The sequence below is a fragment of the Nilaparvata lugens genome, chromosome 12 (genome assembly GCF_014356525.2).
Source record: "Nilaparvata lugens isolate BPH chromosome 12, ASM1435652v1, whole genome shotgun sequence".
NCBI classification, from domain to species: Eukaryota; Metazoa; Arthropoda; class Insecta; order Hemiptera; family Delphacidae; genus Nilaparvata; species Nilaparvata lugens.
This window is the reverse complement of record NC_052515.1, coordinates 15,951,189-16,239,546: the sequence shown is the minus strand read 5'-3', so window position 1 is coordinate 16,239,546 and position 288,358 is coordinate 15,951,189. Positions and strand designations below refer to the sequence as shown.

Sequence of the window (288,358 nt, the reverse complement as noted above, 5' to 3'; positions counted from 1 at the left end):
TTATATTGTGAAGAAATCAGTGACAACTGACCTGGCACTGACACATCAGGAGTCAACATCAGTTGACAATTCAAATATGACAAATCATTGGTATGGTTATGTATATAATGTTGGAAGCGGAGGTTCCAATAGATGGAAGATTGGAGTGGCAGAAGAAGTGAAGAAAAAAAGAGGATATTGCATCCAAGGTGATATTGGATATGAGTGCTGAATATGGGTCACATCTCCAGCACATTTCATAACCAGAGGGCAGTTTTGAATTTCAAATTATTGCCACTCTGCTTAGAGCTAGGTTACATAACCAAGGCATACAGTTCTCATTGGCTGTCGATCCATCAACCTTGAAATGTTCAGTTCTGAGCAATGCCAAGTTAGATTTCAGTCCAGCCAATTCAATAGGACATTTGTTGGGATTTAGTGATAAACGAGTTTTAGAAGCCAACAAGGAGGCTTAAAAACGATTTTACAGTACAAATCAATAGACCTAATGTACTGTGTATGAAATGTAACATTGTGGGTGGATCCTATTCAAATGGGGTCAAGGATCATGTGATCTATGAGTTTTACCCAGATGTTGATCCAGGGTATAAAATGATTGTAGCTGTGCAGAATGTAATCTATTTACCTGTGGACATCAAGCAGATTGGAGGTTGTTGATGAGAACGGACGTCTGATAAATAATAGAGGTGAGGAGATTAATTTTACTCTGCATTTGAGACAGTGTAAGTGAGATGGTGCTATTATTCTCAAAGTGGAATCAGGAATTGGATGTGGAGGCGGCAATGTCTCCCATGGAGGGCGGTCCAGAACCTAGAGAAATAAATAAAAGGAGTGCAAATGCAAAACGTGTCATTCAAAATTCAATCTCTTTGAGGTTAACATCGAGGAGCATTAACTATCTAAAGGAAAGAGACTGTCAAGTTAGACAACATTAACAATGGGAATTTTGGATGTGACAAGGAATGGACCTTCATTGGACACCAGTATCATTGGCTATGAGTACCACTCTCATGCCCCCTATACCACAAGCTTCAATGCCAACGATGGATTGAGGATACCATTCCAGGAACAGGACATTTACACACTGCAATCTGAGAGCTATCTACATCTGGAGTAGCCTATACAGTGCTTGGAGCTGCCAACGCTGCTGTGGCTGGAACACTGTGTGTGTCTGGATTTTTTGCCAATCTGTTTCCAGAGATACATTATGGAATCAATGGTGTAGAGGTGGACAGCATATGTTATCTGGGTATCACCAGTCTGATGAAGAATGCTATGACATTCGAACGAGATGAACGCAGCAAGATGGAAGTGGCCAGCTACAAGTTTAGTTCAACCATTGGTTTTGCCAATTTCGCTGCAGTTGGTACAAAAGTGGATGTACCTCTACGATACTTGCTGGGCTTTGCCAAAGACTATAGACAGATTCTGTTGAATGTGAAACAAGAGCTGGTGTTGAGATGTAGCCCTAATTTCAATGACTGTGTGAGTGTTGCTGGTGCTAATGTTACAATAACAAAGCTTTCGTGGAGAATGCATATTTAGAAGTGGCTGATGATGTAAGAATGTGTCTGCTACAGATTGTGCAGAATGACACTTCAATCAGTATACCATTTCGACATTTGGAATTGTACGAGTACCCAACCTTGCCGCAAACTACAAAACATACATGGACTGTCAAGAAAACAACTCAGCATGAGAAGCCATGCTATATTGTAGTTGGCCTGCAGACTGCAAGACGAGTTGTAGCAGCAGCTAACAGTTAAAAATTTGACAAGTGTAGTATGAAGGATATTCGAGTGTTTTTAAACAACAAATACTACCTGTATGAGAGCATTGATGGCGATGATAATCGTGTATAAAACATGTATGCAGCTTTCAATGGTGTCTACAATCATGTTAATGCTCGCTCAAGTGAACCTCTGCTTGAGACAGGAGCTATAAGCACTGATAATATAATGCTGTTTGCTTTCGATTGCTCCTGCCAAAATGAATCATCACTCAAAACTGGAAGTGTCAATGTGAGGATTGAGTTTGAAGCTACAAACAACATACCCATCAATACACAAGCCTACTGCCTAATGATTCATGAAATGATTAAAGATTACCGACCATTGACTGGTCTAGTTCAGTCAGCATAGAGAGAATATAAATTACTTATGATCTGGATTGTGCAGCTCATTCTCATGAGGAGCATTGAGTGATACAGTCATGTTCAAGTCAGTTACTGTTACCTTCCCTACTAAGGAAGATGAAGTAATAAGTGAAGGAGAGGATGTGGTAGACAAACCATCGATGAAGGATGCTTCTACAAGTACTACTGACCTACATACTGCTTCTGATGATGATGATGGCACAGTATTTGAAGACTGTAGTGGAGACGACAACTGTAGCAATGGTGACAACTTTGCAACATTCACACCGAGAAGAGCTAGCAACATTTTTGGTCCACTACCACTCTACCTGATAAACTTCCAAGGATTTGAAGGACTGGGCCATGATTTCCTTGTGAAGGAGATGGCAGTACTGGACCGTGATGAAAATCATCATGTAACAACTCATCACTACTTTCTTAAGCCACCTTACCCAGATATGCTGTTGAAAGCTAGTGACAACAATTGTCTACATCAAGCTAAACATGGACTAAGATGGTCGGTTGAATGAGCCGGTCAACAACATCTTCCCTACAAAGCTCTGAAACCATTTGTTTGCGATATGATTGGATGATGGCTGGCTGACAGCAACTTACTACAGTCAATCAAGATCTTTGTCTATGGATATGACACAATCGCTCTATTGGACAAGCTGCTGCAGCTGGATGATAAGGAGAATATAGAGTATGTCGACTTGACATCACCCTATCTTTACCACAAGAACCTGGAGGAACTGCTGAGGACTAGCGCTGGACATGGAAGCTACTGTCTGGAGCATTAACTACTCAACTATGTGGAGTCTGTGCGGAAGAAGCTGACTGGATCAAGGAAGGAGCCTATAGATGCACCACTACTCTGCGCACTCAATATTGTGAACTCAACCCATGATTGAATTATGAAGATAATGCTCGAGGATCAATAGCCTTTTCATGTCAATAAATAAACATTTGATTCAATTCACTGTTTTATCATTCACTTTTTCCCCCACCACCATCATTATAGGCTATATATAAGTGAAGACGTTTGTCTCTTGAACATCAGTCAATCGCTAACTGTTGACAATGTCATACTTTAAAGGTTATGTTCTGTTTGGTGATAGCCAACGAGTACCTTTGGATACTATCTACAGTCTCAAGTACAGTGAAGTAGCTGTTGTAAATTTGGATAAAGTCTATAATTGGCAAAATGAGGATGTCAAGATTGAATTGTTCTTTGATGATCGTTCATCCCGAAAGTATTGGTGTGAATTTGAATGTGGTGACAAGAGTCTAACTCTTATCAGCAACAACAGGAAGCTAACCTTTGCAGGATTCTCATACTGTGAAGATGATGGACATGTGAAGAGATTTAGAGTTACTGAGTGCTGTTCAGGAGACCATGCTCTACTAATATCTATCTACAGTGCTGCTATTCGGGATACTGTACAAACTGATGGAGTATGCAGCATTTCAGAATGAAAGGAAAGGTTGGCAGAGGTCTATCAGGAAACCACAAAATATAGAAGAGGATTTTCAATGACTAATATATATATATTCTGTTTTTAATGGAAAATAAATGCATTTGGGAAGAATAAAAATATTGTTTTCTCTTCTCTACCCACTAGTGAAGTGTTCAGACTTCTACATACAAAAAATATATCCTCTGGTTCTGTTGATACTGACCTTTAATACTTACCTTTAATGCTTTGGATTCGAACCTGGAACTTCTGACTTGGAAAGCTGAAATGCTAACCACTACACCATAGAGGATTTATGTTTGAAGACTCAAATTATATAGAATAAGATACTTCTTCCTACATTACTAATGATAGAGAGGAATTGAGAAGTGAGTCATGATGGGGTGACATCATCATAGACCTGTTGAAACAGGAAAAGTTATCCCCACCACCACCACTTCACTCTGTTTGGTATAAGAAGGTTTGTCAGCACTGAGAGGTATTCAGTCTACTGCAACATGTTGTCAAACAGTGAGCTACATCTGCGGGATGCAGTGATTGAGCTTGAGGAGGAACTACATAATCATGGTATTATCTCGTTGACAGACTTTTTCAATTATGTAGGACATTTGGAATCATGTCCAGATCATGAGTCTTACATTTGTGCTTGCTCCAGACTTTGGGATGAATGACAGGCAGTTGTCAATGCAGTAAGCTTGGACAGTGTTCTCTATAGAAGAGGAAATATTCACAATTCATTGGAAAATACAGCTGTCAGCAATGGATGTGTGCATCAGTCCCTGACCGATGTCTTCACCCAGACTATGAAAAATATCAAGGATGGAATCAACAAATTTGTAATGCAGCATTGCCTGCCTGAACGTCAGATCAAGTTTAGTGTGCTGTTTGATGACACACAAGTGTTGTTGAAGACATTCTTCAAGCTGGGACACAGCATGGTCACCGTTGTGGATCTCCAACAGATGCCTGACTGGAAGAGCAAGGATGTGAAAATTGTACTGAACTTTCTTGATACACAAGAACGCTATTGGTGTGAATTCAAATGCGGACTCCAAGAACTGTCTCTGCTAGGATTGGGCAAGGAGAAGATTATATTTGCAGGCTTTTCACTGGTTGAGGGCACTGATCGGGTCAAGAGATTCAGGATTGAGGATGGAGAGTCGGGTGATCCAGCTTTTGAAATAATCATTTACAAGGCAGTCGCTCCCAGAATTATATGCACACCTTACAAATTCTATGATGAAGATGATGATGATCTTTCTTGTGATGTACCTGATGGACCGTGCAAGGTTTGAGAGCATGAGGAGCCGTCAGCTGAGAGGTATCATAGGACCTATGATCATACAAGAGGAGAGAAGCTGTTTCATTTGTATATTCTTTTCAATAATTGAGATTTGTTAATAAATACTATATACTTGCACATTTTCGTTATTATTCAACAAATTCCTTATCATTTGGCTATAAGTACATTATGATATCATACAGACCAGTTGAAACATGAAAACTTTCCTGTTGAGTCACAGTTGAAAAAAGTTATTTCAACAAAAGATATCCACCGTGGTATAATGATTTACAAACAATTATACCTACACTCCACCTACCTACATTCCTTAACCAAACATCCTACATCCCTATATAAACAATGAAGATTCGAACCTGGGTCTTTATGAATAATTCAAACCCGAGTCCTCTAGAATGGAAAGCAGAAGTGCTAACCACTACACCACGGTGGATATCTTTTTACTTGTTGTTTATTATGTATACTTTAACAACTATATCCAAGCTCATTGCAGCTTCTAGTGAGCTGTAAGTGAACACTGACTGAACAGTGACTGAGCACTGACTGAACAGTGGCTGAACAGTGACTGAAAACTGACTGAACACTGACTGAACACTGACTGAACACTGAGCAGTGACTGAACAGTGACTGAACACTGACTGATCAGTGACTGAACACTGACTGAATACTATTGGATGCTGTTCTGTGAAATATAAATGGGAAAATATATCCCTTGTAACATAATGATTTGATCACACTCTAGAATTCATATCTGAGACTCTTGACAGCATACAAGCTACCCATTACACTGCAGAGGATATCTCATTACTGTTTGGATATTCAAGCACCTTGAATATTCTATAGAATGATCACTTCTAATTACATTACTAAATGTGGGTAAAGAGGATTTGAGGAATGGAAATTAGTAATTCATTGCTACTTTCATTGAACATCTGCTATTTTATTGAGGCTCAAAACGGTGGCAGTGTGTCCTAGGATACTCTTTCACAAAGAGAAGTGTGTGGCTGTGCTGCAATGTGCTGAAACGCTGGGTCCTGGAACTGAATGTGGGAGATGTGTCCTGTATGGCTCTTGACTGGACACTGATGGTCCTCCCACTGTTGTGCACACTATATACACACTCCAGAGTGAGTGTGAGGCCTTCTGATTTATTTTTATTTATTTTTGATTTTCCATTATTAATTTTTTTTAATTTTATTATTAAATTTTATTGATTTTTTTTTATTTTTTATTCATTTATTTTTTTTTATTATTTTTTTTTATTTATTCATCTTTCAATTTTTTCAAAGTTTTTGATGTTTTGACCTTGACCTTGACCTTTGATCTTTCTTAGGTAAGGTTAGGTTAGGTGGGGAAGTCTGGCGCATGGTGTGCCAGGACCAGCAATTTATATCTACTCCTATGACTTGATTCTCCAATTACTGGAAAATCTCCAATTACTGGAAATGGAACCGTGGTTTCTGGGGCACTCTGTAAAAAGCTTCAGGGCTAGAAGGTCAACCTTTTGTATTTAGAATGACCAATAAACTCCAGAATCATTGCACAGAAGAATTAGTGTTTGGTGTTTTTTCCCAGAAAAAAGTACCTGGTGACTGGACTAACGTTCTTATTCCATAATATATTATAATTGACCATACATTGGCAACATTATTGCTAAATTTATTACAATAACTTCTCGTTCAATCTTTCTTCAAGTGAGGGTCATTAACATAAGACTCAAACTTTTCAAAAATCATAATCCAGCCCTGAAATCAGCAGCAATTCATTATTTAATACTTATTGTTTCAGGGAGTGCTGTTAGAGCTTTAAAGCAAGCTATCAGTAGATATGAGGATGGACGTGTTTGCAAATCACAATTTAACGTAATTGTACAAGGGATCTCTGGAATGTAAGTGTGATAGTCATGATATGAAATTCCATAGATGATTCTTTCATCTGTATCATGGGCAGTGAATTAAAAATGTTGTTGTAGTAGCTGACGCGGTGCGGTAGTATGTGTCCCTACACGTTTGAAAGCATTATTTGTTTTCTCACTCTTTTATTTTTATTTTATTCAATCAACAATACAATATCATGATGAATTTATCCTCAAAATTTCATGAATTTATCTCCAACCAAATTTAAAAAAAAATGTCTAAAAAATTTAAACTACAGGTGATTGAATTGAAAATGTCTTTATTTAATTAATAAAACAATAAAATCATACACCACCAGGGGTGCCCACAGCATGTTTTGATGTTGCAAGTTTAGACATGAGGCTGAATTTTGGGGAGGGGGGGATTTTTGGAAAAAAACTAGGGGGATTTTTCAATATACAGTTTTTAAGTACCTAAATATGGATACCAAATTTTAAGAATTTTGGGTGGGAATTTCGCGACATGGACCATTGGGGGGATGGGCACCCCTGTACACCACAGCCATGTCTTGAAACTCAGCAAATTATACATGTAAGCAAAATAAAATGATTGCTATAAATTATGAGAAATGTAACACAAGACAAAAGTTGTGACATAACCCGAGAGGTTGTCTTCCAGGAATCGGTATCATAATGTGATAATATTATTATCATTTCATGATTATATACTGTCACGTTCTGCTCCATGGAGGGGCATGAACATGCACTAAATAAATATAAATTTTGAACAATTAAACTAAAAACCGGAATTATAATCATAAACCCTGAGTGATGTTTCTCAATGTTTAATGGCGTACATTGTGTCGGCATGTGTAACCTTCTACTCCTTGGAGGGGCATGAACATGCACGGAAATGAATATTTATGAACTTGGGGTTATTGAACCAAAAACCAAATAAACAGTCAGAAAGTTTGAGGTTAGGAAACTGTACCTCGTAATTTATAGGTTATGTTGATCTTTGCCCGACTTGCAAAGGCATAGAAGGCAACGAATTTTCATGATATAGGCAGAATGAACGATGTATAGAAGAGAATGATCTGATAGAGTAGTTTGTTGAATTGATAGGTTGTCGGTCTACAAAGGTACGGTAGCCAAAGTAGGAAATGTAAACTTCCGAATTAATGCTGTAGTTGGAAATGTGGTAAATTAAAATTAAATCTAATCTATAGTTATATAATTCTTATCTCACTGACTCACTGAACACGATTTCTGGAAAACTACTGGATGGATTGCAACAAAACTTAAAATGTAGCTTCCTTAAACGTCCTAGGTGCTCACTAAGAAATCTTTTGGCGATATTTCAACTCTGAGGGTGGTTTTTAAGGGTTTAAAGTTCGTCTTTTAGCATGTATATTCTTCTTCTCCCAATCTCCTAATTATAATCAAAATGTCCATATCATATGTTACTATAGAACAATAATCTAGAGAGAATATCTATTTAAAACAGTTGATAACTGGCAACCAATTGATAATTTGGTCAGGTTGGCATTTTATTAGGTTGGTACCCAGTTGAATAATTAATTAGAATGCATTTATCGAGAAAAAATTGATTGGGCACTGCTGCTTCAATCAGAGCTATTCCTGGGAGTATAGATAATTTTTATTTTTCATAAAACAAACTCTTATGACGGAGTTGCTTTTATCAATTGATCCTATTCTATCAAGACTAATTTTGTTTGTATATCCGACAGATCGCGAAAACCGCTTAAAGGGTATTTAAAAACTTAGAAGTGTCTGTTGTGGAATCTGTTTGTAAGAATGAGGAAATTCGGCCAAAATTTACTTGGGCGGAAGAAAGGGTTATTTATTAAAATGGCCAATAGCTGTTGCTGCTTTCCTAATGTGAAAATATCTTGCATAGAAGTAAAGCGCTTTTCCCATGAATCAATTATTCCCAAACATTGATTGTTTTACCAAAGAAAATATAAGGTAGCTTTCAATAAAAATATTGGAGAATATGTATAAGTTAACAGTTCGTTGACTGTCAGTATTCTGCATTAATAGCATCAATGCTCCCCATTCAAACAACGCTGACACATTGATGTGAATCTTACTATAATCTGGTTACTTTAGATCAAATGAAGAAAATAATGTCGATGATCGCTACTGTTTCAATTTCAATCATGTTTGACGTTTCTTCTTTTGATGCCAATATTATTGAAATAGAACTATAACTATAACATGATGCACATGATGCCAGCTGTTATTATTATGTGAAATAAGCTCTCATTGAATAAAATCATAACCATTGAAGTCAATAATTTATCATACTAAGAAAGCAATTTGTTTGAATATATGTGTGTTTGTGAATATAGTATCTATGTAAGATGGATCTCTAAAACGGCTCTAACGATTTTGATTGATCGGAATATTGTGCTTGCAACAAAAACATTATTTTGGAACAGGTCTCAACTCTGGGAAAATTCGTTGAACTACCAAGAGAAAGTATTATTGGTCCCTCAAGTAGCAGCTGATCAGAGAAAAGTTCCTATAGTCTGTTGAAAACATAAGAAAGTGTGAGCAAATAAAATCATTATAATAGCTTTAGTTGAGTTACCAATTTGGCGACCTTATTTTAAAACATTGCAGTATTCATGGGCATCTGGAAAAATAGGTTCAGAAAGTGATCGGATGATAGCAAAATAAATTTAAAATCGATCTCTCCAAACAAACATATAGTAGTTGAATGTAATGTTCATTGTGAGGTGATAGAAATGTGACTAATTTCTTCAGCTTCTGTTGTATTGGTTCCTCTGCTGCTCTATGTTTGTAGGCAGCCATGACCTTGAGAGAGACAATTGTACTGTCTGTTAATTCATTATCTGGACTAAATACCACGAGAACCAATCAGAGAAGCCTTCTATTTAAAAAAACCCTGCTCTGATTAATTCTCATGAAATTTAATCCTGATTGCAATTGAACATGCTTTTGTGCTACTGGGCCTGATATTTTCATGTTTCAAAATCAGCTAAAAACTAAATAAAAAAAAACATAATATTCCATCAGCTGCTCCTATTTCCTTTCATGATGTTATTACGACACAAGACAAACCTATTGATATTGACAGATCACATGTAAATTCTAAAGTTGTCAATTTATATAGAAATTAAATTGAGTTAAATGTTAGTTTACATCCAAATCTTCATCCCTAAGCTTTTGGTTTCAAGCTAAGATCGAAGAAAGAAATCATATAATGGTAGTCAATAATCAAAGCGATTAAATAAACTCTATTAAGATTTATGCAAATTCACATTAAAATGATACCACTTCAATATTTATGATTGTAGAGTTTAGGTCATGTGAAATCAGCCACAATAAATGTTATACTATTATGAAATGACCCTTATGTATGAATGGACCTCCATGGAAGAAAGAATCAGTGGATTGGATGCTTTTACATTTTTGGATAAGTGAAACGAAAAGTAAGTGACAGGTTATGCCAAAAATTCCAGAATGAGCAAGAAATCCATAGATACCAGAGTCATCAAATTCCAAATCAACCTAATTTGGAATTAAATCTTCAATTGCCAAAGCAAAAATAACATGATCACTGCTAATTTGATAACTGTCAACGGGAAATATAAATTGCCAATGAATAAAGTCGAGGGCAACTCTTAAGCCCCGCCCCATATCCTACAAAATTTGCTGCAATTAGACTACTCTTCTACAGAGCACTTCCAACACATCAATTGATTATTTGAATGATTTGACTTAATAATTTACATGCCAAGTTGTGGCCTAATCTCAAAAACGATTATAACAATTTTGGTAGGATTTAGATTGTAAATGTTCTACAAAAATAATTTTATCTTTTAATTCCCATAGCGAAGCACGGGTGCCCTGCTAGTTCAATAATAAAATGCAGTTCAGTTTGAACCTGCCTATTATAATCAATGCTATCGCTAGGACCAAGCAGAGATTTAAGCTTCTGAGTGAATTCACTCTCCAAATAATGACCAGAATACTTAGAATCTAATACCTGTTTTACAGTTGGGAGAGATATTAGACTGCGCAAGACAACAAACAAAATGGCAAATCCATGTGAACCGGGTCTCTGACAAGTACTATGGGTTGTAAGATTGCAAAGTGCCAAACCAAGATAGTAGATGCTTCAAGTACCGAGTTTAATTTTGATGCTGTCTATGCAATCAATTACCTCCCCTTGTGGAATTAACTGGTTGTTAATGCTGGATCCAGTACACCTCGATGTGGTAGGTTGACAGCAGTCGATCTTACTTGATTCGGAGGATATATCCAATAAGTGTTTTTATTACTTGATATGAATATCGACTACCATCTACCACCAGAAGACATAATGTTCTAATAATATTTATAATACTCAACAATATCTACTACTGAAGTAGGTGATAGCCCTTGGAAAGTGGTCATAAGACATACAAAACTAAATAGGCCAAGTAGGCTAATACAAAATTACAATTTGAAAATTCAATAAAATTACTAATAAAATAATTCAGGTTGAGGGTTCGCCTAAGGAAATAGACCATTCGGCTAAGTACAGCGTGAATATTAAATTTTACTTATTGAAATAAGAATCATGTATACTAATTTGGTACCCTTAAATCTATAGTCATGACTTTTTTCCCAAATTGACGAATTTATGCACTGTCTAATTTTCATAGAATAGCGGGGATCCCCTTTTATATGTTTGAAAAACTTACGTAGACTTTTGTTCCCGTTTTGGTATTAAAAATATATTTGGCGGTAGAATATTTTGTGCCAGCTGGATCCTTCACGCCTGGCGAAATTGTCGATCAGACCTCACTATTTGAATTTTAGGGACTCTTTAAATGACTTCGTAAAAATCAATATCACAGATTATTATAGGAACTTTAGAACAGCTTTTTAAAAAAAACAGAAAGAACAAAGATAACATTACATTAAAACAGGAATTAAAGCTTTTTAAAAATCAAGTATGTGAACCAGGTCTGTATCCCACTGGTGATTTGTTGAAAATGGCCTCGGGTCCTCTTCTTCTAATTTCCACCTGAGTTTCTTCTCAGAAAATAATACTCTCCAAATTTGCATACTAATTCGGGATTGGTCAGATCCCGTGGCGTAACAAATGCACCAATAATTGAGTTAAAGCTTTCAAACAAGAAAAATTCCATATTATAAGTTGTTCTAAATTATAATAAGGTTCCTTTGAACATAAAATGAACAATATAATCACATCTTCTACAATATACATTTGTTAAATAAAGAGATAGGCTTAATAATTCAAAAGAACTTGTGCTGGCACTAATTTTGGAGAACTTCCAAAATAGCCAATAATTTGTGGAACATAGACATAATTTTATAAATAAAGTAGAAGTATAAATACATAATATAATAACACACATGCTTGTAATAATAGTAATAATAAATATGTTTTTTTGTGTCACCTACAAATTTGGAAGAAAAATAGCACAAGGAGTACCTACCTTATTATTTTATCTTTCAATGTTATTACATTAGTGTTATTTGCATTGTAAATAAATAAATAAATATATTGTTTTGCGGTTATTGAATGTCAATCCCAAATCGCTACACATAATCGCACTATATTAAAACTCTAAAATAAATATATAGCTTTATGACAGCTCATGAATAAATATTCGGACCCATTTGGCATACAAATTGCAATATGAAAAGGTGAAAATAATATCATATAGCTGTTGCAACTAATTATTAAGCAAGCTGCCTTCTCAATGGCTAGTTGTAAGCTTACAAGTAAGCTTTGGTTTATTTAGGGTTATGTATCGGTTCAATTCTAACCTCCAAATATTTGAACTACCATTTAAAATAGTAGCATTATGAATACATGTGGATTTTTTGTTAATAGATTTCTGAAAAATATAATATAACTGATTTACTAGTTGCAGCCTTTATAGGTCAGATAACTGCCATTTATCTGCCTTAGATAAGATTGTGATTCTTACACAGTAATGAATTTGTTTTGTTCGCTTAATGGTCTATGAAAATTCTTAATTAATAATTCAGGGGCTGTACAATCATTGGGTAACATCACAATACATTTCATTTTAGTTAATTTCATGAAAACTATTGCCGCGTTTCGCTTTAAATGCGGAACATAAATATTAACATATAACATGAAGAGAAATGCAAAAACCGTGACTTGAATCTTTAGAACTCACTTCGCCCAGATCATGCCTTTCGCATAGCTCTAAAACTGTTCCACCACTTATATGGACTACTATAACTTCCTTCGATTCCCTGCTGTTAAATCTCACTCCATGTTCTATTGATTCATCAGGATTTATTTGACAATTTCCTACCCTACAGTTAAAATTGCCTAGTAGAATGAAATTCTTATCTAGCCCACATTCCTCCAGCAAATCCCAAAATTTCAACAAGTCCTCATCCCATCTATCCTGTGAACTATTCAAATATACAGCAACTACATATGCTTAATTATACCCCATCAAAGCTGACTGATAGTACGTTTGTATCGCCCACAACCTCAAACCTCGCCTTTCTCTGTAATTTTTTCTTATACTGTACCGCAGCCACGTTCCCCCACTAGCTCTACCTCTAAAGCCGCGTCCACACTATGTCGATCGACACCGATCGACAAAGTCGATCGACAATGTCTTTGATCCGGACCGACCTGGTTCGGGTTGCGTTCGACTCGACTCGACAGCGCTCAACAATGTCTAGCGACACGTCCAGACTTGTTCGACATTGTCGATCGACTTTGTCGATCGGTGTCGATCGACATAGTGTGGACACGGCTTAATACTCGCTCTCAAGGCCGGCGTAAAACGCATATCATATTCGGAGAGTACATTCGCAATCAATTCACTATCCGATTCTTCTAAAAAAGTTTCACACAACAAAAAATATCATAGCTTTTGAAAAATGTTATAAAATCACCTTACCTTCGAAACCTGCTACATTATAGCCTAACAACTTACAATTAGAATATTCATTATAATTATGACTTCCGTTGGAAAAACTGTTCTCAAAACCGTGGCAGACAACACTTTCCTAGTTATTAGATACAATGTCCGTGACAGTTCGGTCACGATGCACTCCTGACGCTCTCCCTTCATCCACAATTTTTTTGAAACACTTTTCAAAGTCCAAAAGGAACATCTCTTTTATTTTAGTTAGTTCATCTTGTTTTCCTGCCTTCAATCCGTCCTCGTCCGAATAAGTGAACACTTGTCCGTCTATGAAAAGTCTATCCACGTTGACATTCACCTTTATTCCTTCTACTGATCGGGACAGTTCTTTTTTGCATTCGAAGAGTATTGCACGTGTACGGCGAGTTTCGATACTATAGTCCCTGTGAACGACAAATCCTGAACCTTTCAGCCTATATGTCTCTTTTAAAATGCAGTCCAAGTCCCTATCTACCGGTATGTTTGCTATTAGTAGCACCATCCTTCTTAGCACCTAGGATGTATGCTCGATTCACACCTTTATTCAAAACCTTTGTACAAAAATCCTTAATCACAGCATCGATACGTGCATCATTTTTGCTGTACTTGAGTCCCTTGAAAATCATGTTATCTCGTCTAGACCGATCCTCTAAATTATTTACTCTTTTTATCAGTTTATAATCAACTTCCATTAGCGATCACAGTTCATCTTTGATCTTTTTGTTTTCTGAGTTGAGCTCCTCGAAGCTCAGTATTACGCCTATTAAGTTCGATTTTGTAGCCAACGAACTCAGTTTTTCATCAAGCAGCTTTCTGAGTACAGATTCCATATTTTCTAATTGTATTTAAAATATTTCTAGTTGAAGCTGAAAATTAGGTGTTTTTTTTCACAATACAATGAGCATTGTAGTCAGGTGTACCTGGAAATCTATATGAGATGGAGCGCTCTACCTGATCTCAGATTGTAGAGCACAAAAATACGCCCAGAGGGATTTTGAGTTATACATCTAAGGCCCCCCATCCACTTACAGTTCGAACTGCAGTTCTTGACTGCAGTCAGAACTGTGAACGGTGGACTGTGGACTGTTGAAAAATGTTCACGTGTCAGTCCGGGACTGCAGTTAGAACTGTAAGTGGATGGGGGGCCTAAATGGTAACAAACGAAAGATATGGTTGATCAAAGACTAAAATTCTTCAAAATTGATTTTTTCTTCACATTTTACTCATTTTTGAAAAATCATAACTCAGTACTCATTGGAGATAAATAGTTCCGAATGATCTCATTTTATTCAGAATGTTATAATCTAAAAAAGGCAGGAGCAGATTTTTCTGTCCGATTACGATATTTGGCAGAAATAGTTGAAAACTGGAAAATGAGCCGAAAATACGAGGTTTTTGGGCCACTCTGTATCTAGCACAAGGAATTTTGCATGATGAAATTAGTTCTGGACTTCTCTTATGTACCCAAATAATATGTTGCAAAATCAGAAATATAATATAAATTGCATGCACCAATGTATATAGTGACTGGACTAGTGATCTTGTCTCAAAAAGCAATAATCGAAAAAAGCTATTTATGTATTAAGAGCGTAATGCGCGACTTTATCGCTTGCGCAAAACAGTTATCACGTGACGCAAAGCGGAGCGTGATAATTTAGCAAGAGCGATAAAGAAGCATTACGCGCAAGTTACATACAACATTTTTTCCACAACTGCCCAAACCTGATAAATTACTAGAGTTACAATTATAGAGGCGGAGTTACAATTACCGACTTTTTAGGTTAAGATCTGACCTGTCGAGCTGCTTACCATCAGCTGATCAGCGAGCGTAAAGAAACTCTTCTGCGCATGCGCGAATGATTACCGAGCGTAAAGAAAATCTACTGCACATGCGCGGATGGTTAGCGAGCGAAAAAGTAGATTCTCCTCAGAAATAAGCTGTTTACGAGGAGAATTGTGTATGTAAATTCTTTTTTTACGCGCAGTTGTAGAAACATAATATTTGTTATAACATGTCTGTGATAACATTTTTATCTTGATAGCTTGATAGTATACACATCGAAAAAGTTAGAAAAATATCACCATTAAGTTTTTTCTAGCCTGTTGCACAGCCTTAAATGTGCTGACCGATTCGATACTCATTCGGCTGCTCCATAAAATCGACATTGCTGACCTCTTTCTATAGACTTTGTTGAGGATAGAGGTGACAATTCTACATAAATTCATTTCTTCAAAAGCTGATTAATCTCGCTCAGAGCTCATAAATTTTTTTTCGAGACTGCTAAATAAAATATAGAATGGCAATGACAATATTATGTTTGTTCTTGTTTCTTGAAAATTGGACAAAGCCGGACAAGTTACCTGATGAGTAAAGCCGGGGCCACACCTGTCATGGAGTGTTCTGATCCCACTCCGATCATACAGGCTGACGACTGTATGACAGTGAGACATATAACGGACATGAATGTGGAAGCCCTCACCTGTTCCACCACCACCTCTCCACCCCACACAAAATCGGACTTGATCGGATCGGAACGCTGCAAGACAATAAATTGTGTTCTCGGCTTTATATCACGTATAATAATCCTCAATGAAATACTGCCTTACTTATGAGTAATTGTAAGAATCACACCAAATTATTTAATTTTCAGAAAAGCAACAGTAGATCTCAAAAGGTATTTGGGTAAAAACAAAACTTTACTGGATTACCATCAAGTGAAAGAACTAACAGGAATAACAAATGATGCATTGGATGCGAGAATATTCCATGGCGACAACATGACTGGTAATGGACCTTTTGTAGAGCCCAAAGGTGAGTTCAGTTGGAAATTGGTTCTGTAACCAATCAAAACTACAGTAACTATATAACCAGTGTAGTTACTGTAGTGCAGCCTAATCAAAACCAAACCCAATTTGAAAAATCTGGTGTGGCGCACTCACACAACTTTCCTTGCCGTTATGTGTGTCTCCAGCGTAAGAGTCAAGTTTTCGGAAATATAATTGACCGAGCGAAGTGAGGTCTAAGATTCAAGTCGACGGTTTTGCATTTCTCTTTATGTTTATATTCATGTTCCGCATTTACGGCGAAACGCAGCAATAGATTTTCATGAAATTTGACATAATTAATGTTCCTTTTTGTATTTCGCGTCGACGTATATCTTATATAGGGTTTTTTTTTAATTTAAGGATCATGCGAAAGGAAAATGAGTCTTTTTCTAACGCCAATATTACCATAAAAATCAGACTATAGCAGCTATGCTGCTATCATCAAAAGCTTACCGAGTTGAAAGCAGAGAAAAGTCGATAGAAATACCATGCTACTTCAAGTTATCAATTGCATGCGTCATTGCATGCGATTCATAATCCACTCGACAGCTAAGGCTACTCTGTAGCTCTTGGTGCAACATGGAATTCCTGCAAAGTTTATTAGTCCAGTCACTATATACATTGGTGCATGCAATTTATATTGTAGTTCTGATTTTTAGATATATTATTTGGGTACATAAGAGAAGTCCAGAACCAATTTCTTGCAAAATTTCCTTACAGAGTGGCCCAAAAAGTTTCGGCTCATTTTCCAGTTTTCAGCTCTTTCTGCCAAATCTCGAAATCGGACAGAAAACTTTGCTCTCGCCTTTTTTTGGATTATAAAATTCTGAATAAAATGAGATCATTTGGAATCCTTCATCTCCAATGAGTACTGAGTTATGATTTTCCAAAAATGTTTGAAATTTGATTCATATAGATTTCCAGGTACACCAGACAACAATGCTCCTTGTATTGTGAAAAACACCTAACTTTCAGCTTCAACCATCATCACCAACTACATTGTCCTCACATTGATATTTAGCACAATGACATAAGTTCATGAGATTATGTTTTATGACAATAACCCGTTAGATGCACTTCATTTCAGTATTTCCTAGTGGAGAGTCGCGCTTAAGGCTGTGCAAAGGCTAAAAATGAACTTTCTACTCGTGATATTTTTCAAAGTTTTTCTATTTGTATATCATATCAAGCTATCAAAATGAAACAGTTTTCTCAGGGAAAATTTTCTTTCTGATCATTACTTTTTCGAATATGAGCGCCTAAAGATTAAATTTCCGGGACAGAACATTTCAAATTCGGTAAGAGATAAATCCATGAGAATTAGAGGATAGATTCTTCGTGGTATTGTTGATCTAGTAAAACAAAAATTTTCTGAAAATATCAATTTCTAAGATAGTTATTCAATTTGCTAAAAAATAACCAAAAATAACTACTAGTTCAGTCATTTTTCGTAAATTGAATAACTTTTTTAAAAATTGATATTTACAGAAAATTTTTGTTTTACTAGATCAACAATACCATGAAGAATCTATCCTCTAATTCTCATGGATTTATCTCTTACCGAATTTGAAATGTTCTGTCCCGGAAATTTAATCTTAGGCGCTCATATTTAAAAAAGTAATGATCAGAAAGAAAATTTTCCCTGAGAAAACTGTTTCATTTTGATAGCTTGATTGATATACAAATAGAAAAACTTTGAAAAATATCACGAGTAGAAAGTTCATTTTCAGCCTTTGTACAGCCTTAAGCGCGACTCTCCACTAGGAAATACTGAAATGAAGTGCATCTAACGGGTTATTGTCATAGAACATAATCTCATGAACTTATGTCATTGTGCTAAATATCAATGTGAGGACAATGTAGTTGGTGATGATGGTTGAAGCTGAAAGTTAGGTGTTTTTCACAATACAAGGAGCATTGTTGTCAGGTGTACCTGGAAATCTATATGAGATAGAGCGCTCTACCTGATCTCAGATCAACAATACAATGAAGAATCCATCCTCTAAATCTCAAGGATTTATATTTTATCGAATTTGAAATGTTCTGTCCCAAAAATTCTAACTTCAGGCGCTCATATCTCGAAAAGTAATGATCGAAAAAAGATGTTTTCCTGAAAAAAACTTTTTCATTTTGATAGCTTGATGATATACAAATCGAAAACTTTGGAAAATATCACCAGTGGAAAGTTTATTTTTAGCCTTTGCACAGCCTTAAGGACACCTCAAGGATCAAAATTTCAAACACTTGAAATTTTTGACACAATGCTCAGATTTCATCGTACTACACTTCATTTTTCTCGGCTCGTCACAAATCGCGGTCCAAAATCATGCGTCATAAGTCAAATTCGGTCGAAAAGTGTGAAATTTATTGCTGAATGTACTTGAGCCCATATTCCAATATACAGAAAATGAGCCGAAAATACGAGGTTTTTGGGCCATCCTGTATCTAGCACAAGGAAATTTTGGACTTCTCTTACGTACCCAAATAAATAATACTAAAAAATCAGAGCTACAATATCAATTGCAAGCACACCCCCTCTTATATGTCTATATTGACTGGACTATAAAGATAATGCAAAACCGTCGACTTGAATCTTAGACCTCACTTCACTCGGTCAATTATTAATTGCAATATCTCAAAGTAAGTTGGTAAAAAACAGCTGCTGTGTGGACTATTAATTGCATGCCTCATTAAATGCAATTTTTATGCACTACTAGCTTACCCGGCAAACTTCGTACCGCCAAAAAGTCAATGTATCTCATGTCACACTTGTCTTTATTTGATGAATCATGAAATTTATCTGACAATCAATTTTTTCATTTACATCTCAATACTGACTTCCTATGTGCTTAGTCAAGCAGCATTTATTATTCCGAAAGCATATTCTTCTCAATCAATTGGTACGGTAGTAATATCTATCAGTAAAGTGTTCAGTTAAACAAAAAATAGATAGGTTAAATCAGTGTTTCAAATATGAATTTAATGTTTTCATAGTTATTGATTGTCAATAGATAGACAAACTACCGTTTTAATACCAGTGCACAATTTATCTGTTAATTACAGCTTGTAACTTTAGAAGCTAAATCATATAATCACAATATGATCTTGAATCAAAATCATTTTATCAGAATATGATCTTGAATCATGATCATCTTTCCGTTCTTCGGTAGCCGCTTGACCGAAAATTTCGAAAACATGGGTCTGTAAAATGGATTACTAATTATTGGCCCCCCTATTAAAATTTCTGGTCAGAAACCATCCGCAATATTCACACAACATATCTCCAAAGTTTCATGCCGTTCTGTCAAGTAGTTTTTACGTCTATAGCGAACAAACAAACAAACACACAAATAGACAATACATTCATTTTCATATATATATAGATTGAATGAACTATTGATTGCATGCAATTGATAACTAAAAAAATCTGGTGTGGCGCTCTCAACAACTTTCCTTGCCATTATGGAAATTGATCACCAGTTGCCTCTCTCATTAAGTTTGCATTTGAATAATCACATTTTTTCAAATTTCAATTTTATTTCCAATTTTAGGTGAAAATGTTACTGAACATTAATTGTAGATATTTTCATGCTCATGCAATCTTTTCCACTTGAATTTTTTCGTTAATCTGAAGCCTGATAATTTGAAATCTAAAATCAAACTTCGCATTGATGAGGTGGAGAGCTCCTGAAATTTTCACTGATATGGAACTTATGGCAGTTTATAGAGCTTATCAATGACTATTTTAGGTATTAATTTGATCGAAATCGTTGCAAGCCGTTTTTGAAAAAGTCGCGAAAAACCCTGTTTTTGACATCATTTTCGCCATTTTAGCCGACATCTTGAATTGCATTTGATCGAAACTGTTCGTGTTGGATCCTTATAGTGTAAGGACCTTAAGTTCCAAATTTCAAGTCATTCCGTTACATGGGAGATGAAATATGGTGTACACAGACATACACACACACACACACACACACACACACACACCAATAGATATTAAGAAATTGGGGTACCTTAATTTTTTTGGAAAGCAATACTTTCCTTACTTATGATAACTTAATAGGGCAAGGAAAGTAAAGAAAGGATGAAGAAGTGATTCACACAGTATGTCGTATGGAATTGAGGTAGGCTACTAAAACTTGGCTTGTATTCATCAGTACAATGAGTAAGCTCCCAGACGTAAGTCTAGCTCTAGTAATGCTCGCCTCAGTTGTGCTTGTGATATTTTAATGTATTAATATCTCAATTGTGATGAGATAATCCCACTTATCCTACAAATGGGCAATATCAATTAGCTAACATTTCAATACGGTACTGCAATTGGCATAATTTTTCTATCGAAAATAACTGTCGATGGGCAAAAAATTAGCATAGTTTAAAATTGAGAAGGCTATTTTGTTTCGTGCAAGATAGGCAACAGTGCATCAGTCTAATTTTGGTCTACGAGGAGGAAAACAAAAAACAGATCCATGTAGGAATTAGGAAAGTAAAGTTACGAATTTTCATGTTCCAAAACATAAGAGTACAGAACACAAGCTTTTTGATTTCATCATAGGAATAAAGAAAATACCTTTTCCTACAGTTACGTTGAAAAGTGGCCATTGCTGCACTGATTACAGAACGCAAAGAATCACTTTTCCGCTCTAGTGCGGGAAAAATTTTCTGCACTCCAGATTTGCAACATGGCAACGCAAAATACTTAGTAGGTTATATGGAGCAACAGTGTAGCAAAATCAAAATGAAGTTGGTAACAGTGACTGGGCTGCTATAGTGAGCAGAGGTGCAACGAAGCACAACGAGCAAATTATTAATTATATATTATAACCAAGGACAACGAGGACTTTAGGATTTTAGGATTAAGGTTTTTATCAATAATAAAATTACACAGAAAAACATTTGATGGATTTCAGGCAATTTTACCCATAATTACCCTCTTTTCATATTCAATGGTAACTGTAGGAAAGACTTAATGTGAAATACGTGCGCAAAGTTCCTCTGCTGCACTCAAGAAACCATTCCGTAAACGTTTCTTTCGGTGCAGCAAACTATCACTTTGCGCACTAGTTGCACAAATACCTTTCCTCTAGGGGTTTATGTAGGTACCAAGATACAACTCAATGTACCTAGATTAATATTAAAACACAATACACTCTTATTTCACGTGTTTCAACTTCAGTAGCCCTAATGAGAAAAGTGAGTCCGGTACCTAGAATACTAAAGGTGGGTATCATAAGGTATTCCAGGTATCTGATGAATGCATTCTCAAATAAATTTTTGTTTAGGAACCAAAACAAGTTATTTATTACCTGCATCAAATTATTTTCGAACTTGTGAAAATTAAATAATGATAAAATTTTATTTTAATGAATGCTGCTTTTATTTCTAATTTTCAGTTCTTGCCAGAATTCTAAACGCATAAGTATTTCCGAATATAATGCTTTGTGATGTCAGAAAAATATATAAAAAGTTTTCGGAAATTTGTCCATTTCCTTTTTTTCCTGAATATGTTTACTCTATATTGCTAAAATGAGAATCAAGCAATGAAATAAAAATAAAATACAGTTTGATATGAGTGAATCTGATTTTTATTATACCTATTGATACAACTCATGCTGATAAAAAAATTAAATAATCTACTGTTGGAGAAAAAAATCAAATTTGGCAGGCTTATTCAGAATTTTCTTACAATCACTTCTAAAACAAAACTGAGAACACTCAGATAATTTGCGTACCATAACTACTTTTGAAGTGATATCAAGTCATGTTATATTATGTGCATTTATAGTAGGGATGGGTATCGATACATCGATGTTTAAAAACATCGATGTTTCAACATCAAACATCGATGTTTTTAACATCGATGTTTACTGTTCGTTGTTTTTCACTTATCGATGGTTTTACCTAGACATCGGTCATCCGATGTTTTTCCCAACTAAAAAGTAAAAACAATTCTAATTTTTTAATTTGATACAAGTTTTTTTTATTTTTTTGTTTGAAGAGGATTATCTTGAGAGCAATAAGCAATAGTAACCGAATTACAATCATTATCTCTATCATATTTCGTGTAGTATATTCTGTTTAGTGTTTTTTGTGAATATAGATCACTCTTGTGAAAGATCTCGCATAAGTTTTGATTTCCTGCAGATTGCTATTTTTATTTTTCAATCAGGCTCTCTGTATTTTTATGTGAGACTGTTGGATACTCTTGAAGATTTACATAACTTCTGTGGCCCGTGTCAAGGTTAGATAATTAGTTATTTAGAATTGAATAAGAGGTCGGATTCTTCGTTTCTTAGGAAGAAAGAGTTTTTTCTTACTACAATTATTTCCTCAACATGTGTTTAAAACTTATTAATCTAGCTCTGGAAAAGAGGTCCTCGTATTGTAAGGAGTGCAGAGATCCATATAAAAAAACTTAATCCATTTTCATTTCCTAAAAAATGTATCAGGTATTGAATGAATACGATATGAGTATCAATGATTGCTAAAATTAGCTTTCAAGACCGAATCCTCAAGGATATCCCGAGAGGTTTCAGACTAAACCATGAAGATGACAAATCTTGTGAACTAGAGTTGATGTATCTTTCTAGTCACAACCTGACTTCAATTATTGGAAAGACTGTTACTTGAATACCAGAAGTCCAAAATTGCTGTTAGTAACTGTTGAAATATTGGAACAATAGCTCCAGATAAAATTGTAGTCACTTTAGAAGCTCTTTTTGTGCTCTACAATCTGAGATCAGGTATAGCGATCTATCTCATATTCCAGGTACACCTGACAACAATGCTCCTTGTATTGTGAAAAACACCTAATTTTCAGATTCAAGCATCATCACCAACTACATTGTCCTCACATTGATATTTCGCACAACAACATAAGTTCTTGAGATTATGTTCTATGAGAATCACCCGTAAGATACACTTCATTTCAGTATTTCCTAGTGGAGAGGCGCGCTTAAGGACACCTCAAGGATCAAAATTTCAAACAGATAACTTTTGACACAATGCTCAGATTTCATCGTACTACACTTCATCCTTCTCGGTTCGTCACGGCGGTTCAAAATCATGCATAATAAGTCAAATTCGGTCGAAAAATGGAAAATTTATTGTTGAGTGTACTTAAGCCCATATTCCAATACACAGAAAATGACCAATTTCTATATTCAAAGTTGCATGTCTTGTGAAATACTTTTGATAAAATTTCCAAATCTAGTGAGAATGTGAAAATTGTCCCCCTCTACCCACTCCAATAAATAATACTTTCGATTCCAAAACAATTTGGAAGTTAAGATTTTAGAAAATGGCGATTTCAGTTTTTACATTTTTTTCGTAATTTTACTGTTGATCAAGAGTTTCTAAAACGAGTCTGATACATCATAGAAACTTACAATTGATTACAAATTGTAGATAAATTCATCCTCTACGAGCTCAGTTGCCTGAAATCCATCTTGAATCACTTTTCGCTATCATAGAACTGCCAAAACCGTTAATATGAGAAAAATATCTACAATTTCCGGATATTTTCAACAATCAAATCTCACTTTACGAACATATTTTTTCATGAATTGTTTACAGCAGATGTAATAGAAAATTCTATTGTACATTTCAAGATCATGTGATAATTTTTATAATAAGGGGTTACCGAGATACATAGCTTTGAATATAGAAATTGGCCATTTCTTATGTATTGAATATGAATAAGTACCTACACTCAACAATAAATTTTCTATTTTTTGACCGAATTTGACTGTTGTAGTACGATGAAATCTGAGCATTGTGTCAAAAGTAAATTATAAGTGTTTGAAATTTTGATCCTTGAGGTGTCCTTAAGCGTGCCTCTACTAGGAAATACTGAAATTAAGTGCAACTAACGGGTGATTCTTACCCATGAACTTATGTCATTGTGCGAAATATCAATGTGAGGACAAAGTAGATGGTGATGATGGTTGAAGCTGAAAATTAGGTGTTTTCCACAATACAAGGAGCATTGTTGTCAGGTGTACCTGGAAATCTATATGACATAGAGCGCTCTACCTGATCTCAGATTGTATGGCACAAAAATACGCCTAGAGGGATTTTGAAATATACATCTAAATTGTAACAATCGGAAGATATTGTTGATTAAAAACTAAAATTCATCAAAATTGATTTTTTCTTCAAATTTTACTCATTTTTGAAAAATTATAACAAGGTACTCATTGGAGATAGAGAGTTCCGAGTGATCTCATTTTTTTTCAGAACTATATAATCTGGGAGAGATTTGGCAGAAATAGCTGAAAACTGGAAAATGAGCAGAAAATACGAGGTTTTTGGGCTATCTTGTATCTAGCACAAGGAAATCTTGCATGAAGAAATTGGTTCTGGACTTCTCTTATGTACCCAAATAATATATTAAAAAATCAGAACTACAATATAAATTGCAAGCACACCCCCTTTTTTATGTCTATATTGACTGGACTAATAGTATCATCCATAAAAACGTAGGGCGATAAACGATGTTTAAAAACATCGATGTTTACTGTTCGATGTTTTTCACTTATCGATGTTAGGATGAAAAAAACATCGATGTTCAAAACATCGATGTTTTGTCTTTCGATACCCATCCCTAATTTATAGAGGAAAATTTTCCAAGTATTTTTTAGAAGTAATATTGCAGGAGATCTCTCATATTTGGTAAACAGTGTTAGCTGAGTTTTAGAAATTATGTGATAAGCTCATTATTATGAGAACACTCAGATAATTTGCGTACCATAACTACTTTTGAAGTGATCTCAAGTCATGTTATATTATGTGCATTTATAGAGGAAAATTTTCCAAGTATTTTATAGAAGTAATATTGCAGGAGATCGCTCATATTTGGTAAACAGTGTTAGCTGAATTTTAGAAAGTATGTGATAAGCTGGTTTCAAAATGACGTACCTCATCCTCATTCCTGTTTTGCTTTGCATTTTGGAAACGTTTCCAAGAATGACTGGGGATACAACGGCCGCAATGTTGCTGTGCCGCGCTAGAGCGACAGCGTTCTGTAGTCGTCAATACCTCATGATATGCATAGGTACCCATATACTCCGTACAAAATTACTATTGACTTGGAGGGACAGGCGCAGCAGAGAAAGGTAGGGATACAGCGGCTCGACGTTGCCGTTCTGAACTGGCCAGCGTTCTATAATTTCCAATGAGTGTTCAGCTGCTCATGATACGCCTACGGATGTTTCCTCTCTGGAAACGCTCAGTCGACTGAGTTTAATGGACAAATTGGCAACTGCGCTTCTTCCTACGACTCTATTCATCACTGTAATTGACTGATCTCCCTTCATCTCTTTGCACCGCATATTCTTCAAAGTCAAAAGTAATTTTGTACAGAGAATAGTTTCCTCTCTGAAAGCAATGCATTGACTGAGCCTGTTTTGTCAACTTGACAACCGCGCTTGTTTCTATGACTCTATTCATCACTCTAGGGGCCGTTTGCACAGTGAAAGCTTAAACTGGATTCAATCAGCTGTTGGCTTAAACTCAAAATGAATCACATTATAATAAATGAAACTTAATATAGATTTAATCCATTTTAAGATGAAATTTAGTTTAAACTGGCACTGTGCAAACGGTACTAATTCACTGATATTGTCATACATGACATCGATCGATGTAATGGATGGCATGACAGGCCAAATGTTCGTACGACTATTTTTGACAATTAGAGAATAATATTTATTATTTCTGATATACTTTCTCGCTTTCACCACCCACTTATCTTTTGAAACAAAATGTTACTAGCATTTCAGAAATTGAACGTTTTCTCCATGAAATGTCTTGACATTGACGAACATAATTATTTATTAAAAATTAAATTTAGGTCGATAAAAATTATATGGACAACATTAGAAAGGAGACATTCTCCCTGTTATTTTGATGAAACAATCTTACTTATTACGACATCCAAGAGAAGTGATATTCAAAATAAAAACATATTTTCACAATGTCTTCCAATTCATAAAAAAATCCCATTCAACCCTGAAACATTTATAGCAATACTGGAATATTGGGGATGATATTCGACATACAATTCTGTGGTTGAATTGGAAATTTGAGAAATTTTACACAATTTGGCAACGCTGTTATTTCTTCGGATGGATGGCCAGGTCTTAACTCATTTTAAACAGACTAAAATAAAGAATTCAAAAATATTCTATTATGGTCCTAGCAAGCACCAAGCCGGAAGGGAGTGTCTCGCATCTGCAATATTCAAAATTGTATAGTGTATGAACATAACCTGAAAGGTTCTGTTTAATTTGGTTTTAAAGGTAAAATGAAAGATTAGGAATATAATAATTTGGCTTTGAAATGGAAATATGCAAATATTATTTGAAATGTTCTGATAATTTTCGATAATAAACACAAATATCAAAAAAATGAAATACTCGTATTCTGAGATATCGCACATGATATGAATTATTATTATGATAGCCGGAAGACCCGCTCTGTTTTCTTATCCATTTAGCCAGGGTGATCCGCCCCAATAAAAATTGTTATAGAGTTATAGAAACCCACATGGAATTTAATAGAGCATCAACTTTGAAGGCCCATTAGCTAATAAATGATTGAAAGAAATAGCGTCCTAGAACTTGAGCATTAGTGTCCTTTAATGTATAATATAGTGTAATACTGTAGTGTACTATATAGCGTAATTTAGTATTATTCGTGTTTAATTTGAAATAGTGAAAAAAGAATAAATTTGAGTAGGGTTGAATAATCGACAGTCTATAAGTTTAGTAAAATTTATTTTCTTCACGAACATACATACTTTCATTCGGTTAAGTAGATTCGTTTGAATAGTAGCGAATAAAAAATAATGTTAACTAAGCGTGTGGATGTGTGTTAAACAAAACAAGTAGAAAATTGAATGATAATAGAAATCAATGATAGTATTCATCTGACAATTGAGGCACTTATTAGTTTGGATTGAGTAAAAAATAGAAAATACTGGAATTGATTATAGAAAATATTGATAACTGAGGTTTCTGTGTTGTCAGAAAAGAGTGCTCTAGTACGTTACGGCAACATATCATTTGAAAAATATTTCAAACTAAATGAAAATTTAAAAAAATGTCTGACAAGTGATGCAAATGAACTGTGTTCACTCTTTCATTGATTCTTCAGTGGCCCTGGCTGCCGGTCTATCCGAGTCCCTATCCTTCTTCTTGGATCCGGAAACAATGTCATCAATCCTCAGCAGGAGAATAGCGGTCTGCAAATTAAAAAAAATAATTCTTCAAAGTTGTTTTCCATCACGAACTGCTTATTATTGAATCAATTTTTTGCTATTAAAAAGAATGACTAGCAGTCAGATTTTTTCAATAAAAGAATTAATTCACTAACTGTGACAAATGAATTGATACAATTGTTACACAATCATTTTGCCATCAACCAGGAAGAAGGCAGACCTGCCGAATGATCTCGTTGTCACAGTAAGTGAATAAATTCATTTATTGAAAAAATCTGACTGCTAGTCGTTCTTTTTAATAGCAAAAACGTGATTTAAAAAAAGATCCATGTAAACGAGAATCTTACTTATAAACTGATTTGTACTTTGGATAAACACATGGTAAAAAGTGTTGTACGTTTTATGCCCGGTTTCTCAGTCATTCCATGAAATGTTTATTCATTCAATAGCTTTATTGAATCGATAATCATGAGAAATGCGCTTCTAGAACGTTCCAAAAACTTATTGAATCCATAAATCTCTCGATAATGCCAAAATCCAGCCTATAAATATGGAATGGATGGATAAATGTGTCAAATTTTCGGTTGCGATTGAAAAATTAAGTTACGGAGACATGAGCCAAAAGATGTCAGTACCGTAGGAAATAGCCTTCAATTTAACCTCACAACAATTAGCATGGAATAAACAACCCAGATTTGGTTGGTTACCATAGCATCAAGTTTGTTTACGAAAGTGACCGGTTTGGGATCATGCCATGTTGCCAGATTCATTGAACAGATAAATCGTTCCATAGCTATGCATTCTATAAATATGTTCAAGAAGCCAATAGAAAATTTATTGAATTCATAAAGTTATTGAATGAATAGCTATAGCGCTGTTTATTGAACGACTGAGAAACCGGAAATTAGTGAGATACACTTGAATTTCAATTTCCAATTTCAAGTTCTCATTGACCGAGCGAAGTGAGGTCAACGATTCAAGTCGACGGTTTGGCATTTCTAAATGTTTAAATGTTTTTATGTTGCGCATTTACGGCGAAACACGGTAATAGATTTTCATGAAATTTGACAGGTATGTTCCTTTTTTAATTGCGCGTCGACGTATATACAAGGTTTTTGGAAATTTTGCATTTCAAGGATAATATAAAAGGAAAAAGGAGCCTCCTTCATACGCCAATATTAGAGTAAAAATCAGACTATAGAATTATTCATCATAAATCAGCTGACAAGTGATTACACAGATGTGTGGAGAAGCCAGTCTATTGTTGTATTTCCATAAGGTCTATAGTTCCAATCAGGTACTTGTGGATGAGAATACTGCGTGAGGTTTACTGTTCACAGAACTACTAGTATTATCATCATCATACTACCTTAGAGTATGTGAACTGTAATGCCGCATCCACATGTTGGTCCAATGAAGGCCAATGACGACAAGCACTAGTGTTTGGATGGCTGGTTTGCCAGCGCTGGCCTAGATGAGGACTAGGCATTACCAGGCTGGGCCAGCGACTGGGCAACATGCGGACTAGGCATAAGGCTGGCCGGCCACTAACCATACAACATGCATGATAATAATGATCGTGCAATGTACATGCATGATGAGGCATAAATGTGTACACACATGTCGTCATACATTGTTGTGTCATCACAGCGAAGGGTGTATTTCGATTAGCCCAGGTGTTCGATTATCCCAGGTGCTCGATTAAAGTTATAAAATTTCAAAAAAAAATGCGAAAATAATTAATTAAAGGCCCAAATTTTTTTGAAATATTAAAAATTAGTTAAATACCAATGTGAGATACAAAATGAGCCCAACGTAAGGGTTAAAAAGGGCACATTTATGGGCAACATTTGGTAACTTTCGTTATATTTCAATAAAATTTTTACTGCGTGTGTTTAAAAGGGCAGTGATTTAAAAAATGAATTGAAATGTTTGAAACTTATATATTCCATCATCCAAAACCCAAAGGGCAGCCCTTAAGGGCAAAATGTGTATGTAGCGTTAAATTATCATAAAAATTTATTTGAATGTTGTTTTGATGGGAAGCAACTTAAAGAATTAGAACAAAAATTTTATAAATTTAATTTTCCCTGCAATTTTATGGGTCAAAGGGCAACCCTTAAGGGCAAAAGTGCTAAATTGCATTCGATTTTCATGATTTTTTTTTTTTTATTTTAAAGGGTACCGATATAAAAAATAATTTGAAACAATAATTAATGAAACCAAAGTACACTTTATTAATAAATAAAATATTTTTACAATTTTTTAAATTGTTTAAAAAGTTACATTATTTAAAATATTCAAACAGTATTATCGTCTCCCATAGTAGTTGCTAATTGTTGTTCTAGAATGGCAGCGTTGTTGTTGAGGATTGGTTGTGGATTGTTTGTACAACCAAATTCTCTGCTTTTAAGCAAGCTGGTGAACAGTGTACACCTCCCTTTCTACACCCGCATCTGGATCCACATCCTGTCTCACAATTGCAAAATAAAGTTCTCAGTAGTTCATCAGGAGCTGCAGCTTTTTCCATTGGAATTGGAAGCAGTAAAGAGTTTTTCATTTCCCAACCCATTGGGTAGGGTCTAGATTCTGTCCTAACCACGTTTGAACCTGTAAATATGTTCGCTTAAAATTTTGTAAGCAAGCATCTTCAGTTGGTATTAAAGATTCTAGTTTCAAGCTTCCTCTGATAGTATTTCTTATAACACCAGTTATATAAGAATGGCACCTGAAATCATTGATGGACTGAAACTGTGTACCATAGTAGGCTAAAACCATATATCTTCCTGCCTCAAAAATTTGTTCTTCAGTTCGATTTGGCAGTAAGAAAGTATTAGCATGATCAAACAGATATTCCGATGTTTCAAAAGTTTTAATAAAATTTCTTTTTTGACGATTAAAATAGCTGCAAGTAGTGTCACACCCAGTAAAGGAATGTAACACTAACAGATATTTTGTAGCATTTGGATATTTTTGTACAAAACTTTTACTGCTATAAACTTTCGAGTCCACGGATCCTTGCGATGGTTTGTAGTAATAAATTTCCTTATCTTCTGCATGCAAACAATTTAATAAAATTAAAACATCAATGTCAGAGCATATTATTACAACTTTTCTATCAATTTTGTACTAGTGAAAATTGCTGTTTTAACAATAAGCAAATCAGCATCAGATACTGCTTGCTCAACGTGTATATTTTTTTCGATCAGTTTCTCTTTGAGCATTTCAATGAACTGTTGTTTATTTTTGCTGTTTAATAAGAAAAGGTCCCAACCTACCTCTAACTCTTTTTCTGGACTAATTTTATAAGCGTAAGCTTGTTTTTTTTTTTTGCTTCTCCTTGCTCTTTCTGCAGATTTTGTACCATCCTCACTATAGCCATCAAATACAACAGCCACATGCTCTTTGTAATTGCGGCGTTTATACCAGTAAAAATTATCACATATGTCAGCAAATTTTTCTTTTTTATTCACTTTCATTCGATGTAGCAGTAAACCACCATCTATTACATACGTGAAATCGTCTGGGTGTCCAAAGCTATCAAAGTCTAAGGGCTCCTCAAGATCATATAATTTAGATTTTTCACTTTTTCGCATACCATCTTTATCGAAAAGTGCGACTGGATATGGAGCAAGTTCATACTGGAAATACTTAGCGAGATCTTCTGGAGAATCTTTTAATACCGATATACGCTGATACATTGCATGGGAATGGATAGCTACCTCTGTACCAGAAATTTTTATTTTGCTGTCCATCATTAAAATGGATCTTACGTTATTTTTTCGGGACAAGGATAATTCCAAAAAGTTTTCTCCATCATACTGGACCATAGTTTCAACTCCAACTTCAAATGCTCTGTGAACGTTAATCGTTTCATCTGCAACCACGCCACTGGACAAAGAAATCAACTCTTTATCAAATGGAAATGGATTATTTCCAGTGAAAAATTGTATTATCAATTTTACGTCAGCAGCATCTCTTTTTATACGAGAATCTGTTGAATCTGCGTGCTGATGTGAAGAGTCAAAACAAGTTCCAGTAAATTTTGCGAGTGAAGCAACCGTTAGAGCAGTATTGCATTTTCCTTCAATATGTTTGGCAACATTACTTTGTTCACAAGATGTTTTGAAAATGCCACCACCAACATGAATATCTCGCATTAAAGTCTGCTCGATCGTCTGGTCAGTAGGTAGCCTATACCGGAAACAAATTTCTTTGTACATCTGCAGGTCCAGTACCCGTAAGCAATAAATTTATTATACTCACGTGGATTCATATTGTTTGGAAGTTCAGTCATATCTTGAAGATATAATTGTGCAGATTTTGCATAAGGGAAATGTCCAGCGGGATGGAAAAATGGAATCATGAGTTCCAATGTCTTCAAATGAAGATTCCAATTTCCTTGTTTCTCAGCGCTAATAAAATCGAATAAAATATTTACCATGTGATAATACGTTATCCATAGTTTTGCTGTTTTCCGCGACTTTCGAGCTGAGTGAATTTCTCTTTCATAATTTTTGTAAATTTTTTAAAAATCTCGTGATTTGTAATGAAGTCAATATCCAATCTTGTTTCGTTATTTTCTCCACATTCGTGTAGCAATTGGTTTTCTTCAGTGTCAAAATCGGTCATTCTATAATCGTCGTTAAGATCTGCAAAGTCAGTATTCTCCCGCTCGATTTCATGGAAAATAATGTCTGCAAGAGCCAACTGTATTAAATAGTGTGCACGTACTGCTCTAGCGTAAACTTTGCCTTTCAACATAAGCTCAACTGAATTCTCTGCGTAACATGTTATCATTGCTTCTTTTAACCCGCTACCAGCCATATTGTGATCGAAGACACCCAAAAAAGATAAAATTGTGTGAAAGCCACCCAATCTTATTATAACTTTTACGCCTTGGAACTCAAGTGGCAAAGCTTCTAAAATGGCCCTAGCTTTGTAGTACAGAGGCTGGTCAAAAGTGATAACGCAGGTTTGCATACCGTTAGCTTTTGCTATTTCATAAGATTTACGCATACTTGTAAAAAGTGTATGAGCATCGGATGGAGGTGAGTAAATAAATGGCAAATAATCGACAAGTGAAATTTCATATTCGTACTCACTTGTTAGATTTTCCATAAAACCATTCCAACATTCAAAATTCATATTGTTGTTATACTTTAGAAACATCCAAAAATTTCTAATGTTGGTATTTTCAGAAAATTTCAATGTCAATTCTTTATTAAGAATTTTAAATTTTAAATGTTTGTAACCGTCCTTAATATTAACAGATCTAGTTTCTAAGGGAATTTCAACTTTTTTAGCAACTTCTTCGGCCGTTGGTATTTTCCGCAAGTGTTCGATGGCTTCTCGAGGACGAACTTTTGATTTGGGTGTTATAATTAAAATACCTCCTGGGTTATGGAAAGTAGACTTTCCATCTAAAGTGTCGACATTAAAGTCCGAGTTGTCATATACGAACTGTAAAAAAGCACCATCATCAATATTAAGTTGTGCTTGCATACTTACAGAAGTTTCGTAGTGCCTAACTTCGTTGTAAGAGCAAGAATGGAATAAGTTAATCATTTTCTTGGAACCTATTGTTCGATGCAGAGTAATTCCTACAGCCAAGTGTAAGGGAGAATAAAATGATCTAGGTCGACAAGCAGCTACAATTGAATGAGCTATAGCAGTTACTTTTGTAAAATATTGGTCTTTAATGCTCTTCTTAGGCTTTTTACTGTCATAAATAATATCTTCCAGGAAATTAATTAATTCAATGGGAATATCTTCATTTATATTGGCAAAAGCTGATTCTACTGGTTGATAATGTGTAGGGCCATTTTTATATACTCTATTTTTATCGTCTATAAGGTCTCTAAGTATGTTTTCTGCAGCTTTTAGTATTTCCTCATTTTTTTCTTTTTTAGTTTTTTTTTGTTCTTCATACCAGTGATTGTTCAAAATTTGATCTCATCAACTGAGCTTCGGTCATGAACATCTTTTTTTTTACGTGAACATTGAGATGACAGATTTGACAAGCAGTCTCTATGATATTTTCCATTTAGTACAGTTACTTTTTCAACTTTACTTAATCTTTCGTAAATGTCAGAAAAATATTGACTACCAACTTTTTCAATTTTGTCAAGTATTCTGTTTACAATTTCATCATCTTGAACAATACAAAATGGCTTGAGATGCTTAGTGGCAATTTTCCTCTTTGTTGTTATTGACTCGCCACAAATGAAACACGCATTTTCCCAATCAAATATTAATTTTAGCCTCACTCAGAGAAGTCCTGGTTTTCTTCTTAGCGGGAGGAGGATTAGGACTGCATTCATTTTTTTGTTTTATGTAGGAATTTGTATTTTTGTTTTTCAATACAAGACTTCTCAGCTTAAAATTTATGGACAAAATTGGAGCAATTAAAAATTAATTTAGGGCTAAAAATGGCCATGTTATAAGATACGCGGGTCCTACACGGGGAAAAAAAGTTCCGGAAAACTCGTGGAAATGGCGGCAAACATATGTATGATTTTATTGTATACTGAATACATTTCCCACTCTTATTTTCTCTGGAAAACTGTAACATTCGTTGAAAAAATGCACGTTTCGAATTACATAAAATTGTCTGGATCAAAAAGTGTACTTAGCAAGTACATCAAAATTTGTGTGAGCATGTGAAATTATATGTTTAAGCACCTGCTATTTGGATTTTCAGTTCGGAAATTTCCCTCACTTTCCACAGGCCATTTTCTTCCGGCCAAAAAAAAAATTTTTTTTTTTGGTCATAACTTTCCTTTGAAGAATGTTAGAGACCTCTCACTGGTCTCAAATTGAAGCAAATTTAAATATTTAAAAAAAAGGTCCTTACAATTTTCTGTGTACAAATTGCCATTTCTGAGAAAATTGGGGGTAAAGAGTGAAAAATGAGAGTTGTCAGTGACAGCGCCATCTTTGATGAACTGTAACTATTTTCCCAATAGCTGCAAAAAAAAGCTGATTTTCTTCCAGTTTCAATTAGCTTTCTTTAAAGCCATTAAACTTCATTTTCTGACGTGTACTTTTCGATTTATTAAGGGAAAACCATGGATTTGAGGGGTGAAAATTCAAATTTTCAAACCGCTGTAACTCCAAGGGAAAGCATTTTCAGGGAAAGTCGTAAGGAAGTTTTTTTCTTCAAATAATATGTAAAATACGATTCCATTATTTCCTTTTATTTTCCGGTTATGGCTTACGGGGGGGGTTACCGCCCCACCGGGGGGAGAGTCCCCACCCTTAAAATATATAGCGAATACTTAAAACATACTAACAAAACATTTTAACTACAAAAAGTTTTAAATAAACCTGAGAAAATTTTATGCAAGGTCTAAAGCTTCAGGTGCTATACTATCTATAAATATGTTCAAGAAGCCAATAGAAAATTTATTGAATTCATAAAGTTATTGAATGAATAGCTATAGCGCTAAATCTATAATAGATTTTCATGAAATTTGACAGGTATGTTCCTTTTTTAATTGCGCGTCGACGTATATACAAGGTTTTTGGAAATTTTGCATTTCAAGGATAATATAAAAGGAAAATGAGCCTCCTTCATACGCCAATATTAGAGTAAAAATCAGACTATAGAATTATTCATCATAAATCAGCTGACAAGTGATTACACAGATGTGTGGAGAAGCCAGTCTATTGTTGTATTTCCATAAGGTCTATAGTTCCAATCAGGTACTTGTGGATGAGAATACTGCGTGAGGTTTACTGTTCACAGAACTACTAGTATTATCATCATCATACTACCTTAGAGTATGTGAACTGTAATGCCGCATCCACATGTTGGTCCAATGAAGGCCAATGACGACAAGCACTAGTGTTTGGATGGCTGGTTTGCCAGCGCTGGCCTAGATGAGGACTAGGCATTACCAGGCTGGGCCAGCGACTGGGCAACATGCGGACTAGGCATAAGACTGGCCACTAACGATAGAATATGCATGATAATAATGATCGTGCAATGTACATGCATGATGAGGCATAAATGTGTACACACATGTCGTCATACATTGTTGTGTCATCACAGCGAAGGGTGTATTTCGATTAGCCCAGGTGTTCGATTATCCCAGGTGCTCGATTAGCCCAGGTGCTCGATTAGCCCAGGTGTTCGATTACCCCAGGTCGGGCTTTCCCGATTAGACCAGTACCTGGTATAATCGAACTACTGGGTTAATCGAAGCATTCCGTCTCGATTAATCCAGTAGTTCGATTATACCAGGTTTTCTAAGCGATACCTGGTCTAATCGAGACGTGGGCTGAATTTATGTTGAGAGCCCATGTCTCGATTAGACCAGGTATCGTTTAGACGACCTGGTATAATCGAACTACTGGGTTAATCGAGACGGAATGCTTCGATTAGCCCAGTAGTTCGATTGTACCAGGTTTTGGAGCTTCATTGTAGAATAGGACCTGGTATAATCGAAACCTGGTCTAAACGAGACACTCCCACAGCGAAGGCTTTGAACAAAATGTTTTGAGGTTAGGTTTTTGTATCTTTGATTTTTTATTGGTTATTTTTTCTTTACAACTCTGAAGTTGAATTATTTATAGGTCTAACATTATTTGCCGGTTGCACAAAAGCCGGTTAGTTTTTAATCGTGACTAATTCCAGGAGAACCAATCAGAGGAGCCGTCTTTTAAAAAAACTCAGATTGGTTCTTGTGAAATTAATCACGGTTAAAATTTAACCTCAAAAACTAACGATTTAAATTTTACTGACCCTATAATTTGTAATTATCCAGTGATTTATTTAGCCTATTGTTATTGATTGTTAATTTTATGTTAGAAGCATCTCGATAATGACAAAACATGCATGTACAAACATGTTTATCATCCTACCGTTAGTGGCCAGCCTGATATTATAGATGCTGATAGTCATGAAAAAATAAAACTGAAACTCATGAAGACGCTGCAATTTAATTTTTTTCTCTGTAACTGAACCATCTACAAAATTAATAATTATTGAGTGACACAATAAATTCTTAGGCTCATATTCACCATCTACGTTTAACACTAATAAACGATTACATAAAAGTATGGTTGCACTTCTTCTAATATGTATTAATTTGGGTTTAAACCAACAGCTGATCTATCTCCGTTTAAACCGAGATGGTGTATACAGGCCTTAGTGAATTGAACAGTATTGAAAATCCTCAATTTTTTATGAAAAATCAATCAGAGAAAGGAAGGAGACATGAAATGGAAAGCTTTCAATTATTAGTCCCTGCACTTACCTCGATTGCTGTCTTATAAACTTGAAGTTTAACAGAGAGCGGCTCCCAGATTCCAAGCTCTTTCATATCAGCTAATTGACCGGTAACTCCATTGATGCCCCAGGTTGATGTGCCTGAAAAAACGAAGTTTAAAAATGTCAAGAGTCAAGTTTTAATTCATGACAATCCTTTACAATGATGCATGAAAAGGTCATCAGGAATAGCCATAGTCAAAATTCTTTAATATTTGAAATTTGATTAATATACAGTAGATCTACGGTTAAACGAAATCGGGTTAACTGGAACGGTTTCATAAGTCCACTGATTCCAAGAACTCACTGATTTCTGTAATAGGTAATGTATACAATTCTTTAGTAACTTCAGTTGATCAATTATACCATTTTCTAATCCATTATAAAAATTTTCCATTATAACGTTTTTTTAGCTAAAAAAACTTTCGTATAGAATTTTTGAATAAATTTCTCACCCACACACACAATATTAATAGGCTATGAAGGTTTAACCGGAAACTTGGTTATCCGAAATGGCTTCCTCCATTATTTCAGGGTTAGAACGTTTTATTTATGATGTGGTAAGAAAATAATAGAACACTTAATTTCGGGTTGAACACAAGTTCATTGATTGTATCAAAACAATTCACATTATTACTGTACTTTGTACAGTTAGCATTTATTGAAGAAAAACTTTATAAATCATACTTATGAAAACTCTTTCCGTCAAATCCCCAACACTTGAGGTTTCAAAATGTCAATTCATCCACACCAATGTTGATGGTTTCCCTTTTTTAGAGAGAATATGAAAATAATGTAGATTTTGGAGAAAATTTATCAATAATATAGATATGAATGAATGGTGGCACACTTGTAAATGGATTAATTATTGCTGCATCATGAAAAACAGAAATGGAAATTTCAGATTAAACGTGTCTTGAAAAAACAATAAATCTTACAATAGTTCTAACTGTCAGCATTCCTTATAAATAGCAACAATGCTTCCCATTCATCCATTGCTGACAGTTTAAGATGAATTTTACTATAGTCTATCAAATTGAGATAAAATTGTACTAAAAAAGAACAATTTTATATTGTAATATTGAATATTATATGGTAGTATTAAATATTTCAATGACAGTTTGAAATGAACTTAGCTATAGTTTATCAAATTGAAATGAAATTGCATTAAAAATCTCATTTCGTAACAGAAAATCTCTCTCAAATAGTCTGCAAAGCTCAAACAGAGAACTGGAAAGTATTTGAGAGAGAAGATTAATAATAGAATATATTTTTCAAACAGAAAAGCTTGGAAGCTTAGAGAATGTATAAGTTTGATATAGAACTAAACTAGCAAGTATTTGAGAGAGAATATTGATAAATGGAATATATTTTCTGAACCGAACAACTTGGGAATATATAAAATGTGTAAGTTTGATAGAGAACTGAATAGTATAAGACAGAGAAGATTGACTATACTAACCAGTGGCATGCTTAGCGCGTAAAGCTGTCAGGGTTCTGATGATGTTGGCTCCACAGTTCTGGGCAAGGGTTCTGGGTATCACCTCCAGAGCCTGAGCCACAGCTCTGTACGGCCACTGGCCGACTCCTTGCAGGCTCTTCCCCTTTTCTGTCAACATCTGCAAAACAAAAAAAAAAAAAAAAACAAATACACTTACTGGCAAGACCGCAATGATCCATCCATACAACAAACGAGAACCATATTGTATTTTGTTTTATTACGGGGAATGAAAAGGGCTATGTTCCTTTCCTTTCCTCAACACCTGCAAAATACAATATTAGCTAGAACACAATGAAATAGACATTCAACAACAACCAAGTTCCTATTTGTTTAATTGCGGGGAATGGAATACTTTACTTCTTCATCATATGGAACTGCATCAAGTCAGCAACTCGCCCGCAGTATATGACACGTCAAAGTGCAATCTAATATATTACTAATATCCTTCGTCTATCAACAGTCAAGAGAACACAACAGATTTCACATAATAACATACATAAGCAAAGATTGACCAACAAAGAAGTCTGCTAATCTGAAAGGACACAATACAATATGGAATAGGAATTCCTTGAGTGTTTTTTGAACTACTTCAAGCCCTCAATTTCTCTTATGTGAGATGGAATTGAATTGAATATTTTCATTTCCATATAAAACGGGCCACTCTCCAGCAGTCTAAGTTTATGAGGTTGATGAACAAAACCTCTAAATCTTGTATTTGAATAGGTGGGGACGTCCTCGTCTACCGGCGGGATTCAAACCCACGACCAGACTAAGGGTGCAACGCTAGCCTGGACGGTATTGAACCTATTGAAACGGATTAGAATAAACTATAGTCTAATAATTATTAAATGAAAATACAAATCTATCATTATAGCTAGCAATAAATCAACGCGACGAGAAAATTACGTTGAAGGCTACAATCATAATTATTGGCGAGGGTCATTTTTTCAACCTTTGATTGGTCTTTAATAAAGGCCGAATGTATATAACAGAATGATTCATTCACTAAAAGTAACTCATACTTATGATTATTTTTAAACATAATTGCAGTGAAAAGCATTTTTCATGCCAGTGAACCATCCTATAGTCCAGCCAATGAATGCTAGAAAAAGAGTACAGAGGGAAATGTTTGGAAGACAATTTTTGACCCCGCAGTTCTGTTCAAGGTAGTAAGGAGGTAAACATATCAAAAGTCCCCACCTCTACCCCCTGTGCTAAGGGAGTGGGGGTGATTTAAAGGTACCATTTTTTGGTTTCTCGCATAAAACTCAAAAATTATGTATCCTAAGGACTTGACTGTCATATAACAAATTAAAGCTTACATAATTTCCTACAATATTCATTTCACAACTTTTTCTATATCTCCTCTAGTTTCCGAGATATCCGCTCTTGAATGTGTGGAAGTTTCCTTTCCATAACAATGTAAGGAAAACTTTCATGGAGAGTTATAAGCCCTGAAAGAGCAAATATTGGATAAAAACCTGTTATTTCAAGAATTAAACACCTTCAAGAGCGAATATCTCGTGAATTGTTGGGAATATCACAAAATTTCACTGAACAAAAAGTGTAGAGAATTTATCAAGTTTCATTTTTGAAAGTTAGTCGGTTAAATACATTGTTCTCAAGATGTGAGCGTGGAAGCAAAACGGTGAAAAATGCAACTTTCAAACCACCCTCATCCCCTTAGCACATGAGTTGGGAATGGGGACTTATGATATGTTTTCCACCAATTTAGTCTCAACAAAGCTGCAAAGTCACAAATTTTGTTTGAAACATTCCCTCCAAATTCCTTAGTCAATTGTTGTATTGTTGCAAAAATGGAAATTTCACACTCAACACGAAAGCTGTTGCAAAAGGCGTAGGGAAATTCGTAAAAGCATGAAATTATACATCTAATTAAAGAGAATTTAATGCTCTATAAGCTCATAATCAGCATGGTAGGAGTGAGGACTTTTGATATGTTTACCTCCTTACTACCCTAAACAGAACTGCGGTGTCAAAGTCTTCCCAACTTTTCCCTCTATAACCTTCCCTTGACTGGACTATTACCATAACCATCTTCATAAAATGCTGCCACCAAATGAGTTTAAGTGGGCTATGGCGTTGAAGCTCCTCCTTTGTATGGAACTCAAATAGATTAGTGAGTAAAAATAAACAACAAAAAATCGAAGATACACAAACCTAACCTCAAAAAATATTGATGGCAACATGTATGACGACATGTGTATCACGCATGTTCTATCGTCATGATGACCAACATATTATGTGTACACGCATGTTGCTCTGACGTTAGTGCCACCCTAAGGCTGGTCATTAACGGTAGAACATGGATGATACACATGTCGTCATACTTTGTTGTGTCATCATAGCAAGCAAAACATTTTTCAAGTTTGGTTTTCGTATTTTAAATTTTTGTTGTTTATTTTTTCTTTGCTGCTAGTTTTGAATTTACATTAGTATTCTATCATTATAATTTGTGATTTTTCAGTGGTTAGTTTATTGACATTCAATCAATAATCCTTCATTGTCATCAAACACCAATGTTGTAACAAACATTAAAGATACAAATAAAATAAATACAGTCAGAGGAATTAGTACAACAGAATTGGGAAATAGTAATAAATAGTAATTACAGGGTCCACTTAATAAATATAACAAAGGACTATAGGTAGGCTATATCAGTAATTCTAATGCATCAGTCCTATAGGTAGATAAATCAGTATTTCTAATGCATAAGTCACAATAAAGCTCTTAAAAATAAGAAGACTAGAGCTATTCAAAAAAGTATATGACAGAATAAAGGCATTTTTCGATGAGTTAGGGCCGGTTTCCGAGCTCGGGATTTAGCTAAGTTCTAGACTTTAAACAGCTGGAGTCAGAAAGCTGGCTTTCCAAAACAGTGCGTAGTCGCAGTTTTTATCACAGTATTCACAGTTTTTATTTTCTCATTTCTAAAATTGGAAACGTTTTTCATTCACGATATTAAACATTGCTAAATAATTCAAAATAGCTGAAACTATTTACTCTATATTTCATTTTGTGTTCAATTTTCTATTTTTTCGAAATTTAATTCACACGTGACTAAGACAATGACTACGACTACGCCCCGTTTCGGAAAGCCAATTTTCTGACTCCAGCTGTTCAAAGTCTAGAACTTGGCCAAATCCTGAGCTCGGAAACCGGCCCTAAGTCTTTTATGTGTATTTTGAATAGAGATATACTCAACAGTCTTAGGTACTTCAGGGGCAAGCTCATTGAATAACTCAATAAGCCTATAATTATAACATTGTTTTGTTTATTCTATGTTAGAAGCCTCTCGCTGATGATGAACATGTGTATGTGCATGATAAACAAGCATGACATGCATTCTCTACCGTAAGTGGTAGTTTGTCAAGCAAGTTAGCAAGACTGACCATTGAGACGGCCATCTCGACGGCGCCACCGCCGGGCACCAGTTTCGGCTCGAGCAGGATGTTGCGCGCTGCATGCAGAGCGTCCTGCAGGTTGCGTTCGGCCTCGTTCAGGATGTCCTTGCTGGCGCCGCGCAGGATGATCGTGCACGCCTTCGGGTCGGTGCACTCTGTGATGTACGTAAAGTACTCGTCGCCAATCTACAAATTACACAACACAAATTAACAATATAAAGGAGCCACAGCCTAATAATTGTAAGATATAGAGCACAATTTGATATTACGGATTTTTATAATAAAAGTGGTTGACAATTATTTCAGTTTGTGTTTTTTCATTTATTAATCCCATTTCCACAATAATTGAGATTGAATATTCTGGTAGCTCATTATATTTCTTCTTGACCAACTAACGATTTGGTAACGGTGCGGAAGTGAGAAGTAAAGAGCGATCTGCTTTGTCTAATAATAGACAAGGATGGCATACCAATGTTGATCAGGGCTGACTTTGTAACGTGAACCTCACTTTATGTCTGTCACATAAATTTGTTGGTCATAGTATCATAGTGTAGCCCCCTTTGGGTTGGGGGAGCCTTGAGGCAAACATCGTACTCAAGAATGTGTTGAAAACCAGAATTCACCCACAGTATCCCTGCTTGTCGTAGGAGGCGACTAAAAGGAACCCCAAGACAACTCCAGAAGTTGCCTTGCCTTCAAACCCACGGGATCTGCCCCATCAGGGCAGTTTCGGAGGGTCAAAAAGAAAAACCCAAGAGACCAGAGATGGGTGAAACTCCAGGCACAAATGTAGGTCAAGAGGCTGAGTCGAGGGTGACCAGGTGCCCTAGAGGCAATTTTGCAACCCCTGCTTCAGCGGAAGGACCTACAAAATGCCAAAAGTGGAACTCACGTAGGTCACGAGGTTTTGGGTGGAGAGGCCAAAACTCACCACTGCTCAAAGAAGGGCGGCTATTCAGGCAAAAATTCTTGGGAAAAGTGAGGCTTTTGACCCTGCGAAGTTTCGGAGGGGCAAACAGAAAAAAAACCACGAGACCAGATATGGGTGAAACTCCAGGTACAAATGTAGGTCAAGAGGCTGATTCAAGGGTGGCCAGGCGCCCTAGAGGCAATTTGGCCGCCCCTTCCTCAGCGGAAGGACCTTCAATGAATGCCAGGAGTGAAACTCACGTAGGTCACGAGGAATAATCAGTCTGAAGAGACTGCCAAGCATATTACACTGGATTGCGACAAGCAACCAAGTGATGAATGGGATGTTAGCATAGGGAAAAACTCCTGGTTCTTGTAAAGGACACAGGTATTGGTTTGCCTAACTAACATACCACTTGGAAACACAATAAGCTTCGGCTGTCGTGTGGGGTTCTTTGAACCTTTGGATCCTTGAATCCGTCCCTTCAAGAATAATAATCAGTGTATAGATTATCTATAAAACCATAGTGCAGTTGTCTAGTCTTATTGTTGAATTTATATACTAATATTACCTACTTAATTGTGTAGTATACTTGATTGTATGTAAGTTGTATTTCAATTGTATTTTATGAATTGTCAATTTGAAATCATTTACTAATCATGACAGGTGAAATTCACGTTCTCAAGTCAGATTTGATTATTGATTAGCATTGGTCTGCTATCCTTCCATGTCATTGAAACGAAGCAGGTAGCTTTATCCTTTCCAACTTGGCAGCTCCGCACCGTTGCCAAATTGTTTGTAGACTGTGTAGGAATATAAAGAACTACAAGAATATTCAATCTGAATCATGGAAATTTATTATTAGATCATGAAAAGATATATTTTCTACTTGAATATAATTCATATTGGATACAATTGATAATTATTGACAGAAATCAAGAGTTTATACTATGTTAGATACACCGGGATGACTTGAATTAAAGCTATGAAATGAAAATATTCTTCATAAGACGGAGTTAGGACTTCTAAGTGCTCTCCACCACTCAACCTAGAGCTATTGTAATATGGGGAATATTGAGAGGTTTGAATTGTAGTGTTTTTTGTGCCTTTCTTTCAGGTTGTTGAACTGATCAAAATTTAACTAAATTTTTCCAATATGAACTCTAGTGAACCTTGTTTTCAAGTAAGCGCCTGAATTTGCCGTCGCCATGAAAGTTTTGCTAACTTGCTTCTTATTCATCCAAATTATTGCAGTCTTCTAGCATTTCCATAGTACTGGCTTGGATTTCGTAATGAAATTAATGCAAACGTATTTAGAAATGTTTTTGAACCGTGTGACTCCACGACGTTTCAACTTGAAATTAGGCCGGGCGCTCCACGTGTTTTTTTATTTATTTATTCCAAGAAAACATAGAAAGGCTCACAGACGAACTCCAGTACGAGCCTTAATGACATATATTATGATAGTATGACATTACAATAAACATACACAAAAGAAAATAATATCGCACTTCATAAAATATTCACGATTCAGTATAACTAATAAGATTAGAAGAGAACGATATTTGGGTTAGATTGCGGAAAGTTAGTAAAGGGGTTCTTCTTCTAGATTTTCTTGCCAATCGGAAAATTCGAGTGGAAGAGCAGCAGTTCTAATCGAGTCGTCACCGCGAGAAGATGTAGTCACAGAACAAGTCTCGGCCTCTAAATTAGGCTTCGGCCTATTTAGATGGAAAATAGCCTTATTATTATTATTTTGTATAATTTAAAAGCATGTAATCTGGAAAATATTAGTTGAAATGTAAACGTGAGTGATTGTGAGTGCAGATTTATCTGTTAAATATACAATTCCGTGGTGAGTGCCAAAATAATTTTATTAAGCTCGAATAGATTGACCAGATAAATTGACCTAAATTTATTGTAGAGCGAGTTAGCAAATTCTTGTCTAAATATAAATAATCATTGCGATAAAGTCTTGATTTGATAAATGTTATTTGGAATTATTTTTTAATGTTGTCATTTTGAAACAAGTAATTGAATAAATAACCGGATTGTTTACAGTGAAGATGATGTAACAGAGTTTCAAAGATGACCGATAATTTTATGTTTGAATACAACTAATAAATTAATGTCAGTAGCATTCCTACAAAATCTTTAATTTTACTGACGTTCCTGGCTCGTGATAAGTTATTTAGTTGCTAAAACAGGTGTTGTTAAACAATAGTGGAGATCTTGGCATATCCATGATGAACGAATCCATCCAAAGCTCCCAACCGTGGATTCAAATAGTTTAAACAGGTTAATAGTTGAGTTGAGATTTAAAAAGCAATTATCATTTTATTTTTTCCTTGTTACAAAATGGGATGCTAAAAAAGTCCCCCTGGCCTCTCGCCGTTACAAATGATGTGAGATGTGGGGTAGTGTTATAAATACCTCCACCAGTTACACTATCAATATTCCAAAGTAGAATTGAGTGGAAGAAAACATTAAAAAATCCTATAACTAGAGTAAAGAATAATTATTGAATATTGTAGTATCATTGTGGTTTACCTTTTTGATTTCGAACAATCCAGCTTTAGTTCCAACATCCTCTTCTTTCAGTTCCTCTGTGCGGTTGACAATGGTGGCTCCACAGGCCCTGGCAATACGGTTGTTGTCAGACTTCCTCACACGACGAATTGCCGTAATTCCAGCCTACAATCATTTTCAACATCGATTAAATTCAATATCAACTTCAACAACATAAAAATATTAATTTTGATAGAGGTAGTCCAGTGGAAAGAATGAGGTTCAAATTACAGAGAAGTAAGGGCCACATAGGTGCGTGTGGTCTGACTTTTCTTGCAAACTCTTTCCCCAAACACAGACTTGTCTATGTGGGGAAAATTCACAAGTGTTGTATATTCTTTTTTTTTTATTCATGTAACTTACTGCATGCCTAATTTGTGAATAAAATTTCATTTGATTTGAACTGTTTTGCACAAATCGACAGGATAGTCAATCACACGTCCTTCTCACTATCCAAATCCGATATATCCAAACCAATCCAAATGAAACCCTATCCTCGTGACTGCACCAGATGCAGCCGATATTGAATTTAAAGTTTAAAAAGTATCAAGTGGAGAGACACATTTCAACAAGACATATTTACAAAAATGTGTGAATATATTCAATAATTCAATATTGTCAGGATGGCAGCCTGCAATCTTGGTTGCCGGTCTGACATGAAGGATTCTATGACAGTCGTTACAGTATTAATCATTACTATTTGTAACCTACAAGAATAAAGTATTGTAGCAGTTATACATGTGATTGGATTAATGAAACGTATTGCAAGTGTGATAATTATGCCTAGGCCACACTCGTCAGCCGCAAGCATGCAATGGTTGACGAGAGTGTGGATGAGATATATTTGCGGATGCTCGACTCCACACTTGTCATGACAGAGATCGGAGCAAAGGCAAGCCGAACCGAGTGAAGGCGAGCGGTGGCATAGTAGTCATCCAAAATCTCACGCTCGTCGTCATTTGCACACACTCGGCAAGAATGTGGCGTCGGCATTACAGTATTATGAAAACCAAGCAATTAATAATGATAATTTCTCTAGTCGAGGTTACAACACGACCAGAGGAGTTTATTCAAAATATAGACATGATTACAAAAAGCATATAAGCTACAATTATTTACAAAGTATTAATACAATTGGTTGATAATTTGCTGATCTTAGAAAATGTGGTCCCCACTATATATGAATATGTGTCGGGATGCCACTAATTTTGCTATTCTTCGAGATTTTATGCCAAAAGTAGAAAATTCTAATAAAGATAGATCTTGCGAGTCATTAGACGTTCATTAAAACCACATTTATATACACAAATTTAAAAAAGAAAAAAAATGAATTGAAGAAATTGAAAAAGGAAATTTAAATTGGCATATCAATGAGTTTCTTAAGTGCCGAAAATTTGTTAGGACCTTTCATGTACCAAGGTCAAGGACCCTTCATAACTTCTGCTCTCCACTTAAGAGTTCTGAGGCTATTCAATAGTGTTTGTGAAGGTGTTGATGTGCATGGCCCTGTTAGTGAGGTTAGAAGGCGCATTATTGAGGCTATTCCTCATTGAATTTGAATTCAGTTTCAGAATTGATTCAATTAATATGATGTCCGTGATTCTTATTAGTTTTATGGAGTTGATCAAACCTACAGTTTAAATCTCTTAACTTTTATACTAGAATATTAATTTGTTGTTGTTAACACTTTTCTTTTTCTTCTCTGCTCTCATAAATTTTCTTTCCACAGTGGCACATGTTTCCCCTTAACCAGTTTCTATGCTATATTGTATTCTTATTATAACTTAATATTTTCATTCTGTATTTATTACTTATACTTAGATTACTTACAATTACTTATGCTTTCCTCATACTTATCAACTTTCTTATGTATTTATGAATTGCATGTACTGTATCTCTTATTTTTATTTATTCTAGTAACCTGCTTTATTCGATTGTAAATGGTAGTGAAGACTGTTTTGGGCTTAATGCCTGTAGTCTTCTTTGTTTCTGTAATATATAAATAAATAAATACGATACACGATAGGCCTAATGTGAACAACATGAGCGTACAATAATGTACAACAATTGGATGAAATGAACTTAGCAATTTTCAACATGATTTTATCTAGTACAAAAAATTGTTTATTCATAGAACATTTTTCTAGGTAACTTTCGGTAGAATATTGTAGAGAAACTGGATGAAGACCAGTAGCTGGTAGGTATTAATACGTTTGAAACATACATTATTCTTGAATATTGCTAACCTTGACGAAATAGTGCTGTGCAAGATCTGATATTCCCTTTTCGGTGAATATCAAGTCAGGCTTGACGGAAATGATATCCGAACAGATCTTCTGGATGTATTCCTCTTCAAGTTCCAAAATCCTTGTGAAGTCCCCTTCGTTCATTATTTCAACATTTGTCTAAAACAAAACAAAAAAAAAACAACACAAAACTGTTATAACTAGCGATAGAATAAAATATTAAATAAATTGATATACTGAGAAATAATAACCATATACTATCGACAATATTGTGGTTCATCAAACTTAGTGAAACAGTTTACACATTATTACAAACAAATGAATTAACTGAAGTGGAATATTATTTCAATTGTGCTAACAGTAAAAGTTCATCTTCTACTTAGTAGAATCAATGTTAGTATTGCGGAATTAACGAGTGAAAATAGTGTTGCATATTGTAAATTTCACTTTTTATTCAAGCACTGTACTGTAGTTAAAATAAAAAGATGAATTAAAATTATTCAATTCATTACTAACTTCACAATATTAATATTGTTTCATCCACGAATGAAGGATCACTAATCTTTTTCTTCTTTTTTGTCATGATAATCTCTATAGTCCGAAAGCTATTACTTTTAAAACAGCTCTCACTCGAAGACAAGAGGCCCGATGCTCTTTCCTTCACTAATCACCCCCATTACCTGAAAGCGTTGTCCCTGATTTTGTGTCAGTGTCCATATTGTGCGAAGCAAGCTTACTCCTCTCCACTACTCTGCCCATGCTACAAACTGTGGAAGGAGAAACTGGTTTCCCCTCTTCATGTTAAAAGTAATATCTCTCGGTCATCATAATACAGTATAAGCTTTGAGGTTATCGGTGAGCAATCTAAATTATGATAATGAGAGAAGAATGGACGTGCATTTTTAGGTGGGTTTCTAGCCAACGGAAAGTGGATTTGAAGCTTATAATATTGATTTCAACCATTGCTTCAAGTTAGCGAAGTTAAACTAGAGTAGCCACCCTTCAAACGGTAGAGCACGTAGCTCATCTAATTCTCATTAGAAACAATATTCTGCAAGGCAAAAATATTCTTCGATTCATCAAGGCTAGAAGGATAAGCTGGCTGGGACACATGGAAAGAATGACTAAGAACAGAATGCAAATAGTTATATTGAATGAAAAATTAAATGCAGCCAGAAGAGAGGGAGACCAAGAGTACGATAGAATCAGGGTATGGAGAAGGACCAGAGAGCGATAGGAGTAGGAAGTGGGAAGGCGGAGGACAGAGTTAGTTTGAGGATGATTGTGGAGAAGGCCAAAGCCCACATCGGGCTGTAGCGCCAGTGTAAGTGAAGATACTACAGGTAAAAATTAAGGTAATAATTCGAATGAGGTAATATTTGAATAAATTATAGAATTTCAAGAAGGTGGAATAATATGTTTCTTGAGAAGACAATAGATTTACTGATGAATTCAGAATAAAGTGACAACGTTACCTGACTCTCGCCCTTTTTGTATTCGAGGTTACAGTCAAGCAGAACTATTCTTGGATTTTTGATCATACGACGCATTTTCGGATGGGTGACGTCCTTGTTGATCATGACTCCCTTGAGAACTTCTGAGTCTTCAATTGTGCCGCCTGGGATCTATGAACACAAGTACATCACACGTTTATTGTTAACAGACAAAACATTTTAAATGGCCGTAACATTCACCTGATTAATGAAAAACTTGACCTAATTATTGAAAATATTTCTATCAAAACCTAGGAAAGGAAAGGTTTTGGGATGAGTCTGTTTTTCAAATTTTAATTATTTGTTTACCATTGAATGAATGTATCAATTAATTTTAAACATAACATTTTTTCATACATGTGATTTTCAAGACCAAATGTATGTTTGTAGAATCTGGAAGTTTACAGCTATTCCATTCAATTCCGGAGAAATTTTCAAGTTTTAGGACCAGTTCTAAGACACTTATTGAATTTAATGGACCATTAAGTCTATAGGTTTAATGGTCCATTGGATTTGATAAGTGACTTAGAAACCAGGCCCAAGGGATCCAATGAGCAAACAACTAAATGAATGTACAATTTTGAGAATGATAAGAATTGATTAGTATTCGGATATGGTTCTTCTTGTTCATTTTACTCAATAAATCAAACGATTTATGTCATTCACAAAAATAGTGTATACTAACACGAGAAATTATTAGTATACTAATTGATACCGTAATAAGAATTACACGTTATGCTTCATAAAACTTATACGCTGATGCATTCAATTAAGTTGGTAAACTGTAGTTTAGTGAGTGGTATTTCTTGTTATTAATGACAATGAGTACTTATTATACTTCTTGAGATCATGTCATATTTCTGAGATTATTGTCAGATTATTTCATCATATAAACTGCTAATAATATCGTTCATTTTGTGCATTAATTTTTCTTATAATGGCACTATGACTTATTTCCAAGTAAACCAGTTTACATTTCAAGTTGATTTGATATTCTTGTAAGACATGACACTAATATTGTTACTATTATCATATCCAAAAAAACGGGGCACCGAGCTTCGGTCTTTATTTATTTATTGACTTTTGATAAACCGAACACAATTTTTTAAAATGATTGGAGAAGTACTAAAGCTGCGTTTACACCGGAGTTAATAACACGAGTTATTAACAAAAAGTTATTAACTTGAGTGAATCGTCAAAAATTTTTCTTGACAAAAGTTAATAACTCATGTTTCTAACAGAAAATTCCTTGTTATTAGCAAAATCTTGTTATCAATATAATTGACTTCCATATGATTTCATTTAAAGAGTATTCATATGATATAACAACCAAAATAAAAAGCAAAAAATTGTCTTCAAAATACTTTAAATTGAAACATGTGTGTGATCATTAACATAATGCGTTTACACAAGTTTAAAACAAAAGTTTTCAAGATAAGTTAATAACATTTTCTTTTGGATGCTAGTTTTGTTATCAACAAAAGTTAATAACTTTGTCACGTGTTTTGTCTGCAGCTGTAGTTATTAGGGAACAGTTGTAGTTGTAGGGTAGGGATGCTGGGCGAGGGGGTAGCGGGGAAGATAGTAACCTGCTATTAACAAAATTTAATGCGATAAAAGAGGCTTTTGTTATTAACATAACACATTTCCTTTGATCTTTACCAACTCTCGATGGATAACATAAATCTTGTTAATAACAAGGAATTTTCTGTTAAAAACTTTTCCAAGAGAATTTTCTGTCGATTCAGTCAAGTTGACAACTTTTTATTAATAACCTTTTTATTGGGGAGTCCGATCTCACTAGGCGTCAAATCTGCAAAACCGTAGAAACCAATCCGAAACTCATGTTATCAACTCCGGTGTAAACGCAACTTAACATGATGTTATTGACTTTTGTAATAAACATCAGTTGCTAACAAAAATGTTAAAAACTTGTGTTGTTAACTCCGGTGTAAACGCAGCTTAACAGGCAAAGCCCAAAACTGTTTTTCCCGAATTTTGATTAATACACTATAAATAGTCCAGAAAGTAGGTTATGTTCCATACACTTGAATTCAGGTTCAATTTTCTGTTCAAACATTTGAAAACAAAAAATTTATAATTTAGATTCTATACAAACCAAATTGAATAACAAAATAGCACTCACTAATCACTTGAAGTTGTCAAATAATGATCAACTTTGAGAATTATGATATACTCTAGCTTAGGAGGATTATCATGTCATGTCAACAAATCAGATTATGATGATGATCAAATCGATTAAAAATTGTCTAGCTAGATAAAATTTCTCGCTGATTGATTATGATTACACAGCAGGAAATAGTTCTGTCTCTCTCTCCCACACAGGCACACACATCTTCTGTTATCGAGAGACGACGAAATTATAATCTGTTTTCCAAGGATGAATAACCCTTTTAATGTCGTTCAGCAAGTTTTCTAAAGAATGAGACCTAGTGCAATCGAATATTTTTATCATAAACCTACTATGTTCCAAATTTCGTGAAAATCATTAGAGCAGTTTTCGAAATCCGTAAAACATAAATAACCAGATATAAAAATAGCCAGACATACGATAGCACGTATACAGAGATTGCTCGCTTAATATAATAGGATATTGTAGAGTATTGCATATGTAATGCTTTCAATGACTTGAAAAGCTGTTCGAATGTAATTTATTCCTTTCAAATACATAAGAAAGCGTTTTATTAATTATTTTATTTGGCGAATAGCATTTTTGTCAAATTTTGAAAATTTCACACTGTTGTGCACGTCAAGTGTTGAAATGTACGGTATTTTGCCTAGGGACTGGCTACAGTAAAGTCGCTAGCCTCACCCAGGTGGGCACGTCTCTCATATTCAAATATGATGTGGTGCACTGTCAGCTCCATCGCCCCACAGTCACATAGTGGGGAGTCTGTCAGTCCCCATTTAAAAAATTATGCATTGCATCTCCCAAGTTGGGTTCGAATTCTGTTAAGCTAATTGATTTTTGATAATGTTTTATTGATCATTTGAATGGATGGCAATTATTTTAAAATGAAAGTTGATAATTGGACTTTGATAGCTTTGGTACCTTTTCAACTCTGGCATAGCGCTTTATGTCAATCTCCTTGCGTCCGTTCTCCTCCAAGGTCACAGTTTTGACGGCATCAATGGCGATCTCACAGGCTTTCTGCGACCACTTTCCGATGAACTTTGTCCCGACACACGCCTGCACCACCTCAATCAGTTGCTTGTTGTCATTCAGATCCAGAGGAAAACTACAAATCACATCACATTGATTTTAACTCTATATTATCATTCAATCATTTGTGAATGCACGAATTAAATCATTTTTATTGATGAAATTTTGGGAAAGAACGAGTAAACCATAACCAAACCTTTCATGGATTTAAATAAATTATATCCATAAATCAGATTGGGTCTTCACTTTGCACGATTAAATACATCAAGTTGATTTTCACCCCAAACATGTCAATTCTGGGCATTCATAAAGTGAATAGATTAAACGAGAAAAAAATGGATTCCATTAATTTATAAAAGGGTGGCGTCCATAAAATTAGACCAATGTTCTTTGCCAACATTGTTAATTGGGCCATTTCTATGTGTGCCACTCTGTAATATTGATAGCATGGGCCAAATGCCCAACATAAAGTGACTTGTTGACCTGCCTAAAACAATGTAGAATAGATTACAAATTTATTAATCATTCAATATTTTAAAAAATACATAGAATTCGTCAAATTACATTTAAGGCTATTTTCTAATGTCTTGTTGTTAATAGGCCTATCATATTATTCAACTTTACAGTTTCGAATCAGCATCAAGCTGGATTTCAACATATCAATCAGAGTCCGGTTCAGTTTTACGGATGCAGGTATATAATAGAGCCTAAGTGAAGGTGAGATATTGAAAATATTAGAAAAAAATCAATACTTATCATTTACCAAAACATATAAGATTTATCACAGTACATAATAAAATTTTAGGTTATTATTACCATTGTATTTGTCTCTGATCATAGATATCAACTGATATAATCCTACTTTTTAATTTGTATTTAATTTTTGAAAAATAGCAACAATGATTCTATAGATATAGTAGTTGAATGAATGAGTTAATCGGTATCAATGAAAGTTGCCTTTAGGGGTTCCCACTAGTCAGGACAAGTGTGTTGAACATGTGAGTACGTACACAATCTACACATGCTCGTCATGCATGTTTTACATGCGAGAGGCTTCGAACAAAAAGCAGCCGTTTGACAGCAGCTTCTAACCAATAACAATAAATAAACTACTGAAGAATTACAAATTATAATGGTACAAAAATGCAAAGATAAGAGCAACAAGGAAAAATTAAACAAAAAAATATACAAAACGTAACCTCAAAAACTTTGTTCAAAGCCTTACGCATGCCTGATGATACAACAAAGTATGGCGACATGTGCGACACACATGTTCAACAAACTTGTCTACCGTTAGTGGCCAGCTTTACAGAAATGAACGTTAAAAACTGACCTGATTTTGTCCTGCAGTACAGTGACGGCATCTTCGAGCGCTTGCCTGTAGGCGCGGATGATAACAGTTGGATGCATCTGTTGGCTGAGGAACTGTTCGGCCACTCCCAGCATTTCACCAGCCAGCACTATCACTGAAGTCGTACCGTCGCCAACCTAACATTAACACAAATTCAGTTTGATTGTTAATGTCTTAACAATAGTCCAAGAATCAAGTACCTCTTGAGAAGTTCAGTATAACGTTAATACTGTGAAGATAAGTTTTAGATTGAGCAGTCGTGATCATACTGGAAAGGTTAGGTTTCAGATTGAGCAGCTGATCCATGAACCCTACTAAACCAGGACAGAGTTTTTTGGGGAACATACCTACAGTCACTTGACGGGATGAATTACGGACCACGAGTACTGATGTAAAACCCACCTAAGGAAGACATTTTGACGATTGCAAAGATGAGACAAGTAACAAGTAAGGCTAGTTACACACGCACCGATTTTAGACGACAGATTTTTTATCGGTAATAGGTGCTTGGGTTTTTCCGGTCAAACAATCAGTTTTTTCTTGTGACACGAGGTTATTGAATAATAATGAATCCTAAAAGAGTTGTGTGGAGAAGCCAGTCTATTGCTTTATTTCCATAATGTCTATAGTTTCAATCAGGTACTTGTGGATGAGAATACTGCGTGAGGTCTACTGTTCACAGAACTACTAGTATTATACAATGATATTTATATGATCGGGAGAAAACAGCAGGCTGAACCCAAAGCTGTTATAATTAATAATTACTAGTAGTTCTGTGAACAGTAGACTTCGCGCTCAGTGAGTTACATTGACCTGTTCTGTTTTCTCAAAAATTAATAGATAATTCATCAATTTAAAATGTCTAGAAAAAATCCTAAATAAACATAGAGCTTTATGTCCTATCGTAACGTGACGTGTCGTCCCGGAATGTGAGTGTGTGCGCTGTTATCAGGTCTGGGCGTCTGGCTGCAACTGTCTACAACGTTGATTGAAATATACATTTTCAAGATGTTTGATGTTTTTGAACAGGTAGTATTATAGTCCACTGGACAGCTGATTTATGATGAATAATTCTATAGTCTGATTTTTACTCTAATATTGGCGTATGAAGGAGGCTACTTTTTCCTTTTATACTATTAGTTCTGTGAACAGTAGACCTCACGCAGTATTCTCATCCACAAGTACCTGATTGAAACTATAGATCTTATGGAAATACAGCAATAGACTGGCTTCTCCACATATCTGTGTAATCACTTGTCAGCTGATTTATGATGAATACATCTATAGTCTGATTTTTACTCTAAAGTTGGCGTATGAAGAAGGCTCCTTTTTCCTTTTATATCATCCTTGGAATGCAAAATTTCCAAAAACCTTGTATATACGTTGACGCGCAATTTAAAAAGGAACATACCTGTCAAATTTCATGAAAATCTATTACCGCGTTTCGCCGTAAATTCGCAACATATAAACATTTAAACATTAAGAGAAATGCCAAACCGTCGACTTGAATCTAAGACCTCACTTCGCTCGGTCAATGATTAATAATTATGTTTATTTTTCTAAAATTTATCCATTCTCTCCGATCATACCGGAACGGTTGGGTTCAAAAATAATAGGGTTTTAGGTTGTTTCTTCTCTCTATTAGTTTCTAATAGCAACAATTCAAGTTGAAATTACTTGATTTATAGGAGTAGAAATGAGTACTCCCCCCAATAATGTATAGCCTCGCTGGTTACTGTACTTTTCAATGCGGAATTAACTTGTCCAGAAATTGATACCACAGTGCAATGGACAGATCAAATAGCATAATTGTAGGCAAATATGAAAACATAATGAAACAAAATAGAAATGATTCAAAACTACCTTATCTAGAAGTTAATTCAAGTTATAAATCAAGTTGTAGGCCTAACCATTTATAAGAATATCATAATAAATTGAAAATTGAAAGTTCATGAAATTGATGTCTGGTGATGGGGATGATGAAGTAACTTACCTCCTCATCCTGTGTCCTGGCGATCTCGATCATAGATTTGCCAGCAGGATGTTGTACTGTAATTTCTCTGAGAATGGCGTTCCCATCGTTGGTCATCACAATACCTCCCATTGGGTCCATCAGCATTTTCAGCATGGCTTGTGGTCCCAGGCATGTGCGGATCACATCGGCGATTGCCTTCAGTCAAACAGAATCCCGTTAATTTACCTCAGCTTTAAGCTGAGCTTTAATTTACAATCCTCACATTTGAAAGACTTTTGTACTAGCTTACGTAGTTACAGCCATTTAAAACGTGAAAATTATTCAATTTGATTTACTGGGATGTACCGTATCAAGGATTATTATGCTTGTACAACCATGACCATTCTAGTTGATAATATCAATTGGTAAATATGGAATAGAGTGAGAGAGATCAATTATTATTATTGTTTTAATATAATAAATTCAAATAAAAATGTATTTACAGCATTGTATAAGTATTATGATAATCAAGTGTAATATTAACGTTTCACGAAGATTGAGTGCAATAAATACTTATATACTTACTTGATACTTGAATTCTTCGTCCTTGACCGGGAGTACCGGATAGACTGTGTCAGGGAGTTCAGGGGGTCACCCCTCAAACTCTGGGATAGCGGCTGTTCGTGTTTGAGTATAGGGGCTCATCCACTAGTTCTGCCAATGAGTATAATGGCCGTTGTATTAGGCGTTCTTTCAATATTTGCTTAAACTTTCTGGCTTCGCAATTTTTTATATATTCAGGGAGCTAGTTATATAGTCGCAGTGCTGATATTTCAAAACTTTTTTGAGTCGCTGCAAGTCTGCTTCGAGGTACATCCAGGTCTGCCACATGTCGAGTGTTGTAGGTATGTATGTTGCTTCTCTTTGTCATGTTGTTTGCTTTGTTCTTTATGAATAGGAGTGAGCAGAGTACATAGTGGCTAAATATTGTAAGTACTCTCAGCTTTTTAAATAGTGGCCTGCAGTGTGCCAGATGGTCAGAGAATGTTATTATTCTAATGGCCTTTTTTGTAGCAATAGTATATCTGAGCTGGCTGAAGCATGTCCCCAGAGAAGGATTCCGTATGTTATGTGACTGTGAAATAACGAATAGTAAGCTGTCATCAAGTATTCTAGAGTGACAACATACCTTAGTTTTTTTAGGAGATGTAGGACTCTTGCTAGTTTTAGGCATGTCTTTGAAATGTGAGTGTCCCATTTTAATTTTCTGTCAAGCCAAAAATCCAATAATTTTACTGGTTCGGTAGGGCTTTCAGGTATTTCGTTTTTCAGAGAGCAAATTGATATTTGGGATTTGTCCTCATTGAGTTTAAGCTTGTTTATTTGGAACCATCTCTTTGCCTCCTGTGTGTGAGTGTCATTCATTGCCAATGCTTGTTCACTTGACATTCCTCTAGACAACACCGTCGTATCATCTGCAAACAGTATGGAGTCCTTGCTGGGAACAAAGTCATTTGACAAAAGGATGAATAGAAGGGGGCCTAAGACAGATCCCTGGAGCACTCCGTGTTTGATATCTCTAATCCTTGACAAAGCTCCTTTTATTGAGACTACTTGGCTTCTGTCTTCAAGATAACTTTTGATGGTAGGAGGAGATGTTTCATACCCGGACAATTATTGATCTTGAAGCCACCGTAATTATTATTGATTCGACTAGAATAACCTTTTCACAGGGACAATATTGACATCTACTTGACTTGAACATTTAGTAGCCTGAAGCTATTAAATTCAGTCTACTGAGCACGTAAGAAGATTGAACGTTCATACGCTACGAATGAATCCTTGTGATAGCGTTAGCCACTAATAAGTAATAGCAGCTATTAGTGGACGCAACTTTTATTCGTATACAAGAAGGTTAACCTCTTAACCTTCTATATTTATAGAATTTGATTTAATTTTTTTATCAATAAAGCAGAGACACGAAAAAACAGTAGCCTACTAAATAGAGTAGTGGGGCAACTAAAGAAATTTGTGAGGTAGGACTTAGAGAGGACAATTTTAAAAATAAAATATTCTGCAAAGCTGGTTTAGTAGAATTTACAAATTATATTAATAATTTGTAATACATTGTATGACAACAGCCCTATCCAAACAAACATTTACAAATTATTATAGGAGTCAGCTACTTGTAACCAAACAAAGAGTGATTCATCAAGAAGTTAGGTTATGCATGCTTACAACAAAAAAGCTTTCTGATCTGGTAAGTATTTCCTTGTATTGATAAATTATATTTTGCTATTGATATCAAATTGACAATATAGTTTGCAATATTGTTAATAAAGCTTTATTGACTTACTTTGCCAGCACCGATGTTCTCCAACTGAACTTTCTTTCCCGCATCTCTCTTTGTGTTTTGACCTAAAAGTAGAAGTAAATGGATTAAATTAATCACTAATATGTAAATTTTGAGTTTAAATTTGATTTCAAGAGAAAAATTACTTACTTAGGACTAAAATAGGGCCGGCACTTGAACCAAACATGTTTTTACGATGAGAAGCACGAGATCAGGAACAAGTGAAGAAGAGACAATAAAGCAATGGAGGTCTACCTAACCTATTCAAGTGCTCACGAGCTCATAAACGCCCACATTTCTACAATAAAAAAATATATTTCAAGAACTATTCCTAATAGAATAATTATTTAAAATTATCAATAAAACAAACTAAATTACATAATAATCAATTAGTGAATTCAAAATTCTTCAAAGTCTTCATGAACGATGATATTTATATGCCATATGTTCAAGAGCGGCAGATTTGAAATTAAAGGTTGAATATAAAATATTTTTTTATTTTCAAACCTTATCAGATTTGATAAGCTTGATCAAACAAGTTTGGGTATTGCATGACAATAGAAAATTTGATCAATCCAGGCTCGATTATATTTTGATAGTCTCGAATAATAATATTGAAAATTGAGTTTTTCTGGTGAGTTTTGAGAGGTCAATGCAAAGTTGATGTTTCTGTAAAGTGCTGCAGCTTAGCGTTTAATTTTATAACTAACAGGAAAGGATTCAACTTCATGCCGCTAGGTAGTGCAAGCTTTAGGATCTGGAAAGTTCTATGACAGAACGTTCTGTCAAATAGTCCAGTCACCAGGTACCTACTTTTTGCTGGAAAAAACTCCGAACACGTTAATTTTTTTCTGTGCAATGATTCTGGATATTGGGAATCCTGAATACAAAAAGTTGACCTTCTATAGTGAGGTCCACTTTATAATGGCAGTGGATAAAGATAGAAGAATAGCGATGCCGATTCACTGCATTAATCTTTCTTTCTTCTTCTTCTCTTCTTCTCTATATCTATAAAAGGCTAAGCCCCGACAGACTGAAATCACACAACATCGCAAACTACTAAGCCTAAAAACTTGAAATTCTGCACAATTGTTTATGGTAGCCTCAAAACATCCTCTAAGAAAGGATTTTCAGAAATTTGCCCCCCTGAAGGAGCTGCCCCCCCCCCCGCCAAATGTTGTACTTTTTAACCGCTCATTTCACAGCAAAGTCATAAGGAACTTTTTGTTCAGCTATGAAAAAAACTTAGAGCTATGCAGAAAAATTCCGACCAGGAGCACATAGGGGTCCAGGAAAGGGTATTTTTCGAAAATTTTCATGGAAAATCACACTCCAGCCCAAACTACTTAGCCTACAGACTTAAAATTTCGCAAAAATATTCTTCAAACACGCTAGATGCGCACTAAGAACGGATTTTGAGATATTTTGCCTCTAAGGGTTTCAAAGGATGGAAAAGGATCCAACTAAGTAAGCTTATGAACATGGTATGGTGAACGCCATATGGAAATGAGATAATTTATTCATTGACATGTGATATTCTTACATAATTATGTTGTAATCATTGAAAATAACGAAATAATATGATAGAAATTCGAAAAAGAACATCTGTTCTATTAATGCTTTCTACCTGATTCCACTTAACCTCAATAATATTGTTCTGATAATTGATAAATTTGTTTAATAATATTATTATCATTATTATTAATATAATGAAAGTATTGTTTCGATAATTAATTATTATGATGAATATATGTGGAACAGCTGTATCAAAGAAATTATCTCAAAAACATATGTTTAGGAAAACCATAGTTTTGAACTTCGTTTTCCTGATGCAATTTATAGGCCTACACGTGGCATGGATTATTAATTTTTCAACTAGAACAGTTTTTTGAGACTGCTAAATAATCAATCTGCAATTTTATCGATGCTGTATCGGCAATATAAAAACGCATGCAGTTAATATGTCTTTGAATAAAGGTGTTGATATTATTACATGATAATTTTTCTCTACCATTTTTATTCAATTACAATTTCAAAATTATTCAAGCCTTGATAGAATGATTGACTCACTGTACAGTCAGTCAAAAATTTGAATATTGAAATGAGGGGTATTATGGCAAGCTGAACAAAAAAAAATATGGTCCTATGCTCTTTTTCGATATTTCTTCAAATGAAAAATGAGTTTTGTGGGTTGTCAAACTCCCCCTGAAAGGGAAACTATTCATTTAATCCTATCTCTTAGTAAAATAACAATGATTTCTGCGTTGATTTACATCTTTCTTGCCAACAAGAATCGAACTCTTTGTGAATTTAGATATGACCTACACTTTAGATTTATATAATTCTATTAATTGAATTAATGGTAATTGAAGTACTTTTTTCAGTCAGTTTATGTCAGTCAGTTGATGAAATTGATTATCAATAAAAAAATCTGGTGTGGTGCACTCACACAACTTTCCTTGCCGTTATGAAAATTGATCACCTGATGCTAGTGTACTCGCGCATCACAAGTCTACTACTCAAAGATATTAGACAGCTGGTGATAGGTCAATAACGTTGGAAACACACGAGGTCTGCTATCTCTTCGTAGTGAATGATTTAATAGAACCAACAGTTGCCAACAGTTTGCAATTTAATAATCACATTTTCTCGGATTTCAAGCTTATTTTCAACTAGCCGTCAGGCTCGCTTCGCTCGCCATATCCGTCTAGCCAGCCCTAGTGGAAGTGATCAATAGAGATCAATAAGAAAAATGTATTGATATCAATAGGTATTTGGGCCAATACACATCAATAGGTATCCATGGATATGGATATTGATATCAATAGGTATTTGGGCCAATACACATCAATACATAACCAGCTGCATTGATATCAATACACATCAATACATTTCCATGGAATGTATTGGCCCAAATACCTATTGATATCAATACAAATCAATACATATCCATGGATATCAATACATAACCAGCTGTATTGATATCAATACAGATCAATAGCCATCTATAAGCAGCCTGTCTCCTTTATAGAAAAAATCCTCTTTTAAATCTAGGAGAGCAGATTAGGATGAAGATAACATTTGCAAGGATTATATATTTTAACCCAGCTGCAACTGGCATCAGACAAGAGAGTATACCTGTTTAATTATCTATAATAATTATAAGTGAATTGGATTCAGTGGATAGATGTCTATTGATATATTCATGAAAAATTAAGGGATGTAAATAGTTAAGACATAAATAATGTGAGAAGTTTGTTTATTAAAATAACTCATATGCATGTCATTTATCTACTAAGAAAGGTCCTTATTGTGGTGCTGCAAAATACTTTATTCTCTTCCTGTTTGAAGTAGCAATTTTTGAGCTACATACTGGTTTATGTTACTGCACCTCAATTCAATCTCAATTTTTGTAGCTTTCAGATTCTCCTCCAGGATCCGGTGTTTGAACATTTCTAGAACAAATAACAGTTCTAAGTATACCTTCTTTACAAATTAGAAAATAAGGATTTTATTTCCTGAATTAATCTGCTAGCAAATTTATTTAATAAACTAAAAATGTATTTAAATATGCATGACTCTCCCTCTCCTGAAAGGAAAGTCCAAGATAACACAAGAGCGTTTTTTTCACGTGAAAATTATGTCCTCACAGTTTTACATTATAACGTCATATTCTGGTGGAAAAGTCGAAAAAATCACATTTTTTCACGTGAAAAAAAGTGTAAATGTTCCAACTTTTCACGTGAAAAGTACGTGAAACTGAAACTTGAAAATAACGTTTTTTTGTTTCTACATTTTCACGTTATACTGAACTCTCAGAAAAGAGCATGAATAAAACGGTTTTTTCTACATTTCTTGTCCCACATTTGGTCATTTCTTTCGCATGAAAATTTCCAAAAATTCACATGAAAATAACGTTTTTAAAATACATTTTTACAATATTTTATTGTGAAAAGATGGAGAAGGATTACCTTAATTATTCTGAATAAATAACCTTTTCAATTCTTTATTTTTACATTAAAAAACTATAAATCTTATAAAACTTTTGAATAACCACAATATAATGTGAAGTAAATTCTCTACCCTAACTTTACAATAATTTTACACAAAACTGAATAAAAATTAAATTCAACTATAAAGTCCTATTCAGACAAATGGATTTCTCCTAGTAAGTAGTCAACGTTAGTATACAGACTAACTCTGTCTACTAACTTTGGTAAGTAGTGATATATGCAATCTAACAGCTGGACACTATAATTTCAAAAAGAAAGCTCATTTTCATTTGTAATCATTCAACAGCTGACAAATTTCAAAAATGTTTCATGTAAGCTTTTTTTTTCAGCTGTTGGACTTTGTATCAGCCATTTTCTTGTATTAGCTTTGCATCACAAATGGGAAAAAACCATAAATGTCTGGATGGCCAATAGGGAGATTTTTGCTTTGATAAAATGGTGAAACAACAATAATTTATATTAAAATTGAATTTATTTTCAAAACATCACAGTCTTCAACCCTTAAATAAGTTGGAGACTGTTGTAGATATAATACTGTAACTTTCAGGATAAGTTATTGGTCGAATACTCCACCTTTTGACATACAACTGAATTTCAACTCCTCATAAGGGGGTGACTTGGGGGTTGTAAATCAAAGATTTTGAATGTAAATACCCATTGTGTATTATCTTAAAAGCCTTCTCAAAACGAGAAAGATGAAATCAATAAAAATCTTCTATGATACTTTTATCCAAAATGGCGGTTGATTGAAGTTTTAGTTTTTAAAGGAATAATTGATAAAATTCAATCAGCCACCATTTTGGAAAAAGTATCATAGATTTTTATTGATGTCATCTTTCTAGTTTTAAAAAGGCCTTTATAATGATGTATCACACAATGGGTGTTTACATTAAAAATATTTGAGTTATAACCCCCTTTTCTTTACAAACTGTAACTTCAATCAGCCACCGTTTTGGATTCAAGTTTCATAGTACATTTTAATTGATGTTATGTTTCTTGTTTTGAAAAGCCCTTTAAAATAATGTACCACACAATAGGCGTTTACATTAAAATTTTCCAGTTAAAACTATTGAGTCACCATATTATACATTCTGAACCTAGTCAACCCCTTATGAAGGGGTTGAAATTCAGTTGTACCGTACGTCAAGAGTTAGAGTATTTGACCAGTACATATCCTGAAAGCTACAGTATTATATCAACAACAGTCTCTAATTTATTGAAAGGTTCCCTTACATATGACTCACCCGGTATGATTACTAACTTATAATGATTAGCACAAGCCTAGAGCTCATGTGGACATCACCCATAGAAAAAAATTGTTTGACTTTATATTCTGTTTTAAATTAATCAAAATTGAGACTTACTTAGATTTCTCTTTGCTGGTAAACCGAGTTTTTGGAGACTTCAGCCAGTATTTGATTACCGTACTGCTTCTATGTATTTTTCTTTTGTGTTGGAAAATTTCATCACCACAGCTCCTATCAGAGATGAAACAAAAGTTTACTTATAATTAAACATATTTCAAATAATATTTTTTTGACTAGAAAATTGTAAAAACACACATGTTGCAAACACACAGTCTCACTCTTTCTTATTATATAAAATATATATTGCTAAAATGAGAGGACTACACCGATAGTTTTTCTAAATTGGAATAAGATATAAAGCTGTTAATATAAATAAATGAATCAATTGCTTGCTGGAAAAAGTTTAAATAAAGCCTGATGCCGGTCCAGAAAACAACTGAATAAATTTTAATCTATTAATTCACAGTCATATATTATTGATAGGTATTAAGTTCATTATAATAACATGAGTGTAGATTAGTTTGTGGTAACTTCAATTACTCAGGCTAGGCTAAATAAAAAGTTTTGTTACACATTTAAATTTATATGTACCAGCATATAACCTGGAATGTGTCTGCCTAGAATAATAATCATCTTATTTCAAGCAATGATAAATTCAAGAGGCTTTTCTCTTATTATTATCAAGTTATGCCTTAAATAATATGGTATCCAGTGTTGTGTTATAAGGTTATGTTATGCGTGGCCTATAATAGTCTTTCGAAAAGATTATCATTTAATATATAAGTATTTAGACCTATAATAAATTTATTCTTTCATTTTACAGTACATCAATAAAAACAGAATCACTCGACTTACCTATTATTTCCTGGATAAAATCACAGACTACGACACAGAATAGATACAGAATGGAAACTTGTAATCAAACGCCTATCTAACCAATGCTTTTTACCTGACCCCAATACTAACACGTCACGTGACCTTGGGAAGTTCCAATCCTGGTCTTCGATTGGCTCGTGGCAGTGAACGGATCAATTGATCCGGATCATTAAAGTGATCCGAACCTACCATCAATACTATTACAATGCGGCGCTTCCTAACAAGATGGCGGATTTTGGCGTCAGGTTTAGCCAAGTTTCCGTACTGTATGTATACTGTGACTACGAAACTCATTGGAAAACCCGTTGGTCCTTTTCAAAATTTATTGTGCTTGTGCATGTGCTTGTGCACAAGATCATTCTATCGATAGACCCAAAATGTTGATATAATATTATCAATACATCGATAAATAATAATTATCGACTATTAATAATTACATATTCTCAAATGTCATCTACATCTTTGTTTGGAAATGCGTTATTCAAATTACATAGTTTAAATAAGTAAAAGTAGAATACAATCCTGATTTCTACATTTTTGAATGCAATAAAATCAGTTTTCCCCGGGAAAAAAGTTAGAATTAGTTTGATTTATCGATTGTTAAGACTTTGGTATTTCCATTTCACAGTATCAATATTATTGATAATATATCAATATTTTCATTCAATACCATAGTAATGGTGGCAATTTCAAAATTATTGACAATGTTACTGTTATTAAAATATTTGATATTAATTTCAGGTGGAGATTATTGATTTTTTATGGGGGGACATTTGTGCTTGACACTGAAATAATGTTGGAAACGATAAAATATTAGGTTGTTATTATTTGAATTGAAACCCCAAAAATCATTTCAAAGTCTGTGTGAGTAATTCCGGATACTGCATGATTTTCCTCATAAACTGTGATCTAATTTGAAAAAGTGTTATAACTTTTCAAATTTTGAATGGAATCATTTTAAATTCTAGGACAAGGTTGATAATATGAACAGAAACGTCCATGAATTTTTTCAGAATTTTGCATGATCAACCAAAATTTTTTTAAATTTTAAACGTCAGTAGCACGTTAACGGCACGTCTGACAGGATTTTCACATAGGACAAAAAGTGCTGGAAATCAACTTCTACACCCGAATCAGTCATCAAAAATACATTGTTTCGGGAAAATTGAAAATCTGCCAAAATTATTCAGTTTTAAACTGCATTTAAAATTACCGCAATCCATGGACTCCTATTGATATCACTAAACTTGTAGTGATATCAATATAAGTTCGTTGACTGTATTTACCGTGATTTCTATTGGTATCCATGGATTTCTATTGATATCCATGAGCTTCTATTGATATCACTAAACTTGCAGTGATATCAATATAAGTTCATTGACTGTATTTACCGTGATTTCTATTGGTATCCATGAACTTCTATTGATATCACTAAACTTGTAGTGATATCAATAGAAGTTCATTGACTGTATTTACCGTGATTTCTATTGGTATCCATGGATTTCTATTGATATCCATGAGCACGTATTGATATCCAAGAGCATATATATTGATATCAATAGAGTTTTTCTATCGATTTCTATGGATCTCTTCCACTAGGAGGGGCTCAGGACTCTGGACCCCCGACTGGATCGCCCAAGAGTGAGATCAGCAGGCTCGCTTCGCTCGCCTGCATTTTTCATTTGGGCATTTTTATCATATGTTCGGACGAACCAGTCGGGGGTCCAGACTAAACGTCTGGCTAAACGGATATGGCAAGCGAAGCGAGCCTGACGGCTAGTAATATAATATTCCCAGGAATAGCTCTGATTGAAGTAGCAGTGCCCAATCAATTTTTCCGCGATAAATGCATTTCAATCTTCAACTTGGTGCAACCTAACAAAGTCAACTCAACATAATGTCAACCTGACAAAATTATTAATTTAGTTACCAGTTAACAACTGTTTCGAAGAGGTACTCTCTCTAGATCATAGTTCTATATTAACATATGATATGGCCTTTTTTTAATTATAATTAAGAGAATAAGAAGAATATACATGCTAAAACATAAAACACGAACTTTAAACCCTTAAAAACCACCCTTAGAGTTAAAATATTGCCAAAAAATTTCTTAGTGCGCCTCTAAAGGGCCAACTGAACATACCTTCCAAATTTGAACGTTTTCGGTCCGGTAGATTTTTAGTTCTGCGAGTGAGTGAGTGAGTCAGTCAGTCAGTCAGTCAGTCAGTGAGTGAGTGCCATTTCGCTTTTATATATAGATTTTAGGTGGAAATGTTACTGGACATTAATTGCAGAGATTTTCATGCTCAATCTTTTCCACTTGAAATTTTTCGTTTTTTGGACTCTTTAAGGTAATAAAAAAATATGCGTTTTAGAGGAAAATTTTATAAAACAGAAATTGTAGAGGAAGATTTTTGAAATATTTTTGTCTAAAAAACGGTTAAATATCTAGATCTTGGGCGTTTTATATATTCGCCGTTTTTTTATTTATTGTTTATTTATGTTTTTCTTTGTTTCATTTGGAGCCCGGGTTTAAGACTGAGGGTCCAGTCTGCCGGTGATATGTCATACATGACATCAAAACCTATTCAATTTTTGAAATATTATTTTGTGAATTGGAAATCTGGTCCCGGATTTAATCATTAAATATAATCGATAAAGCGAGAAGATCTCCAATGTACAAAGATGAAACGTGTGTCTTATCACGTTTCGTGAAGGCAATATTATGGGTTTTAGCTCCATGCTATACAAACAAGAGTGAGATGACTTTTGGTCTGTGAATCAAGGCTGCATGTGTTTTCCACATAAATAGATTTTGAATTTTTCTTCCGTGGCCCGTATACTTGAACCGTTTGTGAAGTGAGTTGTTGAGTTAAGGCATTGGTTACCTGAAGGATTCTGTGTTGAGAATTCAATTATAGGCTGTCGCAGTCCGGGCAGTTTAAACCTACATAATTGTATTTTCAGGATTTGAATCTTGTAGGGAAAGCTGGTGTTTTGATTCAATCAACTGGCAGAGTTTTTTTTATATATATTTTTTTATTTAAATTCGGGAGTGTTTTAACTGGACCTTGAAGAGCAGGCCAAGGGATTCTTGTTAAGGTAAAGTAAGATAATAGTTAATTGTACATTTTTTTAATTTTTCAGATCTATAATTCTAAATAGTAATCTTTGTTTATTTTTATTTATTATTATCATAAACTGAGCGACCACAGATCAGCAAAGCGAGTAGCCCCTGGAATATTCATCTGATTATTATTTCGTAATAAATTCTAATACTAATTCTAATTTCGTAATAAAATAATTTATTGATTTGTTTTTAATATGAAAAACCTGTACGAACTTTACTTGTTTTTCATTTTCCCACCCTTACATATTTGGTGAAGGCACATTTTGCTTACAATATTGAATCTAAAAGTAATCTCAGATATACGATAATGTCAGATATTGAGCACAATTGCTTTCCAGTACTAAAGAAATAGTTTAGTTTTGTTTTCATTCTTTTTTTACCTCTGTTCAACCAAATTCTCTTCTTTTCAGCTAGTCGCAGTTAAAATGTTGTGTCAACTAATAAATGTTTCAATTAAAAAATGTTTACACCGGTTAGTTTAATATTGACGTTATCGCTTGAAATTTCTGTTTTGTGCAACCAAAGCCCATCGGTTAGCGCTAATCACGATTAGAATATAGCATTTAATCGTGATTAAAATTCAACCGTCTGTTGTGCAACTGGGGGAATGAAATTGTCAAAAACCATAGATATTATTAAAATTGGAAAGACCGGTTTCTTAATCTTCATCTTTTTTATTTAGCATACAATATTGTTTGAATGCATAACATTGAAAATAAATAGATGCCCCATAATCTCCTAAATAGAATTATTCATTTAATGATACCTAATGGGAATGGGTACAGCACCCTTGGAAATACTTTTGATCATTCTAAGGGGGGTAACTCCCCCAAATGACCCCTTGCGGACGTCCTTGATCACAGATGAACGAAGATGTCAACAGTCAAAGCCTGTTGATTGTCTCTACCACCTGTTGCTAATCAAAAAATGAGACTCATGTCAGTTGATAGGGCTTATGAATAGCTATCTATGGTATAAATTCGAAGAAAATCGTTGAAGCCGGTTTAGAGAAAACCGTGAAAAACATGGTTTTTTAGTCATTATCCACAATTTTTTCACAAGAATATTATGGAGCTCCTGGAATTTTCCCAAAAATTAGACTCATGTCAGTTGATAGGGCTTATGAATAGCCCCATGGTATGAATTTGAAGAAAATCGTTGAAGCCGTTTTCGAGAAAACCGTGAAAAACATGGTTTCTTAGTCATCATCCGCCATTTTTCTCAAGAATATTACGGAGCTCCTGGAATTTCCACAGAAATGAGACTCATGTCAGTTGATAGGACTTATAGATAGCTAGATAGATAGGCTTATGAATAGCCCCATGGTATGAATTTGAAGAAAATCGTTGAAGCCGTTTTCGAGAAAACCGTGAAAAACATGGTTTTTTAGTCATCATCCGCCATTTTTCTCAAGAATATTACGGAGCTCCTGGAATTTCCCCAGAAATGAGACTCATGTCAGTTGATAGGACTTATAGATAGCTAGATAGATAGGCTTATGAATAGCCCCATGGTATGAATCCATGGTATGAATTTGAAGAAAATCGTTGAAGCCGTTTTCGAGAAAACCGTGAAAAACATGGTTTTATAGTCATTATCCGCCATTTTCCTCAAGAATATTACGGAGCTCCTGGAATTTTCCCAGAAATTTTTTTTTTGTTATTTCTTTTAAAACTAGTCACTAGGACTAACCATTAATTCTGTTCTGTTATTTCTTATCCTAAATTAATTTTTATTGCTAAAATCTTCCAGTGAAGCCTACAGTTCCAATCTAAAATTTCACTACTTTAAATTATTTCACTACACTTTTATTCAATATACTTTAATCACTTTACTAGCACTACACCAACTCGAAGGGCTTTGTTCTCTTCAACCTCCTAGTGAGTTCAGTGTTGTCTAGTAGTTGGATGACTTCGGTGTTGTCGTGTTGATGAAGACGTGACTCATGATGGGCTGCCAATCGTCTTATCTCACAGGTCACATAGGGGATGTGCAGATCTCGGTGCAAATCGCTGTTCCTTATGTACCAGGGCGCATTCACCATGTTCCGCAGTACTTTGTTTTGGAATGTTTGAATCTGACTGATGTTAGATGTTCTAGAGCAGCCCCAAAGCTGAATTCCATACGTCCAGACAGGTTTTATAATTTGTTTGTGAATCAATAACTTGTTGTCCAATGAGAGTTGTGATTGACGGCCCAACAGCCAATAGATTTTACTGTATTTGAGTCCTAGCTCGCTCCTTTTCATCTTGATATGCTCTTCCCATTTCAACTTGGCGTCAAGAGTCATTCCAAGGTATTTTGCTGTGTTGCTGTGTGGTGCTACATTCCCATTCAGATTTATTCGAATAGGGTCATTGATAATTTTGTTTGTGAAGTTGATATGAATAGACTTCATCTCATTTAATCGAATTCTCAATTTTTTGGTCCAGTCACTGAATCTGTTGCTAGCATTCTGTAGTTTTGTGGCTGCTTCTTGTACTGTTTCCCCTTCTGCCAGTATTGCAGTATCATCAGCAAAAGTAGCTATTGTCACTGCATCCAATTCAGGAAGATCGCTTGTGTACAGCACATAAAGAACTGGTCCAAGAGCACTACCCTGTGGAACTCCAGCCCTTATTTCCTTCAATTCGGAGACGTCGTCACCTTGTTTTACTCTGAATAATCTGTTGTTGATGTATGATTTTAAAAGTTTTACAAGTTGAGTGGGGAGAATTTTATGAAGTTTAATGATCAGTCCTTCATGCCACACTTTGTCAAATGCCTGTGCCACATCAAAGAAGATTGCTGAACATATCGATTTTTTCTCTAATGACTTCTCTATTACATTGGTGATTTTATGTACTTGGTCCAGGGTTGAGTGCTTCTGCCTGAAACCAAATTGATAGGCTGGTATCAGATTCCTGCTACTTATGATGGGAGTCAATCTCTTCATTAGCAATTTCTCAAAAAGCTTTGAAATTACAGGTAGAAGAGATATTGGGCGGTATGATTTTGCTTCCTGAGGACATTTCCCAGGCTTTTGCAACATAACAACTTCTGCCACCTTCCAAATTGTAGGAAATGCTGTAATCGGAGTGATGCATTGAATAAGTATGTTAGCAGGACAATACCTTTCATTGGAAGTTTCTTCAAGATTTCACCTGTAATCAGATCGAACCCAGGTGCTTTTTTGGTATTCAGATTATATTTTATTTCTTCTTAAACCTCATTTATAGAAACTGGATCAATCTCTGTATCTAAATCATCTATTATATCTTCATCAGGATCAATTTCAGATTGAATGTTGTTTGGCTGGAAGATTTCTTCTAGATGATTAGCAAATAAATCTGCCTTTTTTCTGTTATTTCTTGCCCAAGTACCATCTGGTTTTCTAATTGGAGGGGATTGTAATATTGGCCGCTTAATTCTTTTTGTTGCTTTCCATAATGAATAATCTGTACTGGCATCAGCTGTCAAATTTTGAAGGTAGTTATTAATGGATTCCTCAGTTAGTTTCCCTATCTCTCTTCTCAATTGTTGTGTTTTGTTATTCAAGATATTTTTGTCAGCAGGATCACGAGACTGTTGTCATCTTCTTCTTGCCCTTCGTTTTTCTAAAACAAGTTGTCGAATCTCCAGAGGGTAATTGCATCCTTTTGTTTTCCTGGTGTATTGTCTGGTGTTTTTCCAGGCTGATTTCTGGATTTGCCACATGAAATTCTCTGCGGCTTCATCTAGCTGCTTAGTTGTTCTAAGTGGAATATTCAAGTTGATTTCATTCTCCAAATCCACTTTTAAAGCTTCTTAGTCTGTTGTTCTATTGACTAACATTGGTCTGTCTTCTTTCTTTATTATTCGTTCACTAAGTGTGAGAATTACAGCTGAATGATCAGAATCCAGGTTAAAGCTCTCTTCAATGTTGATAGAATTACTGGATATTCTCTTTGTTATAAAGAAATCTAGAAGATCTGGAGTTTTATTCAAATCTGTTGGCCAATACGTAGGTGCCCCTGTTGAATGGAATTCGCAGCCCAGCTCCTGGATAGCCTCTCTGAGTTCTTTTCCTTTGGTAGTCGTGAGTCTTGAACCCCAATCCTTATGCTTGGCATTAAAATCTCCACTCACTATGAATCTATCTCCAAGCTGATGAAGAATATTTGTATAATCATTTTTCTTTAAATTGTAACGTGGTGGAAAATATGCAGCTCCAACAAGTATTTTCTGGTTGATGGACTCTATTCCAACTACAGTTAGCTGTAGCATTACTTTGAATACTGAAGTCTTCATAGTGTTTAATACTCTCCTTCACTATTACAGCACTTCCACCTCTTGCTTGATTTTGAGGATGAATAGTTTCGTAAACATTATATCCATTGATTTTGAAGTGAGTCTGCTCAGTTGAATGGGTTTCAGAGATGAGGCAAACATCTATATTTCGTGTCTTCAGAAATATTTCTATTTCTGGTTTTCTATTATTATTGATATTATTTATCCCATTGGCATTCCAGGTAGCAATCCTTATATCTTGTTGGCTCGCAATAATCATTTTCTAGTTTTCTTCTCGATACTCTTACTCTTCCCTTCCAAGCTGTCAAGTCATCCAGAAGGATATTTAAACTGTTCAAAATTTCCTGCAAAACCTTATTGACTTCAACTGGTTGTTGTTGTTGTTGCTTTGGTTGGCTCTCCTGTTGTAGGCTTGGAGTGGATTCGTTACTTGGGAATAGGATATTTCTCCAGTGTATTTTTTTGAAGTGAAGTTTCTCTGTTTAGTTGTATGTGGTACTTCGCTACTTCTTTTAAGTAGGTTTTCTTTTTCAGTTCTTCTCTGAAGTTTTTTAGCGATGAGACAGCCTCTGTAGTTAGCTGGGTGAGCCTCAGCACAATTGAAACATTTGGCTGGGGTTTCTTCAGCCTTAGTACACGAAATAGTCCAGTGTTTTTCAGCACACTTCACACACACAGGTTCATGTTGACAGTATGTCTGTGTATGACCAAACCGCTGACAACGTTTACACTGTGGAATCATTTTATTACTTCTAATTGATTCAATTTTCACTTTCATGTAGCAAATATGTTCAATTTCAAATATTCTTTTTGTATCTTCTGTATTCTTGAATGTTAATATGAACATTGGAAGTCTGATAATGTGTTCTTTTCCATCTTTCTTCACTTTTTTTCATTTTGTTGACAGCACTGATTATTTGAAAGCCTCTGCTTAGAAGATCGTTCTTTATATCATCTGGATCGCATGATGGATGAATCTCTTCAGCCATGACACGAATTGGACGAGTTTGTTTATTTTCGTACGTGTGCCATTCATATTTAGCTTCATTCAACATCTTAGTTAAATCTCTGTATTCTTGTTCAGTTCCAACATTCAATTTTAGCTGGTTGTTGTTCATCATATTGGCACTGAAATTGAGATTTTTCGATTTCAATGGCTCTTCAATTTTCGTCCTCTGTTTCCTCCTCCTCTTTGAACTCTGGCACGAGGAAGGTTGGCAATCTTTTGGGAGTCGACATTCCTCACATTCTTTACATTCCTTAGCCGGACTAGATGATAATTCAGCACTGAACTGATTTTTTGGCGCAGGGCACTGAACTCGCGCACAACAATCAAAACACTGAACTCAGCACTTTAACTATTGCATACACTATTTCAACTACTCTCACTAAAAAAACTACGTCTGCTCGCTACGACTGCTCGATCGATACAGTTGATAGGGCTTACAGATAGCTATCTATGGTATAAATTTGAAGAGAATCGTTGAAGCCGTTTTCGAGAAAACCGTGAAAAACATGGTTTTTTACTTTAGTCATTATCCGCCATTTTTCTCAAGAATATTATGGAGATCCTGCAATTTTCCCAGAAATGAGACTCATGTCAGTTGATAGGGCTTATAAATTAATAGCTATCCATGGTATAAATTTGAAGAAAATCGTTCGAGCTGTTTTCGAGAAAAACGTGAAAAACATGGTTTTTTAGTAATTATCTGCCATTTTTTCCGCCATCTTGAATTGAATTTTATTGAATTTCTTATTGTCGGATCCTTATGGTATAAGGACCTTGAGTTTAAAATTTAAAGGCAATCGGTTAATTAGGAATGGAGTTATCGTGTTCACAGACATACACACACACACACACACACACACACACACACACACACACACACACACACACACACACACACACACACACACACACACAACACACACACACACACACATACACTCACACAGATCATCACCCAAAAATCATGTTATAGGACTCAGGGGACCTTGAAACGTATAGAAAACTTGAAATTAGGGTACCTTGATTTTTTTGGAAAGCAATACTTTCCTTACCTATGGTAATAGGGCAAGGAAGTAAAAATTATTATAATTTTATCAGTAAAGAATTAGTTGAATGAATTGTCGATGTACTGAGTTTTTGGTCAACAATAATTTGATATTGGTATTTATCCAATCATTCTTTTTTCAGAAGTTATTTCATTTGAATTAGGAAATATCTATAAGCTCCTATCAATTTATCATTCGTAACCATGAATTGTTCAAAACATGAATTTAATCAAATAGAAAATGGCTCATACTTCTGTATTCATATTCGCATGTTTTCCACTTGTGATGGATAGCCAAAATATTGTATGGCGAGCTGCACGGTGAATTGTAATGGAGGACTCTGATTGGCTGAAAAGTTCAGTGTTCGGAGTGCGGTGAGGCGAACAGTTAGAACAGAGCCAAGCGGCACGGCGAACGGTTGGGAGTACGGTACGGCGAATGATTAACAGCTGATTTTTAACATTATGGAACATATGCTCATGTTCACTGAAAGGTAAGATGTTCGGAGGAATGCACGGTTTGCTGCGCGGTTCGAAGTTCGGCTCGGCATGTTTGGACGCACCTTTAGTTGTTACAGGACATTTATACAGATCGCAGGCCGAAGCAACATAATAATCTATCATCTTATTCTTTTTTTCTTCTTCTTCCTCTTCTTCTTCTTTTATCTATATCTATAAAAGGCTAAGCCTGGACGAACTGAAATCAAACTACTGAGCCTAAAAACTTGGAATTTCGTACAATTGTTTATGGTAGCCTCAAAACATCCACTACGAAAGGATTTTCATAAATTTACCCCCCTGAGGGAGCTGGGCCCCCCAAAAATTTTACTTTTTAACCGCTCATTGCACAGCAAAGTCATGAGGAACTTTTTTGTTCAGCTATGGAAAAAAATTAGATCTATGCAGAAAAAAATTCCAATCAGGAGCACAGGGGGGTTCAGGAGAGGGCACTTTTCGAAAATGTTGATGTGAAATCACACTACAGCTCAAACTAATCAGCCTACAGATATAATAATTTGCACAAATATTCTTAAAACATGCTAGATGCGCACTAAGAACGGATTTTGAGATATTTTGCCTCTACGGATTTCAAAGGATGAAAAAGGATCCTATTAAGTAATCTTATGAACAAGGTAAGGTGAACTCCATATGGAACTGAGATAATTGTCACATGATATTCTAACATATGTTGTAATCATTGGAAAGCTTACAACAATTTCATCAATCGGCTGATCAAATTGATTCTGCGTTGATTGAGAGCGCCAGCTTGCCACGTGTTTGTTCCATTGTTGTATGCTTGGCAAGTTCGGTTCGCGCCTTCTATCAGCTGTATATGGAGTCTCATACATTCCGATTAGTACAGAGCACAAAGATTTTCTCTGGTTAGGAGTTTGTTGATAATTCTTTTTTCAAATTCAAATTTTATTGCCATCACATTGAAAACTTTCTTAATAGACAACAAGATTACAGAAACAAAATGTCAAACTTATACATACATTTCTTTGTAGCACGGCCAGAAAAAAGACAAACTTGAGTACTAGCCGTGAGTTTATTGAATATAACTTAATTTTTTTTTGTTAATATTTTGTGAATAAAAATTGCGGGTTCATGAGAGATGCGAGTGATTCCTTATATTTTATCCAAATGGTTATTCATAATATAGTAGTCGGGGTCATTGCAATCAAAAGTTTTTTATTCTGTACGGTAGCTAATAAATTTCATACGTATTGATTGTCCATAATGGAAGTAATTGAACTACTCAAAATTAATGGCTCACTGCTCCCTCATAGAATTTATAGTATTTCTGGTGATTGAGTCTGTCTTTTTCAGCGTTGACTATTGATAATAAAGCTTAATTTACAACTAGCTTACCCGATAAACTTCGAACCGCCAATGTATCTCATGTCACACTTGACTTCATTTGGTGAATCATGAAATTTATCTGACAATCAATATTTTCATTTACGTCTCAATACGGACTTCCTATATGCTTTGTCATGCAGCATTCATTATTCCGAAAACATATTATTCTTCTCAATCAATTGGTAGTAATATCTATCAGTAAAGTTTTGAATTAAAAAAAAGAAAGGTTAAATCAGTGTTTCAAAGATGGATTCAATGTTTTCATAGCTGTAGATTGTCGATATATGGTCCAGGGAATAAGTTATGCGATGTACGATGAATCACACAGAGTTCCATATTCTTTCCATTTTAGGATGAATATAAGCTAAGCTAAATCAAAAAAAAAATTATTCTTTCATTCTTCAGTATCAATGAATGAAATATCAACAACTCTCTTTCATTGGGTGAATAATTTTTTTTCGACATTTTCCAGTTTCTCAATGATAGGGGAATGATAATTATTTGTATAGGTCTTCTAATGAATCAACAGCTGGTACCAATCAACTACACTTCAACTCCAAACTACCGTTTTAATACCAGTACACAATTTATCATAGGGTGACGTGTTTATTACAGCTGGTAACTTTAGATGCTGAATCATATTATCACAATAATATGATCTTGAATCATGATCATCTTTCCGCTCTTCGGTAGCCGCTCGGCCGAAAATTTCGAAAACATAGGTCTGTAAAATGGATTAATAAATAATTATTATCAGCCCCCCAATTAAAATTTTTGTTCAGAAACCATCTCCAATATTCACACAACATATTCATAAAGTTTCATGCCATTATGTCAAGTAGTTTTCAAGTCTACAGGGAAAAAACAAACACACAGACATTCATTTTTTTATAAATACATTTTCATTCGGCTCAAACAAAAGCCTCGTCTCTAAATGAAGGTAGAATGATAAGGATTCAATTCTGTTGCTTTAACATTTTTTCAAATCACTTTCAAAAAGTTCATGTAGTACCTACTAATGTGTTTCAGACACTTCTGGCGCTATCATAGTTTCACCACTATTCTGTTCCACAGTCCTATCTCTTGCAGTCGTTAACTATATCTATAAGTTAATAATTATATAAAATGAAGAGCTGGCTTATGCACGTACGGGATAGGAAAATTATGTTTGACGCATCATCACGTCTGAACTACTGGACTAATTAACTTGAAATTTTGCATATAGATTCTTTATTAACCAAGGATGGTTATAGGCCTATTTTCAATTCTTCAAAATTTATTACATCAAGTTTTACAACAGATCCTTGCGAAGCACGGGTTCCTGCTAGTTAAATATATTTCCACTCTATGAAAAACATAATTGTCATCGTTGTGGACCCAGGAAAGGATAGTACCACCGGCTTTGTCGAATGATAGACAAGGATAGCAAAACCAAAGTTGATCAAATACTGTCATTATAACGTGGACCTCACTATAGCCCTGGAGCTTTTTACAGGGTGCCCAAAAACCACGGATTTTCATCTCCTTTTCCAGTTCTTTAATATTTTCGCGGAATCGAGCCATCGGACAGCAACAATCAATCTCGCCTTTTTCTTAGAAAATAAAATTTCAAATAAAATGAAATTATTCAGAGTTCTCTATTTCCATTGAGTGCTGAGATAGACATAAAATTTTTCAAAAATGAGTAAGTTTTTGGAAAAACAGAAATTTGGAGGAAATTCCGTTTTAACTACTGTATATCTTCAGATTTCAACGATTAAAATTCAAGATTAAAAATCCCTCTTGGCGTAATTTTGAGCTCTACAACCTGAGACTAGGTGAATAGTTATTTCAATGTACACCTGATAACAATGTTCCTTGTATTTCAAAAAATACCAGATTTTAAGCTTCAACCCCCATCATTATCCTCTCATCGAGAATTCGCACAATAATAATAAAGGTCTATGAGATCACGTTCTATATCATACTCACCCGTTAGATTAATAACTTTTTTCAGTATTTTCTAGTGGAGGGCACGCATAAGGAAACCTCAAGGATGAACATTTTAAACACTGATAACTTTTGACTCAATAATGGGATCTCTCCATAGTACAGCTCATTCTTCTTGGCTTCTCCAGACGGTTCAAAATCACGTATTATAAGTCACATTCGGCCAGAAGAAGGGGAATTTATCCTCGACTGTACTTAAACCTATATTTTCATTCACAAAATAAAATGGCTGATTTCTATATTCAAAGCTGCTTTATTTCAGAAACACATTAGGCCTATAATAAACAATTTTCAATTCAATTGATATTTCAAACAATATTGTAGAACACAATCTTCTCTTTCATTTTTGACGAGAATAATTGATGAAAAAATATATTTTAAAATTTCTATTCGCTCGCTTGAAAAAAAAACATGTAAATTGGAGATATTTTTCTCATTTACACGTTCTTCATAGTTTTTCTATGGAGGAAAATGGTTGAAAATTGATATAAGGCAACTGAGCATTTAGAGCCTGGAATTCTCTACAACAAGAGACTAATCGCAAGTTCTTATCATGTATCAGTCTCAATTCAGAGGCTGTTGATAATTTATTAGTAGAATCGTGAAAAACGAGAAAAATATATAAAACTCGCCACTTTTTTACTCATCTGTAACTTTTTAGAATCATTATCATTTTTATTCATTTACAGTGCGAATGACACTTATGTAATAAAATTGGAAGATAAAATGATAAGGTAGTCCTTGTGCTATTTTTGTTCCAATTTATAGGTGACAAAGTCCAAGATAAGGTTAGAATTTCACGTGTACAATTTTTATAAAATCTTAGTCCAAAATAAACATGAAAACTAATTTTGAATTTAGATGGCTTGAATTTGCGAGATGGATTTCCAAAATATTTATCAAAAACGTCAGGAAAAAATCATGATAGTTTCTCATGAATAGAAACTTGTTCTCAAGAAATATTGATTTTCCACCTAGCAACTAAACGGAGGATGAACCGACATTGGAAACTGGAAATTTTGGATAAAAATCAGCAGAGTTTTATGGAATCCCAATTTTCATCACGCTTTTGGAGATAGAAATTCGACATGGTCGCCCTACTGCCAAGCCGAGCTGTCCAATACTCAAGAATCATTTCGTGAAAAATTCAGTGTGTTCGTAATTAATTCCCCAATCGGTCATTTTTCACTAACTTGTGACTGTACTAACTGTAGACGTTGCTGCTGGAGAGTGATAACTGGGAAGAGAGACCCCTGTCATTGAAAAATAAAAACTAATAAATGCTGGATGGTGCGCACAGGTGGAGGGGCTGGATGCTATTTGCGTCATTGAAATATTCTGTGGGGGGAGATGGGCTCGAAATCATATCTTGTGGTAGTTCCAAAAAAGATGAGATCTACTGTACTGATAATTTTTTTTGTACAATTTTCCTAAATTTACAGGAGGGGCGTCTACGGGCTTGGCTTGGGAGGTGTCAGAGTTACAAAAACAAAACATAATTAGGCCAATTTTCTCTTATCACCGGGTAACTATTTGTAATATATAGACAAGAATCTTCTATCAAACGTCCTCACTCCTCACTCCTCACTCCTCACTCCTCACTCCTCACTCCACACTCCTCACTCCTCACTCCTCACACCTCACTCCTCCTACCACTCTAGCTTCTTCAATAATAACTTTTCAAATTACAATCAGCAAGGATTTTGTAGATCGTTGGTATTGTTCTCAGTTCTCAGCTTCCGATCAGGTCATCAACGTTTATTTGATTCCATAAAACTCAAAGTATCATTTCCTACATTTGCTGCTGTTCCATTCATTTTTGAGCTGAATACCCCACGACACGAGCGCTCAGAAGTCATTGTGGGGGATGAAATGAGAAAATTTTTAAATTCATTTTTGTACAATTCTCAGAAACGTTTTCTCTTACAGGGTACTGTTTTACAAAAAAAAAACAGACAAACATTGTAGCTAGCTGACTGAAAAGCTTCAAAATTATGTAAACGTATTCTTTTTAAATTAATAGTACCCCCCAAGCCCAAATTAAGAAAAAATCATCCTGTCCACCAAAAAAAATTAATGGCATTTGTTTTTGCACAGCCCCCCCCCTATAGAACTTCTAGTATGCAGTCTGCGTCCCCGAACTCTCTCCCCTGTGAGCAGCCCTGATTTTATAATTTAAAAATGTTAACAGATCTGTTCACGTGCACTACTATTTGCAAACTCATTACGTTTCGGGTAATTGAAACTTATATAGTTCAAGCCTACCTATTAAAATACTGGTACAAGTAAAATTCTATAATCAGTGAACTCAAATATGAAGCATTCCTATTCACCTAAATTATAGTATTTGCAATACCTCGAGAATCTTTCAAAAACTTACATTTATCAATCATCTATGATTGTATTATTGATATGTCAATCATGACCATAACAAATTTACGAACATTATTATAAAGTAGTAGATTAGTGTATTCAGCGAGTGAAGTTGAAACGCACGGGACATGTGAATGTGAGGTTATGGGTTCGAATCCAGTCAGAGTCATTTTTCTCAGAGTATACTTTGAACTCCAATGTAGATCTTCCACGTAGTTTTGACAATATAAGGAATAAATATCACATATCTCAAATTATTGTAAATTTTAAAGAATAATACTCGCTATAAATTTGGAGCGTAGAACTTGTAAACTATAATAGACAATCTATATTTTTTGCTTTCCAGTTTCCACAGACACTTGCGAAGCGCTGGTTACATTTATATTTACGTCTAGGATTCTTGTATATAGGGACTCACCTCACATTTTAAGAACTGAGAGACAATTTAAATCGATTTTTTCACAATTTTGCCAAATATTTCGATAAGATAACAATCTGTATCTAAAATGTTTAACAGATAACCTATGTTTACAGGAAGTATTGTTCAGCTAAAGCCTTGTGCTCAACGTAGCCTAACTGCATCAAAATTATATATTTCATTGTTCACTGTTATGAAAAGTGATTTTCGAACACTCATTTTCTGTTATTGAAATAGGCCTTTCAATAATCAGGAAATATCCTAATTCTCTAACAATATCTATAATCTTGTGCAAGATATTTATCTCGGGCTACTCCCGTGTTTCGGATGGACACGTTAAGCCGTCGGTCCCGGCTGCCTAAAAAGCAGTCGTTAGGTCATGTCAGAGGCCCTGAAATTGATCAGTTGCGCCCTGAAAACTCTGACACCAGACCTGAGCCAGCCAGGTCACTCGATATTATTATTATTATTATTTTATCTTGTGCTGATAATTTTAGTGTTTTGTCCAGTAATGTTATGTTAATAATCACTGTGAAATTTGAAATTAAATTAAATTCCATATCAATTTGTTCACTTTCGATTTCAGTCCTTTGGATTGTTTCATCCACACGACATATTGGCAATACTTGGTGAGCGCTTGTTACTGACTCATTAACAATCTTTTACGCAAATTCCAACCAATAAAAACACCATTGAAAACATAGCGCAGTAGAGATTCACTGAAAAATGTCAATATCAGTTAAATAGAAAGTACTATGCTATTTCATATGGAATGCTGACAGTTAAAGTGGATTTTACTACAATAGTAAAGTAGTAACGATTTTTCAAGAACTTCTATTCACCACGATCCATCCAGTAAGCTAAAACAGTAAAATCTTAATTTTCTCCAGTATTCGCGTAAAGCCACAGATTTGGTCATGCATTTATGAAAGAAAAGGAAAAAATTGCTTCGACCTTTGCCTGGTGAGAGCGTAGCTAAACAGAGTGTTTTGCAAAGTGAACAAATACGCCGTACCGTATTGATTTAATTCACTGCTTATAGGACTCCAGTCACCATTGACTGAAGTCACGCTGAATTTACTGTCAGAAAGACTTTCGTTTACACAATCGTCGTAGTTGCTTGTGCATTAATTAAGATAGTTCATCGTCCTGTCATAGAGTTCTCCGATGCTCAAATTGGTAATTTTTCACTTGCATAATATTTGTGCAATATTTTTGACTAAAGATCAGTTGAGTAGCTGAAAGTATAGACGAAATAAACCCTTTGCTTACATCGTTTTATTCAAATTAATTCTCTGAAATATATGTAATTCATCTTTGCAAATATAAAATAGTTGGTAAAATTGATATTAACACAATCATCAATATCATTCACGAAGAAAAATTTCCCAATAATGAGTTTTTCTTTGAAGAAACTGATAATTCATATTACCTATAGTTTCCTATACTATACCCTCACAATACGACGTTGATGATGATGTATAGAAGAAAATGTGGTCTATTGTGTTCAGTTGGAATGATCTACGGAACCCTGAACGATTTTTAGGAGAATTATTTTTCAGTTGGAGTTAAGAATTGCTCTTCTATTGATTTCATATGAACATTTTAGTTGGACTACCGTCCACCTATCTACTGTATGGGATATTTTTGGAAGTTCTTCTCCTTCCTCCTTTCGCGGGCTAGGCGATTCCAATTTAGTGGAATATAAATTTGACAATGAGAGTACCACTCATTTCAGCTTTTGAAATAACTGAATTTTTTTGTCTTGATTTGAAGCAGGAGTGGAAGTAGAATAAAGTCTCTTGGATAAATTGAATTGCTAAGTCTGATTAGGCTAATTCTTATACTTATTCAAAAAATGTCCTGTTGACTTTCAAGTCAGATTATTTTTTACATCCTTCACAATCTAGTTCAAGGAATTTTCAATACAATATAATAATCTCTCACCTCAAAGTAACTACTCCATTCCGAAAAATTATAATTTATCATTCTTTAACAATTCCTCAACGATCTCAGGTGTTTATAGGCACTTATCACATATACGCACTTCATAACACTTGAATATGCCATCGCATATACACACTCTTAATAACACATACATTCAGTATAATATATGCCTTCATATTACGAGCAAGGAGGTTTTAAAACACAGGTTCCCATACATTCCTATTCATGCTATCGGCTTCATCAATCACTGTTGCATAAATGTCTTTGTTTGGACCCTTCAAAGCTTCTCATCTTATCTTTTCGAGTTGGAGAATTGCTCCCATCACTTGTATGCTATCAATCACCATTACCTTGCATAATTATATGTATATGACAACATTGTATATGTATATATATTATAGACTTGTTTAGAGCCTAAACCATGATTGAAGTATGACGGGTCAACGTCATTGTATAACTAATATATGTCACACCGGTGATTTCTCTCTGTCATATTATTAGGTTACACAAATGCAGTTTGCCCGTATTGGTTCGTATGAGGTTTTGTAATAGTCGAAAATAATGTCCTCAACTTTTAACGTTGTTGGAACAAGGTGCAAAACTTTCAGATTCACCATCATGAAATAGAACTTTCTACTGAATTATTGTTGTTTATACTTTGAATTTGAAGTGCATATTGATTAGAATTCTGTCAACTTCCATTTTTTCTCATTCAACTAGGAATGAAAATGGAAAACTCTTCAGTAGGCGCAGTTGGGACTTATAAGTTATCTGTTTCACTCAACCTTGTACGAGTATAATATTATCCATATTGTTCAGTACTTATGTTACTCAGGTACTACTACCAGATACCGAAAGATTTCAGAAATAGATTTCTGAACAATCACGATCGAGTGGGTAAAGTTTTAAAGTATGACGGGTCAACGTCATTGTATAACTAATATTTATGTCACACCGGTGATATCTCTCTGTCATATTATTAGGTTACACAAATGCAGTTTGCCTACATCTAGCCCTCCTCATGTAAAACAGGGCTACTTCATTATGGTAGTTTAAAAATAATACCATAGTACCCTTTTGAAGACTTTCAAATATAAAATAACAAAATGAAAACAACATGTCTTGGAAGCTTTCTCCATTTTCATTAAAATTAATTAGGAGCTTCCGAAAAAACATATTACTGTCACCTACCGGCAGAATATACGAGTACAGTTGTCTACCAATCACAAGAGAGTAGGAGGAGCTTTCAGGTGTGTGTACGGGCGATATGAAGACTGCTTGCACGATGGAGTCAATCATATTTATTTATTTATTTATTTATTCATACATTGATAGATACAATATCATTCTTAACTATGAATGATTGGGAAAGGAACAACAGGCTTAAAGCCCAAAACTGTTCCTTTCCCAAATTTGGGTAGAAATTGTCCAAAAATAGGTTATGTTTATCACTTCATAAGTTTTGTCCAATTTTCAGTAAATCATAAAGGTGAATACAATCATATTCCAGGTAACGACAAAGCACTTATTAGGCTACTACCGTCAAGTTTAAAAGAAAAATATTACTTTTTGTCACCAGACACAAAGGAAGGTGGAAAAGAAAACTAGTTTCAATTGAATAAAATAAGCACAACTTTTGTGCTGCTTATGATAGCACATCTTTCTCATGAACTTTTTTTCTGGAAATTGAAGAACGTATTTTAAAACTTGTTGACTAATTTCTTGCAGCAACATATCATTAAGAATCAGAGATTCAAGATTTTTCAGTAAACTTCAGTTTTGTTGATAGTCCAGTAATAGAGGATAGCTCTGTTACTAATATGCGGTCTTAGCCTTTGAATATTTTCCATAACCTTACTCTCCTGTACTTGCAAACCTAAAAACTACACATCGTTATCCTTGATTAATTTTATTGGCCTTTTTCTTTTGTACTCTGGGAACTATAGGACCACAGTTTGTTTGACTCAAAGTTTTTTGAGTACAATGCATCGTTTGAAAAACTTGAAAAATCGAGTAAGAGTGAATTTTTTGCCCCTAAAAACTTTTCCACCTTGGGAAAGGGTACTGAACTTCCATGCCCACCTCAGATCGAAGCCTGGTTGTACTCGTAGTATAAGAATACTCGTATTATAGAATAGGCATTTAATCCCTGCACACGGGCAAATTATCCACCCTGGAAGTATAATAATAATAATTACACTATATTCTCTATCATGAGTCATTATAAACAATTCATTTCAATTCAAGCCAACTCCACAGTACAGCTAAACATGTTTTAGAAGATAAGAAGGTATCCTGCATATTTCACCAATGACACAGACAATGATATATATTGCTATCCTAATTCACGAGTGCTATGAAATACATCGATATCAACACAATAAAGGTTGGTCAACATTTATTATTCTGAACTCAAGTGTGAAACGCATTATTGTCGCGAATAGTTACACAACAGCTGGGTGCACCAACATAGTGACGAAAATATTTCGTGGTCCTACTAACGTGACACAGAAACATTGCAGGGGTAATATGTAACGTAACGACTGTTAACGTTGACAAATTGACGTTGAGTGTTCATGACGTTTAAACTGTTTTATGTTTCCGGTTGCATATATATTTTTTATAAGCCGACTTAAAAATGTACCTGAAGGTTATCAGCTGTTTAAGTTACAATTTATTGACATTTAAACAAATATTTGACAAATATAAATATTGGGGAACAGTAACACAAAAATCTGGTGTGGCGCACTCACACAATAATTTTCCTTGCCGTTATGAAAATTGATCACCTGACGCTAGTGTTCACGCGCATCTCAAGTCTACTATTCAAAGATCTGAGCCAGCTGGTGACAGGACAATGACGCTGGAGACACACGAGGTCTGCTATCTCTTGATAGAATCAACAGTTGCCAACAGAATGCAATTGAATAATCAATTTTTTGAAGAAAATAAGAAAATTTAGAAAATATAAATTTTTGAGAAAGTTATTCAATTTACCAAAAATAGCTCAACTAAACGTTATTTTTGATCATTTTTAGTAAATTGAATAACTTTTTCAAAAATTTTTATTTTCAGAGAATGTTTGTTTTCTTCAATCAACAATACCATGAAGAGTTTATCCTTTGAATTTCATGGATTTATCTCGTACCAAATTTGAAATGTTCTGTTCCAAAAATTTAAACTTTAGGCGCTCATATCTCAAAAAGTAACAATTGGAAAAAAATGTTTTCCTACAGTTACCTTGAAAAGTTATCATTCCTGCACTCATTACAGAATGCAAAGAATCACTTTTCCGCTCTAGTGCGCAAAGTATTACTTTGCATACTCCAGATTTGCAACATGGCAACACAACATAGTTGGTGGGTTATATGGAGGATTAGTGCACGAAAACAAAAATTAAGTTGGTAACAATGACTGTGGTTAGATTAAGATAAGAATCATTTCAATGGCTACCCTACATTTATGATAAAATCCCAATCTAGAAATCCAAGCAATGAGAAAAGTAGCAAATATACATTATAAAATTCGAATTTTGAGGTTAAATGATTACCGTTCGATATCCATATAATATAAATATTGGGGAACAGTAACACAAAAATCTGGTGTGGCGCACTCACACAATAATTTTCCTTGCCGTTATGAAAATTGATCACCTGACGCTAGTGTTCACGCGCATCTCAAGTCTACTATTCAAAGATCTGAGCCAGCTGGTGACAGGACAATGACGCTGGAGACACACGAGGTCTGCTATCTCTTGATAGAATCAACAGTTGCCAACAGAATGCAATTGAATAATCAATTTTTTGAAGAAAATAAGAAAATTTAGAAAATATAAATTTTTGAGAAAGTTATTCAATTTACCAAAAATAGCTCAACTAAACGTCATTTTTGGTCATTTTTAGTAAATTGAATAACTTTCTCAAAAATTTTTATTTTCAGAGAATGTTTGTTTTCTTCAATCAACAATACCATGAAGAGTTTATCCTTTGAATTTCATGGATTTATCTCGTACCAAATTTGAAATGTTCTGTTCCAAAAATTTAAACTTTAGGCGCTCATATCTCAAAAGATAACAATTGGAGAAAAATGTTTTCCTATAGTTACCTTGAAAAGTTATCATTCCTGCACTCATTACAGAATGCAAAGAATCACTTTTCCGCTCTAGTGCGCAAAGTATTACTTTGCATACTCCAGATTTGCAACATGGCAACACAACATAGTTGGTGGGTTATATGGAGGATTAGTGCACGAAAACAAAAATTAACTTAAGTTGGTAACAATGACTGTGGTTAGATTAAGATAAGAATCATTTCAATGGCTACCCTACATTTATGATAAAATCCCAATCTAGAAATCTAAGCAATGAGAAAAGTAGCAAATATACATTATAAAATTCGAATTTTGAGGTTAAATGATTACCGTTTGATATCCATATAAATAAAAATAATAAAAAACATAAGAATACTACAATAAATATTCTCTGTTGTCTATGTTATTTTATAAATATTTTTCAGTTTACTTTGAGCATTTTTCTCGGTAATTTGAGCAAAAGTCTAAATTTCTGAATCCTGTTTCAGTACTTTTCAGCTGGATGAAACAAACTTAGGTACGATTCTTCCCGCTAGGTCATGCGCTTGTTGGTTCAGCCATCTTGCAGCCATCCCAATCAGCTGTTGGCGTGTATTTTGAATGCAAATTTTTTGTTCTATCTGTATTTTTTCTGATTCTTGAATGAATAAAAATGAGAACTTTGGCTGAGAATTTTCAACTTCAATCAGATTATTAATTTTTTAATGAATTACGGTTGTTATTAATAACAGCATCACACACACAAACATTTGATGGATTTCAGCCATCATTTTACTGGTAATTACCCACTTTTCATATTCAATGGTAACTGTAGGAAAAATTTAATGTGAAATATGTGTGCAAAGTTCCTCTGCTGCACTCAAGAAACCATCCGGCACTCGCCTATGGCTCGTGCGTAAACCTTTCTTTTGGTGCAGCAAACTGTCACTTTGCGCACTAGTTGCACAAATAACTATTCCCTGAGAAAACTTTTTCATCTTGATAGCTTGATAATATACAAATCGAAAAACTTTGAAAAATATCACCAGTAGAAAGTTTATTTTTAGCCTTTGCACAGCCTTTATTTTCATTTAGTTTATTTATAGCCAAGACGTAGACTGCAAGAGAGTATTAGGCCTTCTTAACTTACTAAGCAATTAAAACTACAGTTACTACAACATAAGTTTGTTCAACACACCTGTTTAATTAAGTAGAACTCGTCTGACCTTTGCATAGGAAAATTCCTTCACCAATATTCTTCAAGATCTAGGGACTGACCTATTTTGTGTTCGCTAGACCACTCAGATGTTCCTGGGACAGTGTTGATCTTAGAAAAGTCTTCATTAGCTCGAGTTTGAGAAAGCTTCTTATATAATTTTACTATTCACATTTAATATTATGAATTTATCATTTATTTGCATTTTAAAATTTTCCGTTCCTTAAAATTTGCCGCCCCTAAAATCTGCCGCCCTGGGCGGCCGCCTGGTCCGCCCACCCCTGGGGCCAGGCCTGGATGTCACAATTTCCAACACCAGCAACATTCGAAAGAAAACAATCGAGAAAATAGCAAAATATCAACTTCTGTGTGACGAAATAAAGCAGATGTGGCATCAGGAGCGAGTCTACATAGTTCCCATTGTAATATCATCAACAGCCGTAATTCCAAAATCACTTCACAAATCCATAGAGCAACTGAATCTTTCACCCGACCTGTACACTCAACTACAGAAATCAGTCGTTTTGGACACCTGTTCAATAACAAGAAGGGTCCTGAACATCACGGAAAACAAAAGTGAGGGAAACTAGTGACTATTACACAACACCATCATACCAACAAAGTGATAAATAGTGGGACAAAATACTGCGACTAATACTTGTATAATATGAACTTTCTTCTTCTTTTGGTTCCTTCTCCTATCGGAGGTTGGAAATCATCACTGCAATTTTCACTTTATTGATTACAGCCTTGAATAGTTCCCTTGAGTTGCAGCCATACCATTCTCTTAAATTACGCAGCCAGGATATCCTTCTTCTTCCCACACTCCTCTTTCCCACGATCCTTCCTTGCAATATAAGTCTCAACAGCTCATACTTTTCTTTTCACCCCTCATTACATGACCCAAATATTGCAATTTTCTTCTCTTTATAGTCGCAACAACTTCACATTCCTTTGCCATCATTAACATTACATCCCTATTTGTCACTTTTCTTGTCTATGGTATTCTCCACATACTTCTATAGCACCACATTTCAAATGCCTCGATGTTTTTGAGGTTTGACTTTTTTAAAGTCCATGCTTCCATGCCGTACAGCAATGTAGAAAACACAATACATAACAACGCAGCATGCTTAATCTAAGTTCTAGTTTAATATCTCGGCTACACAGAAATCTTTTCATTTTTATGAAACCTGTCGTGCTATTTCCACTCGTCCTTTGATCTCCCTGGTCTGATCGTTCACTTCAGTAATCCATGCTCCAAGATACTTATATGCTGTGACTCTCTCAATAGGTGTATTGTCCACTACAATATTAACTGGCACTCTCTGCTTTTTCGAGACGATCATGCACTTGGTTTTCTTAAGATTCAGCTTCAACCCATAGTTATTGCTGTAGTTATTCACATTTTCCAGTAATTGCTGCAACTCATTCTCACTTCCCGCTATCAGAAGTGTGTCATCTGCATAGCGTAAATTATTAATAGTTACTCCATTTATGGAGAGACCAACATTTTGCTCCATTAAAGCTTCTTGACAAATGGCTTCACTGTAAACATTAAACAAGAGTGGTGAAAGGACACATCCCTGACGAACACCACGACAAATCTTCATCTCCCCAGTCATCTCATTCTCAACTCTGATCTTTGCTGTTTGATTCCAGTATAAATATGAACTTTAATAATACATTAATATTGTCAATAGTCAACAAATTACAACTGTATGTTATTATTACATGTATAATACGAACTATATTCTCAGTCAACAAACTCAATTGTAAAATGCGCTTACTTGACTTGGGTCCGTAAGCACTCTGAAGACCAACCATCTGGTTGTGAAGAAGCATACCAGCAGAATAATAATAATAATAATAATAATAATAATAATAATAAATCAGTGTGACTATTCAGTATAAAACAATGATTGTTTTATAATGGAATTGGAAGTAATATAGGCTAAATTAACGAAATTTATATTCCAGTCATTGGGAGTATCTCTCATTCTATGAGATTTATTTATTGTATACTATAAATACCACATTGAATAATATAACAATCTTATGAATGATTGGTGAATATTTTTATGGAATCGAAATAATATTATATTCTCCAGCATAGGTCATGCAATTCATTTCAATTCAAACCCAACTCCACTTCTTGAGAATACCGTGCTCCGCCAGGGTCCAATTGAAAGCTTGACAAACTGAAAAAATTACCTACTAAAATCTTGAAGAATTAAAAATAGGCCCATATCCATCCTCGATAAATTGTAAACTATTATGCAAAATTATTACAAGTTAATCAGCCCAGTATTTCAGACGTGATGATGCATCATTCGTGAATTTCCTATCCCGTACTTGTATAAGCCAATAATTCTTTTCTATATAATATTACAGAAGATATATTTTGAAAATATACTGGTTTTTATATGATAAAGTTCCTAATCGATATGTGAGAAGATTTTTGGTGGGTCACAGAGTCACAGAGTGCTCTTCTTGAGAATAAATTGCACTTAACCACCAAGATATTGAGATTTATCAATATGATTGTTTTGATTCTCAAATTTGTTCATCTCTTTATTCCAAGCCTCAACATGACAATATATTTTTGTGGTTCGAAGAGTAGAATGAGGTCAAGAGAGAATCAGAACTATACAAGTACAAATACTGTTGGTATTTTATCAATTGGCTAAATTATCATTTGTATAGATGTATTCTCAGATGAATTCCATACGTATCTATCTATCATACAAAGAAATAGAAGTGACAAGGATCCATTCATCGTTAGATCTAAAAATTCATCAGAGCAGTGAAGACTGAGCTACAAAATAAGGACCTATCAGAAGAGTGTAGTGTGAGCTTGGAGTTGTGACTCCAAGCTGAATCTCTTCTGTAATAATTATTTTGTTGTTCTTTGTTTCAGTTCCGTTCTGTAATCGTGGACTGAATTTTTTATCAATGTATGCTATATTATAATATAGCATACATTATTATTATTATTATTATTATATTTTATAATGTATGCTCTTGTCTTCAAGTCGAGCTCTTATAACAAAATCCATATTTTGATAATAAATACACATGCGACCAGAACAAGTCTTCTGACTAGAATAATGAATAATTTGGTATTCGTTATAGTGGTTGAAAATGGTGACTGGAGAGGGATTGATACACCTTAGAAATGGATTCATATCGAAATCCAATGATGAGTTCCTATATTATAAATTATAAAATAGATTATAAACATAAAAGGTTGGGAACCACTGCACTAGACTTCTAATTTCTAGTCATTCTAGAGTGAGGAGAAATGGAGATGAACTTATTGTTTGAAGAAGAAGAAGAAGAAGAAGGAGAAGAAGAAAAAAAAGAAGAAAAAGAAACAAAAAGAGAAAACAACAAAATCAAGAAGAAGAAATAGAAAGAAATATAATTACAAATGATAACCTGCTTCCGAAGTGCAAGGAATGTGATGTTCAAAAGCTGGAGCCGATTACTCCCTTCCCATCATCAAACACAAATAGACTCTCTCTCTCTTTTCTCTCTCTCCCACTCTCTCTATCACACACACACAGTGCTCAGTTTTTAGTTTCTGGTTTGATAAGTGCTATGGTGAGATTTACTCCTAACCGTCAGCATTGTTTGAATGCAAGGCTTTAATGTAATCTATAATGAATTGTGACAGTTTAAAGTGGATCTCACTATAGCAGCTTAGGCTGGTCGGTCACGCCCTCTGGGGGTCACCAAATAGCCACTCCTCGAGTGTGATCCATTTTCAATTGTCAGCATTATTTGCAACAAACACCATTACTCTTCCATTCAACCAATGCTGCCACTATGATGTAAATCTCACAATGAGACTATATTCAGATTCACTTCTAACATTTGTCAGCATTGTTTGAATGCGGAGCATTGACTTTGTTCATAAGGAGTGCTGACAGGATAAAGTGAATATCACAATAACACTAGCAACAATCAACTCAATCCCGACTCTTTTCAGAACATATAATATCTTTTTTGATCATTAAGTCTGGAAGGAATTCATCACTGTGGTTAGGTCTGTTTCTGAGTGCTGCTGAGTTCATGATGATCTTGGATGGAATGTTAATGTTGAGGTAAGCAAAAAGTTCAAGGTAGCTCGTCCAGGTAGAGAGGGTGTTTTGGAAGATTTAACGAGAAAAATCCTAAAAAGCTCAGGTTTTCATTTTTCAATGAACTTCTGTTCTATTAAGCACGTGAGCAGAAACAGAAGCAGTCAGAAACAATTGGTTCTTATTGGTACTCATTCAAGTGCTCACACATCAGCAGTTTTGTACTGGCACTATAAACCGTAATAGTTATTTGTCCAACTAGTGCGCAAAGTGACAGTTTGCTGCACCAAAAGAAACGTTGTCACGTTATTTTTTTATAATTAAATAACGATTAGCCTCCTGCTTGGCATCAATCGGTAGAGCATGAGAATTATTTCAATAATTATAAGATTTGATCGTGGGTTTACTAGGATACAATCTCATAAAAATCTTCATAGGCCCAGATATGAGCTTTCACAATAATACTGATAATTTATAAAAAAAAAAAAATATTAAATTCTATGGTTTCCAATAGATTTCTTTATAATAAATATTTTTTATCACAGGGTGCGGGATTCGGCACCTGACGGAATAGATAGATCAATTCATCTAGTGAATCAGAGCTACATTATATTATCACAAATTATATTGCAGAAATTAATGATCATATGAAGATTGTATTAACAGCCTAGAACTTAGTATTCTTTTGATTGATGGATCTTTTGATATATGGATTGATTCGTTACTATCTAATAAAATACCTTTTATACTATCTTTAAACTTGCGCAAGTATTTTACCAAATCTTAATTTATAAAAAAAAAACCCTTACGACGAGCTAGCTTTGATTCTTATTTCATTTCGAGCACTGAGGGCGCCCTATCACTATTTCGAATATTTTTCACTCACGTGCTGGAATTTCTATGAGCTGCTGATGTCAATCCAAACTCCTAGTGGTCCTGGATTATTGTAGCCGGAGTCGTCTCTTCCAAGGGGTTAAAAAATTATTTAAAAATGACTTCTGCTTTACATTAGCATCACAAAGTCTTATGAAAAAATTTAGAAATTCGATTTAACTTTAAGCTATCAAAGGTATAGTAAGATATTACGCTCTATAATTTTTTGTGACATCTCATGGTGGTCGTTGGCAGGCAAAGTTCTCTTCTCTAATTCACTATTTTCATTTCCGATTTCCAAATTTACATAAAATTTAAATAATCTTTTCTCTGCCATTCATGGCTAAATAGACGTACCAAACTATTAAATTATTACTTAGGTACATCTTTAATAATTTATTTGCCTGCGGGCCGTATCCAAAACATAAATGCACAATAATAATTCATAAATTCTTATCATTTGTAGAAATATATACAAATATATTTGAATCGGCTCACTATTGCCGCCTATCAATGCCACCATTTGATTGGTGCACGCAAATTATTATAGTATTCATGCGCTCAGTAGCCTCCTACTTCCTTAATACATTTAATTATTTTTGTCTGGGTTTTTTAATATGTATCTTACATGCAAAGTGATTTTTAAAGGTTATAGATTGATTCTTATATTACAATAATTAGCCACATGGAACATTTAGTTCCTCAAGTTGCATACTGTTTTGTTACAATAAGTTTCTGCCAAGGGGTTTGGTCAGATTCTACGTTTTGTGACTCGGTCGATCATTGGGTCGCCGATCAATAGATGTTTTACGCCTAACCTCAAATTTCAATATTTTATATAATATTATGTAGGTAGCAAAAATTATTTTCATTTCTATTCAGCTGTTGTAAAATTTAGCCATGATGCCTGATATTATCTAATCTTCAACATTATCATCTTTGGCGATATTAGCCTATTATTTCACTTAGACCTATAAATTTCTTCAAATAGGAATTTTTATTTATCCATTCGGATTTAGAACGTTACAACGTTTACGCCCGAGCCGTAGGCGAGGGCGAATGGTTTCTTGAGTGCAGCAGAGGAACTTTGCGCACATATTTCACATTACATTTTTCCTACAGTTACCATTGAATATGAAAAGTGGGTAATTATGAGTAAAATGATGGCTGAAATCCATCAAATGTTTGTGTGTGTGATGCTGATATTGATAACAACCTTAATTCATTTAAAAAGTGATAATCCAATTGTAGTTGAAAATTCTCAGCCAAAGTTCTCATTTTTATTCATTCAAGAATCAGAAAAAAAAACAAATAGAACAAAAAATTCGCATTCAAAATACACGCCAACAGCTCATTGGGATGGCTGAACCGACAAGCGCGCGACCTAGCGGGAAACTTCGTTTCATTCAGCTAAAAACAGTATTCAGATATTTAGACTTATGGTTGACTAAAATCACCGAAGTAAACTAAAAAATATTTATAAAACAATATGGAAAACAGAAAAAAAATTATTGTAGTATATTCGAATTTGATTCGATGTAGTCTAGTAGATTGTTCTAGAAACATAGTCAGAAAAGACTACAGATTTTGAGTTGACAAGGTACCTCTCCATTTCTCATCTCATGGAACGCATAAAACCTCCACTAAGTTAATTGTAGTCATTGCAACTTAATTGTAAGTTCAGTAGAAAAAAATTAAAAAGAGCCACTTCTATTCATACAGTACAATCCAATCAGGTAAAATCAATCAATCAATCACATCACATTCCCAATGGATGTAAACTTAGAAGATCCTAAGGGAAAAATGTATAAATGTTTTCATTATTGTAATCATAGGACAAATCTTTGCTCTTGAGAAGAGATGTTATGATGCTTGAAACTCACCTAATTGGAAAGTAACAATGATTAATAATAATAATATTCGTATGGCTCATATTGGTGGGGAGTCCCTGACAGAAGTTCCACCTCGCCTGAATATATTATTATTAAGCCGTCAATTAACCTTACGACTGTCATACTTCAGCCGGGACCGACACTATAACGTGCCCATCCGATAACACGGGAGTTACCTGATCAAAAACTTTTGGCTATGAGCGGGTTTAAACGAAGATCTCTAGGTTGATACGCAAGCACTCTATAAACAATGATTGATAACCTATTACTTTTTTGAATAGCCTTAAGGATGCTAACGAAATCTATGGAGTTATGGAGTTGGTGACATTATCAGGTTTGGCAATAAACGTTAAATTGTTTCAAATAGGATTAATCTTATTCCACTCAAAATAGATAACTAAAATAGGTTGAATTTAATAACCAAGTTCCTGTGAAATAGCAGCCGTATTAGCAGGTTGTCGAAGCTCTTTCTATGGGTGAAATCGGAAACTTTTTTATTGTTTTCTACTGGTTAGTAGATATATTATAAAATTATATGTAGCAGATCCAACTGAAAGCGAACGATAAATATAATTTATGAGTTTCAAAACGCTTCACGGTGGTTGGGAGCCCACTCAAAGCTCCCTCTATGCTCCAAGCTCCCACTCAATGTGCACTCTATTATTATCCTTTCCATGGCGTGAAGCACAAACCTGAATTTTATGTAGGCATCACTCTCAGCAAGAAAAAAGTAGAAAGCTTCGAATAAAGTATCAACTGCAATCTTAACTATTCTTGAAATTAACAAATTCCATTTAATTGCATTGCAAAGATATGAATTCTTGAATTCCATAATACAAGTCCCTCTAGTTACTATAGAGTGACTCAAAATTACAATCCTAACTATTCATCAAATGAACAGATTTTATTGCACTGCTCATGTGAATCCTTGAATTCCATAGTACAAGTCCCTCTAGTTATTAGAGTGACTCAAAATTACAATCCGAGCTATCTTCAAATGGATAAATGTTATCGCACTGCTCATATGAATCCTTGAATTCCACAGTACAAGTTTCTCCAGTTACTGAAGTTATTTCCCAGCATTCAACAATATCTACTGCTAATAATCTCAGCTGAAGGCAAACATTGTTTGATCCAGTTTCACGAATTAAATAATCAATCTCAGTCACCTCCAATTCGTACTCGTGCATTATCTCTAGACTCGTGACCGTCGTCTTAAAACAATAATTCCAGGTTCGCGACCTTCAAATATGACCTTGATCGTGACTTAATCGACCTTGAAACTTTCAGCTTAAATAGCATACAGAACAGCTGAGTGTCAGAACTAGTTTAAATGAGAAGCATGTTATATTGATTCAGGGGAATACTGAAAGTTTTAAGTGATTCTCACACTAGAAAATCACCGACTGCTTTAAACAAGAGCAGAGAAAGGAACTTGGGTGATATATTATTATTGCTATATTGTTTGGAGCCGGTAGTTGGTAAGAATCACTTTAGACTGTCAGTATCGGTCGAATGGCAGTCAGTTGTTGATATCATTCATAAGGAATGCTGACAGATCAAAGTGAATCTCACAAGAGAAATAAATGAAAAACTACAGTTGGTTACAGATTCTCAAATAAAGCCTTCGCAAAAGTATTCAGTGCCACTCCCCAGCTATTTGTCATAACAGTATGGTGGTTTGGATACCAAGCTTACAGTCCTGTAGATAATTCTACAGCTGTTAAGTTTTTGTCGTTGATTACAAGTGAAACCTGTTTTGATCAAGGATTAGAATTACCAAGAGTAGTAACGTCTGCCACGTGTTTAAAATCATGTAATAAATATAAAATAACGGTTTCGACAAGTGGTAATAATATCAGTGTTCACGTGTTCAAAAGCCATGAATATTCAGTTGGTTAGATAATCAACAATAAAATTGATGGTAATCATAACTGAGTAGTTGCTTTTTTCTGTAACAAGAATGTCAAGAATGCTTGGAATTGTTCAATGCTTGTTTCAAATCAATTTGCAACAAATAAATTATTTTTTCTTCTGTTTATTGCATCAACCCCAGTTCTATTTGATTATATCAACCATGGATTCTCAGGTCGATCAGGTCTTATAATAATTTTCTGTTTACTCTATTACTGCAACTGCGATATTTGAAATGAAGAGTGAACAGGGTGTTCTGAAAAAAGGTGCCCATAAAATATAATCATTGAAAAAGTAATCCTTAATTAAATACAAAACGTATGAAAAATAGACAAAATCTGTTGAGCTCTCTATTTTTCATGCGTTTTGTATGTAATTAAGGATTATTTTTTCAAGGTTGCGTTTGTCTATTATAGACTTATTCTACATCTTTCTATTCGAAATTAAATTTTATACAAGTTCTGTAAGAGAATATTTTGTGTTTATTGTACATTTAACATAGTAAATCTTCTTCAAACCTTAAAGGAACTTGTTTTTCGCGACCAAGTTTCGCGTATTTCGTCACATATCTTAAAAAATACTGTAGCTAACGGTCTGGAAACGGTGTTATTCAATTTCTCTGTTCATTTTACATAAAGTACACTGAATTTAACTTCTTAATTAACAGCCAACAAATACCCCTAGGGGAGGGGAACTGAAATTCAGACGAAATCTTTCACTCTTTATAACATGGTTAACTAAGCATTTTCGGACCTTTGTTATCTTGAACTTTTTTCTTCTTTTGATGTGAGGAATCGCCCACTGGCTTATGGGCACCTTTTTTCAGAACAACCTGTATAACTGAGTGCTTTTGCAGTAAAGTGAAAGTAAATTCGTATGGCTTTTGTTGGTGAGGAGTCCCTTGCAGGAAGGTCCCACCGCCTGAATATATAATTTAAGCCGTCAATGGGCCTTACGACTGTCATACTCCAGTCGGGACCGACAGTTTAACGTACCCATCCGATGACACGGGAGTGATTGGGTTAAAAAACTTTTGGTATTGAGATGGAGTGCTTATCTCTCCAGTGAATAATGCAGATTACAAATACAATAAATCTATATAATGTACTGATTCCATTGCTACTTTCCATCAATTTTAAAAAACGTTTATGATGGTTCAGTCTTAAAAACAATTATTTTAGCTGAGGGTGAAAAAATATAGTAGTAAATTGAACTAGTAACTCTAATCTTTGAGATATAACTCATTTTGATGGATTGCTCAATATAAATATTTCAGAGTTTTGGTTTCAATGACATAGCGTACGTAACTGAATTGAAACTACAGTGCAACTATTCCATCTACTGTAAACAATAATAATATCGTTCACAACAAAACTGATAATAATACTACACAGTAGAGATGCTGTGGAACGTTAGTGAAAGACATTATAATACAAAGGAATATGTAACAGAAAATTTAGCTTACCACTACCAACCAATCAAATAGCAGCGATTTCTTTGTCATGACAATTACAGCCAATAAAAGTTGAGTAACTGATAATTCAGTCTATTACGAGTTAAAAATTGAAAAAGTAGAGATTTCTTTGTCATGACAACAGCTAATACATAACAATAGGACAAACCTCGATGCATCTTACCTCAAAATAAACAATCAAGTATAGAAGTTTATTTTCTATTATCGAAGACTAGAAGACTAGCCTGCAGACTAGTGACAGTACAATAATAACATAATTCAACAGATTGAACACAACTAATTTGAAATATTCTCTGGGATTGAGGCTATTATGGAATTGGAACCATTCTATGCTTATTAAATAGCTTATAATTTGTATTACTCTGCTTACTTTAGCTAACCTCACTCTTACTCAACATGATTTAGTAGATTGTATTACTAACAACTACTTGAGAATATTTGTAATAGCAGCTATAATAGAATTGGAACCATTCTATGCATAATAAATAGCTTACTTTACATCATGACATGCCCTGATGAATCTTTGATGAATTTAGATAGATTTTATAATACATTATCATTTGTCCATAATGAAATTCATATCTGGATTAACATTAAAACTACATTACTGTCTTCTGCTTCAAGCAATTGGCTTCTTTAGCCATAGAAGATCTTGCATCCTAATATAAATCATATTCACATTTAATTATCTTCTTACTTCTTGCTTTGAATAGTATTATAACAGAAATGTTTTGTATTATAACAAATTATCACAAGTGACAGTAGCGGTGGCTGTTGCAGGCATAGCTGAGTCAGTGGAGTGCTACTTATCAATTATTATAATAGCTCATGACCACCGTTGCAAGGCAAGTGGAGAGACCACCATTGGTATGCACAACTCAGAACAGAACCACTCGAGGTCGGCCAGGAATGCCTAATGACCGGCCAGAGAGAGAGAGCGAGAGGAGAGAGAGAGAGAGAGTGAGAGAGTGAGAGAGTGAGAGAGTGAGAGAGTGATAGAAAGAGAGTGTGGAGGAAAAATTGCCAGAGAAAGAGAGATTGTGAGTGAGAGGATATGAGCGGATTGAAGAGAGCAAGAGCATTGTCGAAGAGGAGGAGAGATGTAAGAAGTAAGTGAGGGAAGAACAGAGGAGTTATGATAGATAACAGAAGTTAGAAGAGGCATTGAATTATGTTGTATGAAGAAGAACAACGATGTGGGAGAGAGGAGAGATCGGGAAGAGAAACTGAGAACCAGAGAAATATGACGAATATGGAAGGAAGAGGAAATCAGAAACAGAGAAGGTGGAGCTGACGGAGATTTAAGGAGAAATAACGAGAAGATGGAATCGATAAAGAAGAGTGTGTTTGGAAGAGGGAAAAATATGGATAGGAAACACTGTCTAAGCACATTATAAAGGAAATTTGGAAGAAAAATTAATAACACTCAAACTCGAAAAGATAAGAGACAGAGTGTTAGTGGAGAAGTGATGCTAAGATATGCAAAAAAAGAGAATTGAGATGCTAAGAAAACCCTGAGATAAAACTGATAAAGAAGAGTATTGAAGTGCATAAGAAGTAAGATTTGGTAGAGAGAAAAACTGGAGATCGCTTTTTAACCTACAAAAAAGGTTGAACGTTTAACAAATCGACTGATGACCTTTTTCTTCCTTTTGTGAGAATCCCAATTTATGTGTGGCTGGTAGTGATATAAGAGATATTTCGTGGGTGCGTCATTGGGGTACCCCTGTGTAACGGCGATGGAAAATTATGCGTCTTCTTCGAAAAGGAAATAATGTTGAGATTGAAAGAAAACTGGATTAGAGAAAACATAATATTGGCTTGTGTTTAGGTCTCAAATAAGAAAGATGAATTGAATGGGATCTGAATGGTTTCTTGCTGACGATTGGTTTAAGAAAGATCAGCAAGACTGAAATGATAAAAATAATTGAACAATTTTACTTTAAAAAGTAGTTATCAATTAGGACTATTCAGAGTGTACTTTTGATTACACTGTAATTGAAGGGGAGTTTCAAGAAAGTGATAATCAATGCAAAAAACCAATAAGAATTGGATAAGTATGAGAACGAGAAGATTACTTCTAATTGAGTGGAATATTTCTAATTAGTTTATCAATTCAAACCATCTTAATTCAAAATTTATAGTTTCCATGTTTATTTTGGACTAAAATTTTATAAAAATTTTACACGTGAAATTCTAACCTTATCTTGGACTTTCTCACCTATGAATTTGAAAGAAAGATAGCACAAGGAGTACCTTATTATTTATCTACCAATGCTACTACATTAGTCAAATATGCATTGTAAATAAAATAAAAATAAATTTATTGTAGTACTGGATAAAGGATACAAAATTTTGTTGAAGATTCTACCAACTTGTACTACCATTGAAAAATGGGTGAAGAGATGCAAAGAAGATGAAGAGAGAGAGAGAGAGTGAGAGAGAGAAAAGAGTGGGATGAATAGTTTTAGATAGAATACCTGTGACGGAGAGAGAAAGAGACAGGTGGGAAAGAATGCCAATGAACGAAAGATAAAGAGAGACTGAGAAAGAAAGAGAAGAATGTGAGAGTATGACAGAGTGTGGGTGAGTGAGAGGGGAGAAAATGAGTGAGTAGGTAACACAACAATCCTCGAGTACATGTGGAGGGGAAAGAAGCCAGATTGTGGACAGGGAACCTGTTGAACCAGCCAGGCCCAGGCCCAGGAGATCTCAGTCTTTACCAAGTACCGCCATCTAATAGACAAAACTATCCGCGCAATACTTTCTAAAGAATCCGCGATCCTGTTTGTTTTCTCGTCTGCGTTGCCATGACAACAGAACAGACACGCCGTTCAACTTTACTCCAAAATCACCTGTCCTGTTTCCTTTGAATAATTCCAACAACGCCGTTCAACTCTACTCCAAAATCACCTGTCCTGTTTCCTTTGAATAACTCCAACAACATTTTCAAGATCAACCGATTTTCTTATCGTGAACAAACGCTACTTGTGACTAATTTGGTGACAAACTACTGATAACAATTTGTGTGACTTTTTGAGATTCATTGAATTGAAAGTGTTGATTGAATTGTTTTTTGTGTTTATCGTGTACTTTAAGTGGATTGTAAGTTTGAGTCATATGCAACAGGTGTCATATAGTTGTACAGGTGGAGAGGTGGTTGTCAGTTGAAGTTTTTTGAAGTTATCAGTTAATTGATTAGTTGAACAGTGTTTGAAGTGTGTGTGTTTCAAATTATTGGATAACGTCTCATTTTTTGAGGTGAGTTGCATCAGTATTATTATTGTTCCGTTTGTAATTGACGTTCTGATTACTTCTATAATCGATAGTTTTAAGATCAGAGATGAGAATTTGAAGTTACATTAACAGGTAATCAATTTTTCTCATAAGTGCCAGAAGACTTCATTTCCAATTTGTTCTGTCTCTTTGAGAGGTTGTATACTACTCTGCTCTCCTTATCAATTCAAAACTCCTGTGCTATTGTTATGGACGTTGTTAGAAAAGGATATGATTCAATTTTTCGAGTCGTGTAAGATTTATTGAGATTTGAATTTATGTTGAATTGAGATTTTCAAAATCATTTACCATCATCTAGGCTTCTATTGGCTCAAGTTGTGAAGACAAAATCTTCACAGCCATCTCCGAAATCCTATACTATTAAACGAGCAACTTCTGTTTATATGTTTACATGTTTAGATGTTTGGATGTTCAGATGTTAAGATGTTTATAATATGTTTGTATTCACCGGATCTCGAAAACGGCTCAAACGATTCTCACGAAATTCAGAACATAGTAGATTATAATATAAAGATTCGATTGCACTAGGTCTCATCCCTGGGAAAACTCGCTGAAGGACATTAAAAGGATAATTATTATCCATCCTTGGAAAAACAGCTGATAATAATTATTTCGTCGTCTGTTGGTGATTGAAGTGAGTGAGCGAGTTCATGTGTGGTGGACTGTGTCGAAATTATGACTCAGCTGTTGAACTTTTGTAATTATTCAATCAGGTACTTAGTGCCGGTTGCAAAAAAGCCGGGTTATTTTCAATCCTGATTAATTCCAGTAGATCCATCTTTTTGAAATGGTCTTCTCTGATTTGGTTCACGTGGAATTAATCAGAATTAAAATTTAACTGGCTTTTGTGCAACCGGGCCTTTGTGAGGGAAATTTTTGCATTCCTCTGGGAATTAATCTCAATTTACTGTGATTAGATAGAACATTTCTGTATGAACTATAAATGTTATTATAATTCCTTCTTTCGTGATAATCTTTTATGCTTTTGTACTCCAGAGCGAAGCTCGGTCCCCGATATTGATATATTATCTGAAAAAGGGACCATAGAGATTACTTTTGTTCATGATGCTTTTGTGGTAGAAAGCATTTAATTTATATTTTCTTTGGTAATTCGAAATCTACTATTATTACTATCCTGAATCAGCAAATTAAGACTGGCTTCAGTGCGATTGGGATCTAGGGACAGGGAAATTAGAAAAAAAGAACAAGAATGGAAACATGATATTTATTCATTTAGAATAATTCATTATGAGAGTCTGGTAGAAACTTGATCCTGGTATCATTGATTAATGAAGAAATCATCATTTAAATATTATAAGCTATTTTTCTCTTTACTCTGAAAATATTTTGCTTCAAGTCTATAATGAAAGATGAGACCTCTTAACTTCAAATAATTCTTTCTCTTTGACTGAATCTTGCGTCACTAAAAACTTTCCGCCCTATGCTGTCATCTATTCAGCTCAATGCTCCTCTAAGATGTTATCTTCATGCTGTTGAGTGGTCTTGTTAGACGCTTCCATTTGAACTAATATCCTAATAATTGTTCTTGACCGCTGAAATTTCTTGATAGATAAGTTTCAGATATCAGTATCCTATCAATATTATTCATTACCATGATATAAGCTCCTGATAATAATCTCATTATTGCGTTCTAGGCACATCCTATAGAAAATGGGAAAATAGTCAAACAAATTTGTTCAATAAATTTCTTGTTCAGGTCTAATATATAGATCATATTTCATAGTAGGCCTACTTGTTCCACTGGTATGTTCTACTTGAAGTTTAAGGTATAATACGGTTTCTAAAAAAAAACATGAAATATATCTGCTGTGGACTTGATTTTGCACTTTTAGAAACTTTCCGCCCTAGGCGTTACCCACTCAGCCACTAATAATAGTTATAGTCCAGAATCCGACTTACCTTATCAGTCCTCAAAGAATACGTATATAGTAATATCCTATAATGTAACATTCTATACTCTCTGCCAGTACCTCTTGGTGACTTGGTCTATTTGTGAAACTACCGTACATGCATACTCAACAATGAGACATAACGGATATGAGCTTTCACATTCATCAAAATCGTGTCATATCATAGCATAAACGGATGTGTAGCATTTTGAAAAAGAAAAGTGCAAATACTGTATGTTGCAATGTGAAAAGTTTTCTTGAACAGTTAGTTACTTCTTGGTGTCCTGTTTTTATAGTTCTTATTTATAGTTCGTAGGTTTCAGAGAGTCAAGGCGAATAGTTTATCCTCATTCTAAATATTTCAACATAGTATTGGAAAACTATATATCGTTATGTAGTTCTATAATATCTAGAAACTATATAATCACCATGTCGATTAAGCGCTTTATATTTAATTATTAAGTTCTTATTTTTTGGAGGATCATTGTGATTTAGAGTAACTCTTTAATAACTGAAGTGCTTTTACAATGCAAGGCCTGTGAGAATAATCAGTACCGTAGGTAATATTGGTTGTGAATATCGAATTGCAATAATAGTAGACTAAAATACCAATGAAGCCTATTTAAAAATAGTCCATTACTCTCTTATATTGTAGCTCAATTTCTCATATTTCTCAATCATTTCAGAGTTATCATGCTTCGAATAAGAAAATGTGTAATATTCATTCGTTATAATATATACCAACTTTTCCAAGAAGTTATTTAAATCACATTCCCATAAATAACCTATCCAATAATACAATCACCTGAAACTTGGAAAACGTAATTCAATTGGATTTTGAATTATCATTGATCGAAAATTATTATTTATCCTGGGAACTAATCTCAAATCGAGTCTCAAGTGAATTCTGTATTGAATTATTTTGTCTCCTCCACTTGAAATAAGCCAGTATTACACCTTAATAATTGCAATGCAGTATCATTCATCTCGTACGATAATTCCACCTGTTGAAAGTTAGAAATCATAGCTTTTCGATCGCTATATGAAAAATGTTTTTTTTATAGCTGTTGTCTTGGTGAACGTGATATTTTCGAGCTAAAAATTATGTGTTTTAATAGAATTGTTTTGTGAATTTGAAGTTTGTTTTATGTTTTTACGGAAACTTATTATTAATCTTATCTTTCTAAATTCAAAATTGTTTGTTTTATTCTGATTTGTATATTCAGATTGGTGATTAGTGTATAAATTTAAATGGACATAACCTACATAATATTTGGACAATTTAAGACAAAATTATGAAACTGAAGAAGTTTTGGGCAATTGCCTGTTTTTCTTTTCCGACTACTGTATTGTTTAATCTATCCAATAAATAAATAAATATATGTTTCTCCCAGATGGATGACGATCATTCTCAGTTCTTTGCTTGATAGTGATCTTTTCATTGTAATAGTCTACTGTCAAAATGTTTGAATAATTCATGTTGGGTCACACCAAACCATATCAATTTTTGTTTCAACATTTTGATAAGTATGTATTGAAATTGGAAAACAATAGCCTTTAGTACATATTTTTTTTCGTAAAACTCCTTTGAAACGAAATTTTCCCAGTATAATTCGGAGATAATAATATAATGAAATAGTTCCCGAATTTTATACTGTCTTATTGTCACTGAATGGATGAATGAATGAATGAATGCATGGATGAATCATTTTTCCATTGGATTCTTCATTGAAAGAATATAATATTTAAAGAGCAGAGAAGACCACATTATTAGCCTCATTATACGAAATTATCAGCTTTTCAACTGAGAATGGCACGTGGAAGAACAAGAATACAGTAAATGAATCATACATTCATTTACCTTTACTTCACTTGAGGACTGAAAATTTAGTGAATTGAAGAAGTACAATCTATTCCGGACTATGTGTTATCTAAAATTGGGAGAGTAATAGCAAAAGGTTACGTTATTTTTCCTCTCCATATCATTCTGATAATGTACTTATTGTATAAATGGATAAATGAATGAATGAATAACATGATTTTGAAAACATATTTATACCAAATAAATAAGTATGAATTGAAAATTTAAACAATATTCTTCCTTCAAGAGCGACGATGCAATTGAAAATATCATTAAAGGCTCTTAACATTAGCACATTCCTGTGTGGATAATGGATGATTCGAAATTACCTTCGATTCGAAATATGGGTTTCTAGATTACTCAGCAAATAATTATTCATATCTTGAATTAACAGCATACCTACTGCATTTTTCAATGCTTATTAAATTACATATGCCATAACTATCGTGGAAATATTCCAATATAGTTTTCATATATTCTGCTATCATTCTTCTGTGGAATTAATTAGCGATGACTAATCGTTCTTGTAAAATATTTATAACCAAGTTTTCATCACTTACTATTTATGATGCCTATTTATGGTGCATTATTAGACAAAGTAATATTCTGGAATGTTGTATTGCTTGAACTGAGAATGAATGAAACAATGTCGGAATAGATGTAATCAAAGGAACGAATGGATAGAGAGAGCAAAAGAATAAGAAGAGGAAGAAGATGAAGAAGAAAAAAAAAGAAGAAGAAGAAGAAAAAGAAGTTGAAGAAGTGTGCGGAAGGAGTGGAGGAAGAGAAAAAGAAGTTGAGTCAAAGAATAAGCAGGATAAAGAATGCCGCAAGCTGTGACGCATTGTGAAAGCGAGAATGCTTCCTTCAGGAATCCATTCGAATATTATTCATTGAAATAGAGATCATTCGCCGGAACCGTACAAATCCTTTGATGAATATTTGTTTATTAATCAGGCACACTTCTTCCAGACGCGGAAAATCGGTCAGAAGAAAATTAAGATAATGTGACTCAGTACCGTATTTCTTTACTTTTCAGGTGTGATTAGTATTTTCATCCATTCTATTACTCCGTTATTGAATTTCTGAATTTGATGAACATTATTTTTACTAGTGGCATATTTTTGAGCACACATAACTTTATCTAAGAGGAAATAATTTATTCAGCTTCGAGGGATAATCTGATAAGAGAGTGGGCATTGGGAAAACTCTCCGATGTAATTTATCAAATCAAAATGCAACATTTAATGCGCTTTCGCTCAAAATATTTATATTATATTGAATATTTCTCGAATTGAATTCGGAATAATATTATAAAAAAATCTTTCGAATAGCTGTCATAAGTTTCGTATATAAAGGATATGGTAAACAACTAAACACTCAATCATTCAATAATGTCTCTAATGTCCCTTGATAAATATCTTTCAATAGAATAACTAGCTTCATGAGTATTTTCAGAGAGTAATAATACCATTACTATTGTTCTCGTGCTGCTCACAAAATGACAAATTGACTGGGACAATTTAACGACAGAATAATCGACACTATAAGTTTTGTCAGGATTGCATACTTTCACGAACAGGTCCACGAATTCAGGTCCTGGAAAAGGATTCAGGTTATAAATTCAGTATCTGATTTGGTTTGCTGTCATTGTCTGTCATCAAACAATGAACATATCTATCCATCCTCTTACAACGCCGAACTATAAATTGCCAAATTGTTTGAAGCCCACGTATAAATTTGATTCATTGATTAGCTGCCTTTATTTAAAACCTAGGAGGGCGAAGTTAGGGCGCAGCCGGCCCTCTCTTACATTTAACCCATTTAATCACAAAAAATGATGAATTACAAAATTTTTCATCATAATTATGATCATGTAGATTTAATCTTTTTATTGACTTATCATGAGATAATATGTTTTCTTGACGAATAAAATATATTTTGGATAGAAGTGATTATTAAGCGCAAAAGATTGATATCAGATCAGATTTATCAGGTAGCTTAGACCACAGAATCTAATACATAATTCACTACAGAAGGCGGTTCAGAAGGAAAATTGGCAACATTGCCCTATTATTTCCACTGACTCTATAAAGTGAATATCACTATAATAGCTACTCGTGATTTTAACTTACATGCTGAACAGTGAACTTGACCTTTCACCTCACTAGTAGATTGCAAGAGCTTTGCAATATTCTACTATGATTTCAGTTCAATTGTAGTCGATAAAGACTACATAATCCAATCTCTATAAAATAGATTGGTTCTCTGGTTCAAAGCTGATAATCCACAGCATCTTGGAAATGAATCTGCTTCCAGATACTTCACCATTACATAACACAGAGAAACATTCTATTACAGATCTGATACAACTATAACAATGTAGTTCTCGATTTTCAATAAACTACCATGTTGATAACATCAACAATCAATTGACTTTCAAATTTTCTCTTTTACAGGTATCCTGGAACAGCCCAACATTTTAGAACCTGGACACACCTGTAAGTGAAATGACACTACAACCACACTCATTCAGAACAGGCGGATAAAGTGAAATGATTAGAAAGTTTTGGGAAGGTGAATAATAGTGTGATACCATTCGAAATAGAGAGACTGTACAATTATTTAATGACTGAGAACTGTCGTGGAGCAGCAATAACGGTTTAAGTCGTGAAATGATTTTGATTTGTCACGTTTAAGGAAAATATTAGGTAGTGTTACTGTTGTGTTATTACCGGTAAGAGATTAGTGGAGGTGACAACTGTTCAACAGTTGAACAATAATTATTTTATGAATGGATTCACTCCAATTATCCAGTTTTCAATTGTAGTACACAATTTCTCAATTTCTCTTATTGTAGAATTTCCTGCTATGAATGGATTATCCTCAACTATTCAGTTTTCAAAAGTGTTAGATTCTCTTTTTGTGAGACTTCCTGTAGAATATTCTGTTAGCATCGTTATAACGTAATACTTTATATACATCAAAGCATCTTAACTTCATTGAAACGCATTCGTAACCCACAAATGGTGAGTGACTAGAGAAGCTGTGATTGAAGTAGTGTTATTTGTGAGTTTTTTTTAGAATAACACTATATTCATCTAGGAGAATCGAATAACTGGGTAGGACATAGAACTTAAGTGTTTGATTGAAATTGCTGGAGATAATTATACTGCACAACTTATGAAGTATTAGAATATTATACTATCTCATACTTTGATTCTAACACAAGGTGAAATATTAGAGAGGAATCATACATTCATTTGTGAAGAGAAGGTGATTGAATATCAAGAGGTGTGATTGTACATTCTTAGGTGGCATTATCCCATCTATGTAGGTCGTCAACTTATGGAAAGCTCAATGATGCCCAGTCTTGGTAATTGAAAAGCTACGTGACAAACGTAACATGCTGGAAATGATGAATGGATCGCAGGAGTTCATTGATAAAATGGAAGCGGAAACTAGAAAAGGGCCGGTTGTAGTGAGTACTCATAGTAGGCAGCAGGAGCGCCAACCTGACGGATCTAAAGATGACCGGAAGCTGCAGGGACGTCACGTGGTCAAGATTCGTGTCAACGCTGAGAACGTTGGCAGCCCTGAGGGAGCGGTCGCTGAAGATGGACTTCAATTGTCTGGACGGGTCACACCTTCGAACCAAGTTGAGGTGTTGTCAGATGGACGAGTGAGGATCAAAAGTAATGATAACGATGTGGAAGCAATCTTGAAGCAGCCGGTTGTTGTTGGAAGAACGTTGAAAGATGAAGAAAAGAGAGGGAGGGGAGTTGAGGAGGAAGTGGTGATGAAGATGGATGAAGAGGAAGAAGAAAGCAGGAGAAGAATTAAAGCCAGAGAAGAAACGACAACTTCTGTCTCAGCAGGTCAACATCAAGTGAAGCAGGTAAAAGGGGCGGGGACCGTCAGGTCATTCCTTATCTCGGATACCACTTCTTCTCAGATTAAAAACAAGTCTGGTCTTCTTCCAGAGAAGCGATCTTCATCAAATCAGTCCACTTCTAACTCTGTGCGTATAAACGTGTTGTCGTCATCAGCTACAGCTGCAGGGGAGTCAATGATGTACTCGAGGAACGAGGAAGACTCGTCATACTATTCCTACAACCAGCTCGCCTATTTGTATTCACATAGCGGTCAATCATCTCCAGCTAGTGACAGTGGCACCTGTAGTGATTTTGACGCTAACACACCACCACCCCTACCCAAGAAGAAGTCCGCGCTAAGTAAGAAGATATCCACAATTCACCTCAACCTGGGCAATGATGATGTATCCAAGCATCACCATATTGTCAAAGCAACCAGCCTGACATCATCAGGTGAACCTGAAAGTGATGATGACATCAGTTGTGACTCCCTCAATAGCAGTGAGTTGGAGCATCAGGTGGTGTCGTCATCATCATCAACATCATCAGACCCAAGTCACCATCTGCACATCACTGATCATCTTGATGACTTGGAGGATGTTGATGATGGTGTACATGATGTCCTGTCAAGACGAAGAATGGTCCAACAGTTTGGGAAGCAGAAAAGTGAGCCACCCCCTTTGCCACCAAAGAAAGGTCACCAAAAAAAGATTCTGGAGACTACTGCATCGGTTGATACTTCCCTGACATCGGTAGAAACGAGCTTCACGCCAACAAAGGCAAAACCTTTCAAACAGATAGTGAACCACCCCCAAGTCTCCCGACAAGTCTCAGTTGAAGAGCGCACCTACAACGAACGTAACTCTTCCAAAAACTGTGTCACCTCCCCTAATTCCACATTAGAACGTAGTGTTTCCTCCCCTTCTTCTTCGATCTATGACAGTTTTTACAAGTTCCATCTGAACGAAAACAGTGACGTGAATTCAACCGACGATTGTAACAGTTTATCTTCGACAGCTACCATGAGGTCTAGTGTAACAGTGGATGGGTTAGACTCGTTCGCGGGTCGCAAAGGATATGTTCAAGATGGTGACGTTGAGAATGCTACGATCAGGAGTTCCAAGGGCACAATACGAGGCGTCAAGAATCGAGTGAGGGCTGGTATTGCCACGTTCCTGCAGATGCACACCAATAAGGTAGGAACAATTTCGATAATTCCTGTTTCTCATTCATTATCAGATGAATACTTACCAATTTTTTATAAATTGATGTCAGCATGTTTTTCGTTATCAAATCAATTCAGAGTACTGCATTTGTAATCTCTAGACGGCATGCAAAACGTTAATCTATTATTAGATTGTAGAAAATATTGATATTATTCTATAACCACCAATTGTATCGTTAATATACACTAATCATCTTTAAATACCCACGGTAGTAATCTACTCATAATGAAGTGAATATACAGTGATTCATCCATAATTCATCAATTTATTGATCCAATTATACGATAATAGTCAATTCATTGAGATGATTATCTACATTATTGATAAAACGGCAGAATTAATTATAACAGTCCCAAACCTAATAAAAATTGTATAAGAAATATTAATTTATTAATGATTAATTCAGCTGAACCACATGGTAATTAAATCTCTCTGGCAAGCCTAAGCCAATCATAGCGCATAGAAATAGCACCAAAAAGGTGATCGTTTGAAAGCAAACATGTTAATCTACTATCAGACAACAACCCTACCTTATCACATACGCTAGCACATGTACATTGTATGAGAGGAACTATGTCTAGAAGATTAAGCAGTTTTAAGAATTACATAAATTGAATCATTATTGTAATTAAAGGAATTGTATTCTACTGCTTGCCACTGACGTCATGTCTACGTCACAAGCGTTCTACCAATGGCAAATTTTTATGCAAATTATTACATCGAGATTCTGAGAAGCAAGGTCTAGCCAAGAAGCTTAGAGAAAGGACAGCACTTCCCTTTTGAAATCCTCACCGTGCAGATCTCTTTTTATAGTTACCAAGACCTATTTGTGAAAATTTCTTGTTCGATTTAAATGTTCTATTTGTGAGCCGATATTTTAGGCCAATTTATTTGTTATTTGTAAATTTCTGTTTTCATCAATCGATAAATTAGAAGTTTAAAGTAAATTATCCCATATTAATTGGTGAAGGAAATATTAAATTAAAATTCCCCACGTGCTGAAACCGAAGCTGGATTGCCGCCGATCAAACGATTTTGATCTAAAGAAGAAAACCACGACCGCCAAGGAAATTCACGTGAGTTATAAGTTTTAAAAGGGGCCCCAATCTACGCTTCGAAAATATTTCAGTGCAGAAACATAATTTTTTCTTCGTTAAACTATTGGCCACGCCGACAAGCGCTTTTAGTTATTAAGAGCCTAAAATTTATCAATATTTAATTCATACGAACTTGTAGTTGATTAGCTATCCTCCGCTGCCTGAACCACGACCCCGAACATTTTTAAAAATATTTTTAATTCATTTTTTCACTATTTTTTCAAAATTGTTCTTTATCAATCGTAAAATTCTGTTGAATCACGCATGGTATCATGCAAGCACAGAAAATTTTTAACTATTCTGTTAATGCTAAATATTATCAACTGTAAATCAAATTCTGAACCTGCACTGTATGATTGCATATTTTATTGTAATATATTTCAGTTTTGTTAATTCGCTTTCTGAGTTCGATTATTTCTTAAGCCTGAAAAGTAATGTATAGTAATCAGTAGTAAGTATTAGCTAGTAATTATCTGAATATCAAGGAGAAAATCTACAAATCAGGTGGATAAGGAGAATGAACTCCACATCTTCATGTCAATTAATGAATCAAACAATTTATTCTTCGATTGAGAATAAAATAGTAAGAAAATTACTTAAATACTCGGATTTGATAATTTCATAAATTTCATTTGAGATTATTGTGAACAGATAGTTTTATACGATAGTTTTATAATATACTGTTATGATAATAACAGGATAAAAATCCAGCCGTCCCAATGTGATCGTACAAGTGTATGATAATTGACGATCATATTGTTATGATTGAACTCACACAAAGTTTATGAGTTGAGAATCAACACAGTAAATAACCGATTTGAAAATCACCTCGTTGCACGATAATTTTCCGATAGTGAATCAAAATGTTTATGGACGTTCATACAACTCCATTGATAATTAAATAAATTTCTATTGCTTGACTAATCAACACATGTTGGGGAGTCCGATCTCACTAGGCATCAAACCTGCAATCTATGTAGAAATCAATCTGAATTCAAACATCAATATTGTATTTACAGATTGGGTTTCAATGGATTTATCTCAAATGGTTGAAACCATCAAGAAATATAATAGGCTTCATTAGATAAGTATTGACTTCGAACAATTCAAATTTTACTGGTATATCAATACTACGATAACGATATAACATTACTGCCACCTACCACCTAGCAGTAGAAATATAATGGAGAAGAACCGTTAGAGAAGCAAACAACAACATTCAAAGAAACAAACGGTAGGTAACATCTTAAAACAGGTCTCGAATGATGAAAATTAATTCAGATCAACATTCTCAAATTTGCATAACCTGAACAACAAATCGCAACCAATTCAAGTATTATCATGTCTTCATGTCATATTATCATATTATAGATTTGGAGCTAAAGTTCAACAAGTATTCTTTCGTGTTATCCTTATTCCAGATGTATTATACAATTTTCTCACGTGTTCTCATGAGCCTACCGACTATCATAACCTATATGTGCATGACCATAGAAGTACAACGGATGGATTTCAATAGTTATGTATCATTTCCGGTGTATCGTGATACAAAAAAAACTTGAAACTAGGGAAAAAAGTTTTGATTGTAGAACTTGCCATTCTCACCGATATCAATGATCGAGAGCTGTTTCTCTCTCTTCTCTCTGACACCACCACACACTCTTATTTTCTTTCTCTCTCTTTTGTATCTATCTATCTCTCTCAGACTGTATCGATGTATCTCACTCTTTTTCTCTGTTGAGCTCAATGAGGGCGAGTTGGCCCTAGGTTTCGCGTTACATGATGTGATCATTGAGAAATTGTATCGCTATAGCCAAGTGTCAATCTAGGAGACCTAGAAGGCTGACAACCCTAATTGACCTACTTGTTGGTATCCGTCTGTCAATGGTCAGATTCGATAAGGTTTCAAGATCTGGATGGTTGGTTGATATCGTATCAAGATGTTCTTCAAGGATTTTCTTCACTGAATGCCTATAATTATCAATAAATACCATATAAATACGAATCCTTTGAACATTATTATTATAGGGGATACAAATTTAAGATCAGAAGAAGAGTAAACTTCAATAGGTAACGCAGGTCCATTATTGAATGAGGTTATTATTGTAGAAGGAAAATGGTTGTATTATGAAAATGGTAAGGGCATTATGTATGAAAAATGTATGACTATCAAGAAACGTGAAGTATCTATGACCATAGAGAAACAATAGCGTAAGTAGATATCCCATGGTATAGGGCGTTTATGTCGCAACTTTTACTGTTATCTCAAGCCGATTACTGTTGATTATTGTCGATTGTATTTTTTACTGTTTTGTTGGGTTGAGAGTGTATGAACGGAACAATTTGAGAGACTTCCAGTGTCACACAGCTTCACGGGAAAGAATTACATGGACTATCGGCTTGAGATAACAGTAAAAGTTGCGACATAAACGGCTTTTATCATGGGATATCTACTTACGCTATTGTTTCTCTATGCTATGACCCAACACTCTCAAGAAAGCAAACCACAAATTTACTGTGAAGGTTAATAAAATACGATTTTTCATACTTGTAGAAATAGATACGTTATGATTATATATCACGGCTCAAAATAAAATTGAGAGGAGCTTATACTTACTGTCCATGATAATTATAACTATTATAAAATGACTATTAACTATTATACTATGTATAAAATATGAAGCTGACTGAACGACATTAAGTCTGAATCCATATAGTTTCAATTTAGTATTAAATTGAACTAACAGTGGCTTAGTCCTGATTTTCTGAAGATACACGAATTTGATATTATTTAACGAGAGAAGTGAACACTCACCACACATCTTATACTGTATCACTGAGGAAAATATTGGTATAAACTGCGTACCAGTTATTCCCTAATTTACATAGGAGAAAACTTGATAATTCACTCACTGTTAATAATTAGAAAAAACGTATGATCCAGTAAACAGAAATATATAATTCATTTCTAGTAAGATTGATGAGAATGTTAGTTTTATTGAGGAAACAGCAGTGGCTTGGATCCATGATAAATTGAAATTGTATTGAGGAAAGGAAAGAAGTGGGTTGCATGGCTGGTGCAAATTCTTCAATTCTCGAAATAGGGACATTGTAGGCGGAGATTTAGTCCTAATAATGTAGATCTTTGGTGAAATTAGGGTTAAGAAGAACGTTTGGTGCTAAATTTGTAGAGACTGGAGACATCAAACGTCATGAGAAACAACTCAACTCTGTCCTGAATTAACACGTTTAGAAATCGCGCTACGTTCAGTACATGTACTAAATAGTGAGAACTGTTAGAATTGGTGAAATAGTAAGCATAGATGTTTTTTGAGATGAAGGCTGAGTGACACTGGCAAGCCTTTATTTGCTCCTATAAACACCGTTTCTGTCAAGAAGTCGTCAACATTACATTGCGACTATATAGTGCGATTCACTCCAAACTGTCAGCATCGGTTGAATAAGTAGCATAGATGCTGTTTATAGGAGTGCTGTCAGTTTGTGGTTGATTTCACTAAGAACACATAAACTAGTGAGTAAGAGTTGATTTGCTTTTTTAAGATTTGTGGCTTTGAAATGAGAAGTAAGAAGATCTGCTGTCTTATTTCATGCGTCAAGGAAATGGTATGGTGGAGGGGAGAAGAAAAGAGATTATAGAAGAGACTGAAAAAAGCGATCATAGAATTGATTGATTGAGTACTTTATTAATGTAGATTACAATATATACTGGCTTAAACACTTATATACAATAGCTTACAATACAGCAGAGTTTTAGATGAATTTACATAATATAAACTAAGGAAATAATATTGAACTGTATTTGTTATGAAGAAATGAGAAGCAATTTGAAATAACTACACAAAATAATATTGTGATGCATCTACATGAATTGGCGGAGCTTTGAACAAAATCACAATGTCCATTCTTCGGCAAAATATACTTCCCAGTAAATCTCTACCAAAAACGTTTATTTTATTGATACAACCAAGGTACCTACAATACATGTATGCTAGGTACATTGAATACAACAAAAGATTCGTTCACAAATAATAAAAATGTTGTAGAAATTTCGATACTTATGAAAATTTAAAAACAAATCATTTGATTAATTAAGTGATGTAATTATGTAATAGAATAAAATAAAATCATTAATTATTGAAAAGAGAGAGAACAGAGAATATGAAGAGGATATGGAAGAGAATTATTGATAGAGTTCATAGTGGAATCAGAAGAAAGAGATGAGTAATCGAAATCTTGTAAGAATTAGCTGAAAATTAGGAAGAAAAATAGAAACAAGATGAGAAGGTGAAGAGAATGTGGAATAAATGGTGGAAAAATACGATGGAAAGATGAAGAAGGGAGACAAGAAGAAGAAAGAGAAGAAGAAGAAGAAGAAGAAGAAGAAGAAGAAGAAGAAGAAGAAAAAGAATACTTTCACGACCCGCAAGTAAGAGAGAAATTGTAAATTGTAAATTGATGTGACATACATTGCTGGCAGAAAACGGATTTCAAAAGAAGTCTCGTTGATCATGGAACAAATAATAAATTAAAAGGAAGAATACCAAGGAAATGAAGAGTGATGTAAAGAAAGAGAGAGAGAGTGTGTGAGGAAGGAGGCGAAAGAAAAGTAAGTGAATACAGCAAGGATTTATTCAAGGTGAAAGGTCAAGTTAGCCGCGAAAACGTTTAGAGGTTTGGTTAATACTTCTTTTTTCAGCATTCAATCTTCGAAGTGGAGAGAGTTGCTAAGATGCTAACACGTCTTGAGTTGGTCTGCCATTCTATGTCAACTGGAGTGACCTGTTTCCAATTCAAGTTGTGAATTATCAAGTGGCTCTGAATAAAGTGCTTGATGAAATGATAGAAGCAGAGAAATTGGAGACATTATAAATATAGAAGATACTAAAATGAAAGAATAAGATTTTTCTAGATCACGTTGTCAAATTGTAAAATTTTCATGCTCAAAGTTAATTCAGCCTCGAATTATTATCAATTCAGTTATGAACATTGTATGATCATTTTACCCCAAATAAATTTTCCAGTGATTTTTTTCAAAATAGTGTTTTTTTTTTAGTAGTGTTGGGATGTGTATAGACCATTTTAAGTCTTTTCAACAGTCTCCACCTTGTGTGTTCGCCAAAATTGGCTGTTACCATATGGTAACGCTAGGAAAATACACTAGCATAGATGAGTACATACAGTGAAATCATGCAGGATTTGAAAGCAATATAGTCGAAGTATTATTACCAGATCTTTTATTATTCCATAGCTTATTACTTCCAGAAAATAATAGTGATAAAAATAAAAATATTAATTATCAGTTCAAATAAAAGTTTTTGTATGAAACATGTCAAAACATTCTATGCAAAGTCCAAGATTACATTTTTTGTACATAGTACAGATGCTGGAATCACATCCTTCTCCAGCACATCTCCTTCTTTTTTTGTCGGGTACACTCACTACATGGTGATTTACTCCATCAAATCTTATGTCATCAGAGATTCGGTTGCATGACAATGATTGTCTCGACGTCATTGGCCTACCAGGACCCTTTGACACTTCACCATATATCTTGTGATATATGATTGAACAATTTCCCTCCTGAAGTCAAGTTGAGGCTGCTTCACTCCACTGCTTCTCCTGAGTTGCCACGCATTTTGGATGGCAACATCAATGAGCCACGTGAATATTGGCCAGTACCATTTTTTCCCACGAACACTTATTCTATAATTTGCCACATTTTCATCTAATCGCTCAGTGCCACCCATATTCTCATTATAAATTTTCACAAGATTGGGCCTATCAACAAGAATAGTTTTCTTCTCGGCTTGTGAATACCTTTTCACTTTTCCTATTGGTTGTACTCCATGGGTGTTGGATGCAAGACTCACAACCCCATTGTCATGCCACTTGCAAACTAGGATTCCATCATCCATATTCAGTGCAGATACACAATGGCCTCTTCTAAATTTATTTTGAATATTTTTCTTTGGAAGTAATGGACAGCATGGGGGTAGTCGATCTTCTCTTATGGTACCGATGCCACCATATCCTATTTCACGAAGAAATTTCAAAAGAGGGAAATTTGAGAATAAATTATCAAAAACACAGATGTAAGGGAGATCTTTTTTATCTCCAGGCAATTTCTCAAGCATTTTACAAGTAGAGCAGAGGATTTTCCAAAGAGCTCTTCATACTCAGAGGGCATGTTCAGTGATTTTCCTTGATATATTTCGAAATTCATCAAATAGCCCAATGACGCATTCACACACAAAACTTTGTATCCGAAACAGATAGGCTTCGCCCTGATGAATTGTTTGCATCCATGACGTCCATAGTATTCAATCATACTTTCATCATACGACAAATATTGAACTGGAATGAAATGCTCTTGAAATCTACTTTGCAGCATAGAGATAAGTGGTCTAAGCTTGTACAGTTTGTCTCCAGTATCAATATTATTATTATCTGCACAATGAATTAGGCTCATAATTTGATCAATTTATTACGCCTCATACTATTGACTATAAATGGTTGATTCATATCTGTCTGGGAATCCCAATAGTATCTCTTACCAGGGAGTGTATGATAACCACTAAAAATTAAAATTCCAATGAAACATTAATATTTTCTTTGTAATGTTTGGATTTTGTTGATTTTTGAATATGGCATATCTTGCTGTCTCCCTCACTAGCATATCATATACATCATCATCAAAGAATAATTCAAATAGTTCACAAGCTGAAAAGTCTCTATATCTAGAAAAGTCTGCCTTGGGAAATGGCAGGTTTGTTGCCTCAAAGTCTGCCTCTGTATTCCATTTTTTTGTGATAGGTTTCTTTTTCTTCTTTGCTTGTCTTTCTGTACGTATATCAGATAATAACTCTCCTATTACACCATCAAAATTACGTTGTCTTTTATCAGTCTGCATTTGTTCTAATGCTTCTGAGCTTTCCTTTTGTACAGCTGTAGTCTTTTTGAGTTTCTTTCTTGGCCTATCATCATAAGTTTGTGGAAGATTGGTCCGGATGTTATCATTGTGACTAGTCTGTGACAATATTTTTCAATTCTCTCCTGTTTTGGTTGCCTGCTCCGATCCAGAAGTGTGATCTAGACGATTAATATTTTCTTCAGTTGATGCGTTTTGAAGATAATTATTACCAGTTATTCTGAGTTCTGCATCAGCTAAAAGTTGTCTGCCTGAAAGATTGTCGACTAATCCACTCTCATCTTCACCTGCTGAGTCTTCATCAGTGAGGACGTTTGAATCAGGAGGGGCAATGTATAAAGCTTCAACATTGCCAAGTTCATCATCATCATAAGTTCCAGTAAGAATGTCTATTGCAGCTTCAACAGTAAGGCCTTGCCTGGAAAGGAACGGAAAATTCAATCTACAACCCTGTTTCAGATTGTGCTAATGTATTGTCCTAGCGTTACCATATGGTAACAGTGAAAAATGAACGTAGCCCCTGACATTCTACTACAAATTAATCGAAGTTTTCATATCAATACATTATTATACATTCATCTAGTATACATTCATAATGATTTTACAATGAATTGTGATGAATTGTGGTTTTATAATACTTACTCAAACTGGCAAGTCATGACGTTTGCGTTACTCAGAGCCTGTGTGAATTTCAAAAGCACTTACTGGACAAACAACACAATTGGGATGCAAGATATGCTGTCTACTTGATGAGAATATATGTCTAGACGCCTGCCATCAGGTTTGCCAACATGGATTAAACATAATTGAAATCTCCCACTCACTTTTAGCATGGTGTGTATGTCGTTACTATACGGTAATGCTAGGATAATATGGATTTAATCTATGGATTTTCGTTTAATAATATTATCAATATCATTCATAATATTGATTATATTGATTAATTAATATAATGTTCAAAAATGATTTTATTATTTCAAGTTTAAAAACCTGAGGAGAAAAACATTGTAATAATTTTTTATTCAAAAAGTCATTCAAGCTTAATTGAGAATCCAGGAGAAGCTTGGAATAATCTTAGTATTTGGTTATGAATTATGAACATTTGTAACGTTTCAGGAGAGAAATTAAAATATCTAGCAATACTTTTCTTCAGAATCAAAGGTATTGACTCCTCATAGTTAGCTTTACCCTTTCACTTTGTGATAAGTTGACACACAACTTAAAAATTCACACGTTTTTTAAAATAAGATGCTGAATAAGGAAACTTTGATTTGAAATTCTGTTGTTCTACCTTCTACGATATATAGTACATCAAACTTCTAAAATTCGTGCTACTTCCATTATTACAGATAATGACTTAACTGCGTTAACATCAGTTTCAGATGAAATATTTGAGAAGAAGAAGAAGAAGAAGAAGAAGAAGAAGAAGAAGAAGAAGAAGAAGAAGAAGAAGAAGAAGAAGAAGAAGAAGAAGAAGAAGAAGAAGAAGAAGAAGAAGAAGAAGAAGAAGAAGAAGAAGAAGAAGAAGAAGAAGAAGAAGAAGAAGAAGAAGAAGAAGAAGAAGAAGAAGAAGAAGAAGAAGAAGAAGAAGAAGAAGAAGAAGAAGAAGAAGAAGAAGAAGAAGAAGAAGAAGAAGAAGAAGAAGAAGAAGAAAAAGAATACTTTCACGACCCGCAAGTAAGAGAGAAATTGATGTGACATACATTGCTGGCAGAAAACGGATTTCAAAAGAAGTCTCGTTGATCATGGAACAAATAATAAATTAAAAGGAAGAATACCAAGGAAATGAAGAGTGATGTAAAGAAAGAGAGAGAGAGTGTGAGGAAGGAGGCGAAAGAAAAGTAAGTGAATACAGCAAGGATTTATTCAAGGTGAAAGGTCAAGTTAGCCGCGAAAACGTTTAGAGGTTTGGTTAATACTTCTTTTTCAGCATTCAATCTTCGAAGTGGAGAGAGTTGCTAAGATGCTAACACGTCTTGAGTTGGTCTGCCATTCTATGTCAACTGGAGTGACCTGTTTCCAATTCAAGTTGTGAATTATCAAATGGCTCTGAATAAAGTGCTTGATGAAATTATAGAAGCAGAGAAATTGGAGACATTATAAATATAGAAGATACTAAAATGAAAGAATAAGATTTTTCTTGATCACGTTGTCAAATTGTAGAATTTTCATGCTCAAAGTTAATTCAGCCTCGAATTATTTTCAATTCAGTTATGAACATTGTATGATTTTAATCTATGGATTTATTTGGATTTTCGTTTAATAATGATCAATATCATTCATAATATTGATTAATTGATATAATGTTCAATAATGATTTTATTATTTCAAGTTTAAAAACCTGAGGAGAAAAACATTGTCAGGATTTTTTATTCAAAAAGTCATTTAAGCTTAATTGAGAATCCAGGAGAAGCTTGGAATAATCTTAGTATTTGGTTATGAATTATGAACATTTGTAACGTTTCAGGAAAAAAATTAAAATATCTAGCAATACTTTTCTTCAGAATCAAAGGTATTGACTCCTTTACCCTTTCACTTTGTGATAAGTTAACACACAACTTGAAAATTCACACTTAAAATTCACATTTTAAAATGAGAAGCTGAATAAGGAAACTTTGATTTGAAATTCTGTTGTTCTACCTTCTACAATATAAAGTATGTCAAACTTCTAAAATTCGTGCTACTTCCATTATTACAGATAATGACTTAACTGCGTTAACATCAGTTTCAGATGAAAAATTTTCCATATTCCTCTAAAGAACGATCAAATAGATAGAGTATAAATCCATATTTTGATTTTGACGCGACAACGTCTTATAAATTGGTTTGCCGGGAGACACTTCAAGAAACTGCATTACGTTCCCACGTTATGCGCTCACAATGAGAGCGAGTGAGAGCGTTCGTTTCGGTTCACGGTTGTCTGGAAAGAGCACGAATAGGAGCAGTGGCGAGCAACGCAGCAACAAGCCCAGCAACCCGAAGGCATTCACCTGGAGAGAGAGAGAGAGAGAGTGAAACGGAGCAGTCAACCTGCGCAGGCGCCGCAAGCAATCTCCTGCGACTGCGCCACTACTTCAAATGTCAAGTCGATGGTTGTCTCTCTCGCTCTTAGGTGGGCGCGGGCTAACCATGCCCGAGTGGAAGGGACGCGTGCCTCTCACTCACTCTCATTGTGAGTTATTATTTATCCTTCTTCCTACTATACGAATGAATATTCACATTAAAATTATTTTACCACTCAAAGTCGTTGTCACGTAAAACTTTCGCCCGTATACCGACTTTACAGGCAACCATGCAATTTTTTTTGATCGATAAATAATTATGAAATAAGTTATTTTCGGAAAAATTTCAACGTAGCTACAAGCTTTAAAGTTGATTATATTGTTTTCTCTATTTAAGAGTTTATCAAAAATTGATTCAATAAAAGTAATTTAATAATAATTATGTATTCATAATGACACAAAACGGGTTAAAAAGGGATTACAATGGAACAGTTGCAATAAGATAACTAAGTAACACAATTTGCTGAATGATGTGCTGTGCTAGAAAGAATGAAGGAAGCAAACATACCTTGAATTGAGAAAAAGTAAGTTATCAAGCAGTGTTAACTCCGACTTGACAAATATATTGATTATACTTGATATTTCAAGTTTCATGATGCACATCCTGTTTTTCCCCGGGAGTAGTTTGACTTTATTGATAAAGCGTGATCAAAAATCAACATAATTCATTTCACATTCCCAAACATCCAGGATAACAGTGGAGAGAAGGACTCAGGAAACTTTGCACGGCAAGGATATAGTCGCTCAGCGGCTTGTTTAAACATCCGGACATCGAACTAAGTAAACGTTGCTAAGTCGGAAGCTTTTAATTTGATGGAGTAAATAGAAGGTTCTATAAAATCCTAGTTGCCTCAAGGATTAGTTTTAGTGCATCAAGCCGATAGCAACGTTTTAAGGTTGTTACATGGCTATATTTGTAATAATTACTGACACAGTTCAAGACCAGTATATATTTTTTAAATTGGCTTTTTATCTGGCGAGGGTGAAGCTCATATGAGGAAAATCAATTATTGTGACAAAATATTGTTTTAGAAATCAATCTAGACTATTGCTTGACGAGTCAAGTCAAATTCTGAGTGACCCAAAGTACTTCAAAATGCAGATTTGTGAATACCATTTAATAGTGGTATGATTCAAATATTAAGATTGAGTCTTAATTGATTCATTTCAGGGATAAGATACTTTAGTGGACATTGATCATAGAGTTCTCCGTTGCACTATAACCACAATGCTTCCAAAGATAATAAATAATATTGGATCTGTAGTTCTCAACGAACGTCTGATCTACGCTTGGCTTTCTAGGATCATTTCATCCCTCATTATCTCACAAAACTGTCACATTGTACTGTTAAAAACGACAGATCTTAACAAGCGGCGCAAGCTGTGTCTTTCCAATTTTTTCAGCCACTCATTGTTATTCTAGTATGATGGTTATCATTCTTTAAAACTTTGTAGCATTCCCAACAAGAGTATATTGACTTGTAGTTTTCTTACAGTATCTAAAACTAGAATTCGCTATTATCGTTATAATAATCCGGTTCATCTACTTCAAAATTACTACAGTGTTTCCAGACTCAAGAAATCAAGTTTTCCCAGAGAAATTTTCATATTTTCCCACCCTAAAAACCACTGCACTGTTTCTAACTACCCATTGTACCTTGCAGAAATATTAATTGAAGAAGTTCCTCTAGACCTCTTCTTGATAAAAAGTATTGTAGTAGGCTACAACGGTCACGGTTGACGAAAGCACGTACCAACCCAGACAGACGTTTAACTGTTTTTTCTCTCTTTGTCTTCCCCGCTTCCTTAGTCATTCATTGTTTCTCTGTCGCTCTCCACTTTCCATCTGTCTGCAAGTGCCAAGACTTCGAGTGACGTCACAACGGCAATGAACCTTCGACACTGACCAATCCACACTCTTGTTCACAACCAACTTTGACATTGGCCGTTTTCACATTCACCAATTTCTGGCCGACACGACAGGAATCTCTCCAATTGGCTGATTGTCGATACGGCAACTCATCCACTCAATCAGATAACATTCTGTCCTGTCGTGTCGCGTTGTCAAGAAATCGGCGAGTCTGAAAACGGGTGGGTCGTGAACCACCTGATAGGAACCACTGTTCCAGTCTAGTCATTCGAGATTTGGAAATTAATATGTCTCAATTTTCAATTGGATACTCTATGGAAGAGTATCACCAGCTAGTATTATATAAAGTTAGAAAAAAAACAAAAACATTTTTATTAAAGCATTTTTTGCACTCCATAGCATTATAACTTCATTTTCTGCATCCCATTTACACAAGCACAATATCAAACCTATGATTGGGAGAGAAACATCAGAATTGAATGTGAATTATTATGTGTTATTCTAGAGTCATGATAATTATATTTCTAGATCTAGATCTAGTGCTATTCAATGATACCAAAGAGGATAATAATTGAATCTTCTCATTCTGTTTCATGAAACGTAGATTTTTCTGATGTTATTGGAAAAGTCTCATTCTTCCCCGTGCTAAATGTTGGTAAAATTTTCTTCATTTAACGTGATAACAAGTAATACTTTAACATCCTTATTAACCGCTAAGTATCTCAAGTAGCTCTTGTATCCCTGATCTCTCGATAGCAGATTTTACATTCAACTCTCAGCAATGGTAAATTGAGAAGCATTTACGTTATTTGAGAGCAATACTGACATTTAGAAGTAATACTGGCGTCTATTCGACAAAATAGACCCAGTCAACAATCGACTCCATTCTGCACAGTTATCTATGAATCGTGTAGGCATTCAGTCGGTGAATGAAAGCAATTGGAAAGTGCATATCTACATTACCATAGAACCGATCCTGAATATTGATTGATTTTCCAACAATTCCAATCAGCGGATGCGATTTCATCGTCTAACGAAGTTTCTCTTTGTCGATTTCACGTTCCAATTACAATTTATCGATAGTGAGAGAGTAGGAGAATAGCGATCAGGGTGGCGAGAGAGAGAGAGAGAGATGAGATGCATCAAGAAAGTGAGAGGTGAACAATTGGTCATGGTAATCGAAGTAATTCGTTCATTGATTGTGGACTGCAGCGGAAAAGTGCATTTTACGGTGACTTGGTAAATGCATACAGAAGTTGAAGTGAAAATCACTTCTTGACTGTCAGCATTTCTTGTGAATAACTGCACCTCTGCTCCTTATTCGACCAGTGCTGCAAATTTGAAGTGAATCTCACTATAGTGAGCAATTGGTTGTGTAGTTTTGTTCATTACAGTGCAATTATTATGATGTGATATTGATCGTAATGGATTCATGTAGTAATAGTGCGTTAATAATGATACGAGTACTGTATATGACTTGTTTTAATGTTACAGTGTATTATGTAATGAGAGCAACAAGTAAAGCCTGCACACACACATCGGTTTTCGTTCGTACGATATTCTGCCGTACTCATGAATTCTATCAGATTAAAGGATTAAACGGAACTTGAAAAACATCATCTGTTAGGAATCATCTGTTCCATCCAATAGAATTTATAAGGACGGCAATATATCATACGAACAAAAATCGATGTGTGTGTAGCTAGCCTGACGGAATATAGGACTTGCTTGTGGATTTTTTAAATTTTAATATATTATTCATGTTTAGTCTTTTTCTCGATTTGCTAAATTTTTATTTCATATGATAATGTGTTAATGATTCATGACCTGACTTAAAAGTCTGCCAAATCCTATTCTCGCGAAATTCACGATTCTCATAGTTTTTCTAATCCTTATGAGGAAGATCAGGAAGGAAAATTTCAAATTTCACTCACACATTCAGCTAAAACTAGTTGAGATTATCCCAAAATCATCCCCAAAATTGATCATTTTCACTGAAGTTTAGAATGCTGTTTCAAGAGTTATACATCACCCAGTCACTACTGCGATCTAGTGGCAGAATTAGGAACTGAGTTCTGATTACAAGTTGAACAATCAGGAAAAAACATTCTAATTTGTGCAATTTGAAATCCTGTTCATCATTCAGACTTCAGAGGTCTCAAATGATGTTTGACCAATGAGGAGAAATTAGGTGGTGCTTCTTGTCTTGCGGTTTTGAGCAGTTGTACATCTACCCTGTTGCTATCTTGGGACAGAACTTGAAACTATGCATTATATTGATTACCATTAGTAGCTAAGGATAGGTAAAGCAAATCAGTCGTGAAGAAGAATGAAAATCTAAAGGTGGGTTGCCAAAGAAGCCAAATATAAAAGGTTGTGGACAAACCATTTTTGAACTGTAATAAAATTTGAAGATTTTTTAGTAATTAACGGAAATTAAAAAAATCTGGTGTGGTACACTCACACAACTTTCCTTGCTTATAGAAATTTAACAAAATTCATTCTTCTCAGGAATATTACGGAGCTCCTGCAATTTTCCCATAAATGAGACTCATGTCAGTTGATAGGGCTTATGAATAGCTATCTAGGGTATAAATTCGAAGAAATTCGTTAGAGCCGTTTCCGAGGAAACCGTGAAAACATGGTTTTTTAGCCATTATCCGCCATTTTTAATTGAATTCCTTATTGTTGGATCCTCATGGTATAAGGACCTTAAGTTTAAAATTTCAAGTCAATCGGTTAATTAGGAATGGAGTTATCGTGTCCACAGACACACACACACACACACACACACACACACACACACACACACACACACACCCAAAAATAATGTTTTTGGATTAAGGGGACCTAGAAACGTATAGAAAACATGAAATTAGGGTACATTAAATTTTTTTTGGAAAGCAATACTTTCCTTACCTATGGTAATAGGGCAATGAAAGTAAAAATACTCATTCTTCTACCATTACAGAAGCTCTTATTCTTAAACATCACGGTTTCAATTGAAATTTCTTGTTATGTAAACGGAAGAATATAGGCTACAGGTTTTTTTGTACAACTCAACTTGAGATGACCAGCTTCCATGCTTTGCTGAAAGTACAAACTAGTTGGTCGCTATTTTAGCTTTCGGTATTGGTAGATGCCGCTAATCAGTTGGCAACTATAGAAACTTTATAATCGAGACTTGACCATTCAGTTCACTCCCATGCTTTAGAATGTGTTTTTGTTACATGATGTCGATCGCGAGTGCGACCTGAACTGAAAGCTAAACATCGACTTGATCGTTTGTTCGTACCATGAAGCCATTTACACACACATCGATCTTGAGCGTACGATTTTTTGCCATCCTTATAAAAATCTATCAGATTGAACGGAAATTGGCAAACATGAACACATCACCTGTTTGCCAAGTGATGTTTAATCTACTAGAATTTAATTATAAGGACGGAAAAAAATCCATGTTAATTATAAATAGACTGTGTATAGAACGATGTTCAAAAATTCCATCAACACAATTTGAATCATTTTTAAAAGCTTCAAAACTGTTTCGGAGAAAGTACACCTTTTAAGAGTCTTTAACTTGAAAACCTCCCCATTATTCCAATTACGACCACTTGTCTATTCATTATAAAACAAATAAGGAAGTACTTTAATCAAATAATGGTGTCTTTTAAGGAGAAACAATAAAAAGAAATAATAAAAACTTAGCTCTGAGCGTGCAGTATCTGAAATAGTGTGTTGTAAGGAGACTTGTAATTGACTGATAGGAACTACAATGAGCACAGTGTTTACTATGTGGAAAGTTTACTTTTATTGCTAGTAACAGTTTTAGCTCTGACTAGTAATTTGTACGCCTTTTTCCGTCTCCCAAAGAAATAACAATGTTACATAATGTACTTAAGTAATTTCTCCAGTCACTTAATAAACCCATTAAGGCAAAAGGAAATAATTGTGTACTTACTTTCCAAGCTGCACTCTCATCTTCGGATGATTGTTCATTGCAATAAATTGTTACAACCTGCAGTTCTGGGTTTGCCAAAACCACAACCTTGCCAAATTTTATGTTTCTCTACTAACTTTCATTCGAAGATAACACAAATTCCGGAATATGTATTGACTTTGCTTTCATAGAAATTATCAAGTTTTGAGCTTGAATATATTTACGAAATTATTTTTTAAACAGAAAATGCGAAACTAGCTTTCTTGCGAGCGACAAAATTAGGACAAGTAACAATAAGTTACAAAAATGAGTAATGATTAAGAATGAGGAAAATATTTCTTGTCCATACATGATAGGAATTTCTCCTCCAGAAAGGTTCTTGAAAGTTTCCAATACAACTTGAGTGATTCTGTTATAGTATTTTAAATAATACTTTTTTAATTTCTCAGGTGCCTCCACAATATTGTCTTCAAGTCTTCAAACTTGAAGAGATGGATGGGAAAATATTGTTTCAAGAACGAACTATTTTCCTAGGATATAAGAAGGAGAATTCAAATATCAAACGGGGAGTGGAATAACTCAATAACGAATCGAATTGTGATATTTAAACTCTATTTAATGGACTGAACAGAAGAGAGGAGATTGATCACCTATCAATAATCACATCAATACGAATTTGAATTACAAATGATACCAAAAAATTCAGTCATTAAATTGAACAACAGAACAGGACAAACACAGAACCAATAACAAGTAGAACCAGTGAGCTCACAATCTTTCAGTCTTACAATAAATATTGTGTATCTGTAATACATACAAAAATATAATATCACTAATAATTGTTCAAGCTCCTATTGAAAATACTTTTCTATACTCAAACGCAATATCAAGTATACTTAGTGGTTGATGAGTCAAATTCCCTTTAAAAATAGAAAAAAAAAATAAAAATACACGATAGAGCTTCCCTAGGGTATACTCTCAGCATTCAATTAATTAGTAGAGAAAATCAATTGCAGGAATGTGATGAGCGAATACCGTTCTCTCACAGTCAAATGTACCAAACTATGACGTCTTATTGGTTTAATAACATGTATACAGAGCATAGCAGCTAAAAGCATAGACGTGTACATTTATGATTATAGACTAGTAATAGAGTTGGTACTGATATAATTATTATTGCATTCCTGACTTGTGCGTGTCCAGTAATCAATGTAGCTACCAAGTATATGTTCATTATATCTATAGGATCTACAAGAAGAATGTATTAATAAGAGGCGGCATAGCAAATAATGATGAAATGAAAGAGAAAATTGGATTATAATTGGACAGGAATTACGAAATTCTCATAGCGGTTGTTTACCTTCCCTATGATAGATGTTGGATTCACTTTTAACTAACACCATTTCCTCTCATTGATACCATCGCTTCTCATTCGACCATTGCTGACAGATTGATGTAAATCTCTTTATAATAGCATTGTTTAAATGTTAACACGCAATTGCATGCGAATGTGAGCATTCTTGTTTGGTGCATGTGTTACAAATGAAATTATTGAATTATTGAAGAAATGTCAATGAAATCCTATTGGAACAGTTCAGAAATGTGGAACCTCAAGTCTAAAGACTTTGTACTACCGTGCGTCTTGACGGTTCTTGATAAAGATGACAGATTCAGATGGGATTCACAATACTGTACTTCCTATCATATAAATCCTATTATATTAAGCGAGCAATTTCTGTATATCTGTTTATATTTTTATATCTTGTTATCTAGTTATTCATGTTCAACGGATCTCGAAAACGGCTCTAACGATTTTCACGAGATTTGGAACATAGTAGGTTTATGATATAAAAATTCGACTGCACTAGGTCTCATCCTTGGGAAAACTCGCTGAACGATATTAAAAGCTAAAAGGATAATTCATCCTTGGCTGAAACAGCTGAGACTTTCGTCATCTGTGGATAGTAAAAAGTGAGCGAGTGATTCTGTGGAAAATCAAAATATTACATCCCCAAAATTCATAAGCTGACGTATAGCCAGCTGTAAAATATAAACACGATCATTTTAGAGAATTGTGTTCTGTCATAGCCTACTATATCTAAAGTAAGCCATGGTTCTGTTTATCAATAAATAGAAATAACGAGCGAAGCTCGATGCCCCGATATTGTGCTGTTTTGTGAGGAACAGCATACTTTAAAAGAAACTTATCGCTCATGACTTAGTACATCATCCGTAGCACACTTCTTGGTAACTGGTACTCATTCCCCACTTGAGTGACAATACCGTTAGTCCTCTACTCCATTGTTCAGACATAACTCATAAACATCTCTGATGATATGATAAATTGTCCTAGAATGTTGTGTCCATATGACTTAGTTCCCACCCTGACAAATATCCAATTAATATTCTAACAGAGATTTTATCACAAGTTTGACAGGCCAATCCCTCTTTTACAGCACAAATAATCTAGTGTGATCCCATTGTTCAAGTGAACTGTACCCCTATGGAAATAGGATAAGGTGTGACATAGTAATCATGGGAGTTTTCTGGGCTCTCCGACCGTTTCAGTTTGACATCATAATGTAATAGTCCACTATAATTCTATAATGAACAGTAGTTTACTATAATGATTCAGATCATAATCATGCAGTATTGTATGTGTATCCATTGTTAGAGAGTGTTGAGTTATTCATAATGGAAATTGGAGTAATAAGATGCTGTCAATGCCATTTAGAAAGAGAGAAAATAAATTTATGATACGGTACTCTACAATTTTGAGTTTAGAGCCAGTTTAAGCGGTTATGCAGGTCATTTTAAGATATATTTTTCATTCACCATAGATGATAAGATATTTTTTTCCATCAACAAGTAAATTTCAACAAGCAATGACCAGAACTTCCGTCCAATTGTTATATTTTGTTGTTCCAACTCGAGTTCCTATTCCAGTTTCTCTTTTTGAAATAATTGAATTAGTCTTCATCATAGTATATCTGGTGAATTCTTCAAACTACCCTCCACAAATCAATCCTAGAAACAATACTTGTAATTTGAGAGAGTTTTGATCCTGATTGTCTTCCAATAACAAGACATTTAGCAAGAGATTTGAAAAAAAAATTATCACACATTATCGGTATCATTCTTTGCAAATAAATCCTCTTCAAAAACTTTAGATCATCTTTAGCTACCACAGCCTCCTTTTTCCACCACCTTTGACTTGGTGAACTTGTGGTAAATTCCTAATAGTATTGTTATCTTGTACAATTATCGATTTCTCTTTCAGACACGTTTTCTTCTCTACCTCAATAGTTTCAATGCGTATTTATTATTTTCTTGTTTTCAATGCGTTTCTGATACATAAAAGAATGAATATATTTTTACTTGTTATTGAAACGTCTCAAATCTTTTTCTAAGCATTTATACAGTATAAGAAACTTTTCACCACCCACCAATACCTTACCTATATCTACTATATAGGTATACCTATACCTATATCTAACTATGCCTCGACTTTGACAACATTCCTAGACTATTCTTTGACTAGCATCTAAGCCTACTTGTCGCATACCAGTGTAGCACACCTTTCTCTCCTATTTCCAATTCCTATACTTATTCCCGTACCCGTCTCCCTGCTAGTCAATACACGGCAGCAGATCGTTTTCCCTTATCAGCTTCAAAAGAGCAAGTTTCTAAATGATACTCCCCACTTAAATCTGTCTGCATTGCTTGAACAGGAAGCATTGACGATAGTCATGGAAAATGCTGACATAATGAAGTGAATCCCACTGTGAAGGCGTTTCGGTCTCTGGAATCATTAACTGGACTTTATCTGGCGTACGTGACTTATCCCCAACTACGGAAGCTAAGCTGCTTGACCGCTAACTATCTGCAGTATGAGAAAGTCAACTTTTAGTACGAGAAATCACTACTACTTGATCTTTTAGTGCTAACCAGTTGTAACTGTTGTACAGGGATTGGTGGATTTTATGAAGGGTTCTGGATAGGCGAAAGCACGGTACAAATTCAAGCTCCATTAGAGTTAGCAATTCCAATAGCGTTGATGTTTGGAGTCGACAGTTTATACTTTGAAATTCTGTTTGCTTTGATTTTCAGCTCCCATCTCCTGACTCTATCTTCTATATGAAAGTGCATCTCAATATAGAAAATGTTAATTTTTTTCGATTAGGAAGATCTGATGGTGGATGCTGGACGTTGATGTTTGGAGGTCATTTATAGCTTTGATTCTCGTTTTCCAGGTATCTTCGCTTTGATTTTCAGCTTCCTATCTCCTGACTTATTCTTTATCTTCTATGGAAGTGCATATTCTGGATATAGGAAATATTGGATTTTTTATTAAGAAAATCTGATGAAATTCTTCTTTCCATACGTTTAAGGCTGTGCAAAGGCTAAAAATAAACTTTTTACTCGTGATATTTTTCAAAGTTTTTTGATTTGTAAATCATCAAGCTATCAAAATGAAAAAGTTTTCTCAGGAAAACATTTTTTTTCTGATCATTACTTTTTGAGATAAGAGCGCCTAAGATTTAATTTTTTTGGACAGAACATTTCAAATTCGGTAAGAGAAAAATCAAAAGATTTGGAGGATAGATTCTTCATGGTATTGTTGATCTAGTAAAACAAAAATTTTCTGAAAATATTGGTTTTTGGAAAAGTTATTCAATTTATCAAAAATAACTCAACTAAAAGTTATTTTTGGTAAATTGTATAACTTTTCCAAAAATTGATATTTTCAAAAAATTTTGGTTTTACTAGATCAACAATACCATGAAGAATTCATCCTTTAAATCTCATGGATTTATATCGTACCGATTTTGAAATGTTCTTTCCCAAAAATTCAAACTGCAGTCGCTCATATCTCAAAAAGTAATGATCGAAAAAAATGTATTCCTGTGAAAACCTTTTCATTTTGATAGCTTGATGATATACAAATCGAAAAACTTAGAAAAATATCACGAGTGGAAAGTTTATTTTTAGCCTTTGTACAGCCTTAAAATGAAACACACACACACACACACACACACAAGCGCGCGAGGATGAGGATAACAATTCACATATTATTTATGTTCTTTATTCAATTTTTTTTCAATGGACTCACACAAATATAATGTATTTTATATCATGATAATAGTATATAATAATCGAAAACAACAATCCTGAAACCAACTAATGATAACAATATTGAATGCCTTGACAAATATTGAATGGATACGATAATACAAAAAATATGAATCTGAGTTTGATAATTATCATGATAAATTAATATGGACTTATACTTTATAGGCACACAGAGAATCGATGTGCTCATAAGTCTTTGGTTCCAATGTATGGCTCACCCTTTTGATCTGCAATCAAGATTCATTCATTAATACATTAATCATTCAATATTATTCATTCTCAACTATGACAGATTTATGATTTTTATACAATCAGTGATGTCAATCCTCATCTTCAATCCTGGGATTTCGGGATTGTCGAATTCAAACCCGGGATCTAAGAAAGAATATATTTTCGATGGACGAAATATTGTTTTGTACGGAATAGTTTAATCATAAAAATCTTGTAAGTCCATTCTTGTAGGATATTTTATCATTGACCGAAAAAATTGAGGTCTAAGATTCAGGAAGACAGTTTTACATTTCTCTTTATTAATGTTTATGTTCCGCATTTACGGCGAAACGCAGCAATAGATTTTCATGAAATTTGACAGGTATGTTCCTTTTTGAATTTCGCGTCGACGTATACATAAGGTTTTTTAAAATTTTGCATTTTAAGGATAATACAAAAGGAAAAGGAGTCTCCTTCGAACGCCAATATTACCGTAAAAATCATACTATGGAATTATTCATCATAAATCAGCTGTCGAGTGGATTATTAATTGCATGCCTCATTGAATGAAATGACGCATGCAATTAATATCTCAATATAACTTGGTAAAAAATCAGCTGTCGAGTGGAATATTAATTGCATGCCTCATTGAATGCAATTTTTATGTACTATTAAATCCTAATATCGGGGGACCAAGCTTTGCTTTGGAGTGTAAAAGCATAGAAAATTTGTAACGAAAGATTGAATCTATAGTTTATATTTATTCATTCATTTTCTCAGTCGTACAATTATTTTTTCGCCCCACTTCGATGTAATGAGCTGGTTTTCGTGTGTCATATGGAGGCCGAAAATGATTGTTTTCTGACCAGGCCGGTGAAAGTTTTACGGCCCTAGGGCTGTAAAATAACCTTGAAGTCAGCTGATTCTGATTTGATGTGAACTTGTTTACAAAATGGTTTATGAAACGGAATCAGTTTATGCTTCTAGAATTGAATAAGTATTCTGCAATAAGATACTATCTATTTATTTGGATGAATAAAATACAGATAAGATAATATATATTATGAACTATTCAAACTCGATTTTCAGAGTAGGATAGAACTTCTAACCTAACACACACACACACACACACACACACACACACACACACACACACACACACACACACACACACACACACACACACACACACACACACACACACACACACACACACACACACACACACACACACACACACACACACACACACACACACACACACACACACACACACACACACACACACACACACACACACACACACACACACACACACACACACACACACACACACACACACACACACACACACACACACACACACACACACACACACACACACACACACACACACACACACACACACACACACACACACACACACACACACACACACACACACACACACACACACACACACACACACACACACACACACACACACACACACACACACACACACACACACACACACACACACACACACACACACACACACACACACACACACACACACACACACACACACACACACACACACACACACACACACACACACACACACACACACACACACACACACACACACACACACACACACACACACACACACACACACACACACACACACACACACACACACACACACACACACACACACACACACACACACACACACACACACACACACACACACACACACACACACACACACACACACACACACACACACACACACACACACACACACACACACACACACACACACACACACACACACACACACACACACACACACACACACACACACACACACACACACACACACACACACACACACACACACACACACACACACACACACACACACACACACACACACACACACACACACACACACACACACACACACACACACACACACACACACACACACACACACACACACACACACACACACACACACACACACACACACACACACACACACACACACACACACACACACACACACACACACAAACAAGCGCGCGAGGATGAGGATAACAATTCACATATTATTTATGATCTTTATTCAATTTTTTTTCAATGGACTCACACAAATATAATGTATTTTATATCATGATAATAGTATATAATAATCGAAAACAACAATCCTGAAACCAACTAATGATAACAATATTGAATGCCTTGACAAATATTGAATGTATACGATAATACAAAAAATATGAATCTGAGTTTGATAATTATCATGATAAATTAATATGGACTTATACTTTATAGGCACACAGAGAATCGATGTGCTCATAAGTCTTTGGTTCCAATGTATGGCTCACCCTTTTGATCTGCAATCAAGATTCATTCATTAATACATTAATCATTCAATATTATTCATTTTCAACTATGACAGATTTATGATTTTTATGCAATCAGTGATGTCAATCCTGGGATTTCGGGATTGTCGAATTCAAACCCGGGATCTAAGAAAGAATATATTTTCGATGGACGAAATATTGTTTTGTACGGAATAGTTTAATCATAAAAATCTTGTAAGTCCATTCTTGTAGGATATTTTATCATTGACCGAAAAAAGTGAGGTCTAAGATTCAGGAAGACAGTTTTACATTTCCCTTTATTAATGTTTATGTTCCGCATTTACGGCGAAACGCAGCAATAGATTTTCATGAAATTTGACAGGTATGTTCCTTTTTGAATTTCGCGTCGACGTATACAGAAGGTTTTTTGAAATTTTGCATTTTAAGGATAATACAAAAGGAAAAGGAGTCTCCTTCGAACGCCAATATTACCGTAAAAATCATACTATGGAATTATTCATCATAAATCAGCTGTCGAGTGGAATATTAATTGCATGCCTCATTGAATGAAATGACGCATGCAATTAATATCTCAATATAACTTGGTAAAAAATCAGCTGTCGAGTGGATTATTAATTGCATGCCTCATTGAATGAAATGACGCATGCAATTAATATCTCAATATAACTTGGTAAAAAATCAGCTGTCGAGTGGAATATTAATTGCATGCCTCATTGAATGAAATGACGCATGCAATTAATAATCAGTTTATGCTTCTAGAATTGAATAAGTATTCTGCAATAAGATACTATCTATTTATTTGGATGAATAAAATACAGATAAGATAATATATATTATGAACTATTCAAACTCGATTTTCAGAGTAGGATAGAACTTCTAACCTAAACTTCCAAAGTCAACGACAACAAGCATTGTTGACGTTGATATTCAGATTGGCCAAATTTCAAGTGTGCCAAAACAGCTAATCAAAAAACTTTTCATTATTTTTGTTTATTATTCAAGAATCAAAACATTTATAATAATATCATCTTATTGTCATTTGGAAGAATAAAAAGTATAAACTCAACCTCTTACATAATTGAACACAATCTTTTAGGTTATTTAGACAAATCAGAATAAAACATAAAAATACTTGGACAATTTCCTGATATTCAGATTACCTCAGATTTGCTAGAGCTATGACCTCCCTGTTTTGCTTTCGGAAGTTTCTAATAAACAATTATTCTCATATTTATATTGTTTATTTTTCTGTGTGGCGAAAAATAACGTTCTCACCATGGACAAAAATGTTTTTCCGGCTCTCAATCTTTTCCAGTCATCGGCCTACGGCCTCGTACTTGAAAACCGATTTCGAGCCAGAAAAGTATCATTTTCGGCCCTGGGTGTGAAATATACTATTACAGTTATATGAGGTTGAGGAGGCACAACAGGCTTATGCTCAAAACTGTCCCTTGGGCTGATTGGATTGGCGTATCGACAGCCAGACCTGATAACTGTGCTCACACTTGCCGATTCCGGGACGACACGTCACAGTATGACAGGACAGAAAGCTTTCTGAAAAGCCAATTGAGTTGACGAATCGGGAATCAACCAATCGGAGAGCTTCTTGTTCTTTTATGCCGTGCCGTGTCTCAAAAGTCTCATTTTTGGCCCTAGGTGCGAAGTATACTATTTCGCCCCACTTGGATTTAATGAGCTGGTTTTTGTGCGTCATATGGAGGCCGAAAGTGATTGTATTCTGACCAGGCCAGTAAAATTTTTACCGCCCTAGGGTTGTAATAGTATATTTCGCACCTAGGGTCGAAAATGTATGTTTTCCGGCTCGAGATCGCGGTTTTCAAGTTCGAGACGAAGTCGAGAACTTGAAGCGTTCGAGAGCCGGAAAAACATTTTTGCCCGTGTTGCAAACGCTATTTTTCGCCACCCTAAAAAAAAACTTCACAATATATAAGAAATTGGAAAATAAATAAAATTCAAACAGCGTATTTTGATAGTTTGAATCTTGGTTATGACAACTTTCACTGTCAATTAATTTCAATATTACTAATTAATTATTTACAATAGTGACAATATTTTTATACTATTAATATTTTGAATAATTGTTTGAATTTTTATAGCTCGCGCTTTGCGCCTGGTGCAATATCTCATGGATAGATGGATGAATAGAATTTCCATTACTATTTTGAAATAATGTGATTAAAAAATTAATATAATTGCATATTTCACAGTTTTGTCTCAAAATATATCTAAAAAATTGATTGAAATTCAAATTACGGTAACTAATATAAAAAATAGCTAATAAAAGACGAAATTCATCGACAAAAAAAATGTCATTGACCAATATCTCATGGATAGATGGATGAATAGAATTTTCATTACTATTTTGAAATAATGTGATCAAAAAATTAATATAATTGCATATTTCACAGTTTTGTCTCAAAATATATCTAAGAAATTGATTGAAATTCAAATTATGGTAACTAATATAAAAAATAGCTATTAAAAGTCGAAATTCATTGACAAAAAAAATGTCATTGACCGAGGTTCAAACCTAGATCATGTTTTTAATTCACTGAGCTTTGAGTTCTGATGTATTACGCCTTTACACTCTCGGCCATTGCGTATTGTTTATCGTAGAGGCCTGTAAGTCAAACTTGAAGCCGGTTTGCCGGCATTTTCACAACAAAATATTGCTCTGAAAATAGTTAAATCAGAGAGAAAACATTCGAAGATTCAATCTTGTGTGGGCCTAATGTTTTCTCTATATGGTTTGATATTGAAGAAAAATTATCTTAAAGTTTTAATAATGAATTACGGAAAAATTACTAGGAATTTTTCAGTCAAGGCTGAGTTTCACCAGTAGGCTTACCTTAAACTTTAGATCTCTGCTGTATTTTCCTATTATTATTGGTGATTGTCATTGTATTGCATTAAGAAGTGGAATTCGATAATAAAAAAGAAACAATTATTACTCTACCTCACTTTTTAATATTGATACAGTTATTGTACTTCGATTTCAAATTCGATTCTTCACTTTTAAATACTTGCGATATGTACCTTTCTGACAATGAAAAATGCAGCCAACATTATATTGTTGAGGCTATGGAGATATCATCGTATTCTATTGTTTGATATCAAAAAACAATAATAAATATTAAATTATGAAACAGTAATTTAGAAAATATCCACGATACATAATTATATAGATTATTACAGTCGTTATGAGATTATCTCTATGATTTTTGTGAGATCGGACACGATCAGCTGTTATTCAAGGTCATTTTACAGCCCTAGGGCCGTGAAGTTTTACCGGCCTGGTCGGAAAACAATCACTTTCGGCCTCCATATGACGCACATAAACCAGCACATTACATCCAAGTGTGGCGGAAAATAGCTTTGAAGTCAGCTGATTCTGATTGATGATTTTACAAAATAGTTGATGAAACGGAATCAGTTTATGCTTCTAGAATTGAATAAAGTATTCTGAAATAATATACTATCATTTTATTTGGATGAATGAAATACAGATAAGATATATATTATAACTATTCAAATTCGATTTTCAGAGTAGGATAGAACTTCTAACCTAAACTTCCAAACTCGACAACAAGCATTGTTGACGTTGACATTCAGATTGGCCAAATTTCAAGTGTGCTAAAACAGCTGATCAAAAAACTTTTCATTATTCGTGTTTATTATTGAATAATAATTAAAACATTTATAATAATATCATCTCATTGTCATGTAAAAGAATAAAAAAGTATAAACTCAACCTCTTACATAATTGAACATAATCTTTTAGGTTATTCAGACAAATCAGAATAAAAAATAAAAATAGTTGGACAATTTCCTGATATTCAGATTAACTCAGATTTGCTTGAGCTATGACGTTCCACTTTTGCTTTTGGAAGTGCTTAATAAACAATATTATTCTCATATATATATATATAGTTTATTTTTCTGTGTGGTGAAAAATAGCGTTTGCACCATTGGCAAAAATATTTTTCCGGCTCTCAATCTCTTCTAGTCCTTGGCCTACGGCCTCGGACTTGAAGAACGATTTCGAGCCGGAAAAGTATCTTTTTCGGCCCTAGGTGCGAAATATACTCTTCTTCTTCTTCCTTGCCCTCTTCCCATTATTTGGGGTCGGCTCTACTAACATGCAGTCGCAGGTGCGAAATATACTATTACTCCAAATCATATAGAATATATCAACTCTTCTATAGTGATTCCTATAGTTGGAAAACGTTTCCAATTATAGAAATGAGAGAATGAAGATGATCATAATAGTTGTGACTACTAGTATTTCTGTGAACAGTAGACCCCGCGCAGTTATAACGACGTCCCAAATCATAATCACATCCACACTGATACACTAACTATTTATTTGATCAGGTCATGCTTACACAAGATTTAATAATGCTTTCCGGAATTTAGCGCGAGAAAACCAGAAGACATCTAGGCGCCCAGACGAGCTGTTAAGGTGCGTACAGATATACGCGCCTTGAACATGAGCAATTCACTTTCAATCAGCTGAAGCCAAGCTTTTTATATCTATATCTTATACCGTCTCTGTAAAAATACAGATATAGTCAGCTGATTAGAAGTCAATCGCTCATGTTCGCGGTGCATATATCTGTACGCACCTTTATAAGTTCTTTGCATCCTATTAATAGTGCATGAAAGTTGCATTCAATGAGGCATACAGTGAGGCATGCAATTTATAGTCTACACAGCTGTTAATTTCTTACCAAGTTACATGCGTCATGGCATGCAATTAGTCTGATTTTTAATCTAATATTGACATATGAAGGAGGCTCCTTTGTCATTGTATTGCATTAAGAAGTGGAATTCGATAATAAAAAGAAACAATTATTACTCTACCTCACTTTTTAATATTGATACAGTTATTGTACTTCGATTTCAAATTCGATTCTTCACTTTTAAATACTTGCGATATGTACCTTTCTGACAATGAAAAATGCAGCCAACATTATATTGTTGAGGCTATGGAGATATCATCGTATTCTATTGTTTGATATCAAAAAACAATAATAAATATTAAATTATGAAACAGTAATTTAGAAAATATCCACGATACATAATTATATAGATTATTACAGTCGTTATGAGATTATCTCTATGATTTTTGTGAGATCGGACATGATCAGCTGTTATTCAAGGTCATTTTACAGCCCTAGGGCCGTGAAGTTTTACCGGCCTGGTCGGAAAACAATCACTTTCGGCCTCCATATGACGCACATAAACCAGCACATTACATCCAAGTGTGGCGGAAAATAGCTTTGAAGTCAGCTGATTCTGATTTGATGATTTTACAAAATAGTTGATGAAACGGAATCAGTTTATGCTTCTAGAATTGAATAAAGTATTCTGAAATAATATACTATCATTTTATTTGGATGAATGAAATACAGATAAGATATATATTATAAACTATTCAAATTCGATTTTCAGAGTAGGATAGAACTTCTAACCTAAACTTCCGAACTCGACAACAAGCATTGTTGACGTTGACATTCAGATTGGCCAAATTTCAAGTGTGCTAAAACAGCTGATCAAAAAACTTTTCATTATTCGTGTTTATTATTCAATAATAATTAAAACATTTATAATAATATCATCTCATTGTCATGTAAAAGAATAAAAAAGTATAAACTCAACCTCTTACATAATTGAACATAATCTTTTAGGTTATTCAGACAAATCAGAATAAAAAATAAAAATAGTTGGACAATTTCCTGATATTCAGATTAACTCAGATTTGCTTGAGCTATGACGTTCCACTTTTGCTTTTGGAAGTGCTTAATAAACAATATTATTCTCATATATATATATATAGTTTATTTTTCTGTGTGGTGAAAAATAGCGTTTGCACCATTGGCAAAATATTTTTCCGGCTCTCAATCTCTTCTAGTCCTTGGCCTACGGCCTCGGACTTGAAGAACGATTTCGAGCCGGAAAAGTATCTTTTTCGGCCCTAGGTGCGAAATATACTCTTCTTCTTCTTCCTTGCCCTCTTCCCATTATTTGGGGTCGGCTCTACTAACATGCAGTCGCAGGTGCGAAATATACTATTACTCCAAATCATATAGAATATATCAACTCTTCTATAGTGATTCCTATAGTTGGAAAACGTTTCCAATTATAGAAATGAGAGAATGAAGATGATCATAATAGTTGTGACTACTAGTATTTCTGTGAACAGTAGACCCCGCGCAGTAATAACGACGTCCCAAATCATAATCACATCCACACTGATACACTAACTATTTATTTGATCAGGTCATGCTTACACAAGATTTAATAATGCTTTCCGGAATTTAGCGCGAGAAAACCAGAAGACATCTAGGCGCCCAGACGAGCTGTTAAGGTGCGTACAGATATACGCGCCTTGAACATGAGCAATTCACTTTCAATCAGCTGAAGCCAAGCTTTTTATATCTATATCTTATACCGTCTCTGTAAAAATACAGATATAGTCAGCTGATTAGAAGTCAATCGCTCATGTTCGCGGTGCATATATCTGTACGCACCTTTATAAGTTCTTTGCATCCTATTTAATAGTGCATGAAAGTTGCATTCAATGAGGCATACAGTGAGACATGCAATTTATAGTCTACACAGCTGTTAATTTCTTACCAAGTTACATGCGTCATGGCATGCAATTAGTCTGATTTTTAATCTAATATTGACATATGAAGGAGGCTCCTTTTTCCTTTTATATTATCCCTGAAATGCAAAATTTCAAAAAACCTTGTATATAGGTCGACGCGCAATTTAAAAAGGAACATACGGTACCTGTCAAATTTCATGAAAATATATTACCGCGTTTCGCCGTAAATGCGCAACATTTAAACATTTAAACATTTAAACATTTAAACATTAAACATTTAAACATTTAAACATTTAAACATTTAAACATTTAAACATTAAACATTTAAACATTTAAACATTTAAACATTTAAACATTTAACATTTAAACATTTAAACATTTAAACATTTAAACATTTAAACATTCAAACATTTAAACATTTAAACATTTAAACATTTAAACATTTAAACATTTAAACATTTAAACATTTAAACATTTAACATTTAAACATTTAAACATTTGAACATTTAAACATTTGAACATTTAAACATTTAAACATTTAAACATTTAAACATTTAAACATTTAAACATTTAAACATTTAAACATTTAAACATTTAAACATTTAAACATTAAGAGAAATACCAAACCATCGACTTTAATCTTAGACCCCACTTCGCTCGGTCAACAAACCGTTCGGAAAGCCAATTTGCTGACTCCAGCTGTTTAAAGTCTAGAACGTAGCTAGATCCCGAGCTCGGAAACCGGCCCTAGGCGGTTTTGACAGTTGTGTTTTGACAGAGAATGTAGAGCTGGCACCTTACATGTGGCACATAAGTACATACTGAGATCAATAAAACTAACAGTGGAAAAAACTGAAGAGGTAACAGTGATTGAGGCAGCAATCTTTTGTCTAGTTTTACTTGATGGAAGAGTGGAAACATTTTTTTTGCTGCTTCGTCAATTCATATTTATCAGTAGTTGAAAAAATTGAAAATATCATTCAGTAGATTATAAATTTTTTCGGTGCATAACATGTTTCTACCCATGAGAGCCACTTTTGGATAGATTGACTTAAAGCTGGACTTCTCATATACCGGACCTGCGCCACCAAAAAGGCCTCCAAAACCGCCATAGGTGGTGGCCGGCATTGATATTTTAAACGGGAACTAGACGCACTGAGATTTCGAATAACTGAGACGCTCTCTAACAGCTGATTAGTGATTTTTTCACAGAAGGAATTTCTATGACCACCACATATGGTGGTGGTATATAGGAGGTCCTACTTATAGGAATGGGATGCTAAGAATTTATACAGCTATATTTGAAAATAGTAACATAGTACTCATTGAAGATAAGGAGTTTTGAATGATTTCATTTTATAAACAATTTCATAATCTAATGAAATTCAGCGTGCTACAACAAAAAATGTCTCTAATAGTGTTCATAAACATAGACGACCATTTTTTACCATTTCTATTTTGAGCCTTGTTAGTATAGAAATTAGCAATCCGGCGATCGCTAGGTATCAGCCAGTATTAGGCCGGAAACCCTCGAATGCTTCGAGTTGACAGTATAACAGTTTCAAATTGAAAATGAAACATAGCTACTTATTTTTTTACAAAAGCTTACTATTATTATTATATAAATAGCATAAATTGAGCATATGGTTGAAAATAATTTTTAATCATATTGAAACAATACTAGAGACGTTATTTATTTATTATAGTTACCTCTTTGCCATCTTTGAAAAGAAAAAAAGAAGGGCAAACATCAAACTTTAAACATTTAAACATTAAACATTTAAACATTTAACATTTAAACATTTAAACATTTAAACATTAACATTTAAACATTTAACATTTAAACATTTAAACATTTAAACATTTAAACATTTAACATTTAAACATTTAAACATTAAACATTTAACATTTAAACATTTAAACATTTGAACATTTAAACATTTAAACATTAAACATTAAACATTTAAACATTTAAACGTTTAAACATTTAAACATTTAAACATTTAAACATTTAACATTTAAACATTAAACATTTAAACATTTAACATTTAAACATTTAAACATTTAAAATTTAAACATTTAACTTTAAACATTTAAACATTTAAACATTTAAACATTTAAAATTTAAACATTTAAACATTTAAACATTTAAACATTTAAACATTTAAACATTTAACATTTAAACATTTAAACATTTAAACATTTAAACATTTAAAATTTAAACATTTAAACATTTAAACATTTAAACATTTAAACATTTAACATTTAAACATTAAACATTTAAACATTTAAACATTTAACATTTAACATTTAACATTTAAACTTTAAACATTTAAACATTTAAACATTTAAACATTTAAACATTTAAACATTTAAACATTTAAACATTTAAACATTTGAACATTAAGAGTAATACCAAACCATCGACTTTAATCTTAGACCTCACTTCGCTCGGTCAACAAACCGGTTGGAAAGCCAATTTGCTGACTCCAGCTGTTTAAAGTCTAGAACGTAGCTAGATCCCGAGCTCGGAAACCGGCCCTAGGCGGTTTGGACAGGTGTGTTTTGACAGAGAATGTAGAGCTGGCACCTTACATGTGGCACATAAGTACATACTGAGATCAATAAAACTAACAGTGGAAAAAACTGAAGAGGTAACAGTGGTTGAGGCAGCAATCTTTTGTCTAGTTTTACTTGATGGAAGAGTGGAAACACTATTTTTTGCTGCTTCGTCAATTCAAAATTATCAGTAGTTGAAAAAATTGAAAATATTATTCAGTAGAGTACTTTTATAAATTTTTTTGGTGCTTAACATATTTCAACTCATGAGAGCCACTTTTGAATAGATTGACTTAAAACTGGACTTCCCATATACCAGACCTGCGCCACCAAAAAGACCTCCAAAACCGCCATAGGTGGTGGCCGGCATTGATATTTTAAACGGGAACTAGACGCACTGAGATTTCGACAAACTGAGACGCTCTCTAACAGCTGATTAGTGATTTTTTCACAGTAGGAATTTCTATGACCACCACATATGGAGGTGGTATATAGGAGGTCCTACTTATAGGAATGGGATGCTAAGAATTTTACAGCTGTATAGAATGCACTATCACAATATACAGCTATATTTGAAAATAGTAACACTGTACTCATTGAAGATAAGGAGTTTTGAATGATTTCATTTTATAAACAATTTCATAATCTAATAAAATTCAGCGTGCTACAACAAAAAATGTCTCCAATAGTGTTCATAAACATAGACGACCATTATTCACCATTTCTATTTTGAGCCTTGTTAGTATAGAAATTAGCAATCCGGCGATCGCTAGGTATCAGTTAGTATTAGGCCGGAAACCCTCGAATGCTTCGAGTTGACAGTATAACAGTTTCAAATTGAAAATGAAACATAGCTACTTATTTTTTTACAAAAGCTTACTATTATTATTATATAAATAGCATAAATTGAGCATATGGTTGAAAATAATTTTTAATCATATTGAAACAATACTAGAGACGTTATTTATTTATTATAGTTACCTCTTTGCCATCTTTGAAAAGAAAAAAAGAAGGGCAAACATCAAAGTTCAAAGGTTTGAATGTTTCTGGTATAGGTGCATTTCCAAAGTCATTCTGATAACAAGGTTTGTTATGCTTACCACATTGCTCCTGTGAACAGTAACATTTCTAAATATAGAACAGCCAAATTGAGAAAACGAATAATAATACATAATTGAACCATGTTGGCGAAAAAGTTTCACTTATGCCAATAGTGCCACATATATTACATATATTTATGTATGTATAGTTGAGTATATTTTAATATTTATAGCATAAGTATTCATGCCCGATTTCAGATCAATACAACATTTCGTTGTTTGAGAGAGAAATTCCTAAGTGAAAAAACAAAATGGCAGCTATAAGGATAACCGCTGAGTTTTTGACATTCCAAATACGACATTTCTAGTCTCCAATCATCCAGGAACAATACCCTAAAAAGTTCGGCACTACTTCTGAAACAACTCTGTATATTATATATTTTATTTATTTATTTATTTATTTAAATGAATAAATGATAAAGAATAAATGAATAAATGAATAAATGAATAAATGAATAAATGAATAAATGAAAAATGAATAAATGAATAAATGAATAAATGAATAAATGAATAAATGAATAAAGAATAAATGAATAAATGAATAAATGAATAAATGAATAAATGAATAAAGAATAAATGAATAAATGAATAAATGAATAAATGAATAAATGAATAAATGATAAATGAATAAATGAATAAATGAATAATAAATGAATAATGAATAAATGAATAAATGATAAATGATAAATGAATAAATGAATAAATGAATAAATGAATAAATGAATAAATGAATAAATGAATAAATGAATAAATGAATAAATGAATAAATGAATAAATGAATAAATGAATAAATGAATAAATGAATAAATGAATAAATGAATAAATAAATGAATAAATGAATAAATGAATAATGAATAAATGAATAAATGAATAAATGAATAAATGAATAAATGAATAAATGAATAAGAATAAATGAATAAATGAATAAATGAATAAATGAATAAATGAATAAATGAATAAATGAATAAATGAATAAATGAATAAATGAAAAATGAATAAATGAAAAATGAATAAATGAATAAATGAATAAATGAATAAATGAATAATGAATAATGATAAATGAATAAATGAATAAATGAATAAATGAATAAAGAATAAATGAATAAATGAATAAATGAATAAATGAATAAATGAATAAATGAATAAATGAATAAATGAAAAATGAATAAATGAATAAATGAATAAATGAATAAATGAATAAATGAATAAATGATAAATGAATAAATGAATAAATGAATAAAGAATAAATGAATAAATGAATAAATGAATAAATGAATAAATGAATAAATGAATAAATGAATAAATGAATAAATGAATAATGAATAAATGAATAAATGAATAAATGAATAAATGAATAATGAATAAATGAATAAATGAATAAATGAATAAATGAATAAATGAATAAATGAATAAATGAATAAATGAATAAATGAATAAATGAATAAATGAATAAATGAATAAATGAATAAATGAATAAATGAATAAATGAATAAATGAATAAATGAATAAATGAATAAATGAATAATGAATAAATGAATAATGAATAAATGATAAATGAATAAATGAATAAATGAATAAATGAATAAATGAATAGATGAATAGATGAATAGATGAATAAATGAATAAATAAATGAAGAGATGAATAGATGAATAGATGAATAAATGAATAAATGAATAAATGGATAGATGAATAGATGAATGAATGAATAGATGAATAGATGAATAAATGAATAAATGAATAAATGAATAGATGAATAGATGAATAGATGAATAAATGAATTGTAATGACCTCCATCTCCTTTGTATTATCTCTCTGCATCTCATCATTTTGTTCAGCAACACACTTGATCACCAAAACTGCCGCTTTGCCTCCTTGAGTCTTCGCTTTGAATGCTTCCTAGCAAATGAATTAGTTCTGAAAACATATTCTTCTCAATCAATTGGTAGTAATAGAGCTATCAGTAGAGTGTTGAATTGAAAAAAATAGATACCGGTATGTTAAATCAGTGTTTCAAAGATGAATTTAATGTTTTCATGATCGTTGATTGTCAATAGATGGTCCTGGAAATGTGCGATGTACGATGAATCACTCAGAATTCCATATTCGTTCCATCTTCCATTATTTTAGGATGAATATAAGCTATTCTATATTCAAAAAAAATTAATTAAGTCTGTCATTTTCAGTAATATCAATGAATGCAATATGAACAACTCTCTTTCATGAGATGAATAATTTTTTCCATCATTTTCGAGTTTCTCAATCATAGGGGAGTGATAATAATTATCAGTGGAGTGTTATAATTATTATTCGTATTGAATGAAAAAGACTAAGAAATTGTCAAAAAACCACTGATTTATTGATAATTAGAAAGACCGGTTTCGGTTATTACACCATAGTCAATCTGATTGTCCATTGTCAATCTCTTTGACAATGGACAATCATTGTCAAAGAGATTGACAATGGTGTAATAACCGAAACCGGTCTTTCTAATTATCAATAAATCAGTGGTTTTTTGACAATTTCTTAGTCTTTTTCATTCAATATGAATAATTACCACAATATCAACTTCTCAACTACACAAAAAAAAAAAATATTATTTGTATAGGTCTTTCAAGGAACGATTATCTACAGCTGGTACCAATCAACTACACTAAACTTCAACTCCAAACTACCGTTCTAATACCAGTACACAATTTATCACAGGGTGACGTGTATATTATACAGCTGGTAACTTTAGATGCTAAATCATAGGTAGCCGCTTGGCCGAACATTTCGAGAACATAGGTCTGTAAAATGGATTATTAAATAATATTATTATTAGCCCCCCCTATTGAAATTTCTGGTCAGAAACCATCCCCAATATTCACACAACATATTCCCAAAGTTTCATGCCGTTCTGTCAAGTAGTTTTCGAGTCTATAGGGAACAAATAAAACGAACAAACTTACAAACAAAATAACACACACATTCATTTTTATATTTATAGATACTACTGTCTCACTTCATCTTCATTGTAATCGTTGAGTGAATTAATTGAATGTGAATGTGACCTGAGAGAAATAATTGGTTTGATTGGATTGAAAAATGTTACTGAGAAAATCGAAATGATTGAATTGATATTATCGAAATAATTGTGAACAATAAGCTGACAAGGTTACACTTACAAGGCTATCGATGTTCTCACAGCCACAATTCACTCCCAACCACTCATATTGCATAACCTGGAAAAAATTGATTACATTCAAAAATGTGTTCAAAACATATAGATAATAAATAGAATAGATAATTATCAAAATAGATAATAAATCAAATTGATAATCAGATGGACATCCAAACAGCTCTCTCATTTTATTGAATTCTTTTATTCTCTACAAATTTCATCCCATCAGAGAAAAAAGTACAAAGCATGAGGAGTAAGTTTTCAGAAGCAAATGAACTTGAAACTGTGAACACGAAGGGCCGGCTTCCGAGCTCGGGATTTAGACTTTGATCCGCTCGAGTCAGAAAATTGGCTTTCTGAAACGGGGCGTAGTCACAGTCCACGTTCAAATTAGATTTTAAAAAACTAGAGAATTGAACACAAAATAGAATAAAGAGAAGATAGTGTTAAGTTACAGCTATTTTATATTATTTAGGAATGTTTCATTTCGTCAAGGAAAAACGTTTCCAATTATAGAAATGAGAAAATGAAGATTGTTATAAAAACTGCGACTAAGTCCCGTTTCGGGAAGACAATTTTCTGAATACAACTGTTTGAAGTCTAGAATTTATTATTAGCTGAATGCCGAGCTTGGAAACCGGCCCTTAGCATCCACTTGATTGTGCTTAAAAAGTTCAGAAGTTTCGACCTGTCAGGAATAAGTTCCGTACATTTCAAAAATATTTTAAATTCCAAATTATCTGTGAAATATTCCAAGATTCAAATTATTTTTAAGCAACATTTATTATATTATTGGAATAAAAAATAAATCAATATATACCAAGACCACCGAAAGAAAGATCAGGTTGAGTTTCATTGCAGCTTCTACAAAACTGTTTTTCAAAAAATTAAAATGGGAAAATAAAATAAATTTGAATTGAATTGAAACTTGAATAAACTATGGGAAATCCAACTGAATTTTCGTATATGAGAGCTCAATTCGGTACTTGGAAAATTTATTTAGCAAGAAACTAACACACGGGTTGATTATGCAGCTCAAATCTCTGAATCTATAGAGGAAAATCGCTTAGAGTTACCCTGATTCTTATATGATTTTCCAACTATCGTATAATAGACTTTTGATTAATAAAATCGAGAAAATCAATAGCTACATCGTTAAACTCGATTCAACAATTATTTTGATTTGGGGCTTCAGCTGTTCAAATACCAAAGTTAATTGAAACGTTTCTAGTTGTGAGATACGTGTAGTGTAGGTACGTGACTATGGCTGAGGGGGTAGCTCCCTGAAAAAGGTGGAATAGTTTTCTTCATATCCATTTGTAGAATTCATTTAACAAAAAAAAATTATCATATTTACGATACAATTGACACTGATGTAATAACATTGGTAGATAAAATAATAAGGCAATCATTGTGCTGAAACATTAGGTGATGAAACACTCCAAAATAAGGATTAGTTTTGAACTTTTAATAATGGGGGACGGTCTATTCAATAGTGAGGTCCACGTTATAATGGCAGTGTTTGATTAGCAATGGTATTGCTATCCTTGTTTATCTTTCATCAAAGCGGAAAGCGCGCTCTCTCTCTCTAGCTTGCTCTGTTGCCAGACCGGCTTTCAAAAATGTAGAATTAATAATTAATTAACAAAATATTTCATCTTAATTATGGAAATTCATTATTAAATTTTTTGAAAAGTATAATTTCTTGCTTAGTAAAATATAATTGACTATTTTAAAGGAGAATTAACAGTTAATCTGTCATCATCAATAAACCTGTATCAGCTTCCCTCCATAAAAAGAGTTAACAATACAGAGGATCGGCAACGTTGTTCTCTTATCTCTCTTCACTGCGATTTTAACGTGGACATCACTATAGTAAAGGAATACATAAGCTGATCCAAATTTTCAACATTATTATACACTAGCCGTCAGGATCGCTTCACTCGCCATATCCGTCTAGTCACCTATCCTTCACCCCCGACTGGATCATCCAAAAATGAGATCAGCGGGCTCGCTTCGCTTGCCTGCATGTAGCCCTCAGCGGAACCTCTATACCGAATTCTGGATCCCCGACTGGATTGTCCAAAAATGAGATCAGCGGGCTCGCTTCGCTCGCCTGCATGTAGACCTCAGCTGAACCTCTGTATCGAATTTGAACGTATTATGTCAATTTGATATCGAAAAACACCTGTTACTATATCGGCGTATCTTTGGCGAACAAAACTCTTCCACCTCAGCTAAACCTGTGTACTGAATTTTTTAAAATATATTTTCATCAAATATTGAAAAAGGTGAGGAAACGCAGAAAAGCTGAGAAAACGCTAATTTTGGGCGTATCTTTGGCGTTATTTCAAATTCCTTCTAACACAACATTATTGTACCCCAGCTGAGCTTCTGTAGTAAATTTGAACATTTTCTGTTCATTTGTTCTCAATAAAGCTGAGAAAACGCTGGAGAAAGGCAGATTTTGGGCGTATCATTGGAAATTTTTCCAAATCCGTTCTTATTGCGTCTCTAAAGGGTCAACTGAACCACACCTACCAAATTTGAAATGCTATGTCATATTTTTATCATATGTTGACTAAACGTCTGGCTGAACGTATATGGCGAGCGAAGCGAGCCTGACGGCAAGTAATATAATATTCCCAGGAATAGCTCTGATTGAATTAGCAGTAACCAATCAATTTTCCGCGATAAATCAGGACCTCCTAAATAGGTATTTAGGAGGTACTGGATAAATTGGTATTTAGGAGGTCCTGGATAATTGCATTTCAATCTTCAACTTGGTGCCAACCTAACAAAGTCAACTCAACTTAATGCCAACCTGACAAAATTTTTAATTTAGTCACCAGAACAACTGTTTCGAAGAGGTACTCTCTCTCTAGATTATAATTCTATATTAACATATGGTATGGACATTTCAATTTATAATTTTAAGATATTGGAATAAGAAGAATATACATGCTAAAAGACGAACATTGAACCCTTAAAAACCACCCTTAGAGTTAAAATATCGCCAAGAGATTTCTTAGTGCGCCTCTAAAGGGCCAACTGGACATACCTACCAAATTATAACGTTTTTGGTCTGGTAGATTTTTAGTTCTTAGAGTGAGTGAGTGAGTGAGTCAGTCAGTCAGTCAGTCAGTGAGTGCCATTTCGCTTTTATATTTATATAGACAATAAAACACACTGACAACAATCAGCTCAGTTGTGTTAGTATGAATAGCCACATTAGAGCTCATGCGAAGAATATTTCCACAGAACGGACACGTACTCTGATACTGATGATCTAGCTATTCTACGTTTAAATGCTAAACAAATGAATTTCAACCTTTTTCCTGCTCAATTTCCATAGCTGTGCATTTGTACTCCTGATCGGTCCCTCTGATATTGATAATACAGAAATTGTATTTGCTTGCTTGCCCATCATGTGGATTTGCACACAACATTGAATAATTGAATTGAATTGAAAGGGCGGAGTTAGGACTCTAGGCTCTCTCTGCCACCCGACCCTAAACATCTTATAACAGTTACAGTGTACGGTGGAAATACAATTTTCACGAGTTCTAGTTCGACTATTCCTACTTGACCCGACCGAGTGAGTATGAATTATACCATTAGAACTTATGTGATTTATATTTCCACTGTCAATATTTAGTGTTAATGCATCTTGAAGCTTTGCGATGAAGAAATTCTTCTTGAGTATGATGGCTGATTGTGATGTAGTTTTACAGGCTAATGTTTTAGATAATTGTAACTAATTCGTACGTCATTTTATTACACAAAGTGACTGTGAAGATTACTGACTTCTTGATTGCCAGTCTCAATTTGAAAATTAACTAGTGTCCCCCTGGGTTGGAGAACTCGCTCTGTCAAGAACTGTTGTATTGCAATCTCTCAAATCCACAACTTTTAATTATACAGAGTTGGTGGAAATTATGGAAACAGCTAAACATTTATTTCACAAGAATAATTTGACAGTAGCCTTCATTAGGAATCCTATTTGAAATGAAAAATTACTCTTTAAAAACTACTCTGGCCCTTCATAATGAATTCAAATCTAGTGGAACGGTCGTTCCACCACCCGTCCCCCACCTGATTATCTAAGCAAATCAGAAAATTGAGAAGACAAATGCCGCCACTATAATATTCTGTAACCAACTTCCCATCGATTTTCTCATGCTGCCATCTCAATTTACGCGGAAGGTAGTGGAAATTTTAAAATGATGGGGTAAAACCAATCTCAATGGGGGCATGGGACGGTCAAGCTAGAACAATACAACTGCGAGACCCTTTGGCAGGTAGATTTAGCACATTTTCGAGCCTTGTGCAATGAAGCATATGCCCCCATCCTGTTAAGTTTAGTGACGTTATTCCACACTTAGACTTTTACTGCGGGATTCCCATTTCCGTGTTCTATAAAGGTTCATCAATGTTATAATTTCCAACTATTAGACAGTCTATACTCTGTAGCTCTTGGTGTAACATGGAGTTTTTGCAGAGCTTATCAAGATGCGACAAAGATCTAAACCGAGAAGGCATAAACCAGTTTTTATTGATGTACAATCGAATTGCTAATCAAAGGATATTATGTTTGTCGTGTGGTAAAAACCAAACCCTGCAATTAAATGGTGTGTTTCACACAACAAATAATTTTAGTATAATATAACGATTTTGTAACTCATATCAGGTTGTAATTAAAAATTACACATTCATTTTTGTAACTCATATCATATGTACATATTGTTTCAAAACAGAATTTTCAAGTCATTCTTATTGAATTTAGAAAAATAGTTGAATTCCATCATTATACATCACAATTTTCAGCCTATTCTAATATTATCAAAGAACTAATTTCCTTGAGCTAATTGATATTTTTTAAACGATACATATTATGTCGAGTTGTAAGTTGCAGACCAGAGTAGTGGATTTTGGAGTAGGTTTTGAAAAAATATTTTATGCTGCTAAACCTATTTGGATGGGGGCATTTGTTTGATATTGGTTGAGCATTGACATGGGTTGACAGTTATTGTTTCACATTCAACCAGCGTTGAAGGAGGGGTATTGTTCTCTCTTGACCGTTCCATGCCCCCATCCAGATAGGTTTTACCCAAATGATGTAATGACATTATGTTTTTAAAGATTTTTGAGCGCTTTTATTTGAGACCAGAACGAAGTTTCTACGATATAAATTTGCGAAGATACCGTATTTTGTCATTTTACTAAATTTGGCACTTTTTTATTTCAAACGGGCTAATGGCAGAACTATCCAACAAATTTCGATGAAACTTGATATATAGATTCTTTTCATCGAGTAGGTGCTCCCAATTGAATAAAATTTGAAAATTGTCCTTTCACCACTCCCCGTTTGGGGCCCGAAAATTTTGAAATTTTTTTTTTCCAGAAATGAAATCGCTGGACTTGATAGTATAGGTATACAAAATTAGGAAAATATCGGTTAATTAGGGGAGACTGAGGAAATTTTCAAATTATCGTGAGTTTTCAAATGTTGATCAACTTTGAGCACTTGATGTGAGAAATATGTGATTAGTTGAGATTTAGGACTACCAAAAGGGCTTGGAGACATGTTTCAACTATTCATATTTGAAATTTCAAATCATCTTATGTCCGATTAATCTCTTTAGTTCTGTCTAAATAACAGAAAGATGAAAGTTGTCATTTTTTGAATCCAACGTTTTATCGAATGTGAATGTCCCAATTTAGCGGTTAAAAATTGAAAGTGATTCACAACGTTATGTACTTCTACAACTTTATATATTTAAATATCATGTACTCTTATATACTTCAGAAATAGGTTTGACCAGGGTGAATTCCACTTTACATATATTCATATCTAGCGCGATCATAATAAAAATCCAGTCAACTATGTTGTGTTACATTGACTAAGACGCAGTCTGGATACTGCAAGACACTTCTATCCCGAAATAATATGCGTTGTATTTTTTTAACAGGAATAATGCAAATTCTATCAAATGAATCGTTTATTTGTGACATTTTCCTTCTCTAAGGTAAAAATATGGTTTTGATAATGCCAAAAACTAAGAAACACAGTTTGATAATGATGTAGAATCATTGGAAACATTTTTTCAAGTGTTTGTCAATCATCTGTCGTGGTTAACGGAAAAGTCTTACCACTACAAACAACATCTGATAAAATCATATTGAATTTTCTAATAATACAAACGTTTGTTTGGTGATTTGATGTATTTGTGAATAATTTGTTATAATGTGAGAATAATTTCTCTTCTCAATCTCAATCTATAATTCTATAAATCGGAATTTCCGAATAATTTTTGAAGCCTAGTATTTCATCAAATTTTGTTGCATTGCCTGGATATAATCTTTTCCGGAATGATAGATTAAATAAAGCTTGTGGGGGTGTAGCAATTTATGTGAAAGATGGTATCAAAACAAAAGTTTTAATCACATCTAAACAAGAGTATTTTTCCAGACCAGAGTTTATGCTACTTGAATTATCCTTATCTAGTACTGATGAATTACTCGTTGGTATCTGTTATCGCCCACCAAAAATAGGTCATTTCACAGATTTCGAAAATGCATTGCTTTCTCTTATGCCTTGTTATAACCGTATACTAGTTATGGGGGATATGAACACCGACTTGAACAAGACAAATCGTAACTTTGACTACTTTCAACTGACTACAATTTTCCAATGCCTGAGCATGACTATTTTACCTCACGATCCAACTCATCATACTAATGAATCAGACACACTCATTGACCTTCTCATTGTTGGTGATCCCAATGAGGTTGTTCAAGCAGGCCAAATCTCAGTCCCAGCTATTTCTAGACATGATTTGATCTACTGTGTACTTTTCCATAAGATACCCAAGCCAGAACAGAAAATTATCACTTATAGAGACTTCAAAAACTTTGATGAAGCCGCCTTCCTGACTGATGTGGCTCAGACTCCATGGCATCAAATTGAAGCATTACCCTCAGTTGATGACATGGTCAAGACTTTCTAGAATTGGACTTTGACTTTGTATGACAAACATGCACCTTATGTGACAAGGAGGATTAATAGAAAACGACGAGTACCGTGGATGACTAAAGACATACTTAAGATGATGGGACATAGAGACAAAGCACATAGAAAATTTAAAAAGACATTTGACTTGGACAGTTTGATAGAGTATAGGAGCCTTAGAAATAGGGTTAAACAGGAATTACGGAACTCAAAGATTAGGTACTTGAATTCGTTTATGACAAACAATAGACAATACTCTAAATCACTTTGGCAGGGAATAAAAGAATTCGGGCTTGGCAAACAGAAATCGAATCCACAAATTGACTTACCATTGAATAATCTAAATGACCATTTCGTTTCACACTCTAACCAACGCGACGAAGTTGTCATTGCTAATCATATCGATGATCTTGAAGAGCAGGTTACAAACTTAGATTTACCAATCACTGATCAATTTCATTTCCATCCAATCTCAGAAGAAGACACTTTCAGAGCAATTCAAAGTATTCATAGTAATGCTACGGGTGTAGACAAAATTCCTATTAAATTTATCAAGAAGATGTTATTTGCTGTTTTACCAACCATTACATACATTTTCAACAAGTCACTTGAAGAAGGCATTTTCCCTGAAAACTGGAAGCTTGCTCTGGTTCGCCCTCTAAATAAAGTTCCATCACCCAATAAAGTTGAGGATTTTAGACCAATCAGTATTTTACCTGCATTGTCCAAAGTGCTAGAAAGACTCATTCATGCTCAAGTTGTAAAATTTCTAGACAACAATAGTAAGCTTCATAACTTTCAATCAGGCTTTAGAAAATTCCATTCAACTGAGACAGCTCTGCTTCGTGTCACTGATGATATAAGGTTAGCTATGGACCAAAGAAAATGCACCATCCTCACCCTATTTGATTTTTCTAAAGCATTCGATACCGTTGATCATACAGTCCTTCTGAATAAGTTGGCTATTCTTGGTTTCAGTCACAACTCGTTAGTTTGGTTTAAATCCTATCTATTAGGTAGGAAACAATGTGTATCTGTCGGTGACAAAAAGTCAACTTGGAAAAACGTTATGCATGGAGTACCACAAGGTTCAATTTTAGGCCCTCTCCTCTTCACTTTGTATGCTAATGACCTTTCTTCCATTATCAAATTCTCCAGTTTCCATACTTATGCAGACGACCTTCAAATCTATTTAAGCTGTCCCATAACAAAAATTAATGAAACAGTTGGAATAATGAATCAGGATATCAATTCGATAGTGGAATGGACAAAGAAAAATGGCCTTAAGCTTAATCCCATCAAAACACAACCCATTATAATTGGATATTCTTGTCTTATAAACAATATTGATCTTGAATCGATTCACAAAATTAGTGTAGACGGTAATGACATTCCTTACTGTAGCTCAGTTAAAAATTTAGGCATTATTATGAATAACACTCTTGACTGGTCAGAACAAGTGAACAAAACTTGTAAAAAGGTATTCTCAGCCATGCATGCATTGAAGAAAATGCACGATATCCTCCCTAGAAACATTAAATTATTATTGGTTCAATCTCTCATCTTCCCACATTTAATGTATTGTAATTCTGTTCTTAACGATATGCAAGTCACTCTGAATGATAAACTACAGCGTTGCCAAAATTATTGTCTACGTTTCGTCTACTCTCTCCAACGCCATGATCATATCACCCCAGCCCACATTGCTGGTTCAACATTAAAGCTTCCCGATCAGAGGCTTTTTCGAATAGTCAAGCTTGTTAGAGATATCTTGAAATACGGTAATCCGATCTATTTTAAAGATGATTTCAAATTTGTCTCTGAAGGTAGGAGGATAGATGCTTCACATACTAGAACCGGAGAAAGTACTTTAAGGATACCCAATCATCGAACTACTATTTTCACAAAATCCTTCTTAGTCAGTGCCTGTCGTGCATGGAATACACTTCCTGTTTCTATCAGGTCTATCGAGAGCCGAGCGAGCTTCATACTGACTTTAAAAAAACATATTTTGGAACAAATGACTGAAACTGTCCGGCCCTAGAACGATCACATGACAACCATCCCTCACCCATTCCACCAATATAAACCTTTAAACCATGTTATAGAACGAATTGTATATATATATATATATATATATATATATATATATATATATATATATATATATATATATATATATATATATATATATATATATATATATATATATATATATATATATATATATATATATATATATATATATATATATATATATATATATATATATATATATATATATATATATATTATAAATTCATGTTATTTCAATTATCCACTGCATACTGCTGTATATTACTGAAAGTTGATAACCCTGATCTACTTTCAGCCTACTTCATCTTATTAATCAATTATTTGATCTTATCCACCTATATAATTATTTTACTTTATCAATTTTCTTTTTTTCCCTTTAATATTCATATTGATTAAAACTTTTACAATATTTCCATTGATAAATAAATCCTTAGTTTGAATAACGAAATTAACGTTTTGGTAGAGAGTTAGTGGGGAGGATATTTTTAATATTCTTTCCGAAGAATGGACATTGATATGTCCAAAGCTCCGCCAATTTATGTAGATGCATAACAATATGATTATTATCTATAGTTATTATATTACAAATTGCTTTTTCATATCATATACAGTTCAATAATTATTTTCTTAGTCTATATTATGTAAATTCATCTATAATTTTGCTGTATTGTAAGCTATTGTATATAAGTGTATAAGCCAGTATATATTGTACATAAATAAAGTACTCAATCAATCAATCAATCAATCAATCAATCTATTTCAACAAATTCTTATTCAGTTTATCAGAGATTGACAATGGTGTAATAACCGAAACCCGGTCTTTCTAAGTATCAATAAATCTGTCGTTTTTGACAATTTCTTAGTCTTTTTCATTCAATAATTCAACAAACTTTGTTTTTAATTGCTTATACATAAATTAATGTTGCTACAATGATATGACGTGGAAGTCTGGATAGCAAATGTCAAGGTGTGGTGCAACAGACACAGTCGCTCAATCTCAACCACTTAAAAACCACGAATGGGGGGGGGGAAGATGGTAATAAAACTTTCAGTGTTTGAGCTAACAAGCGCGCCCTCGCCCTCCCCCCAAATATCTTCCAAATCATATTTCGATGTTGATTTCCAACGTCTAAAAATCAGTCAATTTTATGGAAGTATAAATTACAACAATTCCATCTCACTTCTCATACTTTCAATTTTTTGGCATGGCGCCCTTTTCAGAGAATCTCTGTCCATGTTTTCAGTATTTCTTCGCATTCTTGTATGAGTAAAGGAACTAATGGAACAATTTTTGAGAATGCTACTATGATCTAGAAAGTAAAAGTAAACAAACACCTTTGAACCTATGATGCGCATTTTCAAAGTCTCATGGAGAATGTAAACTCATAATGGAGGGATAAGGGAGGCGGGTTTTTCATTTATGTATATCATTGCTTTTTCAACCAAACTGTTTGAATACTTAATCTCATTATGTATTGCAATAGTAGGCGGGTTTCTTATTTATATCAGAACATTTTGTTACTGAAAGCTTAAATAATAAATTTTGTTGGACTTTTCTTGGTACACAAGTTTTAGTTTCCACACCTGTTTTCAATAGGGTTGGGGTAACGAATTAGGACGGGTGACGAATTCTTATTTGGAGAATTCTTTGGAGAGGATTGTGATATTCCTAGCTCTTTACACAATATATATCATGATGTACTGTACGGTATGTATAATATACCTTGTCGAAGAATAAAGATTATTTATCCTTATAGCATGTTTTATGCTAGATTATGATTAGGTAGACACACCTATCATAGAAAGAACATCCGCAACTGTCTGCTCACTTACTATTCACAATTTGTCCGACCTGCTTTCTCTCAGCTGAGTTGGAGACAAGAATGAAACCGAGAGAAGAAGAGAAGATCGGGAGAGAGAGTGAGTGAGAAAGACTTGCTGCACCTGATACGTTGACCTGAATTCCATCACAGCGAGCCCTGAGGGCCTTCTTAGTAAGCATTGGCCCAAGGTCCTTAACGTTGATGTTTTTGTTATTAATCAGGGCTTGATCACGTGTTGTTGTTACTAAGCTACGAGTCTGAGGTAGGGTACCTACGTTCTCGTATATGACGCTAAATAGCGTATTACCTCAGGCTTCAATAATATCGTGTACATTTTTGTCAGAGGGATTGTTTTGGAGGGAACTGCTCTTATCACTAAGATGATTTAATTTGACATAATAATGATATCAGAGAAAAATGAAATGCATTGTACTGCTGAGACAAAAAATAATTGTTCTATTAGATGAATATCACTTATAGTGAATATTACATAATTCCTTAAAAAGATGTATTAAAATGATTCCTTAAAATGAATAAAATGATAAAAAGATTACATAATTCCTGCTATAAAATGATGTGGAGGTTCAATGGGGAAATAAATTCTTCAATAGCATCAATTAGGAGTATCGTTCTATAAACTATTATGGTTTCATAGCAAGTGAATAATAATTGCAATATCCTACTAACTTCTGTCAAATAATCTTATTGGTATAAGATCAATGATAGAAACATTCCATACCGCACTTCAATACAGTTCATGCAATCAATCATTTGAAAAATATTATGCATTCTATCAGAAACAATTCGAATCATCATAGCAAGGGTTGAACATCATATAATATGGATTGAGAAAAAAAGATGAAGAGTTTGATGTAACATGAGAATATTATTAAGATAAATATGAGTATATTGCTTAAATATTTGATCAAAACAAGATGAACATGGGAGGTCACCAATCTGGTTCTGGTATGACATAATGATAGATTGTGTTATCGTACCAGAATCGGCTGTCTTAAAATTTAATAATCCTCCTCTCCAATAGACTGTTGCGAAATTCAGTTTTGAACACGTTTTTTCTTAATATGGCAGCCGTAAAATACCAGTTTGTGATCCAGTTGCTCTGATCTATACAAGATAACAATCGTAAATATTTGCATAATAATTTAGGAATTGGGTCCAGATTTGGTTTAAATCTTCCTAACTCGTCGTTGGATTCATAGGGTTGTTCAACACTAGGATTCAACTTAAAGTTTGATATGTTATTATTTGATTCATAGCTTGCAAAACCACTTGAATGAAGTTGACTGGGATGCAAAACAACCGTCCTTATTTCGAAGGTTGAAGGAAGGTTGGATGGTTTGATCCATCAGATTGCAGACTATTTGATTATTATTTACACTTTAAATTTTGCATTTACAGATTTGCCAGAAGCCGAAGAATTGCTTGTGGACTTGAAACTTCCACGTTTACTATCAAGCTAATCGAAAAACTGGTATACTTTCCATGGAAATGTGAATTTGGGATGAATGGATAATTAATATAATCAGTCAATTTTGTATGGTTTGTTGCTGAATTGAAATTAAAAATGAATAATCAGGAACCCTCATGGATCTGTTTCTGTGACTGTTACTGAATTTCTATCACTACAACAAACTTCCCTACTACACAAATGCCCTTCTATCATTCTCCCTTCAAATGACATCATCCTCGGTAAAATAAAATTATGTTTGGGAATAATGTAAACTATTAAACTATAACAATTAGCATTCATTGAATGATATTTTATTTTGATACAAAATTATGAGCAGTGAGTTCTTTTTCGAATCTATCTATCAACTAGTTTAGAGGAAGTGATCAATATAGTGCTAAAAATGCCTTTAGATCTTGTCACCAATAATAAATTAGACTTCAATTGAAATGCCTTTTTCCAAAAGTATGTGAAACTTGTACATATAGGAATCTATAATAAAATTATATTTTTTAAAAACAAAAACATATAGGAAGGGTTACGTTGTGTTCTAGCAGAATTGATTAAGAGTGCTTACCACATCCTTACACAGAGCAACACAATGACAGTTCTGACTCAATTGATTTGCAAAAATCCTTTAGTTTTTGTAGAACTGAAGATTAGTTTTCAATTGAAAATCCACATTTTACATGAAACCCAGGACTAGGAATTAATAGGATCCAATGCTAACTTGGTCAACTCTTGCTGCACTAGCTCCTTGAAATTGTGTCAAGAATGTGTGTGATGCCTGATGCCTGTCGAATATGATCACTACCGTGTATTACGTGTTCATGATATTATAGACTCACGCTTATTCTATAGGCTGCACGAGACCTGTTTTTCCTCTCACTTCAAAATGCCTCTGTTTTTGTTACATGAATTCGGACAGTGTGTGTGTCATAGTCACGTGATAGTGGGATTCATTTTTAGCTGTCAGTGATGTATGGATAAGAGCATTGGTATTATCAATGATGAATGCTGACAATATTGTAAGTGATTCACAGTATGACGTATCTCAATCGTTACGCTATTATAACGGTCAGTGGAAAACACACACACACACACACACACACACACACACACACACACACACACACACACACACACACATCGATTCAAGCCTAGTTTTACTCATATGTGATCCATTTTGAAAAAAAATTTGCTCATTTTTCCTACATTTAAAGAGTAAATTTTTCATTTATTCATTTTTCGGACGTTTCGGATTGTAGATTTTTCATTTGTTTATTTTTCCTACGTGTTGGATTGTTGTTTTTTCATTTTAAAAAGTGACACATAGAATCACTCACATTTGGACTAGAGTATTGATTGGAAGAGGGATACGGTAGGTTAAGGCATAAGCCTGTTATAATAAAAAACATATCACACAGAAACGTGATGAAGAATAATTGAGTGAAGAGTAAAACGGATGAATAAATATGAAGAGTAGAGATTGATAAAGATGAGAATATGATGAGAGATATGCGTAACAGATAAGAACGGATTCTAAAAGAAAAATGAAAAGATAGTTGGAAAGCTTGATGAGGGAAATATCGAGAGAAAAAGTGAAAAAACTCAATATGGCCTTCAATGGGTTAATCAGAGTAATCATTTACCCACTTTTCCACAGATAAACAAGAAATTGATTCAATTGATTGGAGGAAAATTTGCAACAAAAACCCAGAATTACTAATCGATTTTTAATTCCGTTTTATAATTTATTATTTCGGCCCAAAACTGTTTCTCTCTTGAATTTCCTAAAATTCAATTTGATGCTTTTTTAAATAATGGAATTTTGACAAATAAGTAACACTTGCACTTTCTTCCTTCACTTATTCATCAGAGATACTCAATTTGAGATAATGCAATGAGGTATTATTGCTTTGTTAGAATTTTTACCAAACAACATTGTAGAACTACTTATCAAGAGACAAACAATCTATTCCAACTTTGTTATTATTTCATGAAATACCGCCACAGATTTGATCTAGGCTAATGTCTCATTGTTCGAAAAGTAAATTTCCCACGGAAATGCATTTGGAGTGATTATACTGAAATTGGATTGATTTCTCAAGTAGATCAGTCGCTATTTGTTTCAAGTGATTGGCGATTTCATCATATCTCTCTTTACAACCAATTTCTAGTATCAATTCAGTTCATATTTCTTCAATTTCGTATCTACAATGCGAGCAAATTGTTGTTCAATTCATTCATCTATAAATTTTGATTGTAAGAAGTATTGATCGTAGGCCTACTTACCCTTCTACAACAAAACTGATAAAGAGATTTTGATTTTTATTAATTAGTTGAGATCTTTAACTTCTTAGCATTGAAAAAATAAATATTCAGCTAGCTCCCTTCCACTCAGATAAGATTTATTCAACCTGTTCTCTTCCTCGATCCCTAATTTCTATTCCTCTCATCCTCATCAGCCAAAATCATTCCAAGATTTTAAAACACTTTTTTCAAAATATTACTCTTTCACTTCATTACACGTTTCACTTGTTGGCTTGTTTTCTCGTTTGTATTCTTTAAATCTCATACTACGTTCTCTCATAAATCTCATTCTGTCATTCTTTTCACGCATTTCCTTATATAATCTTACAATCAGTTTACTAAAAATTGATAATGGTGTTGAGTGAAACAATAGAGACAAGTATCTCAATTACCCTCATAGCAACACGGGAAATCACATATTTTTATCTACCAATTCCTCCCCAATTTCGTCAGTTTTCTCTCAATCCACTTAAAAATTCTTCTGCACATTCAGTTAGTCTTCAATTACATTATTTTATTCATTCATTCTGATGAATTCTATTGGCAGAAAGATCCTTTTAGATGTTCTGTCACCCCTTAATACTCAATGTTCAAATTCAAATTAATTTTTTTCCTCTTCAATGATTCAAACATGTTTGAATAATAGTAACAATGTCACTTCTCAAATACTCTTATTTTGCATATTCATCTTTATTTTTCTCATTTTCATCTTCATCTTCTCTTCCCTTCTTCCTCTCACACACCCTTTTATCCTTCTCTGTTTCTCTCTTCATCCTTTCTGTCCTAGTCGTCCTTCTCACCATGTTTCCCATCGAAACCAGTCAAGTAAGCGTAATAAAATAGAGGTCCCTTACACATGCAGATCGCTTCTCCCAATAAGGAAGGTTGGTTTGTTTATTGCTCTTACCGGACGGAATACCATTCAGGTCGTTCGTTCTCTTTGATTTTCGAGTCAGCGCGATAACACCCTATTCCAATGCAAACCGGACTTGCAGCTCCAATATTAACGATCATGATTAACTGTGACCCGAAGTCCGATTGAAGGTTTGACCAGCTCAAACCTCTCAATTTTAAACAGGTCGGTCCCTCTACTAGGAAATCGGTGCAATAATCATCAAAATGAAGACCTGGAATCCATAATTTATCCATGATGGGATGTCACTGAAATACCATAATCAATCACTGTGGAATAGTATTGAATCTATTCCTGTCGATTTATTCTCATTTTATACAGATTGATTGAAACTGTCCAATTCTATGGATCAAGGAAACTAGAGACAAGTCATGATCATATCTACTACAATTCAAAATAAATGAGATTTTATATAATTGGAAATATCAATTTCCATCAGCAAATTCCATTTCGATCAAAATAAGTTTGCTGAACAGAGTGGCAGAATCTATCAAGAATCTGATATCTGTCAATAATTTGAATGAGTATTCAGATCTTCCATTGGTATTAACGGCAATCATTATCAAGTTTCTTCCATATTAATGGAATAAATAAACTATCTCCATTGATAGAAACTTGGGATTAGATAGTCGAAAGTATCAAATTATTATTGCTTTATTCAAATTCTTCCTGTCCTAGAGTTGGAATGATAAACTCACACAAATACTCACCATTATAAATAATTATGAAAATTATGAATAATCTTTTTTAATATCATGATCAATATTCCCAGATTATCAGATTCATCAGAAGATTCATTTTTAGTTAATATCCATGTTGTAAAGATAACATATTTATTCTGTTGATAGTTTTTTCATGTTCACAATGACAACCTGTTTATGAAGACCTGGAGAAAAAGTGAATGGAAACTACAATGAGTTTGATAACTCCACAATGTAGTATTTCATTGCAAGCGAATATATGCACATGAATTGAAATGGAATATTTGAATATGTGGTTGAAGTTTGGGCACACGAATCGGAAAAATCCATGAAATAAAAATATGGTTGAAGTGGAAAGTGAACAACCTCGAAGTCCCTCGATACCTCTTCGTCTCTCCCCTCGAAACCCACAAAATATCGAACAAATAATCAGCTTTCAGAAGGCTTTCAACGAAATCCAACAGCGAGTTCCCAAGGGCGTGTGTCTAAAAGTTTTCCAAAGCTTACGAAGCGCAGGACTTCATTTATCCCATCAGCAGACGCTACCTGCTTCTGATGCATGCTAATTAAGTCCGCCAAGTCGATTAAGTCCCTTCAAAGCACATCAAGTCTCTCTTTGCCAACACTCAAGTGTAGGCGGCCAATAAACTAAGCCAAGCTCTTTCTATTGCTTGATAGTCTGCTGTAATAAGTTACCGAAATAGCCTACTTATTAGAAATTGCAATTTCAGTCTGAAATCAAGTTCTCAAGTAATTATGCATCGTTGTTGGTGGTGGCTATGGAGAATATTAAACCTAATAATCTGTCTTTGACAGGATTTGTCTCAGTTGAGATTGTAGACGGGTAGTGAAGAGGGATTGTCTGTATTTCTCTCGTTATCAAGGTCTTTACTAGGCTTTTGAAGTTTTCAACACATTACAAGTTATGTTGAACGGTTACAATCTTTAGACATAACAATAGTGGGAGATTTTTCTCAATATTCAACAACACTGATAAGTCGTGAAATTGGAATGAATAGTTAAGTTGAATAATGGGAATAAACTGTACTGAGTATTAGCACTGACAATCAGGTTTGTATATATGTGATATTATTAGAAGATATTGACTTTTTTATAAGCTTTTCCACACAAATATCACTTTGCCAACATGGCCCTCAATCAGTTTGCAAACTATCATTATCAATATTATTTCAAAGTATATTCTTCTCAATAATTCTACATTTCTCTATTTTCTATTTATTCCAAATACTGTAGAGGAGAGAGAGGATAGATGAATAAAACAGAATGGAGAAGAGTAAATTATCGAATAGGTTATGAATAATGATGTTAGTTATTTGCGTATTCAATTCTCAGTTCCAAATAGAGGTGAGAGAAGGGACAGGTAAATAAAACACAATAGAGGAGAGTAGAATGATATCGAATAGGAATAATGCATAATTTTGTTTGCTTATTCAATTATCAGTTCCAATAAAGGCATGGATATTACCCATCAGTGACTTGAACGTTGCATTTAGTAACGGTATTACACTATCAAATTGATATGGGAAAAATAATTTCTTGTCTTTTCTTTGAAAAAAGCGTTTTCAAATTGTCAGGAGAAAAGATGATTTGACAGAACAAGCTGATATTTGTTATACATTTCTCTATCCTTGTTTCATAAGGAGAAATGTTTTATTTTGGGGAACATCTCTATCCTTGTTTTGTATAGAGACAATTGAAAATATAGAGTCTCAATTCATAACTCTCTGTTATTGAAATTGAATCTGTCGATTGAAATAAATTCTGTGTTATTGAAATTGACTATGAATAATATTATAACTTAGAATCCAATTAATTAATCAACGATAATATAGAATATCCACATCATTGTCAAGGATGATATTTGGAACACGGAATAGAATGTTTCTCCTGTCTCGATATCAGAAAAATATTATTCAATAACCAGCTTACTTGCAGATTCAAGTAAACAAAAAGTATAAAATATAAATTAATGGGATTGACAGATTTCATGGTAATATCAGTTTAATAACCATTTCCTGTCATTCATGTATTATTTCAGTAATTATTCAACATAATCTTTACTTCCATCTAGTATTTTTGTCCGCAAGCTTTCCTAGATATAGCAGAGAAAAATGTTTGATGTAATAGATTGCATTGAGCGCTTGAAGCGTGCTGAAAAAACCTGTCAATATTTGTCAGACGTTTGTAAACGGTAACTGTCAGTGATTGGATTAGCAGTGACAGGATACTGAGTCGTATCAGAAACACAAACAATTTTTATTGGAGAATGAACGGGGGAAATGATAGCAGAGCATTTTTCAATTTTACGAGACTCGCATGACTAAATTTATTTCGCGGATTTCTCAATAGAAGTGAATGATTTTCAAAACGCATACATATGTAGGAAGTACTTGAATATTTTATAGCATTATTATACAATAAATAAATTAGTGAGACTTGTTCATTGTTAATTTCTATTATAATTCTTGGAGTGGTTTAGACGCTGGCTTTGTAAAAAAGCTTGGCTTGAAATGAAAAAACTTACTGTTTCAATTAAAAAAATTGAGAAACTAGTTCCGGTTCATACGAAAACTCGAGCATGGAGCAACACGATATAGTATGGATGAAGCCTAGAAGCCGTAATATTATTGATTAGTGTAGTTTTGAACCAATGAAGGTTTTGTTTTGTGCGTGACAAGGCACGCCCACAACTACAGTGTCCCAAATATGACAAAGAGAACCATTGAACAATAATGAAGGGACAACACAAGTACTGAAAGTTATTCAATAAGTGGTAATCAGACAAATCAGTATTCCTGAAATATGGCATAACTAAAACTTCAAAACGGCTAAATTGAAACCACATGAAACTTTCAGAACATTATAGTTGACAAACTCATGAGGGCGTCTGAGATTTGACATCATATGAGGTCCAACCATAAGTGTATACGAATGTTATCTATACAATAGATTAAAATCTATTCAAAGTTATGAAATAAGCTGAACAGTGTGATGACTTGAGAGCAAAATTGTTTAATATACTGTATCTATCCATTAAAATCGCGTATTACAGAAGAATTTAGGATCAACTGAATATTTTCCCGGGAGACATATTTTCTCAACTCTCAAACTACCACTGTGGTATCTATTGTAGGCACTCACGAACAAATACCAGTCTAATCAATGTAACATTCGAGTGCCGTATTCATTGTTCCTGTATTATGTGTATTATCCAATTATTTTGAAAATTTCACTCATCAATATTCCATTCATCCAACTGTGAACGTTCACACGGTGTTTTATAAGTAATGTACGAAAAGTATCAAATATAAGTATAGTAGTAAGGTGAAGAACATATTAAGCCCTATTTTTTTTTTGTAAACAACAGATTATGTGTAATGAGTACTGTATACGGTATACAAATATCGTAAATATCGTGTTAAGCCCTTTATAAAGGCCTATCTGTGAACAGCTTGGTTTATAGATGGGATCGGTGCACTGATCAGAATGAATGTAACTGGAAATACGTAATTGAATCAGCTCATCAATATGAAATGATGGAGAAGGGTTACCAATGTGCTATTCTACTATAGTGAGATTCACTCTAAACTGTCATCATCATTCCTTATCAATGCTACCCATTTGGCCAATGCTGACGGTTTACCTCAGGGTTTTTGCTGTGGAGATCTGCTATATAGTGTAATTCACTTCTAACTGTCAGCGTTACCTATGTATAACATTGATGCTCCCCATTCAAACGATACCAACAGTTGGCAATCATCGTCAGTACTGTATTTTGATGTTGGGCATTGTTGATCAATCAATGCATTCGACAGTCGGACATTCAACGAAGGGGTGAGAGAGAGAGTGATATATATATATATATATATATATATATATATATATATATATATATATATATATATATATATATTATATATATATATATTATATATATATATATACAGGGTGATTCACGAGGATATGCGGTAACTTTGAGAGCTCATTCTATATGTAAAAATAATGAAAAAAACTTATATAAACATAGGTCCGGAGATGTTTCGTTAGCGAGTTATACAGGGTTAAAGATTTCGCCTGGATTTCAGTTCCGCTGAGTAAATGAAGACTCTCTGAAATTCTGGGAAGTTAAATTTAGGGGCAAATGCCATTGTTTCTTATGGTTTTTTACCTGAAAAATTGATTAGAACAGGTCCCAGAACTGTAAGATGAGTAGTTTTTGAGTAATCCAGTGTAAAATGCAAAAACATTGAGTAAAAAACACAATTTTTACATTTGGCCAGCAATCGCTTTGTTATTTTACCAATAAACTGATCAAATTTCAGAACAAAACTTGTAGAAAATTTAATTCTTAACAAAACGGTATGATTAAAGTATACAGAAAGTGAACAGATAATCGATTAAAGGAAGTTTTATTGAAAACAGAACAACACACGTTTTTCATTTGGCCGACAATAACTCTGTTGATTTCTTATTAAAGATCTGTAAAAAGTTAATGATTTTTACTTAAATTTAACACCTTAATTTTTTTACTAAAATTTCAAAATAAAATAATATTAAAACACAGTTTTAAAATAAAGAAATAAACATAAACAACAAACATAAATAATAAAAAATACACATGTTGAGCGGATAATTTGTTTTTCATAAGTTGGCACTACAATAACAGCTGATCAACAATGATGTGATTTGAAATGTAGAATTTTAATTCCTTGAGAGGTAACAACTGAGTTTTAGTCCACGTGTGTATTGTTCTGTTCGTCGTATTGAATTTTAGTCCGTGTTAGCATTGTTTTGTCCATAGTAATTATTAAATTGTTGGAGTAGTAATGCCATACTTATTTTCAACTAAAGAATACGCCGATATGGTGTTTATTTGCGGTGTATGTGAAGGCAATGCTACAATCGCTGTGGAAGAATACAGACAACGTTACCCTTATCGTAGAATTCCAAATGCTAGAACTATTATTTCTACATTTCGTACGTTACGGGAAACAGGATCACTTCCAAGCGTAAAGATCCAGTCTGACCGCCCTCGCCAACATGATGTTAATGTAGAAGAAAACATTATTGCTGCTGTTGAACGTAGTCCAGGTATTAGTAGAAGACGTATTTCAAAGCGGTTTAGGGTTTCGCAAAGTAAAGTTTGGAGAACACTTAATATGAACAACCTTTATCCCTACCATAAACAAAAAGTACAGCATTTACAACCAGGAGACAATGAACATCGCTTGGAGTACTGCAATTGGTTAGTCAATCATCGTCAACTCTTCAAGTACATTTTATTTACCGATGAGTCACAGTTCACTCGTGATGGTATCAACAATTTACGAAACCAACATTCATGGGCAGAAGAGAACCCTCATGCAACAATTGAACGTAACTTTCAATACCGTTTTAACATTAATGTATGGTGTGGTGTTATTGATGATAAGCTAATTGGACCGTTTATTTTTCTAGAGCGCTTAACAGGTCAGGCGTACTTACAGTTTCTTCAAGAAGAATTACCGACATTGCTGGAAGATGTTCCTCTTGCAACGCGACGCAAGATGTACTTCCAGCATGATGGCGCACAGCCACATTTTTCAAATGATGTTTCCACCTATCTAAATCATCAGTTCCCAAATAAATGGATCGGCCGTGGTGGTCCTATACACTGGCCACCAAGGTCACCAGATCATACGCCATTGGACTTCTGCATATGGGGATGGATGAAAGATCATGTTTACGAGGTCAAAGTAAATTCCCGTGAGGCGTTACTTGATCGAATTAATGAAGCCTTTGTGCAGTTAAAGGAGAGCCCCGTAGAACTACGAAAAGCAACAAGAGCAATTCTTAAACGAGCAGAAAGATGCATTGAAGTTAATGGCAACATTTTTGAGCATTTACTGTAATTTTATTGCATAACTTTACATTACAGTTTTCAATAAAACTTCCTTTAATCGATTATCTGTTCACTTTCTGTATACTTTAATCATACCGTTTTGTTTAGAATTAAATTTTCTACAAGTTTTGTTCTGAAATTTGATCAGTTTATTGGTAAAATAACAAAGCGATTGCTGGCCAAATGTAAAAATTGTGTTTTTCTACTCAATGTTTTTGCATTTTACACTGGATTACTCAAAAACTACTCATCTTACAGGTCTGGGACCTGTTCTAATCAATTTTTCAGGTAAAAAACCATAAGAAACAATGGCATTTGCCCCTAAATTTAACTTCCCAGAATTTCAGAGAGTCTTCATTTACTCAGCGGAACTGAAATCCAGGCGAAATCTTTAACCCTGTATAACTCGCTAACGAAACATTTCCGGACCTATGTTTATATAAGTTTTTTTCATTATTTTTACATATTGAATGAGCTCTCAAAGTTACCGCATATCCTCGTGAATCACCCTGTTTATATATATATATTGTCAGGATACAAAGCCTATGCCAGCATATTTTCTAAAATTAATGTATAATTGAGGCATAAATCAAATGTACTCACGTCAAATTATGTAAAACTCATTTAATTATAGTTTTATTAAATTCTTACAGCATTATTTCATATAATTTACCAATTTATTGTCAGAGTCATTCGTCAACTGCCTACCAATGTTTACTACCCTATTTTCAATAATTAGGTTAGAGTGAATTGCGCCAAAATTGATGACAAGCCTTATCTGTCAGCTGTTGATACTGCCGGCTACTGTGCTACTGTGATATCTCTATATTGTCTGTTTTCATTTTAAAACTAACTCAAGCTTGTTCATTTCTGCAACCCCTGTTTATTTTCTGTTTATCTGCTTTAATTTTATAGTCTTCCTGTTTAACATAATTTTTTGTCATTTTCTGTGTTTTTCGAACCTCTGTGTCTAATTTAAATATTAAAACCGCGTGGAAAAATTCCCATTGGTGGACTTTTCCTTATTAGGCACAGGATTGGTTCTTGCCCAAATCACGTGGTTCTTCTTCTCAGAAGAAGACCAGGTGATTTCCTCTTTTTGGGAAAAAGAGACACTTGCCTTCTGAGAATCGAATTATCAGGACCCGTTTAATTTGTCCTATTAAAATTAATGTTTAAATGGTTCTCTTCTTGTTAAATGTGATATATCCAGTGTGTTAAATGTGTAGCTCCTCTGTAGTCTTGTGCTCTTAAATTAAATTGGAAGGCAAGTTCAATTTGTATAAGCTTATTCCTGAGGAAGAATTGTGAAACTAAATCCTGGGTGACGCCATTCCACGCCAGATCTTCAAGTGAAATAAAATTATTAAGTGAATTGGGGCCCCACGATCGAGTTGGTGAGCGAAAAATACTTATTCTATCCAATCAGTGAATTGAGAAAGCTACAATTTTCTATCAATTAATTATTGTGAAAGAGTGCAGGACTATATCCTCCTATAATACCGTGTAACCCCTATTAAAATCCTAATTGCACTATATTACCAAGAACATTCATTTTATTATCTCATATCAAGAACATTTATTACCAAATTTTGAAAACTCTATTATTCCAATTTGTCAATTATTTAATTAATTATTATTATTGATTCTTAACGATTATAATTCATCAATAAATTTGCATAATTGTTAACCAGTTTCAGTAATTTCTCTAATTAGATCCTGCTCAGTTCGGTCTATAATTACCATATTGGTTTTTCTCTGTAGGAATTATTTCAGGTATTGGAATATCAATATTGAATTTACTTGTTATTCATAAGAAATAATTTACATTCGCTGTGCTCGGGTTTGAATTGCCTGGAGATATTGGTAGGCTATCACGCCTGATTCTCAGGCGGTTATATCAGAGTACGGCGGAAATATTATTTCTTGTGGAATTGTAGGATATTCTGGACGGGTGTAGGCAGCTCTGCCGGCTGATTTTTTATCCGAATTACAGGTGTTAAGCGTCCAGAGGCTCTTGCGAATCCACAATATATATATATATATATATATATATATATATAATATATATATATATATATATATATATATATATATATATATATATATATATAATGAGAGAGATATTATTTATTTTTATTTGATATTTTATTTTACATCTTACGTTGCCAGGTCTGGTAAGACCTATGGCAAACACTAGTTGATAAGAAACAAACAAAAGAATATTGCTTATTACATTGAAACTCAACAAATTACAAGAAAAATTAAGTATAGATTTAAGCTACAAATAATTTAATTATAATTAACAGAGGAAGGAACTGATATGCAAAACTTGATACATATTACATGGACAATTGAGAATAAATTATGCATAACGAAGAGAACAGATGAGTATAGAGAAGTGAAGAAGAAAGGAAAAAAAGAAAAAAGACAGGAGGAAGAAGAATAGAATATTCATCAATAGAAAGATGATGAAGATTTGAATGAAAAGAGAATATGAAGACAATCAATCTGTCAAAAGGAATAAGTGACAGCAAGTGAAGTTGAGAAGACTAGTGCTGGAAATTGTTATCATTATCATGGATGAACAAATAATTATGAACTGAACGCAATTATGAGTGAACACAAGGGGATGGAATAAAAAAGAAAGTAACAAACAGGATAATAATTCAGACCCTACCCTCGAGTAGATACATGAACAAATTTCTCTTGAAGCTTTCCAATGAATTGGTTTGTAACAAATTATATGGTAAGGAATTCCAAGCACGACAGGCCGACACAAGAAAAGATGAATTGAAGATAGCCGTTCGATGGAGAGGTATTTGGAGGGTGAGCTCATGAGACCTAGTACCTCGATTAGGCTGGATGTCAGTAAGGAGCGTGAAGGAGTCCCGAAGATAGTCCGGTCCATCGCTTCTCACTATGAGCCTGTAGGTTAGAACGAGAAGAAAATACTTTCGCCGCTCCACCAACTTGAGCCACCTTAGCTCCTCGAAGAAAGGAGTGATGTGGTCATCACGCCTCACGTCAAAGATGAACCGGACGGCATAATTTAGTGACCTCTGCAACCTAGTATTCTGTTCCGCTGTGATATCGATGTAAGCCAAACAGCAATAATCCAGCAAGGGCTGGATCAATGACCTCACCAATAGAATTCTGATGCTCCTGGGCAGGAAGTTTTTGAGCCTTTTAAACTGATGCATTCCAGCGAATACACGGTTGCACAAATGAGTAGTCTGATCTCTCCAACTAAGAGTTTCATCAAGATAGATACCCAGGATTTTTAAGCACTTAGAGTAAGCCACCTGCACATCACCAACCACAATTGCAGGAATCCTATCCAACTCGATCCTGTTGAGAAGTCTGGAGAAGCCAAAAATCGAAGTCTTGGTTTTCACGGGATTAATGACAAGCTCATGAGCTGTAGCCCATTGAAGGAGGGAAGACACATTCTGATTCATATGCTCTATGCAGTTGGCAATGTTCTCTACTGATGTATGGGAATAGATGATTAGGTCATCTGCAAAGAGGTGGAAAGAACAATCCTGAAAGACCAAAGGTGCATTATTTATGAATATTGAGAAAAGTAATGGGCCAAGCACGGATCCCTGCGGTACACCCCGCGAAACCGGAGACCAAGCTGACATATTGCCCGAGCCATCACTAACAGCCTGAAAGCGACCTGAAAGGTATGATGAGAACCAGGCAACTACTGACGCAGACAAGTGGCATTGATGCTTCAACTTCCGAAGAAGTAAGAGATGTGACACATTATCAAATGCTTTTCGAAAATCGAACTGCACAAGGACTGTTACCTGTCGCTTGTCCATAGCTAACCGCAAGTCATCAGTGATGCGCACAAGAGCAGTGCTAGTACTGAAGTTGGGGCGAAAACCAGATTGGTACTTCGAAAAGAAACCCAATTCATTCAAGTGAGAATTCACCTGCATGTGCACAATTCTCTCCAGAGCCTTTGAAATCGAACACAAAATATGAATTGCTCTCCAGTCCCCAGGTTCAGTAGGGTTGCGGATTTTAGGGATAGGTCGAACAATAGAGTACTTCCATAAACAAGGGAAAACTCCGTTCTGTAGAGAAAAATTGAAAATATGAGTCAACGAGGGAAGAATAATGGGAAGAAGTTTCTTATAAAACAATATGGGAATGCCATCAATGCCTTTCGAATTTTTGCAGCTTGATAGTATTATGTGAGAAATAGTCAAAGGGATAACATAGGAGAAGTAGAACTGATTTTCTGGTGGGTCATGATTGAATTGAAGGACAGTCTGACTGACAGGATCATCGAACTCGTTAGATGTAGATTGAGAAGATTGTGCAGTAAAAAAATTGTTAAGATCATTGAGAGGAACATTTATATTTGCCTTAGACTTACTGGGATGAGCGCCCAGCCTTCGCACATTTTCCCACAAAGTGGAAGCAGAGTTGCTCTGATTGAATTGCCGATGATAGAATCCAAGCTTTGCATTTCGACAGAGTGACTTGACTCGATTACGCAAAGTCTTGAATGCATTGTAGTCGGAATTGCAGCTTGTCCTGCTAAAAGTTCTGCGAGCCCTATCACGCTCTCGTCTTGCATTCAATATTTCCGCATCAATCCACGGCTCAGGCTTATGCTTGAACTGAGAAGTCCGCAGAGGAGCATGTCTATCGAAAATCTCATGAATCATACTGTTGAATGTGATGATTTTATCGTCAATATTATCAACTTGAACAATAGAGTGCCATGGCATATTATAAGCATCAAACAAAAATCTCTCCGAATCAAAATGCTTGAAGCTTCTGTAAGAGAAGGTATAGGGTGCCTGCTGGTTATGGATCAGATTGTAAACAACAAATATCATGTCATGCATAGAAAAGCAAGGCGCCGGTTCCTGGCCATAGATGGATACATAATCAAGATCACTTACAATAGCCAAATCAAGCAACGAGAGAGAGAGAGCATGAGAGAGTGTGAGAGCGTGATGGAATATAGAGAGAGGGGAAAATGGAAGAAGTGGGGAACTGGAAACTGGAAGAGTATGAAGAGAGGGAATGAGAGTCAGAAACAGGAAATGATGAAAAAAGAGGGAGGTAGTGTGTGTGTGTGTGTGTGTGTGTGAGAGAGAGAGAGAGAGAGTGTGCGTGAGAATGGGACATGAGAGAATGAGAGACAGGGAAAGAGAGAGAGAGAGAGAGACAGAGTTAGTGAGGGAGAGTCAGTGATGAAGAGGTTAGAAGTTCAATCACCATCAAAACGGGACACGTTAAGTCGTTGGTCCCGGCTGCCTAAAAAGCAGTCGTTAGGTCATGTCAGAGGCCCTGAAATTGATCAGTTGCGACCTGAAAACTCTGACACCAGACCTGAGCCAGCCAGGTGACCTCGACATTATTATTATTTTACCATCAAAATAGAGAGATCGGATAATTCAGAGAGAAAGATTAAAAAAAAGAAGAATAGAAGGGTAGAAAGACGAGAAAGAAGAGTACAGTAGAATTTAGAATACAGTAAAGTAGGAATGAAAGAACTGTTGGAGAGAAATTGTGATTAACGCGAGAAATAGTAATAGATCAATATATCAGATTCATAAAGAAACAATACTGGGCAATAGAAATAGAGGGAGAATTGTGGATCTGAAAGGGAATGTAGAGTAGCTTTATAAAGAAGGAATATTTTTGGAGAAAGGCAGAGAAAAATAAGAACAGGTATAGTGAGGTCCACGTTATAATGACAGTATTTGATCAACTTTGGTTTTGCTATCCTTGTCTATCTTTCGACAAAGCCGGTGGTACTATCCTTTTCTAGGTCCACAACGGTGCCAATTATGTTTTTGACAGTGTAGAAATATGATTAATTAATGCAGAGAATCGGCATCGCTACTGTTCTATCTTTATCCACTGACATTATAACGTGGACCTCACTATAGAACTGTTGAATATAATATTATATTGAACAAGACGGGGAGAATATAATGAGGTTACTAGGAAGGAATAAAACGAACCTAAGAGAATTTAACTAGAACTAGAGGAAAGAAAATTTTAGTGACCAGGGTAGCTGAGAGGATTAATAAAGAGAAATGAACATAGACCAAAGACATGTAGAAGATGAGTGATAAAAGTTTGTAAGAGAAATAGAATCGGTTTTAAATGGAGGAAGTGAAAAATATTAAGTGAGAGAAAAGGGAGGGTAACAGAATGAGTGGTTGAAAGGTAATGAATGAGAGACAGTGGGGTTAAATTAATACAAAGGATAGCTGTGAGAGGGAGAGACGTTGAATGGAGAGAAAGGGAGTTCAAATTGATGCAGCATTGACATTAAAGGGCTGATATTTGCCTACTGGTTGTGTAATGCTGTAACACTGCTGATAACATGATTCAAATGCAAACAAACGCAGCCAAAGCATTTGGAGTTGAGCCGGCCTGACAGCACCATTATGTTGTCCAACGTACAGCATGCTTGTCCTCTTATACAGCTCTATAATGAGCTTTGGTTCGATTCATGTCACGTATTTATCGATTCTGTACGAGATTCGTGAATTTTCTGTACATGAAAATGCTGTATGAATCGTATTGAACTGTCGCTGAACTCTCAGCAAATTCTATTAAAACCTTCAGGGTTTATTGAGCTTGATAGCATCAAGAATATGGGGATGGGGCAAGATAAAAATGATATCGGAAATGGAAATTATATGAATGAATGAAAACTATTGTTGATTATTGTTTATAACCAAGACCAATTATGCATAAGTTCTATTTAGAAAGGAATGAACATTTCGTCTGTTCATACGATCGTTATAATCGTAATGTCAGTGGTATTTTTCACGTAATGTTATATGTTGCTGGTAATTAATTGATAACTGGACAAGAATTACTCATTCCCAAGATTATAACTGTTTGATGCATGGGTTCACTCCCATTTGCAGATCAAGTTCGAAACTTATTAAATTACTTTTCATAATAGTTAAAAAAACAGAATAAATTGTAAATTTTCCGTCTGATTTTGCATGGATAATTTTGAAAACAGGAGAAGTTTCTTCTCTCAAAACTCTTCATTTTTGAGATCACTCTCTTCTTCTAGTAAATTTGGCTAAACCCTGTCATTCTTTTCAACTCACTAGTAAAATCTCCATCAACCCTTCTTCTTTTCTGAAACCTATCTTTATCAATTTTCTTCCTCCTTGTTCTTGAGTTGTGCTCAGCGAAGCTGATATTCTACAAGGAGCTCGATGAAACAATCAATTTCTCACATCTAATAGCACATTTCACTTTCAAAATCAAGCCGTGAAAGGTTATTAATTCATTTCCAGCTACGGAAGTCAACTCATCTATCCAGCTCTTTGTTTTCAAAATCGCTGCAACGGTTCTTTGAGGAACAGTTAATTTATTCCACGGCATAATATTCGAGTAGTCAAGTTGTAGCTGGATAATAATTAGTGCATGGACTTTGAAATACGGGAATTATCCATTCAAAAGGAGAGGATTCTCTTCATACGAGTACTCTTGAAATAATTATTCAATATTATTGGATGCAATAATAACAAATCAATTTTTGCCTTCCAAGAGTATTGTCATAACATTGTCTATTTTCAGTTCTAATGAGTTCCTTGTATTCAAATTCATTCATTTGCCATAAAATAATATAGATTGATAAAATTAATGTTCTAACTTACAAAATGGCACTACCGGCAAAGAAAAACTTGTGCGCCGGCAGTGAGTTCGAACAACTAGGTACAGCAAACATTTCAATAGGAAGGACATAGAGCTAATTCAAACCACTAGAATAGATAAAATTACGGAAACCAGGTCACATCTCAATCCTTACAAATTATAAGACAAAGTAACAAAATTACAAGCAAATGACGAACTCAAAAAGACCAATACAAGAAAACCATGAAAAATTTTTTTTCCATTTTTAAATTCATTCATAATCACGCATTGTAGGTACTATAATTCCATAATTCTATCTCTGGTATAGAGAGAGAAACTATAGGAACAAAGAGCTCTATGGTTGGAATAGAGAGAAATTCTTAACTCAAGTAAGAATAGTAGCTTGATTTCCGTGTTGTAAGAGCATTCAATCGCCAGTGTTATAAAGAATTATTCAACTGACTGTTCGAGTTTTATGACTTTTCATACGAAATCATAAAAATTATTCTCATTAACCTCCATGTCGAGCTGTATCCCCACTTTACAATCGCATTCTTTGTTTCATAAAACTGTACGAACTTTATTGCATCGAACATTTGTTTCACCATCGTTGGAATAAGTTATTAACTCAGTGCTATGTGTGTGGTCTTGTAGTGTAGTTATACGAGTTTAGTGCGTATTATGATATAGTAATACATAATATAGTAATGTACTCCTATAATACAAAGATCTAATGTAATGATGTGAACCTGACGACATTGAATCATCAATGACGGTAGAATATTTTTTAATGGTGTCTACTGCTTTATATTCACCTTCCAACGATCGCTATTCGTTTATTATGCAGTAAATCAACCGTAAAAAGTTTAATACGATGAATATCAAATGTGTATTGTTGAAAATTTTAATGAATATTGTGATGTATATACGATATGTATGCAATATTACCATAATTTCCCAAGAAGTTGAGGTGAATTGCATTTTTTTCGGTTAAGTTCATTGTTTTGGGATAGTCCAATGATGCTTATTCTGGCATTACGATTAGTTATGCATGGGGATATTCCATAATCGTTGATAATAGCTGTAACCCTCCAAATAAGTTCAATAATGTAGTTCTGTAGAAGTGAATTTCAATTGATAAAATAGAAATTTGAATAAAAAATTTAAACAAAAATGCATCTCACATTTCCTCGAAGTATGGAATTATTAGATTCAGAATCAATCAATTCATTAATAATTTTCTTTCTTCTACAGGTACGTTGATTGCAGAAGTAATATTATCTAGAATAGTCTCTATGGATTAGGTAAGTGTTTAAAACATATTTCTCAATTTTCCACAATCTCATGAGGCGTAGTGGATGTGGTTTACGGTATTATTCACTAGGAAAATAATTGTTAGTATGTTGTCAATTGAATAGATAACAATTTGATTCGGTGGAGATGTACCTAGTTTTGACAGTTGCTGATATACATGAAGAGTTACATGATATACTGTAAGTAGGTAGCCAGTTTCATTGATAGGCTTCTCATCAGTGGAGAGTAGTTCTGATAGTGACTGATTAAACTCCCCATGATATGGTGGGTGAACTTTCCTGAGAAGAATGTCTCTACAACCAAAAAAACTTCTCCAAATTTCTTGATCCACCGTACAGTTTTCTGTGACAATAAAATCACTTCCGTGATCAATGCAGCACTGTCCTCAATCTCATTGCATGATGTGAGTGAGCTTCTCTGTGTCGCTCTCTTCAAGCTGTCAGCATAGGTTGAATGGAAAGCAGTAGTTTTATTCACAAGGGACGCAGTCAGTCATGTGTCTCACTCAACATGTTTATGTTGCGCTCTGCATGTCAGGATGTATTATTTGACATACCTATATTGAGATAGAGATCCACTTCAAACTGTAAGTATTCAGTATAAGCAACACCAGTGCTCAACATCCACCCACAGCTGACAGCTTGAAGTGAGTTTCATTTTAATAGTGACATAGTTCTAGCACGCCAACCACCATTTCAAGGTCAAAATTGGCCGTTTCAAGGTCACTGTTACTGGGTCACCACTGGATGTGATCAGCTGATTGATTCGCCAAACTACCCCTGCCCAATAAATTTGTTTGCTCAGACAACACCTTGCAATTCATTGTTGGACAACATGGTCACTCGTTGGGATTAGTAGTAGCTCTTTTTTTTGGAGGATCGATTGATTCTGATTCAAGGATAGTGTTCTTTGTACTCTTTACTAAACATTAACTAAATGGAAAAGATTGAAAATTTGTAAGTCACCAACTTAGAAAATGAAAAGCCTTGAAAAGTTTTAGGAACTTGCACACATCAAAAGTGACTGAGGATCCTTTCTCAAAATTGATAAGATATTTTCATTGATATTGTGGATATAATCGAGTATTTCTTGAATTCAGATTGGGGATGAATCGCTTGTTCAATCTAGTTTCCAATAGGTTTTCCTGCATTGTCAATAAATATCATGAGCTCACTGTGAAATGCTTTGAATTCATATTCTCCAACATACAAAAATCAGTAAACAGTTTATTAATAAATTACAAGAATTTAAGAATCTAAAATCCTCTTGTTTGTCTCGAATCGGATTTTTCGTACAGATTTGAAATTCAAAAGACATTATAGGTTAGTTCAGAATATCATTGATAAATTGATCATGACATTCGATTCCATGCTTCTGCTCTTTGGAAAATCATAGTAGGCCTACTTTTCAATTTTCAAGATTCATTATTTATTGAGTAGGCCTATCGTGTTCCAACTCATGTTAATCTAAGAATTTGGTATTGCAATACAGATTTTCAATCTCGAATCAAAACATAATTTTAAACTTCGAATTTTAAAAGAAAGAAGATTTCATCTGCAATTGCAGTTATCCAACTGCTGGAATTATTATTATTATTTGTAATGTATAATAATTCGGTCTGAGCGCAATTTTTGGACAATTTTCTTCTGCTATTCAGTTCTTTGGTCAATATTTGCCGTAACGTAATTTCAATTTGACAATTTTCAAATTTTCTTCTGCTATTTAGTTCTTCGGTCAATATTTGCAGTAACGGAAGTCCTTAGTTCTATTTATATAGCTTATTGGAATAATTATTTTGCAATAATGCTAAAATCTTAGTGTGGTATTCTCATATAAATCAAAGGGATTCAGCTACACCATGATTTTACCACAGAGTTGAAATAGTGCGAATGTTGAAAGTCACAGTATTTCACTGAGCTTCCCTGTCAGCATTGATGCAATAAGAAGCATTGGTGTTATCCACAAGGGATGATGATATTTTGAAGTGGATGAATATTTCTCTCACTGGAGCGGATGAATACAAACCTCACATCGCCACAGTCGAATCATCAGCACTCCTCACACATCACAAATTTCGTCGAATCATCACTTTCGGTCGCAAAAAATACGAAAAAATTCCACATGAATACATCTGTAGGACATCAGTGAGTGGTCACCGCCTGTATTCAGGCGTTGAATGCTGTTGAATGCGTTACAAAACAGGCCGACGCGGGTTCAGGTGCGGACGAATCTGTGACAGGATGCATTCGTATCTCCTGCCAAACTTCAATTTCCTCCCAGTAATAGCGTGAAGCGTTCAAGTCGAACCCTTGTCTATATATCTAGTCAGGTTCACTTTAAAATGACAGCATTTGATGTGGATAACACCAATGTTCCACTTTAAACTAATGCTGACATTTGAAAGTCTAGTTCGATATCATGTCTATAGATAGATCGACTTTTTAGACTGTCAGAATTTCTCCATGAATAAAACCAATGCTTAACGTTCAACCAATGCTGAAGGTTAAAGTGGAATCTATATCATATTTTTATAATAGTAGGTGCACTTTAAACCGTCAACATTATTTTTGACATCAATACCTCCAATTCAACTAATACTGACTGTTGGAAGTAATAATTTCAATAACTTAATTTTCATTCATCATCCCACTGAGCAAATCTTCAAGTAATTTTTGCATTTCATAATGCAAAAAAGGGTCCTTCACCAGAATAAGGATATACTTAAAACAACTCCTACCTCTATGAATAATAATAATTCTATATCATGTCTGTACAGTGAGGTTCACTTTAAACTTTCAGGATTCCCTATGTGCACGATGCTTCTCATTCGAGTGATGAGACTGACAGTCTAAAGTTAATTGTATATGAAGCTTCTATAATAAGGTTCACTTTTAACTGTTAGCATTTTTTATGAATATATATCAATGCCTATTTAGCAAATGCTCTCGGTTCGAATATAGTAAATACCTCTGTTCATATTCAGGGCCTACACATCTCTCTGCATGCATTTTTATAACCTTCATTCACTTTAATTTCTTCATTTCTCTTTCTTACCAGTCGTTTCTCTAGTCATTTTTTACCTGGATGTTTGCTACAACTATAAAGACTGAGTAGTAATCAAAGGATAGATTCACTGCAGTGCAGTTTTATTAGTTTAAGGAACATTAGAAATGAAGCACTCAATATTACTAAGCACTAGCTCAGAGAGAAGATACCGTTGATTCTTGCATTATTAAATCTGTGGCACTAGGTTGAGCCTGTTGTTACTGATTGAGCACTGTGTCAGAGTGAGTCTGTTCTAATTTAAACTAGAAACAGGAGAACTGTATGTTGTTGGATTCCTCCATATCAAGGTGGAATGAAAAATACGTCAGTTCCACATGTACTGAATTCATTTTTACTGAAAGTTCAGTGATTCTGTGAATTTCAGTTTATTTATGTACAACTGACATATTTTCATTTCACTTCAAGAGTAAGTTGATTAAACAACCTATGATGTTTCTCATCGACTAGCTTCTTGGTAAGGCAATATTTCTATTGTATAAAAGTATAAATTAATGACCAAAATCATGATGTTCTACGTATTAGGATTGCACTGAAAAGCAAGTGTCACTTGGCGCTCCTCAAGGTACGAAACGAAAGAGTTTTTCGCGGTGAAGATTTATGCCGCTAAATACCTGTGCAATGATGAAAACATTATTTGGAGTTTCTGATATAGATACAGAAGGGCGATAGCCAGCTAAAATTTACATATCGAACTGAACTAAGGGTTCTATTCTAGAGTGTATGCATGTGTGTTTGAGTGTGTGCTTGATCTAATTTCTGAATTCCTGAGCTATATCAAGAGCTACGTAACTCTCCAAGCGAATCAGTACGAGGAAATCAATGAATATAATAACCAATACCTATATGCATTTCAACGAGTTAAAATAGTACATTCAGAGATTCATGAAAGTATCGATGTATGATGGCAAATTCCTGGAAAAATGTAATGCAATGTCAAAAATGGTTGTTCCACGAAATCAATGGCATACATTAACCTCCAAATGATACTAGGCAACTGTGTGAATAACAGCAAATTTTCATTTTCAAAACATTCTAATCTCCTCTCTTGCGTAATTATCAGCTCTCATTTTCCAAAGGATATTGACAACACTCTTAAACAGACTTTTCCACGAACTCTGCAATGTTTTTGTGAGTTTCCCACGAAAATGCAAGGCAAATAGCGAAATGTTTCTGAATTTTCAGTTTTCCGATCTGATTACAAAAGCCAGCTTAACATCGACGAATTTTTCACGCACGTGTGAATCGGATTATCCATGTACATTTTGCTACAAAATTCGTCCGACACAAAGACCAATGACAACAGTATATAGTACGTTACTAGGAAGCTTGTGTTTTGTTTATACAGTACGAGTATGGAATACTGTTCGCACGGATCTACTTCGAATCTGAAGTTATCATAAGAGTACTACATCAGTGGAAATCCGTGTGCATAATTATTCCATACGTTGTTTTCCGTCTTACTAGTCGGATATAATAAAAAAATTGATAACATAAGCTTAATGATCACTAATTCATTGCACTGATGCATTTTATTTTAAGAAACTCTGAAAGAGTTGAAAGTATAGAAACTCTGATTACTGGACCAATAATTACAGTTTTTCAACTCTAAATTAGAGTTTTGGGATGGGATGTTGATATATCATGATATCTCTCAGGCTTGTTTAGAGCCAAATTTCAATATTCCTGATTTACTTTTCTTAGAGTAAAGTGATTTTTTAAATTTTCAATGATTTAGTTAGGCACTCTTATAAGATCAACTACAGCCTATTAGTGCAATTCAGATAATTAGTTTCGTTCTTATTATTTGATGACCAGTGAGACAATAGAGGATGATAAGTAAATATGCAACGCAGCACCTGAATAACCTTTTTGCAATTTCAATTAATTTTGATAGCTTATGATTGTTAGAATATACGTTTTGATAACATTGATTCACACATTTTTCAATTCTCTAATGTTACTTACTCATTACAGTATGAACTGATTACAATTTACAACATAAACAAATTACTATAAACTTATCACAAATTAAACGTATTAAAATTATACGTTTTAATAATATTGATTCACATATTCTTCAATTCTACAATGTTACTGGCTTCTAATTCACGGGGAGGAGATGGACAGGATTTTGTGGAGGTGACGGCTGAAGAAGGGAAATGCCGACCCTATATGATTGGGATAAGGAGTAGCCAAAGTAGAAGAACTAGCTTTTAATTTACATTGCCATTTTGTCACACCACCTTACGTTCCAAAACCGGGGTTATACTAGGCTATTTATTTGCAGTATGAATCCTCATTCAATCTCACCGACCTACAAAGATCGTAATGATTGATGACATTTCTGTTGCCAAATGACATTTTTGCGGTCTGTTAAGCTGACATAATTGATAACGTGTCAACAGCGATGACGATCAGGATAATTGAGAAATTAAAGAGGAGGCTTAGCGCGGCGAATTGTAGGTCATCACTTCGTGCTCTAAATCTGTGACATAATGCGGTTGCTTCTCATCTCATTGTAGAAAGGTAAATCCCCACTCCTTCCTCTCATTTCTTGCTCATATTCCTGTTTATGTTCTTCTTGTTCTTTTCTCTGTTGTTGTTGTTGATCTCCTTCTCCATCTATAAAAAAAGAGACATCGGATTAAAAATAAATAAATTTTCACAAAAATGAATTTTGAATAGAGATTCAAAACTATGGCTATGAAGATGTTGATGATAACAAATCAATTCAGTGCTCAAATTCAAACCAATATGTATAACAAAATTACAAAATAAAATGTGAAATAGATTAATATTCAAGACTAAAAATAAAAAAAAAAGATAGAAATCAAATTACAATTTCTAACTCAATTATCATTCACCCACACATTTCCATTAACTTCACATGGAATGAAATCAAGTCACTGATCTTTTTTAAAGAGTTTATACCTGCAAATACCTTCCTGCAGGTGAGAGAGAGTGTGTGTAAGAGTGGGAGAGAAAAATAATTGAATTAATTGCCTTATTAAGGGCGGAGTTAGGACTCTAGCTCCTCTCTGGCACTCAACCCACAAGGGAGAGTGAGAGAGAATAAGAGTTCAAGAGAGATAGAGTAACGATGATGAGGATAGTAAATAAGAGTACAGTATCAGAGGACCGAGATTTGTAGACAAATGCCGTCCGAGAAAAGCCATTTTCCCCCGAGACTACATAGATTTTCGGAGCCGAAGTTTGCAAGGCTTATTTGGTGGTGGCAAGGCTATTCAGTTGGGACAGGGACAGTGTGGTAAGCCGAAGATCAGTGCAGGCCGGCCGGTGAGGCGAGCGAGCATTCGATATCGCTCAGGCAGTGTGCCGCCCGCCGTTTGTGTCATTATTGTCGCTTCAAATTTGAGACAAAGTTCAGATGAAGAAGAAGAGGAAGAAGAAGAAGAAGAAAACTCGGTAAGTCCAGTCTGCAGGCAACGATAACGATTGTGGAAACTGTTGGTGATTAGGACAACGAAATTATTGATGGGTGAGTAATTGAGGAGATTGCGAATGGAGTGATTTGTTGGAATTAAGTGATCAAGAAACAGTGATATTATGCTAATATAAATATTTGGAACAGACAGTGCACCACATCATATTTGAATGTGAAAGACGTGCCTAGCTGGGTGAGGCTAACGACTTTTCTGTAGCCAGTCCCCAGGCAATACAGTACATTCCAACCCTTGACAAGTGCACTTATAGTGTGACATTTTCTTAATCTTGACAAAAATGCTATACGCTAAATAAATAAAATAATATAAATATTGATGTATAATCTTCACTTCTTAAATTTGAAAAACGTTCGATTTCTTAACTCAATCATCCGAGGGAACTTGCAATTTAATCCCCTCATAAACAAGCACTGGCTCATTGCTTTTACCAGTGGTAGTGGACGTCGCTATCCAGATTTATATGTAAAATTTATATTTTCATTTTATGATCCAGGTTTTTTCTAGAAATTTCTTTCTTTTTGGAAAAATAATATATCTGGCTAAGAAATCCTCTATTATTATAACAGTCCATGCCAATAAGTACCAAAGACAATAAGACCATTTCATTTTCTTCTTATCATTTAATTTTATTCTTGTGATGTAGTGTGAACCGTACTATTTCTCACGTGAACTTCTACGTCTGTAAAACACACAAAACGATGTTACAGACTTCAATAAGCTCGTAATAACAAAGAAGTCAACAGCAGAGCGTTTCAGCATTTTGTGTGGATAACAGTAATTTCCATGAACGCACACCGCAGAAGTCCGCTGATAAGCCGCTCTTTACAACCGTGTTTTACAACCTTTTTTGAGCGGAAAAGGGCTGCCTGATAAAGTATCTTCAGTCTACCAACACGGAGAATAGAACACAAAAGATGAGAGACAAAATAATAGCGGGAATCGTGTTGTTTGTGCGGATTATATGAATGACGGCGATACGTTTCGTAACTAAATTACGTTTATAGAACGAGATAATTTGATTTTAGCGGCGGTTCGTTTCTGGTCTGCATGAGACAGACACTACTATTTCTCCACTTCTTTATTTCTCTCTTATTCTTCTTTTCTCTCTCATCCTTCTCCACGAATTATCAATTTTGCGGTATAGTGAGTTCCAGTCTACACTTCCATCATTCCCCATACAAAAAAGACCAATGCTTCCCATTCAATCCATGCTGACAGTTTAAAGTGAATCGCAAAGCGTCTGCCGCAGACATCTGTTATCGCATACCTACGCTTTTCATCTGTAATAAAATTTGACGTCATTTTTTCCCAATGCTGGAAAATTTAAAATCGTCATAGCTTGTTTATTCATTGGTGTGGAAAATTCCTACGTATTGCACCACGAAACCATTTCTTATTTATTCAAGCTGAACTCATTTGTAGATTTGTTTGTATGGATGATTAAATATCATTTGATTGTTGATATAAGATTTAAATAGTGGTTTAGGGGAATGGAGGTTAAAAAAACTAATGAACCCATTACCAAGATGAATAAATATAGAATTCAAAGGAAACCTGAGGGAATAAATAGAATTATAATTTGTTTTTGGTGGTATTCATCCTATATTATTGGGTAAGAACGTTTCGAATATTGTGAAGAATGAGAATACATTATTTGAATCAATTTGTGAAAATGAGAATTTATATGAAAGCTAGGAAACTTTGAACATAGATTTTGTCTAGTGACAAGTTACTTCAGGCCTTGAGAAGTAATGAGAAAAATGTAATAATGAGTGAGGATCTAATACCGCTAATACCATTCTATCAATTCAAAAAATATATTTGTTTAATGATATTTTTCAAATTCATTTGATTGTAATGAGGAATGATGACTCAACTTCATATACTATCAAATTAGAAATATTTTTCATGTTTTCTTTTTCCTCTTTGTCCGTCTTTATCATCATCTTCATCTTTATACTATCATTTCTTCCTTTGTCTGTCTGTACATAATTTCCCTTTTCCACTGTAATAGCAATCACTTTCATAATCCTCTTTTGAAGCAAACATGAGTAATAGGATTTTTCCAATTTCCTCCACAGACTTTTCCTCTCAAGTGCCCATTTCCTGTGCGCGTCTATCGGTTTCCAGGTTAAATGATTAGTTTTCCGGAGACACTCGTGTCTCTTTTCATTTTTCATCTTCTTGTAGCATCATAGCATTCATACTGTTATCACTAATTTGACGGCATAATGATAAATAAAATGACTCGTGACAACACAAGACAACAATAATTATTTATTGGGAGAGGACGAGTGATTTCCATACACTGAGATTCACTCAGAACTGATAAATTCTTCTCCATTCCAATCAACATTTCTACTACTTTCCCAATAACGGTTACGTTTCATAATTGATCGTTTGAAAAATTTCTAGGTTGTAAAAATTCAAGGCTACCCACATTTTATCGATAGTTCAGCATAATGGAACAGGTATATTCTCATAAAGATACAGGTTGGGTGATTACATTTTTTCATGAGAGTGTTAGGCGGAATTTTAATGGAGCTATTGCTTCAAAAATTTATTGCATCAGATTCAGCCCCGAGCTATCACGTAACGATTTAGAACTTGATACAAGTACGTAAGCTACTGAAACTTGATTCACTGGTTCATCAAGTGATATTGCTTGGGAGAGGCTTCTGCACATGTTGTGCGTTGCGAATTTTAGACATACTTCTTGGAAGTTGAGATTGATTGAAATTGCTGAATGTTGATAAGTTCTCTTTTCGTTCGACTTGTTTTGCTTGTAGTAGACTCATATGTACCGTTTCATGTTATTGGTCTGGAAAGCTCTACTTACCAGAAGAAGCCCATACATTGATTGTGAACCTAGATAGTTTAAACCTATACCTAGATTGTTTATTCTATGTCTAGGCTCGAAATGCTTGTACGTAGTAACTCATGAGCATCGAGAGCATAAAAATTTCTTATTCATAGCTCTATTCACAAGTACTACTAGTGCATATAATAGTGGTGAAATGGACGCAAACTCCCCCCCCCCATGAGAATATTAAATTGGTAAAAACCTCAAAACTCGCAAACCCCGCCCCCCTTGAATCAGAATGTAAATAGTAACAATGTGCTGTTCTTTTTTCGTTACCCCTCCAAGATTTGATTTTTGAGCCTCAAGAAGAATTTCAACGACACAGTCTGCGTCCACCCCCCCCCAACTTTTTGTGTGCATCCCTGTATAATATAAATATACTCTACTTATCATAATCCACTTGCAGTACAATTCTCACTATCAGACATCTCAACCTGCTCTCTATGATTCATGTTTATGTTTATATTCTATGGATATATTTAACTGTGATTGCTGATTGAAATCGATTCCAAATGTTCACTACTAATCTTATTACAGATCAATGTTACAATTACATTGAGAAGTATCCTGCAATCGATATCAATAACAACAAATGTTCACGATCGTTTACACAAGTAGCATAATTGGAGCAATAACAATGAAATTGGGCCTGTAGGCATAAGATAAATCTCGAACAATGTACTGATCATAATGTATTGTCAATCTGTGAAACAAGTTGAACACAGTCAGTCAATCTTTCAGCCTTGTTATTTCGCTCAATATTCTGAACTGCTATAGTGAGATTCAATTCAAACTGTCAGTTTTTCATTCGAATAATATGAGCTCTCCTCCATTCAACTTATTCTGACAGTTTTGAGTGAATCTACAGCCTGCCAGCAACAGTTTGATTGACTTTAATCTGGCAACACTACTTATGAATAACATCAGTGTTACCCATGCAACCAATGCTGACAGTTCTATGTAATCCTGAATAAAGAATTTTTCAAACAGCTAGTATATTTGAGGTCGGAGAATGGTTGAGTAAAACCGCAGCTGATAGTGAAAGTACCAATCAAGGTTTTTTTCAGAAAATTGAGAAAAAAACGAAACCCGGATAATAGTTACCGGAGAAAGTGCAGAATGCTGACAACAATATACGTTGTTATCACGTTTTTAAATGACAATTTTTGTAGAACTTCTTTGTATGACGTGTTATTCAACCTCCTTTACAGTGGAAAAGTGTGCATAAATTAAACCGTGATTATCCATTGAAAACGCGTATAGCCTGCCTGGTTCTTTGAAGGAATTATGTGTTATCTGGTTCACAAGTTTTTGGAGCGCCAAACAAGGAAGTGTACATTGCTTTTCTTGTTTGGATTTGGTTCCTCTACTATTATAGTCTACACTAGATGACCTGATTCCTAGGAATTCTCAGTGGAATGAGTGTAATAGGGTGTTATTATATGCAAGAAAACCAGAATACAGTTTGCTATTGAGGGACCCTATAGGCTATACTCCTTAAAATTACTAGGATCTAGCATTCATTATTGTTCTAGATTTAGTTTGTTTCAAAGAACATTCATGAATGGATAGAAATCGTAATAAATTATTGTGATCTGGATTCGATCAAATTGATCCAATAAGCTTTTATAATATGGAAGACTGATGTTAAGAGTTCAAAATTAAGATTCATCCAGGAGTTTTCTGTATCATGAAGCTTTGAGTCTATAGAGAGATTCGCGTTATAAAGTCAGTGCTCAATGGAAATGATAGAAACCCATTGTTGCCAATTCTCCGTTTCCAACACATTTCTGTAGTACATGACTGATTCAGGTAAACCAGGTTTGTCAGGTCTAATATTAACTATTGTTGATTATTGTTAATCATGATTAATTCTATCTCAAATAATTTATATTCTATTCATCTGTTTATCAGGGAAATAAGCCTCTATCTTAGCATGATTGAATAATTAATTTCAATAATAGCGATCAATATTTTGCTAGTTCATTATAATTCTTCATAGCACACGAATGATTTGGCAACGATGCAGAGTTGGAATAGAATAGAGCTATCTACTTTGTCCAATAACAGACAAGGATGGCAAATTATAAATGGTTAATCGATGTTGAATCAAAATCAGGTTTTTAGGATGTATCGGAAATATGTCTGAAGCAATAATTCAGAAATGACTGCCAAGAAAGCAGAAAGAAGAAATCATGTTATGATTAATGAATTTTCATTTATTTATTCATTTTCTGTACAAAACTATAATAATCATAAAATTATGACATTGGATGACAAAAACTAGGATGAGCCTGTACTATTTCTCTCCAAAAATTTCTATTGAATGTTATTGTTATCCGAAGGTTGAGGTTATGAATCACACACTGACTGCTTCGTAACTCAATTTTCGGTCCAGGAGTATGGAGTAGCAGAAAGGAACATTTTCTTCAATAGACAATGCTTATTATCTTTCACACTTGTTTTCTTGGTTCTCATTTTGTACTGAGAGTAAATTTTGTTATCATGGCGATTCTACTGCTTAAGCTGCCATTTTGTCACACCGTTGAGTGGGAGGAGACTGTCTAGCTGGGCCAATGGCAGGCGTTCATGCCCTTGACCAATAGCAGTACTCGCCTACTAGTATAAATTCTGCTGCTCTTGTATTTAGTTTTTTTAGTTTATCAGAGATTGACAATGGTGTAATAACCGAAACCGGTCTTTCTAAGTATCAATAAATCTGTGGTTTTTGACAATTTATTAGTCTTTTTCATTCAAAATTTGAAAATTTTGAATTCTGAAGGTTGACGAATGTCGGATAATGTAGAATACATTTGAATACTTTAAATGAATCACTGAATGTATCACGATGAATAGGAATATTGCACTTATTTGGAAAATTCTGCTTGGACGTTAGAACTTTTGACTAAAACATAAAGTGAATTATTCAATATTCTTTATCCATGCGTAATCAAAATAAACAGGATAACTGTGATGAAAGCATCCCAGTTCATTATCTTTCACATTGAAATTAACAATTTATCAAAAATTGTTTAATCTTTATGAGCATCTACAATCAACTACTACATGATTATGCAAAACCGAAAAATATTAAATAATCAACAACTTCATCCTTGACATGGAAGATGACTAGTTTTTTTTTGGCAAACCCGCAACCAAAGTCAGTTACACCATCATTGGCTGAATGGATAGTATTGTTGTTATATATCAGCAATGCTGACAGTTTTGAGTGAATCTCACCATAACAGATCATGCTGTCATAGTGTCAGTATTGGTTGAATGGGAAGCATTGATATAAGATATATGGAATTCTGACAGATCTTAGTGAATTTCATCATATTAGCTTATGTTAAATATACCGCAGAAGCACTTTACATTCTCTCAGGTCAATCCTTGATTACTGGGAGTCCTTGTCAGTGCGTGCCTTATCTAATTTACATTGGCGCCTTGACCCGTCGCAATTTTTACGAATCCTGATAGGTCAAATTATAGATGAGCGTGAGAAATAGAGGCGAGATGCGCCTGCACTGGAGCTTGTTTGGTGACAATTAGGTTTGGCAATTAACTGAGGGTTGGTCGTCTGAGTCACGATTGTTTGTGGCACTTATTATTTCTTTGTAATCACTATCAATGATTTCTTTGGAACTGAAGTCGAATTCTAGTTTCTAGGTTATGGTGAGATTCAGTTTGAACTCCAGCATTGGATGAATGGGTTGTGAAGATGTGATGTGTAAGGAACAGTTCAATGTGGATCTTACTAAATTACTTGTTGTACACGAATGACACACAGTCAATATTCTTCTTTGCTTTAAAGTAACCTTGAGAGAGTTAATGAGGTAAATAACCTGAGAGTCTCAAGCCTTTATCTGTCTGTAAAAATTGATAAGAACATGCATCATGTCTAATTCATTATACGTGATTGTATTGAATCTATTGATCTATAGAGATCAATAATTAAACTACCGTATTTAACTATACTAATCAATTTATTTGTAGTCTTACTAAAATATGATTCACAAGATGATATACTCAATATACAGTACCTTCATATACTAAAAAGGTTGGAGAGTTTGAAAGCACTAATAGTATCAAAATTCAATTTGTAAATTGAATCAATTCGTATGTATTTTCATCAATACTAAAAGCTACTCTCATGTTTTCCAATACCTTAAATATGGACATGATTAGTTTCTTGGAAGAACTCCTATAAATGTTGTGAATTTTCTCACCTTTTGAGTTTGTACTATTCTATAGTTTTTTTTTTCTTTGAATCGATGACATGTCATATCCTACACTACTCAGCATAGCTTGAATACGTAGTGCTTTATAACGAATAAATTGAACTCAACTTCTTTCAAAAGCTTTGGTTGAACAATTTATGATTGAATTTCATGATTCATCATATATTATATCATATAATTTGAAAATGATAAATCAAATTAATATCCTTATACAATCAACTACCCTTGATACTTCTACGACTCCATTTGAATTAATGTAATCTGAAATGAATTTAATCATCAGCATTCGAACAATTGCAATATCATACTTCTTTTACCCCTGGATTGCTTGAAGAAAATAAAAAAAGAATAATTATAGCAATGGGAACACATTAAAAGACCACACAAACTAACTCTGTAGAGATTGGATGGAAGGACTCCGTGATATCAAGCAATACAATTAACTGACACAAATAACACAACACAGAGTTTCTGCTTAGAGCATGAAAGTATTCAGTGATTTCAAACATTGAGATAAACCCGACTCAAAAACTGTACGCGAGATAACTCAGTTGTGCAAAGTGATTTAGCAGATGGTGGAGTGAGCAGAGCCAAATTATAATGGCGGCGTTTGTAAACTTGAGTGTGCCGTTATTGACCTTGGCGTGACCTTGGAGACTGGTGACCCTGACCCCGAATGACCTCCATACACCTGGAGCCGCCTTCCATGATAATATTCTCTTTAAACTGTCAGCAATCCTGAAAGCAGTGCTTCTTATTCGACCAATGCTGGCAGATGGAGCGGATTTCACCCGAGCAAGTTTGCAAGTTGGAATGGGATGGGTGTGTGTGGTGTGCGAGAGAGTTAGATGGTAGTGATGAGAAGTTTGTAAGTGAGAAGAGGAACAGGATGACAGAGAAAGAGGATCTGATAGGAAGAGAGAGAGAGAGAGAGTGTGTGTGTGAGAGTGTGAGAGTGAGAAAGTGAGTGAGAGAAAATATAAAGAAGAAATGAGAGAAACGGAGTGAGACAAAGATGAGAAATTCAAATGCATGATGTAAGGGGAGATTTTGTGCATTGTGAAGGAGGATGAGACTTTGATGAGAAGAGTAAAAGAGATGAAAAATTGAGAAATAAGAGAAGTAGTAAAAGTATTTGGAATAACATGATAGAGGAGATTGGGGGATCGGGGAGATGATGGGGGAAAAGATAATTCAAAAAATTTTAAGAAAAATTATATCAGATTATAGGCGATATTGGAAAGTATTGAGAAGTGAGATAACCAGAAAAGTGCAAACCAGGAGGAGAAGAGACGTGAATGCAGTAAGTAGAGAGAAATAGTAGAATGGTATTGATTATGGCTTGATACAGGATGAAGGAGTACTGTGGATGATAACGATAAGAATGTGAAATTGAATTGAAGGAGAAGTATTTGGTGATGAAGAGTAAGAGAAAGCAATAGAAATGGAGAAGAAAGAGAAGAAAAGGTTGATGTACTAGTGAGAGAAGTAGTAGAAGATAATAATAAATCGAGAAGAGCATAGAAGTGAGAAGTATGTTGAATTGAAAGAGAATTAATGTAAATGAATGTGAGAGAAGATGAAGATAAATCCCGTGTGAAAGTGTTGAGAAAAGCTTCAGTGATTGGGAGACAAAATAAATACTTGTGACAATACTTATCAAGAAGAGAGAGTGGAGAAGGATTTGAGAAGGAAGCAAAGGATTAAATAAGTTAAAAAGGAGAAACATAAGAGAGTAGATGATACGGTCATTATTCTGTACTCAATTGTGAGAGAAAGAAAAAGAGGAAGAGGAATAGTGAGTGTGAGAGAGTGTATGTGAGAGAGAATGAGAAAGACAGGAAGAGATCGAGAAAATGAGTGAGAATAGAAAGAGTGAAAAGTAAGAGAGAATAAGAGAGTGTGTTAGAGGGTGTATCTGGAAGAAAAAGGAAGATTCTACTCGTAACAATCAGTGACACAGCTTGTCTAGTTTATGTTCTCATTACAGAACACGTGCTGTGCCATCCATAGGTAGATCACTTCACAAAGATAACAATTAGTTTCTGTTCAGCTGAACAATGTAGTTTTCGCGTGTAGAAGACGAATAAAATTGTCGGATCGACTTGAATTTTAATTTAAAATTAAATTGAACTTAAAGAGTGCTTTGAGAGTGATACAAAACTTGAAGCGGATGAATTCATCAATTTATTTAAAACTTAGATTCATTTAGAAACTTATCAGTGTTTAGATTTTATTTTTCCTTAGATATTCTGAGGAAATATATCGATTATGAGTGTTGTTTAAATTTTGATGTAGGCTTCTGCAAGAGTATTGTGACTATGTTTACCTGGATTTGAAGAGATGAACACATTTTATTCATAATCTATCTATATGAGAGCGGAATGGAACCCATTTATTTACCCACTTACTCTTCAACAGAAATTGAATCAAAATCTTTGAAATTTGGAAGCTATCTCACTCTGAAGGCACACTAAAAAATTTATTTCAATTGACAAAGACTCGCACTGAATCTGCGTCTCTCAAGCTTTCTCATGGTTCATCCTAACCAATCAATAGAAAGTAATCAAATTTTGTCACATCGGAATTTGGAATCGGAATTTGAACATGTTTGTGATTTCACAATAAATGAGTGATATTTTTGACAACATCCTAATGTTTTCGTAATGGATAGATATCACAACCATTCGCCAGCAACAGTATCTTAAGTTCTTTAAAGCTTTGCTATAGATACGCCAATCAGCGTTTTCTCGAGTTAATCGAAAGCTAATATTGTCAGAGAATGCTACAATTTCAAACAGATCAAATCAGAGTTATAATTCAATTCAATTTAGGATTTTTGTGTTAGGATGTCTTCATGTAGAAAAGTTTGTATACGAAGAGAAACGTTTCCAAAGGAATATCCAAATTCGTTTTGAAAAAGAAAAGAATTCTTCTAATGACTAGATTTTCTAACGAGCTATACAATCGCACAATTAATCAATCAAAATTGCATTTCAATGTCTGGTTATTCTACGAACAGGCATTTGATCAGAAAAAATCACAAACATACTGTATTCCAATCAGAATTACCTGATGGAATGAAGAAAAGTGAAGTTGGTTCAAGATCTAGAATTAAGTAATACCCTAGTATTCGTAATAAGTTGAGAAAGTGATTCGTTAACAAGATTGGTTACCTTGTTAAATTTAGTTGTAAAAAGTTACATGAATGTTGAACATTCCAAGATACTTTCTAACTTGGAAGAATCTCAAAGGTTTATCAATGAAACATACTTTCTAACTTGTTATAAATCTCTTCAATCAATGTTTAATAGATCAATCTTTGAATTTAAAATCCATTTATTAACATGCTGTATCACACTTGCGGCTGTAGTAGGTTACGTCAGGATGAAAGTATCAAACATCTGGAGAAGATCATTTTCTCTACAAGATTGAGATTAAAAAGACCTCGATTACAACAATCTTAATATATTTAATCTTCTGGTATCGTTCTAGAGAATTCTCCACACGTTTTTTAAGAATAAACTCACTTAATATACTTCATGTACGGTAATAATTGTTTCTTCATTTAATCAGAGAGCAGAGAGAACTCACTACTCCTTTATCTCTGATTCAATACTACTCATATTCACTTGTTAGGGCTAATGGCTCACTTTCCTTCTATTGTGTTTTAATTGCTACTCATGTATGAATTGTATTAGAGAAATATTATCTGTTGAAGTACAAAGGCACAGGGATAGAAATTTATAAGTAAATATCACTGAAATTCAATTTTCAAGAAAATTTACAAATACAATACTCAAGTATTCACTCGTACATCACTAGTAGTATTGATGACTGTGGGATTAGGAAGTATCAAGGATCGAGAAGTAAATTAGAGCTTTTTTCGCAAAAAAGTTTGTCGTCCATCTTCAATTCGATTTCTAACACCTTCAATTCAATTCCTGCAGAGATGAGGAGAGAACGAAGCGAATACTGAAGTAGGCCTAATCTACTGACAGTGAAAATCATATTTAAAAAAAATATATTATTGTAAACCTTCAAATTAGATTCCTAACTAGATTTTTCTTCGTTTTTGCAGAGATGGGAAGAAAAAGAAGCGGGCAAAGTGGTGGTGTACACAACAACAATGGGAACAGTGAGGGAGACGTATTTGCGCTGCCTGAAAGTGCGCCAGATCATGCGGACCAACCTGGTCAAGTTTGAGGAGCGCGATGCCTTCATGAGCCGCGAAGTGCAGGCGGAGATCAAGGAGAGGATGTCCTCCGACCTGGTCGCTCTGCCTCAGGTATTCGTCGAGGGACAGCATTTGGGGGTGAGTCAATAAAAATAATTAATGAGTTACAAAATCAATAAAGATTCAATTATTAAAGTGAGTAAATACCATGATCAATGAGATACTTAATAAATTAATATACAGTTTTAGTAGAACAGTTGTAGAATTGAGTGAATAACCATGATTGAAGAATCACGAATTTAATAAAAATACAATTATTGTAAAACAGTTACTGTAGTGAGTAAATAACCATAATCAAAGATATACAAAATTGATGAAGATAGAGTTATAGAAGTGAGCATATAACAATGATTAATGAGTTACGAAATTAATAAAGATTCAATTATTAAAGTGAGTAAATAATCATGAACAATGAGATATAGAATTAATGAATATACAGTTACAGTAAAACAGTTATAGTAGTGAGTGAATAACCATTATTAATGAGTTACAAAATTTATAAAGATACAGTTCTTGTTGTGAGTGATAACCATGATTAATGAGTTGATACATTGATAGTTATTTTTGATATTCATTGATAAAATTGGACTAGTAGAGCACAGAATAGGTTGAACTGCATATTTAGTCCTGGAAAAACTCTAATATGTGGATTTGAAGAGAGATATTTAATAAAAATCAATAGAGACACAGTTATAGTAAAACCTATGGAAGAAGCTGTCCGGGGGAAAATACTTGATATTGTAGAGGAACAGGAGAAATTGGGCCTTACTCAAAAGAATTGAATACTTTCATTGAAAGAGACACGTCCTATTAGTATCTTCAACTAATTGATTGATGAAAGGAAGAGTGGGAACTAAGGACAGGTGTTCATTGGAATAAAAGGAATTTTTTGTAGTGGAGATATTACCTTGGAACTTAGAATATGCATGTTGCGCATAATTGTCTGTTCCACATAACTGTATGGTATGAAGGAATGGACTTCGAACTTTGAAGGCATCGAGGCGTTTAAAATGTTCTAGTGTTATATAAGATGTGGAGAATACCACGATCGGTAAATGTGACAAATAGGATGAAAGGAGTGTGAGGCTTTTTCAACAATAAAAAGAGTGAAATGAAAATATATTGGACATCAAGTGATGATGAGTGAAAAAAACGAACTGATGTTGGGTAATATGTCTGATGATGATATATGGCTCATCATGTTGGGTAATATCAAGATCAGGGAGAAAAGGAGTGTAGGACGTAGAGGACTGTCCTGACTGTGTAATTTGAGAGATTGGTAAGGCTGCAAATCGAAGGAGTTCTACCGGGCTCCAATATTTTAGTGACGTGAGAATCGCTGTGATGATTCCCAACCACCGATAAACAAGAACGAACCAAAGAGGAAAATCCAGAAATATAAAAAAATCAATAATCGTGATCTTGATTATTCACAGTTGTGAAAATTGGATTGGAAAGTTACTGCTTCTACTAGAAAATTTTCTGATAGTACAATTTTTAATTAACTTACAAGAGGAGAATTGAAATTCTAAAGATCCAATTCAGTTAATCAATATTGAAGTTCATGTGGATGGACCGTTGATTCCTGTCAGTATTTGCCAACATGCAATGCAAATATTGATCAACAGCAATGGGGTAATCAACTCTCTTATGGAACTAAACTTTTAGTTTTCATTTTAGTTTCTAACTTGCATCGCTCCATAGCCTACATACTGAATTACAAATACATGATCCATGTATGCATACTATGCGATAAGTTACTCTATTATATAGACTCTACAACATACGATTGGTGAGTTGAACGTTATAAGAGTAGGTTTAATAACAAGATTACGTGAAAATCAACTGTAAAACTCACTCCATTATTTGCTGAGCCTGAAATAAAACTGAATGAGATGTAGTTTTCAAAACTTAAATCTACCTTTGCTGAAATTAGCCTGAGTCTGAATTTACTTAGACTTCCAAGTCCTGTCTGAAAAATCAACAATGTGAAACCTTTCTGATTGAAATTTGTATGAATTTTCAATATTATGATTGAATATTTATTCCAAAAACAATACAATAGTTGAGCAATAACAACATGTTTAGCATCGTTCAATAACCATCTATACGATTGTTAACAAAAATGGTTCATTCAAATTGTATTTCAACGTATCCATAGTTTAATTTCTCACAAAAGCTAAATCGCCGAATAAACATATTTTCAAACTTGAAGCATTTGATAAATAAGTCGCTTATAAGTTCTTCCATTTTCATCCTTAGTTCTTCGCATAAAGCTGGCTTCTCTAGCCAGCCACAGAGACACATCTTCCGCCTTTTTGAGACTTTTATCCAGTATATTACTCTCATTCAGATTGTTCGATCTATATAAAATCTCCGCAGGAATTCTGAATCACACCAACAATTTCTATCAATTAGAAGATTCCTCTCCATGCGATGGAGCCTACACCACTTTAAAGGAACACTAACGTTTGGTACAAAAAATCGAATTTGGCTCAGTAAAACGTTTACAGTTCCAATTGATGAAGACTATTATTTTCTCATACACATAACGTGGAAATAAGAAATAATTATAAATATTATTAAAATAACTATTTTTCAATCTGAGAACTCTACGCCATAGAGGATTCCAACCTCAACAATCAATGAACCTCAATCAATGCCTTATTATTTTCGTATGATCAAAATATAATTTATTAAAATAATGAAAAACTTTTTCCCATCGATAAATCTCTCACTAGATCTCAACTGGACCCACCTTCACAATCCCAGCTCTTGTACTTTATTATCACTTTTTCCTAAGGAGTGATTCATTTTTAACTGTCAGCATTTCTTATAAACAACTACAATGCTTCCCATTCAACAATTGCTGACAGACTGGAGTGAGTCACACATTGGATTCCCCCTCAGGGACTCCTTCAATTTTGAACCGACTTTTTCTTACCCTAACACTTTTCCCTTTACCCTTACCCTACTAATCCTACCCACTTCTTCTTCCGTAGTGACCTTTCCAGCTGGTGTCAAATACTACTTGACAACTCAAACACTTTCCACTGTTTGATATCAACACCCACGGGGAAATTCACTTTATATTGACAGAATTCTTGGTGAAAGAGAACAAAGATCCCCGTTCGTCCATTGCTGACAGTATGTGATGGGTCTCATCATGAGACTTCTACGGTACCTAGTTGATTTCAGAGAATTTCTTCTCATTCTCCCTCGCTCATCAACTGATATTTCCGTTCTTCCTTTACCCATACTTACTCTTCCCTTTTTTATCTTTTCTCTCCTATTCTCCTCGTTTTCTCTCTCCCCATTCAGTTCAATATTTCTGTTCTTCCAACTGCTACTTTCTTCAATTCTTGCCTTCCTCTTCGATTGTTTCTCATTACTTGCACTCATTCACGCTGAATTCTTTTGAAGTATTTTCGCCCATATTGCTCCTATTTACACCTACCTGTTTTGTTCCTCATTCTCAATTTCTTTTTTCTATCTCATTTCGCTCTACCATTCTTCTCTCTCTCTCTTCAGCTTCTCTTGTTCGTACTTCTCCAAAATACTTTTCTCGTTCTTCCAATTTCTTTTAACTCTGTCTTCTCTCTGTTTCATATCCATAATTTTCCACTATTAAATAGTCAACTTGAATTTAAAAAAAATTCTTATAGAGTGAAAACGCACTTATATTGGTAGCTACGATCATTTCGACCTGTTGTTGGTCATCATCAGACAGTCTGTTTTTTCCTTTGAACTCTCCTCCGTCTTTTTCTTCTCATCCTCTTTCTCTTTCTACTCTCCTCTCTCACTTTTCACTTCTCCACTCATTTTCCTTCAGCCTCCCTAAGATTGGATCACATTATTCCTTTTTTCCAATTATCGCCCCCTCATTTTCCATCCATTTCTATCATTGTCTATCATTTCTCCACCCAATTTCTTCCATTATCCATATTCTTATTAGTCACCTTATCACCTAACCCCTTTCCTTCTTTCTCCACCTATTCTATCTCCTTTCCCTTCTAGCTTGGATTTGTCTTTTTTTCTGTTTTCCATCTCCTTCATATTTCTTCCTTCTTCTCCCCCTTCGTTCATTCTCCTTACTTTTCTTCTGCAATGTATCCCCCCATCAACAACTTTCAAGCACATGCACCCTATATACAGTATTCCACAACCCCCTCAGCTGCAATTCACTACGATATGTCAGCATTGTTTGAATGCTGTACATTGATGTTATAATATATGAGGAATGCTGACACCACTGTAACAAGAGCCCTGTGAAAGGGTTCAGCAACAGCCAGAGCTGCTCCTGACAGGAAACTCACGGACCCGTGGGTGTTATTCTGCACCATTAGGCGAAAGCAGTGAAGGACACACAAAGAACAAACTAACAACTGAACACACTTTTGTCGCATCTCTTTCCAGCAGGGGTTGACATTTAAAATGTGACAAAACACCTTCTAAACTTTCCACTTTATTGGATGGTGACTTCCTACTGAATTTCAGCTTCCTCAAGGTTCAAGCGACTACTGAAATATAGAAGCTTAATTGGAAGAAGCTAGAATAATAAATATTGATGGAATTGGAAGAGCTATTAATTGGACGGATAATATATTATGAGATACAGTAAACGCATCTGATAAGATCCCTACACGAGATCTATAGAAGTACATAAAAAGAGATAGAACAATTCAACTAAAAACATTATAGTTAATGAGTGAGTTCTAATTCTGCAATCTCTTCATTGTATCTAGTAAAAAAATAATTCAGTAATTTAGAAAATGTAATGCATTTATTATAACGGTATGAGAAATAGATTTTTTTCGTGGAAAATCCATTGTTGGCTAGAACAACATTCTGATATATAACTATTCTATATTCTGATTAATAGAGATAGAACTGGAGAAGAATTATATATTACAGATGGAATAGGATATATATCTGGAATTAAAAATAAAAAAAATTGTGAAATCATTGACGTATGCTTTGAAATGAAATGCAAGTACTATGGAGAAAGGGATAGCCTACTGTTTTAGATTTTCTAAAGTCAAGCTAGGATTGTGAGCTATTCACTACTTATTTACTGATCTCAGCACGATACAAGTGGAACAAGTAGTGCTATGTACGTTTAGATACATTCTTCTTGTTCTCAACGCATTAGAAAAAATATTGAATTATTATTTTAAATTATTATTATATGATGCATTGTTTGAGATTTTATTGTAGATTCAAAGGTGATATTGTGATAACCATCCACCCAGGCTAGATATTGTCAAAACCAAATTACTTTATTATTTTTATTTTATTTCAATCTTATTTTTCCCAGGATGCCGAGGCAGTGGAACGACTCAATGAAAGCGGAGAGCTGAGGAAAATTCTCCAACCATACAAGGTGAGAGTCGTAAGCAAATATACTGTCAAAATATCATATTCGATTCCATATTTATACTAGAGTTTCTAATATTATTTCTCATCACGAATGTACTTATGTATTGATAATATATACACATACAAATACATATCGATTTATATCATAGTATAGTTTTGGAGAAGGCATAATAAATATTCACATGCTCAACTAGGAATGAGTAGCGAATAATAAATTCACGATATTGATAGATTGAGGAGAAGGATTTGTATTATATTTTCCTGTGTAAAGGATTGTGTGGATAAAAAAATATATTCCCAGAACGTAATAATTGGAAATGGAAACGTCCTGATAAATATTATTATTTTTTCAACAGTGGGAACATGTAATTGAATAGGAATAATACGCTATGTAGAATTCAAAGAGAATACGAACTATTCTCAACTACAAACATTCAATATTTGTAGTAGGTATAGTAGGTTTCAAAATCTCCGTTTTGTGAGTTAGTAATAAACAAATGAAAGCTAGTACCAAGGTTAAAGCTAGCAAAGTGAAATGAAATTATGACATGAGAATTAATGAATGGGAAGAATAACCTCCTCCTAGTCTTTCATTTGTCTCCCCCGTAGTCTTTCTACGACTCTCTTATCTCTTCAGCACCTCTTTCTCTTTATATGCTCATCTCTCTCCCGAACTCACAGTTCCAGTAGTAAGCAATGATGCATACACAACACAAACCTATCCATGTCTCATTTCTGGGAATCACTTTCATAATATTATTCTGCGTGTCCCAATCACTCTGGTGAGATTCACTCAATAACTGTCAGTATTCCCTATGAATAACAACAATGTTTTCCTATTTAAGCAATGCTGACAGATTGAAGTGAATATCAGTCCGGTTGCCCTCAATATCAAAGCAATAATGTAATTCCTGTTGTGTTAATGGTGGGGGGGGGGGAGCGTAGTGTTGGTCTTTGGTGTAAACGAGGGGGTAAGGGTGAAACCCTGTCAGTGGAAAACCCACTGTTGAGTGCAAATATCCCCAGGTCACAGATTGTATGTCAATTGCATCTATGCAAATGCATTCCAAGAAATAAATAATGATTGCTCATTTTTGTGCATGCTCAAAAGTTCGTGTTCTGTTAAAATGGAAGATTTCCCGTTCATCAAAAATTATGCAGGATATTATTTATCACTTCATGGATTGTTTTTATGGAATCAAATAAGCGAAATGATATTGTGTATTGTTGAAATAACGGTATCTACTAATTTCGTCTGATTTCAGTTCTTTACAGAACAAAATGAGCAGACACAGGTTTATATGAATATTGATAAATTATGGCTAGTTTTGATCTAGAGACTAGTTCTAATCAGAGAGTAGCCTATAGAATGTAATGTAGAGGTGGAGTGTATATAATGTAGAGGATGTAAAGAATGTGTAGAGTGTAAAGAATGTATGCATTACATCCTATACTCTCTGGTTCTAATTGCAAAGTTGTTTTGTTCTCTTACAAAAATTCAGTATAGTCAGAAGACATTGATGCACAATGTTTTCATGAAGATTTCTTGTTTTTATAGCTTCAAATGACGTTTTCTAAGATTCTACTGTCTCACTTTTACAAAATGATTACTGTAGTTAGCCGACGGTATATTATATTCTATTCAATGTCAAACTTTCAGAATGAGAATTAATCATTCAATCATTGATAGATTATGAATAAATTCATTGAACAAGATGGTTTTTAATACCATTCATGGATGAAAATCGATGGAATACAATTAAATTTTGAGTGATATGACTATGTGACTCATACATGAGGTAAATTTGTGAGATTTTTTATTTACATAATTGATAAATAGAAATAATATTGACATCCGTTTTTCTTCGCTACTCATATCATAGAATAGTACATTCAATTATTGGAATAATATTACAAAAAACCTGAATCACAAAAATAATTCTTTCCATATTGTATTATCAGCCTATCTTTCATCCTTCCGCACAAAAATTCTTCAATTTCGTTTCTATCCTTCTCTTCATGTTTATCCTTGTATCTTAACCTGCTTTCTGTTATCATTAGAACTACAACCTACTTCGTCTCTCACTTGTTTGTGATATTATGCTTCAAATAACGACTCTATGCTATTGATAACATCTCCAACATTATCTTGAACATTGAGTTAGTGTGAACAAAGCAAGAAGACTGTGTCAGTATGTTATTAGACTTACCGTTCTTTCTCGCTACTCATAACATATGAACAGTACAAATAATTATATTGAACACAATAGGCACTTACTAAGAAGTATGTTGATGTTGGAATGAACACAAGTAGTATGGTACGCTACACGACAAAATACAGTAAACTGAAATTAGCTAATGTTGGAACAGCATGCATGCTAATATGGATCTTCTCATTTTGTTTCTCCTCATGTATTGTCCTTCTTCTTCTTTCTCCATTTCATATAATATTATTCTCCTCCCGCTTATATGTTCTACTTCTCTTCACCTGTCCCCTCCCTCTGTACTATTCTCTTTTTCTCTTCTACTATTATTATTTTATCCCTAATAAACTCTCCATTTTCTCATCCCCGTTCTTTAATCAGCAGTTTTCTCTCTCAACTTCATCTTCTTTATCCTTTGCTTCACATCCCCTCCAAGTTCATATCATCATCACTAAGACTCCCTTCAATAATTGAAGAATTATTCTGTTTCTTTTGTCTTCCAATAATAATGTTTTTTTTTCGATATTCAATCTAATAGATTTTTCTTTCATCACCTGTGATTCTAATATAGCACCTCCTTTTCAGTCTTCTCTTTCAGTCATATTTCATTCTTCTCTCCATTAATTATATTATTTTTATTGATATTATTCTTCTCTCAGTGCCGGTTGCACAACAGCCGGTAAAATTTTTACAGTGATTTATTCCACGAGAACCAATCAGAGAAGCCGTCTTTTCAAAAACGCCTTCTCTGGTGGTTCTCGTGAAATTAATCACGGTTAAAATTTAACCGGCTGTTGTGCAACCGGGCCTCAAATTGTTGCTTCTCACTTGACATATTTCTCTTTGCCCTTCTTTGTTCCTCGCTTCTCCTTATTTTTTTCTGAATCGCTATTTCTCCTCTCCTCCTCTTCTCCACCTCTTCTCCTCTCAAGCTCCCCATTTTCTCTCCCCTCTCATCCTTTCATCTCTTTCCTCCTTCTTCTTCTCCTTCTACTTCTCATGAGCCTCTCTTCCATAGTTCTCTTTCCACTTCTAGAACAGGATACAGGAGAATTCGTCGTCACCATCTTTTCCAATATTACTCATACTTCTCCGTATTCTTCCTTTGGTTTTCCCTCCTGATCCTCTTCCGGATTGTTCTTCTCCATCTTCTTCTTCTTTTAAATATATCCTTCATCTCCCTCATGTCTCCTATTTATGCATATGGGATTCCCAAATAATCATCCAAGTAGTTTCAAAAGTAACGGACACTCTAATGTGAGATTCTCTTGTCAGCATTTCTCATATAAAACACCAACGCTCTCATTCATTCAATACTGACAGATCAAAGGGAATTTTACTATAGGAATGCAAAGATAATAAGCCACTCAGTAACTGGACCCGGTAGAATTGTTATTAGAGAACCAGTTATTCTTATTATTGCCATTTATGACAACACATTTTGAGGCTGAGCACACACCTGTTGAGTTATTATTTAACAGTCACGTGTTTTTAACTGTGATTTTCGAGTTTGACCCAGTTAGGAAATGTGGGACAAATTAACTTGAGTGGTTTCTCCAGTTTTTGAAAGATTCCGTATAACTGAATGAGTTGTGGGGGAGGGGGCTGTTGAGTCTTTTGGAAATTACGAAGGGTGAAGAAATTTCAAGTGGAAGTTGAGATCTGGATTTGATATCAATATTCAATCTAATTGACTCTCATTTATGAATGGAAGATCTGTTTAATGTGACTTGAATCAGTCCTTGATTACCAACTATTCATGCAAGATGATTAAGCATTCCATTGGAAAACATTGAGAGATGCCAATATCATCATGATATATTTAAAAGAAATTCATCAGAAACTTTTGTTCTCATATAATTAGGTTCAACTTATAACTTGTTCCTCTATCATTTCTTTTCACCTTCAAGGTCTTATTCTTATTTGAATTATTTCATAAGTTCGAAATGAACTCACATATAATTTTATTGTATTTCCGTAGTGTATTATGTTATATATGTTATACAAAGGAATAATCAGTAGATTTATGCAGACTATTTAAATAATTCATCAAGATTGATTTATTTTTATTTCAACACTCTACCCCAATTTCCCACAATTGATTATCTCTATCACCCATCTCCAATCTCTATCTCATTCCATCTTCCATATCCTCAATCTTACAATAAATTTTAGCTCATTTTTATCATAACCAGTTAACCCATATGATTGGATGATAATTTGTTAATTTGATTTTCCGGCGCACAGGATTTTCCTTGCCGGTGATTGATTTCTTTTTTTTTGCTGAACGTTTAGTTTTTTTTGTAATTTTTTTTTGTTTTGACGAACCAATAAAGAATTTTTGAATTGAAAGAATTAGTTCTTCTTTGAACATTCTTCCCAAATTTATCACTATTTTTCATTCTCTCCTTCCTGCATTTCATCTCTTATTCAATATACTATATTCTCTCTTTTTCTCGTTAATCTCGCAATTTCGGCTACCTTATTAAAAATGCATTCTCAATAATATCACAACAATTCATATATTTGAATCAACCATTATCAGTTTTGTTTTGGACAATTTCCCCAATTTTCCTCTATTTTCTTTCTCACCTCTCCAATCCATATGATCCACCACCTCCTCCCCTTTCTTTATCTCTTTCTATCTTTCTTTATCTTTCTCTCTCTCTTTCTCTCTCTCTCGCAATTTCAGCCCGCATTGTCGTAACCGAAGTGAAATCGATACATACGGTCATCTGCAGGCCTGCAGCTCAACTGAACAGCTATTGTCGCCACACTTTTTTATCAGTTGCGCGCTGAATATTGGCAAACATTGTAGTGTCATGGCGGCGTCGCTCCTTTCATGTGCAATCAGCCGTTAAATTGATGGCAAATTATTTTTTTCTGATCGCTGATCAAGAGTGTTTTCCACAGTGGCACCCGGCAAGCGAGATTATATCAATTACCCGGAGATATCCGCTTTGTTACATATCACTTTACTCCCTCAAACTCAAACCCTCACTCTCTCTCACTCTCAAGCCTTCTTTCTTCTCTCTCTCTCACTCTAAACAGATGAAATCGATGAGAAAAAGAGAGGGAAGAAAAAATTTTCAGAGAAAAAATTGTGAGAGAGAGAATAATAATTACAATTATTCAATTATTATTTTCTTTCTCTCTATTTTTTCTCTCAAAACCTTTTTCTCTCCTCTCTTCCTCACCCAAATTTATTCTCTTTACTCGCCACTATTCATCTGTTTTCTCCTACCTCTGTCATACTTTCCTTGTCTCCCAACTCTCTATCCCTCTCACATTTCTACTCTGGATACCATCAAATTGATGCTTTTTTCTCAAATAAAAGAGGTACTCTCTGTTATCATCGAGAGAATAATTATTATGTCATTTGTATGTTTGATTGGACTATTATATTTATCATATTTTACATTTGACGATAAATCCAGTAGACTACATTATTTTCTAATTGACGATATTCAATTTTGGAATTTTTTTATTATATGCTGTGTTGAATAGATATATATTTTATTTCAACTTTGTTATGTTTTAATTCATATTTTTGTAGTTGTTATTGGAGTCCAAAATAGCTAAAATTAATTTTGGAATACATTTTTCCATTTGTCATGCTATTCGGTTTCTGTAAATGTATTTATGAGTGTGGAATAAATTTTTTTTGGATAAATGAATTTCATTTGTCAAATAAATACAGAAAATGTTTACAAAAAACAAATACAAGTATATGCTACTGCACTTTAACTAAGATACATACATAAAAATTAAGGAAATGTTAATTTATTCAAAAGGAAATTATAAAGAAATGATATCTTCATTCATGATATTATAAATAATAGTGTTATTAAATGAAGACTTCATTTATGCTCACATGCATGAATACAGTAGGTGAGGCAAAAGCCCGGCAAAAGGAAAATTCCTAGTGCGCCAGTGTGAGTCGTAAAATCAGCTTATTCAGAGTAATATATAAACATTGAATTTTTTTTTCAATTTGAATCTGAATCCATATGAAATCGACCATCATTCCGCTTATAATATGAGCCTATATTATAGGTACTCAACGAAAAATTTACGTTACAAAGTCACACTTTAAATGAAAATCCTCAGAATATAGAAACTTAAAAGATAGAAGCTCTATAAGGAATAAAGCAATACATAATGTATTCTAGGTAAATTGGGATAAACTATTCACAAATTTATAATGGAAAAATCAGATTTATGGAAACATGTGGAATGTGAGAAAAGATAGCGAGATTTCCGCAAATATCTGATATTGGCACTCAAATAAAATATAGATGTGAATAATGGGGCCAATAAACGTCGAGAGAATCATATTGAGAGATGCAATAAAAAAACCGAAAAGATGGTAGTGATCAACAGGATGTCCGTAATTTGATAATAATGAATTTTTTCCGGGTTCCGAGAAGTGGATAATCATTCTACGAGAAAACTTCAGGCAAAGTTCTCCATACAAAACCCTAACTTTGCTCTTATTCAGCAATATTGAAACTTTCCAGATCGTCTCTCTATGATTGCGAAGTTAATAAAACACAGTGGAAGTTGATAAAGAAGCAGTTGAAGAAGTAAGTAGAGAAAGAGAAAGTGAGTGAGAGAGGAAACGTGATGGAGAATGAGAGTGAGAGAAAGATAGATATAGAGTGAGAGAGAGTGAATAAGAGAGTTGATTGAGTGGCTCTTGGACTGGGTCAACGGAGAAATAATTGTCAAAGTTTGTGAATTCTTCGTTTCATTATTCGCTTTCAAGGAAATGCGGATGATGTTTTCACTGTAGTGGTATTCATTCTATACTGTCAGCATTGGTTGAATGGGAATAATTGACTATATCCATAAGGAATGCTGACAGTTTGAAGTGAATCCCACTATAGTCGGTTGTTTACCCGGGAGCATTGATTTATCACTATTGACATACCAACCTCTACCTATATTAAGGGTGGCTATGCTATTTATGACCCCAAATTCCTGAACTTTCACTATAAACTACACATTGAGTGACCCATTTTCCATTTACTGATATATACACTGGAATTGGGTTATTTCAATGACAATATAGAAGAGGTAACATACTAATAAACCATTTTGAAAATGCATAATTACCAGTATTAGAAGGTAATGAGTGGATCCAATGAAAACGATTGTAACTTACTGGGGTTAAACCATAGACACCTCTAATATATTAGAGATGGCCATGGCTAAACTCATTTATAAACATTCACATGAACATGTCAGGCTACAAGAATTAGAGATAAGAGACTCTACCTGATAGAGATGATAGTACTAGCCTATATTCTCTCTATAATTCTACCTACCGCTATCATGAGCATTTTACCGGCTATCACTCATCCTCCAATGCTTTTATCAATAAGAAGTAAAATGACTCAACTTTAAATTGACATGACAAGTCCTTATACCCCTTTAATAGGAGGTCACTGGATGCTTTAAATATCAAATATCATGGTCTCTACTATTCCATGATTGGAAAAATAAATGAACCGTGCAATAACCGTGTGATAATTAATTTCAGGAGTCATGATTAGGGTAACCAGAAACCAGGAATGAACTCATCAGAAGTACTTGAAACCAATTACTTTTCAATTCTTATCGTATTTCACGTCACTAAGAAAAGGTATTCGATGGGTTGACAAGACCACTTATTAACAATTTGAATATAATTGATAGATTTGAATAACGGGAAAACTATACTTAATACAGTGCAGTATAATTCATTTCGTTACTAGGATTAAGTGACTTTATAATAATCATGAAAATAGCACAATCTTACATTTCATGATAACAGTATGTGCAATGATAAGCGCACCATATTTAGTGATATCTAATGTTTTGTTATTGGTGATGAGAGAATTCGAAAGGAAAATGTTTATTTGTTTCGAACAGACGTAAACACGATGAATATTTGTGTACAAAAGGTTTGTTTATATTTTATTTTATCCCTTGTAGGAAGTCAAACAGATAAAGAGCAGTATAAATCAAGCTGTCGATATATTTTAAAAGGGGCATCGTGAAAAAGCGGAGGATTTTCGAGATTTGTCGAATTGTGAGAATTCTCTACGCCGCTATAAATCACCTGCTGACGAGCTGTTAAAAATAATACTTTGTTTCAAGGGCAGGGTCAACGGAAAAAATATGATTAATGATCACGTGAAATTTGCGCCTCAACACTCACTTTTCAACTTTTCTCACCCACTCTTCTCACACTCAAGCTTGCTTTCTCTCACTCACACACTAATCCTCACCTAAGCTCTCTTTCTCTTTCTCCGACCCTATTACTCTCTTTTTCTCTTCATTAGACTACCAGTTTTCACCCTTTCCTATGAAATCCTTCCCTTGAAAGCTTTTAAAATCATTAGCTGATGCCCTAAAAATAGAAAATAAGATCACTCATCACGCCAGTTTCATTTAATTTACGGAAATAACATGAATTTATAAAAATAAACATAACAGTCGAATTTAGAGGTATCTGTGCCGAGTACTTTATATTACTTTGATTCGAAAAATAACCGCTAAATGTACTTGAGTTCCATTCTACATAAAACTTAAGAACAATTCCACAATACAGTACTATATAGCTGTTATGGCTGGGGAAATTCCTCAGTCCATATACGATTCTACACTTTTCAATGTGTATGTGCAATATAACATCGTTACATCCTAGTTTTTCTTGTAGAAAACGTTCCTCAATTTTATATTATTTAATAGCCAAACAATCGATACTTTCTGTTAGTACGCGCTGAAAACATTTTCCAGTTCTACACTACTTTCGAATGTGTCTTTTTTTCGACAGTTTTTGCAACTTAGGGTGCGGACAGACTGGTTAAAAAATAGTCGTCCACAACGAACCGGAATGATTTGTTAATAACCGTGAAATAGGAGAAATCACTTTGGGTCTTCACATTGTTGATTCTTGAAACCAGTAACTTTACGATTTTTTTACGAAAAATGTTATTATTTTTGGTCGCAGAAACAAAACTCAAACTTCTAAGGACTCAGTGAGTCGAGTGATATTATAATATTCCAGAAAAAAATCTCAAAATTATCGTTTGAAGATTTTTATGCATTGTATGCAGAAGCATATGCGCCATTACTATCGCTCTCTTCTGAAAATAGGACAGGTTTTATTTTCTGGCAAGATTTTCCTATTACCGTTGACAGTCTGAAGACTCACATTTAAAAAGCGCATGTTCCATCTTTTTGGGAACTATCGGCCGACGAAAAAATCAACAGCGTGAAGCCAGCCTTAGAGTCGCTTCTCGCATCCCCTCCGTCATCGCTCCTTATCTCTCTAGTCATTCTCTCGCAAACCTCTACATTTCATCTCTTTTCGAACATTACCATCCATATGTATTAAATTTATATATATATATATTCTGTGATTCATATATAAAGTATTACGTCAACCTTCAAAATTATCAAATCATAATTCCTGGACCGAAAATCAAGTGACGAAGCAGTGTGTGATTTTATAACCTTGACCTCTGGACAACATTAACATTCAATCAAAAATTTTGGAGAGAAATAGTACAGGCTCAGCCTAGTTTTTCCTCCAATGTCATAATTATAATTATTATGATTACAGTGTTTTCCCAAACACTAATGAATAGATAAAAATAAAATATTTTCCTTGGCCTACCTCGATTTTCATGCTGGTTTGGAGTCCATGCAATATAACATCGTTATTCTGCAAAAAACATTTCCAAATTTGATAAACGGTACTACAACAGGGCTGAAATCCACAGTTGGTAACCTGTTGATTATTACCTGTTGACGCCGGGTTGCCAGGCTATTTGCCATAACGACCGACTGACTCTTCGCGTATACAATGTATGTCATACAGCCAACCTCACCAACCACCTGTTGAATCACTAAACGGTCCAATGCCAAACCATCCATTAGTAGCGGGACGCGCAAAATTGTTAATAGTGCCAATAACATCCGCAGTTTATTGCGTTTGCCGTTGGTTTATGACTCGTCGAACATGAAGTGTAAAATTTCATGTACGGATAGAAGTTGAGGAGGGTTGCCACATAAATCAATGGAACTATCCGGTGTAGTGAGAATATTATCCACATAAACTCTAATGGGTCTATTCATACTAGCTCGGCCGGGCTAGTTTCACTGTATCGATCACTGAGTCTGATACTGCTGATAAAATGTGATTTCAGCAGTAGTAGTAATCGTGAGTAGTGAAATAAAATGGTAATCATGAGTAGTGAGTGCAAAGTAGTGTGCTAGGAGAATGAGAGCGAATTATATACAGAGTGGGCAAAAAGTCCAAGAACGGCCAATTAATATGTCATACACAAAGGTAATTTCACGGTGAGTATGATTGGGGATCCTACTCAAATTGAAAATACTACTTTACTATGACTTTAAAAATCTATTCCGCCATCTTGGATCTGCCATTTTGAATACTTTTTTTTAAATAGGAAGGTAGTCATCCGATACATGATTTCAATACGGAATTTCAAGACAAAATGAATGGCAAGAACCGCACATCGATAAGTATCTCAAACCGTTTGGAAGATATTTATTCCCATTATTATCAATACCATTCATTTTAATTTCTGATTTGCATGATATTGATTAATAATGTGAATATCTTCGAAACGGGTTGAGCTATTGATATACGGTTTTCGCCATTCATTTTTTCTTGAAATTCCGAATCGAAATCATGTATTGTATGACAATCTTCCTATTTGAAAAAATAAAGTTGTATTCAAAATGGTGGATCCAAGATGGCGGACCAGATTTTTAAAAGTCATAGTGAAGTGGTATTTTCAATTTGAGTAGGATCCCCGATCACACCCACCTTCAAATTACCTTTGTGTATGAGATATTAATTAGCTGTTCTCGGACTTTTCACCCACTCTGTAAATGAAGATTCCATGACGAATTGATTGCTGAATTATTGAAACATAAGTGACAATAATATTATAACAGGCAACATTATCTCAAGTACCTACTCACTCATTTAATGTTAAAGTTCAAAAACAAGCTTCAATTGCTAGGACATTATTATATTAGTCTCTTGGAAACTGTGTCTACTTGGGAGTGATACTGGAGAGAAGGAATAATGAGAATGATCATGAATACTTCCAGTCCTGAATAAAGCAAGTTTCCATTTTCTTCGAAAAATCATGATCAATACAACATGATGATTAACTAATTAATGCTCAATCGCACATGATAACTGATAGTGGAGAATGTAGTGAGCATAAGAGTGAAAATTGATCTATGAAAGACGATAATTTGAAGGAGGAAGTGTTGATGGAGTGATTGATAGGGGGGTGGAGAGGAAATATTGGTAGGAGATGGATAAAAAGGAGTACAAGAAGAAAAATTATGGGAAGGAGGAGAAGCGAGAAGAATAAGGGAGAGAAGGAGACTCCTCCTCGAGGAGAAGGATATGTAGTGAAGAAACAGAAGGTAAGCGTGAAGAAGAAGGAGAGGGAGTGAAGGGAGGAAAAGAAGGAGAAGGAAGTGGGAGTTGAGAAGGAGGAGTAGGAGGAGGATGAGAAGGAGGTGAAGGAGGAGAAGGAAGAGGGGGAGTAGAAGGAGGATAAGGAGAAGAAGGAGAAGAAGAAGGAGAAAAAGAAGGAGAAGAAGAAGGAGAAGGAGGAGAAGAAGAAAAAGTAGGAGAAGGTGGAGAGGGAGGAGAAGGAGGAAAAGGAAAAACAGTTGGAGAAGGTGGAAAGCTAGGAGAAGGAAAAAAGGAAGAGAATGAAGAGAATCAGGAGAAGGAGAAGGAGGAGCAGGAGGAGAAGGAGGAGATGGAGGAAAAGGAGAAGAAGGAGAGGAAGGAGAAGAAGGAGAAGAAGGAGAAGAAGGAGAAGAAGGAGAAGAAGGAGAAGAAGGAGAAGAAGGAGAAGAAGGAGAAGAAGGAGAAGAAGGAGAAGAAGGAGAAGAAGGAGAAGAAGGAGAAGAAGGAGAAGAAGGAGAAGAAGGAGAAGAAGGAGAAGAAGGAGAAGAAGGAGGAGAAGGAGAAGAAGGAGAAGAAGGGGGAGGAGGAGGAAAAGGAGGAGAATGAGGAGAGGGAGGAGAGTGAGGAGAGGGAGGAGGAGGAAGATGGATGAGGAGGTAAATAATATGAAGAGGTGTATTAGGAGAAGGGAGTGGAGGAGGGTGTGAAGGAGGAAGAGTATGGGGATGAACCTAAGTGAGTGAGTGAGGAGGAGGAGGAGAAGTAAGAAGACAAATAGTATTAGAAGGAAGAGGAGAATGAGGAGCAAAAGGGGTTTGTTTGGTGGAGGGGTAGAGAAGGGAGTGGAGGAGGGTGTGAAGGAGGAAGAGTATGGGGATGAACCTAAGTGAGTGAGTGAGGAGGAGGAGGAGAAGTAAGAAGACAAATAGTATTAGAAGGAAGAGGAGAATGAGGAGCAAAAGGGGTTTGTTTGGTGGAGGGGTAGAGAAGGGAGTGGAGGAGGGTGTGAAGGAGGAAGAGTATGGGGATGAACCTAAGTGAGTGAGTGAGGAGGAGGAGGAGAAGTAAGAAGACAAATAGTATTAGAAGGAAGAGGAGAATGAGGAGCAAAAGGGGTTTGTTTGGTATCAACGACCTTTGCCTTTACTTACTGCGTGTCACTTTGTCGCTTGCAAACTAAGTCGGTTTTCTCAGATTCTCTTCTCCGAAAATTCTCTGTATCTCTATCCCATTCACACTCTGTCTCTCTTCCTCATTCTCACTCACTCTCTTCCCACACTTCGCGAACTCGACAAAGGTCGAATCAATCAATCAGAATATATATTGTTTCTATTGGAACGACTGTTTGAGACTCGAGACACGAGTCGTCAGCTCATTTGGAAAAGAAATACAACTCTTCGAATATTGTTTCTGGAAAACTCTTGAAATCGTTTGTTTGGAAATATTGCAGGTGTCAAATATCGGATCGCAACAAACAAAATTTTGATATCATTAGCCATTCGAGAATACTATACTTCCTGAATCCTTTTGAATCTGCTGTAGTTCAATACCAAGCTATTATATGTATTATAATTATTATATATTATAATATTATATTATATATATATATATATATATTATATTATATATATATATATATATTATATTATATTATATTATATTATATTATATCATATTGAGTTTTGTAGAGTTTGTCAGAAGTCATCTGAGTCCGGAAAAACCTATATCAAATTGTTTCGGAGCGCGACCAATGGAATAATTATAGCCAATATGAATATGAATAATTTGTCAATAGTAAATGTATATTGCTCACATTCATATCAATCAATTAGGACACAAGAGTTCGATAATCATTGGTTTTATTTGCCAAGTTGAATTCAAAGTGGCCTAGTTATTTGATTGTTATTTAAATTTGGCCCATGTGTTATCTAAATTTTGGAGAGGAATAGCACAAGGCTAGCTTATTTTTCCTCTCCCTATCATTCTGATAACGTACTTATTGTATGAATGATTGAATAAAGAATGAATGATTGCTGCGATTACCGCTGATTCTCCTGCACATTCCCATGAGCAGCAACAATATTCTTGTCAGATCTATTGATGATTTGTGATAAAGATGTTACTCGAACGTTCACTGAGCAATTTCCTCAAATTTGCTCATCACATTTTATTTCGATTAGTCCTCTCGTTATGACGATTATTGCGTCGGTAAAATGGGCTAGGTTCTAAAAAATTGCTTGCACAAAACAATTATTATTTTGAAAAACAATTTCACAATTTTTACTTGTTCTTGAACGCTATAACTGGCATGTTTGACATGTCAACACGTATTTATGGATGAGAAACAATTTGACAATTTCAGCTTCAAATAAATAAATAACACTTTCATTTCACGAATTTAAAAACTGTTCACATGATAAATACAAATTCTAATTATTTTCAATCTTTGCAATCCAGCACCTTCTGGGGTAACCTATTCAAGATCAACTGAGTATCCTCTGTTCCTTCTTCATTCATATTACATTCCTTGTGGTGCCAGAATTGTTTGAAGACGTTTTTTATCCTCTCACATTCCTTCCTTTCTCTATACTCTCCGCCAAGTTGTTCCACAACACACAGAAATTTGTGGAGATTCTTCATTTATTTATATATATATATAATATATATATATATTATATATATATATATATATATATATGCATATGCAATCATAGGCCAACAAAAATTTGAAGCATTCAAAGATAGTCAATATTAATAAAGAAAATCAAGATAGAATTAGAAGCAGCTGAACCAGCCTTATCATGAAAAGCAGTAGTAGGGAAACATGTAAATTACATAGAAACTATTATATGCACTTAATTAAGTAACTGAGTTATTATTAACTCAGTTAATAAAAACTCAGACAAGTGATATGAAGTAAATAAATAAATACTGCTGGAAGATTCTTATTTACTTATAATAAGTATTTATTTATTTACTCCCTATTATTAACTGAGTTAATAACCCTATTTATTTATTTATTCCCTCCCAATATTACACATTACTAATAGTATAAGGTTATGATTACTAATTATAATATTATGAGGTTTCCGAAGACCTTTATTATCAAATACTCATAGACTCAAGTATGTTTTAACCCATCTGTGGTTAATTCTTATCTGCTTGTTTTCCTATTTGGTGGGTAACAGTCCAATATTCCTTTCGTTCATCTTTCGTCCCTCGTTCCAAATGCATGGTCAGCCCGATTCCATAACTATATGGGCAGCTCGATTCCATTCCCTTTCCATCATTGTCCCAACATTGTTATAGATTTTTGTTTGATCCATAACCTATGAATTTCTTAGCTCCAACTATGTGGCTGCAATCAGCTGTCAAAGTTGGGAAATCCTTAATTTTCAGCCCTGTATTATTTGTTCTCAATTTTTATAATGGTTGCCCGAATTATTCTTGACATTTTTCTTGCTTTTGTCGATGATTAATGTATTTTCGTTGTTGTTGACAGAGTGCAGACGCTTGTATGACATGCCAAGTATGCGGAGGCTACCGTCTGCTGCCGTGCGGAGTCTGCAACGGTAGCAAGAAGTCAGTCCACCGCAATCACTTCACGACCGAGCTGGTCGCACTTAAGTGCATGAACTGCGACGAGGTCGGACTGGTGCGCTGTTATGCCTGTTAGTGACAAGTGATCAAGGACAAGTAACAAGTGTTGAAGGACAAGATGAGTTTCGTTTCTTGTTAGTGACAAGTGAGGCAACAACCTATGACAAGTGTTCAAGGACAAGTAACAAGTGTTAAAGGACTATATGAGTTTCGTTTCTTGTTAGTGACAAGTGAAGCAACAACCTATGAAAAGTGATCAAGGACAAGTCAAGAGTAGCAAGTATTGATGGACAAGATTATTTTATTTTTAGCTTACCGACTGCAATGTAGTCAGACTTGTGCGCTGTTAGTGACAAGTGATCAAGTACAAGTGACATAGCGTGAATGTTGATGTTGTGGAACTTTTCCGTAATTGAATAGACTTGAAACGTTGTCAAAAATCCACTTAAATTAAATAAAAATTAATATTTTACAGGAGCATTCTTGTGAGCACACACGAAAGAATGCTCCTGTAAAATATTAATTTTTATTTAATTTGAGTGGATTTTTGACAACGTTTTAAGTCTATTCGATTACAAGTGACATGTTATCAAGAACAAGTGACAAGTCAAGAGTAACAATATTGTTGTTGGGGAGCAAGATTAGTTCAGTTTTCCTTTCAGTCCAGTTTTTCATGTTTCACATAACAGACCCAAGCTCTAGTAATGTATAAAAAGTTGTTCTATTTATATAAGGAGACAATGAATAATAGAGATCTTGGAAAAACCTATAAGAAATATTGGTGACAACATTGTTATCACTGAATTAAGTAAGCAATTCTCTTGAAACTCAAAGACTTCTCAAGGAATATTCATGAGAGTAGATTCGAATTTGTTCTTATTATTTTTTCTAAACGTTTATTCATCAAAATTTGGGAGAAAGACAGTTTTGGGCTATGCCTGTCGTCCTTTTCCAATCATAGTTTTGTGAAATATAATGATTTTTGTTTTTCAATGGATGAAAATGGAAAAATTGATAAAATAAACCAGAAGTGACACTATTAAAGTGGTAATTCACAAACGCAAATGTAGCTTCTATGAATTCAATCACTATCGATGAGAAATGGAGTATATTGGTGAATTATGATCTTTCGTGACTTGAAAGTATTATACACATACTCAATACAAGTATAAAGTTGGTTGAACTTATTCAATGAACTATTTTGAACTTCAACTTTAAGTAAATCGAGTTGTACTGCAGTTGTATGTAAAATTTGTAAAGGAAGAGCGTAGAAAGTCTCTCCATTAAACAATAATATTGCCAAGCTAAGTGGTCAATCCATGTCTTATCTATTGTAGATGATATTCCAATGAGGCCTACCTATTTTTTAGTAATTTTGGAAGTGTAGTTCTTGTGACTAATGTATGTTCTTATTGAAAATTGAATAAGAGATTGTGACAAAATTTCTTATGAAAAACGTTGAATGTTCATTTGGAAGTGCTGTTGTACTTTTGTATTTTTCCACTGGTAGACTTGATTGTTGTCTATTCTTTGATTAATTTACTGGAGTATAACTTCCACCCTCCACACCTAATAACTAGAATTAATTTACTTTTATGAAAATTGATATTATAATACTTCTTCATAATTGATAAGTCAAAAATAATAAATACTTTATACATTCCTTGACAATTTTCTATTTTCCCATCCATTTGGAATGAGTTATATGGAACCTCAAGTGGACTTTCAACACTCATGGAGAAATTCCGTTGAATGAACACTCGATTATCAGGATGTGAAACTCTAACATGTTTTATACCAAGCGTTTCCCTATTCAATAGAATTCCATGTAAATATTAAATCAAATCTAAGAAATGTTTTCTTATTTTATACAATAGAAAATTACTGTAATCTAGTAATAATGTACAATTGTATAATTAGGCTATCGTTATTTTAGTTATATCTTTAATACCTTTATTCAGTCTTGAGATTATTTTGTGACTGGCAGATTCTGTTGGGAGGTCATATCTATAGGGCAGTGTACATAGGGCAATATTTGTTTAAGCTACAAAAATAAGAATGTTTTGTTACAAATAATATAATATTATATATTGTTTTTGAAATTTTGAATGATGTAAAAATGCATTATGTTTTCCAATCATCAGTCAAGCTTAGATAATAGATTATAAAGATAATTGATGAATAATATAACTACAAAATGTTGTCAATGTTTGAATTTTTGATATTTGATATGTTATTACTTTCAACTATAACTTCTATTGATAAAACAATTTTAGTGCACTAAGCTTACTCAATGGGTACGTAATCAACTTGTATATACTATTATAGGCTATATAATTATGTTATGTACACAATGAAATTTTTTGCTCAATTCAATTATTCTAGTAAGATATTTCAGAGTTGATAAATCACGTTTTATTGTGCGTTATTCCTGTTGTTGTAATTGTTTGAATAAGTTACTCTGTCGATGCCTTATCATTTATTGGATACCCATCAACTTATATTGAATGTAATGCTGAAAATATAATATATCGATGTTATTGTAAAAGTTTGAATCACACTATTTTCAACATCTATTCCTATTTCGCATACATCAGTGTTACAGTATATTCAAAAGTACTCTTTTCGATAGTCATTTATCTTCAAATGATAGTGATTTCCACCCAATTTGAGTAGAAAATTAAAATCAATAATATCTCTTTCCTGATGCTAATTGATAAGTGTCATGAAACATCGAACGGATGGAGTGGTTCATATTTCAATTCGAATATGGCATCATCTGAATTATGCAGTTAGCTGGCAATAAAATAAAACATGACTGTATGGATTTCAAATGGTCTATACGTCAATACTTAACCTCTTATCTCTTACTATATTCTGTATCCCAGATCTATTTTTCCACCTACTGTAACCCTCTATGAAGGTGAGACAGGAGGTTTCAGACAAGAGGTACTTTGAACCTAATCATAAACCAGGAACAAATAATATTCAATACTACCTCCTATAGGTTTTCCGGAATAGCGACTAGTTTTTGCATTTTTTGCCATTCTCAATAATAATTATTGTTATTAATCAAACATTAAGGAGAACACTAGTTTATTCAATCAGGAAACTGTTAAGTGTCTATGAAAATAAATTAGGTTTAATAATTTTATGTATCACTCAGATTCTATACAGTTTGAAAAACTTCACACTGTTCATTCCATAGCCATGAAATGCCAGAGGGAGAGAGAACATCGATAATTACTGTAGGTCTTTTCTACCGAAATAATAATTATCATAATGGAATTATTTCAGTTAAATAGTATGAAATACAATGTGATTATAGAATTGATTCACGAATAAACGTTTGAAGAGGTTAGTGATAAAAATTGAATGAAATGTGGGCTAAGCAAAAATAGTGCACACGTACAATGTTTAGTACCTAATTCGTTAAGAGAGGAAGAGAACAACTTTGACTCGAGCTTCAAGAATGGTGAAAAAAAGAGACAAAGGAGGAAACCTGGAGAAATATCACAAGTGTAAAGTGGCATAATTTCAAACAAGGCCGGAGACGACAGTAGTAGTTTTTATTTCTGACACATTTGGACCAAAAAATTCATTTACAAAATGTAGGGATGCGTCTGGTGTGACATGGTTTCACCTATCCCAATGCTAAAGCCTTACCACTCGGTCGGAGCGATCATTTTGTTCGTTATATTCGGCTTGATGTGACATCACGCTTAGTGACATAGAGACAAAAACGCATGCCACAAACTCATGGATGTAAGGTATAGGGAAACATGGACATGTGAGAAGAAGAGAAGTAGAATGAGAAACAGTAAATGGAAAATATGAATAGAGTGGAAACACGTGAGAAAACAAGGTGCAATGAGACTCTTTTGAGATGTTTTCTTATCAAGTTTATTTTTCAACTAACTATTAAAATTTATTATTACATAAACACTGAAAGAATTGTCACTTCATCTTCTTCATTTTCAATTTATTATGACTTAGTTCAGCTTGGCGGTCAGTTGATGATATTGGGATGTTCATATATGAGATATGTCACATATATGACATTACATATATGAAATATGTAAACATTAGCCAACTCATAAGATTGTAACGTAACAAAGGATATAAAAATAAAGGGTGTAGAGAGAGAGAGACAATGGAAAGAAATGTGGATAAAGTGAGCGTGGGAGAGAAAGAATGAGAATAAGTTAAGAGTTTAAGTGATATGAGAGAACAGAGATACAGTACAACATACCATATGTACTTGACCACATAACGTTGAAACGTTTCGCCAGAGCTCAAAATCTATTTTCAACTTGGAATAACTCTCGCATGAAATCACAACAACAGTCCACAAACTATCCACCTCAGGCAGCAAATTTGATTTGAGTGTGGATGACAACATCGTAGGAGGGTTAAAACAATATTTGGGGGAGTGGGACGTTCCCTCCCCCCACATCTACCCAGAATCCCCCAGAAATCCACCAAATTCCACACCCACTCAAAGCTTCCCCAACCTACCTCCACACCGTTGTCATTTCGAGTTTGTAGCTTGAAACGTGACTGTGACTGACGAGATTGTTCAATGGACAGATTTGCCGTTAACGTAGCAAAACTGATTTTGAATGAAAGTCAACTAGTTGCTGACTCGTTCATCTAAGTTTATGTAGATTAACAGATTACTATTATATTGAACATCATACAATAGAACAATATGAGACTACTATAGATTTGTGATTTCAAAAGGACTTCAACCAAAACTAATGGTTTCAATTCTAATGGTCATCATTCCAATGGTTTCAGTTGTAATCAGAAAGTGTAGAGTGTAATACACTCTCTATGAGTGGTTAGGCAATATCAATTCTCATCGGTGAAAATGAAAAGGAGAAAAATCCAAAATTATCAGAGACCATTGATATCAATGAATAAATCGTTTCAAGGGCCAGCTGCACAAAAGTTTGTTGAATTCTAATCATGATTAACTTCACAAGAACCAATCGGAGAAGAGTTTCCTGAGAGTAACGCGTTTATTTTTTATTCTCGCGGCTTTTGATAGGGATTTTAAGTCAACAAACTTTTGTGTAGCCGGGAGTTAATGCAATAACATGCATACCAACTTCAGAATGATAGAAAAACTTTGGTTCTGAGCAAGTACCCCTGTGAACTCATTGGGCCATAAGAATAAAGTTGAGCATTTGCTTTTACTTTTAAAATATTGTGCATATGCTTCATTTTCCATGAATCAACGTGAGCAAAACCTCTCGCTCATGCTCATCAAAAAAATAGTTTGATCATTTGCTCAAAAAGTAAAGCCTAAGCTCAAAATTCTATGAATATACTGGAGATTTTTTAACATTCGAAGCAAATGCTTCAAAAAAGGTGCGTCTAGTCTATAGCAGCTTTTCACCTTCTGCTCATAGAAAATGACTCAACTAATTTGTGTGAGGAAGAAGAAACTATACCTGATACGATCACAACCAATAGTTGAGATCTATGAAACTCTTTTTAGATTCAATCATCAGAATGTCCAGTGGATGACTGAGCATTTACATAGGGAATATAAATGAAAAGAAAGGAGGAGCTCTAACATCTACACAGAAGTTGCAAATATTTTTAAGGATAGTATGAATAATTATTATTAAAGCATAATTAGCTGCTTTTTCAATAGATGTAATAGCATTCAAACAAGTCAAATGTTAATTGAATTTGTAATCAAAAGTGATATATATCACCATTCCTTCAAAATAAAAGATACCTTTCGGATGAAGTTCCGATGGGCCAGAGCCCATTGTCATGTTACTTCTATATTTCCTGCCATCACAGAATAGGAATTAGGCATTTAAGAAGATGAGAGTATAGAAGATTAAGAAGGCTATTGAGATTATAAGATTATGCTGGAGAATATTATAGATATGACATTTTTACGCTATTATTTCAAAATTCAGAACTCAACTAACCTAAAACTCAATTCATAGAAATAGAGAACAGAGCAGACGGCCAAACACAAGAGGTGTTTTCACTCGCATGTAGCGCTTACGTGAGTAGCACTTGCAGCCAAAAACTAAGTAAGACTAATCAGCTGATGAAAAATCTTTAAAATACGTGAGCATTTGCTTCAGAGTTCAGAAGCATAATGTAAAGCTTATTGAGATTATAAAAATGAGCACATGCTTATGCTTCTACCTAATGCTCATGAGCAAAACCATTTGCTCCATGCTCATGCTCATTAGCATATGTACAGCTATTATCCATACCGCCCATTCATATGTAGTTGATGCTACATCTGAAAACTCACATTTCCCTTACAGAAGTAATAGATATTCTGAGTCCAGATTTTGGAAAAATATAGTTATCTTCTCTGTAGCCTACAACAATGATAAATAGTGTATTTTATATTTTCTTTTCATTTAAAATTGTATTTTTTATGAAGTAAACACATACTGAGATACCAGAAGCCTTTCAAACACCATTGTATTTTGTATCACAAAACGCTAAAAAAACAGCCGATCTTGGGTGGTACTTGGGCTTCTTTTGGGCGGAACTTAACTCCCAATACAACATTTTTCCACCTCAGCTGAGCCTGTTTACCAAGTTTGAACGGTTTTTTCCAATCAGTTCTTGATTGGAAAAAAACGCAAAAAAGCTGAAAACGCAGATTTTGGGCATATTTTTGGATTTTTTTTTAAATCCGTTTTTTGTGCGTCTCTAGATGGCCAACTGAACAAACCTGCCAAATTTGAACGTATTTCAGTCCAGTAGATTTTTAGTTATGGATGAGTAAGTGAGTGAGTGAAAGAATCAGTGCCATTTCGCTTTTATTTATAGATAGAAGATTTGGTCGATAGAGTGAGTCTACATAGACTCATTGGGAATCAATCATTCTTATTGAAATGAAATACTTGTTTTCCGAGTTTGTTGATTCCAATGTTTATGATCATGCAATTGAGTAGATATTGTTATTGGAAACTTAAAAAGACAGCATTTTTTCGGGGACTGATCTAGAATATAGACTAAATAGACGGAAAATATTAATCTCCTGTGATGAGGGTTGCCTATGTCTGGGAGTGAAGGCGTTGAGCTATGTTTTGCAGTTCTAAAAACTCTCTGTTCTAAAAACAACATTTCAAAAACATAATACTAGCCTGATTGAGATGTTCATAATCACATTCAATTCCTTGTTCCTTGGAAAAAATCAATTTCATCAACCAAAATTGTATATATTTTTTAAAATATAAATAATTATTTCTGCTAATAATAATTCCAAGTAGTTTTTTGGATTTGATTTTCTATTCACTCAATAATTCAATTCGATCTGAATTATGAAATAGAACCATCTTATGAAATTTTAAGTCCTCAATACCTTGTATGCTTATATTTAGACGATTTAATGGAGTCTCTAGTGCAGTTTGACTCAAATGCATACCAACCCCAGAATAATAAAAAACTTATAGTGAAAATAAAAAAGCTGATAGTTATTTATTTACTCTTATTGCTTTTATCGAAAAAGAGATTCTTTCGGATGTTCTGCCTTGCCGTATTACCCAATGTCATTTCCTATCAACACTCAAGTTTATAGGTTATGTCTTGGGTTCTTCCAAGCTGATAGTTAAGACAGAATCTGCTTTTCATTGTTTTGTATGTCTTCACCTCAAGCAATTAACTTACAAATATGTCAATTGATGATTGTTATTGCAATTTTCTTTTTGTGAAAATTTCTGTTTTTTTATTCTGAAAATCAAAATACTGGAATGTCCGAATTACTCTCTTTGTTGTTGGCAACTGAAAAACAGTCGATAAACGAAAAACCGTTCAATCAGCTGTTAGTTTTATTAACGATCCACTACAATGATGGAGTCTACAAGTTGATGACCAGAAAACGGTTGAATCAACGATACACTCCAATGAATAGTGGAGGACGTATAACGCGCAAGTTTGGTTCATAATCAAGTATCACAATAGGAACCTGATAACTCTCAGCATGCAAACATAACTTTATGAAACTGTTCATTGTATCAGCTTCCATTGCTACCCACTATATAGTCGAAATCATAATAATCGTCATTCTATTATCTATCACCTGTGCAACTTTGCAGTTGCCAACTCCTATAATACTCAATCAATAAGTGGATATTGTTAGGATTATATTAGTGATAAAGCGTGATACAGATAAAGTGAAAACGTAACAGATTTTCCAGACAATAGTGAGGTTCACGTCAGAAAGTTAGAATTTGTTCAACATTGATGATTCTACATCGTCTATCATTCAATAAAGCAGATAGCTATCCTTTTCTAGCTTCTCATTGTTGCCAGATTGCTTTTGAACAATGTGAAAATGTCATTTATCACCAAAATATTCTATCTACATCATGTGATGAACTATCATACTATTGAAGAATTTATTTTCTTGACGAATGAATTATAATTGATTATTATCAACAATAATGAATATTGATATCACTTCAGATATACCAGAATCAGCTGTCTACTATAGAAGGCAGAGGTAGAATTCACAAATATTTCCCATTGAAATTATAACAGGGACTTCAAACTGCATTCTGATTAAAAAGTCTTCTACATTTATAGGTACTTCATGAAATTCATTGAGCTTTCATCTATTCTGAGCTTTTTTGTCATGTATTGTGAATTAGTCTATTAGCTAGAATGTATCAACTTACAACTCACGTAAGATGAAATCTAATCTAATCCAATCCAATCTTCTTCTTTCCATTATCTCTCCAAAGTTTGTCATTGAGCAATTTAACATTGATCGATTTGACGTTCTTTTCTTGGAATATTTCATAAGAAACTACGACTGTCCCTGCAAATCGCTCGTAGGCCACCCGCACAACAAAGACGCAAAGATGGTTGTGAGGAAGAAAGAGGAAGACGATCATAATGACACAATATATGAATGAATCAATGATCGCAAGAGTCTCAATGACACAACAATATACTAAAAAGTTTAACCTTTCAATTTAACACCTCTAGTTAACTAACCTAACAATTTCACCAATAAACTAGCCTTTTCAAAAACTTTAAAACTTCTGTGAATATTTTTTTAAAAAGAGTAGGATACTCAGCTCTTTTATTCCTTGATAAATAAGAGTAGCCCCCACCAAAAAGTTAAAACAGTATTGATATGCAAAAGGTGTTTTTTGTATAATGATCGCTAATTTAGATACTTCTGATTATCATATACTTTGGGTCAAATCCATTAAAAAGCGACCATTAAATAATTGCAGTCACTCAATTATTCTATGAATTAAAAAAGTAAATTCGTATGGCTTCTGTTGATGGGGAGTCCCTTGCGGGAAGATCCCACCGCCTGAATATATAATTTAAGCCGTCAATGGGCATTACGACTGTCATACTTCAGCCGGGACCGATAGTTTAACGTGCACATCCGATGACACGGGAGTGATCTGGTTAAAAAACTTTTGGTAATGAGAGGGGTTTAAGCCCGAAATCTTTAGGCTGCTACGCAAGCACTCTATGAATTAATTGATTGATATTAGACTGCAACAGTCAACCATGCTGATTTTTCTATTTGATTCCAATTTTGGAGATTCCTCAAAATTATTCAATCTCTTCTAGATTATAACAAGTCTAGATGATGAAAAACAAGTTCTCTTATCGTTACCAACTATATATTTCTATATTTTCTGAAATATTTTCTGAAATATTTTATTCATATATTACACTTTATCCTATTATATTAAACGAGCAATTTCTGTACGCTATATATCTGGCTATTTTTATATCTGGTTATTTGTGTTTAACGGATCTCGAAAACGGCTCTAACGATTTTTACGAAATTTGGAACTAGTAGGTTTATGGTATAAAAATTCGATTGCACTAGGTCTCATCCTTGGGAAAACTCGCTGAACGACATTGAAAGGATAATTCATCCTTTGCTGAAACAGCTGTGGATAGTAAAAAAGTAAGTGATCGAGTGAGTACGGTATGTGAAAAATCAAAATATCGCATCCCCGAAATTCATAAGATGACACGATCATTCTAGAGAATTGTGTTCTGTTTATCAATGAATAAAAATAAAGAGTGAAGCTCGGTGCCCCGATATTAGTTAATGAATTGGAAAGTCGAAAGTATTTATCATGTATCGTAGTTTGTAATGTCACCTTATCTTCCAGTGAAAGAACAAATTATTGAAATTGCCTCTGACACCAAACTTGTACAAAACAGTACTATTATCTCAAACACCTTTTGTACTATCGTCTTCTTTTGGATCAATTGGCTCAGAATTTTCACAGACGAGAAACTTTCCTTTTCTGCCAAGTGGATTTTCCAGAAGTGGAGCTTGAACTTGAAAAGTTCGACCTCGTCCAGTGTCAGGTGTTTTCCTCGTCGGAAAACCTCGGAAAAGCATTGTCTCTGCCTGTTTTTCCCTTGAGTCACTGTAGAAGCTGAACTAGAAAAGCTCTCCAGTTAATGAAATATATCGACGCTCTTGACTGTCTTTTTTCTCATTTCAGCTAATTGTCTGTCTCTCTTTCTCTGCTGCTGCTGACCAATTTCTAACTCCAAGAAGAGATCAACATCGTTTACTCAGTTCATTCTTTAATCTTGGCCAATTTGAAACACCATTACGATCTAATAAGCTTATTCAAGAGTAGCTAATGAATGAGTGCTCTTCGAGCTTGAAAAAGGACAACAACAGATGTGAATAACAAATACATGAATAAAATGAATTTAAACCCAGCTAAGATGGAAAACAAAATGGAGAGGTAACCAAAGATGATGAAATGGAATATATAAAAGCCAAATAGCCTACCACTGACCTATTCATCACCGCTTCTTAAAAACCACATGGCCAAAATGGTTTTTCATTATAATTCCTTCTTTCGTAATAAATTGTTTATGCTTTTGTACTCCTGAGCGAAGCTCGGTCCCCGATATTATGAGCTAATCATCTCTTCTTTTTCCGAGCTGCGGTCTCGAATTGTAAATTCAAATTGATATAATATTAACTCCAGACAGTCACAGAGTAAAGCTGCGTCAACACCAATAGATTCTATTAGATTGAACATAACTTATCACATGATGAACATATGTGTTTTTCATGTGCCGTTCAATCTATAATAATCTGTGAGGATTAAGTTATTAACATTTCGTTAATAACTTTGGTGTAAACGCAGCTTTAGATGCCAAGATTTATCATGGCGTTCCGAGTTACGGATGATAATGTCAATGAAAAACTTCATTTTCCTCATGAAATCTTTCCCATAAAAAATTCAACAGATTGTTGTTCTACAAGCGTCTCTACATGTTACAAAATGAAAATCCCAGTGAAAAACAAAAAATGCCACTTGATAATTCCCAAATCATCTTTTTAATCGTAGCTCTGATTCAACTGAGCAATAACTTTCTGAACTTACTGAGTTAATAAAGTAACATTTAAAATTATCATAAGCGCAATGGGACTTGGGATTCCATCAATTCAGAATAAGTATTATACCGGTATTCATTTTTACAGGATTGAAGTAGTGCAACATTTAGATTAGCACACCAATAGATTTTATTTGTAGCGGAGTGAGTTCATTACTTTCATATCAAAGTTCTACTTTTTCCATTATGATATAGTACGACTACTGCAAAACAATGTCTGGTAGCCCTGGTAATGTAAGTAATGTAATGTAATGTATGGTTGATTGGAAGTCTCCAACCAGCCTGATCAGATTTCTTAGTGGGGCCATTGGCAAACATTTTAAAAAAGCCCTGATATTATTAAAATGACTTTATTCCTAGTAGATAGCATTTCTAGTAGATGGCTGAATATTCTTGTTACCACATTGCAAAGGATGTTCAGTGAGGTCTACTGTTATCTGGACTACTAGAGTATTGTAACTCCTAATGTCAGATTGAGTAAGAGCTTGAAATCTAGTGTACTCCATGTTCAATAATCTGCCTTTATCTTATATTAGAAGAAACTTGCCTCTGAATAAATTAAAAAACGCACTAAATGTAATTCTGAATGAAAATGCTTATTGTTCCGTAAATTAATTTTCAAATTGTTGAAAATGTGATATTCAGTGCTGTGAGTTTATAAATAGTATATGTCTTTTTTCAATGTATGACTTAATTTATTCAATTGTACTGGGTGATGATAATTATGACTTGATAAGACTGATTTGATGAATGATTACACTATTCATAAGATGACTACTAAGATGTTATGAATGAATTGCTCATTTATTGTATAACAGACTATAAGCTGAATCCTTTAGACAAGGCCTATTCGCCTAATCTACATCCAAATTGTTTGTATTTATCGGTCAATATATTTCTTATTCCTAGACGCCAGCTAAGAAAGGGGTTTCAATTTTCGTAGAATAAGCACGTAATTCAAAACTGTATGTTTTTCAAAAAATGTTGTGATTTCAAATTCAAATTTCGTTTATCACACACATAGGCTATACGAGAATTAAGAATTAATGAGAAAGTGTCCCGGAATAAGGTTTATGATTTTTGTTCTTCTGTATTTATACTAAGTGACATATTTATCAGTGATGACTCTTAAACTGTAGGTTTATTATTAAATAACGAGATTGGAGCACCAGAAAAATGGGATTATATTTTATTATAATAAATATTCAAAATTACGTTTCCAACCCACAATTATTGTCTTATCGTCATGTCCTTAAAGTTACTGTAAACCATATCGGTTGGGACTAATTAAGGTTTATTTAGGGTGGTTTTAATTATAGTTTATGTGTTACAAATAGTTCACCTAGATTTAGATGGCAATTGAAACATTATTGATCTAACTAAAGCATGATATTAGTGTCAAAGACAGAAATCTGCGTTTTAATTCATTATCATGTGAGAGAGAGAGAGAGAGAGAGCCCGAAGGAAAGGGTATGTGTAAGAGAGTGATGTGGTTGAGTGGGAGTGACAGAGTTCGATATATTATATGCTATATGGTGGGTGAGGAATAATAGTGTGTCCCTCACGCTACACTCACAGATATATATATATATATATATATATATATATATATATATATAGTACATAAACCATATCCATAGATTTTGGAAGCGGCATGCTATCTTTTCAATCTTTTGAAACTTTATTGTCTAAGGTTGGTGCAAGAAGTTTTCTGCATTCCATAACAACAATCTGCAGACTGACGTCTCGGGTATTAGAACCAAAAGGCCTTGCTTTATAGAACTATAAATACTCATTCAGTATACAATGCCTTGCTTCCATGAAACAAAGCAAATGTTTCCCGTTAGGTACTTCTGGAAAGCTGAATTATTATGGATGATTCTATTCTGATTTTACTGTAATATTGGCGTTCGAAGGAGACTTTACCTATTGTATAACCTTGAAATGCAAATTTTCAAAAAACCTTGTATATACGTCGAGGCACATTTAAAAAGAAATATACCTGTCAAATTTCATGGTAATCTATTGCTGCGTTCGCCGTAATTGCGGAACATATAAACATAAAGAGAAATGCAAAGCCGTCGACTTGAATCTTAGAACTCATTTCGCTCGGTCTGTGGATAGTAAAAAAGTAAGTGATCGAGTGAGTACGGTATGTGAAAAATAAAAATATCGCATCCCCGAAATTCATAAGATGACGTATAGCCAGCTGTGAAATATAAACACGATCATTTTAGAGAATTGTGCTCTGTTTATCAATAAATAAAAATAAAGAGTGAAGCTCGGTGACCCGATATGAGTTAATGAAGTGGAAAGTCGAAAGTATTTATCATGCATCGTAGTTTGTAATGTCACCTTATCTTCCAGTGAAAGAACAAATTATTGAAATTGCCTCTGACACCAAACTTGTACAAAACAGTACTATTATCTCAAACACCTTTTGTACTATCGTCTTCTTTTGGATCAATTGGCTCAGAATTTTCACAGACGAGAAACTTTCCTTTTCTGCCAAGTGGATTTTCCAGAAGTGGAGCTTGAACTTGAAAAGTTCGACCTCGTCCAGTGTCAGGTGTTTTCCTCGTCGGAAAACCTCGGAAAAGCATTGTCTCTGTCTGTTTTTCCCTTGAGTCACTGTAGAAGCTGAACTAGAAAAGCTCTCCAGTTAATGAAATATATTGACGCTCTTGACTGTCTTTTTTCTCATTTCAGCTAGTTTTCTGTCTCTCTTTCTCTGCTGCTGCTGACCAATTTCTAACTCCAAGAAGAGATCAACATCGTTTACTCAGTTCATTCTTTAATCTTGGCCAATTTGAAACACCATTACGATCCAAAAAGCTTATTCAAGAGTAGCTAATAAATGAGTGCTTGAGTGCTCTTCGAGCTTGAAAAAGGATAACAACAGATTTGAATAACAAATACATGAATAAAATGAATTCAAACCCTAAGATGAAAAACAAAATGGAGAGGTAACCAAAGATGATGAAATGGAAATTGATAGAGTTTCATTCCTACGATTGACTATCCACGTTAAATTCATCTCTTTTGCTGTAAAGTTATAAAATGTGCATTTTTATTGGCGATTGGAGATTAGAAATTTACACTGAATTATAAAGTTATTGAAACTGTACAATCACTTATGTCAAGCTGCAAATTCCTTTATTGGTAGATTTGATGGAAGCAAATAGAATTCTTGAATCGGTTTCATTCGAAGTTTAGAAAATCCAGGGAGTTTTCTTCATAAGCAAACATCAGTCAATTACGATAAATTGCACTACTAGTTTATAACGCAGTGTTACCACATTATAAGCGATGCACCGGTATGCAAGCATCGAGTTTGTACTTCAGTTGAATTGAAAGCTCTAGAATTACTCCAAGTACGATTGAGAGCATGATATTTCATATTATTTCCTATGTATTCTTTTATAACTCATGAAGTTGTCTCCCTCTAGTCGAATCTCATCACTCATTTATGATTATTTGGAAAAAATAACTAAGTTGAAACTTTAAACTTATAATCTTGACAATCCCGTCCATGATATTTAATGTGTCACTTCTTTATTTACTTTATCACAATTATAAGATTCGTGATAATATTATGAGTTGTTGTAGCTCCTCTGCTTCTACCATGGTAATCTTTGGAATATCTCCCACAATCATAATTTCACACACAAAATATGGGAATATTGTTTCTTACTCCGTGCTTGAGGACACCGCTATTATGTTTCCTCCTTGAAATGGTAGGTCAAGAGCCTTCTATTTCTTCTACGTGTCTACCATCTCCTAATTTATTCTGTTGTGTTTCCAAAATCGTTTTGTCAAATCAAGGTGAATCTCTTGGTTGGGACATGTCCTAAGAATGCCTCCAACACAAATGTCGAGGCAGCCGAAGGAAGGATGCAAGGAACGCGTTGGGGAGGAAGACCAAGAAGGCGATGGATTCAGGAGGTTGAGGAGGACCTATGCTCCATGGGAAAACGTGGATGGAGACTTCTGGTTGATCGCAGAACGGATTGGGGGCGTATCATACAGGAGCCAAGGGATATAGAACGTCGAAAGTAAGTATGTATCCAAAATATTTATAAGGATCAGAATCCTAGCATCCAATTCCATAATTGTATGGAGACGCTCTTTTTCCTCCTCCATAATTAAATGAATTGTAACCCTCATATTCACTTTCACAGTCGACAGGTGCTTTCCCTTCCCTCCTTCTATATCCGCAAGTATTGTGAGAATCGTTAGGATTGTAATTTCCACATCCTCCCTCACACTTGTAAATTCCTACAAATCTTCTCTCAAATAAATCGTTTGATGAAACTTCAGTTGTATCGCCACATATTCTTCGGTCCCCACCTTCATAATAATTGTAAGTTTCTGCTCCTTTCCTTCTTTGATCATACCCTGTAAAATAAGTGGAAGTTTGTCCATTAATTTTGAATAACTCACACTCTTTGGAAATGACTTGAAAAAATTTAAGAACAAAGAGGACCTTGCAAATTCATGAGTAATTGACAGATTTTACACTAGTAATTTTCTCCCTAATCGACATTATTTTTGTCCTCCGATTGGCTAAATAGCTGATCCTCAACCAATCAAAAGACATTCTCTGTCTTACTACGATAAATGTCGACAAGAAGAGAAACGGCCAATCACAGAAGTGTATAATAATAAATTCTGTACCTCAGAGTTAAAAGAGCATACGGTTCAAACGGCTGATTTTACAGGAGAGCCCAAGAAGTATTACACTCCCAGCCGGGGCTAAAAGAGTGTAAGTCGAATCAGCATTACACTCACTTGGGAAATATTGAACTCACGTTGTTTCAGTTTAAATACTTACTAGACTTACGCTCTTTCGGCTCTGACTATTTTCAAGACAATCAACCGCAAAGGATTTGAATCTATATAGAGTTCAAAAACTGAACAAGACCCACTAAAAACATCCTTTTGTCTAAAAATTGACTTACGCTCCTCTAGCTCTGAGGTTTATGTTTGATCTGCAAAAAGGGTATTTTTTGGTTGTTTTTAAATGTTCTAATATTCCTAATGAAACATAATGATTCTAATATTTACAAAACACTTATGTTTTTATAAGCTTCCTGCTTTTCAATCACTATTAGCTCTGTGATCAGTAGACCTCACGCAGTTTTCTCATCTACAAGTATCTGATGTCACATGCTCTAGTTGATTCAGTTGAATCACAAATCACAGTTGAATCATAATTTACTCTTAAAAAATGTTATTTGTTTTCTCCAAGATCAAAACTTTAAATTCTCAAGAACAAATTTCAGTTCTTTCAGGTATTATTATGTTCCAGGTTATGTTTATATGTATAAGTATACAGTTTGGCTATACGTCAGATTATGATTTTCGGGGATGAGATAATTTGATTTCCCAGATTGTTTTCCATGTAAAAACGTCAGGTCTAATGTCCCACATTACTGTCAGCTGTTCAATTCTGAATCAATTTCTTTTATGTCTTCAATATTTACTTCCTCTTTTACTCCACCTCCTACTGAATTGAGAAATTCTTTTCATGAATTTATACTTTACCACAACCTACTATATAGATAGAGTAAGCCATGACTATACCCATCTCTATGGCCATAGCCACCTCTAATACAAGGCCCTGGCCTACGATATTGCTACGTCGCAGTGTAGGCCTAGAATCCATTGGTGAAAAAGATCAGCTGATATTTTTTTAAATCTTTTTCATCAATCATGTATTAGATTCTAGGCCTACACTGCGACTTTGCAATATCGTAGGCCGGGGCCTTGTATTAGAGGTGGCTATGCTATGGCACGCCGCAAAGTAGACCCACGCTAATCCACGAAAAGCAACCCACGTCGTGGGATGTTTTGTAAACCATTGCTATAGAATTATTCATAATCAATCACCTGACAAGTGAAATATTATTCATTGCATGTATTATTAACATTACACAGATTTCTGGAGAAGCCTAGCAATGGTTTATAAAACATCTCACGGCTTGGGCTGCTTTTCGTGGATTAGCGTGTGTCTACTTTGCAGCGAGTCTGATCAAATGGACTGTTTCTATTGAGTGTTGTTGTTTAAAGGGCTAAAAAACTTGAGATTTCTGTTTTTTCCGATTGAGTATCGTTGATTTTCCGTGACTGTCTCTCTAGTATGTCTCTCTTCCTCTTCTTCCAGCTCTCCTCGATTAGACAACTTTCCAGTTAGTTGAAAGCAGTTGAATTTTGGAAATTCAGTGGAGAAGATTAATCTGTTGAAACTCTCAAAAAGCCAAAGCTGTACATCAACATCAATTGTGTACTTTCATCAGTGATTCTAGGTACATTGATTAAGATTGTAGCTACATTAAATGAAATCGTATCATGGGAGTTAATTGACAAAATATTGATTGGATCAATTCAATTTAAATTGATGAAAATTCACATCGAGATGATCCCACTTCAATATTTTTGGCACTAAAGTTGGTTCCTCGACTAGGACATGGGAAATTAGCTGCAATAATGGGTAAATTAACAGCTGTGGTTACACAATTTCTGGCAATGTTATTTGAAAACATTGCCTGATTCAAGAAACATTAATTTCATGATGTCATAGAGCAACAGCTCTATTCTAATGTGACACCATAAAGCATCGCCGAATTGATTATTCTTTTAAAATACACAGTTGATTGTATTTTTCAATAGTGTTGAATGTGTTGTTCGAAGTGAGGTGACAGCAACGCAACTAATCAAAACCCAGAGTTACTGCAGTATTTATTGCATTGAAATTACCACTTGCTCTTCGTATCTATACTTCTGTATTTATAAAAATCCAACTCACTCACTGATAACGATTTCGAGAGAACTAAGTATTATTAAAATGTATTAAAATAGTCATAATATATAATAATATATTAATATATTAAAATTGGAATAGTCATATAGCAAGGTACGATATGCAACTCCGAGGTATAGCAACTCCTATAGCATGTACATTCCTCTTCTTATCTCTCATCCAATAAAGCTGCTTGAGATTTTCAGATATGAATTCTATGACAGTGACGAGACTGTACTAATTCAACTATTGTGATCCTGTTCTATTCAACTTGCAAGTTCTGCTCGTATGATGGATATCGGAGACGATTATAACGACTTTGGATTATAAATATCTCCCAAGAATTGGGAGATTATCCCGTAGCGAAGCAAGAGTGCCCTGCAAGATAAGTATTCTATCAATACTTTTTCAATGTTCTATAATCTCAATCGTCAGTTCATCTGCACTATGTACGATTTTCCATGCTTCATACCCATTGAAGTAATATATAGTACCACCAACAGGTGGTTCCATGGAAACCAACTGGTCAATGGCAAGGCAATCCAATCGGGTGTACCTAAGGATCTGTTTGAGATAGAACGGTTTACCTAGTCTTAGGTTAAAAACGGAATTTACCCTAGATTCAAGTTTTTACGAAAATTCGACTGGTTTTAGAAAAGTTGTAACTCAGCACTCAATGAGGATAGAGAACTCGAGTTATTCTATTCTATTTGAAATTTCATTATTCCAAAAAAGGCGATATTGAGTCTTTCTATCCGATTTGCTGGATTTGGCGAAAATCGCAGAAAACTGGAAAAGGGACAGAAAAGGTGACATGCCAAATGACCGATTCCCATTTGGCCGAAATTATTATTTTGTCGCAAAAGATCGAAAATTGAAGAATCCCAAATGGTAGAACTGAAACTTGTACTTTCCCAAATGGTCGAATCCCAAATGATCGAAAAGTTTTAATAGTAATCCCATTTGGCCGAAAATCTCAACTGTCGCAAAAGGTCGAAAATTTGATTTTCCCATCTGACCGATTCTCAAACAGTCGAGTCCCATTTGATAGAAAAATGTTGTAGTTTGTCGCAAATGGTCGAATCCTATTAGGTAGAAGAGTTTTGTATTTTGTCGCAAATAGTCGAATCCCAAAAGGTCGAAAGTATACTTTCCCATATGGTCGAATCCCATCTAGCCGATGAGATTCGATCATTTGCGACGAACTACAACATTTTTCTATCAAATGGGATTCGACTATTTGAGAATCGGTCAGATGGGAAAATGAAATCTTCGACCTTTTGCGACAGTTGAGATTTTCGGCCAAATGAGATTACTATTAAAACTTTTCGATCATTTGGGATTCGACCATTTGGGAAAGTTCAAGTTTAGTGGCAAGTCAAATGACTGATTCCCATTTGGCCGAAATTATTATTTTGTTGCAAAAGATCGAAAATTGAAGAATCCCAAATGGTAGAATTGAAACTTGTACTTTCCCAAATGGTCGAATCCCAAATGATCGAAAAGTTTTAATAGTAATCTCATTTGGCCGAAAATCTCAACTGTCGCAAAAGGTCGAAAATTTGATTTTCCCATCTGACCGATTCTCATACAGTCGAATCCCATTTGATAGAAAAATGTTGCTGTTCGTCGCAAATGGTCGAATCCTATTAGGTCGAAAAGTTTTGTAGTTTGTCGCAAAAAGACGAATCCCATTTGGTAGAAAAGTTTTGAATTTTGTCGCAAATGATCGAATCCCATCAGACCGATAGCCGAGTGAGAAACTGGAGAAGGAAATAGAAAAACCGGTTCTACCGATTGCGCTCAGAATTTGTTGAGTTGAGCCGGCATGAATGTATGAGCTGCGCCCCTAGATTTTACATGCCATATCCGATCACGAAAAAACTTGGCACACACTTACAAGAAGAAGAAGAAGAAGAAGAAGAAAATATATGTCTTCATGGTTTAATGCTGTTCTTAGTGAGAATTTGTGTGTATTTTTGGCTTCAAAATTCATAAAATAACTTAATTAATACAATGTGCAGTGATAATTAAGTGTAATATTTAACTATAATTTGGTGTTTTAATTTTTCTAAATTTAAAATTTGCATCTCATATTTATTTTTGGACGAAAGTTGAGCTTGAACTTCTTACAGAAGAAACATAACCTATTTTTTGGACATGTAATCAAAATTTGGGAATGGAATAGTTTTGGGCCAAGCCTGTTGTTCCTTCCCAATCATATTTATATGATTTGTTATTGTATCCACGTATAAATAAATAAATAATTTTACGTACGTTTCCATGAATTACACTCAGTATTCTGGTGCCTGATTTATCATACTTCTACATACCTTACATCAATTTATCATCGGTGCTGCGTTAGAAAATGAATTACCTAAGTTATATGCTTTGTTTAATAACATACAAGGAACACAATCCCGTTTTTTCCAACAGATACTGACTTCTGATACTGACTTGTGAGTGATATTGTTCCAGCATTAACACTTTGTTCTTTATCTAGGAGAGCATACAATTTTCTAAAATTAAAAATGAACTTACCATTACCAGGATTGTCAACTTTATCAATGTTGACAAGGAATATTAAATGTCTTCCAGGACTCCTAAAAGAAGTTCTCACATTCATGACAGCAAAATTGAAAGCTAAGGAGACAATCGAGAAATTGACTATCTTGAGCTTTGATGAGATGAGTAATTCACATGTAGTGTATGACAAAAGAGAAGACCAAATTCTTTAACCACACTCAAAAGTTCAGGCTGTGATGGCAAGGAGTCTATGTAGGATAGATAGATAGATAGATAAAGAATTTATTTTTCACTTCAAAAAACAATACAAAATAATATCAAATTAAATACAATATCATTCGTCACCAATCAATACCATAGTTCATAATAATCCGAAAATTCTTAGGCATAGCCGAAGCCGTCAGCCGGAGTTGATAGTTATTTAATCTATATCTCATCCTTATCTTCTAGTTTTTGTCAATGTTCTCACAGTAGGCTACAGAGTGAACGGGCTGCACAATGTCATGCGATAGCACTCAATAAACTTTATAAGGCAACTGGGAAGTTAGCACTAAATATCAGTCACACATAGCACAGTAGTCCGTCTATGCTTGGAATCTTATCATTTTCAGTTCATTTGAGAAACCTGAATCATTATTATAGGCCTAGAGATGAACTACACATTGATACAAAGTAAATTATTATTACTGTTTAATTGAACATACAAATAATTCTTTATGAAATGAAGTGATACAATGATAATTTGAACTCATTTGAACAATAAATAATCATCTTCAATTAAACCGATGAACTCAATCATACATGTCCAGAGCTATATGTACAGTTTTCGGTTTGGGAACAATATTTACAATGACATATTTATTTTCTATAATCCACAAGTATTATTAGAGTACAGCTATTTTTAGAAATTAAATTCATCCACAAGGAGCTTTCTATATCTCAATTTTACATTCACATATCCCGCTAGACCTTTCCAGTTTTTACCATTTAAATACTCTTGGACCATTTCATCCGTTATCACCGAGCTTCCAAACCATTTTACTCGGTACTCTGATAGCACCTTACATTTTCCTATAAAATGATAAATGTCTTTAATTTCTTGACTATTACATAGTGAACAAATATAGCTGTTTTCCCCACTATCTACTCTAAAATTCAAGGTAATAATGATCCTCTCGCTCTGAAAATTATGCTAATCATCCTTCTTTTATTTGAGTCGTTTAAATAATCTTTCATAACTGCGTTATTGGTTCTTAACGTATAATATATTTGATGAAACTGAGAATTTGAAGCTTTCTCCCACCAAGTTCCCAGTACATTACGGCGAATTTTATCAATTATATTGTCGCACGTCATCCCCCACCGATCTGGCTGAGTTATAGGGTCCACCCATCCCTCATTAAATTGATTAAATAATTGTTTCCATTCACTACACCAGCCACTATTACTCTGTACCACTAAGCTTGTTAATATTTTAGGGAATCTATGGTCAGGTAATGCAAGTGCTTTTAATATGTATTTGAAATGCATTTTTAGGGTCTGTAGCCACATAATATCCCTCCCGCTTTCTAAATATAGAATATAGTTGGGCGTATTCTGCGGTAACCCGAACATTCGTTTCATGAAAAATCTATTGAAACATTCTACATCCTCCCTACGTTAATACCCCTACACCTGACCAGCATACGTGATAGTTGTTCTACTCACTGTCTCAAAAACTTGCCATTTAGTGGATAACGGTACATCTTCGCTGCCTATAAACTTCCGCCATAAACTATTAATACCGTATCTTACTTGAAAAATGTTTGCTGAGGGACAAAGTGGGAGTGAACGTAACCCCTAGATATTTATACTCATTTACAATTTGAATGGGATCCTCACCATAGTACCATTTTTCATTTCGACTTAATCTACCTCCTTTCCTAAAAACCATAATCTTAGATTTATCTTTGTTTAATACTAAGTTCCATCGAAAACAGTACTGTTGCAGCCTATTTATCATACTTTGTAACTCCCTAATATTATCAGAAAATATCACTAAATCATCTGCATAAAGAAGGGAATTAATTTTAGAGTTCCCCACCCTCAATCCTCCACCTTCACATTCACAAATATCATGCGTGAAAATCGAGAACAAAATTGGAGAGAGTAGGCAGCCCTGTTTTAATCCGCTCTCAAATCTAATACTCCTTGTTAACCCGTTTTCACACCATACAGAGGAGGACGCGTTTCTATATAAAGCTCTAATCATTCCTACGAATTTACTGGAGATTCCTATCTCAAGAAGTCTATAGAACAGTGCTTCTCTGTCTATAAAGTCATAAGCAGCTTGGAAGTCAATGAAAAAACAGTATATTTTTTACGCTGTACAGTAGTGAAATATTTTATCAAGCTATGCAGGACAAAAATGTTATCTACGGCAGAATACCCTACTCTAAAACCCGCCTGATTCTCGGAGATAATTTTTCTCATTCTAACCCAATCCTCCAATCTTTTTAATAGTATTCCTACAAATACTTTATAAACGGAATTTGTGAACGATATGGCTCTATAGTTATTAGGATTCTTGGTGTCGCCTTTTTATGTAAGGGAAATATTATTGATTTATTAAAAGACTCAGGGGACGTACACTCATCATAAGTTCTGTTGAAAAATACATACATCCTTGAATAAATACATATATCCTTGAATTCTAATGGTGCTTTTTTGTAAAATTCAGGAGGGATCCTATCCTCTCCTGGCGCTTTTCCGTTTTTAAGCCTTTTCAGGGATATATCTATCTCATCATAACTAGTTATCCTATCAAGCGCATCACTATTGATAAGTGGTTCAGCATACATTATTGGTCCACTTGATCTTTCAGGTGTGTATAACCGTTTAAAATGATACATCCACTCATCTGCACTAATATTAGGATTTTTTTTGACTGAATTCCTTTCAGTTTGCGTACTATCTCCCAAAACATTTTAGAATCTTTAACAGTAGCATAGTCTATGTAGGAAATGGAAGCAAATAATATATTATGCATTTGATCAAAAAATGACAAAATATATTCTTTTTGAATTTATTTCTGAACTACAAAAATCGGACTTCAAAGTTGTTAGTGTAGTGAATGACATGGGCGGAGGGAACCAAAGTCTATGGAATTCATTGAATGTGACAATTGCAAAATCATTCTTCAATCACCCATCAATCACCTCTCATCATATATTGGTATTTAATGATGTGTTACATCTCCTGAAATTGCTCAGGAACAACTTCCTTGATCATGGAATAAATTTTCCCAAAGGTCAAGTGTTGGAGAAAAATAATATCAAGAGCATCATAGAAGGAGATAAACTGAAGCCAGCTCCAAAATTGACGAATTTACATTTGGAAGTTTGTGGAAATATGAGATAGAAGGTCAGCTTGGCGGTTCAATTATTTTCACACCATTCAGCAACTCTCCTCAAATTGAAACATTCAAAAAATCCTGAATGGAGTGATTTTTTTGAATTGGTTGATAAGTTTTTTGATATGATGATTTCTAGATTTGTGAATGATCGAAGAAAACCGTGGCATAGTGCATCTGGTGTTGAGTTGACTGAGCAAGAATGCATATTGAATCGAATGGAAGAATTGATTTTTGAAATAAGGATGGGAAGTAAAAAATCATCAATGCCATTCCAAAAAGGGATATTGATGACAATATCATCTATGAAGGGACTCTTCAATTATCTACAAAAGTCATATGGTTTGGAATTCATCCTTACCCATAAGCTGAATCATGATGTGTTGGAGAATTTCTTCTCAAGAATAAGGGGGATTGGAAACCAATACTCTCATCCAACACCAGTGGAATTCAAAAATAGATTGAAAAGTTTGATTATTGAGGCAAATCTTCCCTCTATTTCCACTGGAAGTGATGTAGAAGAAGATGGATAAAATTTTCTGACTAGTACAATGCTTTAAAAATTCCTTTCCAAGAAGCAGAAGAAGAAACTAGATACGATGAAGGCAAACATTTAAGCTGCAGTTTTGAATAAAATTATGAAGGTACCTTGTTGAACACACAAGAAGAAGAAGCCCTGAAATATGTTGCGAGATATGTAATTCATAAAGATGCTGATTCTTAGTACAAAGAAGCAATGTACTCGAACAGTAATTGGATTGAAGCCTTGAGTAGAGGAGGTTTAACATGTCCTACTGATGAATTCAAGGATCATTCAACAAGCGAATGACATATTTATGAAAATTCACGGAAATACGGTCTCAAACACAAAACAAGTGATTGGAAAATATGTGAACATTTAAAAAAAAAAAACATTCCCAGAAGTTAATGATAGAATCTTACGAAAATTTGCGCGGACAAGAACTTTTATTAGACCCAGTTACATGAACGAGAGAATGAAAATTGCTAGTGAGGAGCGAAGAAATAAGAAGAAATACATTCAGTTTGTACATTCATGCAAGTGAATACAAAATTCAACTTTCTCGCTAACAAAACTTGCCTACCCAAAAAAAATTAGAATTTTCTAGCTTATTAACTTCTTCATATCACGCTTTTGAAATTTTGGAAAACTTCCAACTTTATTTTATTCATACAATTTGAATTGACTTCAAATTCATGTATATTAATCTACATTATTAGAATCGGTGATTCATTCGCTATAAGTACAGAGAATTTCAATGTTCTATCTGAATTGTAAGGGTGTTGAACGACGATGTATTTGAAGCTACAATGAATAAACTGTATGCTCAGTGTAGTTACTCATCACTTATTTACTACACGTGACGTCACGCTGGCGTTCCCCCCACCACTTTGAATCTCACACCTGTGAGTGATCAACCTTCTGTCTACTAATATAACGTTGATTCGGTGGTACCTTCTTCTGCGAGATCTATATTATGGATTCCCTGCACTCTCCAAACCACGTGTTATTATTCAAAAACATAACAATGATTCAAAAACCTCGTACCTCTCCCGTGATGTTTACAGCAAAACTAAGGAAGATAAGCTAGAACTCTCTACAATTTGAAGCAACATGGCTATTGTAGATTGTGTTTAGAATAATTTTAGAGCTCACTGTTCATTTCAATATAAGAGTTTTCAAATTATTGAAACACTGACACAATATATTATTGTATAAGCTGCAAGGAATGAGTATGGCATTTACACAGCTTCAGATTTTTCACTTGATTGTAATAAAGTTATATTACTGAGAGTATTCACTTAAAATAAATAATAATTATGTTCAAAAGGGAAAACATAGGGTAGAGTTGACAGAAGAGGAATGCTTTGTATTATGAGTTCATACTATGTAAAATAATGAATTAACATTCAATTGTAATCAAAATAATAAAAACGAGACTCTTCAATAATTCTCGAGGAACAAGAAAACTTCACACTGTATTATGATATTGTAGAACTTGATATGATAAGAGTGTGATATATCAGGAGTTGTCTATTATAGTAAGGGATCATTTCTTGAGTATACTATATGCAATCTCCTTTTTTATTCGGATTAGTAAAGTTGTAGGCTATGTTCAAATTGAGAAGTTTGTTTTGAAATTCATAGAATTGACGAAATTACTCCATGTTAACACTTCAAGTGAACTCTCAATAATATCATTATTCTGTAATCGATAAGAGTTATTTCAAACTTGCTTGAATTCTAAAGCTGATTAATGCAGTTGGAGATTGATATAATGTATAAAACAATAATTGAACTTGTGAGAGGTAGAATTGTCTACATTTCAAGTCAGATTGAAAGCTTTAAATTTGAAAGAATTCTCTATTCAAGGGCCGGTTTCCGATCTCGGGATTTAGCTAAGTTCACTTCTGATATGGTTCACTGTACATTTCAATATAAAAGTTCTCAAATTATAAAAACACTGACACAATTTTGTTGTATAAGCTGTAAGGAATGTATATGGATTTCCACAGTTTCAGATGTTTCACATGATTGTAATAAAGTTGTATTACTGAGAGTATTCAGTTAAAACAGATAATAATTATGTATGAGAAAGAAAACATAGGGGAGAATTAACAAAAGAGGAACCCTCAGTATTGATAGATCATACTATGTAAAGTTATGAACTTTCAATTGTGATTAAACTAATAAAAACGAGAGTTCAATAATTCTCGAGGAACAAGAAAACTTCACACTCTATTATAATTGTAGAACTTGATACTAATATCAAGAGCTTGATATACTTGAGTTACTTGTATAATAATAGTGTGATGTATCAGGAGTTGTCTATTATATTAAGAGATCATTTCTAGAGTATATATGCAATCTTCTTTTTATTCGGATTAGTAGGCTATGTTCAAATTGAGAAGTTTGTTTTGAAATACATAGAATTGACGAAATTTCTCTCATGTTAACATTTCAAGTGAAGTCTCAGTGATTATTATTCAGTAATCAATAAGAATTATAAAAACTGGCTTGGATTCTAAAGCTGATCAATGCCGTTGAAGATTGATATAATGTAGAAGACAAATTATTGAACTTGTGAGAGGTGAAATTGTCTACATTTCAAGTCGGATTGAGATCCTTTAATTTGAAAGAATTCTCTATTTAGATGGTATTGTCTGAATAGAATAAAATTATTCGAGCCCAGGAAAGTTTTCTGAAATTAGGAGAATTTACCCTCCACAAAAGAAATTGAAGAAATCTCTTAGAAATTGCATTTCATTTATATTACATTCATTGACCAGGAAATATGAAGTTGAGAATATTTTCAAACTTGTGTTACATGATAGAAATTAACATACGTGAACTTCATCTATAATGGGAGTAGTTCTCATTTACAAAATACGGAATGTGAAAGACTCAAATCTCATTCAAATTGCGCTGGAGTTTGGCTCTCTTTTCTAATCATAATGAGCTTTCTCAATTATTGAAGAGTATTGAAAACCTATTGGAGATTAAGAGAATTAAACCTATCGAAAATTGAAAACCTATTGACATTACTTATTTATCCCGAGTGTTAGTTCCCTATTGACGGATCTCTAAATAATATGAGTGTCACTCTATCCACTAGACCACGGATCACTCCAGATGTTAATTATTCTTCAGAATAGCTCTGTACATTGATCATGGAATAATCAATGTATTGCATACTCACCATTGTACAATGATTGTGTCAAGTCGATGATTTTTTGAGTTCAATGTAGCTTTAAAATCGATCAAGCTGAAGAGAATTCAATGATACAATGATGATATACTAGGTTTCTCTCAATTTTCTGTACACGTATAATAATCATGAGATTATTATCAAAGAGAGACCATCTCAGGAAACTATTGTGTGTGTGTGTGTGTGTGTGTGTGTGTGTGTGTGTGTGTGTGTGTGTGTGTGTGTGTGTGTGTGTGTGTGTGTGTGTGTGTGTGTGTAACATTTTTGGCGGGGCCCCAGCTTCCTCAGGAGGGAAAATTGAAAAAATCCTTTCTTAGTGGATGTCTTGAGCCTACCATAAACAAGTTGTGCAAAAATTAAAGTTTTTAGGCTCGGTAGTTTGGGCTGTGGTGTGATTTCAGTATGTTGGGACTTAGGAAGAGGATGAGGAGGAAAGAGGAGGAGGAGTAGAAGGAGGAGGAGGAGGAGGAGGAGGAGGAGGAGGAGGAGGACGAGGAGGAGCTGAAGAAGAAGAAGATGAAGAGAAATAATAATAATAAGAAGAAGAAGATGGAGAAGAAGAGAAGAAGATAGATTGAATATTGATTTAGCGATTAAAAATAAAAGCTGAGAGATGTCTTTATTGAGAAAACATAACAGCTGTTTTGAGTTTCATAGTAGCACAGACATAACTTATACTGCAATGCCTCATTGAGTTCAAACACACAGTTCTAATTCCCTACATGAAGTAGTGGATTATTCTTTTATTGACCGTGCGAAGTGAGGTCTAAGATTCAAGTCGACGGTTTGGCATTTCTCTTAATGTTTAAATGTTTAAATATTTGAATGATTTAATGTTCAAATGTTTAAATGCGTGATTGAAACGTCGATTATATGCTAATGATATGCGTGATCAATTAATCTGTCAGTTATGATTTTATCGTACACGCACATGGAAGAGTATGCTGAACTGATTATTTGGTCAATAAAAATTATAGGATGGTCTGGATTTGAGGATTGTTTGTATGGGTTATAGATTTTGAGGTGTGCATCCAGCTAAAGTTTGTCATGAGATGCATCAACTATTTGGCGGTACGAAGTTCGCCGGGCCAGCTAGTAATAAATATATTACTTCATCCCACAAGTGGAGAATAGACACATTTCTACTAAAAGATATTTCAATTTAATTTTTTTATTAATGATAAGGACCTATAATCTTAATTTTTCAATTCAAAACTCTCAATTGAATTTAAAATTAAATTTATTCGATTTAAATTTAAAATTTTTCATAGTCTTATTCAGAATTTAAGTATTTTCATAACAAAATTCTCATTAAAAATGACTACAGTAGCCTACTTTTAAAATATCTATAATAAAATTTTTAATTTATAAATTATTCAGTATTCAAATATAACTACTCAACAACTTTTAGAGAGCGCCAGAAAATTCAACCCCTAAAGCCGAGAAGGGAGACTGAAGGATGCCGGGAGCAAAGGCCTGCTGCGGCTGAACTACGAATCTAGCCGTCAGAGTTTCCTCTAGTCAGTGCTACGGGCTTCTACATTCAGTTGGGTGCAATTCAACACATTGTGAGCGCAATCAGTAGATCCCGATTTCGATCTGATCATTCGCGACAAACTATAAAACCTTTCTACCAAATAGGAATCGACCATTTAGGAATCGGTCAGTTGGGAAAATCATATTTTTCGTCGCAAAAGATCGAAAATTGGAGAATCCCAAATGGTAGAATTGAAACTTGTACTTTCCCAAATGGTCGAATCCCAAATGATCGAAAAGTTTTAATAGTAATCTCATTTGGCCGAAAATATCAACTGTCGCAAAAGGTCGAAAATTTGATTTTCCCATCTGACCGATTCTCAAACAGTCGAATCCCATTTGGTAGAAAAATATTTTAGTTTGTCGCAAATGATCGAATCTCATCGGCTAGATGAGATTCGACCATATGGGAAAACAAAACTCTTCTACCTAATAGGATTCGACCATTTGCGACGAACTGCTACATTTTTCTATCAAATGGGATTCGACTTTTTGAGAATCGGTCAGATGGGAAAATCAAATTTTCGACCTTTTGCGACAGTTGAGATTACTATTAAAACTTTTCGATCATTTGGGATTCGACCATTTGCGACGAACTGCTACATTTTTCTATCAAATGGGATTCGACTTTTTGAGAATCAAAAGGTCAGATGGGAAAATCAAATTTTCGACCTTTTGCGACAGTTGAGATTACTATTAAAACTTTTCGATCATTTGGGATTCGACCATTTGGGAAAGTACAAGTTTCAATTCTACCATTTGGGATTCTTCAATTTTCGATCTTTTGCGACAAAATGATAATTTTGGCCAAATGGGAATCAGTCATTTGACATGCCACTAAAACTTGAACTTTCCCAAATGGTCGAATCCCAAATGATCGAAAAGTTTTAATAGTAATCTCATTTGGCCGAAAATCTCAACTGTCGCAAAAGGTCGAAAATTTGATTTTCCCATCTGACCGATTCTCAAGCAGTCGAATCCCATTTGATAGAAAAATGTTGTAGTTTGTCGCAATTGATCGAATCTCATCGGCTAGATGAGATTCGACTATATGGGAAAGTATACTCTTCGACCTTTTGGGATTCGGTCAGATGGGACCCCACGACAGAAAACACGAGGTTTTTGTGGCATTCGGTGAAAGGCTCCCGGGCTAGAAGGTCAACTTCTTGTATTTAAGCTGTTCAATACTCCAGAATAATTGCACAAGAGATTCAGAATTCGGAATTAATTCCCCAAGCGGACCTTTTTCACTACCTGGTGACTGGACTGTAACCGTTTTTCAATGAATATGGATATAAATATGTTTTGCTCTATAGTGCTCCACATGTCAAAGTGATGGCGTCCATTCTCTAAAGGAGTGCCATCATAGAGAAAAGATAGCATTAGTGATACACAAATACTTTCCCTCTGTCATCATAGAAAAAAGATTATTCTATTTATTCTGCTATCTATAAATAGGTTTAGGTATAAAGGTGATGATTGTACTGAGAATCTCAACAATCATTGCGTTTATAAACGCTAAAGAGATTGTATAATCAGACTGATCATGCAGTCTCTATAGTAGCTAGCTGTATATATGTAGGTGTTTTGTTTTTGTGGAATGCACTACTGCACCGGATCGTGTGAGGAATCGAAGATGCACAGGCACTACAAAAACGTACAGTAGTAACGCAGTACGCATACTCTAGCTCTAGGACCTGTTGTATTGCACGCAATTCCACACTGCGTGCTCCAGGCTTACTAAGATTCACTTTCTTCTGTCAGCATTGGTTGAATAGCAAGCTGTGAACTGTAATTGCTGACAGTTGGAACATATCCCACTAGCCTGACGTCATATAGTGGTTGTCATGGTAACAGCAGCTGGGTTTTCACCGCTGCTCTGTCAGGTGTACGCGCATGTCGGACAGACTGTATACGCAGATTCCTCAAAATCGTGAAAGATCGTAACATTTTCTAGGACTAGCAGGTAGCCGACAAAATTTTGTGTTGTACAATGCAATCTCCGTTTATTAGCAGGGAAACATGAAAAAATAAAATAACCTTTTATTATTTTTTTAAAATAAGTATCAGACGACCTTCGGGCGTAACAATAGAACAATACACCTAGAGTCTGCGAACAGTCTGTCCATTTTTGCTCTGCAGACTGCACCAGTCAGCGTTGTTTATGTGATGCGTTCCTCTGCTTTTAACGATGCAAAACTAGAATAAACATTCCACCTCTGTGGCTATCAATTTGAGGCTGACCTCCACCATAGAGCGACTACTTTCAAGCATATCTTAGATAGGACTAGTTCACTAGCCTATGTCTGGACTTCGATAGGTCGGATGAAAATGATCTAGACACCAATACAAAGGAGACATTCTCCCTGTTATTTTGATATTAATTTCTTACCTAAATAACCTAAAAATAACCTATGTTCAATCATGTTTCATTGGGGTACGCTAAGTTTATACTTTCAAATGACAATATGTTGATATAATTCGAAATGCGTTGATTCTTAGATAATGAACACGAATAACGAAAAGACACTTTTTTCTATGTATTTAAACACGACATGCAGTCAAATATTAAGTAAATAATTAAAAACTTTTACTTACTGACTGAAGTACTTTCGACCGTCTAGCGGTCATTTTCAACAAGAAAGGTATTGGTTTAGCTGTTTTTGCAAACTTGAAATTTGGACAATATGAATGTCTTCAGACAACATTGCCTGTCGTCGTCGACTGCGGAAGTTTATGCACAAACGAAAACGAGCCTTTAGTTGATGGAAGCGTAAGAGTCAGATGTGCCCTCCTATTCACTCATTCACTCCAATGTGTTTGATTCTGCAAGGATGTTCATAGCAACTAACGCGATTATGCTCAGTTTCACCCTTATACTGTCCTCAACGAATTTCAAAATCTAGATATATCATCATCATCATCCATCATGGACTAGGCTTGTAAAGCCTGTTCCGGTGTCTACCGCTTCCTCGGTCTTCCGACGTCCCTTTCCCCATCCAACTGTAACTTCCAAGCTTGTAGTGGAAGACGAGTTGGTCGCATACGACGTAGATGATTTAGGCCGCTTTGTTTCGGCATCCTCAGAGTGTATCCTTCATTTAACATCTTATATAACCTGAGGATGTGTGCCTCCACGATGGTGCGGCTGGATAAATCAATCCAAGGAAGGATAGGATTGAGTGAACTAAAACGGAACATGGTCAATGGCTCTGAAGGTAAAAGAGGAATTCATTTCCCAACAGCGGAAGAGGCAGATGAGCCTAGGAGGTGGCTCTGAATGAAACCCAGAGTGCGCCAGGTGCTCTGAAGTGGCAGTCCCACTATTGGTCTTACATCACGCAGGGCCCGTGACCCGGCTGGAGGACATTTAAAAATACTGGCAAGTGTACTAATCTAGATATCCATTTATAAAATCCATTGTGAACAACCGCGTAGCACACTCATGCTACAGGGAGATTGAGAAAAACGTGAAATATCATTTTTGTCATGAACATACCATATAATTTATTATGGTGACGTTCAACCAACGATCAAGCATAATATACCATTTATGAAAATTTTTTTCCAAAAAACATAAAAAATTCGACAAAATTTTGGAGTTTCTCATTGTCTCCATCAGAAGGTGAGCAGCGCTGTAGCAGTTAGCAGAACCGTCTGTTGCTTGCGGTAGGCCTAGGTAGAAATTTCTGGTTAGGTTAGTCCGCTCGTTGGCTTGATACACGTTGCTTAACACATGATACGCGTTGCATAACACAGCTGCTGTGTTGCAACGGAAATAGACTATTTCCTTCCATGATGTCATTACATGACACAAGACAAACTTATTGATATTGATAGATCACAAGTAAATACTAAAGATGTCAATTCAGAGAGAGATTGAATTGAGTTTCATGTTAGTTTACATCCAAATTTTCATCACTAAGCTTTTGGTTTCAAGCTAAGATCAAAGAAATAAATCATAAATGGTAGTCAATAATCAAAGTGATTGAATAAACTCTATCCAGATTCATACAAATTCACATTAAAATGATCCCACTTTAATATTTATGATAGTGAAGTTTAGGACATGAGAGATCAGTTACAATAAATGTTATCCTAACTATTATGAATGGACTCTTATGTATGAATGGACTTCCATGGAAGAAAGAATCAGTGGATTGACAGCTTTTTCACTTTTGGATAAGTGAAACGAAAAGTAAGCGACAGGCTAAGCCAAAAATTCCAGAATAAGCAAGAGATTCATGTATACCAGAGTCATCAAATTCTGAATCAACTCAATTTGGAATTTATTCTCCAATTGCATCAAGCAAAAACAAAAATAACATTATCACTGCTAATTTGATAATACTGTCAACGGGAAATATTAATTACCAATGAATAAAGTCGAGGTCGACTCTTAAGCCCCGCCCAATATTCTACAAAATTCTCTGCAATAAAACTACTATTCTACGGAGCACTTCCAACAAATCAATTAATAATTCGAATGATTTGACTCAATAATTCTCATGTCAAGTTGTGGCCAAATTTCAAAAACGATCATAACAATTTTGGTAGGATTTAGATTATAAATGTTCCACAAAAATAATATTATATTTTCATTCCCGTAGCGAAGCACGGGTGCCCTGCTGGTGTTACATAAAAATTCTGAAACATAGTAGGCCTTACACAAGAATTATTGTGTATGTTCTGTGTACAGTAAATTTTCCCAGTTCCAATCGTAAATTGTTCCATCACGTGACTGGTGCAAAACTACTTGTTCCCATGGAACACCACTTCAGATCTTCGGTTCAAGTTTTTAGCGCACACTTCTGAAATTAATTTCCATCAAAGAGTGTCATAGAGTAACTGCATAAATTAAAAAAGGCCTCTGTGGTGTATCATGATAATTATTTCAATTATAAAATTAATTTTATGATTTCAAGCAATAGTACAAATTCAAATCAAGTAGCTGGTGCTGGTGCACGCAAAAGTTCTATGTTGGCTATAACAGATCAAAGAATAATTTATAGATTCAAGTTTGGCCATGTTGTAAATGGAAACATTTTATTATTATTATTATTATTATCAGTATGATGTCAGATCAGGTAAATTTTTCATAATAGTTCAATAGACAATAGAATGGTTCTAAAATTTGGAGAAAGCAGAAGATAGCTTGTTTTGCCTACGCATGCGCAGAGAAGCAAGCAGACTAGGATTCAATCGACCAATGAGAGCTCTTCAAATGTGGTACTGTAGCAATTTACCAGGCTTCGACTGTGGGGCAGAGATTTGTCACTGGTAGCTAGTTTCTTGTACAGAGTCTGTCAAAATTGTTCCCATGGAACGCGGGAACGCATAGAACTTTTTACTGAGTAAATTGTAAATCAGACAATCTACCACCTCTCATGTACACTGGACGGACCCATATAGTCCAGGCGCTGGCTTACATTGAGCATACATGAGAGAGGCAGAGAATTTGACTTCGGATTATTGTTAGGGGGTCTTTAGTGTATATGAAACCCGATGTCGTCACGTCCCAGGGTGGTCGACAGCTTGGGGGGGAGGGGGGTAAGTTGTAAAAAACGCGCGCTTATAAAATCACCTGTCCTGCAGTTACTATTCATAGTACAGCTTTTAATTTTTTCTCAATATTATGTACACATAACTGGCTTTCAATCTAGTACACTAAATCTACCTCTACACTTTCGCGATAAACTGCATAGTTTTTCCGTAAAAAAATAAAATATCTCGAAAAATGTATTTTTTTATTATGGACTTTTTGTTATTTCTCGAATATTGAAGTCATTAGCCGACTTAGAGGAAAAGGCTTCCAATAAACGTTGTAGGCCGTTTCTTCCTGAATCCAATGATATGTATAGTTTGGGGGTTACGATCATAGATGCGGCGGTAGGAGGGGGATAAGTAGCACTGTTACGCTACGGCGCGGTCCTCCCCCATGATTAATGCGCGTAATGGCCTGTCTATCGCATCGCTCCTACTAGTCTGTGCATTCAAATTATGTATTTCAGGAACGCTATCTTATGTATTTTCGGTCGCTGAACACGATTTTTCAACTCTCAAGTCTCAATAATTGATCATTTTCATCATAATACAATAATTATGGTCAAAATTACAAACTTCATCTCATTCTGCAAGGAAACTAAGAAATGACTGTTTGAAATAAACGAAATATATTCAAGAGAATATATTTAGTTATTCTTTATTAGAATAATAATAATAATAATTAGATTAATAATAATAATCTTATACAAGTTATTCTTTTATTAGGATAGAATAATGATAATATTTATATGTGTTTATGTTCTATTGTTTGTATCTCAAATTAATTTATTGTGATGCACTGCAGGCTAAATTATATTATTAAAATTGCACACTGGCCACGCTTACTTGATATAGTGGTCAGTTAATTTCCAAGAAATATTCGTGGAATTTCTTAGTTCTTCATGGTGGAAATGGAATTCATTATTCATTCATTATCATAATGATTATGTATAGTATGAAAATGTTAATCTTTCGTGAATCTTCAGTTTGTCGTGAACTTTTGAGAAATTATATCCAATATAATAATAGATATGTGTCAAATCAAAATGAAATGAAAATTTAAATATTCATTCATATTATTTCTAACAGTATTATTATAATGATCTTTCACTAACTTTTGATTGATTCATCCATTATGGTATTCCCGTTCTTACTGTTTTGAAATGGTAACAAGTTATTCAGTATCAAAATTTGGGATTCGAATAGTTTGCCATGCCTGTTATTCTTTCCCAAACATATTTATATGATTTGTAATTTCATCCACAAATGAATGAATGAATGTATGTATTCCTGCACGTAGCTAACGTATGGATTATTCCTTTATAGATTATTGCATGTCACATTAATAAATCTCTGCCACAGATTTTAGAAATCAAGTCTCAATGGTTTGGAGAGCATATTATTGGAGTGATTCTTTTACTCTGCTGCTTCTAATATGTTCACTACCTTTGTTTGATTTAGACCATAGACATAAAAAGCTATGTCCACCTGTATCACTCCATCTTTATTGAGAATTTTCATAACTCTTCTCATCACAAAGTTTTCATAATCTTGCAGCGTATTGAAGTTTTGAAAAGTGAAGTAGGAGTTGAATTGAGGAGAGCCATGTCATCATTATGCGAATTTGTCAACGATATTTAGGGATTTAGTCAAATCCACAACTAGTTTCACTTACAATTTCATGGGCCAAGTGAGATTAAGAGTTTTTTTTCAAATATCCATCAGATGTTGACAGAGATTGCGGTTATTATAGAAATGCATGCTGTACTAAAACTTCAATGCTGAATTATCTTTAATAGCCTAGTAAAAATACAGAGATCAGATCTTTTTGTTCTAGAATCAACTAAGACTAGGATTTTTGTTTGATTGCATCGTGGAGAATGAAAGAACTCTGTTTCTTTCTATAGGTGAGAATACACTTTTACAATTTGCCACAACTATGTTCAGATAAAAATCGTTGGAAACTGAATAACTATTTCTTTCTATACGTTCAAAAGAGAATCACACACTTCTTCACTTGCTTCCAGACCATTGATAACATTATGCAGATTCTGTTGTCCATCAGAGTCTTGAAGAAAAATGTTATGTTCTCTTGAGAAGATTATGCTTCTGGAAACCATTCTCATCTCTCATTATTCTTGTTTTACTTCATTAGATGACTTTATTCACAGTCTCCAGTGATATCCATAATGATGTCAACATACTTGAACGGAATATCTTTGATGGAAGATTTATTTATGTAGTAGCAGCCATTTTAGGAAAGCCTTTGAAGAACTAGCTATTCCAATCACTCAGTTTTGGATGATCGAATGAGGGTTTGCTCTAAAGCATGATCGGATGTCACATTTATTAAATTTTCAAGGTTTCATTTGACAGAGAGTCAATGTATTGACTGTATAGAGTTAATGTTTCCTTATTGGAAATTATTATTCACTTCTATGGGTATTTTTTTATATTTTCTAGATATGACACAGACTTTATAACATAGTTTGTGTGATTGAATGAAAAAATTATGGGATCTTTTCTCGAACAGTTTCTATGTGCAATACCAGAGTCCTTCCTTATGAGCATGAATACAATTTAAGATAATTTAAACTATGTTACAATAATCAGTCATAAATTTTAAAGTATTGTGATTCTAAAAAACTCGAAAATTTGAACCGTTCATGAAAAAAAAAATTTGTTCAAAAAATTTGAACCGTTCATGAATCCTTGTAGTTGTTTCATTGAATTGATTGCTTGCTCTCACACCTTAATTATACTGATCTCCCCTCAATAGATTTCCAACAGTATTCTCTCCAAATATTTCAAATTCAACAAAGATATCTCCCATTCCACTTTCGTTCAAGTACCACCCCAAGACAATCAGTCGAACTCAGACAGATGAAAAGTATCTATTCATAGATATAAGTTACAGAAATCAGTTGATGAAGCTGCGTTTACACCAAAGTTATTAACAAAATGTTAACTTAATCTTTATAGATTCTATTAGATTGAACGGAACTTGGCAAACACATATGTTCATCATGTGTATGATAAGTTATGTTCAATCTCATAGAATCTATAAAGATTAAGTTATATTAACATCTCGTTAATAACTTTGGTGTAAACGCAGCATTAGAGTTGTATTTCCTTTGTAATAAAATATTCAGTCATATCACATGGGAGTAATTGGCATTATTTGTGCTTCAACTGTAAATTTATATTACGAAAATATTTTACTCCTGTTACACGGTGCTCTATATCGGGTAGCCTATATTATTTGTTTAACTTACTCCATTACTTGACTTTCGCAATTCCAAAGTGATCATTGAACTAAATCGAATAATTATTCTCTGTTAATGGAATATCAGTTTTTTATCGACTGAGAAACACATATAGGATTCCTAACAAGATGGTTTATCATTACAATGTAATCATAAATAATGATGAGATGAAGTTTGTAATTTTGACCATAATTAGTATATTATGATGAAAATGATCAATTATTGAGACTTGAGAGTTGAAAAATCGTGTTCAGCGACCGAAAATACATAAGATAGCGTTCCTGAAATACATAATTTGAATGCACAGACTAGTAGGAGCGATGCGATAGACAGGCCATTACGCGCATTAATCATGGGGGAGGACCGCGCCGCAGCGTAACAGTGCTACTTATCCCCCTCCCACCGCCGCATCTATGATCGTAACCCCCAAACTATACATATCATTGGATTCAGGAAGAAACGGCCTACAACGTTTATTGGGAGCCTTTTCCTCTAAGTCGGCTAATGACTTCAATATTCGAGAAATAACAAAAAGTCCATAATAAAAAAATACATTTTTCGAGATATTTTATTTTTTTACGGAAAAACTATGCAGTTTATCGCGAAAGTGTAGAGGTAGATCTAGTGTACTAGATTGAAAGCCAGTTATGTGTACATAATATTGAGAAAAAATTAAAAGCTGTACTATGAATAGTAACTGCAGGACAGGCGATTTTATAAGCGCGCGTTTTTTACAACTTACCCCCCTCCCCCCCAAGCTGTCGACCACCCTGGGACGTGACGACATCGAGTTTCATATACATTAAAGACCCCCTAACAATAATCCGAAGTCAAATTCTCTGCCTCTCTCATGTATGCTCAATGTAAGCCAGCGCCTGGACTAATAATATAAATGGGCTACTATTCTTCAGCCCTGTGAACTGAAAAAGTAATACCATAACATTGTTAATTTCCTGTGCCTTTCTTGCTTGAAAGAATTAACCTACATTGGAAAAAATCAGAATCAAATATTTTTTTAAACATCAACTTAACAAAAACTTAAGGACAAGTTTTTTTTGTCATGGAATATTAATCACAAGTTGCACTTGAAATAGTGCAAAGGAAACTCCTACTGGTGAACAACAAACTGTTGCGCTGTCCAATAGAGCAACCAACAAAATGCAACACAGCAGCTGTGTTATGCAACGCGTATCATGTGTTAAGCAACGCGTATCAAGCCAACGAGCGGACTAACCTAACCAGAAATCTACCTAGGCCTACCGCAAGCAACAGACGGTTCTGCTAACTGCAACAGCGCTGCTCACCTTCTGATAGAGACAATGAGAAACTCCAAAATGTTGTCAAATTTTTTATGTTTTTTGGAAAAAAAAAATTCATAAATGGTATATTATGCTTGATCATTGGTTGAACGTCACCATAATATATTAATTATACGGTACATTCATGACAGAAATGATATTTCACGTTTTCTCAAGCTCCCACTATCAGTAATTGGAGCTCATATTGTTTGATTCATCAATTGATTGTCCAATATGCAAATCCTTTCATGGAAAGTTGCTGATTAATCAGACAGAATGTAATCGCTTTGATTGAAAGGGTTTTGAATAAGATACGCCAAAAAAGGCCAGCTTTTTTCCAGCTTTTTTCTGCTCTTCATCAGCTTTTATCGAGAACAACTGGATAGAAAGTGTTTAAATTCAGTACATGAGTTCAGCTGAGTTGCAAAAATGTTATAGTAGAATAACTCGGACCTGCTGAAAGATATCATTGTCACAGTAAATGAACAAATTCATTCATTGAAAAAATCTTACTGCTAGTCGTTCTTTTTAATAGTAAAAAGTGATTTAATAATAAGCAGTTCGTGATGGGAAACAACATTGAAGTATGTTTTTTAACGTAATTCTTATAATACAAATCTTAATCATGACTCTATGTAAGGAATCACTAAATGTTTTTATACATTCCGAACAAAGAACAGATTTTTGCGACCCTGCACTACATTGATTCTAATCAACTAGATTGAATCGAGCCTGAATTAATATTGATTATTTGAATGTAAGTAAGCTCAAAAGAAGAATGCAGGCGGGTTAAGCAAGCCTGCTGGCTAGTACCGTACTCTTAATAATGAAAAAGTGGGAAAAATATGATAACTTCCACTTTCAAAATTCAAATTACCATGCAGTTTATTTGATTTCTACAGAAAAACTTCACTTTTTAAAGTCATTTTACCTATATGACATAGCAAGTTTCAACTACACCTATTGATGGGTCGCTAGGATAGCCAGTGCACTCAACTTTTCATCCCCATCAAGCTTCTGTCCACAGTTTCTACTCGTTGCATTATAGAAAACGTCTTTCTGACACTGCCCGTGATAAATGACTAATACACTAAGAGGGATTAAGCCTTAAGGCTTAAAGCCTTATACCGATGACACAGCTTGTTTAAAGAGACATGTTCGTTCACACATTTTTGACATGCTTATTCTGTCGTAAGTGGCCGGCCAAATTGGAGTTTTCTTGAGGCTCCACGGTTATTTATGAAGATGAACATGGTGAATTCTCTAAAGTCTGGTGAATTTTCTCAAGTTGGGCTTTGTAGGTATTGTCGAAATTAACTAGTTCCCCCTCCTAACATCTTTCAGGCTGAAGTAATACATTAATAATCAATGGGAATATCATAAAAATATCAATGAAAAAGATGTTGATAGAAATATTGGAAAATCGTTCCAATCTGACAAATTTATTCCCTGGGAATTTAGTGAACAAAAAAAAATACATTTATGTGAAAGTGAAAGACTTTGATCGAAAAACAGCAGCTTCTAGCATGAAATAAAGAACCAATAATAATAAATTTAATAAACTACTGGAAAATTACAAATTATAATGATGCAAAAATGATATAACCTTATATTATAGAGCAGAGAAGAAAAAATAAACAACAAAGAATTGTGGACTCAAAAACCTAACCTCAAAAGTTTCATTCGAAGGCTTCAAGCCTTGAGCTTAAAGCCTTATACCGATGACACAGCTTGTTTAAAGAGACATGTACGCTCACACATTTTTGACATGCTTATTCTGTCGTAAGTGGCCGGCCAAATTTGAGTTTTCTTGAGGCTCCATGGTTATTTATGAAGATAAACATTATGTCGTGTACATGCTTATAATTTTCCTATTTTTCCAGGTCATTCCTCAATAATCTAAACCATCTTGTGTAGGGTATTATTCAATTTCAATCTTCGCTCCGACTCCCAGATTTTGTTGTGAGTTTTCCACCCCTTGTCACGTATCCCACCACTTTCAACCCTGTATCACGGAGAGCTTTCTCCCTGCAAGACGCATTTTGGATCGATGGCGCGCGTCCTAACTGAGCGGGAGTTGGCTTAGTCCCAGGCCCAAGTGCTTGGCAGTATGGTCGTAATTCGCGGTCGGCCATCCTCACCTTGGTCCGAGGCAACGTCGCTTAATCGCAGAGACAGTCGTCGAGCAGATCAGGTGGTTCTCAACCCTTACTTTGCGCCGAGAAGCTTCAACAGGTCGTTCTTACTGCCTGTGCCTGGTAAGTTGGGCTCAACAAAATTTTTAAACTTCGCGGAAACTTGTTGAAAAGTTTTTTGGAGCCGCAGAAGAGGTTCAAAATTTATGAAAATATAAGAGAAATACAAAAAAAAATATGGGATCATGAGAAAGTTATTGAAACCAATTATTTATAAATAAAAATGAAAAAAAAGAGTCAAACTGAAAAGTTTTCACAAATCTAAAATAGGAATACTGAATTTAATGGAATATTAGAAAATAGTTGAAAAAATGAGTAATTTATAAATGAAATGTTCGGAAATTAACAATAATCTCCGAAAATATTCAGAAGAAAATTATTGGAAAATAACATAATATACAAAATATCTTGGAATTGATAAAAAATTAAAAAAATACGCTCAGAATGATGAGCAATTGAGTTAATATGATGAGGCTGAAGAAAAAATTAGATACTTTTTTGAATGTACAGTATAGCTTTGAGTAGGTTTGCAATTGATAAGGAAATCCAATTTTCTTAATATATAGGGAAAAATAATTGGGAAAATATAGAAATAAATATAGATCTCATACAACAGTAACATTTTTTGAGGAAGTAAATTCTCAGAAAGTTACTTTCAAAAATTACTTCACGATTAATTTCAAGCAAACCCCCATTTCAAACAAAAAAATTCATCAATTTCATGCAAACGTTTCTGAAGATCAAAATCTTTTCGATACAAAACTTAGTCTTGAAATATTACGATCCAATGTTCAATGTGTTATTAATCAATGCTGAAATAATGGGTTGGTGAGAGAAAGTTCAGTAAATTTATCATAATTTAATAAATAGAGCAATATTAGTTTGGGAAAATGGTGTCTAAACTTGAGGGAATTCAGTGGAATTTTGTATCATATTACAATACATGCGTAATAAGAACTTATAATCAGTCGAGAGTGAACAGTGAGAATTGTTGAAACAGAATAATTTGGAGTAATGAAAAGTACAAACAATTAGAGGATTTAGAAAACTGATTGTAGAGTTTTTTCTGTCAAATAGTTTGGAATGAGAGAGAAATTTAGGGATGTTAGAATGATAAACAAGCATACGAAGTCTTTCAATATGGCTCCTCCAAATTAGACTTGGATAGCGTAAAGAGAGCATAAGCTTCTCAAGATAAGCACACAAAATGTACCACCCTAGGAGATTTAGAAGCCGATTTCAATTTGAATAACTCTTTTTGAGTTTTACTTGGGTAATTGCATGTAGTCATTATAGGATTCGGAAATTGAGGCAAGTTCCACACAACACACACTCAATTGTCTCCATTCTCCACTCATCAATCTGTTTATATATCAATCTGTTGTACTTGATTATTCCTAGTGCTCTTGAAAATTTAATGTTTCTGATATAATTGCATAACAATGGAATGAGATCGATAATCAAGTATATAGATGATGATGTAGGCCTAGTTCATCAATCACTTGGAAATAATATTACAGTGGTAATCTTCGGTAGCCTCTAAGAAGTTTAGAAAGCCTCATTTTCAACTTCAATTCTTAGAAATTCTTCTTCTCTGATTAACACACGTTGGGCTGGTTGGCAGCAACTCTCCATGCCTCTCTGTCATCCGCCATCCTTTTGAGGTCTCTGTAGTTGGCACATCTCACATCCTTTTAGAAATTGACTGACTCACTCACTCACTCACTCGCAGAACTAAAAATCTACCAGACCAAAAACGTTCAAATTTGGTAGGTATGTTCAGTTGACCCTTTAGAGGCGCACTAAGAAATCTTTTGGCAATATTTTAACTCTAAGGGTTGTTTTTAAGGGTTTAAAGTTCGTCTTTTAGCATGTATATTCTTCTTCTCACAATCTCTTAATTATAATAATTGAAATTTCCATATCATATGTTACTATAGAACTATAATCTAGATAGAGTAGGCTACTTCTTCGAAACAGTTGTTAACTGGCAACTAAATTAATAATTTTGTCAGGTTGGCATTAAGTTGAGTTGACTTTGTTAGGTTGGCACCAAGTTGAAGATTTGAATGCATTTATCGCGGAAAAATTGATTGGGCACTGCTACTTCAATCCTGGGAATATTATATTACTAGCCGTCAGGCTCGCTTCGCTCGCCATATCCGTTTAGCCAGACGTTTAGTCTGGACCCCCGACTGGATTGTCCTAACATATGATAAAAATGCTCAAATGAGAAATGCTGCTGATCTCATTCTTGGACGATCCAGTCGGGGGTCCAGGGGGCGGAGCCCCCAGGCTAGACGGATATGGCAAGCGAAGCGAGCCTGACGGCTAGTGAATAATCAGACATAGATATTACTTTCCAGTGACATTTATTGAAATCAGTCTATAATTTTCTGTCAGCTGTTCTATTGAAAGCAGTAAAGAGTCAAGAAAAATAGTTTAATAATTTAATAAAGGTGTCAGCTAATTTGTGATTTGTGATTAGCAACATTTTTTTCGTATGCAATTTCTATGTTATCCTGTTACATCCCCAAAAGGAAGAGGTGAGTCAATTTCGTTGGCCAACGATATCGATCTGTACAGTGGTTCAAAGAATGTTTGTTGAAAATTTCAATTTGATTGATGAAATCAATCAAAATTAATCGTCGAACATAGGAACCTAGAAACTGGTAACGACTCAAACGTTACCACGAATTCGCTACGCTCGTTCAATTATCTCATTTGCATTGATAATGGTTTATTCAAGTGTTCATCTTCATAATGCCATCCTAGCTTCTCTCAGAAGAGAAGAGAAGCTTCTTCTTCGAAGAAGTGATGATGCCTCAATAGTAAGTGGGAAATTCGATTTTAGTCGTATATATGGGTCAATTGAATCCAAGAGACATAGGAAATTTCCTTCTAGGAACGAGATAAATTTATTGATCGTTTTTGCTGGAGATGAGTTACCATTAACTTCAAATTTCAGAGACTGCCATACATTTTCTCTGCAACTTCTAGGAAATATTCGTAAATTTTCCAATGATGACCGAGTTCTTAGTTACTGGCAAAACCGGAGGGAAATTGTATAACTTTTATGAAATCCACATCGCAGATATCCGGTTACCGATTGCAACACATTGCGTGAATGCTAGCCCTTATACAGTACTGATTGATGACGATCAGTTATGTCAAGTTCATATATGATTACGTCAACTATTTTCAAGGTCAGGTTCAAGGTCAAATCATCAATAACTCCCCAGGATATCATGTTCATATCAGATTTCATTATAAGAGGTGGAAAAATCAAGTCATATTACTTTCGAAAAAGTTAAGTTATCAAGATCAAATATTCTTGGATGGTTTCCTATTGATGAACCTGGAAAATAATCTCATTATCGAATTCATTCATTTATGTCATCAGATTGATGGAACGAAAAAAATGAGACTATCCCAAACTTAAAGGTACCAGGTTCACCAACCAACAAGAAACGTACTCATTGAAAGATGGAAATGCAAAATCCTTTTTCTGATCTGTGAAGCCTAACCTCCCTTTCTTGGATGTTCCCTAGATATTTTTCAGATTTATCTTGTAGTTACACTACTTTTTCTAGCAGTGTAAGCCTTCATTGATGAGTAAAATAGAATTCAAACAACATTTTCTTATTGATGAAATCTTGGCTTAGCAACATTGTCTCATTGAAGTAATCTTAGTCGACATCTAAAAAATAAATTAGCTATGGATTATCAACAGATTTATGGTAGAAACTGAATGGACAGGTCGATGTTTAGCTTTCAGTGTAGGTCGCGCTCTTGATCGACTTTCATGTAACACAAACTCATTGTAAAGTATGGGAGTGAACAGTCTCGATTCCAGTTCAGCACGATAAGAATTAAATGTTTCTATCATCAGCTCATTAGTAGCATCTATCAAAACCGAAATATACACTCGTTCTGTTCGCACCTGTACTCCATTTAGATGAGAGTGTGTGACTTAATTTATGAAATTTTGGGAGAAGGAGACAACTATCAAAAGAGGCAAAGAAATGAGGAGCCAGACCTGAATACATCATAATTATACATCAAATCCCAATCATTTTAATTAATCCATCACAATTTTGACAACAGTCATCATTGCAAAAGCAATTCATCCATTTCAACTTTTCATCAATTTCCAAAATATCCAGTTGTTAATGAGAAACTTGTCATACAAACACAATCTTCGTAGTTCACATTTTGACAATCAAGAGATTGATTTTGTCATTTTGACGATTGGTTCTGGTCGATATATCATTTTTATCCAGCTGATTGGAATATTTTCAATTAAATTCATAACCATCCCCTTCCAATACCATTCAATCTCCTCATTATAAATGATTTTCCTGAAATAAGGGAGAATCTGAACATTTGCGATGAAAACTCATTGAAGCCAGATTTGAAGCATCCAAGGATGATTTCCATTCCAATCTGTTTCAAGTCGTCCTGGATTGAGGATGACAATAATAATTGGATACATCATCTGGAAAATAATTGGTTGTTTCTAGAAATAATTATTTATTGATGTTATTTCGAGTGGGCTCGAGTTTTCCTTGTGAGATTCACTTCTAACGGTCAGCATTGGAAGAGGGAATAGAATTGACGTTTTTCACAAGAAATGCTGACAGATTCTAGAGAATCACACCAAAGAGTCTAAAAGTCAGTATTGGTAGAATGGAAAGAATTGGCTTTTCCATGTGGAATGCTGACAGAAAGAACTGAATTTCATACTTCTATGTTACGTCACCAAGTCTCGTGTAACTTGAATGTGCCATCTCGGAAAATAGGAACGTACTTTCCTGAAATTGACAGCTCATTGAAGGCTTTAATGACAGCTGCTACTGGATGACTGAACCCAGCGGGGTCGGCTCTTACTCCAACACGTGCAGCTCAGGCAGCTGTTATTGCGATAAACACCTGTTCCCCGAAATAGAGAGTTCGATTCAAGATTGACTAATGAAATGAGGAAAATAATAGAATAGTTCCAATCTTGTGTGTAATAATGATGTATGTATGACTATCCTTATGATGTCTATATAACTAGCCTTAAATTGCCCCACATAGACATTACATAGTAAGATATTATGTAGCAGAAAGATACATTTTAAGTTACATACATTATAGGCCTACAATACTTGTATTACACCATGAAACCAAGACCTCGTCAGGTCGGCTTTCTCTTATTCCTCTTTATGAAATTTCTATCAGGTTATCTACAACCGTTTTACCTATATTCATCTTTCTATTCTACATTCCCTTATGATTCGTCCCATGATCTCTTCCCTTTAACTATTCTTTTCCATATTTACTCTCTCAAGCAATTCTCTAACCTCATTGTGAAACCTCATTTTTTTCATTTATTGTGCTTTTATTTTCAAGTTTATATTATCAAATAATTACATACATTCTCAATCTCATCTACTATCATTCCACTATATCATAACTATCATTATTATAATCATCATGTTTGTCTTATCTTATTATCAGACCTATCTTTATAAACAATATTCAGCTCCAACTAATGATTATCATCGAGGAAATTCTACCTTTCATCTTCCTTGAAATTTCTACACATTTCTTTATTTTTCTTCTTTCTCCTCCTTTTCTAGTTCTCTCAACTTACCTTGCTAATAGCTCTAACCTGCATTTGGTCTTCACAATCCCTTTCGATCTCTCACCTGCCTACTTCCACCTCTTTCAGTTCATCTTCCTTCTCTTTTATTCAACATTCTTGTCTTTTTTATGCAATCTGCTACTAATTCATCCATCCTACAAACTTTCTTCTTCGATCATCCTTCTTCCCTCACTTCTGTAGTAGCCCATCTATTTTTCCCTCTACCTTCCTACCATCCTTTCAATCCTCCACATCTTCAACCAACCTCTCACCTATTCCAGGTGATCTCTCCCTACTTCTGTTCTCTATCCTACCATATCCCCACCTCTTTCATCAACCTATTCACAGTGATTGCGCCGCACTTGTAGCACTCACCCTGACCACCTTCAACCCATTATGGTCCGAGCATTTTGTTAGCGAAGCTGCGGTGAGGTGAAGCTTGACGTGGCAAAGAGAGGGAGACCACAATATCTATGTTCGCCCCATTATTTGCCATCCTTGCCACATACTCACAGATGCCTGTCTGGTCACGTTTGTCCTTGCTTTTGAAAAGCCCCTCCTGACGCCTACCTAGATCACCAACTACTCCTACCTCTTCACCTACCATTACCCCTAACCCTAACTCGCTCTTCAATGTTCTTGAATTCCTCCGACATGAAATGCCCCCTTTCACCATTAGAACACCCTGCCCCCTATACAATTTGGAAAATCCTTTCACAATATTGAATTCCCTCCCTGTATTCAAAGGATCCTTTTACTTTTTTATCCACCTTCCCGTGTTCAGCATTATTCTCTTTTACAAATAAGTACCCAACTTAAACAATTTGAAACCTCACATCCCTGGCTTCATCCTAACATTTTGATATGTGAAATATAGTATAATTTTCTTAACATCTTCACATGTTATCTCATCCTTTTCTTCTTTCTCTTCCGAGATCTGCCCCTCTACTTCCTCCACTGCCCCAACTGCATCTTGACCTCTTGATTTTCTCTTTATCTTACATATTTTCCCCCTCCCCTTCCTACCTACCCCTTCTCTAGCTATTATTTTACCTCTCATTTTTTTTTCCTTCTCTGCCTCGTTTTTTCCAATCATTATAATTCCCCTCTCGTCCATCTTTTTCTTCGCTTCCTCCTCCTACTCCTCCTCCTCCTTCATTTCCTCATTCTCCTCCTTTTCCTCCTTCTCTTCCTCCTACTACTCCTTCATTTCCTTCTTTTCCTTCACCACTTCCTCCTCATTATCTTGTTTCTCATTCCTCTTCTCCCTCTTTCATTCCTTCTCCTCTTCCTCCACATTCTCTTGTTTCCAATTCTCCTTCTATCCAATCCTCATCCACCCTACCACCACTCTACTCAAATTTATCATCTCCCTATAATATCCCTCCATCTGTTTCCTCTTCCACTTATTCCACCCATAGGAGGTAAGCCTAATCAGATGTCGAAGCCCAACTAGTTTCCTCATACCTTCCTAGAATCGCTGTCCTCTGAACCACTCCACTCACATTAACCCAGGTTAACGATGATAACCTCGTGCCTATTACAGAGTACCCAGATGATGACCTACCCAACCTTTGAGCGCTTCAACAAGTACCAATCACGTTACGAAATGTACCACAGTGCTTTCCATTCAACTAGTGGCTAGTGCTACATATAAGTCAACCAATATCAATACTTCCTATTTAGATATAGTGCTGATAGCTTGAAGTGAATCTGACCAGTGATGGGTAATTCACGTCCGATCGATACAGTTAGTGATGATGATGATGATGGCATAGAACATGTCATGCATTTCGAGATCAATCTACAGGTGTCAAGCTAGATGTAACTCTATCTAGGTTGATTGGTTTCCACTTCACACTTTCAACATTTCTCATGAATTACAACAATGCATCCCATTAAGCCGATGCTGAAGAAGTGAATCTGAGTCACAATGGTCATGACTAGGATGACTGCATAGTGATTGGTCATTGGAAATAGTGATTCATTATATTCTCTAATGATGGGTGATTATCGAGAGGAGGTTTACTATCCTATTATATTGAGCGAGCAATCTCTGTATATTTATTTACATCTGGTTATTTTTATATCTGGTTATTTATGTCCAGGGTTCTCGAAAACGGCTCTAACGATTTTCACGAAATTTGGAGCGTAGTAGTTTTATGATATAAACATTCGATTGCACCAGGTCTCATCCCTGGGAAAACTCGCTGAAGGACATGAAAAGGTGATAATCATTCATCCTTGGAAAAACGGATGATAATTTCGCCGTCTGTCGAAACAGAAGATGGGAGAGCAACAGAATTATTTCCAGCTGTGTAATCAATCAGCGAGAAATATTATGTAGAAATTTTAATCAACTTGATCAAAATAATATGATCTGTTGACCATGAAAATCATTATAAGCTGGAGTAATAATCATAAAATTTTCAAAGTTAATGATTATTTGACAATTTTAAGTGATTGGTGAGTGTTATTTTGTTATTCAATTTGGTTTGTAAGCAATCTAGATTAGAACTTTTTTGTTTTCAAATGTTTGGACTGAAATTTGAACCTGAATTCGAGTGTATGGAACATAACCTACTTTCTGAACTATTTAAAGTGTATAAATACAAATTCGGGGAAGAAAGAGTTTTGGGCTGTGCCTGTTAGTCCTGCCCCAATCATTTTAGAGAATTGTGTTCTGTTTATCAATAGTTTATAAATAAATAACGTGCGAAGCTTGGTGCCTCAATATTACTATATTAAAGACAAGAATCGGCTTATTCACTTACTGGATAGGAAATTCACGAATTCATTTATTTATATAGCAAACAATGGCCTACAATGGTCGGAAAAGAAAAAACAGTCTACTGCCCAAATCTTCTTCGTCGTCGTCGTCGTCTTCCTACAAGGATTAGGCAATTTGCCTGTTCCGACTTCAAACTCACCATCACATCCATCTTTTACGGGGTCTGCCTACACTTCTCCTTCCAACCGGGTTATACAACATGACTGCCCTGGGAATCCTGTCGCTCTCCATCCTTTCAACATGTTCTTTCCAGTTTTGCCGATTTTCTTCAATCTTCTGCCATATGGAGATTATGTTGAGCTCGCTTCTTATATCAACATTATGAAGCCTATCTTCCCTTGTGCACCCTTTTACTGCTCTTAAAAACATCATTTCGGCAGCCTGTAACCTACTCCATTCTTTCTTCCTAGGTATCCAAGATTCAGAGCCATATAAGAGCGTTGGAATAGCCATAACCTTATAGAATTCAAGTTTTGTCTCTCTCCTGGCTCTGTTTCTCAAAGTCCTATTTATTGTTCCACAAATGGATTGGAATCTATTCAATTTTACACTTAAATCGTACACTTAGGTCCATTACATAGGTTATATCACAACCCAAATACTTGAAGTGTGATACTTGTTCCAGGACTTTATCCAAATCTTCTTCTATTTCCTAATTTTGTTCCAAATCGTCCAAATATTATGTAGGTGAAGTCCATTTCAATTTCTACACCAAATCATCAATCTGAAACTATAAATCAGAGTTAAACAAACAATTTCAAATTCAGATAAATGAAAATAAAACTCTCGTAAAAACAAGAAACAGACTTTAAATTCACAACATATAGAATAAGAAACACTTGAATTTTGAGCTCGAAAATATCACGTTCACAAATATTATATCTGAACTAATGGATGATTAACTTGAAATTAATTTTGCATATAGATTCTTAAGTTACCGAGGACGGTTATAGGCCTATTTCTAATTCTTCAAGATTTCACTTGATCAAGTTATCAGTTTGTCAAGTTTGTAACCCGTGACAGAGCACGGGTTACCTGCTATTCATTAATACAAGGTTTTGATATTTTTTACAACGACGAGCACTCAATTATTTAAGTAAATAAGCAATTTTGTTTACTAAAGCTGCGTTTACACCAAAGTTATTAACAAAATGTTAATAACTCAATCCTGATAGATCCTATTAGATTGAACATAACTTATCATACACATGATAAACATTATGTGTTTGTCAAGATCCGTTCAATCTAATAGAATCCATAAGGATAAAGTTATTAACAAAATGGTAATAAGTTTGGTGTAAACCCAGCTTTACTGATTGGAGTACTTCCAAACGGCAAACGTCCATTTTCAACAGTGGCGGTTGGTGATGTTTTTTTGGTTAGGAATATCATGAGGGTTGGGTTTAATTATATGGTCTAAGATTTTGTTTGATTTGAAGTTCAATTGTTCATTAATTTATGTTTTTCTAATTAAAGACAGTTGCTTCATAGATTTCAAACTGTTCTGTTGTTTGTTATTTGAAAAAAAACAGTTTCCATTATTGCAAAGTTGAATACTTCCTTGAACTGAGAAATTCTAATGAAGTAAACAATAGAGAAAACTGATTGATTTTTATATCTGTTCCTATGGCTGATTGATCAATTCCTTCAGTTGTAATGATTAGAATAATCTTCTTGCTCCTTCATATTCAAGCCTTTTAGGGGAGACGATTCCCTGATCTATTTCTACTTTATTGCAATTGAAACTGGAGACAAATAGGGAGAATCCTTTTTTATGAGTATTTGTAAAGTTCAAATCGAAACAGTGTGTACTATACAATTTTCATTGCATATTCCCTGAAATTCGATACAGAAAATTCAATATCTTGCTTCCAAGATGGAGTGCAGAAGCACTTTACATTGCAATTCAATGTTAGCATTCAATCATTTTTATAGTAGTTCTGAACCAAACCTCAAGATTATCGGTTCAATTTCACATTATTCTAGAACGTGAACAACTATCATTCATCACAGCACTTGTCAGATTGCTTCGCAACCCAGGCTTGTTCCCATCGCTGTTCAACAACGTGAATCTAGATATTAAAACTGAGGAATGTCATATATTATAGTGACCTAGACAAGATGTAATATGTTCAGGAGAGGCCATTATGAGATAGGGTCGCTTAGTATTTTTCTTCAGCTCGATAGCAAGTGGATAGAGCCTATGTAAGTGGCTCCATCTCTCCTAGAAAATAAAGATACTTCTTCGATGGAGGTGAAAGGGAATGATTGAACAACAGGAGAGAGTGAGACAGAGAGGATAAGAAAGAAAAGAATAAGAGGAGAGGAGGAGTTTGATAAGAAGTCTTGCAAGAGTTTGACCATGATGATCATTTTTCACTGCCCCTTCTCAGGGAAACTGGCAAACTTTGCTGTTCTCAAGCGGTAATTTTAGTTTATGTCCTCCATTTTGGAGGGTTATCTCCTTTTTCACTTCTTCCTCCATCTCTATTCTAGTTTCTCATCTACGGTTCCTCCATTTTTTCCAATTTTCAATGACTTCAGGTTCTCTCTGGATTTCAGTATTCATGCATCAATCATTCAGACATTTCGTTGTCATGTTGAAGTTACGTTTTTGAATTGAACAATATTCTCAAACGAGCATTATGAACGAATTCGGTAATTCAACAAATACATCTGTAATGGAGCTGCAAAGACGTAATTAGAATTCTAGATCAATAACAACAACGTCTAACGTCTATGTTCATACTTCACATGAGAATTTCATGTGAAGTATAAGTAAAATGATAGAAAATACTGAGCATTTATTCAAATGCTAATGATTCTCCGTTCAATAATAATTATTAATATTTATAGATAAAACCTGCATTATTTTCTCAGCTTTATTCCCTCATTATCAACAAAATTATTCTCCAAAGCAAGGAGAAGTTAGTTTCTGGTCAATATAATTTATACGTGACATTGATATCATTTTTGGCTCTTGCAATGTGGCTCCTCATTCGTATTGATCGAGAATGTAGTGATGTGGATACATTAGGCTATATATTATGAACATAATACATTTTCCTGAATTGTACAATATTCAATCGTTTAATATGAAGCAAGAGAACGAACTCCTCTGAGCATTCATAAACGATTCTTTGAAACATTACTAGTCAAGCACTTAATGGTTGCCTAGCTACCAGCTGCTATAGTCAATTTGATTTATCCTTATTGATTGTGTATCATCGACTAAGGGCTATTATTATGTACCATATTCCTTACGCTATACTATACGATTATAAGGTGGGTATGGACACATTTATTGAGATGCGTTACATTCCAGATTGATCAATCTCCGTACAAACGTAGCTGTAGCATAAAGGCACTACCTCCGTAAACAAAGCCATTGTGCATTCTGGTGACGTCAGCACAGGTAGGGCTCCTACATCAATAAAAATTTGTTTATTTCAGCTGATTTATATCAGCTAGTGTTTTTATTGGTGTAGGAGTCCTACCTGTGCTGATGTTACCATCAAACACCTGTCATGCACTAAGGCTTTGTGCATTACGGTGATTCAATTCAATTTATAATTGCATCCCGAATAATCAGACTGAGGATAAGTAAAAAAAAGAGCAACCTAGGGGAGGTTCTCAAATAGGGGAGGTAGTGGTGAAGGCCCAAGAATATTATTGAAAATCGGTTATGAATGAAGCCCTTAAATTTTCAAAGAAGTTTACCATTATATTTGACAGAATAAGATAGGAAGTCGAATAATCGAATAACTTGACCAACTCTGCGACATCCTAAACTTTAAAGTAGAAGTGCTTAAGCTATCAATCACTTGAAAATGTGTGACGGCGGCAAGATATTGAACATGTCCCACTCTTCGAGTTACTCCACCCTTCAACTTTCTATTTCAATATTATGAATGAATTATAATTCAAGGGAAAGATGAGTTCAAGGATCAATCATACACAACTCTTTTAAGAGCGCAGCAGAGTAAACTCACCAAGCATGTTTTTACACAAATGAATAATAAAACGTAACATCTTTCAATTCTGATCTTCTTCTATTGTGACTGGTGAACACAATAGATTAATCTCTGCTATTTTCTATCACTTTCACTCTTCTTTTCTTTCTCTCTATCACTCACTCAAACCCATCCACCCACTTTTTTCTTCCTTTATCCTCCGGACTTTCCCTGCTTTTAGAATGATCCAACTTCTCTGCTAATACCTTCTAGTCAGTGATTTCCTAACATTCTTGATCCCTCCGCTCCTCTATTTCCTTTTTCCTTGCTATGTTTCCACTTATTGAGGATCACTATCCCCATTTCAGTCTGGCTAACTTCCAGATTTCTGGTTATGTTCTTGCACAATTCTCTTAATAATTGTAGACTCAATATTTCATCTCATTTTCAAGCTTCAATGCCTGAGTATTCTACTATTTCTTCTCTCTCCTTTCAAGAAGGCATACTCTTGTAGTATATATGTTTATTATTGTAATCATTATTTAACGAAAATCCAAATCAATTGCAATAATCATAATATCTCAGTAATTTCTATTTATTATTGTATTATATCCTTAATAACTTGCTCTCATATCATTCATCCACTCGCTTACATTTTTCATTAGAAAGTTTTCTCTGCAACGGGATACATTTTTTTCATTCTTATGATATGCTCTTTACTAGATTCTTTCATACACCCACTTTCTCACTCCTCATTTCCTCATTTTCGTTTCATTTTCTCAGCTTCTATTTTTTCCTCTCTCTATTCCTCACTTTCTCACATACATTATTATCACCTAGACTCTCTATCATTCCCATGAACTCTTCTTTCTTCATTCTTCTTCACTCTTCTTTTCATCGTTCAGTAGCCATTCTCTCTTCTTCTTCTTCTTCCTCTTCTTCTTTTTCTTCTTCTTCTTCTTCTTCTTCTTCTTCTTTTTCTTCTTCTTCTTTTATCCCATTTCTCCGTCTATCCATCTTGCTCATCCGTATACCCTTCAGGGAAAACATATTCTCCTCACTTGCTCATCTGTGAACCGCTTCCTCTAAATACATGTTTATCATTTTGAGCCACACTCATCAATCTTTCCCATACCACCCAACTCCAACTTGTCCCTGGTTGAGAGCTGTGGGCAAAACATGACATCTCACTCTCCTCGTGTGACTACATTATCTAAATCCTTCCTCATGGCTCAATTTTCTCTACATTGTCCAATACAGCGTTCTGATGTTCATCTTGGATGTGATAATATCACAGTCGAACCATTTTGACGTTCATTTTATGCTAACATAATCCAAAACCACTTTAAAATTGAAGAACATTTGGAAACGTTATTGAATGTATGACTATGTGTGTTCTACTCAGTTTTTTAATAAATTATTAAAACATTATTAAATTAAAATTAATTTGGATTTTCGTTTAATAATGATAATTAAATTCATTAGAATTTGAATAATTGCAATATCTCAGTAATTTCCACCGATGAAAACTATTTTAAAACGAATAATCTGAATTTTCCACAATCCATGGTTTTATGATTCTACTGGGACAAAACATCCCATACCATAGCCCGGGTTAAAGAAGCTGGAAACGTCTCTTAAGTCTCATAAGCTTCAGTCAACTTGTCAATCCATGTTGAAAGCAGTGAAATTTGATTGGAGAGTCCAGCAATCCATGCATTTAATGCTGTAGGTAACAACTAATTCTTTGATTCATTCTAGACCTATGTTTTTAATCAGAACGTAAGAAACTTCTAAGACATGGGCCCTGTTTCATAAAAATTTAGAAGTCCTGTATTACAGGAACAGCTGATTTTATCGGCTATATTGAGCATGTAATTGGAATGGTGATTCTCCTGTATTACAGGACCTGTAACTTTTATGAAACAGGGCCCTGATTTTTATTTCATGGAAAAAGGCTGATTTTGACATCAAAACCATACTGAATTGAATTCATTGGAGTGATTTTAATTATTTGGCATTATGGCTGTGGGCTTATAAATCACAGAAAATTTTTTCTTATCATGAGAAATTGGTGTTTTTCCTGATAACCTGATAAATGAATGCATGATTACCATTATGCACCTATCTTGAACGATTTCAATACGCCAAAGTAGTATGTCATTTACAAAATTCATCATGCAGTCATCAATAAGGGAAACCTGACAACAATCTCAGCTTCAGATAAATCCATGCTTGAGAAAACATAATTTAATTTTTGTCACATCCACATTTATTAGACTCCTATACAGGACTGCAGTTTTGTGTTTCAACCATCACACTACAGCTGACGAAGTGGTTTTCAATAATTATAGAAAAATTTCACAATATCAATTCTCATTCAACAAGTTTTATCAACTCCATATACATTTTCAATATATGATGATGCTCTAAACGTGTTGTCTCGAATATTCTACTGATCATTTCTACTCCTACATCAAAATTCATTGCGATCATTTTTCAGTTAACTAGTATTCTTCCACTCGATTTTATAAGATGAAACTATCTTACATACCATATAAATTAAACCTTCATCCAGACTTTATTATCTGTAATACACATTTCATTAAAAACTTTTTCTTAGAAATTCTCAATGGTTCTCACTTAATCAAAAAAGCCAAGACGTCAAAATCCATCCCAGTTAGCGGACACTGAACTAATATTAGTGCAAGTTCTATTTGTAGGTGGATCAGGTAACTCTGTCCTGGAAGACATTTCTGCTGACAAAGCAGAGTGGGAGGACGTCTGACTTTATAGTACACATCCTGCAGCAAATTGGACTTGGTTGATGGAGATTAAGGAGGAAAAGACTGCTGATAGAGTTGAGGCTGGAAAAAGAGAGTGAGACTTATTCACTGAGCGATTGATGAAGAGAGAGCAGCAAGGAGATGAATATAGAAAAGGAAGAGTAACAGGTGAGGATGAGATTATTTTTCATATAGAGTGAGAGAGAGGGTGTATGTGGGAAGGAGAAAGTGGATAAGAGAGGAATGAAAAAGTGAGGAAAATAGTTGAGCCAACGGAAAAGGGAAGGTGGTGGTGATAAAGAAGGGACTATTTGGTTTGATAGTTGGGGTAGCGTAGGAAAAGGGGCGGAGCTAACAACGACTAAGATGTGAGAATGAGGTCAATGCCCTCACCTGTTGCTAGACCCTCATCACCGGGGTCCCTGTCAAGGACCACAAACCACCCCCCACCCCTCCAACAACCCAAACCCTACCCCTTCTTCATTCCGAAAAGCATTCAAGCTGAAAATCTCAATATTACCTTACCTCCCACATACACTATAACTGAGATTCACATCATACTGTCATTATTCCCTGTAAATAACATCAATTATATCCATTGAACAAACGCTGACAGTGCAATGTGAATGATCACACTGTAAAATTCTCTTCAAACTGTCATAATCCCCCATAAATTACATCAATGCTTCACACTTAGACAGCTCTGACAGTATAATGTGAACCTGGTTACGCCTCATAACCCACCTCTGTTGAAATTCGCGCTCACTATTTCCTGGGTTATCCCTTGAGACCATCTGGTGTTATGTGCCGTGAAATATGTGTTCATACCTCAATCAACCCTTATTCATGACATGTAATAATATTGGTTCTGATGAGTTTCATTTAACTCTGCATCTCAAAATAATTGAATTTGTTACATTTGTGAGACACTACAGCAATGCTACAGATGCAGCAATATCTATTGTTCTTACTGACTTCACTTCTTACAGTATAATAGATTCAGTATTTATTAGCTTCACTTGTTACAGTGTCTCTTACCGATCTATGTCCAATGGATGAGAAATTATTTATTACTGCTGAAATATTTGTTGAAATGGATTCATAGATGTTGTATTGAATGGTAACAAGGTTCCTAACTTAGAATGTATTCTAGGTTCATTGGATGGAAACTTTTTGATGATAGAATCACAACAAAAAAGGACCAAAAAAGAATGCATCATGTGATGTTGTTAGACAATCCTGGCGTCAGACGTGGTTGATAAGAATATTGAAGGAGATGATTCGAAAATATATAATTATATCAGACAAATTATTTATTAGAAAATTGTCAGAAGATTATTGGAAAACTTCGAATTCATTCAATCATTTGCTTAAGTCGTTTTCAAAATTATCTCATTTTCTCTTGAACTTTTCATTATCTTAACATATCCACTCCCCTTCTTCGTCAGCACGCGTATTTGAGATTCTCCTCTCCTACGTAGAATATTCTTTCCCCATCCCCCTCAACACTCTACTTCGTCGTCCATCTTCCAAGCTTGACTTTTCCATCCTGGAAAGATGCGAGCGAATATTTTTGTCGTTTTCCTGTCGAATATTGCTCTCAATATTTCCAGCACACTAAAATGGAAAACGTTTATCAGTATCTACTTTACTTTTTCTTCCATTCCTTGAAGCACATTCTTCTCTATGACCCTCAATCACAAATAACCAAACTTCTTCTCCGCTCTTCTTCATCTCCTTCTTCTTGTTTATTTTCTCCTTCTCCTTACTCTTTTTCCCTTTTCTTTTTCTTCTTCTTCTTCTTCTTCAACTTCTTCTTTTTCTTATTTTGGGTTTTTCACTCTTTTTTCTCATACTCTTCAAATACTCTTCCTCCTTCTCTTCTTCATTCTACTCCTTCTCCTCCATCTTTCTCATTTTTACTTTTTTGTTTTCCAACTCGAGTATTCTTCGAGAACGGAAAATATTCTCGTCTCAAGAGAAAATAGATATTTTTCCGCCCCAAGGCTTCCGAATATAAAGCACATATGTATCAGATTGTGCTGAAAACCAATGTGGAGACGTAGATATCTGGTATGTGAACTTTTTCTATCACTCATTGCATAACGGCTCAATGCATCATCAGTTGTTGAGTGATTTCTCCTTCAAGAGCAGCTTCTTCAATATTATTCTCATCCATTAAACACATTACTTACGCACCAAATGTTTCTCATCTTCTTGAATATAATCTTTCTGAATTTTTGTGAAACGTATTGTGTCATAATCTCATGTTTTAAAACTTCACAAGGCGATGAGTTAGTTGCACTTCATACACTCTGCATTGATTAAATGGGAAAATGTATGTTATTTATTAAAAATACAGACAGTGAGTGAAATTTAGTATAGAAACAATCAGAACGAATGCAATATGCTTGATACTTAGAAGGTCCTTCATCACTGGCTCTATTTTACAAGGGAAACTTCATTGAAGAAATTCTGATTTTGGGTCAAAAACATGCACGAACAAATACATCTCATATTCACGAACAACTAAGCTACAAACCGTTCGTGTTCAGGCTGTAATCTGTGCAGATCTACTCTGAAATCTCCTTATTGAGTTTCCATATCATTGGAATAATTAATAACCCAAGATCAACAAAGAAAATTGAGATTAAAATCTCATCTCAGCCTGCTTTGAATAAATAAAACGTAGACGTAGCCAACGCAAATGAAATCTTCAGTTTTTCGCAGTGGAATTAAAGAAAGAAATTTCAAGTAAAGAGAGACTGCAGTGATCCCCGCAATATTCGTTCGATCCACTACGTTCTGCTTATACTAATCAAAAGTCGCTGCTGAACAAAAGAAACTCATTTTCAACAATCCTTTGAGGGGTTGTAGAGGGGTAGTGAGAGAGAGAGGGGGAGTTTGGATTAATAACGGAGCACCAACTATGCGAAAAACTGGACTCTTTCTCCATGTTGATATTTGATATTGATTTCTAGTTGAGAAAATGTTGATATTGATTAAATATGAAATTGCGTGAGGTGCATTCCTCAACCGATTAGATACCATATTCGAAAACTGGAAAATCTCCAAACAATTGAAATCGGAAAAAGAATCTAGCTTCAGTTTGCATGAAGTAGGATCCAACGTGGGACAACACATGAAACTATAGACTATTCGGAAAATGAAGGAACTGCAATCAGGCCTGGAAATTTGTTAGGAGGGTCATTTTTTTAAAACTTCAATCACATATTTTAAGACATAGTGAAGTGGTAGTAGGGCAATTTCCGCTGAGCTGAACAGCTTATCTCCAACAATCGCTTTGGGCATTCAGATCGTCAATTTATTATTGTTGTTGAGTAATAGACACAGTGACATGGACGCCTCACTTGAGCCAACCGTCAAGTACTTGTTATTGCAAGCAAAAGGCAAAAGTTCTGCATGGATCTGACAAATAGTTATTTAATTTTACGCAAAATACATTATGAGTGATGAATTTGTGCGTGAATGGTACCAAAACATTGAAGGCGTCAGTTGAAATAATTACTTCCGGAATCCTTATGGACGAATGGACGTATGTTACATATATTATGGACGTATCCATGACAACTCGGCCTCACAGTGCTGCCAGTGAGTAAAAAAAGTAAATTCGTATGACTTTTGTTGGTGAGGAGTCCCTTGCGGGAAGGTCCCACCGCCTGAATATATAATTTAAGCCGTCAATGGGCCTTACGACTGTCATACTTCAGCCGGGACCGACAGTTTAACGTGCCCATCCGATAACACGGGAGTGATCTGGTTAAAAAACTTTTGGTATTGAGAGGGTTTGAACTCGGGATCTCTATGCTGCTACGCAGTCACTCTATCCACTAGACCACGGATCACTCCGTGAGTAAAGAATATAACATTCTACAGAATTTAGATTGTAATAGATGCTATGAATGTAACATTCTTAGAATGTTAAATTCTATACTCACTAAGTGCTGCATGAGCATGGCAACCAAACGGCTTCGCCAGCATATCGCGTTTGTATGATATATCGTTTGTATGATCGCTCGCCATACAAACCTGACTTGACCACTAGCAACCTTCTATACTTCTATACCTTATCCCCGAACTCAAGATATGACATGAGTTCCAAGGCAGAGCTCCAAAATAATGGCATTGCTTTCTTTAACTCATTTGGCGGCAGCATTATTTTACGAAGAAGATTTTGATAGGCTGGTCCATTGGAATGACAAATGCCTCAATCTTGACGGTAATTATGATGAAGAATAATCAATCATACGTTTGAATAACTTTAGCAAAAAAGTAATTATTTTGCATAAATTCGTATTTTATCTCTTTTCTTTATAGGGCTACTTCTATAGGAAGAGAAAGAAAATGAAAATCTCAGTACCCTTTATGAATTATTTAATCACAACAATGTTTCGGACATTGATGCCATTTTCAAGTGATATGAAGTAGATGAATAAATACTGCTGGAAGATTATTATTTTGATCTTTTGTTAGTGTATTCATATGATTTTATAAACTAGTAGAATTATAAATATTGTGGATTTAAATTCGCATGATTCTATCAAAAATGAGGTTATCGGTGTCTAATTGGATTGAGTTTATTATCTTATCTCTGCTTAATTTCGCCACTTTATAAATATGAAATTCTTCTTTAAGTTATTAAATAATTCATAAATGGTTCTGGGATTTTTATTTTCTTTCTATTCGTATTTTATTTATGGCCAACCAAAGGTTGAAAAATATAACGTCCCTCATTGCCTTGTATTTCTAAATCAAATTGGAGATATTGACATCACTATCCCCACCCAAATTGAATCCATAAACGGACATCTCAATGATTATTTAATCAGTTTAGCAAATTCTGCAGATTGGAGCCTGACGCCCTAAACGCATGTATCATAAGCCAACATTTATCGGTCTCAAAAGTGCAATAAAAATGCAAATTCTGTCAAAACCGTTTCTTGTTGTGTGAGGCTGGTTAACACACTGCTATTCGGCCACAAAGCTATTGCGAAATTTACTTTATGCAGTCAGCATCTATGGGTGGGAAGCTGAAAGTGAACAAGCATCCAACCCAAACCAATATTGGCGCTTAGCACATCATGCAAATTGGCGGCAAAACAGGAGTCGATAGGCGAAATCGATCATGAAATTATCGATAATCGAACATTTTCGACTTTGAAAGGAACATGCTTGTCTGGTAGTTAACGGGATCCGATTTTAATTGGTTTAAGGGTGAGTAAGGCTTTGTGCTTATTGGCTGTGGGATATGTTATGACGTCATAATCACTTTTGGCTGAGTTTATGCAGGATGTCGTCGAAGCTTGGGAATTGGGAATGGGATCTCTTCCAGTTGAATTATCATTATTATCTTACTGATTTGGCTCCACCAAGAGGAACTAGATCGCACATCACACCTATCACAATTTAGTTTTCTTTTAGTGGGTATTGATTAATGTTTTTTGGGTTGTGATGTAATAATAAAACAACACGCTACATTTACTAAAAGAATTTGCTTTCTTCATGTCAAAACTCGAAACCACTCTCTTCATTCCTCTCCAATACTTCCTCCTGGCCTTTTATACTCTCTGTATGCTCTTCCCATTATAATAAATTTCCAGATTTCATTATCTCCCTTTAGAATAGATAACACACTCAGTATTTTCCATTATCTCTATCGAGTTGTGTGTCAAAGTTTTCAACTTAAAACTTTAAATGAAGAGTTGATATTCTGGAAATGATTTTTTTGTTATTTGAACCTATTCTTGAAAAACAATATAATATCTGTTATAATATAATATATTATCCGATTGTAGGTAGAATGAAGTATAACATTGTACTTGTATCCGATTCTTCCTCCTATATACCAATAGGGAGTATGTACACTAAGATGCATGAATAAATATCGTAGATTTATCATATTCTACCGCCTGTTCTTCAGGAGGAAGTACAATATAATCTGCTATACTCTCAATCATAGGCATGAGTACTAATTTGTTGAAATAATTATTCCAGAATGTTCAACCTAGAAACGTCATTGGATCGGTGCTTTACAGAGATGAAGTCTTCATAAGATGAGAGGCACGAACAAGTTAAGGAATTCAGGATTGAGGCCAATGTCTTGAAGTCTCGTGGGTAGTATCACTCACACACTCACGGCTGCTCCGATTATGAAATTATCGGAAAAGTTTGGAGTGTTTAAGACGTTGTGGGGGATGAATGGATGATAAGTTAAATGGGGACAGAATTGAGATGAGAGATGATCGGAAGGATGAGGAGGAGGAAAAGGAGGAGAAGATGGAGGAGGAGTAGTATGAGGAACAGTTTGCGGAAGAAAAGAAATGAACAATACAAGAAGAACATGAAGAGCAAGAAGAACAAGAAGAACAATAAGAACAATAAGAACAAGAAGAACAAGGAGAACAAGAACAACAAGAAGAACAAGAAGAACAAGAAGAACAAGAAGAACAAGAAGAACAAGAAGAACAAAAAGAACAAGAAGAACAAGAAGAATAAGAAGAACAAGAAGAACAAGAAGACCAAGAAGAACAAGAAGAACAAAATAACAAAAAGAACAAAAAGGAACAAGAAGAACAAGAAGAACATGGAACATGGGATGAATGAGAAAAACGATAAGAACAAGGAGAACAAGAAAAACAAGAAGAAGCGGAAAAAGCAAGAGCGGATGAAGCAAAAGAGGAGGGAGAAGCTGAAGAGGAAGTAGAGAAGAAGGAGGAGAGAGATGAATTTGTTGGTGGAGCAGCAGCAAAAGAAGAAGAAGAAGAGAAGAAGAAGAAGAAGAAGAAGAAGAAGAAGAAGAGAAGAAGAAGAAGAAGAAGAAGAAGAGTTTGGATGCAAGTTTGGGCTGGTTGTGAGCAGCAAGCAATTAGCACAAGTGGTGGTGGTGATGATGACGATGATGCCTCAGTGAAGAATTCAGGAGCTGTGGTGTTGGGATGCTATTAAAACTTTGTTTAAAAGCAGTGCACTTGATTCTCTCCTGCTCTATTTATCTCTTCTTCCTGTTCCCACTGTCTTCTCGGAAGAAATTGAAAAAAGTGAAATATGGAGAAGATAGAAGTATTCTTCTACTTGTTTTCACTTTCTAATTTCCCCTCTCATTCTGTTTCGAATTTCCCCTACTCCTGCTTATTCCTTTTTTTCTAACTTCATCTTCTCCAATACTTTCAATACCATACTATATGGACATCATACAAATTCACACAAATCATGTGTGATTTACACATTTTACGCATTTTTTCGACTCTTTCTACTTTTCCCTGACCTTTTCCTCTACTGTTTGTCCGCTATCCCTTTACATTCTTCCCACTTCTATTTTCAACTTTCCATTACTTTTCTTTCACTTCAATTAACATTCTCCGACTTTCTCGATTACTTTTAAGTTTTGAGTCAATTTCATCTATCATTTCATGTTAAAAAATGGATTTCCTCTCCTATTTCTTATGTAGCTTTTCATCCATTCCTCTACAATCCTGCTTGAAATAACTTTTTTCAATTTTTTTCTGAGTCTGAAATATATTCTCCTAAATGAATCAATTTTTTCAATTACCATTGATTTATACTCCCTTTTATCGTATTACTCATTATTCAATTTGAGAGATTATTTGCTTATGCTGTTGTGTTCTGAATGCATTAGAATTGTAAAGGAGAGTCAAGAGGAAGAAAGGGCCGGCTGCACCCTAGCTTCGCCCTCCAGGTTAAAATAAAGGCAGCCTATCCTTCTATCCTTTTTTTGAATTTTTCATCTTTCCATTAACAAGTATTTCCTCATTATCCATCCTCATTTCGACCAATCTACCACTCTTACCTGGTTCATCCTAGTTTATCACATCCCTTTGAGCATTGATTCTTCCACATTATTTTCTTATCTTTCCTTTATATTCATCGTGATCTTTGTATATTTTAATCTTCAGCTTTCACATTTCCATTTCTTAAATTTCTTCCTCTTTCTTCATTCTTTCCTCACTCTCATCACTTTCACGTCAGTCTATCTCCCTCTACCTCAATTCTCATTCACCTTCTCTTAACATGCACTCCTCTCTTCTGAAAATATTCTATTTTGGTTCTTCCCCTTATTCACATGTTTTTTCTCTTCACTCTCTTCCTCCGACACCTCATATTTTTCTTTGCCTTTCTTATTGACAAGACAAACTGATTCTACCAACCCTTCTCTTCCCTCCTCTTAATATATAATCAATATTCCTCTCAATCTTTGAGAAACACTTCCTGTTTCTCACTCGCTCTCTCTCTCTGTCTATCTTTCTCTCTCTTTCACTCTTTCTCTCTCTCTTTCACTCTTTCTCTCTCTCTTTCACTCTTTCTCTCTCTCTCTTATTTTCCTTTATCTCTCTCCCAAACATCTCCGAATTACACTCCCTCGTTCTCTCTCATTCTCTCTCACTGTATTTCTCTCTCTCTTCCACTCTGTCTCTCTCTCTCTTTATCTTCCTTTATCTCTCTCCCAAACATCTCTGAATTACACTCCCTCGTTCTCTCTCACTCTCTCTCATTCTCTCTCACTGTCTTTCTCTCTTTCAAACATCTCTGTATTACACTCCCTTTTTTCTGTTCTCTCTCTCACTCACTCCATCTCTCCCCACCATTCTCTCTCACTCACTCCATCTCTCCCCACCATTCTCTCTCACTCTCTCTTTTTCTCTCTCTCGTCTCTCTTTTTCTCTCCCTCACTCTCACTCTATCTTTCTTCCTCTCTCTAGCTTCCTCTTTCTCTCTACCACAAACATCTCTGTCTAATTACGGAATAGAAGACGAATTGCGGTCTGTTAGTCACAGTGTGGCGTAATCGTGGAGATGGGAGCAAAGACCAGGCTTCTCAACAAGACAAATTTGCAGGCCGCCTACATCGTTAGTAATGGCAGCGAATCTTGCAAATGGATTGTCACCACCATTACGGCCTTTGCATGTTGCTTCTGGCTGGATTGACATTTCCAGTTCTTGGCATGCTCCATCAAAGACTAACTTCGATTTCACATAACTTTCTATCAATAAGCTGGAACACTGGATTGACAAAGAATGTTGAAATGATTGTCGAATTAATACTATTTAGAGTGTATGCACACATGCTATTTGCAGATGATATCGTGCTCTGTGAACCTACCAAAGATGAGTTGGAAGAAAGACTGGAAAGCTGGAGGAAGACTTTGGAGGAAAGGGGACTGAAAATTAGCCGATCAAAAACAGAATACATGGTATTGGGAAACAATGATGGGCTACACTTTGAGCTTGAAGGAAACCAACTCCAACCAGTTGCAAGTTTTAAGTACCTGGGTTAAAGTGTACAGAGAGATGGAGGGCTTGATGTAGAAATACAGCATAAAATAAATTGTGGATGGATGACCTGGGGAAAAATGAGTGGTGTTCTTTGTGATAAGAGAGTGAATTGTCAAATGAAGGGAAAAGGGTATAGATCAGTTGTGAGGCCAGCTATGCTGTATGGAACAGAAACATGGCCCAATTCAAAGAAACAGGAACGAAAGATGGAAGTGACTGAGATGAGAATATTAAGATGGATGTGTGGGGTTACAAGAAGAGATAAAATAAGAAATGAATTGATCAGAGGCACTGTAAAAGTTGGACCACTGGGAAAGAAAATGAAGGAGACAAGGATGAGGTGGTTTGGGCATGGACAGCGACGGGAGGAGTACGTTGGACGAAGAGTGCAGGATTTAGTTTTGGATGGTGTGAGAGGACGTGGTAGACCTAGGATGAGGTGGGGAGATAGAATAGCGGCTGACTTGCGGGAGAGTAGTTGGAGGAAAGAGGAAGCATTGGATGAGGCTTTGTGGAGAGGCAGAATAAGAGGAAGGAATGCCGACCCCATTTAAATGGGATAAGGCACAGCCAAAGAAGAAGAAGAAGAGTGTATTCACACAGATTAGTGATCGGTTGTCTCAAGTTTGTTTTCGGGTCTTGAAAAGATAATAAGTGTTTGCAATATGGATATCATTATCATCCTTAGAGTCATTTGAACAGTGCAAGTTTTAACGGATTCTTAGTTTAAACTGGATTGTAGCATGGTAGCTTTCATAGTATTGTTTGCTATAATGTGGTCAATTTCGAGATTAAATCACCAGCCATTCAATTCAGTTTAAGCTTTCACAGTGCAAACAGCCTTGAGTCTAATGAACCTATGGGTGTTGGGTTAGGTCAGATTAGGTAAGGCGAGTTAGGAACACACCTATAGAAAAACTTAGGGGGCACAAGAGACTCACTCGGTTATATATCTAAAATTGGAATAAGTGTCATTGTAGATCACTATAGAATTATTTACTATTTTTTACTGTAAAATTCATGTGTGATGCGTAGACTATAAAGAATCCCATTTGAATCATGAATGTTTATTATTCACGCACATTAATAATAATTGGGCTGATAATTTCCAATACTGTTCGAATAAAAGTTGAAATTCCACAGAGTTAAAAGTATTGTGACTCCTGGCAGCTAAATAATATTGTTCTATCCTATCCTATATTATCCTATCCCATCCTATACTATTTAACGAGCAACTTCTGTTTATATGTTTAGATGTTTCGATGTTTATATGTTTGTATCTCCCCGGATCTCGAAAACAGCTCTAACGATCCTTACGAATTCAGGACATAGTAGGTTTATAATATGAAGATTCGATTGCATTAGGTCTCATTCCTGAGAAAACTCTCTGAAGGACATTAAAAGGATAATTATATCCATATTCGTTGCAAAATATGATTTTAAAAATTTTCTTAATATATATTTCTATTTTTTAGATAGTGAGTAATCTGATATTGTTTGTTTATTATTATTTTTTAGTTTTTCTATTTTTTGGATAGTGAGTAATTCTTTGACTAATCTGAGTATCTGATGATATACCTTACACAGACTCCATATTTCAATGGAAACTTTATGATAGCTCATCTATATGTGGAAACTATAAATTACAATTGAAATCTTCGTAAATACAAATGGAAATTCACATTTCTGACTTCTAATTACTAATAGAAAATCACGTTCCACATAGGCCTACCCTACAAATACAACAAACATTCAAATCCAAGCTCGCAATAATTAATCAATGCCAATTCCCTTCCTCCAAGCACTAATTAACTGGGAATTAGGAATGGTAGCTAAAAAAGAACCATGCCGATGAAAAGCGGGGTCTTTTGATGAACTCCTGATTTTGCAACATCAAGCTTTATTGATGAATGCCTGATTTTCCATTAAGAACACTATTGATGAATGCCTGATTTCGGAACATTGATCCTATGTTGTGATCCATCAGTCTACTTTGACAAGGTCACATGGACTGGGTTATGTTGTTTGAAACGTTAGCCATTGAGTGACGCGAATAATTGAGAGAGATTCGTGCTCCTAATTCGTGTCGTGTTCGTGTAATAACATGGTGGCTGATTGACCTCTAATTGACTATGAATTACATGCTACTATCGATAAAACGTACATTATTCTGGAATGAGTGAGATTCCGTTACATCCTCAATTCATCCACTCAATGATAACATATTGTTTTTTCTCTTAATTCACTTCAAATTATACATCTAGTTATTCAGTTTCTCGAGCTAAATTCAATAGTGAAATTATATTTTGATTAACTCACACTCTTTTTATTTATCTTGAAAAAACATTCCTAATTCTTCAGTTCACCTTCTCGCCTAGCCTATAAAAGTGTAAATCCACCTAACGGTACACGATGGTTCGACCGAACAGAGGCACACCGAAGAATGAGGTCAATGCTCCGAAGCCAGGGCCAGCTATTTCTGGATCACTGTCTGAAGAGACCCTCCGAATTATTCGACAGCAAATCGAAGAGTCTGTCCATTGTGCTGTATCAATGGCAGTGAAGTCTATTTTTGAGGAACTTCAGGCATTGAAGGAGGAGAACAAACAGCTGCACGATAGAATTCGTGAGCTAGAGGTGTCTTGTCACCTGAAGGTCGACGACCTCGAGCAATATGGGCGCCGACATTCCATACGTATTTTTGGGATCCCGGAGAGCGACAAAGAAGACACGGACCTGCTGGCGCTCGATGTCTTCAACAAGAAGCTGAACGTGCCCGTGACTCTGGCGGATGTCAACCGCTCGCATCGCGTTGGAAGGCGTCAACCACCTCAACAAGGGCAAGCTAAACCCAAGGACCGACCCATCATAGTACGACTCTGCAGCTACCGGACCAGGAAGATGATCTTCGACGCTAAGAGGAAGCTGAAGGGTTCTGGCGTCACCATTCGCGAGGATCTGACTGCGGAGCGTCTCAACATCCTCAACGCTGCGGCCGACCGGCATGGGCATAGGAATGTCTGGTCATCGGACGGGAGGATCAAGATCTCTATCGGCGAGGGAGGATCCAAGAGGGTCCACACAGTCGAGAGGATGACCGACCTTCAAAAAATAAAGGTAAATTAAATCATTCCAGGATTCGATGACTAAGGTGCCCTTCACTACAATAATAGGAAATTCGTATTAATACATTTCACAGTAGATATACCTTGGCATTTTTCATGAGCTGGCTTTCTGTTCTATAAATGAATCTTTCCACTGCTATTTATGATTATACATGAGGCAATTATTTCAAACTAAGGAGATCCACATTTGTTAATACTGATTAATAATTTATCTTGATATTAATTCCCAAAACTACGTTCAATGCATCAACTACTATACTCCAGAGGGTACTTAGAGAATCATTATCTCTATTCTTACTAATAATTATTACATCTCTTACCAAAATTATTTCCATAATTAATAATTTTCGAAATGCTGAATTTCAAATAAATTGGATGATTAACATACGTTATAGATATGGATGTAATCTATAGGTAAAGATAGTAATCTCTTCTATATAATGATATCTTCTACTGTTGCCACAGCTTGAACAATAGAAGCTAATGTGTGAAGAATTATTGATAGAACAGAGGGGTGGGTAGTCTGTTCATATGCTTATATAGGGGCTGTGTTTCATTTAACGTTATCTTAGACATTCATCACTAAACTATTACAGTTCTCAATTTACTACTTTTATCGTTATTGCAACTCCCAATAGTTAATTATACTTCTAATACTATATAATATTTTTCACACTTTACCGTTCAATACTATTTAAAACTCATCTAAATAATCTAGCACTTTCTCCATCGTCTCCTCTACTCCTTATTTTTTCTTTCTCGTTTCTCTTCTTGATCTTATATTTATAATGATTACTTGAATATTGTTGTTTGCGATGATGATTATTATTCTTTTCTATTCTTCTTCTTCTTCTCTTCTTCTTCTCTTTTCTTCTTCTTCTCTCTTCTTCTTCTTCTCTCTTCTTCTTCTTCTTCTTCTTCTTCTTCTTCTTCTTCTTCTCTTCTTCTTCTTCTTCTTCTTCTTCTTCTTCTTCTTCTTCTTCTTCTTCTTCTTCTTCTCTTCTTCTTCTTCTCTTCTTCTTCTTCTCTTCTCTTCTTCTTCTTCTTCTTCTTCTTCTTCTTCTTCTTCTTCTTCTCTTCTTCTTCTTCTCTTTCTTTTTCTTTTCTTCTTTTTCTTCTCTCCTTGATTAATTCAAGATCACAATGCGATGTTCTATTTCTTATTCTATAGTTCAGTTTCATAAGTTCTTCGCAATTTGTGCACATTCCTTCTTTCTCTTCTTTTCTTCCCTATTATTATCATTATTTTCCCTGTGATTTTTCCACTAGCTATCTAGCATGTTCAAATGTTTATTTTTCTTTCTATATCTATTTATCTTTCTACCTTCTCTC

The 288,358-nt window shown here is 34.5% G+C and overlaps 5 protein-coding genes and 1 long non-coding RNA gene across 13 annotated transcripts in view; 2 read left to right on the top strand and 4 right to left on the bottom strand.

Moving 5' to 3' along the window:
• Positions 1-27,319: 27,319 nt before the first annotated feature.
• LOC111046251 (T-complex protein 1 subunit gamma) lies at positions 27,320-58,454 on the bottom strand. Its single transcript, XM_022331752.2, has 12 exons — positions 58,189-58,454; positions 58,042-58,103; positions 55,725-55,901; positions 53,714-53,868; positions 52,270-52,456; positions 49,179-49,328; positions 47,704-47,862; positions 45,440-45,583; positions 41,968-42,165; positions 38,516-38,672; positions 37,043-37,155; positions 27,320-27,803 (listed from the first exon to the last, which is right to left on the bottom strand). Exons 1-12 carry the CDS (start codon positions 58,223-58,225, stop codon positions 27,693-27,695), a joined length of 1,650 nt encoding a protein of 549 aa, XP_022187444.1. The 5' UTR covers positions 58,226-58,454; the 3' UTR covers positions 27,320-27,692.
• Positions 58,455-61,280: 2,826 nt separating this feature from the next.
• LOC120353831 lies at positions 61,281-64,249 on the bottom strand. Its single transcript, XR_005572636.1, has 3 exons — positions 64,214-64,249; positions 63,412-63,529; positions 61,281-61,493 (listed from the first exon to the last, which is right to left on the bottom strand). It is a non-coding gene; the product is annotated as an uncharacterized LOC120353831 (long non-coding RNA).
• Positions 64,250-100,534: 36,285 nt separating this feature from the next.
• LOC111056942 lies at positions 100,535-218,173 on the top strand. Its single transcript, XM_039438961.1, has 5 exons — positions 100,535-101,060; positions 107,327-109,938; positions 196,943-197,176; positions 202,416-202,481; positions 217,644-218,173. The coding sequence occupies exons 2-5, from the start codon at positions 108,274-108,276 to the stop codon at positions 217,815-217,817; spliced, it is 2,139 nt and encodes a 712-aa protein (XP_039294895.1). The 5' UTR covers positions 100,535-101,060; positions 107,327-108,273; the 3' UTR covers positions 217,818-218,173.
• Positions 134,326-149,203, bottom strand: LOC111056440. Of its 5 annotated transcripts, none has more exons than XM_039438964.1 (5): positions 148,882-149,122; positions 148,066-148,122; positions 146,690-146,797; positions 144,782-144,910; positions 134,326-134,616 (listed from the first exon to the last, which is right to left on the bottom strand). In XM_039438964.1, the coding sequence occupies exons 1-5, from the start codon at positions 148,915-148,917 to the stop codon at positions 134,542-134,544; spliced, it is 405 nt and encodes a 134-aa protein (XP_039294898.1). In that variant the 5' UTR covers positions 148,918-149,122; the 3' UTR covers positions 134,326-134,541. The 5 variants fall into 5 exon arrangements, with proteins under 5 accessions (XP_039294898.1, XP_039294902.1, XP_039294899.1 ...); XM_039438968.1 differs by having other exon boundaries at positions 134,330-134,616; positions 146,690-146,815; positions 148,882-149,203; XM_039438967.1 differs by having other exon boundaries at positions 134,345-134,616; positions 144,901-144,910; positions 148,882-149,120.
• Positions 184,493-222,241, bottom strand: LOC120353828. 3 transcript variants are annotated; one of them, XM_039438969.1, is made up of 3 exons: positions 221,994-222,241; positions 212,351-212,398; positions 184,561-184,915 (listed from the first exon to the last, which is right to left on the bottom strand). In XM_039438969.1, the coding sequence occupies exons 1-3, from the start codon at positions 222,195-222,197 to the stop codon at positions 184,841-184,843; spliced, it is 327 nt and encodes a 108-aa protein (XP_039294903.1). In that variant the 5' UTR covers positions 222,198-222,241; the 3' UTR covers positions 184,561-184,840. The 3 variants fall into 3 exon arrangements, 2 of the variants coding, with proteins under 2 accessions (XP_039294904.1, XP_039294903.1); XR_005572635.1 differs by lacking the exons at positions 212,351-212,398; positions 221,994-222,241 and adding an exon at positions 204,756-204,824 and having other exon boundaries at positions 184,493-184,915; XM_039438970.1 differs by lacking the exon at positions 212,351-212,398 and having other exon boundaries at positions 184,494-184,915.
• A 37,093-nt stretch (positions 222,242-259,334) lies between these two features.
• The window catches only part of LOC111056939 (synaptotagmin-9), a 119,866-nt gene continuing 90,842 nt past the window's right edge, over positions 259,335-288,358 (top strand). For both annotated transcript variants that reach the window (XM_039438963.1, XM_039438962.1), the window contains exon 1: positions 259,335-259,493. In XM_039438963.1, coding sequence (XP_039294897.1) covers positions 259,346-259,493 — 148 coding nt within the window. In that variant the 5' untranslated portion in view covers positions 259,335-259,345. The remainder of the gene's footprint in view (positions 259,494-288,358) is intronic.

Bases quoted from the DNA above. Each gene is read 5' to 3' on its own strand.
- LOC111046251 (XM_022331752.2), bottom strand. From the start codon at position 58,225: ATGTTTGGTTCAAGTGCCGGCCCTATTTTAGTCCTAA. The intron at 58,104-58,188 runs GTAAGTAATTTT...TTCTACTTTTAG, and splicing joins CGGCCCTATTTTAGTCCTAA to GTCAAAACACAAAGAGAGAT. The intron at 55,902-58,041 runs GTAAGTCAATAA...GTTTGACTGAAG, and splicing joins AGAACATCGGTGCTGGCAAA to GCAATCGCCGATGTGATCCG.
- LOC120353828 (XM_039438969.1), bottom strand. From the start codon at position 222,197: ATGTGGGGGGAGGGAACGTCCCACTCCCCCAAATATTGTTTTAACCCT. The intron at 212,399-221,993 runs GTATGTTGTACT...TGTTTTTTGCAG, and splicing joins TATGTGGTCAAGTACATATG to AATAACGATGTTATATTGCA. The intron at 184,916-212,350 runs GTAGGCCAAGGA...CTTTTTTTATAG, and splicing joins AAACCAGCATGAAAATCGAG to ATGGAGAAGGAGATCAACAA.
- LOC111056942 (XM_039438961.1), top strand. From the start codon at position 108,274: ATGCTGGAAATGATGAATGGATCGCAGGAGTTCATTGATAAAATGGAA. The intron at 197,177-202,415 runs GTGAGTCAATAA...TATTTTTCCCAG, and splicing joins TCGAGGGACAGCATTTGGGG to GATGCCGAGGCAGTGGAACG. The intron at 202,482-217,643 runs GTGAGAGTCGTA...TGTTGTTGACAG, and splicing joins AAATTCTCCAACCATACAAG to AGTGCAGACGCTTGTATGAC.
- LOC111056440 (XM_039438964.1), bottom strand. From the start codon at position 148,917: ATGAAACTCAACCTGATCTTTCTTTCGGTGGTCTTG. The intron at 146,798-148,065 runs GTAAGTGTAACC...TTCATTTGCTAG, and splicing joins GTGAGAACATCGATAGCCTT to GAAGCATTCAAAGCGAAGAC. The intron at 134,617-144,781 runs GTAACTATAATA...TCTTGATTGCAG, and splicing joins TTTTCAAAGATGGCAAAGAG to ATCAAAAGGGTGAGCCATAC.